A 288,358-nucleotide genomic window follows, 5' to 3' on the forward strand; every position below is an offset into this window, starting at 1 on the left:
GGTAACCAGAGAAAACCACAATTAAAATTCATTCATTCAGGGCTTTCCAGTGGCGGTAGGGAGGCCGATGTGCACTCTACTTACAGTTATGACCCAATCTATACAGCAGAACAAAAACTGCCCAAGATCAGACAGTTGGCCCAGAGATCAGGACTACAGGCGGTGAGTATCTCAATGTAAGAGGGACGCAAACAAAACTAGAATGCGTGAGCTAAGATTGGAAACGAAATGGTGAGATTGCTCTGTACATAGCAGTGGGTGATCGGCCCTGGGATTAATGCGTGTGCTACTTTGACACCATTATCTGTAGTGGGGCGTTACTGTAGAATTAATGTGCCGTATTACATGGCAGTGCCTACAACTCTTCTTCCCAAAAAGTAACACACTTGTCACCCGGACCTTGCTGGTTAGATCCACTCATGTCACCCCTTCGCCAGAGCATTCACTGTCCTTCTTACCACTAGGAGACGAATGATTGAGGGTTGACGGGAGGGATTACCCTTACAATTCAGGTGCTTAAAGAGGTATGCAAACAACCTCTCAACGTCCATACACTCAATCAAATCCTGCTCTGTAAACACAAAGTGTAAATAAATTAACACACAATAGGGCATTATTACTACAACGAAACCGCCCGAAAGTTCTATTTTTGAGGCATGGATTTCCCCCGTGCCCCTGCTTGCAGACTGTACCACAGCCCTCCATCCAGGGCCGGACTGGGAACAGAAACCTCAGCCGCCCCCCCTGGGGTGAGGGGGAGTTCATCCGAGCAGTTTGCCGATTTGTTACATCGACCCCCGGTAACAACAAGCATTTGCCATGCAATAGGTCTCGCATTAGGAAAGTTTGAGCTATTGGTCTTGTAAATGCTAATTTTTTTATTTATGTGTTGGTTTTGAAAATAGCAAAATTAATAGCTTTGTCATTTACAATGCCAATTGTTATAACTTTCGCAAATGTGACGCCTATAGCATTTGTAATGCAACATGTTTTGTATTTACGTGACTCAGATGTATTGATATTACAAATAACAATAGCTTTTAATTTTTTTAATTAATTAATACTTAAATAAAAGTGATTGTAATTTATAATGGCAATAGCTTAAACTTTTGTAAATAACTTTTGTGAAGATTATGTTCAGTGTATTTTATTGTGACGAAAATACAAGAACAGAAGTGAAATATTAACATATTTTTGTGACATTTGTAATAAAGCTTGAAACATTGAGAGAACATATTTGAACCAGTTGTTGTTGAATGGTTGCACAGATTGATGCTGTGATGGTGTGGAGTGATGTTGTGGTGGCGACGAGTGATGCTGTGGCGTTCAGTGATGCTGTGGTAGCGCATAATGGTGTTGTGGTGCCCCTGAGTGATGCTGTGGTGGCCCTGAGTGATGCTGTGGAGGCTGTGAGTGATGCTGTTGAGGCCGTGAGTGATGCTGTGGAGGCCGTGAGTGATGCTGTGGAGGCCGTGATTGATGCTGTGGAGGCCGTGAGTGATGCTGTGGAGGCCCTGAGTGATGCTGTGGAGGCCCTGAGTGATGCTGTGGACATCCCTCAACATCCCTCGGCAAGCTCACATTTCGGGCCACCTGAAAGACCTCAATTGGCTCCCTGTCAACAAGAGAATAACGTTCCGTCTCCTCACCCACGCACACAAAGCCCTCTACGACCTAGGACCCGAATGCCTTAACACGCGTCTATCCTTCTACACCCCCTCCCGACAACTACGATCGTCCAATCAAGCCCTCGCCGCAATTCCGCGCATCCACAGATCCACCATGGGGGGAAGATCCTTCTCTTACCTAGCGGCCAAGACCTGGAACTCTCTCCCCACCCACCTCCGTCTTACACAGAACCACCTCTCCTTCAGAAAGCAACTAAAGACTTGGATATTCGATAAGTAAAACATCTCCCTCCCCCAAGCGCCTTGAGACCCTCTGGGTGAGTAGTGCGCTATACAAATTTTGGAACTTGAACTTGAACTATGCTGTGGTGGCGCATAATGATGCTGTAGTAGCGCATAGTGATGCAGTGGTGTTCCAGAGTGATGCTGTAGTGTTCCAGTGTGATGCTGTGGTGGTGCTGAGTGATGCCGTTGTGGTGCTGAGTGATGCTGTGGTGGTGCTGAGTGATGCTGTGGTGGTGATGAGTGATGCTGTGGTGGTCCTGTGGTGGTGATGAGTGATGCTGTGGTGGTGATGAGTGATGCTGTGGTGGTGATGAGTGATGCTGTGGTGGTGATGAGTGATGCTGTGGTGGCGCTGAGTGATGCTGTGGTGGCGCTGAGTGATGCTGGGGTGGCGCTGAGTGGTGCTGTAGTGGTGCTGAGTGATGCTGGGGTGGCGCTGAGTGGTGCTGTGGTGGTGCTGAGGGGTGCTGTGGTGGTGCTGAGTGATGCTGTGGTGGTGCTGAGTGATTCTGTGGTGGTGCTGAGTGGTGCTGTGGTGGTGCTGAGTGGTGCTGTGGTGGTGCTTGCTGAGTGGTGCTGAGTGATACTGGGGTGATGCTGAGTGATGCTGGGGTGGTGCTGAGTGGTACTCGGGTGGTGCTGAGTGATGCTGTGGTGGTGCTGAGTGATGCTATGGTGGTGCTGACTGATGCTATGGTGGTGCTGAGTGATGCTGTGGTGGTGCTGAGTGATGCTGTGGTGGTGCTGAGTTCAAGTTCAAGTTCAAGTTCCAGAATTTGTATAGCGCACTATTATTATTGGGACATTTGTAGAGCGCTGCGATTACGCACACCGGCGTGTCCACGCGCTGAAAGTGGGAGAGGCAGAAAACAGGGAACACAAAAACTGTGCGGGCGTTATTTAGTATAAAGAAATGTTTTTAGTTTCGCTCGGAAGCTAGCCTCCACTGGATCCAGGCGCAAGTCCGCTGGCAGTTTATTCCAGTTAGCAGCCGCTAGGCATCTGAAGGACCTGCCTCCCATGCGGGCCTTCTTAATTCTTGGAGTCTTCAGTAGGCCGCCCCCCGTGGATCTCAGCGCACGTGTGGGTTTGTACACTTCGATCAGTTTGGTCAGAGGGTCGGGTGCCCTGCCATTCAAGATGCGATGACAGGTGCAGAGCGCTTTATACTCCACTCTTCTCCTCAGTACTCACCCAGAGGGTCTCAAGGCGCTTGAGGGAGGGAGGTGACTTACTTATCGAATATCCAGGTTTTTCGTTGCTTTCTGAAAGAGAGGTGGTTCTGAGTGAGGCGCAGGTGGGTGGGGAGAGAATTCCAGGTTTTAGACGCTAAGTAGGAGAAGGATCTTCCTCCCATGGTGGATCTGTTGATGCGCGGAATTGCGGCGAGGGCTTGATTGGACGATCGTAGTTGGCGGGGGGGGTGTAGAAGGATAGACGTGTGTTGAGGCATTCGGGTCCTAGGTCGTAGAGGGCTTTGTGAGCGTGGGTGAGGAGACGAAACGTTATTCTCTTGTTGACAGGGAGCCAATGGAGGTCTTTCAGGTGGCCAGAAATGTGAGCATGCCGAGGGATGTTCAATATGAGTCTAGCTGAGGTGTTTTGGATGCGTTATAGTTTTTTCTGTAGTTTGGCTGTGGTTCCGGCGTAAAGGGTGTTGCGGTAATCCAATCGGCTTGTGACCAGTGCGTGGGTGACCGTCTTTCTTGTTTCAGTGAGGATCCAACTGAAGATTTTTTTGAGCATTCGTAGGATGTTGAAGCAAGATGATGAGACAGCGTTGAGTTGTCTGGTCATCGAGAGGGAGGAGTCCAGGTTGAAGCCCAGGTTACGTGCGTGGTCTGTAGGTATGGGTGCGGTTCCGAGAGCCGGTGGCCACCATGAGTCGTCCCAGGCAGAGGGGGATGGCCCTAAGATGAGGACTTCTGTTTTGTCCGAGTTTAGTTTTAAACGGCTGTTCTTCATCCACTCGGCTACTTCTTTCATTCCTTCGTGTAAGTTGGTTTTGGCTGTGTTTGGGTCTTTGGTTAGGGAGAGGATCAGCTGGGTGTCGTCTGCGTATGATATGATGTTGAGGTTGTGTTGGCGTGCGATGGAAGCGAGGGGACTCATGTATACGTTGAAGAGGGTGGGACTGAGTGATGATCCTTGTGGTACGCCGCAGATGACTTCGGTGGCCTCTGATTTGAAAGGGGGGAGGCGAACTCTCTGGTTTCTTCCGGTGAGGAACGATATGATCCAGTCCAGTGCCTTTCCTTGTACTCCGATGTCGCTGAGGCTTTGTATGAGGGTGCTATGACAGACTGTGTCGAAGGCTGCGGAGAGGTCAAGTAAGATGAGAGCAACTGTTTCTCCGTTGTCCAGTAGTGTTCGGATGTCATCTGTTGCTGCGATGAGGGTGGTTTCGGTGCTATGTTTGGCTCGGAAGCCGGATTGAGAGGAGTCGAGGGATTTGTTGGATTCGAGGAAGGCGGCGAGCTGACTGTTGACGGCTTTTTCGATGACTTTGGCGGGGAATGGGAGGAGCGAGATGGGGCGGTAGTTCTTAAGTTCGGTTGGGTCAGCCGTGGGTTTCTTCAGAAGGGTGCTGAGTTTGGCATGTTTCCAGTTTTCCGGGAAGGTGGCGGAGTTGAGGGAGAAGTTGATGACGTCTCGGAGATGGGGTGCGATGATGGAGTCTGCTTTGTTGAAGATGTGGTGGGGACATGGGTCGGTTGGCGATGCTGAGTGGATGGAATTTATCAGGCGGATGGTGTCTTCAGTGGTGATTGGGTTTCAGGCGCAAAGGTTGTTAGAGGGGGGTTTTGGTTCGGAGGTGGGTGGAGTGGGCTGGTCTTTGGACTGGTTTTGAAAGCTGTTATGTATTTCGGCGATTTTGTTGTGGAAGAATGATGATAGAGAGTCGCAGAGGTCTTGGGAGGGGGTGATGTCGTTAGTGCCTGCGGAGGGGTTAGTGAATTCTTTGACGATGTTGAATAGTTCCTTGCTGTTTTGGGCATTGTTGTCAAGTCGATCCTTGAATGCTGATTTCTTGGTGGATCGGATCAGTTGGTGGTGTTTGCGGGTGGCGTTCTTGAAGGTGGCTAGGCTGTCAGTGGTAGGGTTTTTTCTCCAGGTTTTCTAGAGAATCCGACAGAACTTCTTGGATTTCTTAAGGTGGTGCTGAGTGGTGCTGTGGTGGTGCTGAGTGATGTGGTGATGCTGAGTGGTGCTGTGGTGGTGCCGAGTGATAATGTGGTGGTGCTGAGTGATGCTGTGGTGGTGCTGAGTGATGCTGTGGTGATGCTGAGTGGTGCTGAGTGATACTGGGGTACTGCTGAGGGTTTGCAGCCATTATCCCGCATTTTTTATCCCGCGGACTTTCAGGCCGCATACCATTTACCCGCAAGGTCATTGACCTCGCATACCATCATGCCGCATTTTTTCACAACGCATGTGCATTTATCACGCATGCCTTTACAACGAATTACGTTGTAAAGGCATGTATGGTAAATGCATTTGCGTTTTGAAAACCACGATGACGAGAGAGGTAAGGGGGTTTGGGTTAATTTTTTAGGGGTGGGAGTCGTGCTGGGGTAGTTATTGTGTAGTGTAGTGTTGTGTTAGTGTAGTGTAGAGTTGTGGTGGTTGTTTAGTGTAGGGTTGTGCTGGGGGAAGTGTTATAGGGGTTAGGGTAGTGTTGTAGTGTTTGTGTAGTGTAGGGTCATGTTGGGGGTAGTGTTTTAGGGTTTAGGGTAGTGTTGTAGTGTTTGTGTAGTGTAGGGTCATGCTAGGGATAGTGTTTTAGGGTTTAGGGTAGTGTTGTAGTGTTTGTGTTGTGTAGTGTAGGGTCATGCAGGGGTAGTGTTTTAGGGTTTACGGTAGTGTTGTAGTGTTTCTGTAGTGTAGGGTCATGTTGGGGTTAGTGTTTTAGGGTTTAGGGTAGTGTTGTAGTGTTTGTGTAGTGTAGGGTTATGCTGGGGGTAGTGTTTTAGGGTTTAGGGTAGTGTTGTAGTGTTTGTGTAGTGTAGGGTCATGCTGGGGGTAGTGTTTTAGGGTTTTGGGTAGTGTTGTAGTGTAGGGTCATGCTGGGGGAAGTGTTATAGGGTTTAGGGTAGTGTTGTAGTGTAGGGTCATGCAGGGGTAGTGTTTTAGGGTTTAGGGTAGTGTTGTAGTGTTTGTGTAGTGTAGAGTCATGCTGGGGTGTAGTGTTTTAGGGTTTAGGGTAGTGTTGTAGTTTTTGTGTAGTGTAGGGTCATGCTGGGGGTAGTGTTTTAGGGTTTCGGGTAGTGTTGCAGTTTTTGTGTAATGTAGGGGTAGTGTTTTAGAGTTTAGGGTAGTGTTGTAGTGTTTGTGTAGTGTAGGGTCATGCTGGGGTGTAGTGTTTTAGGGTTTAGGGTAGTGTTGTAGTGTTTGTGTAGTGTTGGGTCATGCTGGGGTGTAGTGGTTTAGGGTAGTATTGTAGTGTTTGTGTAGGGTCATGCTGGGGGTAGTGTATTAAGGTAGTGTTGTAGTGTATGTGTAGGGAAGTAAAGTGCTTTATGGTAGTGTTGGGGGGTCGTGCTGGGTAGTGTAAATGTTGGAAAAGGACTGTGTGTCAAGGGTGGGTGGTGCAGGGGTACTACATTACAGTGTAGTGTAGGGTTGGGTAGGGTACTCTTACTTACCTTAACTACTTTAACAACGAGTATACCTTTAACATGCATGCCTTTTCGTTGTAACGGCATGCATATTAAAGGCATATTCGTTTAAAAAGTATTTGTTCTCTTTATTTGCGGCCTAATAGTACTTGCGGGATCAAATTTGCGGTATGATGTTATGCGGTATGTTTGTCTGCGGTCTGACATCATATATTCGCTGCTGAGTGATGCTGTGGTACCTGTCAATTAAACAACACTGTTTTACCAAGTGTTCTCCTATATTCCTCATTATTAAAATCATTATAAGAGGATTAAGTATTACCTTCGTGGTTCACAATGGTGTGGTTGTATGTAGTTGTTTGTGCACATACGAGTCGTTTTATGGTTTGTTTCAGTTTCCCTGGACTCAAAGAAAAGATTGACTGTGTCCAATTCAATTCAATTCAAAGTTCTTTATTCGACTGTGTGAAATACAGTCATAAAAGTGCAGTAAAATACATATATATACAAGTCATATTTAAAAGAGTTAAAACAACAGAAACAGGTAATCACGAAGAAATATATGGTATCACGGTCAAATGTAAGTATACTGTTTGGCAAAGGCTTGTTTACGGGGGTAATATAGTTCGGCTGGGGGTTAGCCTTCCATACTTTGTCTGAATTTCAGGGCTGATTTTAAAAAATTACATGTGAAGAAAGTGCTATCACAGTGCAGCATTTGAAGATGTAATAATGCTGGCTTTATTTGCACATAGTTCAGTTTCTTAAGCAAAGGTTTTAAAAATATTATCTGCGGTCTTGTATAAAATGAGCATATAAATAAAAAGTGTGCCAGGTCTTGCGGAGACTTGTTGTCGCAGCCGCAAGGTGGTAACACTTGTCCTCTGTGGGCTCCGCTCGGTACAGCTAACATCAGATGAAATAAACCAAAACGAAGTCTACTCAACAAGAAGCGCTCATATCTGGAAATGGGCCAGGATAGGTATGGTTCAATTTGTATGCAAGTTTTGATTAGAATATGTCTCATTACACTACCCTTCTTCAATTCAATTTCTTCCCTCGCAAGCTGTCGTTTCAGTAGGAAAGTGTCCTTTACATATGTTACATCTTGCTTGGATACATGCTGAGGTGGTAAAAAGAGATCCAGCCTGCCCAGATCTTGAAGACAGTTTATGATGTATTTTAGCCAGGGTATCTTGAATTTCCCTTCCCAGTTGAGTGCTTCTTGGAGGATGTTATGGGTTAATGGTATAGCATCATTCAACCAGCTTTCTAGCCACCAGAGCAGGGGGTTTACAGCAAGCTTGTCCCCTAAATGTGATATGCCCAGTTCCTCATGAGTGGAGAAATTAGCAACACTTTTTGGTAGACACAGGACCTGTTTTAAAAAGTTATTTTCAGTAATTGTCAGGGCGTCCACCGGGGCAAAGCCCCATAATTCACTACCATAGCAAGCGATCGCAATACTTTTAGCTTGATATAATTTTGTCACGGCGATCACTGGGGTGTTGCCCATTTTGCGTGCAAAGTCCATTATTCCGGCATTAGTCCTTATTAATTCACCTTTCTTTTTATTTATTGCGGGTCCCCATGTGAGTTTGTGGTCAAACAGTACTCCAAGGTATGAGAAGGTTTTTGTTGTTGGTACTTTTTCCCCGTTGACAAAGAAGGGGTAGGACTTTTTTGATCCTGAGCCTACCTTCATAACGAATGATTTGTAGTTGTTGATGCTCAGGCCACGCAAGTTCATAAATTGGAGAAAGGAGTCTAATAACTTCTGAAGTCCAAGAGCAGTTCTGGATATGAGGACGGCGTCATCTGTGTATAGCAGAACCGGGACGCCCTTTTTCCCTATACAGGGGTAGTCTGTATCAGTTTTTAAAAGATGCTCCTCAAGACCAGTTATGTAGAGGTTAAAAAGAAAAGGCGCTAAAATACAGCCCTGCCTAACCCCCCGGTTGATGTTGAAATCTCTAGTTACTTTCAAGTCTTTGGTGTAACGAACGTTTGCACGTGCATCATTGTGAAGATCAGCCAGGAAATTAATCAGGTTGTTTTCAACACCCATGTTCAGTAACACGTCCCAGAGTTTGCTTCTATCAACACAATCAAAGGCCGATGAAAGGTCCATGAAGGCCATGTATAATGTTCCATTTCTGGCCAGGGTATACTTGCCGCAAATCATATATAAGTTCAGGCATTGAGTTGTTGTTGAATGCCCCGGTCTAAAGCCATATTGAGCGGATGCCATTATGTTGTTATTATTGGCCCATGTGGTCAGCCTGTTTAAAAGAATCCCTCCCACTACTTTAGCAACTGAATTAATCAGGGAGATTGGTCTGTAGCACGCTGCGTTGGATCTGTCGCCCTTCTTGTATACTGGAACGATGGTAGAGGCTCCCCAGGTCTTTGGAGCTCCAATTGCGGCCCCAGCGTTGACGACCGCTGTGAGAATAGGAGCCCAAAAGGGGATGTTTGATTTGAATAAATCCGGGGGAAGGCCATCTGGGCCTGGGGCTTTGTTATTTGTTAAACCACGGATTCCCATTTCAACTTCTTTAACTGTAAAGTGCAAAGGTGCGCCTTCAGGGTGTTTAGGAGCTTGTATTGGTTGTGGTGCATCGCTCTTGAAAATTAAACTGAAATGGGAGATCCATTCGTTCTCTGGTATGACAGTTCCGAGACTTGCAGCGTTGGGATCGTCGAACAGTGGCTTGTTGATTATACTCCAAAACTTCGAGCTGTTACCCAAGGTTGAGGGATCAAGCAATGACTCCCAGATTTCCTTTTTTATTGTCTTTTTACGGGATGCCAGGGCTATTTTATATTCTGATCGCAGGACCTTAACAAGTGCGAGATCTCTTGTCTTGTTCTTAAGGGTGATTTTCAATTTTCGACTGGCTGATGAGCAAGTGTGATCAAACCAACGTGGTTGTTGAGCGATTGATCCTTTTGTTGATACAGAGAGCAGTTGATCTATTCTTTTTGTGACCACAACAAAAGCAGATAAGATGGATTCGGGAGGTGTGGTGTTTGAAACACAGAGGTTGAGTTCTTGTTCACAACACTTTATGACAGACTCGTGCAAGGTGTCACTATTTATCGTGGTCCATTTCAAACAGCGGTTTCCATTAACCGGTTTTAGTACTCCCGGGTCCCTATGGTTTTTCCTGAGTGCAAAAGGTCCACATTGTAGCTCAAGGTAGAGCGGGTTATGGTCACTGTAGATACTTTCAAGTATGTCAAAGTTTATAACCTGGTTAACCATACCAGCTGAGAGAAGGATATGATCTATATAAGAGCCTGACTCTGAGCCTTTATAAGTTGGGATTTTGAAGATGAAAGAATCGTCTTTCAAAGACAGTGCCATACTTAGGTTCAGGACATCTGTTAGGGCGTTCATATTTGTTCCTCGAGGACAGTGTACAAAGTGGGGACCTGATTGACTGTGTCTTAAAATTGTGCTGTGCACGGGAACATTTTCATATAATTTTAGATGAGTTGAGCAATCCACTTACTTGTGAACTGTAATGGAACTGTGATGGAAGCCTACTTCAAGATAATAATGGCTGCTGTAGGCGATCGATATATTTGGCTGTCACCGTGTTATCTGGCGAAAAAGGGGGTTTGCTAGCATGAATCAAACGTGTGCTCCAATTAGTCTACATGAATTAAGATAAATAACTCTGGGCGCCTTACTTTCACAATGCGCTGTTTAGCTTGGGGTCGCGTAACAGGCCGATTTATTCCGGGGTTTAATATTTTGATGTAATTGTGCAATTGATTTTGTTTTCAATGTATTGTTTAAGTACCAACATCATTATTTGTTGTTGATCATATGTATGGAAGTGTCAAATTCTTGTGCATACTTGTAAACAGAGTATGAAATTGAAAAATGTTTGAGAATGCATGTATGTGAATAAAAAACAGGAGCTTCAGAATTAATTAATCGAAGCCCACAGTTTGCTTTAAAATAAACAGCAGCTGTTTCGAATGTCGAGACTAGGCGCTTTTTTCTGATTATTGATTATAGTGTCTTGCCAGGTCCCATAGGACCACACCCCTACTGTTTTAAAAAAAAAAAGCTGATCAATTATGAGCACAAACATTCAAAAGTACATGTTTAACTCTGAAGTACCAAATAGACAAATATTTTAAAAAGCCATCTCAAACTCTTGTCGGGCTCCAAGGGGTTAATCTTCACCCGACAGGCTCAAGTCTGTTCATGCTGTGCTTGAGATTGTGTTCCATTTGCCTGCGTTGTTTTGATTCTATGGCCTGCTATTGTTCGCCAGGAAGTTCTTTTGTCATTCAATAATTTGTCATATTTATTCTTATCTTTTGCTTGTACAGTCTGTGCTTGCTGTGCTTGAGATTGTGTTCCTTTTGCCTGCGCCGCTCCGATTCTGTGTCTTGGTATTTTTGTTCGTTCTATTCCTGCAACAGTTTTCTCATGTAACATAACTGGTTCTATTGTACAGTGCTCTGACACCTTCGGGTAAAATCCGCACTTTATAAAAATGCATTAAATAAATATAATGGCCTATCGTGTGGCGGACCTGTCACCCTTGGCTCGTGCGCAGGATTGGGCATTTACAGCCTCACCGCCTCCTCCAACCTCAGCTGCCTTGAAAGTGCGCACAACATGCTGAATGGGCAAATTCTGAAGGAGAAACTCAATAAACAAAATAGAACACTACAGTGTAACAACCAAGTAAAGGGGTCAGTAGCCATGGGAGGATACAAATGATGACATGGCTGTACTAAGGAGGGACTAACAAGCCTCATAATGAATCAGAAGCCTGCATTTAGGAAGGACAAAGACACAAGCCAATGACAAATATAGGTGGGTGAGTAGTGGGGCTTCTCTCCTGTCCTGGACTACCACAGATATCGCAGAGCAGGGCGTGCATGCTCGATCATGCTCGACCTGATGAGGTGTCCCTTGGCCAGCTGTTTAGAGTTGTATCCTTCTGACCGTTAGCCAGCAGGGGAAGGCTGGTCTGGTTGAGGTGGACCGCTATTTAAGGTGCTGGTCTCATTGTTGGTTGGTGTCCTGCAAGTTCCCAGTTGGGTCAGGGTTAAGAAGAGCTGCATCCATCAGATCTTTCGCCGTCGGGTGAATACTGGTCTGGTTGAGGTGGACCGCTATTGAAGGTGCTGGTCTCATTGTTGGTTGGTGTCCTGCAAGTTCCCAGTTGGGTCAGGGTTAAGAAGAGCTGCATCCATCAGATCTTTCGCCGTCGGGTGAAGACTGGTCTGGGTGAGGTGGACCGCTATTGAAGGTGCTGGCCTCATTGTTGGTTGGTGTCCTGCAAGTTCCCAGTTGGGTCAGGGTTAAGAAGAGCTGCATCCATCAGATCTTTCGCCGTCGGGTGAAGACTGGTCTGGTTGAGGTGGACCGCTATTGAAAGGTGCTGGTCTCATTGTTGGTTGGTGTCCTGCAAGTTCCCAGTTGGGTCAGGGTTAAGAAGAGCTGCATCCATCAGATCTTTCGCCGTCGGGTGAAGACTGGTCTGGTTGAGGTGGACCGCTATTTAAGGTGCTGGTCTCATTGTTGGTTGGTGTCCTGCAAGTTCCCAGTTGGGTCAGGGTTAAGAAGAGCTGCATCCATCAGATCTTTCGCCGTCGGGTGAAGACTGGTCTGGTTGAGGTGGACCGCTATTGAAGGTGCTGGTCTCATTGTTGGTTGGTGTCCTGCTAGTTCACAGTTGGGTCAGGGTTAAGAAGAGCTGCATCCATCAGATCTTTCGCTGTCGGGTGAAGACTGGTCTGGTTGAGGTGGACCGCTATTGAAGGTGCTGGTCTCATTGTTGGTTGGTGTCCTGCAAGTTCCCAGTTGGGTCAGGGTTAAGAAGAGCTGCATCCATCAGATCTTTCGCCGTCGGGTGAAGACTGGTCTGGTTGAGGTGGGCCACTATTGAAGGTGCTGGTCTCATTGTTGGTTGGTGTCCTGCAAGTTCCCAGTTGGGTCAGGGTTAAGAAGAGCTGCATCCATCAGATCTTTCGCCGTCGGGTGAAGACTGGTCTGGTTGAGGTGGACCTCTATTGAAGGTGCTGGTCTCATTGTTGGTTGGTGTCCTGCAAGTTCCCAGTTGGGTCAGGGTTAAGAAGAGCTGCATCCATCAGATCTTTCGCCGTCGGGTGAAGACTGGTCTGGTAGAGGTGGGCCTGTATTGAAGGTGCTGGTCTCATTGTTGGTTGGTGTCCTGCAAGTTCCCAGTTGGGTCAGGGTTAAGAAGAGCTGCATCCATCAGATCTTTCGCCGTCGGGTGAAGACTGGTCTGGTAGAGGTGGGCCTGTATTGAAGGTGCTGGTCTCATTGTTGGTTGGTGTCCTGCAAGTTCCCAGTTGGGTCAGGGTTAAGAAGAGCTGCATCCATCAGATCTTTCGCCGTCGGGTGAAGACTGGTCTGGTAGAGGTGGGCCTGTATTGAAGGTGCTGGTCTCATTGTTGGTTGGTGTCCTGCAAGTTCCCAGTTGGGTCAGGGTTAAGAAGAGCTGCATCCATCAGATCTTTCGCCGTCGGGTGAAGACTGGTCCGGTTGAGGTGGACCTCTATTGAAGGTGCTGGCCTCATTGTTGGTTGGTGTCCTGCCAGTTCCCAGTTGGGTCCGGGTTAAGAAGAGCTGCATCCATCAGATCTTTCGCCGTCAGGTGAAGACTGGTCTGGTTGAGGTGGGCCTGTATTGAAGGTGCTGGCCTCATTGTTGGTTGGTGTCCTGCAAGTTCCCAGTTGGGTCAGGGTTAAGAAGAGCTGCATCCATCAGATCTTTCGCCGTCGGGTGAAGACTGGTCCGGTTGAGGTGGACCGCTATTGAAGGTGCTGGTCTCATTGTTGGTTGGTGTCCTGCAAGTTCACAGTTGGGTCAGGGTTAAGAAGAGCTGCATCCATCAGATCTTTCGCCGTCGGGTGAAGACTGGTCTGGTTGAGGTGGGCCTGTCTTGAAGGTGCTGGTCTCATTGTTGGTTGGTGTCCTGCAAGTTCACAGTTGGGTCAGGGTTAAGAAGAGCTGCATCCATCAGATCTTTCGCCGTCGGGTGAAGACTAGTCTGGTTGAGGTGGGCCTGTCTTGAAGGTGCTGGTCTCATTGTTGGTTGGTGTCCTGCAGGTTCCCAGTTGGGTCAGGGTTAAGAAGAGCTGCATCCATCAGATCTTTCGCCGTCGGGTGAAGACTGGTCTGGTTGAGGTGGACCTCTATTGAAGGTGCTGGTCTCATTGTTGGTTGGTGTCCTGCAGGTTCCCAGTTGGGTCAGGGTTAAGAAGAGCTGCATCCATCAGATCTTTCGCCGTAGGGTGTAGGCTGGTCTGGTTGTGGTCGGCCTGTATTGAAGGTTCTGGCTGTGCAGCTGCAGTTCTGATGTTCCTTGTTGGATCAGGGCTCAGTGCCTCATTGGCCAGGTGCTTTCCCAGCAGGCATGCCTGGTCTGCGTGGGATCAGTCCTGTTCTGCAGGTACAAGTTGGGTCAGGGCTCAGAGTGGCATCTTTCAGGTGCTTTCCCAGCAGGTGTGCTCTGGTCTGCGTGGGATGAGTCTTGTACCGCATTGGTTGTTCTCTGTTTATGTCTGTGGGTTCAGCTTCCGTGGAGCGCCTCTGTTTTATTGTGAGGTTCAGTTCATGAGAGCCAAGGAGGTGCTCGCCCATTCTTGGCAGTAAACCAGGCAGCATGGAGGCTCTTTGGGTGTCCTGGCATCACTCTCCTCCCTACCCGGGCGTCAGCCCTCTCCAGGCCGTCTCTCCCTGCCGGGACTTCCCCTGGGATCACACCCCGAGTTTCTCCCCCTGAGGGGGGATGGCCGGAGCTTGAAAGCCCATTGGCTGCTGAGGATTATTGTGGGAGGCCCGGATTTCAGAAGGAGGTGGAGGAGGATGAAGAACCCCTGGGACCCAAACACTTGGATGGAGAAGAGAGCGAGAAAAGCAGTGCCCAAGAGCGCACTCTGCTACACCATGCGCGGGGACGCTGCAGAGGTGCTGCCGCTCCTGTTTGTCATCCACAGCCCGCTTCCTGCAGGTAAGCCGCCTCTCAACGCCCAGCCTGGGAATGACGTGGCCTCATGTTTGCTTATAAGACAAACTCCAATGCCGTGGGTCTATGATGTGCGGGATCCATAGTGCCTGGAAGATGGCTGCGGCCTGTGGAATAGTGGCTCGAAGGTACTGCGTTCTTATATAGCGTACCAAGCTTAGAGAGCGGCCGCCCCCATAAGATAGCTCAGGGGGTTGGTGTGCTGTATGTGTACACTGGGAGTGCTGTGTGTGTTCACTGCAGTTCATCCTTCCAAGGTTCAACTGAAAGAGCAGCTGGCCCTCGTAAGATAGCTCAGGGGGTTGGTGTGCTGTGTGTGTTCACTGCAGTTCATCCTTCCAAGGTTAAACTGAAAGAGCAGCTGGTCCTGGTAAGACAGCTCAGGGGGTTGGTGTACTGTGTCTGTACACTGGGAGTGCTGTGTGTGTGTGTACACTGCTGTTCATCCTTCCAAGGTTCAACTGAAAGAGCAGCTGGCCCTCGTAAGATAGCTCAGGGGGTTGGTGTGCTGTGTGTGTTCACTGCAGTTCATCCTTCCAAGGTTAAACTGAAAGAGCAGCTGGTCCTGGTAAGATAGCTCAGGGGGTTGGTGTGCTGTATGTGTACACTGGGTGTGCTGTGTGTGTTCACTGCAGTTCATCCTTCCAAGGTTCAACTGAAAGAGCAGCTGGTCCTGGTAAGATAGCTCAGGGGGTTGGTGTGCTGTATGTGTACACTGGGTGTGCTGTGTGTGTTCACTGCAGTTCATCCTTCCAAGGTTCAACTGATAGAGCAGCTGGCCCTGGTAAGATAGCTCAGGGGGTTGGTGTGCTGTGTGTGTTCACTGCAGTTCATCCTTCCAAGGTTAAACTGAAAGAGCAGCTGGTCCTGGTAAGATAGCTCAGGGGGTTGGTGTGCTGTATGTGTACACTGGGTGTGCTGTGTGTGTTCACTGCAGTTCATCCTTCCAAGGTTCAACTGAAAGAGCAGCTGGCCCTCGTAAGATAGCTCAGGGGGTTGGTGTGCTGTGTGTGTTCACTGCAGTTCATCCTTCCAATGTTATTTGTAATGAATCCCACTGAAAGGGTCACTGCTGCGGCACTATCGGCAACGGCAAGCGCTATAGGTAAATAAGTTACTAAGAAAACAAGCACTGTAAAAGTCAAAGGGTTTGCCCTTGATGGAGGTGTGCACAAACGCAAAGGATGGTGGCCACACCCATCTATGTCCTCACACAGGCTGTTTGCAGTCCTGGGCTTTCCAAAGACAGCAATGCACTCTGGGACGTGTAGTGCTGGGCCACAACACGCAACTAGCGAGACTGACAGACGCGGCTCCGCGGACGCGCACATGAAGTCCAGGGCGGCGAGGGATGCTGTGAGGAGGTAATCCTCAGACAGACACACGACGTATGTGATACATACATGCCGATAGGCAGACAGAGCAACATGCCTACCGACATCCATGCACATAGAGCAAAGAACATACACCCATGCATGCACAAACAGATGGTACTCACGGACGTCGTGCTATAGTGAGTGCATGCGCTCAGCACCTTGGACCATGGAAGGTCAGTGGCAGTGAGGAGTGATGCAGGGAGGGGGGAGCAGGGTGCAAGAGGGGAGCTAGGGAGGGGGTCTGGGGATGGGGTAAAGGTGTGGATGACCCTAACTCGGCACAGATCACATGTGGTGTGTTGTGTGTGTGCTTGTGGGTGAGTGTGTTTTTTTAATTTTTTTATTTCAGTAATTTTTTATTGAAAAGAAGAGATTTGTATATACAAGGTGCAGTATACAGGGGTATAGTCAACAGAAAAGCAGGAGCGCCCCCGGGGGTGGAGACATAGCAAGAGGTCGCAACGACATTCTGGGCCGGTGGGGTTACATATTGTTCGTATAGTCGGTGATTGTTCTTGTCTGGGCCCGCGGCCGTCTCCCCCGACCTTCTGGCCGGTGGGATTGCATATTGCTCGTATGGTCGGTGATTGTTCTTGCCCCGGCCCCTGGCCGTCTCCCCCGGCGGCGAGAAAGGAAGGAAAGAAAGTAGAGGAGGAGACATGTATGGCTGTGATGTTGGATGGAGCACAGTGCTTGTTTTCGATTGAGACTGGTCAGGATCTTTACTCGCTCAGGAGGTTCTGAGCTGACTAGACCGCTAGTTGGCTACGGTGGCTTGTGTGAGGACAGATAGTTATCCAGTGAGAGCCACATTTCGCACTTTGTGTGGGTTTGGGGTGTATGGTTGGAGGTTATGGTGTCCGCTCCTCGTAGGAAGGTGACCCAGTTAAACCAGGCCTTGAAGGACGTCTTCCCTGTGTCTATCCAGTTGTTCTTTCCAGTTGTTCAGGACCGTCTTGGCCGCTGCCGTGAGTAGGAGGTCAGTCAGGTCTCTGTCCTCTCTGGATTGGATTGTTGGGGCCATGAAGCCTGAGGCTAAGCTGTGAAATTCTAGCTGGAGGGGGATGCCTAGCATGGGGTTCATAAGTTTGCTTATCTTGTGCCAGAATTTTTTTACTTTGGGGCAGTGGAAGATTAGGTGGGCCAGATCGCCTTTCTGCCCGTCGCAGTTCCAGCATGTGTCGTTTTCACGGACACTGATGGACGCGAGGCGGGCGGGGGTCCAGTACGCCTTGTGTATTAGCCAGAATTTGGTTTGGGCTAGGGTGGTGGTGACTTTCTTGTTCGAAGTTGACGTCCAGAGGTTGGACTTTTCTCTCTTGCTAAGTGTTCTGTCTAGGAGTGATTCCCAATATGCTATGGCCTTGTTGTTCAGTTTGGAAGTTCCTGGGCTCAGTAATTTGTAGAGGTGCGATGTTTGGTGTCCTGTTTTGTTTAGATTAGTGGCATATTGTAGGATTGGGGGGTCTGCTTGCTGAGGTCAGCCTTTGTGATCGCCACTTTTATCTTGAGAAAGTTATACAGTTCGATGCCTTCTAGTTTGTATTTGTTCTTAAGTGAGTCGAAGGTGGTGTGTGTCCCTAGGGTATATAGTTGAGTAACAGTGGAGATGCTGTGCTTGTACCAGGAGTGTATGTCTAGCGTTCTCTCCCGGTATTTTATCTTGGGGTTGAACCATATAGATTCCCACTCAGTATTCCTAATGCCTGTGTCCATTTTCTTGTCTATTTTAAGGAGGGCGATCCTGGTGTTCTTGAGTAAGGGGTTGTTGGCGATCTCGGGGTGTTTGGTCGCCGTGAGGAGGGCGATGGGTTCCAGCCCTTTCAACAGTCTCTTCTCTAGTGAGAGCCATGCTGGGGTGTATTCTTGTTCGGGGGTTAGTCAGTACAGTCCTTGTTTCGCTATACAGGCAGTTTGGAAGGTTTTAAAGTTTGTTATGTTTAGGCCTCCTAGGCTTTTACTAAGCCTGAGTTTTTGTAGGCTAATTCGGGGCTTTTTGTCTTTCCACAAGAACTTGTTTATTAGTTTATCTAGTCGCTTGTGGAAGTCATCTGTGTTGGTCAGCGGGAGCATATTGAGCATGTAGTTCACCATCGGGGTTAGCATCATTTTGATTGTCTCTACTCTGCCCCACCATGTGATGAATTTGGGTGACCATGCCTCTATTCTCTCTCTCAGTTTGTTCAGTAGTGTCGATTCGTTCTGATCTAGTGTGGTCTTGAGGTCTCTTCCAAAGAGCAGGCCTAGGTACTTTAGGGATTTTTTCTGCCATGCTAGCCCCGAGTTTCCCAGCACCGCTCTGGTTGTGTGCACGTTCAGGGGTTTGCATTCTGATTTATCTCTGTTAAGTTTGTATCCTGATGCGCGTGCATACTGCTCTATGGTGGCCATAAGAGCGGTTATTGACTGGTCTGGGTTCTCGGTTGTGATTAGGATGTCCTCCGCATAAGCTGCCAGTTTGACCGTGTCACCCCTTATCGGCATTCCTGTGATGTCTTTGTTGGCTCTTATCATAATTAGGAGTGGTTCTAGGGCAAGTAGGAAGAGGGCCGGTGATAGCGGGCATCCTTGTCTGGTGCCTCGTTCTAAGGTGAATGGCTCTGATGTGCCGCCGTTGACTACTACGCGTGCTTTTGGCTCGCTATATAGTGCTAGCACCATCTTCCTATAGTTAGGTCCCAGACCGAATTTTTGCATACAGCGGTCCAGGAATGGCCAGGACACTCTGTCGAATGCCTTTTCTGCGTCTACGGCAATCATAACTGCAGCGTTATTGCTTCTGGAAGCATGATTGATTAGGTGGCAGAGCAGTCTGGTATTATTATGGGACATCCTGTTTTTGAAGTAGCCTACCTGCGAGCAGTGTATGAGTTTGGGTAGGAATGTATTAAGTCTGGTCGCTTGTATTTTCGCATAGATTTTGCAGTCTACATTTATCAAGGAAAGTGGCCTGTAGTTCTTGGGATATTGTCGGTCCTTCCCTTCTTTTGGGATTACTATGATGTTGGCTTCCGCCATTGTGGGTGTAATGCAGCCTTTTTGGACGCAGCTTGAGAAGACTTCTGTCATTGTGGGTCTAAGTAGGGGTAGGAATTGCTTATAGAATCTCGCTGTGTACCCGTCCGGGCCTGGGGCTTTGTTTTCCTTGAGGTTCCCCACTGCCTTTTCTATCTCGTCGCTTGTGGTATCTGATTCGAGTGTCTATCTCTGTGTGTCTGTGAGTGTGGGCATTGTGATCTTATCTAGGAGAGCTGCTCTGCCGTCTTTGGTTAGGGTCTGGTCTTCTTTGCAAAGCTGCTCGTAGAAGTCTTTGAACACTTTTAGGATTTCTTTGTTTGCTGTCTGTGATTTGTCTTTGGCGTCTGTCACTGCCGCTACTGCGTGTTGCCTTTGCTTGCTTTTAAGGTATGAGGCAAGCGCTTTCCCTGCTTTGTTGGCGGTGCATAGGTTGATGGCTTTATATTTGTTTAGCCATGTTCCCGCCCTTTCGCTAAGAATTTTGTTCAGCTCATACTTCTTTTTCGTCAGTGTTGTGAGGGTGTTCCTGTCTCTTAGGTTAGCTATGTGGCCCGTCTCCAGGCCTTTTATCTCCTTTTCCAGGTTTGAAATCTTATTGTTCCTCTCTTTATTTATTCGTCCTTTGATGGAGAGAATTTTACCCCTGATCGTTGCTTTTAGGGCATCCCAAAGGGGACTTCTATCTGTTTCTGGGTTGTCATTGAGTTCCAGGTAGTCTCTTATGGCCTCTTCTATTTCTGCCGTTGCGTTTGTGTTTTTGAGGAGGTCGTCGTCAAACCTCCATCTGCGCGTTATTCTTTCCTTATGTCTACCTGATAGAGTCAGGCTGATGTGTGAGTGGTCTGAGATGGACCTCAGGGCTATCTCCGTTTGGTCTATGAGGTGGGTGTGTGATTCTGAGATTAGAATGTAGTCAATCCTGCTGTAGGAGTTATGGGGGTGCGAGTAGAACGTGTAATCTCTGCCGTCTGGATTCTGGAATCTCCAGGGGTCTTTGAGTTTAAGCCTAGCGCACAAGTTTTTCAGAGTGCTCCCCCTTTGTGAGCTGTGGCACTGTCTTAGTGGGTGTCTGTCTATGGCTTGGTCAAGGACCTGGTTTAGGTTGCCCGCCACTATTAGGAGGTCTTCTTGCGGCAGTGTGCTCAGTTGGTCTTCTACCCTCTTCCAGAAGTGTTTGTCTTCAGTGTTAGGCCCAAAGATGATTGCTACATGTATTGTCTCCTCTCCCTTTGATAGGCTGGTTATCAGGACCCTCCCTTCCTCGTCTGCGTATGAGTCTTTTAGTGCTAGCTTTGCCCTCTTATTAATTAGTGTAATGACCCCGTTTTTTTGTTGTATGCTGGCGAGCCTATTACCTCCCCTATCCAGTTAGCTTTGAGTCGGCCTATGCTGTCCGCAGAGAGTTTTGTCTCTTGAGGGACATATACATCACTTTTTAGTTTGGCAAGGTACTCCAGGACCTTCGTTCTTTATACCGGATGGTTGAGACCCTTAACGTTGAAGGATATTACTTTGATGTTGGCTGAGAGGTGGCTTTGCTGGTTGTGTGTCATTCTATGTGTTGTGGCCCTCGCCTTATGCTTGGTGGTCTGTTGTTGGTGTTATTGGTTTGTCTCGTGTGCAGAGCTCCGTTTGTCTTGGTGTCTATGCCTCTGTTGCGGTGTTGTCTGTCGGTGCTTGTTAGTAGTTGCTTGTGTTCTCCCCTTAGTGGAGGGTAGTGGTCAAGAAATGAAGAAAGGAAAGAAAAAGAGTAGAAAGTAAAGAACACCCCATATATCTGCGCCCGACCCCCCTCCCCGATCTTGAAATTTTCTGATAGCGCTTTGTTGTTCTTGAAGGTTACATCTTCGATATCGCTTATGCGCCTCTCTGCTGCTTCTATTCTAGTGTTGGTGCTGTGTAGGTCTGCTCTTATTGCTGTTAGTTCCAGCTGCATGTTGTATATTGTTATTTTTGTTTGTTTGGCCACTGCATTACCTTCATTTACCCTTTTTAGGATCGTCTATAGGGTAATTGCTTCGCTTTTTTGCTTTAGTGGTGACTCCGGCGAATCTTTCCTATGTTTTTTCAAATTGTTATTGGGTTTTCCTTCGTGGCTTACCATCGTGCAGATGCCTCTTCTGGATTGGAAGCTGCCTAGTCTACCTTCTTTTTGGATTGATGCTAGGGCCTTGGCTGGTTCAGTCTTTGGAGTGGGGACTGTGTGGAGCGTTCTGTACCTGCTAGGTTCTCTGATGTTCCTCGTCCTCGTTTTCGTTTTTGCTCCTGCCATCGCTTTTATTGTAGTGCTTCCTTTTCCTTTTGTTGTGGTTGTTGTGGTTGTTGGGCTCTACTTGTCTTGCCCAGTGCATCTTGTTGCCCCCTTTTCATTTTCCTTTATCGCAGATCGGTGGCGCGTCCGCTGGAGCCCCTTCCACTTGTCCCGCACAGGTGTTTCTTCGTTTTGCTCTACACTTGTGTTGTGTTGTGATTGTGGGCCTGTGTATCGCTGCCACTTCTGGCGCGTTTTGCTTGGGGCTGGCGGGGTGCTGAGTTTGCAGATGCACCGCTTGCTTGGCGCTTCCTCGTGGCGCTTGCCCTACTGATCCCCCTTAAGTTCAGTCGGTGAGCGCTATTGGTGAGTTGGTGCCCTGCGGGATGGTTGCCTTCCTTCGCTCGGCGTTCCCCCTCTGTTTACCTTTCCGCCCCTGTTGTTTTGCTTTGTTGTTTTGCTTTAAGATGGCCGCGCCCTGCGTTACTTTGGTTTCGTTTTTTTTCCTAGCTTCGGTAGCCCGGTGTAGTCTGACGGCAGTAGGAGCTTGTTTGCGCGCTCTCGCTGAGGTCGCGTGTCGTTCTGCAGTCACTGGAGGGGCTGTGGGGGGCTTTCCTCTCCGGGTCAGCGCTACCTCGTAGCTTCTTTCACTCGCACTCGCCATCCCTTTTGATTGCTTCCAGCCCTCTTCCACCCCTTGTTTATTGGCTCCAAAATGGCCGCACCCTGTGTTAGGTTTCGGTTTCGTTTTGGCTCCGGTATCCCGGTGTGGGCCGGCGGCTGCAGGAGCTAGTTTGAGCGCTCCTGCTGGGGTCGCTTACAGGTTGCTGGCTCTTGTGGACTTTTGCTGGAGTTTTGGAGGGGTTACGGGGGCTCTTTACGCTGGGGCTGTGCTCATCTCTTCACTTCTTCACTCGCGCGTGCCGTCCGCCATCTTGTTAGGGCTTCTGATTCCTTCGTTTTCAGGAGGGGGAAGTTTCCAATGTTGCGCCGTTGGCAGCTAGTCCGGGATCTCACTAGGCTCTTTACCTTTCCGCAATGCTCCGATTTCCTTTTTGTTCTAGGATGAACTCATTTGGCTGTCTATATTCGCGGCTGAAAGCCTCGGGGCTCTGGAGGCATCGGAGCTAGACGTCCGTCCGCATTGCCGTCCAAGACACGCCCCGCGGGTGAGTGTGTTTATCAGAGTGAGCGTCAGTGGTCGAAGTGGGGAAAAAAGTAGGGGAACTGTGGGTGGAGAATCAGGGGGCGGGAATAACACAAGATTGAATCAGTGGGCGGAGTCAGGGGTGTGGCTAGAAATTGCAAAACATACCAATTTTTAGTACGTTTAGCATTTCACTGACCATTTACAGCTTATAACTATATTTAATTCAAACAATGGATAAACAAACATGTTTATTAGAAGTTTAATTCAGGAAAAAGAAAACACTCATAGGGAATGCAGGTTTATGTAAAGCTTTGAAATATAAGCTGGAACAACATGTTACCTTAATGCTTTTACTCTCAGTGTTCAGAAATCCAGGAGTATTTTTTGTCTCAAACATTGAGGCCATGAATACAGGGCCCCCCCTTACACATGTGTTAAGCAGGGCTCAGAAGAGAAAGGGACTCTTCAGGAGAATCTAGACTCATGGAAACCCACAAAGGCTCCTTCATATTCATAATAAATCAAATGGAGGGACGAGGAAAGCTTGTCCTATCTGTTCCCCGAGATTCAGCATAGGAAATCAAAATTGGATAGGACACTTGTTACCACTTTTACACAGAGAAAAGTATTGTGAAACCCTCATAAACGTAGTGTATAACGAGAAGCGGTATATGTTGTTCTCCGCCCCACACAAACGTTTTGGCAGCAATCATCGGGTTAAACAAAGTGTGTATTGCCTAGCCTCGCCCGAGGCTTTCTCTGGTTTTTATAGTGGCAGTCTCCAGAGATAAAAATTCGTATAACCCCAACAAAAAAGGCTCAAAAAAGAATAAAATAGTTTCCAACCGAGTGAGTTACTCTTATTTTATTAGTATCGGTGGATAACTAAATTAAAAGAAATTGGTATGCTCGCTGGAAGGTTAGGAATCCATAGCATATATAACTAGCATTGACAAAAAAGTCGACATGTTTCTGCTCTATTGGCCCGTGGGTCTAAGAGCATTCGTCAGGACAAGGACAACAATGAACAAAGATCTACCTATCACTATTTGTGACGTAGGAGGGTAGAGGTATTGATTACAGTCTTACCCTTATGAGGTTCTATGAAGTCACCTGTAAGTTTAAAGAAAGGGTTGGGGTCACTAATGACATTTACCAGTGTATTATTTAAAAAGGAAAAACATTGTACCTTTTATCATGCAAATTCATAAAAAGACAAACTCTATTTAGAGTATTAAGAATAAGACGGACATGTTGGCGAATTAATGGTGGCGACTGGTTGAGACATTTACAATTACAGGGAGTGTAACATACCTCTAATCAGGTGTACTCGAGTCTGTGAACCTGATAGAGAAACGTGATAGAAAAACGTGATAGAAAATCGGCAGTGGTGTGTTCAGCACATTTTGTAATCATGATAGAGTCTGTTATACCCCATGTGAGGTCTTACCTTATTATTATTTAAAAAAGGTTCCCTCAGGAGATCCCAGGCTATAACAGTGTCGGAGAGACAAGATGTTAGTCATTCCGATACTATAAAGACTAAATAAGCGAGGGCGGTAGGGGGACAGCGACTTACCCGCAGCGGAAATGTGTTCCGCGTCTTGTGCTGGCTCTGCCTCCTGGACGCCGAGACCACGTTTCCAATGGCGTTTTTACTCTGCTAGTCATGGAGATAGAAATGGGACTTTTGTATATATTCGTGGAAACACACTAAAAGTTGGTTTTAGAAATGATTGTGTTTTGGGGGGGCGGAGCTAGCCGGCGTCGATGGCGGACGTGTGAGCTCTCGGCTCCTCGCTTAAGCCCCTTAAAAATCCTGCAAACTATCCTGCTACATGCCGAATTGACTGGGTTCGGTGCCTGGTGACCCCCGGTGGCCCCCTGCCTCGATTGGAAGGCCCGGAGTGCCGGTGGCTGTGAGTACCGACCCGCACAAGATTGGCGACGGAGAGAGGCGCGGACCAGGCCTGAAGCCGCGGTCTGCCCTGTGGCGCTGGCCGCACGACGTCACCTGACGTGCGGCCCTGACACCCGGAGGAGCCGGAGAGCGCAACCCGCGGATACTGGGGCGGAGCACGATTCGCATGCCCGACAAGGCTCATTTGGAAGAACAGGTGCGGGGAAGATAACCCTGCAGGGACGCTAACATTAGCACGCCAGTCGAGGCCGGACATTGTGCTGGGTGGTTGGCGCACCCTGACACGAGGAACACACCGGAGGTTACTCCTGCGACGCAGACGCCATTTTAAGCCCGCCAGTGCCACCGTAGCGGGGACTGCGGAGTGTGAGGTACCCTACGCTTGCGGCTTTTGCTGGACATTTCCAGGGTGAGATCTGCTCTGGTGCTGAGCCCCCACCATGGGGAAGAACGAAGCAACGCAAGCGAAACTCTCGTTTGACCGCCGGAAAACGAGGGGGCCGGAGTCACAGGCGGCGGAGTCCTCCCCGAAGGGTGGTGCAGCGTCCTCGACCCCTGCGGACCTTAGAGAGCTGCTAGCGGCGATGGAGAAAGGAATCCAGAACAGCATAGAAGCGGTGGGCTCCAAGATCGACGATTTATCGTACCGCATGGACCGCATGGCGGAACGTGTGGACAAGCATGCCGAACGCCTCGACATGGCAGAACGGCGCCTCACGGAAGCGGAGGAGGCACAGACCGAGTGGGACAAAGACCGTCGACAATTCGGCAGGTTGCTCCAGGTGATCAGAGATAAGACCGAGGACTTGGAAGCGCGCTCCCGCAGATCGAACATTCGCATAACGGGGGTGGCGGAATCAACGCAGACAGGCAAGATGGAGCTCTACGTGGAACGCCTGCTGAAAATGCTACTTGGGGAGGAGGCCTTCTCCCCAATGTTCATAGTGGAGAGAGCGCATCGCACTTTGGGCCCTCAACCCCAACCTGGTCTGCCACCCCGACCCATAATTGCCAAGCTCCTAAACTACAGGGACAGAGACACGGCCCTGCGACTGGCTCGGGAGAAAGGACAACTGCAGGTGGAAGGCATGAAGATATCACTGTACCCCGACTTCACGGCCAAGGTACAGGAGGAACGCCGTCAGTTCATACCGCACAAGAAGCAGCTGCGCGAGCTGGGCCTGGACTATGCGATGCTGTACCCGGCCAAATTGAGAATTAACACCGGCGGGAAATCGTACTTTTTTACGGACCCGAAGGAACTGCAGAAATCACTGAAAACTTGGGCCAAAGAACGCAAGGAACATCGACAGCGACACGGCGAGGACTTGGGGGAGGCGTCCCCGATGGAGGAACAAGACTGAGGCATCACGCCTGCTTTCTTCCCTGTCATAACGTATTTGTGGAGTAAGACTCTGTGGATGCACTCGGAGTCTCCCGGTGGTGGGCTGTGGCCCGGACTCGACTAGTAACAATGGCCGGGAGACGGATGGAGAAGCGGCGCAATGACTCATGCCGCGTGCTGTTCGTTGTACCATTTACTTATGCCGGTGAGGTGATCACTATGTTATGATTGGAAACGGGTGGGGGGGCGGGGGGGGGAACCAGGTGCATCCAGTTTGAGGCATTACAACACGGGGGGGCTGGGCGGGGGAACGGAACTGGAGATAAGTGAACTTTTGCACCACTGGTGGTTACTACGCAGTTTCGGCACGCTTTGCCCCTGTGCTTTTGGCTGAGGAACTCCCCAGGGAGTTGGGACTAGTATCGCCCGCTACGTTGGGGCAGTTGTATTGATGGGGACATGTGGGGGGTGCTGTCTGGCCGGGTTGGGGGTGGTCAGCTGTGGGTGGGGAGGGGTCAGGGGGGAGGGTGGATGGTCGGAAGTTGAGGAGTTTGTTGTTCGGGAATTGAAGGGCCTGTGGTTTGCTATGGATGACTGGCGAAGGATGTGTGAGAATGGGCGGAGTGTCTGTCTGCCTGCCTTGTGTGATGATGTACTGCTTGGTGGTCAGATGTCTCCCGGTGGAGTCAAGATGATGTGCTATGTTTTAAGATGTCTGCTGCTGTAGTATCTGGGCACCCGCAGCCGGTGCGCGCGCTGTCCCTGCTAACCTGGAACGTGCGGGGGCTGAATGACCACCGGAAGCTAAGGAAGGTGATGAGCTTCCTACATAGGCACCACGTGGATGTAGCCCTGTTGCAAGAGACACACCTGCCAGTACACAGTAAGATGTTACAGGCCAGAGGGTTGGCGGGAAATATAGCAGTAGCGGGTTTCACCTCACACGCCCGCGGCGTAATCACCTGGGTTAACCCTGCCTCGAGACTGAAGCTTACCCCTCTAACTGTGGACACTGAGGGCAGATACGTAGTGGCTAAGTGCACGGGGAGGGGGTTGGACCTGCTCCTGGTGAATGTTTATGGCCCGAACCATGATAGCCCGGAGTTTTACACGGCACTGTCAGCTATCTGTAGGTCGCACACACACACAAAAATGTTATGGGGGGGGGACTTCAACTTTGTGTTTGACCCCGAAAGGGACCGTTCGGCGGGCCCTGTTAGGCGGCCAGTAGCGTCGGCTGTCTACATGAGAGCGGAAATGACGAAGCTGGACCTAGTGGATGTTTGGCGGGAGAAGCACCCTACACAGGGCGGTTACACGCACTACTCCGCATACCACAACATACATACTAGGATAGATTACTGGCTCGCCTCCTCCTCGGTACTGGGTGGCATCAGCTCATGTACAGTTCTTCCACGTACGTTATCGGACCACTCCCCGATATTGCTCAGTCTCTCCACTGCCGGGAAGGGGATACCGCCATATACTTGGCGTTTCCCGCCCTACGCGCTCCTTGATGACGCCTTCCGCGGGGAACTAGCGGAAGACATAGAAAGGTTTTTCGCCACCAATATTAACTCAGTGGATAGCTTCTTTACTGTATGGGAGGCCTTCAAGGTCTATATTAGGGGGATGGCCATGTCCAAACACTCCAGTGTCCTACGTTCCATTAGAAGGGATCTCTCTACGCTCGAGAACAAGATAGCCGCCCTGGAGGGGGCACGACTGACGGACCCGGAAGGAGAGGCGGGACAAGACCTAGCGCCCATGTTAGCGGAATATCACGCACTTGCGGATCGGGAAGTTCTCTATATGGGGAAGTACGCCACGGCTCGAGCTTATGGAGAGGGGGAGAGACCGGGGGCGCTGCTGGCGCGTATGGCCAAAGGGTCCCGTAAACCATTGGTGGTGGATGAATTGCAGACTCCGGAGGGCGCCCGAGTGGTGGAGGAGGACCAAATATTGGAAACGTTCCGCCGATATTATTCGGACCTGTACCGCGCCAGGGCAGGGGGTGTAGAAGCCGAGATAGATGATTACTTAGATTACATCTCGATGCCGTTCCTTAAGAACTCAGACAGGGAATTCCTGATGGCCCCCTTCCATGAGGATGAGATCCTGGATGCACTGAGCGGCATGCGCTCGGGGAGCGCCCCGGGCGCGGACGGGCTCACGGCGGGCTTTTACAAAGCCTTCAGGGACCTATTGCTCCCTCATTTGCTTGCCCTCTTTGATGCAATCTGCGAAGAGGGCGAAATGCCGACCTCCATGCGGGAAGCGTTGCTGGTCACGATCCCGAAACCAGGGAAGCCCCTGGACCAATGTGGGTCATACCGCCCGCTGAGCTTACTGAACGTGGACGCGAAGCTCTACGCGAAGGTCCTAGCCAACAGACTCGCGCTGCTGGTCCCGGACTTAGTAGCGCCGGAACAGTCGGGCTTCGTACCCAGCAGGAACCTAACCTATAATATCCGCACGGTGCTGGGGACGATACAGCATGTGAAGCAGGAGAACCCCGCCTTGGCGATCTTCTTAGACATGGAGAAGGCGTTCGACTCTGTCGAATGGCCATTCATGATCAGGGTGCTGCGCAAACTGGGGCTGGGAGAGCCGTTTCTTCAGAGAATAGGGGCTCTTTATCATCACCCTTCGGCCCGCCTGCGTCTCGGCGACAGGGTCTCGGCACCGATACACATCGGTAGAGGCACCCGGCAGGGATGCCCCTTGTCCCCTCTATTATATGCATTGGTGGCTGAACCACTAGCGTGCGCCATGCGAGAATATCATAGCCTGGAGGGTGTCAGCTTCCCCACATACAAGGTTGGCATTTCTACTTATGCAGATGACACCTTACTGTACGTTCGGGACCCGGTCACTAATCTAGCACCGATACTTAGGGAGGTGGTTCGCTTTGGGGCGCTGTCGGGACTCAAAGTGAACTGGGATAAATCCATTGCTTTCCCACTGACCCCAGTCACGCGACCGTTTGGGATGGAGTATCCCCTACAGTGGACGGATGACTCCGTGAGATACCTGGGCATCCGACTCCACACGGACCCAGAGGTCCTGATCCGCGATAATTATGGGGTTGCGTTCGCCAAGCTTGAGGAGGATGTGGACGCCTGGATTAAGCTCCCCCTCTCCTTGATGGGCAGGATTGCCCTTATGAAGATGGTGGTACTACCCCGGTTTCTCTTCCTCTTTGTTAATATTCCGGTAGTCCTGTCGAAATCGTTCTTTAGGCGCTTGAACCAAGTCCTGATTAGGCTCGCCTGGGGCGGAAAGCAACCTCGCGTCAAGTGGACGACCCTGATGCTCCCATGCGAGATGGGGGGTCTGGGGGCGCCGGACCTGGAGCGTTACTACAGGGTGGCACAGGCGACCCACTTACACTCCTGGATACATGGGGATGCCCGCATTCCGCATCTCATACTGGAGAAACTATTCGCTGACCCACTTCCCTTACCCGCCACGATTTGTCTCACTACTGACCGAGCAATCGGGCGAATGGACTCGCTTAAGGCAACGAATCATGCGTGGCAAGCGCTGCTGAGAGAAAGGGGGTGTCCCTTACTGTACTCCCCGCAGATGCCGGTAGCCTGGGCCCTGTGGTTGGATCCGCTCAATGAGAGGGGGGTGGTAGAGGCCCTGAAGGCCCTGGGAGTGCAGACAATGGAGGACTTGTTCTTGGACGGAGCGCTGAAAACCTGGGAACAACTCCCCCCTGTTGCCCCGGCTCCATCGCTGCTGCAGAAGTTTCAGTATCACAGGATACGGTCGGCCTGCAGAGTAATACTGGGCCCCGAACTGCGGGAGCCGGAAGAGGTCCCAGAACTGACGTACATTATCGGAACGAAATCACCGGCCAAATTGATCTCTGCGGTTAACAGGCTTAGGCCTTCTTATCAGGCATTACCCACTTCGGCCCCTAGAACGGCGTGGGAAGCAGATCTCCAAACCCCCATAGACGATGCTATGTGGCGCTACTGCTGCGCCAACACTCGCAGGGTCTCGCTGAATGGTAGACACCGCTTGGTGCACTTCAAATTTCTACAGAGAGTGTACTACACACCAGAGCGGCTACACCGCTACGGCCTACGTGGCTCCCCGGAGTGTGAGCGCTGCGGGATTGGGTCCGCTGATTTCCTTCATTTGGCATGGCTGTGCCCGGGAGTGAGTGCGTTCTGGGAGGAGGTCTTCGCGGAGCTGGGACGGATTATAGGGGAACCGCTGTTGAGATCCCCATCGCTTGCACTACTGGGCTTCTCCAAGCCGTTGGCTCCTGCGCTGCGCAGATTAGTAGACGTAGCGTTGCTACTGGCCAGACGGGTGGTGGCTGCGTGCTGGATGCGCGGTCCTCTCCCCACCAAGACGAGATGGCTCAGGGATCTCCAATACTGTTGCACGCAGACGGAATTGTACAGCGAGCTGCTGCCGCCCAAAAGTAGACCGAAGTCCTTTTGGGAGCTCTATAAGGAGTACAAACAACAGGGGGAGGTGGACGACAGTGACAGGTCGGAGGAAGTGGAACCTCAGGATGAGGGGTTAGATACTGCTATAGAATGGAGACCTTCACTGCAGGGGGGGCTTTAGTGTTCCTCTGGGGGGAGGTGGGTACAGGCAAGGTGTAGGTGAGGGACGGGAATGGGGGGAGTGGTGTGTCAGGACTCAGGGGACAGGGCTGGCGGGGGACGGGTGCAGAATATACACGATACGTACACGTCATCACGCAGGCAGGTTGCGTCACTGGGACTCCTTCGGGGTGCACAATAGCAAACGGGGTGGGCCTGGGGGGGGTTTGGGGGTAATTTGGGTTTGTTTCTCCCTTTTCTATTTTTGGTTTCCTGCCCTTTTCTTGTTCATGAAAGACCGTACTATTATGCCTCCATTTATTGCCTATTGACTGTCTTGATGCTACGCTGAGGGACAACAGTGCATGATCACATTGTTCTCGATTGAGTCTTGTCATTGAGTTACGCCGCTGGGCCTCCGGGATGCCGGCACACAGGCTGTGTATTAGGTGCAGCGAATCTGCTTTTGGAACTTATGTAAGCTTTGATGCACTGTACAGTCGAACTGCAATGACACCTGTATTATGACAGTTGGCAATATTTGCAATAAAGGTCTTTTTCAAAAAAAAAAAAAAAAAAAAAGAAATGATTGTGTGTTTACAAAGTAATTGTAGGAAATGTACAGCATGGTTTTATAATTATCGAGGCACAAAATTACATTTCATTAAATTTCGATTCTCATTGTATCAGGGTTCCAAATGTACTCTAAATATGCAGATTACTAGCTAATATCAGCGTGCAAAGTGGTGCCAGCAAATATCGTCATTCAGACCATTTTTATTCGTCTTAAGACGGTCCACCCAGCGTTGTTCTTTTTCGTACAGCACTTTTTCAACGTTGGGTGTGTTCTCTTGTACTTTTTCTATGACTGTCCACTTCAGATCTTCAATACAATGGTTATGCTCGATAAAGTGTGCACATAATTTAGTAGTGTTCTTTTTTAAGCGTATATTACTTTTATGCTCACCTATGCGCAGTTTTACCTTTCTACAGGTCATTCCAATGTATTTTTTGGCACATGGACATGTGACCATATAGATCACATGGGAGGTGTTACAATTGCTGTGTTGTCGTTGGGTCCATGTAAATGATGGGGACAGTTGCAATGTTTTTGAAATAGATGTTGAAGTACAGGCTGTGCAGGAGCCGCATGGGTAGTGGCCTGAAACTGGAGCCATGTTTATATTTCTGATCTGACTAGTTGGATTTCTCAGTTTTGGGCGAGTATGAACCAGCATATCTCGTAGGTTTTTTGTACGTCTGTTAGCAAATCGGGGTTTTGGCCAGTTAAATTTGCCAGTATTTACAATATGCCAGTTTTTGCTGATCAGTTTATTGACCTGGTATGTTGCTGGGCCAAATGCGGTAACACAGGTTACGAGGTCCTTATTTTCAGTTTTTTCAAAGGAAGTTAAAAGGTTTTCCCTCGGCTGGTTCTGTGCTCTTTTTTGGCATTTTGATATTGTGCTGTTTTTGTAGTGTCTTTGTTGTAATCTGATGCTCAGGGCTCGTGATTGTGCTTGATAATCCTTTTTTTGACTGCAGTTCCTTTTTAAGCGCAAAAATTGGCTGTAAGGGAGGTTGTCTCTGAGTGGTTGAGGATGGTAACTTTTGTAGGACAACAAGCTATTTTTAGCAGTCGGTTTTCTGAAAGTTTTTGTCTCGATTTTGTTATTCTCAGAAAAGATCGTTAGATCTAGGAAATCAATACTCTCTTTGTCGGATGTATATGTGAATTTCAACCAAGGGTCACGTGTGTTCAGCCAGTCGACAAAGATCTTTAGGTCTTGGTTATTGAGCCAAATCAAGAAGACATCGTCTATGTAACGTTTCCAGTAAATAATACTGGAAACGTATGGGTTAGCAGTTGTAAGTACATGGTGAGTTTCAAAATTACTGACGTAGAGTCCGGCCACCGATGGCGCAAAGGCACTGCCCATGGAGGTCCCATGGCTCTGTAGGAACAATTGGTTCTCGAACTCGAAATAATTCTCCGTGAGTGCCAACCGACAACATTCCAGAACAAAGTGTCTGGGTGTTCTAAAGTCCCAGTTCTCCATGAAGAGTACGTCTTCCAACATTTCCAGGGTCTCTTTTTGGGGCAGACTCGTATATAGGGATTCAACATCCAATCCCACCAGGAGCATCTTATTAGGGTCGAAGGTCAGTTCTTTCAGCTGATTCAACAAATCTCGTGTATCTTGTAAGTAAGCTGGTGTTTTCTTAACAAGTGGTTGTAGGAATTGGTCCGCAAATTTGGATAAGGGTTCCAATGCTGACCCTATCCCCGACACAATTGGACGGCCTGGAGGTGGTATTCTGTTTTTATGTGTCTTGGGGAGGGAGTAGAAATAGGGGATCTTGGGGTTCTCAGTTACTAGGAAATCAGCCTCTTTTTTACTTATCCAGCCATTTGTTTCCGCTTCGTGAACCATGATGGCAATGGTTGTCTGTAGTCTTGAAGTTGGATCAATTGATATTTTAGTATAGAATTTCTCATCTGCTAGTAGGTCAAGACATTGGTTCATATAGCCTTCTTTACCGAGGATAACTATACCTCCACCCTTATCCGCGGGTTTTATGACAATGTTCTCGTTTGTCTGTAGTTCTTCCAAAGCGATTCTCTCTGATCTCGTTAGGTTCTGGAAGGGTCTTCGCACAGTAGTTGCCAAGTTATCAATTCCAGTTAGGACCGCTTGTTCGAAGGCTAGTATCTCTACTGGTACCATATTTGTCGGTGGGCTGTAGTTTGATTTTTTCCGAAGGTTTGTGTCTCCTAGATCAGAGGTTACTGGTGACTCCCCAAAGTGTGCTTTTAGCTTGAGAGTACGACAAAACTCTGATAGTTCACACTTAAGTCGGAACAAGTCGAGGTTAGGGGTAGGGACATATCCAAGTCCTTTGTTCAGGACATTTTCTTGGTCTGTTGAAAGGGTCACCGTGCTTAGGTTTACTATTAGTGACTCGTTTTGCTGGTCCCCGGTTTTGTCGAGGTCATGCTCCTTGTTTGGACATTTGGCTGTTGGTCCTTGTTTGGACATTTGGCTGTTGGTCTTGCCATGTTATGCCTCTTCTCCTTCCTCTTTGGTTTTGACCCCTCAATAAAAAAGGATCCTGGTTCTGATTGTTTGTTCCTTGTTGGGATATCCCCATGAAGTTTTGCATTTGTTGTGGACCTTGGTTATAAGGATTCATCCAACCCGCATATGGTTGCATATATGGCTGAAAGAATGGCATTGGGGGACCCATAAATTGTTGTCTAGGCCATCTATTGCCTCTTCTTTGTGGTCTGGGCCGGTATTGCCCTCTTCCTCGTCGATTGTAAGAGTCATCGGACCCTGTATCAGATCCTCCTGAGGAATCCCAGCCATCTGAGTCATTATCTGATCTTGGGACTGATGATTTGTAATCTTTGTTGGTATAGGGATGCATTTTCTCATGGCTGAATTTTTTAATGTCTTTACTTAGTTTTTGTAACTTACTTTGCATCAAGAAGTCCTCACTTTCTGATATCTCCTTGTTTATCTCTTCGAGTCTTTTTTTGTACACTGCTGGTTGTATGCCTTTCTTTAGTTCTACTTCACAGGCTTCTATTTCAATTAGAAGTTCATCTGAGAGTCTTTTGGCCGTTTTGACTATTAACACTAGATAGTCAAGAGTGCACTTCCACGAGATTGCCGACCAATCGCGTCTGAATGCCAGGTCGTGTAAGAAGATTCTTGGCGCATTCGTAATCCACAATCCTCGCGGAGCTATTTTAGAGCGCAAGTATTCAGTCATTATTATCCCATGGATAGCAACTCTTATTTGTTCCTGTTTTTTCGCTGTGAGATTATCCCAATCATCAGTCTGTGCTAAAACTTGTACAAAGTCTGGGTTCTGAATTAGCGTATGAGCCGCTAAAATCTCGCTTATGTCGCTCCCCGAAAAACTCAAACCATTCATGTCCTCCATTCTCAATTTTTCAAATGAGTTCTTGTTGATTCATAAACAAGAAATTCAAAAGTAAATTTCCCACAGCTGTGCGCTGCTTAATCAGAATAAATCAAATGGAGGGACGAGGAAAGCTTGTCCTATCTGTTCCCCGAGATTCAGCATAGGAAATCAAAATTGGATAGGACACTTGTTACCACTTTTACACAGAGAAAAGTATTGTGAAACCCTCATAAACGTAGTGTATAACGAGAAGCGGTATATGTTGTTCTCCGCCCCACACAAACGTTTTGGCAGCAATCATCGGGTTAAACAAAGTGTGTATTGCCTAGCCTCGCCCGAGGCTTTCTCTGGTTTTTATAGTGGCAGTCTCCAGAGATAAAAATTCGTATAACCCCAACAAAAAAGGCTCAAAAAAGAATAAAATAGTTTCCAACCGAGTGAGTTACTCTTATTTTATTAGTATCGGTGGATAACTAAATTAAAAGAAATTGGTATGCTCGCTGGAAGGTTAGGAATCCATAGCATATATAACTAGCATTGACAAAAAAGTCGACATGTTTCTGCTCTATTGGCCCGTGGGTCTAAGAGCATTCGTCAGGACAAGGACAACAATGAACAAAGATCTACCTATCACTATTTGTGACGTAGGAGGGTAGAGGTATTGATTACAGTCTTACCCTTATGAGGTTCTATGAAGTCACCTGTAAGTTTAAAGAAAGGGTTGGGGTCACTAATGACATTTACCAGTGTATTATTTAAAAAGGAAAAACATTGTACCTTTTATCATGCAAATTCATAAAAAGACAAACTCTATTTAGAGTATTAAGAATAAGACGGACATGTTGGCGAATTAATGGTGGCGACTGGTTGAGACATTTACAATTACAGGGAGTGTAACATACCTCTAATCAGGTGTACTCGAGTCTGTGAACCTGATAGAGAAACGTGATAGAAAAACGTGATAGAAAATCGGCAGTGGTGTGTTCAGCACATTTTGTAATCATGATAGAGTCTGTTATACCCCATGTGAGGTCTTACCTTATTATTATTTAAAAAAGGTTCCCTCAGGAGATCCCAGGCTATAACAGTGTCGGAGAGACAAGATGTTAGTCATTCCGATACTATAAAGACTAAATAAGCGAGGGCGGTAGGGGGACAGCGACTTACCCGCAGCGGAAATGTGTTCCGCGTCTTGTGCTGGCTCTGCCTCCTGGACGCCGAGACCACGTTTCCAATGGCGTTTTTACTCTGCTAGTCATGGAGATAGAAATGGGACTTTTGTATATATTCGTGGAAACACACTAAAAGTTGGTTTTAGAAATGATTGTGTGTTTACAAAGTAATTGTAGGAAATGTACAGCATGGTTTTATAATTATCGAGGCACAAAATTACATTTCATTAAATTTCGATTCTCATTGTATCAGGGTTCCAAATGTACTCTAAATATGCAGATTACTAGCTAATATCAGCGTGCAAAGTGGTGCCAGCAAATATCGTCATTCAGACCATTTTTATTCGTCTTAAGACGGTCCACCCAGCGTTGTTCTTTTTCGTACAGCACTTTTTCAACGTTGGGTGTGTTCTCTTGTACTTTTTCTATGACTGTCCACTTCAGATCTTCAATACAATGGTTATGCTCGATAAAGTGTGCACATAATTTAGTAGTGTTCTTTTTTAAGCGTATATTACTTTTATGCTCACCTATGCGCAGTTTTACCTTTCTACAGGTCATTCCAATGTATTTTTTGGCACATGGACATGTGACCATATAGATCACATGGGAGGTGTTACAATTGCTGTGTTGTCGTTGGGTCCATGTAAATGATGGGGACAGTTGCAATGTTTTTGAAATAGATGTTGAAGTACAGGCTGTGCAGGAGCCGCATGGGTAGTGGCCTGAAACTGGAGCCATGTTTATATTTCTGATCTGACTAGTTGGATTTCTCAGTTTTGGGCGAGTATGAACCAGCATATCTCGTAGGTTTTTTGTACGTCTGTTAGCAAATCGGGGTTTTGGCCAGTTAAATTTGCCAGTATTTACAATATGCCAGTTTTTGCTGATCAGTTTATTGACCTGGTATGTTGCTGGGCCAAATGTGGTAACACAGGTTACGAGGTCCTTATTTTCAGTTTTTTCAAAGGAAGTTAAAAGGTTTTCCCTCGGCTGGTTCTGTGCTCTTTTTTGGCATTTTGATATTGTGCTGTTTTTGTAGTGTCTTTGTTGTAATCTGATGCTCAGGGCTCGTGATTGTGCTTGATAATCCTTTTTTTGACTGCAGTTCCTTTTTAAGCGCAAAAATTGTCTGTAAGGGAGGTTGTCTCTGAGTGGTTGAGGATGGTAACTTTTGTAGGACAACAAGCTATTTTTAGCAGTCGGTTTTCTGAAAGTTTTTGTCTCGATTTTGTTATTCTCAGAAAAGATCGTTAGATCTAGGAAATCAATACTCTCTTTGTCGGATGTATATGTGAATTTCAACCAAGGGTCACGTGTGTTCAGCCAGTCGACAAAGATCTTTAGGTCTTGGTTATTGAGCCAAATCAAGAAGACATCGTCTATGTAACGTTTCCAGTAAATAATACTGGAAACGTATGGGTTAGCAGTTGTAAGTACATGGTGAGTTTCAAAATTACTGACGTAGAGTCCGGCCACCGATGGCGCAAAGGCACTGCCCATGGAGGTCCCATGGCTCTGTAGGAACAATTGGTTCTCGAACTCGAAATAATTCTCCGTGAGTGCCATCCGACAACATTCCAGAACAAAGTGTCTGGGTGCTCTAAAGTCCCAGTTCTCCATGAAGAGTACGTCTTCCAACATTTCCAGGGTCTCTTTTTGGGGCAGACTCGTATATAGGGATTCAACATCCAATCCCACCAGGAGCATCTTATTAGGGTCGAAGGTCAGTTCTTTCAGCTGATTCAACAAATCTCGTGTATCTTGTAAGTAAGCTGGTGTTTTCTTAACAAGTGGTTGTAGGAATTGGTCCGCAAATTTGGATAAGGGTTCCAATGCTGACCCTATCCCCGACACAATTGGACGGCCTGGAGGTGGTATTCTGTTTTTATGTGTCTTGGGGAGGGAGTAGAAATAGGGGATCTTGGGGTTCTCAGTTACTAGGAAATCAGCCTCTTTTTTACTTATCCAGCCATTTGTTTCCGCTTCGTGAACCATGATGGCAATGGTTGTCTGTAGTCGGATCAATTGATATTTTAGTATAGAATTTCTCATCTGCTAGTAGGTCAAGACATTGGTTCATATAGCCTTCTTTACCGAGGATAACTATACCTCCACCCTTATCCGCGGGTTTTATGACAATGTTCTCGTTTGTCTGTAGTTCTTCCAAAGCGATTCTCTCTGATCTCGTTAGGTTCTGGAAGGGTCTTCGCACAGTAGTTGCCAAGTTATCAATTCCAGTTAGGACCGCTTGTTCGAAGGCTAGTATCTCTACTGGTACCATATTTGTCGGTGGGCTGTAGTTTGATTTTTTCCGAAGGTTTGTGTCTCCTAGATCAGAGGTTACTGGTGACTCCCCAAAGTGTGCTTTTAGCTTGAGAGTACGACAAAACTCTGATAGTTCACACTTAAGTCGGAACAAGTCGAGGTTAGGGGTAGGGACATATCCAAGTCCTTTGTTCAGGACATTTTCTTGGTCTGTTGAAAGGGTCACCGTGCTTAGGTTTACTATTAGTGACTCGTTTTGCTGGTCCCCGGTTTTGTCGAGGTCATGCTCCTTGTTTGGACATTTGGCTGTTGGTCTTGCCATGTTATGCCTCTTCTCCTTCCTCTTTGGTTTTGACCCCTCAATAAAAAAGGATCCTGGTTCTGATTGTTTGTTCCTTGTTGGGATATCCCCATGAAGTTTTGCATTTGTTGTGGACCTTGGTTATAAGGATTCATCCAACCCGCATATGGTTGCATATATGGCTGAAAGAATGGCATTGGGGGACCCATAAATTGTTGTCTAGGCCATCTATTGCCTCTTCTTTGTGGTCTGGGCCGGTATTGCCCTCTTCCTCGTCGATTGTAAGAGTCATCGGACCCTGTATCAGATCCTCCTGAGGAATCCCAGCCATCTGAGTCATTATCTGATCTTGGGACTGATGATTTGTAATCTTTGTTGGTATAGGGATGCATTTTCTCATGGCTGAATTTTTTAATGTCTTTACTTAGTTTTTGTAACTTACTTTGCATCAAGAAGTCCTCACTTTCTGATATCTCCTTGTTTATCTCTTCGAGTCTTTTTTTGTACACTGCTGGTTGTATGCCTTTCTTTAGTTCTACTTCACAGGCTTCTATTTCAATTAGAAGTTCATCTGAGAGTCTTTTGGCCGTTTTGACTATTAACACTAGATAGTCAAGAGTGCACTTCCACGAGATTGCCGACCAATCGCGTCTGAATGCCAGGTCGTGTAAGAAGATTCTTGGCGCATTCGTAATCCACAATCCTCGCGGAGCTATTTTAGAGCGCAAGTATTCAGTCATTATTATCCCATGGATAGCAACTCTTATTTGTTCCTGTTTTTTCGCTGTGAGATTATCCCAATCATCAGTCTGTGCTAAAACTTGTACAAAGTCTGGGTTCTGAATTAGCGTATGAGCCGCTAAAATCTCGCTTATGTCGCTCCCCGAAAAACTCAAACCATTCATGTCCTCCATTCTCAATTTTTCAAATGAGTTCTTGTTGATTCATAAACAAGAAATTCAAAAGTAAATTTCCCACAGCTGTGCGCTGCTTAATCAGAATAAATCAAATGGAGGGACGAGGAAAGCTTGTCCTATCTGTTCCCCGAGATTCAGCATAGGAAATCAAAATTGGATAGGACACTTGTTACCACTTTTACACAGAGAAAAGTATTGTGAAACCCTCATAAACGTAGTGTATAACGAGAAGCGGTATATGTTGTTCTCCGCCCCACACAAACGTTTTGGCAGCAATCATCGGGTTAAACAAAGTGTGTATTGCCTAGCCTCGCCCGAGGCTTTCTCTGGTTTTTATAGTGGCAGTCTCCAGAGATAAAAATTCGTATAACCCCAACAAAAAAGGCTCAAAAAAGAATAAAATAGTTTCCAACCGAGTGAGTTACTCTTATTTTATTAGTATCGGTGGATAACTAAATTAAAAGAAATTGGTATGCTCGCTGGAAGGTTAGGAATCCATAGCATATATAACTAGCATTGACAAAAAAGTCGACATGTTTCTGCTCTATTGGCCCGTGGGTCTAAGAGCATTCGTCAGGACAAGGACAACAATGAACAAAGATCTACCTATCACTATTTGTGACGTAGGAGGGTAGAGGTATTGATTACAGTCTTACCCTTATGAGGTTCTATGAAGTCACCTGTAAGTTTAAAGAAAGGGTTGGGGTCACTAATGACATTTACCAGTGTATTATTTAAAAAGGAAAAACATTGTACCTTTTATCATGCAAATTCATAAAAAGACAAACTCTATTTAGAGTATTAAGAATAAGACGGACATGTTGGCGAATTAATGGTGGCGACTGGTTGAGACATTTACAATTACAGGGAGTGTAACATACCTCTAATCAGGTGTACTCGAGTCTGTGAACCTGATAGAGAAACGTGATAGAAAAACGTGATAGAAAATCGGCAGTGGTGTGTTCAGCACATTTTGTAATCATGATAGAGTCTGTTATACCCCATGTGAGGTCTTACCTTATTATTATTTAAAAAAGGTTCCCTCAGGAGATCCCAGGCTATAACAGTGTCGGAGAGACAAGATGTTAGTCATTCCGATACTATAAAGACTAAATAAGCGAGGGCGGTAGGGGGACAGCGACTTACCCGCAGCGGAAATGTGTTCCGCGTCTTGTGCTGGCTCTGCCTCCTGGACGCCGAGACCACGTTTCCAATGGCGTTTTTACTCTGCTAGTCATGGAGATAGAAATGGGACTTTTGTATATATTCGTGGAAACACACTAAAAGTTGGTTTTAGAAATGATTGTGTGTTTACAAAGTAATTGTAGGAAATGTACAGCATGGTTTTATAATTATCGAGGCACAAAATTACATTTCATTAAATTTCGATTCTCATTGTATCAGGGTTCCAAATGTACTCTAAATATGCAGATTACTAGCTAATATCAGCGTGCAAAGTGGTGCCAGCAAATATCGTCATTCAGACCATTTTTATTCGTCTTAAGACGGTCCACCCAGCGTTGTTCTTTTTCGTACAGCACTTTTTCAACGTTGGGTGTGTTCTCTTGTACTTTTTCTATGACTGTCCACTTCAGATCTTCAATACAATGGTTATGCTCGATAAAGTGTGCACATAATTTAGTAGTGTTCTTTTTTAAGCGTATATTACTTTTATGCTCACCTATGCGCAGTTTTACCTTTCTACAGGTCATTCCAATGTATTTTTTGGCACATGGACATGTGACCATATAGATCACATGGGAGGTGTTACAATTGCTGTGTTGTCGTTGGGTCCATGTAAATGATTCTTTTTTGAGCCTTTTTTGTTGGGGTTATACGAATTTTTATCTCTGGAGACTGCCACTATAAAAACCAGAGAAAGCCTCGGGCGAGGCTAGGCAATACACACTTTGTTTAACCCGATGATTGCTGCCAAAACGTTTGTGTGGGGCGGAGAACAACATATACCGCTTCTCGTTATACACTACGTTTATGAGGGTTTCACAATACTTTTCTCTGTGTAAAAGTGGTAACAAGTGTCCTATCCAATTTTGATTTCCTATGCTGAATCTCGGGGAACAGATAGGACAAGCTTTCCTCGTCCCTCCATTTGATTTATTCTGATTAAGCAGCGCACAGCTGTGGGAAATTTACTTTTGAATTTCTTGTTTATGAATCAACAAGAACTCATTTGAAAAATTGAGAATGGAGGACATGAATGGTTTGAGTTTTTCGGGGAGCGACATAAGCGAGATTTTAGCGGCTCATACGCTAATTCAGAACCCAGACTTTGTACAAGTTTTAGCACAGACTGATGATTGGGATAATCTCACAGCGAAAAAACAGGAACAAATAAGAGTTGCTATCCATGGGATAATAATGACTGAATACTTGCGCTCTAAAATAGCTCCGCGAGGATTGTGGATTACGAATGCGCCAAGAATCTTCTTACACGACCTGGCATTCAGACGCGATTGGTCGGCAATCTCGTGGAAGTGCACTCTTGACTATCTAGTGTTAATAGTCAAAACGGCCAAAAGACTCTCAGATGAACTTCTAATTGAAATAGAAGCCTGTGAAGTAGAACTAAAGAAAGGCATACAACCAGCAGTGTACAAAAAAAGACTCGAAGAGATAAACAAGGAGATATCAGAAAGTGAGGACTTCTTGATGCAAAGTAAGTTACAAAAACTAAGTAAAGACATTAAAAAATTCAGCCATGAGAAAATGCATCCCTATACCAACAAAGATTACAAATCATCAGTCCCAAGATCAGATAATGACTCAGATGGCTGGGATTCCTCAGGAGGATCTGATACAGGGTCCGATGACTCTTACAATCGACGAGGAAGAGGGCAATACCGGCCCAGACCACAAAGAAGAGGCAATAGATGGCCTAGACAACAATTTATGGGTCCCCCAATGCCATTCTTTCAGCCATATATGCAACCATATGCGGGTTGGATGAATCCTTATAACCAAGGTCCACAACAAATGCAAAACTTCATGGGGATATCCCAACAAGGAACAAACAATCAGAACCAGGATCCTTTTTTATTGAGGGGTCAAAACCAAAGAGGAAGGAGAAGAGGCATAACATGGCAAGACCAACAGCCAAATGTCCAAACAAGGAGCATGACCTCGACAAAACCGGGGACCAGCAAAACGAGTCACTAATAGTAAACCTAAGCACGGTGACCCTTTCAACAGACCAAGAAAATGTCCTGAACAAAGGACTTGGATATGTCCCTACCCCTAACCTCGACTTGTTCCGACTTAAGTGTGAACTATCAGAGTTTTGTCGTACTCTCAAGCTAAAAGCACACTTTGGGGAGTCACCAGTAACCTCTGATCTAGGAGACACAAACCTTCGGAAAAAATCAAACTACAGCCCACCGACAAATATGGTACCAGTAGAGATACTAGCCTTCGAACAAGCGGTCCTAACTGGAATTGATAACTTGGCAACTACTGTGCGAAGACCCTTCCAGAACCTAACGAGATCAGAGAGAATCGCTTTGGAAGAACTACAGACAAACGAGAACATTGTCATAAAACCCGCGGATAAGGGTGGAGGTATAGTTATCCTCGGTAAAGAAGGCTATATGAACCAATGTCTTGACCTACTAGCAGATGAGAAATTCTATACTAAAATATCAATTGATCCAACTTCAAGACTACAGACAACCATTGCCATCATGGTTCACGAAGCGGAAACAAATGGCTGGATAAGTAAAAAAGAGGCTGATTTCCTAGTAACTGAGAACCCCAAGATCCCCTATTTCTACTCCCTCCCCAAGACACATAAAAACAGAATACCACCTCCAGGCCGTCCAATTGTGTCGGGGATAGGGTCAGCATTGGAACCCTTATCCAAATTTGCGGACCAATTCCTACAACCACTTGTTAAGAAAACACCAGCTTACTTACAAGATACACGAGATTTGTTGAATCAGCTGAAAGAACTGACCTTCGACCCTAATAAGATGCTCCTGGTGGGATTGGATGTTGAATCCCTATATACGAGTCTGCCCCAAAAAGAGACCCTGGAAATGTTGGAAGACGTACTCTTCATGGAGAACTGGGACTTTAGAACACCCAGACACTTTGTTCTGGAATGTTGTCGGATGGCACTCACGGAGAATTATTTCGAGTTCGAGAACCAATTGTTCCTACAGAGCCATGGGACCTCCATGGGCAGTGCCTTTGCGCCATCGGTGGCCAGACTCTACGTCAGTAATTTTGAAACTCACCATGTACTTACAACTGCTAACCCATACGTTTCCAGTATTATTTACTGGAAACGTTACATAGACGATGTCTTCTTGATTTGGCTCAATAACCAAGACCTAAAGATCTTTGTCGACTGGCTGAACACACGTGACCCTTGGTTGAAATTCACATATACATCCGACAAAGAGAGTATTGATTTCCTAGATCTAACGATCTTTTCTGAGAATAACAAAATCGAGACAAAAACTTTCAGAAAACCGACTGCTAAAAATAGCTTGTTGTCCTACAAAAGTTACCATCCTCAACCACTCAGAGACAACCTCCCTTACAGCCAATTTTTGCGCTTAAAAAGGAACTGCAGTCAAAAAAAGGATTATCAAGCACAATCACGAGCCCTGAGCATCAGATTACAACAAAGACACTACAAAAACAGCACAATATCAAAATGCCAAAAAAGAGCACAGAACCAGCCGAGGGAAAACCTTTTAACTTCCTTTGAAAAAACTGAAAATAAGGACCTCGTAACCTGTGTTACCACATTTGGCCCAGCAACATACCAGGTCAATAAACTGATCAGCAAAAACTGGCATATTGTAAATACTGGCAAATTTAACTGGCCAAAACCCCGATTTGCTAACAGACGTACAAAAAACCTACGAGATATGCTGGTTCATACTCGCCCAAAACTGAGAAATCCAACTAGTCAGATCAGAAATATAAACATGGCTCCAGTTTCAGGCCACTACCCATGCGGCTCCTGCACAGCCTGTACTTCAACATCTATTTCAAAAACATTGCAACTGTCCCCATCATTTACATGGACCCAACGACAACACAGCAATTGTAACACCTCCCATGTGATCTATATGGTCACATGTCCATGTGCCAAAAAATACATTGGAATGACCTGTAGAAAGGTAAAACTGCGCATAGGTGAGCATAAAAGTAATATACGCTTAAAAAAGAACACTACTAAATTATGTGCACACTTTATCGAGCATAACCATTGTATTGAAGATCTGAAGTGGACAGTCATAGAAAAAGTACAAGAGAACACACCCAACGTTGAAAAAGTGCTGTACGAAAAAGAACAACGCTGGGTGGACCGTTTTAAGACGAATAAAAATGGTCTGAATGACGATATTTGCTGGCACCACTTTGCACGCTGATATTAGCTAGTAATCTGCATATTTAGAGTACATTTGGAACCCTGATACAATGAGAATCGAAATTTAATGAAATGTAATTTTGTGCCTCGATAATTATAAAACCATGCTGTACATTTCCTACAATTACTTTGTAAACACACAATCATTTCTAAAACCAACTTTTAGTGTGTTTCCACGAATATATACAAAAGTCCCATTTCTATCTCCATGACTAGCAGAGTAAAAACGCCATTGGAAACGTGGTCTCGGCGTCCAGGAGGCAGAGCCAGCACAAGACGCGGAACACATTTCCGCTGCGGGTAAGTCGCTGTCCCCCTACCGCCCTCGCTTATTTAGTCTTTATAGTATCGGAATGACTAACATCTTGTCTCTCCGACACTGTTATAGCCTGGGATCTCCTGAGGGAACCTTTTTTAAATAATAATAAGGTAAGACCTCACATGGGGTATAACAGACTCTATCATGATTACAAAATGTGCTGAACACACCACTGCCGATTTTCTATCACGTTTTTCTATCACGTTTCTCTATCAGGTTCACAGACTCGAGTACACCTGATTAGAGGTATGTTACACTCCCTGTAATTGTAAATGTCTCAACCAGTCGCCACCATTAATTCGCCAACATGTCCGTCTTATTCTTAATACTCTAAATAGAGTTTGTCTTTTTATGAATTTGCATGATAAAAGGTACAATGTTTTTCCTTTTTAAATAATACACTGGTAAATGTCATTAGTGACCCCAACCCTTTCTTTAAACTTACAGGTGACTTCATAGAACCTCATAAGGGTAAGACTGTAATCAATACCTCTACCCTCCTACGTCACAAATAGTGATAGGTAGATCTTTGTTCATTGTTGTCCTTGTCCTGACGAATGCTCTTAGACCCACGGGCCAATAGAGCAGAAACATGTCGACTTTTTTGTCAATGCTAGTTATATATGCTATGGATTCCTAACCTTCCAGCGAGCATACCAATTTCTTTTAATTTAGTTATCCACCGATACTAATAAAATAAGAGTAACTCACTCGGTTGGAAACTATTTTATTCTTTTTTGAGCCTTTTTTGTTGGGGTTATACGAATTTTTATCTCTGGAGACTGCCACTATAAAAACCAGAGAAAGCCTCGGGCGAGGCTAGGCAATACACACTTTGTTTAACCCGATGATTGCTGCCAAAACGTTTGTGTGGGGCGGAGAACAACATATACCGCTTCTCGTTATACACTACGTTTATGAGGGTTTCACAATACTTTTCTCTGTGTAAAAGTGGTAACAAGTGTCCTATCCAATTTTGATTTCCTATCCTTCATATTCATGTCAGCTGCTCAATCATAATATAGCAAAAAGAACAACTGGTGGACAGAATGCAGAACAATGTCCTATATTCACCCCAGTACAGAGATCTGGGCCTAAATCCATTGTTGTTGTGCTCACCATGCCATTCCAGTTTGGACCCAGCCATATGCAAATCAGTCTTGACCCTGCGCCCAAAGGGAACATTCCAGCCCGAACTGCCAGGCCAGGTAACAAGCATCCTAAGACCTGTTCACTGCTCCTGCCCCATTCACCGCTCCTGTCCTTTCACTGCTCCTGCCTGGTTACTGCTCCTGCTCATGCCAATCGCCGCTCCTGCCCCGTCACTTCTCCTGCTTCGTCACTTATCCTGCCCCATCCCCTCTCCTGCCCCATCACCTCTCCTGCCCCGTCACTTCTCCTGCCCCATCATTTCTCCTGCCCGGTCGCCACTCCTGCCCGGTCGCGACTCCTGCCCAGCCACTTCTCCTGCCCAGTCACCTCTCCTTTCCTGTTGCCTCTCCTGCCCCGTCACTGATCCTTCCCCGTCACTGCTCCTGCCCATCACTTTTCCTGCCCCGTCACTGCCCCTGCCTGTTCACTGCTCCTGTTCAGTCAGCACTCCTGCTCATGACTGATCACCGCTCCTGCCCCATCGCTTCTCCTGCCCCGTCACTTCTCCTTCCCCGTCACTTCTCCTGCCCCGTCACTTCTCCTGCCCAGTCACTTCTCCTGCCCAGTCACTTCTCCTACCCCGTTCACTTCTCCTGCCCCGTTCACTGCTCCTATCTGTTCACTGCCCTTATCCGTTCACTGCTCTTGCCCGGTTACCGCTCCTGCTCATGCCTAATCGCCACTCCTGGCCCGTCACTTCTCCTGCCCTATCCCCTCGCCTGCCCCATCACCGCTCCTGCCCCGTCACTTCTACTGCCCCGTCACCACTCCTGCCCCGTCACCCCTCCTGCCCAGTCGCCACTCCTGCCCAGTCGCCACTCCTGCCCAGTCACCTCTCCTGCCCAGTCATATCTCCTTTACTGTTGCCTCTTCTGCCCCGTCACTGCTCCATCCCCGTCACTGCTCCTGCCCCGTCATTTTTCCTGCCCCGTCATCGCTCCTGCCTGTTCACTGCTCCTGTCCGGTCAGTACGCCTGCTCATGCCCGATCACTGCTCCTGCCCCATAACTTCTCCTGTCCCATCACTTCTCCTGCCCCGTTCACTTCTCCTGCCCCATTCACTTCTCCTGCCCCGTTCACTGCTCCTATCCGTTCACTGCCCTTATCCGTTCACTGCTCCTGCCCGGTTACGCTCATGTTCATGTCTAATCACCACTTCTGCCCCTTCACTTCTCCTGCCCCATCACTTCTCCTGCCCCGTCACCTCTCCTTTCCTGTCGCCTCTCCTGTCCCGTCACTGCTCCTGACCCATCACCTCTTCTGCCCCGTCACTTCTTCTGCCCCGTCACTTCTCCTGCCCCATCACCTCTTTTGCCCTGTCACTTCTCCTGCCCCATCACCTCTCCTTTCCTGTCTCCTCTTCTGTCCTGACACTGCCCCTGCCCTGTTCACTCTGTGTACAACATTGACAAATTACACAAGGGGGCAATTTTCCCACAGTACTCTGTCTGGGGAAAGCTCCTATGTAATCACTAACTCCCGATCTCACTGGCACATGATATGCTAAAGGCAGACGGTGGGCGCATTGTCATTCGAAAAGGGATAATCAGCCTCAATCGGAATGACAATGGGCCGCCCTCAGTCTGTGAGAGCTCAGGGAGGGGCCTCTGCAGGGCCCGCCCTCAGACTGTGAGATCTCAGGGAGGGGCCGCTTGGAAACTGAAAGAAAAAGTTATTGTTTTAAGTAGGACTATTCTTGCCGTCCCTGGATGCTTTTCTGAAAGAAAGAAGTAGGGGAACGGACTGAAATAATTTTTAGAAGTAGAGACACACCGTGCCCTTCCGTCCCCGCCCACTTCTACCACTGGTGAGCATGCGTATGTGTAAGTATGAGTCTGTGAATGAAAGTGAGTGAGAGTCAGTGACAGGGAGTGAGTGAGACTGAGGCCCAGGTTTCGTATGGTTTGGCGCGCAGATGCTGAGCTGCCTTGCATCAACGGGTTGAGAGGAAAGATAAGGTGCATTGTTTCCGTCACTGTGGCTGGTGCACTTTTGGCAGCCACGCGCCTCACACACCCTTGCACTATAGTGCAAGGGTGTGCGCGCTCTCTGAAGCCTCGGTTTTGACAGGGTTTTAAGTGGGATGAATAAACTGGGGGGTCTCTCAAAGGGGCGTGGCCAATGTAATTAAGGATGAGCCTTAAAAACATATAAGCTAAAAATCCATGCTTAGCATAGTGTGCCGCTCGACTTGTATTTTGCTGTTCCTGTCATTGCGTCCAGATATATGATACAGCAAGTAACATCATACCTACAAGTCAGGTCTATTAGCTTTGTCAATGGTTGCTAGTTTCATAAGATAAATAAGCAGCAAGTGTGGCTTCTATATTGAAAATGCTTCCACTTAAAGCCCTGGTGACACCACGACAATGTTGCTGTTATCCTGAGCTTCAAAAAGAGAAGGGAAATCCAGAGGGAAAATGAATCTCTTTAAAGTATTTCCCTTCACCTGCAACGCTCGCCTGGCATGACGTCATGCCGTAACTTCTCCACTAGTGAGAAGTCAGCAGTGTGAGCAGCGTACATCGATGTGCTCCCCTGGCATGACGTCATGCCGTAACTTCTCCACTAGTGAGAAGTGAGCAGTGTGAGCAGCGTACATCGATGTGCTCCCCTGGCATGATGTCATGCCGTAACTTCTCCACTAGTGAGAAGTCAGCAGTGTGAGCAGCGTACATCGATGTGCTCCCCTGGCATGACGTCATGCCGTAACTTCTCCACTAGTGATAAGTGAGCAGTGTGAGCAGCGTACATCGATGTGCTCCCCTGGCATGATGTCATGCCGTAACTTCTCCACTAGTGAGAAGTGAGCAGTGTGAGCAGCGTACATCGATGTGCTCCCCTGGCATGGCGTCATGTCGTAACTTCTCCACTAGTGAGAAGTGAGCAGTGTGAGCAGCGTACATCGATGTGCTCCCCTGGCATGACGTCATGTCGTAACTTCTCCACTAGTGAGAAGTGAGCAGTGTGAGCAGCGTACATCGATGTGCTCCCCTGGCATGGCGTCATGTCGTAACTTCTCCACTAGTGAGAAGTGAGCAGTGTGAGCAGCGTACATCGATGTGCTCCCCTGGCATGGCGTCATGTCGTAACTTCTCCACTAGTGAGAAGTGAGCAGTGTGAGCAGCGTACATCGATGTGCTCCCCTGGCATGGCGTCATGTCGTAACTTCTCCACTAGTGATAAGTGAGCAGTGTGAGCAGCGTACATCGATGTGCTCCCCTGGCATGATGTCATGCCGTAACTTCTCCACTAGTGAGAAGTCAGCAGTGTGAGCAGCGTACATCGATGTGCTCCCCTGGCATGACGTCATGCCGTAACTTCACCACTAGTGATAAGTGAGCAGTGTGAGCAGCGTACATCGATGTGCTCCCCTGGCATGATGTCATGCCGTAACTTCTCCACTAGTGAGAAGTGAGCAGTGTGAGCAGCGTACATCGATGTGCTCCCCTGGCATGGCGTCATGTCGTAACTTCTCCACTAGTGAGAAGTGAGCAGTGTGAGCAGCGTACATCGATGTGCTCCCCTGGCATGACGTCATGTCGTAACTTCTCCACTAGTGAGAAGTGAGCAGTGTGAGCAGCGTACATCGATGTGCTCCCCTGGCATGGCGTCATGTCGTAACTTCTCCACTAGTGAGAAGTGAGCAGTGTGAGCAGCCTACATCGATGTGCTCCCCTGGCATGGCGTCATGTCGTAACTTCTCCACTAGTGAGAAGTGAGCAGTGTGAGCAGCGTACATCGATGTGCTCCCCTGGCATGGCGTCATGTCGTAACTTCTCTACTAGTGAGAAGTGAGCAGTGTGAGCAGCGTACATCGATGTGCTCCCCTGGCATGGCGTCATGTCGTAACTTCTCCACTAGTGAGAAGTGAGCAGTTTTAGCAGCGTACATCGATGTGTTCCCCTGGCATGGCGTCATGTCGTAACTTCTCCACTAGTGAGAAGTGAGCAGTGTGAGCAGCGTACATCGATGTGCTCCCCTGGCATGACGTCATGTCGTAACTTCTCCACTAGTGAGAAGTCAGCAGTGTGAGCAGCGTACATCGATGTGCCGCTGTCACTGCAGTCCGGAAAAAATATACCGCCTATGCTAGGGCATAAAACAGAGCCCGATAGAGAACCGTTTTGAGGCCTCCTTTAAAAAACTGCCGGTGCTCAACACCGGTGAGACCCAGCACACTTAAAGCTCTGGGTTTTGTGCTAGAAGGGGTCCCTTTCAGTGCAACAGCTATGCTAAAAACCTATCCTCAATTTGTAGGAGTGCTGTACGACCCACACACATTTAACTTTGTAAAAACGGCGAGAAATGGAAACACTTCTCGTTATGTCTGCCTTGAGGGGTCATAAGATTTTGCCACAATTTACCCCCCTCCCCCCCGCACAAGATTGTCTTTTGGGGGCTATTAGGTCAAGTGAGGTTTACATTTAGACATAACGAGACGCCACTATTATTATTATTATTATATATGAGTTTATTCAGCGCGCAGCTACCCATAGGTTTCCCGGCGCTAGGAAAGCAGAAGCAGAGGAGTGTGAAGGAAAAGGTTACAAAGAAAACAGCCAGGTCTTCACTCCTTTGCGGAACTTGAGATAACAAGTTTCTGACCCCAAAGGGACGGGTAGCGAATTCCAGAGCCAGGGCGACAAGTAGGAGAACGAGCGCCCACCAACTCTAGCCCGCTTGAAACGGGGAACACAGAATCTGCTTTGAGTTGAGGATCTGAGGGTGCGGGAGGGACAGTAGAGATGGACTAAGGAGGATAGATAGTGAGGGGATTTTCCAGCTTTGATGCGATGCATTAAGCATAATGCTTTAAATTTGGACCTAGACTCTATGCGCACCCAATGCAGGCTGCGCAGGGAAGCAGAGACTGGGGCAGTTCTAGGCAGATTGCAGAGTAATCGGGCAGCCATGTTCTGGACCACTTGGAGCTTGCGGGTGACCTCCTTGCAGGCACCTAGTAGAAGTACATTCCCGTAGTCCAGCCGAGATGTCACTAAGGCCTGGACTACTGACCTCTGGGTGCCTGAGGGAAGCATCCATGTGATCTTCCTCAGCCACCTGATGATGGTAGTACAGGTGGCTGAGACTTTGACCACATGTTGCCTCATAGATAACTGATTGTCGAAGAGGACCCCGAGATTACGTGCTGTTGTTGCTGGGACCGGCAATGGTCCCATTTGCTGAGGCCAATGTTGTGGGCCCCAGAGAGCGGAGTCCGGCCCAAACAAGAGCAGCTCCGTTTTATCGCTGTTGAGCTTCAGTTTGTTAGTCAGCATCCAATTGGCGATATCAATAAGCCCAGAACGAAGAGAAGATGAGGGAGAGTGTTGGTTGGAAGAAAGAGAAAAGATGATTTGAGTATCATCTGCGTACGAAAAAATAGATAACCCAGATTGTTCAGCAAGAAAAGCAAGAGGTCTAACATAAAGGTTGAAAAACAAAGGACTAAGAATAGAACCTTGGGGAACACCATGAGGGGAATTATGAACAGAGGACACAGAGGAGGGGGAGAAAACCTGAAAAGTGCGATCTGAAAGAAAATTGGAAATCCAGGCAAGTGCGGAGCCACCGATACCAACAGACTTCAGGGCAGAAAGGAGGATGGAGTGGAAGACGGTGTCGAAAGCGGCACTCAGGTCCAAAAGGATAAGTGCCACCGTCTCCCCTCCATCTACCTGGCGTCTGACGGTCTCCGTGACTCCCAAGAGGGTGGACTCCGTGGAGAAGCCCGCCCTGAAACCTGACTGGGAAGAATGAAGTACGTTCGCCGATTCAATGTGAGATGTTAACTGACGATTGATATGTTTCTCCAGCACTTTCAAGAGGCAGGGAAGCAAGGAGATGGGTCGAAAGTTGGCTGGGTTGCTAGGATCAGCATTAGCTTTTTTTAAGAGCGGGACCACCATCGCATGCTTCCAAACATTAGGGACAATAGCCTCAATGAGAGAGGCATTCAAGAGAGCCAAAATGGGATAGAGTGAGGAGGTGGCTAGGGTACAGAGAATCTGGGGGGCATAGGATCCATGGGAGAACCGGATTTGATCCCCACCAGCAGATTCAGAAAAGAAGGCATAGAAATGAGTTCCCATTTATCTACTAGAGGAAATGAGGACCGTGCAGAGTCTTCCTGAAAAGGAAGTTGGTCTAGGCTCTGCATGGAGGAGCTGGATGAAACAGGTGGTATAGCTCCAAAGCCAGCGTAGATGTTGTCAATTTTCTCCGTAAAGAAGTCAGTCAAGGAATTACATTGCGTGGTGTCCAAGCAGGGGGCTTTGGGAGTGCATGACATTCCGGAAAGTTCCTGTACTGCTTTAAATAGGGCTTTGGGACGATTCTGGGCTTTCAGTATCGTGGAGTTGACATGATTGGCCCTGGCGGTGTTGCATAAAGAATGGTATTTACGTAGTGCAAGTTTATAGTTTTCTTTATCTGTAGGGGAGTAGTTAGCCCTCCAAATACGTTCCAATCTTTTGCAGCAAGATTTCTCTATATTTAGCTGTTTGTTGAACCAGGGGGCAGGGGGGTGGAGAAAGTTTTGTTTGCATTTGCGTGCCGGGAGACAAGAGTCGATTGCAGAGGTAAGCCAGGCACCTATCGTGCCCACATCATCAGTAGTGATGTCTAAGAGAGGAGGCAAGGTCTTCTCCAAACAGTTATTAAGTTGCTCCAGATTAAGTTTTTTCCAGTTTCTACTGGTTCTAAGGGAGTGTGGATTGCCAGAGGGGCAAGGTGCAGTCTTAATGTGAAACTCCACAATAAAATGGACAGACCAGATGATAGGTCTGGGAGATAGGCAGGTTACAGAGTCCAGATTGGTAAAGATTGGGTCAAGTAAGTTGCCGCCTTTATGAGTTGGGCCGGAGTTGAGGAGGCTTAAATTGAGGGCAGCAAGGTCCTGAATAAGATGAGTACTAATTGGACACATAGTGTTATTGAAATGAATATTCAGGTCACCTAATAACAGAAAATTGGTGGATTCCAGCAAAAAAGGAGCAATTAGCTCAGGGAGAGCAGCTGCCCATGCGCCAGCCGCCCCCGGAGGGCGATACAGAAGAGCACCGGACAGTGTGAAATTCGGAGATAATAGTAACTTAAAACAACCTGCCTCGCAATTAGGGATGTCGAGGTCTTCCCACTTACAGGAATAGATCCTCTTATAAATAATGGCAATGCCACCTCCCTCTTTGAGTATTCTGTTACGCCCCACAAAGGTGTATTCATCAGGGAGGGCAGTGGCAATATCAGGGCCAGAACAGTCATTGAGCCAGGTCTCAGTAAGAAGGACTTGAGGATACTAGAAGGTCAAATATGTCCCTCTTGTGTTTAGGCAGAGATCTGCAATTAAGACTGATAAAGCTAAGGTCAGGACGGGGATCTGATGAGTGTGCAGTCACTCGGCGCGGAGTGGTATTCCAAAAGGGAGAGGGTGGAATGCACAGCTCCGAGGGAAGAGATGTAAGAACCAGAGCGCATACGGGGCAGGACAAAGGAGCATCCTGACAGCGTATGCAAGAACAGTCAGTACCGGGCGAAGGTCGTAAGCTCCACAAGGAAGAACGGGAGTAGGTAAGTCTGGTGAAAATAAGGTCAGAAGCAGGGGGAGTGGCCCCTGGTCCCGTACGGCCGCGGACGGGCGCAGACGGGCTTAACTCAGGCGCAACTCAGGCGCAACTCAGGCGCGCCTACGTCGCGCCTGCTGCGCTCGTCCGCTGCGCTGACGCATAGTGGCCGTTTAAGTAGAGGAGGAGCGTGGGGGGTGTGGCAATGGTGTTGGTCGTCTAGCCTGCCCAACCCAAAATGGCGCCCGCAGCCGCTGGGAGCCCGCCGAGGACGATCAGCCCGCAGCCAGCCTGCCGGTCAGCCTAAAAACAAGATCAAGTTAGTGACCTGTTAATTTTCAAAATACAGGAATTAGTGGAATAAAAATAACAGTGTCAGAAATAAAAACGCCACCGCTCGCAATCAGCGGGACGGAATTCAGAGATGCCCAACAACACTCCAGCTACCTCAAGCCAGCCCTCTGCCACCGGGCCACTTGCTAGTTCTAGTTCCTCAAGTTCCGTGTCTGCACAAGCATCGTGACTTGAAAAGCCTGGAGACCTCGGCGGACACCTTCTTCCAGATGAGGCAGAGTATGAGAAGTGGGACTGAGCTCTTTGTAAGAAATTCAAGAAAAAGGGATCCCATAATAGTTCATGAAGGAGGAAAAGCGTAATACTGACAAAATGAAGCGCTGACAGAAAATATCCAGAGAAAAACTAAAAGGATGAGAAGGAGTGAGAATGTTCCTGGATAAACCAAACACCAAAAATTCACAAAATGTGAATGTTAGAGGAGGGGACAAGTTTTTGAAACAAGAGGTCAGGTCCCGAAGAGCAAGCAGGTGCGCTGATCAAAAGCAGGAGGGAAGGAAGCTAGGCTCAGGTCACCAGCTTCAGACCCCCAAAGAGGTCCACAGGCCAGAACAAGAGTCCAATAGATTCAAGAGGAGCCTCTAATCTTCACTGATAACGCCTCTAGGGTTGGAGTGCAACAAGCATCAAAGCTGGTGCATTCAAAGTTGCACTTATCAAGAAAGACTAGACCCTCCTCTCTGGCTAGAGGGATGTGAATTTACAGAATATTATTTGGGGAAGCAACATTCATGATGTCAGGCATGTTCTCAGCCAGCCAGGCGGAGTAACATCCATGATGTCAAGCTATCCAGGCTGAAGAAGGCTGATAGCCAGAAACCGGTCCTTGGATGCTTGATTCCGGTCTAGGAAAGACATGGCTTGGTAGTTCGGGCTGGACTGTTCCCATGAGGCACAGGGTCAAGGCTGATTTACATATAGCCAGTGTCTGACCTAGGGTGGTGTGGAGTGCAACAAACACGATGGATTTAGGCCCAGATCTTTGTACTGGGGTGAATGTAAGACATTGTTCTGCATTCTGTCCATCAACTGTGTTTTTTTTCAATTTTCACCCCGAGTGGGCTTGGTATTCTCAGACGTGAGTTCCAGGCTCTCCACATCACTGGATTCAAGCTATCCAGGCTGAAGAAGGCTGATAGCCAGAAACCGTTCCTTGGATGCTTGATTCCGGTCTAGGAAAGACATGGCTTGGTAGTTCGGGCTGGACTGTTCCCATGAGGCACAGGGTCATGGCTGATTTACATATAGCCAGTGTCTGACCTAGGGTGGTGTGGAGTGCAAAAAAACTATGGATTTAGGCCCAGATCTTTGTACTGGGGTGAATGTAAGACATTGTTCTGCATTCTGTCCATCAACTGTGTTTTTTGCAATTTTCACCCCGAGTGGGATGGGTATGCTCAGACGTGAGTCCCAGGCTCTCCACACCACTGGAGTCAAGCTATTCAGGCTGAAGACGGCTGATAGCCAGAAACCGGTCCTTGGATGCTTGATTCCGGTCTAGGAAAGACATGGCTTGGTAGTTCGGACTGGACTGTTCCCATGAGGCACAGGGTCAGAGCTGATTTACATATAGCCAGTGTCTGACCTAGGGTGGTGTGGAGTGCAAAAAAACGATGGATTTAGGCCCAGATCTTTGTACTGGGGTGAATGTAAGACATTGTTCTGCATTCTGTCCATCAACTGTGTTTTTTGCAATTTTCACCCCGAGTGGGATGGGTATGCTCAGACGTGAGTCCCAGGCTATCCACATCACTGGAGTCAAGCTATCCAGGCTGAAGACGGCTGATAGCCAGAAACCGGTCCTGAATGTAAGACATTGTTCTGCATTCTGTCCATCAACTGTGTTTTTTGCAACATCCATGATGTCAGGCATGGTCTCAGCAAGCCAGGCGGAGCAACATCCATGATGTCAGGCATGGTCTCAGCAAGCCAGGCGGGGCAACATCCATGATGTCAGGCATGGTCTCAGCAAGCCAGGCGGAGTAACATCCATGATGTCAGGCATGGTCTCAGCAAGCAAGGCGGGGTAACATCCATGATGTCAGGCATGGTCTCAGCAAGCCAGGCGGAATAACATTCATGATGTCAGGCATGGTCTCAGCAAGCCAGGCGGGGCAACATCCATGATGTCAGGCATGGTCTCAGCAAGTCAGGTGCAGTAACATCCATGATGTCAGGCATGGTCTCAGCAAGACAGGCAGGGCAACATCCATGATGTCAGGCATGGTCTCAGCAAGTCAGGCGCAGTAACATCCATGATGTCAGGCATGGTCTCAGCAAGCTAGGCGGGGCAACATCCATGATGTCAGGCATGGTCTCAGCAAGCCAGGCGGGGAAACATCCATGATGTCAGGCATGGTCTCAGCAAGCCAGGCGGAATAACATTCATGATGTCAGGCATGGTCTCAGTAAGCCAGGCGGGGAAACATCCATGATGTCAGGCATGGTCTCAGCAAGCCAGGCGGAATAACATCCATGATGTCAGGCATGGTCTCAGCAAGTCAGGCGGGGAAACATCCATGATGTCAGGCATGGTCTCAGCAAGCCAGGCGGAGTAACATCCATGATGTCAGGCATGGTCTCAGCAAGCCAGGCGGGGAAACATCCATGATGTCAGGCATGGTCTCAGCAAGCCAGGCGGAATAACATTCATGATGTCAGGCATGGTCTCAGCCAGCCATGAGTTAGTAAGTCAAACACATCAATATTGTGCTCACCCCCAGTTCTTTGATGGCAGAGCAGTTGTTGGCTGCTAACAACATTAATGAGAAGTCCTAATAAAACAATATGTAGGAAAGTAGGATCTGCATTCATGGTCACCCCCTCTTTTTGCTGGTGTCATTCTGTTTTTCTGACTAGTCTGACTGTGATCCTGCTAATCAGGACCCCAGTCACTGTGCTTCATACCCAAATAAGACTTTGGTGAGTACTTTGGTACCTAAATTGGCTACTGTGTACCCTTCTAAGTACCTAGTATATGGTACTAAAGTAGCCAGGACATAGGTACACCAGAGGTCTCCTATGGGCTGAAGCATGTGTTATGCCACCCATGAGAGACCACTCAAACTGTGACTACAGGCCTGTCATTGCAGCCTGTGTGAGCTGGCGTTAGCACCACTCACCACAGATACGTTTCCTTAAATCTGGGGTCACTGCGCTTAAAACCTATAATTCCCCCGTAAGGTAGGCCTTTCATTCCTGAAACTAGGGTGCCTGGTTCTCAGTGTGAGGGTGCCCTGGATGGGCAGGGCACCCACTACAAACCCAGGAGTCGATTCTCCAGGCTTTGTAAGTGTGGTCAGCCATTTTATCCATATAGTGGACATCAAGTCAAATTCGAGATGTCTAACAATATATTGGCTGCACCAAACCCGGTCATATTTAGAATCAAACTTGTGGGAATCCTACCCCAACACCAATTCCTGCGTTGGATGCAGGATCTCATGTACTGGGAGGCTCCTGTAGGGAGCCTTCCTTGTATTCCTGGTACCAGCATTTCATCGTCTAACAGCAAGCTAGTGCTGCAGCCGACCACAGACACAAGTCTGCCCTCCTGCTGCTGAGCCAGGCTCAAGTAGGGAACGGTAGGACAATAGGTTTTGTGTCGTAAGGAGGTGTTACCACCTCCCAGACTGGAATTAGATGATTTGGCAGGGGGCACTTGCCAGCCCAACCAGACTGTTCTGAAGGGCACATTTGATGCCCTCCTTGCATACTCAGTTGGAACCACTTCCGGGAGCTATTGGCTTCTGCTCTGGTACAAAACTGGGCATGAGAGTATCCTCCCCTCTGTCCAGCCCCTCCCCTGGGAGGGATCCCTGAATCATCCCAACCCTTTCCTTAAGGAACTTAAGGGCTTACCAGTGGGTGGCTCTTCAGATTCACTGTGGGACATGATTCAGTTCCGAAACCAAGTCAACTTCACCCTTCTGGGCACTTGGGACTTTGTTGGACTTCGCTTTGGGAACCGAGACTGCATCATGAAGACTCCCACTACTCCTGGTCTTGTCATCCTACCAGTCCTCTGCGTTGTCTGTGCCTGTGCTCCATCCAGGTTCTTCTCCAGGCCTGTCGGCATCAAAGACTCCCAAAGGAATCTCCCTTGGAGTGAAGGAGTCACTCCCCTGCATCTGCAGGCACTGCGACAACCAAGCTTACTGGTCTGCTGCCCCTGATGTCTAATGAACTCTGAAAGGATCAGAACAGATGTGGTGGTTATGCAACTCCCTTGTGGCCTGCCCTGTCTTCACAGCAAGGTTAAAGTCAATATCCCTCGTCAGAACAGCTGGAACAGTACCCCTGTACACTGCATCAACTTGCCATTTCCAAGGCTTGTTTAATCTCTTTGCCAGAGATCTTTGGGCTCCAAGAAACTCCAGCCTCCAGCATTTGCTGTTACCAAGATATTTTTCCTCACCTCATCCTCTGCACCGTGGGCCAGCATCCTTGGTGAGCTGCTCATGGTCCTCTTGCGACTCCTGTGCCTTCAGCCTGGTGTCCCCTTGAGGGTCTTCTTTGACTCCAGTGGTCTCCCCTGCTTGCTTGGGACCTGCTCTGACTCTCCTGTACTTAGTGAATCGTTTGGACCTTGCTGGTCCCGACACTGCACCTTCTTCATTTTCCTCATCAGTTGCTGCTGCCAATGCTTGTTGGTGCTACGGCCAGACACCAACCCCCTGCTAAGCTAACCTCCTACACAATGGCACTAGGAAAACCTATGAAGGTGGGGGTGAGGGGAGCATCACGTTATATCAACATAAAGATTACAAGTAACTACAGTGTTGTGGATGTTCTATATGAAAGCTTTGGCGTCCTCCCCAGCCCGGTAGCTTTAAAATAACCATGCCACACAGAGCTCTGAAGTGCATGTCTTTATTCTTCAGAGTGCAACCATTAACGGACTGTACGCACTGCATCATTAACTTTATTAGCCACACCGAGACACCCAAAGGATTACATAATTCTTCTACGGAGTCCAACAGGGAGCAGAAGGGTCTTGCTATACATATTTTCAAGACACCACATCTCCCCCTCTGTTAAATAAAAAGTACAAATATTACACCATAGTTCCTCAGTGAGTCGTTAAGGTGCTTCAACTAGCCTTCCAGACTTAGTTGTGTGAAGTTAATGAAGTGGAGGAGCTGTGCCTGCCTCAGGCACCGGGGATGCAGAGGTAGGCATAGGAGGTGGACTCTCTAGACTTTAAGGTTGACAGGTATCACTTATGACATCTGGAGCTGATGAACATCGAGGTAGGTCATTAAAGTGTGATAGTCTCTTGTGATGCACTTTCCGGGACGTTGCGCAGTCACAATATATTCTTAGCTCAAGTTCAAATTGCTTTATTCGACACAGTTATCATAAAAGCATATAAAACAGAAAACAAGTTAGTGTTACAAGGTTTTGGACATGGGAAATTAAAATCAGATAATATGTACAGAAAATATTTACAATAAAGAAAAGGGACTATGATATGTGCAAATAAGCAAAACATTCCATTTGAGCAAAAAAGTCTTAAAAAGTAAAAAAAATTATCCACGTAAACAACCACCACAAGTGTGTAGAAAGAGCTTTGAGGCGCACAACCCAAGCACGACCCAGGAATTTTGCTGTCGCACAACCAAGAAGAAGTTTAGGATCTGTTTTAAGTATTCGCATGGCCATGAAGCTACTCGTGGTACAAAGATATTCTTTGCTCATCACAACCCTCAGGGGTTCAGCATCAAACGAGCATCAGATTTGCGTTCCCAATTTTGCTTGACCAGGACTTGGTCTCCTTCTTTGAAAACCATGTATGTATGTATGTATGTATGTATTTATTTCTTATATAGCGCAAACCTTTCACCCTGCGTACCACCCTGACCGGGGTCAGGGGTTCTTCCTCAGGGGTAAGTCTAAACTCCAGTGGCATTTGACGAGGTAAGGTACTGCTATGGCAGAACATTACTTCAGTTTTTCCTCCGTTAAATTGGAGGTAATTATTCCTAAGCCAGTTGGAGGTGTGATGCATACAATCCTGAAGTGTATTCATCGACACCGCTTGCTTCCCTTCTAGAGAGAACACCAGTTGGGTGTCGCTGGCATAATTGACCAACTGAATCCCAAATGCTTTAATCAGGGGAAATAGAGGTCACAGGTATATATTAAAAAGAATGGGGCTGATAGAAGAGCCCTGCGGCACTCCATGAAGAACTGGATTGTTTTAGAAGTAAATGGTGTTAGGGATACAGTCTGTTGTCTATCAGACAAGTATGATTGTATCCACTCAAAAGCCCTCCCATTCACACCAATTTCAGTTAGCCTATCCAAAAGGATATGGTGATTAACCATATCAAAGGCGGCTGACATATCCAGTAATATCAAAACAGTGGACTCTCCATTGTCAGCAAGCCTTCGAAGGCTATCCATATCTGTTATTAATGCTGTTCCTGTGACGTGTCTTGCACGAAAGCCAAATTGGTCCTCGTCCAGCAAAGAGCTATCCTCAAAAAAATTTGAGAGAGCCCTGCTTACTAATTTTTCCATGACCTTTACTGGGTAGGGTAAAAGGGATATTGTCCTGAAATTGGCCGGGACAGATAGATCCAACAAGGGTTTTTTAAGTAGTGGGGTAACTATTGCTTGCTTCCAAGCAACAGGCACTATACCAACCTCCAATGATTGATTACATATCTGGTGTAACCAAGGTAGAGTTTCTAGCCCAAGTTCCTTCCATAATCTTGGAGGAAAAGGGTCTAGGGGAGAGCCAGAAAAGACTTTATGTACCAGGCTAAGGAAGACTTCCTCTGTCAATTCACCAAATTTATTAAGGGCAGGTTTAACCCCCAACTTTTCATTGGGCTCAGGGAGTTTGGTCTCAGAGTTATTAGATGTAGAATTTTGAAGGTTACCAATGATTGTAGCAATTCTCTCTTCAAAATATGCAGCTATCTCGTCACAGAGCTTCTGCGAGGCAGTCACCTTATTGCTCATGCAGTTTGGATTAGAGAGACTCTTAACGATGTTAAAGAGAGCCTTCGTGCTGTTTGGAGCTTGTAAGATGGAAGCAGCATAAAACTCTGCCTTGGCCTTAGCAATAGCTCTTTTATATTCCGCCTGTACTGATTTAAGAGTGGCTTTATCTATGTCGGAATAAATCTTCCTCCAGATCCTTACGGCCCCCCTACATTTTAAATGTAATAGTCTCAAATCCTCACTGTACTATGGAGCTGAGGGTCTCTTCCTACATTTGCGTTGTTTCTCTGGTGCTAGAAGGTCTAGCGTCTCAATTATAGAACCCTGATATCGTGATATACTGAGGCAGAGGGATTAAAAAAACTTACCTTAGAGAATATCTGGGTTGTCTTATTTTGTTTTAATTTAGTCCTATGTCTGTCTTTACGGCACACTGGCACCTGGCTGGAGATCACACTGGATCTAAAGACCACAGTGTGAAAACGTATGAGTGAGTGGCCTGTCTAATATTGTGGTAGAACCTCTATCACTCGTGTTTCAGCACGGTTAGCAAATATGAGGTCAAGAGTATAACCCCCCTGATGAGTAGGAGATTACACTAATTGTTTCATATTGAGACTATCGCACATTTGGTTACGTTCTCTTAGATGATTTCCCAGACAACCATTATCCCAGAGATTAAAATCTCCCAGTATTAATCCTCTGGAGTGGGATAGGGTCAGGTTAGTGATGGTATCCATTAGCTCCTGATATTGGGTATCTGAATCTGGGGGCCTATAGCATAGTAAACCCGAAAAAAAGGGTACCTTTTGGCTCATGAACTGAGAATCCCATCAGTTCAATTCCTGCCACCTCCTCTACCTGTAGGTGGCTAAGGTTCCAGTTATCTTTATGAATCACCCCAAGTCCCCCCTTCTTCCTTTGGTCCTGGGTTTCTGTATTATTTTGTACCCCTCTGGGCAGGCAAAGCCTATATTTACAGTCGAATAGGTATTTGACCATGTCTCTGTTAAAAAGAGGAAATCCAATTTCATGTCCTCCAGCAGACTGGCCACCTCCTGATGGTGCTTTACCACAGATCTACTATTAATCAGGCCACAATTTGCATCAACATTCTCTAAATTTTTTATACAATGAGTCTGTACTAGGTTAGGACAGGAAGCCACATTCATGTTCTTACCAATATCCCACAATTGTTCCCTCAAGAAGACGCACCTGTAAGGTTCTGGGATAAATCCAGTGGCATGGCTGGCGCTGAGCGCAGCCGGTGCGCGGACGGGCGCAGACGGGCTTGCCTCTGGCACGCCTCCGGCGCACCAACGGTGCTTGCTGTGCGCGCGCACTGGGCGCTTGCGGGCTAAATAGGCCATCCGACGTGCTGTCTGGCTACTAGAGCGTCCCAGAAAATGGCGCCTAGTAACGTCCCAACCTACCCCCAATATGGCGATGAAGGATCAGGTGATCCCGCCCTAGTGCCTGCAAAACAGCAGGATGACAATCTTTTAAAGTGCGGGTAAGTGGAGCGCTAAAAACACGAAATTAAAAGTCTATTTTAATGTATTTAACGTAAAAGCACAGTAAAAATCCTATAGTCGTGCAAATGCGCTATTTCAGTCAGTGCCAATAAAACATAACAGCTTCAGCAGCAGAGTTCTAAAAATCACAATGTATCTAAACGCAAGCGGCGCGTGGCAGCATTTTTGTAAAAATCTTATGTGTCTCAAGCACATCAGCGTTTATCAGCATAGGTCTGCATTCTGGACTTGTGAAAGGAATCTGTCATACAGAGCTCGTCCTCATCTGTCGACGTATGAGTCGTTTATTGTGGCAGTTTGGTTCTCCTGGCTCTTCCAAACATCAAGGTGGCAGGGCTTTCGCCTGTAGTGAAATGGGGAGTTAATCTGCAAGCGGGAAACATCGGTTACATCGCAGTGTTTACACCTCAATACCTTTACAACCCGGGTAATACAACTTGCACTGGATGGCGCTCTAAGCTAAGGAAAAGTATGATTTACTATTCCAACACCTTCCCTACTGTACGTAGATTGGCGTTGGAATAGTAAATCACACAATTCCTAAGTCCAGAGCCCTCCAGCGCAAGTAGTTGTAGTGACTAGCGTTGTAATGCCTGCGTTGTAAAGGTATCGCAGTGTAAACACCGCGATGTAACGTCGTATATTCTCTGTAAGCATGAAGGACTGAACATAGAGCAGATCTGAGGTTACATCCTTCTGGTACAGCACGCTGAACTACTATCTTTAGGGTGCACATGAAGCATTCAACCATAACGTTGGCTTGTTTGACATTCATGTTAGTTAGAAACTCTTTAAACTCTTGGCTGTTGAACAGTGGTCCATTGTCGGACTTAAGAATGGAGGGGCCACCCCATGCTGCAAAAAAATGTCCTTTAATGTCCCAATGACTTTGTCGTGTGTGGTGGACAACAGGTCTTCCACAAGGGGAAATCGTGAGTGCTCCTCAATGAATACCATGAGATGATGTCCATGTAGGAGGCTGGCTTAGTATATGGTGCTCACTTATTCACGTGATGCACCTTGCACTAATCCAGACAACCCTTATGGTGATTTAAGTGCTCTTAGACAACCTTTGAAAGCTCTCAAAGTGGTAGCTGTGGAAAGCAGCCGACAGGCTAATCTTGAAGGAGTGTAAAGCAGCTTGTTTTACCAACTTAATCTGTAGTATAAGTTAGCGAAAGGAAACCACACAGTGTTTAGCAAAAATAAGTTTATTTATTACAACCCACTATCACTACTATCACATTGGTATATCTCCTACCCGGAGATGTCAACACAATACACAAGAATACTTCAAATGCAATCAGGTAAGTAGCACACAGTGGCCTCGAGGGGGAGACCAAACCATATATTAAGAAAGTGGAATGTGAACTGCAACGGAGGACAGGGCTTGGACCAGAATACCCAGAGGAGCCGGGGACACAAAGAGCCACCCAAGGTAAGTACCCAGAAACCCCACGGAGGTGGTGTGCAGAGTGGAAACACAGCCGCATGTCCGATGGAAATCAATGGGGAAGTCGTGGTCGCAGTTTTGAAGAAGATGGACCATTCTCACCGGATCCTGAAGAAACCCTTTGGAATACAGAAGGTTGGAGAGACCCCCCCACCCTGGATGACCTGGGAACCAGGTTACCTATACCAGTGAAGCCAGATGCATAGGGGCGAATTGACGTTGGAGCCTGCTGTAGATAACAATGGAAGACTTCGAAGAAGATGCCGGTAAGAGTTGGGTGGGGTAGGGGACTGTGGGTGAGGTGCTAGCAATTCCTGCATACGCCGCCTGTGGCGGCCGCAGGTAAAAGGGAGGGGGAGACCGCCGCCCACAAAACTCGTGCAGCCCAGGGCAGACCTCCTCCCCCCCTTGCTACACCACTGAGCAAAGGTAAGCTGACACAGTGCACAGGGGTTCAGTCCCAGCAGTTCCAACGAGGGATACTGGCCTCAAAATTGCAGAGAGGACAGGTCAGGCCTAGAGGGAGTTGCAGAACCAGCATCTGTGTTGCTGAGCCTCGGGAAGTCCGTAGGGCGACAGGAGTAGCAGACTGGTCAGCTTCGCTGCAGTGTCTGCAGATATAGAGGAGTGATTCCTTAACTCCAATGGAGATTTCTTCAGGGTTCTTTGATGCCCACATGTCTGTCAAAGGACCTGGATGAAGCACAGACACAGATGATGAAGAAGACTTGAAGAACAGCCAGACCAGGAGCAGCAGGAGTCTTCCGCTGTGCAGTCTTGGTTCCAGTTGAAGTCCAACGAAGTCCAAGTGTACAGACACGTGAAGAGCTATGTAGTTTCAGGGTTGAGGCGTATCCCATGATGAATCTAAGGACCCACCCATAGGCAAGCCCTTAAGTACCCTAAGGAAAGGGTTGGAACAACGCAGGGGTCCCTCCCAGATGAGGTACTAGACAGAGGGGAGGATACTCCCATATCCTTTGTCCAGTTTCGCACCAAAACGGGAGCCAAGGGCTCCCTGAACTGGCTCAAACTGCAGAATGCAAGGAGGGCACCAAATGTACCCTTCAAAGCAGTCTGGTGGTGCTAACAAGCGCCCCCATTGAAGCCCAATACACTAATTCCTGTCTGGGAGATGGTCACACCTCTCTGTTACAGGAAACCTATTGTTCTACCTTCCCCTGCTCAAGCTTGGCTCAGCAGCAGGAGGGCAGAATCATGGTTATGGTCGGCAGCAGCACTAGCTTGCTTTCAGACCCTGAAAGGCTGTTACTGGGAGTACAGGGGGGTCCGCTAAGAAGTCCCACAGTAGATGGGATCATACTTCAAAATACTGTAATCGGTGTTAAGGTATGATTCGAACATGTCTGATACAAAACATGACCAGGTTCGGTGCAGCCACTATATAGTTAGACATCTTGTAATGACGGATGTTTACTATATGTCTTAAAATGGCAGACCACACTTACAAAGCCTAAAAGCACCAACTAACACTGGCTGCGGTGGCAGGCTGTAGTCACAGTTTAAGTGGGCTCCCATGGGTGGCACAATACATGCTTCAGTGCATGGGAGACCCCTTGTGTATTTATGCCATGTGTACATAATTACCATATGCAAGGGACTTACAAGGGTACACCATTAGCCAATTGTGGAGGGACAAAAGTACTTACCTCACATTTCTGGGGTGGAAAGTTCTGGAATCTACGTGGATCCACAACTTTCCACCCACTCCACGTTCCCCAAAGTCTTCTGAGAAAAATGGTACCTCACTTGTGTGGGTAGGCATAGTGCCCGCAACAGGAAACTGCGCAAAACGCAACTTGGACACACCACAATTTCACAGTGAAATATGACCCTTTTTTGTCAAAGTGCTTAGCTGTAGTTTTTTAACCTTAGCTCTGCCGGCACCTAGGGAAACCTAGCAAACCTATACATTTTTAAAAACTAGATACCCAGGGAAATCCAGGATGGGGTGACTTGACTAGCTCTCACCAGGTTCTGGTACCCAGAATCTCTTGCAAACCTAAACAATTGTCTAAAAATACCACAGTTACCTCACATTTCTGTCTGGAAAGTTCTGGAATCTGCGTGAATCCACAAAGTTCCACCCACCCCGCCTTCCTCCAGGTCTCCCGATAAAAATGGCACCTCCCTCGCATGGGTGGGCCAAGGAACCGTGACAGGCAAGGGCCCAAAACGTATTGAGGTGACATCAAAATTACCTATCATAAACCAACCTGGTTTTTTGCAAGGGGGGTCCCATGAGTTTTTGGGCCGGGGCTCATCGGCCATCTAGGGAAACCTACACATTTCTGGAAACTGAACACCCAGGGGAGTCCAGCGAGGTATGGCTTGCGTGGGTCTCCCAACATTCTCCTACCCAGATTCCCCTGGAAACCGCACATTTCGCTGGAAAAAATCACAATGAGGGAAATTTCTGGAATCTGCGTGGATCAGAAATTTCCTCCCACCCAGCATTTCCCCAGGCCTCCCAATAAAAATGGTGCCTCACTTGTGTGGGTAGGCATTGTGGCTGCAATAGGAAATAGCCCAGATCGTCCAGTGGAGACTTCAAAATTACCTATAACAAAACTACCTGGTTTTGGGGGGAGGGCACCTGAGATTTTGGCCCCGTGCTCGGCGGCCATCTTGAGAGACCTGGGGAAACGCTGTGTGGGGGTAAATTTCTGGATCCACGCAGATTTCAGAACTTTCCCACACAGAAATTTGAGAAAAAAGTGATTTTTTAGCAAAATCTGCGGTTTGCAGGGGATTCTGGGTAGGAGAATGTTGGAGGACCCACGTAAGCCATACCTCGCTGGACTCCCCCAGGTGTTTAGTTTCCAGAAATGTGTGGGTTTGGTAGGGTTCCCTAGATGGCTGCCGATCTCGGGCCAAAAACACATGAGTGATGTGGTGGTGTCTCAGAGTGATGTGGTGGCATCCCTGAGTGATGTGGTGGTGGCCCTGAGTGATGTGGTGGTGTCCCAGAGTGATGTGGTGGCATCCCTGAGTGATGTGGTGGTGCCCCTGAGTGATGTGGTGGTGTCCCTGAGTGATGTGGTGGTGTCTGGGACGCCACCACAACTCTCTGGGAATCCACCACATCACTCAGGGGCACCACCACAACTCTCTGGGACACCACCACATCACTCGGGGACACCACCACATCACTCAGGGACGCCACCACATCACTCAGGGACGCCACCACATCACTCAGGAACAACACCACATCACTCAGCACAACCACATCATCACTCAGCACCACAACAGCACTGTCCATGCTTGCTACTAACAAGCATTGGCATAGCCAATAGGACTTGCATTAGGAAAGTGTAAGCTATTGGCATTGTAAATGACAATGCTGTTAATTTATATATTTATTTTCAAAGCCAACACATAATTAAACAATTTGTCATTTACAATGCCAATAGCTCGCACTTTCCTAATTCGAGACCTATTGCATTGCAATCGCTTGTTTTGGTAGCAAACGGGCCAAATGCCCCTTTGCGACTGCAACAAACGGTTGTACATCTGGCCCAAGGTCACTGGAGGCTCAGTGGCCTCTTCTACTCCAAAGCTGATACTCTGTGTTCTCTTTCACTCTAAAGCTGATACTCTGTGTCCTCTTCCATTCCACATCTGATACTCTGTCCTCTTCCATTCCACATCTGATGCTCTGTGTCCTTTTCCATTCCACATCTGATACTCTGTCCTCTTCCATTCCACATCTGATGCTCTGTGTCCTTTTCCATTCCACATCTGATACTCTGTGTCCTTTTCCATTCCACATCTGATACTCTGTGTTCTCTTCCATTCCACATCTGATACTCTGTGTCCTCTTCCATTCCAAATCTGATACTCTGTGTCCTCTTTCACTCTAAAGCTGATACTCTGTGTCCTTTTCCATTCCACATCTGATACTCTGTGTTCTCTTCCATTCCACATCTGATACTCTGTGTCCTCTTCCATTCCACATCTGATACTCTGTGTCCTTTTCCATTCCACATCTGATACTCTGTGTCCTCTTCCATTTCACATCTGATACTCTGTACTCTTCCATTTCACATCTGATACTCTGTATCCTCTTCCATTTCACATCTGATACTCTGTCCTCTTCCATTCCACATCTGATACTCTGTGTCCTCTTTCACTCTATAGTTGATACTCTGTGTCCTCTTCCATTCCACATCTGATACTCTGTGTCCTCTTCCATTCCACATCTGATACTCTGTGTCCTCTTTCACTCTATAGTTGATACTCTGTGTCCTCTTCCATTTCACATCTGATACTCTGTGTCCTCTTTCACTCTAAAGCTGATACTCTGTGTCCTCTTCCATTTCACATCTGATACTCTGTGTCCTTTTCCATTCCACATCTGATACTCTGTGTCCTTTTCCATTCCACATCTGATACTCTGTGTTCTCTTCCATTCCACATCTGATACTCTGTGTCCTCTTCCATTCCACATCTGATACTCTGTGTCCTCTTTCACTCTATAGTTGATACTCTGTGTCCTCTTCCATTTCACATCTGATACTCTGTGTCCTCTTTCACTCTAAAGCTGATACTCTGTGTCCTCTTCCATTTCACATCTGATACTCTGTGTCCTTTTCCATTCCACATCTGATACTCTGTGTCCTTTTCCATTCCACATCTGATACTCTGTGTTCTCTTCCATTCCACATCTGATACTCTGTGTCCTCTTCCATTCCACATCTGATACTCTGTGTCCTCTTCCATTCCAAATCTGATACTCTGTGCCCTCTTTCACTCTAAAGCTGATACTCTGTGTCCTTTTCCATTCCACATCTGATACTCTGTGTTCTCTTCCATTCCAAATCTGATACTCTGTGTCCTCTTTCACTCTAAAGCTGATACTCTGTGTCCTTTTCCATTCCACATCTGATACTCTGTGTCCTCTTCCATTCCACATCTGATACTCTGTGTCCTCTTCCATTTCACATCTGATACTCTGTACTCTTCCATTTCACATCTGATACTCTGTATCCTCTTCCATTTCACATCTGATACTCTGTCCTCTTCCATTCCACATCTGATACTCTGTGTCCTCTTTCACTCTATAGTTGATACTCTGTGTCCTCTTCCATTCCACATCTGATACTCTGTGTCCTCTTCCATTCCACATCTGATACTCTGTGTCCTCTTCCATTCCACATCTGATACTCTGTGTCCTCTTTCACTCTATAGTTGATACTCTGTGTCCTCTTCCATTCCACATCTGATACTCTGTGTCCTCTTCCATTCCACATCTGATACTCTGTGTCCTCTTTCACTCTATAGTTGATACTCTGTGTCCTCTTCCATTCCACATCTGATACTCTGTGTCCTTTTCCATTCCACATCTGATACTCTGTGTCCTCTTCCATTCCACATCTGATACTCTGTGTCCTCTTTCACTCTATAGTTGATACTCTGTGTCCTCTTCCATTCCACATCTGATACTCTGTGTCCTCTTTCACTCTAAAGCTGATACTCTGTGTCCTCTTTCACTCTAAAGCTGATACTCTGTGTCCTCTCCAATTCCACATCTGATGCTCTGTGTCCTTTTCCATTCCACATCTGATACTCTGTGTCCTTTTCCATTCCACATCTGATACTCTGTGTCCTCTTTCACTCTATAGTTGATACTCTGTGTCCTCTTCCATTCCACATCTGATACTCTGTGTCCTTTTCCATTCCACATCTGATACTCTGTGTCCTCTTTCACTCTAAAGCTGATACTCTGTGTCCTTTTCCATTCCACATCTGATACTCTGTGTCCTTTTCCATTCCACATCTGATACTCTGTGTCCTCTTTCACTCTAAAGCTGATACTCTGTGTCCTCTTCCATTTCACATCTGATACTCTGTACTCTTCCATTTCACATCTGATACTCTGTATCCTCTTCCATTTCACATCTGATACTCTGTGTCCTCTTCCATTCCACATCTGATACTCTGTGTCCTCTTCCATTCCACATCTGATACTCTGTGTCCTCTTTCACTCTATAGTTGATACTCTGTGTCCTCTTCCATTCCACATCTGATACTCTGTGTCCTCTTCCATTCCACATCTGATACTCTGTGTCCTCTTCCATTCCACATCTGATACTCTGTGTCCTCTTTCACTCTATAGTTGATACTCTGTGTCCTCTTCCATTCCACATCTGATACTCTGTGTCCTCTTCCATTCCACATCTGATACTCTGTGTCCTCTTCCATTCCACATCTGATACTCTGTGTCCTCTTTCACTCTATAGTTGATACTCTGTGTCCTCTTCCATTCCACATCTGATACTCTGTGTCCTCTTCCATTCCACATCTGATACTCTGTGTCCTCTTTCACTCTATAGTTGATACTCTGTGTCCTCTTCCATTCCACATCTGATACTCTGTGTCCTCTTCCATTCCACATCTGATACTCTGTGTCCTCTTTCACTCTATAGTTGATACTCTGTGTCCTCTTCCATTTCACATCTGATACTCTGTGTCCTCTTTCACTCTAAAGCTGATACTCTGTGTCCTCTTCCATTTCACATCTGATACTCTGTGTCCTTTTCCATTCCACATCTGATACTCTGTGTCCTTTTCCATTCCACATCTGATACTCTGTGTTCTCTTCCATTCCACATCTGATACTCTGTGTCCTCTTCCATTCCAAATCTGATACTCTGTGTCCTCTTTCACTCTAAAGCTGATACTCTGTGTCCTTTTCCATTCCACATCTGATACTCTGTGTTCTCTTCCATTCCACATCTGATACTCTGTGTCCTCTTCCATTCCACATCTGATACTCTGTGTCCTCTTCCATTTCACATCTGATACTCTGTACTCTTCCATTTCACATCTGATACTCTGTATCCTCTTCCATTTCACATCTGATACTCTGTCCTCTTCCATTCCACATCTGATACTCTGTGTCCTCTTTCACTCTATAGTTGATACTCTGTGTCCTCTTCCATTCCACATCTGATACTCTGTGTCCTCTTCCATTCCACATCTGATACTCTGTGTCCTCTTTCACTCTATAGTTGATACTCTGTGTCCTCTTCCATTCCACATCTGATACTCTGTGTCCTCTTCCATTCCACATCTGATACTCTGTGTCCTCTTTCACTCTATAGTTGATACTCTGTGTCCTCTTCCATTCCACATCTGATACTCTGTGTCCTTTTCCATTCCACATCTGATACTCTGTGTCCTCTTCCATTCCACATCTGATACTCTGTGTCCTCTTTCACTCTATAGTTGATACTCTGTGTCCTCTTCCATTCCACATCTGATACTCTGTGTCCTCTTTCACTCTAAAGCTGATACTCTGTGTCCTCTTTCACTCTAAAGCTGATACTCTGTGTCCTCTCCAATTCCACATCTGATGCTCTGTCCTCTTCCATTCCACATCTGATACTCTGTGTCCTTTTCCATTCCACATCTGATACTCTGTGTCCTCTTTCACTCTATAGTTGATACTCTGTGTCCTCTTCCATTCCACATCTGATACTCTGTGTCCTCTTTCACTCTAAAGCTGATACTCTGTCCTCTTCCATTTCACATCTGATACTCTGTGTCCTCTTTCACTCTATAGCTGATACTCTGTGTCCTCTTTCACTCCACATCTGATACTCTGTGTCCTCTTCCATTCCACATCTGATACTCTGTGTCCTTTTCCATTCCACATCTGATACTCTGTGTCCTCTTTCACTCTATAGTTGATACTCTGTGTCCTCTTCCATTCCACATCTGATACTCTGTGTCCTTTTCCATTCCACATCTGATACTCTGTGTCCTCTTTCACTCTATAGTTGATACTCTGTGTCCTCTTCCATTCCACATCTGATACTCTGTGTCCTCTTTCACTCTAAAGCTGATACTCTGTGTCCTCTTCCATTTCACATCTGATACTCTGTGTCCTCTTCCATTCCACATCTGATACTCTGTGTCCTTTTCCATTCCACATCTGATACTCTGTGTCCTCTTTCACTCTATAGTTGATACTCTGTGTCCTCTTCCATTCCACATCTGATACTCTGTGTCCTTTTCCATTCCACATCTGATACTCTGTGTCCTCTTTCACTCTATAGCTGATACTCTGTGTCCTCTTTCACTCTATAGTTGATACTCTGTGTCCTCTTCCATTCCACATCTGATACTCTGTGTCCTTTTCCATTCCACATCTGATACTCTGTGTCCTCTTTCACTCTATAGTTGATACTCTGTGTCCTCTTCCATTCCACATCTGATACTCTGTGTCCTTTTCCATTCCACATCTGATACTCTGTGTCCTCTTTCACTCTATAGTTGATACTCTGTGTCCTCTTCCATTCCACATCTGATACTCTGTGTCCTCTTTCACTCTAAAGCTGATACTCTGTGTCCTCTTCCATTTCACATCTGATACTCTGTGTCCTCTTCCATTCCACATCTGATACTCTGTGTCCTTTTCCATTCCACATCTGATACTCTGTGTCCTCTTTCACTCTATAGTTGATACTCTGTGTCCTCTTCCATTCCACATCTGATACTCTGTGTCCTCTTTCACTCTAAAGCTGATACTCTGTGTCCTCTTCCATTTCACATCTGATACTCTGTCCTCCTCCATTCCACATCTGATACTCTGTGTTCTCTTCCATTCCACATCTGATACTCTGTCCTCTTCCATTCCACATCTGATACTCTGTGTCCTCTTCCATTTCACATCTGATACTCCGTGTCCTCTTCCATTCCACATCTGATACTCTGTGTCCTCTTTCACTCTATAGTTGATACTCTGTGTCCTCTTCCATTCCACATCTGATACTCTGTGTCCTCTTCCATTCCACATCTGATACTCTGTGTCCTCTTCCATTCCACATCTGATACTCTGTGTCCTCTTTCACTCTATAGTTGATACTCTGTGTCCTCTTCCATTCCACATCTGATACTCTGTGTCCTCTTCCATTCCACATCTGATACTCTGTGTCCTCTTCCACTCTATAGTTGATACTCTGTGTCTTCTTCCATTCCACATCTGATACTCTGTGTCCTCTTTCACTCTATAGTTGATACTCTGTGTCCTCTTCCATTTCACATCTGATACTCTGTGTCCTCTTTCACTCTAAAGCTGATACTCTGTGTCCTCTTCCATTCCACATCTGATACTCTGTGTCCTCTTTCACTCTATAGTTGATACTCTGTGTCCTCTTCCATTTCACATCTGATACTCTGTGTCCTCTTTCACTCTAAAGCTGATACTCTGTGTCCTCTTTCACTCTATAGTTGATACTCTGTGTCCTCTTCCATTCCACATCTGATACTCTGTGTCCTCTCCAATTCCACATCTGATACTCTGTGTCCTCTTTCACTCTAAAGCTGATACTCTGTGTCCTTTTCCATTCCACATCTGATACTCTGTGTCCTCTTCCATTCCACATCTGATACTCTGTGTCCTCTCCAATTCCACATCTGATACTCTGTGTCCTCTTTCACTCTAAAGCTGATACTCTGTGTCCTTTTCCATTCCACATCTGATACTCTGTGTCCTCTTCCATTCCACATCTGATACTCTGTGTCCTCTTCCATTCCACATCTGATACTCTGTGTCCTTTTCCATTCCACATCTGATACTCTGTGTCCTCTTCCATTCCACATCTGATACTCTGTGTCCTCTTTCACTCTATAGTTGATACTCTGTGTCCTCTTCCATTCCACATCTGATACTCTGTGTCCTCTTCCATTCCACATCTGATACTCTGTGTCCTCTTTCACTCTATAGTTGATACTCTGTGTCCTCTTCCATTCCACATCTGATACTCTGTGTCCTCTTTCACTCTATAGTTGATACTCTGTGTCCTCTTCCATTTCACATCTGATACTCTGTGTCCTCTTCCATTCCACATCTGATACTCTGTGTCCTCTTCCATTCCACATCTGATACTCTGTGTCCTCTTTCACTCTAAAGCTGATACTCTGTGTCCTCTTCCATTTCACATCTGATACTCTGTCCTCCTCCATTCCACATCTGATACTCTGTGTTCTCTTCCATTCCACATCTGATACTCTGTCCTCTTCCATTCCACATCTGATACTCTGTGTCCTCTTTCACTCTAAAGCTGATACTCTGTGTCCTCTTCCATTCCACATCTGATACTCTGTGTCCTCTTTCACTCTAAAGCTGATACTCTGTGTCCTCTTCCATTCCACATCTGATACTCTGTGTCCTCTTTCACTCTATAGTTGATACTCTGTGTCCTCTTCCATTTCACATCTGATACTCTGTGTCCTCTTTCACTCTAAAGCTGATACTCTGTGTCCTCTTTCACTCTATAGTTGATACTCTGTGTCCTCTTCCATTCCACATCTGATACTCTGTGTCCTCTTTCACTCTATAGTTGATACTCTGTGTCCTCTTCCATTCCACATCTGATACTCTGTGTCCTCTTCCATTCCACATCTGATACTCTGTGTCCTCTTTCACTCTATAGTTGATACTCTGTGTCCTCTTCCATTCCACATCTGATACTCTGTGTCCTCTTTCACTCTATAGTTGATACTCTGTGTCCTCTTCCATTTCACATCTGATACTCTGTGTCCTCTTTCACTCTAAAGCTGATACTCTGTGTCCTCTTCCATTCCACATCTGATACTCTGTGTCCTCTTTCACTCTAAAGCTGATACTCTGTGTCCTCTTCCATTCCACATCTGATACTCTGTGTCCTCTTTCACTCTATAGTTGATACTCTGTGTCCTCTTCCATTTCACATCTGATACTCTGTGTCCTCTTTCACTCTAAAGCTGATACTCTGTGTCCTCTTCCATTTCACATCTGATACTCTGTGTCCTCTTTCACTCTAAAGCTGATACTCTGTGTCCTCTTCCATTCCACATCTGATACTATGTGTCCTCTTCCATTCCACATCTGATACTCTGTGTCCTCTTTCACTCTATAGTTGATACTCTGTGTCCTCTTCCATTTCACATCTGATACTCTGTGTCCTCTTTCACTCTATAGTTGATACTCTGTGTCCTCTTCCATTCCACATCTGATACTCTGTGTCCTCTTTCACTCTATAGTTGATACTCTGTGTCCTCTTCCATTCCACATCTGATACTCTGTGTCCTTTTCCATTCCACATCTGATACTCTGTGTCCTCTTCCATTCCACATCTGATACTCTGTGTCCTTTTCCATTCCACATCTGATACTCTGTGTCCTCTTCCATTTCACATCTGATACTCTGTACTCTTCCATTTCACATCTGATACTCTGTATCCTCTTCCATTTCACATCTGATACTCTGTCCTCTTCCATTCCACATCTGATACTCTGTGTCCTCTTTCACTCTATAGTTGATACTCTGTGTCCTCTTCCATTCCACATCTGATACTCTGTGTCCTCTTCCATTCCACATCTGATACTCTGTGTCCTCTTCCATTCCACATCTGATACTCTGTGTCCTCTTTCACTCTATAGTTGATACTCTGTGTCCTCTTCCATTCCACATCTGATACTCTGTGTCCTCTTCCATTCCACATCTGATACTCTGTGTCCTCTTCCATTCCACATCTGATACTCTGTGTCCTTTTCCATTCCACATCTGATACTCTGTGTCCTCTTTCACTCTATAGTTGATACTCTGTGTCCTCTTTCACTCTATAGTTGATACTCTGTGTCCTCTCCAATTCCACATCTGATGCTCTGTGTCCTCTTTCACTCTAAAGCTGATACTCTGTGTCCTCTTTCACTCTAAAGCTGATACTCTGTGTCCTTTTCCATTCCACATCTGATACTCTGTGTCCTCTTCCATTCCACATCTGATACTCTGTGTCCTCTTTCACTCTATAGTTGATACTCTGTGTCCTTTTCCATTCCACATCTGATACTCTGTGTCCTCTTCCATTCCACATCTGATACTCTGTGTCCTCTTCCATTCCACATCTGATACTCTGTGTCCTCTTTCACTCTATAGTTGATACTCTGTGTCCTCTTCCATTCCACATCTGATACTCTGTGTCCTCTTCCATTCCACATCTGATACTCTGTGTCCTCTTTCACTCTATAGTTGATACTCTGTGTCCTCTTTCACTCTATAGTTGATACTCTGTGTCCTCTCCAATTCCACATCTGATGCTCTGTGTCCTCTTTCACTCTAAAGCTGATACTCTGTGTCCTCTTCCATTCCACATCTGATACTCTGTGTCCTCTTCCATTCCACATCTGATACTCTGTGTCCTCTTCCATTCCACATCTGATACTCTGTGTCCTCTTTCACTCTATAGCTGATACTCTGTGTCCTCTTCCATTCCACATCTGATACTCTGTGTCCTCTCCAATTCCACATCTGATGCTCTGTGTCCTCTTTCACTCTATAGTTGATACTCTGTGTCCTCTCCAATTCCACATCTGATACTCTGTGTCCTCTTTCACTCTATAGTTGATACTCTGTGTCCTCTCCAATTCCACATCTGATACTCTGTGTCCTCTTTCACTCTAAAGCTGATACTATGTGTCCTTTTCCATTCCACATCTGATACTCTGTGTCCTTTTCCATTCCACATCTGATACTCTGTGTCCTCTTCCATTTCACATCTGATACTCTGTGTCCTCTTCCATTCCACATCTGATACTCTGTGTCCTCTTCCATTCCACATCTGATACTCTGTGCCCTCTTTCACTCTAAAGCTGATACTCTGTGTCCTCTTCCATTCCACATCTGATACTCTGTGTCCTCTTTCACTCTAAAGCTGATACTCTCTGTCCTCTTCCACTCCACATCTGATACTCTGTGTCCTCTTTCACTCTAAAGCTGATACTCTGTGTCCTCTTCCATTCCACATCTGATACTCTGTGTCCTCTTCCTCCACAGTTGGCTTTGTTCTGCAGATCCTTGGGCAGTGTTACTCTGGCGGGAACCTGGAGGACATGGCTTTCAAGAACACGCTGGTCTTCAACAAGCAGAACCTGGTGGAGTACGACGCCAGCAACCAGAGCTTCGCGCCCTGCACAGACTGCTTCATGGACGAGCAAGTATTCAACGCCACCATGATGCTCATCCATGCTCTGAACAACAGCAGCAGCACCAGCTTATGGATGGAGGAAAAGAGGCGGGTCTGTAAACTCAATGCCCAGCGCTTCTGGAGGGATACGGTGCAGAGGACCAGTGAGTGCAACCCCCCCACCCCCCTTGCCCTCCTAACCCAATGCAACCTACACTCCCATTCCAGGGACAGATGCCGACGACACCCAGGAGTGAAGGGCGGCTCCGCCTAGAATTTGTGAGCTCTGCCCTTCTGAGGACAGAACGCCAGCCAACCAAGGAGCCCTGTCCTGTGAAGGGCATACAGGCACACCACCCAGAATTGAGGGGCGACTCTGCCTAGAAGCCACGCCCTGCCTTCCAGGGACAGGAGGAGTGTCCCTCCAGGGACAGAAGGTGACCCTTCACAGGTGCCTTTCCCCTTGAGGGGCAGAAGGTCGCCCCACAGCAGTCCTCAGGAGCGGGATAACTCTCAGTCCTCCAGGGACAGATGGTCATCCCGGATGTTCCAGCGCCCCTGCCCTTGAGGAACGCATGGTGACCCCGCCTGGGAGCCCTTCCTTGATTATAGAGGTGAACCCCCTATTGAATCCCCAGCTCTGACACCGACTCTGTCTACCTTGGCAGGGAAGGGTCAGCAGCCAGAACACAACTATAGTATAGCTATAACTACTGCTCACTCAACTAGAGAAAAATAAATGGCAAACAATGATGGTGCTATGAAGTAAAACATTAGCCATGCAAGGATTATGAATGTGAACAGGATGAAGAACCCACACATTTTAAAAAGGGCCTTAAAAGACATGGATTGTATGCTCTCCTGGTTTGTGGAAATGTTCTCACATTCCCACATACTTTCCTCTGGCTGACAAGAGTGAGGCCCTCACTTTGACAAACAGCATAGACTGTCCTCTCTAGCTTGCAGATAAAACAAGGGCTTTAAATATAATGTTACACTGAATAAAACAAACATTGGCATAGCCAATAGGTCTCGCTTTGGGTCCTTATAAGTATTTAGTTATGCAGCACAATATCCTTGGTGCAACAACATCAAGTGTTGCATGGCTAAACACTTATAAGGTCCCAAAGGTGAGACCTATTGGCTATGCCAGTGCTTATTAGCTGTTACCAGTGCCCAGGGATGGCTCTAAGTAAGTGCGATCGGTGCCACCGCACCGGGTGCTGACTTGTGGGGGCGTCCTTTTCGCAAGTATATTATTATTTTAAGAGCAGCTGCTGCCATGTTCCTGGCCTTCAGCAATTTCCAGGCATCAATTACAATGTCAAGATGTGATTAATCTTCTTCGTGGAAAGAGACCGGAGTTTTGTTTAGTGGAAGTTTTGACTCATCTTAAGGTAGCGCGTTAGGGCTAACATGCCTGCTGCTATGAACGTGTACTATGCTGGTAACAAAGTGCATATAATGTAAATAGGTCAGTCGTTTATAAGTCAAAATCCTAACTTAGAGCATTGAGCTATTAGCTGTCCTCAAAGAGCTGCACGCAAACTGCAAGGTATATGTTGGCGCTATATGTTTGCTGCCCAGTCTTTTTATCTTAATCTTGCCAAAAGGGTTCATTTGGGTAGAATTAAAAAGAAACTCTAACAATAGTGTTACGTTTTAAATTCTGAATTTGTGCTTTAAAGAATAAGGACTCAAACTATATTGTCTACCAGTATCGATGACATGTCCGTCCTACATTACATCTTGGAGTCCTGTCTGATGTAACATTTCCCATACACTGATTTACAGACATATGATTGCAGTGTGTGTGTGATGGAAAGTGCTCTGACACCTTACACTGGTATGAGTGGTGCTAAAAAGCTAAATGAATCCGAGAGACAGGGGATTGGAGACTTTAGGGGCACTGTTAAAGGGTGCTTGTGGGGGAATCCGTGGCAGAGGTGGTCATTGGGGATGGGGTGGGGCCAACATGTACTGTCGCACGGGGCGCCACCAGTGTTAAAGCCGGCCCTGACAGTGCCACTGGCTATGGTTGCCCCCACCAACCATCAGCTTTCATGTATTGCGTTCAAACGACTATGACACCATCCAGTAAGACAGCCCCTTCCTGTCATCGTGGTGGTCACTGCGCTCAAATGTACTGCAGAAGTGTGTGCAACAAACCCCCTCAGCAGCGCTCAGAACTCATGATATCCGGCACAACACAAGGTGCACTTGTCAAGATCAACCTCTCCGTGAATAGATGAATACTTGGCAGACCCAAGCAAGAGAAAAGGAACAAAAGAGACTTAACCCCTGCCTAATGCAGCCAAAGAAATGGCACCGTCCTGTAGCACACATACGCATGACGAACTACAAAGTTTTTAGCACGATCAAACCGTTTTATTTTCACACTAATGAACTGGAACAATTACTAAATGTTGACACTTACACATATCTTACTAACCATGAGCAACCAAGCAAGCATCCACATTCCACAGCTTAGTACTTACTTTAAACCCCGGTGGCTTCCGGTGCTCGGCACAGGCACTTAATTGTCGACACTGGCACTTATGACAGCCGCCACATGGTGGCACTGTTTGAAGAAATCAGAGATAAGCAGAGCAGCTATTGTTTATTAATTTAGTACGCTTTAAAAGCAACTGATAACGATCGCCCAATCTATTTTGATAGCTTTGAGGGCCTGGAATAGGCTGGTGGACTCAAGTCCATGTGCCCGTGAAAGGGTCCCTCACATTAATGTAGGGTTTGTCGTTTGGCTAGCGCTACTCGGTGCGGCCTCGCAACGCTAAATAAATACAGGAGCCTTAGTTGCTGGTTACGCATGGTCCCGACTGGTTTGTCGTGGCCACGCCTCTTTATTATATCCACTCCCCCGCGCCTGACGTCACGCGTCAGCACGGAGTGCTCCGGCAGCGTGGGTCAGCTAGACCGCTGCCTCACGCTCCGAACCCTACATTCCTTCTAACCTTTATCAAAACAGTGTCAAACACAAAAAGCGCAGTAAATTGTAACCAATGGATATGTTACCAGTTCATCAGTGTTCGTCCAGGGCCTCACTCCATCAGGTAGTCAGCGAGCTGGGAGGAGGGTGCTGGATTTCTTCGCAGTTCGTATCTGGACTGTCCTCCTCGGGGCAGTGCCACCCTTGGGGTCCCCGGAGATGGGGCGTTGCTTCCCCCAGCCGGGGAAAACACATTTGACGCCCCGCCCACGGGGGTGGTGGAGAGCTGCGAAGTGTCTTGTTCCCTCAGGTCTTCCTCGCCTGAGACCCACTGATCAGTCCCTGGTTCTTCTCGTTGCTGCGGACACAGCCTGTGCTGCTCTGGACTCAGGGACGTGCTCTGGTGTGCTTTCTTAAAGAACGAGATGTCTCTGGTGACCGTTTCGAGCCCTCTCTGAGCAGTTACCATGGTGCCGGTCCGGCGAGTGACAGTCCACGGTTGGTGTTCAAACGGAAGTCGGAATTTGCTTCTGGGGTATCGATCTTTGACGTAGACTCGGTCACTTGGTTGGATGGTGGATTCGCGGGCCCCTCGCTGTCTGCTGGCTTGGTCATTGGACCGAGTGCGATTTGCCAATGTCTTTTCTTTGCAGATTCGCTCGGGAACCCACGTAGGGTGATTTGGAAGTGTGTCCTTCACTGTTCGGCCCATGGTCGATGCGATGCCCCTGGCGCCGCTTTCGTTGTAACGTGCGGGGTCATACGATATTCCCTCAGGAAGCTGTAAATGGCTCTCTCCAGTGGCGATCCATCTGCTAGAGCTATGCGAATGGTCTTATTGAGCATGCGCATGAACCTCTCCACTTCCCCGTTGGCTTGAGGCCAGCGCGGGGTAATTTTCCTGTGGTGGATGCCCCAGCTCTGTAGGTATTCGGTACTCGGTATTCGGTACTCTTGACCTTGAAAGGGTGGTCCATTGCACGTTTTGACTACATCAAAAATGCCATGAGAGGCGATCGTTTTTCAAATTTGGCGATGACTTCCGTGGCCGTTTGGCTCCCCACGATTTCTTCTTCGGGATACTTGGTGAAATCGTTAATGATCACTAGTGCATATCGTCCGTCGGGGAGGTGTCCAAAATCAGCGCTTACGCATTCCCATTGCCTCTGAGGGTTGTCTTCGGTTACGACTGGGTGGGGGCGGTCTGGTTGCCCCGCCGCCTGACACCAGTTGCATGTTGTGACCGTTTCTTCTACCATTAGGTCCATCCCTGGAAACCACACCTTGGCTCTCAGCCTGCTTTTGGTCTTTACCATGCCCTGGTGTCCTCTGTGTGTGAGTTCCACCGCTTGACGGGTTAGGCTGGCCGGCATGACTAGACGGGGGCCTCGTAGCAGGCACCCTTGGCTGTCGAGGGACAGTTCTTCCTTGATTCGTAGGATAGACTCCAGAGTTGCTTTGGCCTGTGGTGTTCTTCTGCCCAGAGAATCCTTGATGAGGCGCCAGTTTCCTGACTGGACCGCAGTGGCGACCAGTTGAAGGCACTCATCGCGTTGTGACGCTTCGATAATAGAGTCGAGGCTCATGGGTAATGGTCGGGATCTCTCGGTCACCAGCTGAACATATTCCTCTGTGTCCTCTGCGTCCTCTTTCTCTTCCGGTGTTGCCTCTAGGGGGTGTCTTGATAGGTAGTCCGCGGGATTTGTTGATCCGGGCTTATACTCCACTCGGTAGTCGTACCCTTGCAGTTGGAGTATCCATTTTTCAATTTGCGGAGGTGGTTTGGATACTGAGCCTTGGAATAGAGGTATGAGTGGCTTGTGGTCCGTGGTCACCGTGAAGGAGTGGCCGTATACATACACGTGAAAGTGCCGGCAGGCCCAATGGATGGCTATGGCCTCTCTCTCTATTTGTGAATATCTCTGCTCCGTGTCTGTCAGGGAGCGGCTGGCGTAGGCGATTGTAGCGATCACCCTTGGCAGAAAGGCAGGTTGCCGCAGACATCATATTGTAGGTCATCTAAGGAAAAACTACCAGTCCCAGAAGGCCAAGCGACGCCGGGATCAGGCACAATGGGAAGAACTTACTTAAGCTCCACCCCTTGAACAAAACGGGGCTTGTCAATCCTGTTCCTGGTTCGTTCCCTGTTTGTTTGTGCATCTAGTTCTGCCGTGGAGATTCGTGTTCAAGCCATTTAGTCAATTCACAGACAACCGCCGCGACGACGAAGTGCCAGCGAGGTCAGAGATCAAACACCCGCCGCGACGACAAAGTGCCAGCGAGGTCAGATCAGCGGAGACCCAGCGCGTCCCTGTGAGTTAACAGAGCCGCGCTTGCTTGGAAGTGCCTGCGTGGTCAGATCAGCGGAGACCCAGCGCGTCCCTGTGAGTTTAACAGAGCCGCGCTTGTTTGTGAGGATCGAGGAGAGCGGGCTCGCTCTCTTCTGCTACCTTTTTGTTTTCCTCTTTGTTATCCGTTTCAAAGCCTAGTGAAACCTTGTGCAGGTCGCACCGTTCTTGTTTGTTAACTAGTTTGAATCCTTGGATATCAGGCGTGATTGCGCCTGCAGAGTCGTTGCTGCTATACTACCCCCAAAAGGAGCATTTTGGGTCTTTCTACAAGCAATACCTTGTCAAAAACATTTATCGTGGAAAGTATCTTCCGTGCTGGATCCTGGAGCGGAGAGTGAGTTAACTCTTCGACACCTGTTGAACAGCTACACCAACTTCTGTATAATCTGTAGACTTCATCCACGGAGTATCCATTCACGCTAGTGGTAAGTCCCGGAACACAGGGGAAGTGGGGCTGTTCAAGGCAGTACAGAGTTACATTATCCTCTCTCTCTATCTTCTCACCCACCTCCAGGGAGGTCTTCTCAGTGAAGCCGCTGACCCTAGAACCTGAGCTGAAGAGATCAGAGAAACCCACATTCCTCCACCTTTTTTTTCCCCTTGCGGCCTCCGGCTGTGCGTGCTCTAATAGTGGTGTTTGTCCCATTGTTGGGTGACGTGCAGTGGGAGGTGGCAAGGACAGTCATCCCGTCGTCCCTGCTGGGCATTGAACTCAGGTTAGTGGCGCATGCGACTTCTTGCGCTGCTTTCAATCATTACAGATTGACAAGCCCAAGAACGCTAACCAGCCCGGACGATGGATACTAATGCCGTCCTCACCTCTTTGTTGGAGAGTTTCACGGAGTTACAAAACGAGGTCCAAACATCTCGTGCCGAGAATCAAGCATTATATAAGGAAGTGTCGGACTTGCGCAGAGACATGTCTGATCTTGCCCAGAAGGAGCCGAGCGCCAAACCCTTGATTCGGCCTGCCACCTTGACCCCACCTCCTTCATTTCAACCTGGAGGAGCGTTTGCAGCCCCTTCCACGTCCACAGATGCCGCCCCTACGGTGCACATACTGCAGACCCATGGCATACCTCTAGCTCCTCCCGAAAGGTTTTACGGAGACCCTCGTAAGTTTGAGACATTCCTAAACCAATGTCGCCTTCATTTCCTCTGTAAACCCCAAATCTTTCAGGATGAATCATCTCCCCCGGCCACTACGAGCATTACTAAAAGAGCATGGCACAAAATTACTCCAACTTCTTTTGAACAAACCTGGAAAGAGCCAAATATTTCCGATTCTGATGACATCGATTTGGCTTTATCCAAATTAAATAGCTCTCTTCTAGAGACTATAAACTCTCTAGCCCCGCAAAAGACTGTTAAAAAACACCCGACCACCAAAAAAGAAATTTGGTATTCCGACTCACTAAAAACAGAGAAACAAAGATGTAGGAAACTGGAAAAGCTATGGAGAAAGGACCACTCTCTTGCTAGTAAGGCACTCTACCAGCAGGCCATATCCACCTACTATAATAACATTAAAAAGGCTAGAAAAATCAGCCTGCGCTCCCAGCTTGATGAAGCTGCTAACTCCACTAAAGAACTATACAAAATTCTCAAGACCTTCACTAACCCCTTGGCATGCGAAAGTCCAGATACCTTCTCTCAAGAACTATGCAACAACATTTCCCAATTCTTTGAGGACAAAATTGACATCATTTACAATAAAATTTTGGCCAAGCACCCTAATAATCAGGAAGACTCCACTACCTTATGTCAAGAAATCCCCTCGGAGACCTTTAAAATCATCCCAGAAGTTACAGAAATTGAAGTTCAAACACTCCTGGAAAACATGAAATCTGGCTCTCCTTGTGATCTGCCCCCGGCTAGGTTAACCAATATCCTGAGCAGATCATTATGCCCTACTATTACTAAAATCCTTAACCTTTCTTTTAAAGAAGGTAAGCTTCCGCAACAGTGGAAAGAGGCAACCGTGAACCCGATACGAAAAAATACCACCTGCCCCTGGACTGAACTCTCCAACCTCCGCCCTATCTCTCTCTTGCCCCTCCTGACCAAACTGGCTGAGAATCATGTCAACACTCAGATCTCTAGCTTTATCGAAGCGACAGGGGGCCTGGACCAATCCCAATCCGGATTCAGGCCCAACTGCAGCACCGAATCTGCACTCCTCTCCGTGACCGATAACATCAAGATGTCACAGGATAGAGGAGGCTCGATGATTCTGGTGCTGTTAGACCTGTCAGCTGCTTTCGATACTGTTTCCCACAAGATCTTGCTGAACCGGCTACAAGGAGTGGGCATCAGAGGTCAGGCACTTGCATGGTTAGAGAGCTTTCTCTCCGGTCGCTCACAATCTGTCAGCCTGGGCCCTTACCATTCCATCTCTAGGGCGCTCACTAAGGGGGTGCCACAGGGCTCATGTTTAAGCCCCACATTATTCAATGTATATGTGGCCCCCCTTGCTGAGATTGTGAGGAAGTACGGGTTCACTCCAGTGTCGTACGCCGACGACACTCAACTCCTCTTCCCTTTCCATGCCCCTGACCCTAATGTTAGGGAAAACTTTGCGGAAGGTATGAGGGCCATCTCCAACTGGATGGCTGCCAACTACCTCCAGTGCAATGTCGGGAAGACCGAAGTAATGTGTTTCGGAAAAGCTAGCATGCTTTGGTCCCCTGATTGGTGGCCCCAAGATTTGGGACCTGTACCTTCTCCTAAACCTACCATCAAAAATCTGGGTGTGAACCTAGATCAAAACTTAAATCTTAAAGAACATGCAAATGTAATTGCAGGTGCTTGTTTTCACACCATTGGATTACTTAGGCGAGTCTTCCCCCTGCTACCTGACACCTACAGAAAGACTCTGGTTCAAGCCTTTGTAATAAGTCGCCTTGACTATTGCAATGGGCTTCTGATACAGGCCAATGAGGATGCCATCAATCGCCTGCAGGTGGTCCAGAACACGGCGGCAAGACTGATTCTGAATGCCCCCCCCCAGAACATCTTCTGGACCCCTGTTGAAAAAACTTCATTGGCTCCCAATACGCCAACGGGTTAAATTCAAAATTTGCTGCACTGTACATAAGTGTTTATTTGGAAATGGTCCCAAATACCTAGCCAAACTACTCCAGCCCTACAAACCAGAACGAGAATTAAGGTCAAGTAACCTACTCCTGCTCAAACCTCCTTTCATTAAAAAAGCCAGACAAGGCGGCCGAGCCCTCTCATCAGTGGGGCCGGCCTTGTGGAACAACCTGCCCCTTAGCCTAAGACAGATTTCCAATCACCTTACCTTTAGAAAAATGTTAAAAACGAATCTGTTTATGGAGAAATAATTTTAGGATCGCTGCCTATACAGTACCTTCGTAGCCTGTTGCTGTCAAAGCGCGGAGATAACCCTTTCGGGCTCGATTCTTGTGCTATAGAAGCATACAAATAAATAAATAAATAAACAAGACAGCCTTCGTAATGTCATACATGGGAGGAAACGCTTCCAGCTGGACCATTCCTTTGTTGGAGCGGAATGATCCCGTGCTACACAATTTTGCCGATTTCTGTCTTGAATTACGGAAACTGTTTGACAGGAAGTCCCACATGTTGTCATTAGACCAGGAGTTGATGACCCTACGCCAAGGATCACAGGATCTATTATCTTATATCACGACCTTCAATCGTCTCATAGTAGAGACAGACTGGCCAGCTCAGAAACGTATCTCTCTGTTCTATCAGGGCCTTCGGGGGGAATTGAAGGACGTGTTAGCACAGGTGGTGCAATTGCCTTCTACATGTGAAGAACTTATTGATCTAACCGTACAACTGGACCACCGTTTGTTGGAACGGAGAGGGGATCGGAGCAGAGGGGACGCTAGGTACTCATATCCTCTGGTCAGACCCCGACAAACGGGTGAGGAATAAGCTAAGCCTCAAGAAGGGCCAGAACCCATGCAAATTGGAGGAATTCGGGGCCCCCTTACTAAGGAAGAAAAGGACCGGAGAAGAAGACTCAAATTATGTATGTATTGTGGCAAAAGTGGACATTTTATTAATGAATGTCGAGCTCGGGCTTCTACATCCGGTAAGAACACCTTTCCCAGAGCTCAGGCCACCGTGAGGATGGAGGAGCCGTCGGAAAACTGAAGGTCTTGGATCAGAATGAGACCACTGATTCAAGACTCCCGTTCCCTCCAGTCTCCCCTTATGTAGCTAACACCCTTCACCCTGCAGTTGCGCACATGAATATTAATGTGTCTCTACAGGTGATAAATCAGAAACCTTTTCAGGTCGATGCCTTGTTGGATTCGGGGGCCACAGGGAACTATATTGATCAAGCTTATGCGTTGAAAATGGGTATCCCCTGCGACAAGAAAACAACGCCCGAGACGGTCAAGGCAGTGGATGGATCAGTCCTGTCATCAGGACCTGTGACTCAGCATACCCTGGCATTGTTAATGGAATACGGAGCCAATCATTACGAATACATCCAATTCGACCTCATAGACGCACCTCAATTCCGGCTCATTTTAGGTATGCCTTGGCTTACCCTCCATGACCCCTCTGTATGCTGGTCAACTCGTACGGTAAGGATGACATCCAAATACTGCCACGAACATTGTCAGAACCCGGAACTTCTCCACAGTTCCTTCGAACCCTCGCCTGCTTCTTACTTAGCTGGAGCCTGCTCCGTTGACAAGTTCTGCTGTGCCACGGTCTTACCATCTGAGTACCACGAATTCGCTTCCTTGTTTGACAAGAAAAAGGCTACTCATCTGCCCCCACATAGGGCATATGATTGCCGTGTGGACCTTGTTCCAGGGGCAGATCTCCCCTGCAGCAGAGTATATGCCTTAACCGAAAAGGAGACACAGTATCTAAAGACCTATATCGACGACAACTTGGCCACTGGGTTTATCAGACACTCCACTTCCCCTGTGTCTTCTCCTATGTTTTTTATTCCCAAGAAGGATTGTGAAGAGTTGCGTCTATGTATCGATTATCGAGCTATCAACAGGGTGACGATTAAAAATCGTTATCCATTGCCCTTGATACCCGTTTTGATGGACCAACTTAAGGGGGCACAGTACTTCACCAAACTCGACCTTCGAGGAGCCTACCATCTTGTGAGAGTAAAAACCGGGGATGAGTGGAAAACGGCATTCAGAACCAAATTCGGCCTTTATGAATATCGTGTGATGCCGTTTGGACTCTGCAACGCCCCTGCCGCCTTCCAATTCTTTATGGATGAGGTGTTGAGGGGGTGTTTGGAGTCCTTTTGTATCATCTACATCGATGACATTCTGGTTTATTCTGCCACTCTCCCAGAGCACATCACACATGTCAAGGAAGTATTGGAGAGGCTACAACGAAACTCTTTGTATGCAAAACTTGAGAAATGCCTTTTCCACGTCCAACAGGTGGCGTTTCTGGGCTATGTGATCGATGCCCAAGGATTTAGGATAGACATGAGAAAGGTTGAGGCCATTCTCACTTGGAAAACACCGCAGAATGTCAAATCCGTTCAGAGCTTTCTTGGCTTTGCCAATTATTATCGGCGCTTTGTTCAGGATTTTTCCAAGATAATACATCCGATCACGGCTCTTTTGCGGAAAAACGTTTTGTTCAAATGGGGGGCGGAAGCAGAAAAAGCTTTTCAAACCCTCAAGGAGAAGTTCACTCAAGCACCTATCCTTCGGCATCCAGACCCACAGCTGCCTTTCATTCTCGAAACGGATGCCTCCCAATATGCTCTTGGTGGAATACTGTCACAACGTCACCCTACCACCGGGCAGCTTCATCCAGTGGCGTTCTATTCAACGAAGCTCACTCCTTGTGAAATAAACTATACCATCACGGATAAGGAGCACCTGGCCATTAAAAGAGCATGTGAGGAGTGGAGACATTACCTCCTTGGGGCCGTGCATACCGTGGAGATCATTACGGATCATCGCAATCTCCTGTTTTTAAAAACAGCAAAGGCCTTGACACCTCGTCAGTTGAGGTGGACCCTTTTCTTTTCTGACTTCGACTTTGTTATCAGATATAGACCTGGAACCCGGAATGGCAAGGCAGACGCTCTCTCTCGATTGGGGGAGGAAGAGACATTAAGACCGGTTGAAACCCCTTCTATACTTCAAGGCATCGAGAACGCCGAGGCATCCATTGCGTTGATCACCTCAGATGACTTTCTTGAGGACGTCAAAATCGCCCTCACTGACCTTGACATTCCCGCATGGGTCCTTGAAGAGCCAAATCATCGTTGCGAAAAGGATCAATTGGCATACCATCACCATGCTTTATACATTCCCCGAATTGAGTTGCAAAAAACAGTAATGGAATGGGCCCATGACTCAGTATTGGGAGGACACATGGGGGTGTACAAAACAATCGCTACGGTGGAACGGTCCTTTTGGTGGCCCAGTATCCGGAAGGATGTGAAGGACTACGTAAAAAACTGTGCGGTTTGTGCGCAAGGAAAATCTTGTCATGCTAAACCAGCAGGATTGTTGCACCCCTTACCTATTCCGTCCAAACCCTGGCATACCTTGTCCATGGATTTTATAGTAGAAATGCCTCCCTGTGAGAAACAAACAGTCATCTTAGTGGTGGTAGATCATCTCACCAAAATGGGACACTTCATCTCCCTACCCGGTTTGCCTACCTCCGGAGAATTAGCGAAGGTATTCTTGCAAAATATTGTACGTCTGCATGGGCTACCGAGTGTGGTGATAACAGATCGAGGTACACAATTCACCTCTCATTTTTGGAAGGCACTCTGTACCGCCCTACAGATAGACGCTCGCCTATCATCCAGTTATCATCCGCAAACGGATGGTAAGACAGAACGGTTGAACCAAACCCTAGAACAATACCTTCGCTGTTTCACCCTACAAAACGCCACCGAATGGACCACCCTTCTATGGTTGGCGGAATTCGCATACAATAATGCAGTACACTCCACTTTGGGATGTTCTCCTTTCTTCTGTCTGAACGGATACCACCCAAACATGCTTCCCTTTGAGTGGCCAGTTCATTCCCTCGTACCCGCCATTCAGGAACACCACGCTCATCTCCGAGCGATCTTGATAGAGGCGCGGAACAATTTGAGAACGGCTCAGGATGCCCAGAAAACCTTCGCTGACAAACGAAGGTCTCAGGAGCCCGAGTATAAGGTGGGCGACAAGGTTTGGCTCTCTACTCGTAACTTGCACTTGAAAGGAGCGAACAAATTGAAACCTAAATATATCGGTCCATATGGTATCTGCGAGGTGATAAACACTGTGGCCATGAAACTCTCTTTGCTTGTGTCTTGGTCCATACATCCGGTCTTCCATGTATCGCTTCTGCGGCCTTGCCTACCTAGTGTCCGGTTGCCAGAGCGCCCTGGCCCTGTGGAAGTGGAAGGGCAAGAGGAGTATGAAGTAGGGGCCATCTTGGATTCCCGTGTAGTACGGGGTCGGGTTCAGTATCTAGTCGAGTGGAAAGGCTACGGCCCCGAAGACCGCTCCTGGGAACCTATGGATCACTTGCATTGTCCCGATTTGGTTGCACTTTTTCATGAACGTTACCCCGGGAAGCCAGGACGACCGCCGGGACGGCAGTCCTCGAGAGGGGGTTCTGTAGCGATCACCCTTGGCAGAAAGGCAGGTTGCCGCAGACATCATATTGTAGGTCATCTAAGGAAAAACTACCAGTCCCAGAAGGCCAAGCGACGCTGGGATCAGGCACAATGGGAAGAACTTACTTAAGCTCCACCCCTTGAACAAAACGGGGCTTGTCAATCCTGTTCCTGGTTCGTTCCCTGTTTGTTTGTGCATCTAGAGTTCTGCCGTGGAGATTCGTGTTCAAGCCATTTAGTCAATTCACAGACAACCGCCGCGACGACGAAGTGCCAGCGAGGTCAGAGATCAAACACCCGCCGCGACGACGAAGTGCCAGCGAGGTCAGATCAGCGGAGACCCAGCGCGTCCCTGTGAGTTAACAGAGCCGCGCTTGCTTGGAAGTGCCTGCGTGGTCAGATCAGCGGAGACCCAGCGCGTCCCTGTGAGTTTAACAGAGCCGCGCTTGTTTGTGAGGATCGAGGAGAGCGGGCTCGCTCTCTTCCGCTACCTTTTTGTTTTCCTCTTTGTTATCCGTTTCAAAGCCTAGTGAAACCTTGTGCAGGTCGCACCGTTCTTGTTCGTTAACTAGTTTGAATCCTTGGATATCAGGCGTGATTGCGCCTGCAGAGTCGTTGCTGCTATACTACCCCCAAAAGGAGCATTTTGGGTCTTTCTACAAGCAATACCTTGTCAAAAACATTTATCGTGGAAAGTATCTTCCGTGCTGGATCCTGGAGCGGAGAGTGAGTTAACTCTTCGACACCTGTTGAACAGCTACACCAACTTCTGTATAATCTGTAGACTTCATCCACGGAGTATCCATTCACGCTAGTGGTAAGTCCCGGAACACAGGGGAAGTGGGGCTGTTCAAGGCAGTACAGAGTTACATTATCCTCTCTCTCTATCTTCTCACCCACCTCCAGGGAGGTCTTCTCAGTGAAGCCGCTGACCCTAGAACCTGAGCTGAAGAGATCAGAGAAACCCACATTCCTCCACCTTTTTTTTTCCCTTGCGGCCTCCGGCTGTGCGTGCTCTAATAGTGGTGTTTGTCCCATTGTTGGGTGACGTGCAGTGGGAGGTGGCAAGGACAGTCATCCCGTCGTCCCTGCTGGGCATTGAACTCAGGTTAGTGGCGCATGCGACTTCTTGCGCTGCTTTCAATCATTACAGCGATGCGCGCCCATTCACCATTTCCTTGAAGCTGTGTCAGCACTGCTCCTAGGCCGAAGGGGCTGGCGTCCACGGCCACGTTGGTGGGCTTGGAGGGATCAAAGTATGAGAGAGTGGTGTCTGCGGATAAGGCCGCCTTGGTGTCTCGGAAGGCATTTTCTTGTTCCGGGCCCCACTGCCATATGGTGGCGGATTTGGTTAGCTCTCGGAGTGGCTTGGTGAGGTTGGAAAGATCCGGGATGAAGCGTCCACAGAAATTCACCATGCCGAGGAAGCTTCTCGCCTCGGAGACGTTCATTGGGGCCGGGGATTCTTGGACGTCCCTATCTTTATAGGGGTCTGGGGCCACTCCCTGGCTCGAGAAAGTGTATCCAAAGACGCTGATTTTGTTTTGTAGGAACTGGCACTTTTCTTTGTGCAGGGTTAAGCCGGATTCTTGGATCCTTTTGAGAACTCCCCGTGGTCTCTTGTGGTGTTCTTCGATGGATGTCGCGTAAATAAGCAGGTCATCGCTTACGTTCAGGACTCCTGGGAGTCCACTGAGGACCTCTCTGATTGTGTTCTGGAATACTTCTGCTGCACTCGAGGTCCAGAAATTGAGACGCCGGCATCGCCTTAGTCCTACAAGAGTGGAGAAGGTGGTTATGTACCTTGAGTCAGGGTGGAGCGGTAGCTGGTGATATCTGGACCTGAGGTCTACTTTGGAGAACCACTTTGCACCACTGAGTTCTCCTAGGATGTCGTTGATTGTGGGAGTCAGGTGCCGCTCCCTTTTCACTGCTGCGTTTGGTAGACGCATGTCCACACAAATGCGGACCTGTCCGGGTTGCTTGGGCTTCCGGGCTATCACAATAGGAGATTCCCATGGGGTGGGTCCGCTGACCTTTTCTATGATCCCCTGTTTTTCCAGTGTTTCTAGCTCCTCCTCCACCTTCTTCCTCAGGTGGAACGCTATTCGCCGATCCCTCAGTGTGACTGGTTGGACCGACAGGTCGATGTGGAGGGATACCTCTTTCCCTTTCAGGCACCCTATTCCTTTGAATACATCCTCGAATTCCTCCATGATGGTGTCTAGTTCCTCTTCTAGTACTGACATGGCTAAGGAGATGAGTTTTAAGTCTTCGGCCGACTGTCCGCTTAGCAGCATGCCACTGCCTTCTTTCGTGACATAGACTGTCGTGGGTACTGTTGCCTCCTGGTGTTGTAATTTTGTTTTGAAACATCTGATCAGAGGAATGGGCATCTTCTGGCCATATGCAAATACTCAGATTTTTTCTTCATGTAGGGGAGGCTTTGCCCGCAGTTGATTGTACACGTTCGCGGCCATCAGCTCAATGGATGCCCCTGTGTCAATGGTGGCTCTCACCTCTTGTTGGTGGATATTGATGCGGCACTTCGGGAGGCAGCGTTTCTTCCTTTGTGGCTGGTCGATGGCGTATATATAGTGGACGGGGTAATCTTCGGCGTCATCGTCCATGTCTTCGCTGTCTCTTTCTTCTCTCACCACGTGTGCCGCTTCCTTCTTGGCCTTCGTGGATCTGCATACTGCCGCAAAGTGGTTCATCCACCCACATGCGCTGCATTTCTTTCCCCTCGCTGGGCAGTCCTGCATGCGGTGGGGCTGGCCTCCGCAGTACCCACACTCCTTCCTCTTATCGGGCGGCTTTCTCCCGCCGGATTGTCTCCCTTTAGGTCTTACAACGTTCTCTTTCTCTGCGGTATTGACTTGCTCGGTCTTGATCGGTCGGTGTAGGGCTGTTCCCATTCTTTGGAGTGGCCTAGTTTGAGTATATCCACCAGGGGTTTGTCATCTTCCTGTAGGATCGCCACTCGGAGTTTGGATGAGAAGCATCCCTGAATGATTTGCCCTCGGATCTCCTCTTGCTCATCTCGGAATCAGCAAGAGCTAGCTAGTTCTTTCAGTCTGCCATGGAATGCGTCCAGTGACTCGTCGGCCTCCTGCTTCGCTTGACGGAATATGAACCGCTCATAGTCCTTGCTTGCCATTGGTTCGAAATAGGCGCTCAGTGCCGTGAGTAGTGTTTGGTACGTCTTTGGTGTCGCCTCTGTCAGTGTTTTATAGATGCAGTGTATATCTTTGCCCCCTAGGTGTAGTAGTAGGGCTCTGCGCCTCTCTCTAGAGATTCCAGCACCCTCCAAGTAAATTTGGAGGCGGTCAGTCCAATCCCTCCAACGTGGGGCGAGGGATGACGGGGCTCCATCAACCACAAAAGGTTCGAGGGCGGGAATGGACGCCATCTTGGCACGTACTCCGCGTGCCGCACTGCACCTCCAGCGGTGTTTTTATGTGAATTGGTGCTGGCCCTGGGACTGACTATTGTCCCTTTAGTGGGCTATTTGCACAATCACCCCTGACGCTGGGCGCTCTCTCACAGGCCTGGGCTAGGGGCCCCTGCGTTGCTGCGTGTATTCTGCCTGCCTTATGACTCTTGGCTTGAGGTGGTTGGTGCGCTACTCCTACCCACTTTGGTGGTGCGGGGGCGCTATCACTGCTCCTCAGGCTTCCTTCCGCTTCTCTTTACGAGCGCTGCACCGCGTGGTGGGTTCTGGGCTTGGCCGGTCGCCGTAACTTTCGTTTTCCCCCCGAGATCGTTGTCCTGCACGGGGATGGGCAGAGCAGCGGGGCGCCGTGACAGGTGCAAGGTGGGTTCTACTGGAACCTCGTCACCAGTGTAGCGTTTGTCGCTTGGCTAGCGCTACTCGGTGCGGCCTCGCAACGCTAAATAAATACGGGGGCCTTCGTTGCTGGTTACGCGTGGTCCCGACTGGTTTGTCGTGGCCACGCCTCTTTATTATATCCACTCCCCCGCGCCTGACGTCATGCGTCAGCGCGGAGTGTTCCGGCAGCGTGGGTCAGCTAGACCGCTGCCTCACGCTCCGAACACTACATTTAAGAAAGTATAGAGTCAGTTCATAATAACAGTAGAGGCGCTCTACAATTGCAGATAACATTAAAACAAGAATGGGGATCGCGTCAGTTCCTGAACGATCCTGTCTCTCTGGTCAGACCCATGGATTTCTACTTTCAGCAGGGAAGTGGACAGTAGATATACACAAGATAGAATATGTGCAAACCAAGCTCCAGGTAATAAGGGTCTTCTGTTCTGACATTCTAATTAAAGCAATTTTTACCATACTAGTTGGAGACCTTCGGGTGGACTATGTCAAGATAGCAAGCTATATACATAAACAAGCAACGAGGGGGGGTCAGGAGATCACGCACAACGAACGAGTGGGCAGGAGAGCAAGCACATGCAATGAGGGGGGAGGGGGTGGGTAGATCACGCACCAGCAACGAAGGGGGGAGGGGGTGGGAGATCACACACCAGCAATGAGGGGGGAGGGGGTGGGGAGTTCACACACCAGCAACAATGGGGGTAGGGGGTGTGGGTGATCACGCACCAGCAACGAGGGGGGTAGGAGGGGGGGTAGATCACGCACCAGCAACGAGGGGGGTAGGAGGTGGGGAGATCACGCACCAGCAACGAGGGGGGGAGGGGGTAGGGGGGGAGCGGATGGGGAGATCGAGCACAAGCAACGAGGGGGGAGGGGATGGGGAGATCACGCACCAGCAACGAGGGGGGGAGATCGCGCACCAGAAACGCGGAGGCGAAGGGGTGGGGAGATCACGCACCAGCAACGAGGGGGGGAGGGGGCGGGAAGATCGCTCACCAGCAACAAGGCACAATCAGGGGGCAGAAGGCAAGAAAAATGGCACAATCAGTGGAGCAGAGGCAAGAAAAACGGCACAATCAGGGGGGCAGAGGCAAGAAAAACAGCACGATAAACGCACAATCAGGGGGCAGAGGCAAAAAAAACGGCACAATCAGGGGGGCAAAGGCAAGAAAAACGGCACAATCAGGGGGCAGAATGCAAGAAAAACGGCACAATCAGGGGGCAGAAGGCAAGAAAAACGGCACAATCAGGGGGCAGAAGGCAAGAAAAATGGCACAATCAGGGGGCCAGAAGGCAGGAAAAACCGCACAATCAGGGGGCAGAAGGCAAGAAAATCGACACAATCAGGGGAGCAGAGGCAATGAGGAGGGGGTCAGGAGATCACGCACAATGAACCAGGGGGCAGGGGAGCAAGCACAAGCAACAAGGTGGGGTCAGGAGATCACGCACAATGAACGAGGGGGCAGGGGAGCAAGCACAAGCAACGAGGGGGGTCAGGAGATCACGCACAACGAACGAAGGGGCAGTGGAGCAAGAACAAGCAACGAGGGGGGAGGGGGTGGGGAGATCATGCACCAGCAACGAGGGGGGAGGGGGTGGGGAGATCACGCACCAGCAAAGAGGGGGCGAGGGGGTGGGGAGATCATGCACCAGCAGCGAACGGGGAGGGGGTGGGGAGATCACGCACCAGCAACGAGGGAGGGAGGGGGTGGGGAGATCACGCACCAGCAACGAGGGGGGAGGGGGTGGGGTGATAACGCACCAGCAACGAGGGGGGGAGGGGGTGGGTAGATCACGCACCAGCAACGAGGGGGGAGGGGGTGGGGATATCACGCACCAGCAACGAGGGGGGGAGGGGGTGGGTAGATCAGGCACCTGCAACAAGGGGGGGAGGGGGTGGGGATATCACGCACCAGCAACGAGGGGGGAGGGGGTGGGAAGATCACGCACCAGCAACGAGTGGGGGAGGGGGTGGGGAGATCACGCACCAGCAACAAGGGGGGGAGGGGGTGGGGAGATCACACACCAGCGATGAGGGGGGGAGGGGGTGGGTAGATCACACACCAGCAACGAGGGGGGGAGGGGGTGGGGAGATCGGCAACCTGCAACGAGGGGGGAAGGGTGTGGGGAGATCACGCACCAGCAACGAGGGGGGAGGGGGTGGGGAGATCATGCACCAGCAACGAGGGGGGGAGGAGGTGGGAAGATCACGCACCAGCAACGAGTGGGGGAGGGGGTGGGGAGATCACGCACCAGCAACGAGGGGGGGAGGGGGTGGGAAGATCACGCACCAGCAACGAGTGGGGGAGGGGGTGGGGAGATCGCGCACCAGCAATGAGGCGGGGAGGAGGTACGGAGATCAGGCACCAGCAACGAGGGAGGGGAGGATCACGCACCAGCAACGAGGGGGGGTGGGGGTAGATTAGGCACCAGCAACGAGGGGGGTGGGGTGGGGAGATCACGCACCACCAATGAGGGGGGTAGGGGGGTAGATCACACACCAGAAACGAGGGGGGGAGGGGGTGGGGAGATCACGCACCAGCAATGAGGGGGGGTGGGTAGGTCACGCACCAGCAACGAGGGGGGAGGAGGTGGGGAGATCGCGCACCAGCAATGAGGGGGGAGGAGGTGGGGAGATCACGCACCAGCAACGAGGGGGAGGGGGTGGGGTGATCATGCACCAGCAACGAGGGGGGTAGATCACGCACCAGCAACGAGGGGGGGAGGGGGTGGGGAGATCACGCACCAGAAACGAGGGGGGGGTGGGGGTAGATCACGCACCAGCAACGAGGGGGGGAGGGGGTGGGGAGATCACGCACCAGCAAGGAGGGAGGGAGGAGGTGGGTAGATCACACACCAGCAACGAGGGGGGAGGGGGTGGGGAGATCGTGCACCAGCAACAAGGGGGGGAGATCACGCACCAGCAACGAGGGGGGAGGGGGTGGGGAGATCACGCACTAGCAACAAGGGGGGGAGGGGGTGGGGAGATCACGCACCTGCAACGAGGGTGGGGGTGGGGAGATCACCCACCAGCAACGAGGGGGGAAGGGGGGAGATCGCGCACCAGCAACGAGGGGAGAGGGGGTGGGGAGATCACGCACCACCAACGAGGGGGGGAGGGGGGTAGATCACACACCAGCAACGAGGGGGGGAGGGGGTGGGGAGATCACGCACCAGCAATGAGGGGGGGTGGGTAGATCACGCACCAGCAACGAGGGGGGAGGAGGTGGGGAGATCGCGCACCATTAATGAGGGGGGAGGAGGTGGGGAGATCACGCACCAGCAACGAGGGGGGAGGGGGTGGGGTGATCACGCACCAGCAACGAGGGGGGGGGTAGATCACGCACCAGCAACGAGGGGGGAGGGGGTGGGGAGATCACGCACCAGAAACGAGGGGGGGTTGGGGGTAGATCACGCAGAAGGCAAGAAAATCAACACAATCAGGGGAGCAGAGGCAATGAGGAGGGGGTCAGGAGATCACGCACAATGAACCAGGGGGCAGGGGAGCAAGCACAAGCAACAAGGGGGGGTCAGGAGATCACGCACAATGAACGAGGGGGCAGGGGAGCAAGCACAAGCAACGAGGGGGGTCAGGAGATCACGCACAACGAACGAAGGGGCATCAATGCCTCCGTGTGTAAGGAAGGGTGAAATAAAATCCCTTATCCTGCACAGAGAGGCATTTTAACTTCTGAAAAGGCAGCAGTGTAAGTAGCACCCGGGGAACTGATACAGGTTAAAACTAGAGGGAACGTCACGCCAAGACAAAAATATTATTCTGAACATTTCCTACAGAGAGCAACACGGTGCTTGCCAAACACCCCTCTTCCAGTGGGCAGGTCTCTATGAGACAGTACTTCGAATAGTATGTATAGGCATTTATATAGCGCACTACTTACCCGTAGGGTCCCAAGGCGCTTCGACCGCTGCGAAACCCTTCCTGGCTTCCCTGAGAGATGGTCCCTTAATGGGTATCTCCAGGGTGAGACCAGGCATCCCCGGCGGTCTGGTGGGGCCGTTAGTGAAGATGAGGCAAGCTAATGCCCAGAGTTGCCGAGTGTGATCGCTGATCAGAGTGGGCACCGAGGCGAGGATTATCGAGTCCGCTGACCCTGGTCCAGAAACCTGCCGCGCCGGGAATCGAACCCTGGTCCCGGGCCGTCCTCTGCTCTCGGGTCTGCCGCCTCTAACCAGTGAGCCACTGACGCATGATATAATTTCATATATTATCTATGCTCAAGCCTATTCCTGATAAGCAACAGGCGCCTTACCATCACTGACCAACAATCAGTGTAGAATTTAGTTTAAGCCGGCATGGGTAATGCAGTTACAAATAAAAACCAGCACAGCCTCTCCCCTACCTCCTCCTCCGCCGAGGAACGCGCAGGAATGACTGCAAAAATGCAACAAAAAAAAATAGCCGGAAACGCGATAATGAATCCCGCCCCTCCCGGACTGATGACCTGACTCAAGGTTGCCATGGCGATATTTTAGAAAATACGCTTGCGACACCATAAGACATGTCACCCAGTCCTCGAGAGGCGGGATCACAGCCGGACAAATCATCCGAACACGGGCTTTGTCCAGTGGCAGGCCTCCTTTTGGCGAGGCTGGCCAATGGAAGAAGGGGTGTGGTTTCATGCCCCTTCTTGCTAACAAGACCTCTCGCCTGCGACAGCGCATGCGCTGCAACGCAGGCTTCGACCTAAAAAGGGGTGATATGTATTTTCTTACTTCGGAAGCTGGGCGTAGGAATGTGGTATGAGAAAGATACATAAAAATGTAAATCCGTATTTGTAAAGCACAAGCTACTCAACCCTTACGGGTCTCAAGGCGCTGGGGGCCTTTATGCAAATTAAGTGAGCTATTGCCCAGAGTCCATAGTGCTGAGCTGAGCTTCCGCCAGAGCCGGGTATTGAACCATGAGCCCTGTGCTCCGAAGTCAGCAGCCCTGGCCGCTGCACCACACCTCTCTATACATGTTGTATGATGTAGTATAAATCAACACACATTATTCTGAGAAGCTAAAGCATTAGTGATTATAAGTCACCTCCAATATGTCATTGCTGCAAGCATAAAAACACCATTAACAACCAAATTTCATAATGTAGACATTGTGTAATCGTAGTAGTAAGCAGGGGTCAAAGGTCTAAGGTCACAATCCATAAACCAAATGGTGTATTTCTTTCACATCCATGCACCAGAGTCTGACTCTAAGCTCTGCCCATTACTCCGAGTGACTTCGGGTGATGCCACGTATCTCCAGGTACTTTTAGTTATACTCACCTCTGCCCATTGTTCTGTATGACCTTTGGTGACATCAGTGTGCCTTTCACCCATGTCTGCCATGATTCCCTGTGGTCTCAGGTTCCTCAGGTACCTTTTTCAAACCCCATCTCTGCCCATGATTCTGTGCGATCTCAGGTGGTTCTGTCCAGGACCTTATCTGCAAGTGGGTTTACTCCCTCCCTGCTATGATCCTGTGTGACCTCAGGTGACACCCCCCCCCACCTCCAGGTACTACTATCCCCAGCTCTGCTATGATCCTGTGTGACCTCAGGTGACACCCCCCACCTCCAGGTACTACTATCACCAGCTCTGCTATGATCCTGTGTGACCTCAGGAGACACCCCCCGCCTCCAGGTACTACTATCACCAGCTATGCTATGATTGTGTGACCTGAGGCAATTCCGTTGAACTCTCTACCCCGCCGCGCCATAATCTGCTCCTTACTCATACACCTATCTCTATTTATGCCTGGACCTACCCAATTACCCTCTGGATCCTCAAGAGCAATCTCTTTCATCTTCTCATATCACTGTCCCCTGGCTTCTGCTACCTACATGTGTGACCTCAGGCAATTAGGTGTGTTACTAAAACATGCCTGTACTGATGGAACCCACCCTACACCATCACCACTGGGCCTACATTCTCTCTGACCTGTCAAGAGGCCTTTCAGTTCCTTTTTAGGTGAGATTGCTTGAGACAGTGTGCTAATGAGTGCTATCCCCTACCCAGAACTGGTACTTACATTAGGAGACCACCTAGTGGCAGAAGGAAATGACTGCCGAATGTCAGAAAAACTGACTTTTGTTAATTTATAAGGAGGGCTCCTGAACATCATTCCTTCCTTCCAACTGTTGCACGGCCATGCCTCTCACCCTTTCCTTTTTCCTGTCCCCCCAGGTCCACCCATCTTGCGCGTCACCCACATGGAGCCTGTATACCCCTGGGACCCGGTGACGCTGGTCTGTGATGTGTTTGGCTTCTACCCCATGCCCATTAACATCACCTGGGAGAAGAACGGGGACCCCATCCCTGGCAGCATGAGCAGTGGCATCCTGCGCCCCAACGGAGACTGGAGCTACCAGGCCCACGTGTATCTCGAGGCGACACCGCGCCCAGGGGACATGTACAGCTGCTGGGTGGAGCACAGCAGCTTGAAGGCACCCATCACTGATAGCTGGGGTAAGGTATTGTGGCCATAGTAGTGTTGCTACACTCTGAGGGTATTCTTAACCAGGAGCTAGGGTGATACATTGAGGGGCATTAGGATATCACTACAGCCTGTGACATCCTTCAACAGGAGCCGGGGGCACCCCTCACTAGCAGCTGAGGTCACGCATCACTAGCAGCTGAGGTCAGGCACTCTAAGGTAGAGGGGTGTTGCTATACTCGGAGGTCACCCATCGCCTAGAGCTGCGGTAAAGTATTGAACAGCACTAGGATGTTTCTACAGCCGGAGGGCATCTCTCGGCAGGAACTGGGTACCCCAGGGTAGCATGATCACCTGAGGGGGTCTATTATAAGCAGCTGAAGTAGGATATTGGGGGAGCAAAGGAGCACTACAGCCTGAGGGTCCCCATCACCAGAAGCAACCCCCGTGTAAATCCACATTGGCTTCGCAAATCCAGATGCCAATTAAAAAAAAGAATATAGACCCACTGACAGACCCACCCACACACACTCACACCCACTCACACAACCACTCACACAACCACCCACACACTCTCACACCCACTCACACAACCACCCACACACTCTCACACCCACTCACACAACCACCCACACACTCTCACACCCACTGACAGACCCACCCACACACTCACACCCACTCACATAACCACTCACATGCCTGAAACTGGGGACATAAGCAGAATCACATCAACCTGAAGCTGCTGAACATAAGGGACTTGATCAAGGGACACGAAGCCACAGGAGGCTGATAGCACCCACCGTGAAGACACCAGGGTGGCTCTGGGGGACACCTGAGCACAAAGCTACCTTGCGTCAGTAAGTGTATTAAGGTATTGTGGTGAGATAGTACAGTCAGCTCGCTCATTGTACGTTTGTGGCATAAGATATTTAGGCCTTCATTTATGAGGCCTTGCGTCACTTTTACGCTGCCGGTGCGTCACTTTTTGTGACGCACAAGTGGTGAAAAAAATACGCCTTGTTGCGCACTATTTACAAAGTGACACATCTAAGCAGATGCGTCACTTTGTAAACCCCTGCGCCACATTATACCTGCGCCAGGTATAATGTATGCAGGGGGGGGGGGGGCGTTCCCCCGTAAAAAGCCTCGTAGAAGTGACGCAGTGAAATCTATGAGATTTCACTGCGTCACTTCTAGGACGCCATTGCATCAAAATATTTGTGCCTGCCTCACAGCAGGCGTAAGACTGACGCAGGCCCTTTCACATGCGGCTTGCCCCATGTGAAAGGAAGCATTGCTGGAGTTGCGTCACTTTTGTGACACACTCCTACAATGCGTCACTTTTGCGCCTACAGATACGTCAGGAATACTGACGTATCTGTAGCTCCTTGCGACATGATGCGTCATACAGTAAATATGACGCATCCATCATGTCGCAAGGAGTGCGCACTGAGAAGTGACGCATCGCTGCTTTCACGCAGCGATGCGTCACTTCTCATAAATAAGGGCCTTAGTATTCATGAAAACGATGGAATGCACACCAGCATGCTATTAGTCCATCCTTTAAAATAATGCTCTATAGCACATTATTTGCATGCTGACATGTTTGTGCTCTGCCCCAACAGCACTTAGATGATAATTTCAAAACAACATTGAGCGTAAATGCGCTCCATTTACATATCGCACTGCGTGAAAAGTGCAAAAAAATCCATTGTTCATTAAATGTTCCATTGCATGCTCTTGTTCATCCAAATTTAATTTCACAAGTTCATATAAAGAGACTTGTTGATTAAACCTGCTAGAAGCAATCGAAGATAAAAATTTAAGACAATTTTGGAAAATGGTAAAGGCAGCAGCTAGCCCAACAGACGGAGAAACAAAATGTGTCGTCAGTGAGGCAGCCTGGGAGGAGTATATAAGGGAACTGTATGGGGTACGAGCTCCTCGAGATCACGTAGAGATCCAAAAATGGCAGGAAATATCGGAAGATCTTAAATCTGAGTTTAACGAAAAGCAAGTAGAGCATATAATAAGAGAACTGAAGCTAACTTGTGCGGCAGGACCTTCCAACCTTCCTGCAATAATACTGAAGTCAGAAGTAAAGTGGTGGGCAAGATTCTTCGCCCAGATGTTTCATATAATACTAACAGAAGGCATAATGCCACCAAACTGGAAGGGCGCAATAATCAGGCCAATCCATAAGAAAGGGAGCATGGAGGCACCACAAAAACTACAGACTGATTAACCTCCTAGACATAGGAGAGAAAGTTTTCTCAAAAATTGTGCTGAATCAACTTAACACATGGGTTAAGGAGTTTCAAATCGTACCCATAGAACAGGGAGGATTTAGGACGGGGCACTCCACGATAGATCACGGCTTTGCATTGTGGGCAATGGCAAAGAAGTCAGCGGAACAAAATGGCAAGTTATGCAGTTGTTTCGTTGACTTCCGAGCAGCCTTCGATTCAGTAGACCGGGTCTGCCTATGGGAAACACTAATGAAGGTAAAAATTCCCAACAACCTACTGACTATAATAAAGGAATTACACCGCGGAAACTGGGCTCAAGTCATCAGTGATACTGTGGGATCACTGACGCAAAAAATACCAATTGCCAACAGCTTAAGACAGGGTTGCGTTCTGGCCCCACAGCTATTCTCCATATTCCTGTCAGATCTCCCTGCCTATTTACAGGTTGAGGGTAGTGCAAGTCCCAGAATGGACGGAAAAAAGGTGCCCTGCTTACTCTATGCAGACGATCTGGTAATAGTAGACCAGACCGAGAGAGGCCTCCAAAGAAAGCTGGACGCTTTCAATGCATACTGTGCTAGCAAATTTTTAACAGTAAACTTAGATAAAACAAAAATTCTATGCTTTGGTAAAAAGGCAAGTAGGTTTAATTGGTATCTAGGTGAGCTTAAACTGGAGACGTTCAAAGAATATCGCTACCTAGGGATAGGGTTTGATAAGACACTAAACTGGCGTACTCATCTAGAAACACAAAAAGCAAAAGCGCATACTTCAATCTGTGGCCTAAAAATGTTTAATCGGGATTATGGAGATATGTCACACCGCCATTGCTAAAAGCTTTTAACGCAATGATACCCCCACAAGTCCTTTACGGAGCAGAAATCCTTTATTTCAGCGGTAAGGGAGCCTGGGACTTGGTGGAAGGGAAATGCCCAAAAAGCCTTTTATCTCTCCCTCAATCATCTATGGTCCAAGCTATAAGAATAGAAATAGGCACAAAGTATTGGGAGGTACAAGTACAAATGGCAATAATCAGACTTTGGAAACGATTGGAAGATACAGATGGTCAAAAAGTGGCACAATGGTGCAGGAAAGAAATTCAAAATAGTGACCTAAAGTGGGCAAAAGCTTGTAGGGAAAGACTGATGCAGGTTTGTAAAAGGCTAAAGGTAGAGGTGAATCAGGAAACGCATCAATTAGTCTGTACTAAGAGTGAGCTGAAATTTAATGGGAAGGAAGTATCCAGAAAGACTGATATGGGATATCTAGTAAAGACAAAATCAGTAGAATTTATGATGAACTCTTGGTCAAACGATAACTGGTTCCCCTATTTAGACATCCTTCCAAATCGCGGCTATAGGCAGGAGATATTAAGGTTGCGGATTGGGATCAATCCATGGCTAACAAACAAAGACCTTAAAGCAAAAATGCTAGATCAGAAAGGGTGCTGCAGGTGTAACTTGGGATCCAAAGGAGACCTGGCACATATCCTACTTGATTGTCTGACATTACTGGAACAGCGGAAACTGTGGTTGCGTCCTGTATTCTTAAAACACGATATAAGAACAAGGGCGCAGGCGGCCAACCTACTAACTGAAATGCCCACTATTGACATTGCAATTGCCCTAGGAAAATACATAAAGGTGGTACAGAGCTTACTAAGAAACCAGGACTAATCTGTAGGACTGTATGAATTTTAAAGCAATAAAAAATGAAAGCGCTTTAATGCGATAATACGTTTTATTATAAGTGCAATTTTATTGGCGTTGGTAAACGTATAAGGATGTGTAAGAGTTTTAATTGATATTGGAATATTTTGTACAATGTTTTTATTACCTTTTATATGAATATTTTAAAACGGTGGTACTGCCTCTTGCACCTGTTTAAAGATTATGATCATAATAACCATATCTTTGACTTGACTTGTATTAAGGTATTGTGGTGAGATAGTACAGTCAGCTCGCTCATTGTACGTTTGTGGCATAAGATATTTAGGCCCTCATTTAGGAGGCCTTGCGTCACTTTTACGCTGCCGGTGCGTCACTTTTTGTGACGCACCAGTGGCGAAAAAAATGCGCCTTGTTGCGCACTATTTACAAAGTGACGCATCTAAGCAGATGCGTCACTTTGTATACCCCTGCGCCACATTATACCTGCGCCAGGTATAATGTATGCATGGGGGCGTTCCCCCGTAAAAAGCCTCGTAGAAGTGACGCAGTGAAATCTATGAGAGTTTACTGCGTCATTTCTAGGACGCCATGGCATCAAAATATTTGTGCCTGCCTGGCGTAAGACTGACGCATGCCCTTTCACATGGGAATAATTAGGCCAGGGCAGAATACGACGCTGCAGCTCAGCTGGTGTCAAAGAGGATGTTGTCCCGTGTGGAAACACCCATACGGTCGGCCCATGTGTCCAGCAGCTATATAATCAATACACTTCGTGTCCCACCATACTTTTTCCCTTACCACTTAACTATTTTTATTTTATTTGATTTTTTTAGAGTTTTATATAGCACAAACTAGACACGAAGATATCAGGTATCAGAGCGCTTTATATGAGCATCAGTTTCGTTAAAGAAGGACAGATTAATTTTTGTTAGACACGGGGAGATTTAGGGGCAGATTTACAATAAGTGGCGCATCCCTGCATATCAGCAGGGATGCGCCACTTATTGTGCGCCATGCCTACGCCACCATGGATGCGCCGCATTTACAATGCAGCGCACCAAGGGCCAAAAACGGCACAGATGCGTGAAAGCGGCACATTGCTGGAGTTGTATCGCAAACGTGCCGCAGCTCCAGCAAGGCTTGGGGGGCCCTATTCTCACACAGCTGTGTCAATCCTTACGCCTGCTTCAAGCAGGCGCAGGGTTTTGACGCAGCATGAGCCCAAAAGTGACTGAGTGAAATCTTGTAGATTCCACTCAGCCACTTTTAGGAGGCGTTCCTGCGCCGGAACGACCCCCCTTGCGCAGGAACGCCTCCTTCTGGCGCAGGGCATTACAACATGACGCATCTCCCAGATGCGTCACGTTGTAAGTACCCCGCACCATGGCACATCTATTGCGCACCGCTGCGTCACAAAAGTGACGCAACAGTGGCGTAAAAGGGCAACAAGGGGCTTGTAAATCTGCCTTTAAGTGATTTGCCCAGAATCACAGAATGTTGAGCGTTGTTGCCGAGACTTGAACCCGGTTCCCCTGCTTCGAAGTCGGCTGCTCTAGCCGTAAGGCTACATCCACTATCCCTCTGAAAACACATCCCACCCTGTGATAAAAAGAACACATAAAACCACTGCATTCCCTAATTCAACCTGTGCTTCCCAATTATCCTAACTGCGAGAGAACTTTCAAAACACTGCCACAATTGAGAACCAAAACACGCGACCGCAGCGGCGTCACTAGGGTTGGTGTCACCCAGTGCGGCGGTAACTCATCATGGTGTCACCCCAACCTGGTGTCGGTGTCCTCTGGCTGAACGTTGCACTGTAGCTGGCTTGGCTTTCACTTTTCTGCACGGACGAGGAACGCGCAGACAAGGGCTGGACTGCTGCACTGTTTCTATATTAGGAACATTGAAACTTTTGCCCATACTTAGCACGGGGAGTGTTTGAGGTGTTACACCCCACTATTATCTGCAGTAACTCGTTGGGCACAGGTGCTTTAAATCGGGTGTGGTGAAGGGTTTGTCGGATTTCAGTTGGGATTTTCACATACACATGCAGACAAAAGACACACAGACTTGGCTGTTCCAAAGGTCATAAAAATTGTTATTTTACAAAACCTTGAGTTATTATAAATACCCCACACAATTCGCACTAATCTCCCTTTCAACTGCTCCTTATGCCCGCCCCACCCCCTCCTGCTCTGCTTCTCGAATAATATTTTTTTTTAAGTAGCGTGACTATTGGCAAATCTGAAGGCCCACCCCCCAAACAACGCGGCCCTGACCCAGGGGCGTAGGAGACACTAAAATTCTGGGGGGGACAGGGACAACCTTGTGGACTTTCCAGTGACCCTACACAAATCACCGCCCGTTAAACAAATACAATCGCATACTTTTGAAGTGAAATATTGAGAAAAGCAGGCATGTAGTTACAGTCTGCATTATGCTTTACTGTTATTTAAATTCATATAGTAATCAGACCAAATGTTAAAAAAACATGTAAATGAATCTTGCATCTTCCTGCACCAAGCAAACAAAGTTTGCTGACTTCAGGTGAGGGCATCATGTTTGCAAGTGTATTATGGTTTAAAAAGTACCTGCTGCTGCATTCCTGGGGCCTTATTTATGAAGGACTTGCGCCGCCGGTGCGTCACTTTTTCCCATGTTAAAAGTGACGCACCGGCGGCGCAAGTCCTTCATAAATAAGGCCCCTGGTCTCCAGCAATTTCCAGGCAACAATAAAAATGTGAAGATAACTTTTGTGATTAATGTCCCTTATTGAGAGAGATCGGAGGTTTGTAGTGGAAGTATTGATTCATGGTAAGGTATACACAGTGGGGTAACATGCCTGCTGCAAAGAATGTGTACCACGCAGATCACAAAATGCATATCATGTAAATAGGTCAGTGAGTTACTGCTTTTGTCTGAGAGATTCTTTTGGTATTTGCAGTTTATACGTTAAAATCCTAACACTGAACAGTGAGCTATTAACCGTCATCAAAGAGCTGCATGAAAACTGCAAGGTATACATTAGAACGTTATGATTTTCCCCAGTCTTTCTTTATCCTAATGTTGGAAAATGGGTTCTTTAGAATACAAATCAATACTGATTATTAGTGAGAACCCCCCAACCATTGTGTTGTGTTTTAAGTTTGTGTTTCTCTAGTTTGTGCTTCTCTAGTGTTGCAAAGCCACCCTGTGCCTTGGGCACTACCCAACCTTTTGCTGACTGGTACTGGTGGTACTCGACTCTGACTGACCCTGGCCTCTGCCTAACCAGGCCCAAGGCCAGTGCTATTCTGAAAGAGACACTTAAAAATACAGTGAAAACACATACGTACACTAGGGTGCACTCTGGGTTAGGGTACCTCTATGATTGGCATGACCTCTCCTATAAGGCCCTAGTACATAATAGGGCAGGGGGATTAGAACTACCTTTAAGTCCCAAGAATATAATAGGGCATGGCAGTTTAGAGGCCAACATCCCTTTCTGTGCTTGCATGTGTGCACTGCTGGAGACTGAGGTCAGTTTAAAATCATCCCTGTGTTGCAGGACTGCTGGGGAACTTAAAAATTTATCAACTACAATGATGGGGCAAAATTAAATTAAGTGGAAAAATGTTTTCCACTTAACTATGGCTGTATCATATTTGCCACATAATACATCATCTGCTGCATAATCTAATGATTTCACCCAAAACTATTTTGTATCTCAAACGGATCAATAATTACTAAAAGAAATGTGACTTATGTTGCTGGGAAGTGTAGGGCCCTTGCAAAGGTTGACTGGTCACCTTTCCCTCTGCTGCATTTGTATGTTACACAGGTACTAATGAGGCAAAAGCTTTGCAGAGGTGGTTAGTATGTATAAATATATCAAAATAATAAAGTATCATAAAATGTACCGCATTACGCTGCAGCCTTTTTATTGCTGCATAATTTAGTCAACACTGCGACATAATGTTGGTCTCCATTGCTGCATAACTCCAGTGGCCCAAAAGCAGGCTGCACATGTTAAAAGTTTTGTGCATGAAGCAGAGACCAAGAAGTTTGCAAACTTAAGGGCTGATTACGATGGCAGGACGCGGAGCCTTACTGCAGCATAACAAAAGGAAGAGGGCGGGTGGCCTCTTTGACTCCAGGCAGGTCACGTGCAGGGCCATTAGGTAGCGCTTTCACCCACTAATGGCCCTGCGATTTACAGAAGGGAGAGGGGAAATTCTTTTGTCCCCTGGTCCCCCCCACCCTTGTCCCCCGTGTCCCCCCACTCCAAAATCTGGGGGTATATATCCCCTGCGTCCCCCACACTTCCTACGCCCATGTCCTGACCCCAAACAGCCTGCATTACAAATCTGCAAAGAAAAGACTGAGGCTCACCTGCAGCACGGAACACGCCACTGTTTTGCCGGCTGCAGTGATGGGAACGGCTTGTTGTCCTTCACTCCTGCTCCATTCCGCCGTGAGGGGAACGGCCTTGGAGCCTTGCTGCCCGTCCTGTTGTTCAGCGCAGTGAGGGGAACGGCCAACTACAACTCCCAGAAGCCCCTAACCCGGCGCAGGTGAAGGTTGTCACCTGAGGGCGCCAAACGCCCTCATAAGCACCGAGGCTCACCCGCAGCGCGGGATGCGTGAGGGTGGCACCCGGGCAAAGCCCGGGCCAAGGGTGGACCCATCCTGCGCCCGGGCGCCAGGAAGAGGCAGGGCAGAGCCACTACCCTTTCATCTGCTTTCAAGGTCCTTTATAAAGGTACTGTTGTCTTTTTGGGTTACTAACAGTATTGGCGCTGCCCCGTTATTTGCAAATTTTGAATGCTCCCTATCCAGATGGACTGAGATCAACCCGTTATTTTTTATTCTTGTTCTTGAAAGACATATTGGACTAAAAGACTCCGTTCTGAGTGCCTGGACTTTTATACTTCACTTTGCATTTTATTGATATTTTAACGTTTGATAGTTTTTACCTTGTCAGCGATCAGAACATAAACACCTAGCACTTTCTGAGGATTGCAACAGTGGCTAGTTATTATAAGTAACTTGTGTCCCAGCTTTGATTTGTATTTTTGCACATTGCTTGTTGCACATCTGTACATTGTACTGAGAAGTTGGCCATCTATAGCAGGTTTGCACTTTAATTGGGGCTGGTGTATTTTCCATAGGGTGTTTATAGACCAACTAATATGAGTAAGCAGAAAATAATCCAGGGGAAAAGTGTGGCCGATACACTTAGGGCCGGATGTAGGTCACCAAATACCGGTCGGTAACGGCCGAATTCAGCCATTACCGACCGGTATTTGGTGATTGAGATGTAGGGGGCTATATTTTACAGAATCTGTAAATTTACCTTCAGAATTCGGTATTTTACCAACCAATACAATTGGGTGGTAAAATACCGAATTCAGGTGTACATGCATATCTGTGCATGTACACCTGTGCCATGTGACACACAGACATGCCCTTAGGACATGTATGTGTGCCACATGGCACACAAGCCCGTACTTGGGGTGCTAGAGGGTGTCAAAGTGACACCCCCTGCACCCTTGCAGGATTCGGTATTTACCGATTCGGTATATACCGAATCGGTATTGCCCATTGATTCTTATGGGCTTCAAGGCCCATAGGAATCAATGGGCAATACCGAATCAGTATTTACTGAATCGGTAAATACCGAATCCTACCGATTCGGTAATTCGTAATTGAGAATTACCTACATCTGCCCCCTTCCGATTTACCGACTCTTAAATACCGAATCTGTATGATTCGGTATTTAAGAGTCGGTAAATCGGATTTACCTACATCGGGCCCTAGATGCTTTCATTTTGAGGGCTGAATCGGCCCTCATCCATTAAATACAACTCGCAGATCGTAGGTTATCCCTTGACCCACAATCCTCGTTAGGTAGACTTTCCCTAACTCCTGCACTCCCCGACTCCTTGCCAACAACATCCCAGGATGCCTCCCTAGTTAGGCTGAGCCCAATTTCAACTGCGCTCTTTGGCATAATGATAAACTCTGGCTTAAGCCCTCCCAGGGAACACAAACCTACACTCGCAAAAACAAAGGCGACTACCAGAGGGCAGAAACCCAAGCTTAAATCAGGTGGTAATAGTGAACCCCCTATTACAAAAAGAAAGACTCAAGGGTGTACAAAATCCAAATCTGCCCAGGGAACCCCAGTAGGGACAATATCGTCTATCCCCCTCATTAGTGATGACAATGAGGGCAAACCCATTTCAATGAATCAGCCCATTTCAGGGCATCTTATTGATAGTTCTGAGAATGGGAATTTTTGGAGAAGGCTAGAAATTATGTTATCCACCCTGCTAGAGCCCATGTTCCCAAAAATAAGTGTGATAGAAGCTAGGATGGCTAAGCTAGAGGGATCCATTGGCTGTAACCCCCCAGCAGTCCTGGATGTTAGCCCACCCACAAACACAGAAAACACAGCTAAGAGGGGGAAAAGAGATGTAGAGGAAGGGGCGAGGGGTGGGTCCATTGCAAGGTTTTTAGTGAACAGTGAGGCACCAGATAGGATCAGTGCAAACAGCACTAGGATCAGAAGACATGATATTGGGACCACCTCATGTCAGTCACCCAGCAGAGCAGGATCACCCGGGTTGTATAGGAAAAGGGGGAGAGCGGATCGGATCCCCCAACCCTTGAGTCCTCCGGTTATAGATCATCCACCAGAATCTTCCCCATATGTAGTGATACTGGGAAATGTACCCCCTCTCCACCCTGGGGAAAAAGAAGACTTTGTGCAACTGAGAAACAAACCAACACACTGGTTCTCACATAATACCACCCTGGGTCACCGTGTAGTTGAAATCATTCTAATGGCACATTAATTTTGATAACCCCTTCTCAGCTGGACGTATTTTATCAAGGGACATTAGTCTCACTCCTTTAACCGGATCCGTTATAAAGGCCCTACCCCTGGGCTATTTTTATAAGCCAGCCCCCCAAAGGGAAGTGACAGATCACGATCACAGGGCACACCAACTAAGAAGCTGTTTAAACAAACAAGCACCCACACAACAGCTTTCGGCTCTAGCCCATTCTGCTCCTGTAATTGTTGGGTAGTCTAATAGTATCCATGCACTAGCGCTAGATAACAGACTTGAAGTTCTATCTGAACTGGAGAATTGTGACATATCCTTTCAGCTCTTATTAATGTTATCTTAGGAATTAAAAGAGGAATAGACCTAAAAAGATATAACAATTTCGGGAGAACAAGCATTTTTAAGATGTTGCAGCATCCGAAAAGAGAAAGGTGCAGGTGGTCCAGTCTCTCTAGCTTAATATGAAGTGAATCAATTACAGGGGAATAATTTAAATCTGGAATCTGATATACCTCAGAAGAGATTTGCACCCCTAAATATGTAGCCTCTTTAACTACAGGAGCATGTGAGGAGGACATGGCTTCTGACTGGATAATTTGCGTCTTTGTGATGTTTAGCTTATAGCCAGATATGGCACCAAATCGAGCCGCAAGGGTCTCCAAGGTGGTGAAAGAAGGGCCGACATTGTCCGTTAATACAACAATGTCGTCAGTGTATGCCAGTACCTTGTAATCCACCCCCTGGACGCTGACTGGAGAAATACCCTGGGACATTTCAATCAAACTCAGGAAGGGGTCGATAAACAAGGCAAATAGCAGGGGGGAACAGGGACACCCCTGTCTGGTCCCCCTACTAATAGAAAAATACTCTGATTCCTTCCCAGAGATACGGATTGCAGCAGTTGGAGCCAGGTAGAGCGCCTGGATGGCTGGATAAATTCAGCAGCAAATCCTTTCCAGCGCATTACGGCCCACAGGAATCCCCAGGAGACCCTGTTGAACGCCTTCTCGGCGTCCAACAGGATCACCCCGAGAGAAGAACCTGTGGCCTGAGCCCAGTCAAACAGGGCAATGACACGCCGGGTATGATCGGTTGTGTCCCTGCCGGGAATAAACCCATGTTAACGAGCTGAAACCAAGGGGACTATAATTTGAGCTAATCTAAAAATTAAAATTTTCGAGTAAATTTTGCTGTCGGTATTGATGAGTGCTATTGGTCTGTACGACGATGGATTCAACTCGTCCTTGCCTTTCTTCTTGAACAAGACAATTGTAGCCCATTGCCAAGAATCGGGGATAACCCCAGCTTGAGCGGACCTGAAAACAGCAAGCATTTCCTGCTTACATACTGATGAAAAGGTCTTGTAAAACTCTAAATGGATAAGATCAGGGCCAGCTGCTTAGCCACTGGAAAGAGATTTGATGGCAATTTCAACCTCCTCCCAACTAATAGGTGCCGAAAGAGCTTCATTTTGTTCTGTTGTTACCCTCAGAGTGTCTAAAGGGTGAAAAACGGATCCAAGCTGGCTTGATTTTGAGTAATACTGGGGTCTTCTGTATATAGACTAGAATAAAAGTTCTATCTGAACTGGAGAATTGTGATTGACTGCGGGCCCCAGTATCTTCAGGTCCATACTCAGATACACCCCCAGACACCAGGGGTGTTAGATGTGAGGCAGACAGCTGTGAGGCCCAACAATTTTATATCTTGGAATTTTGCAGGGTTGGCCAGCAAACTCCAAGACCCACGGTGGGTAGGTTTGGTGAAACAATACTCTGTAATTTGCCTACAAGAAATGTGGGCGGTGGATTGCAATCTTTTCCTTGAAGGCTATAAGGCATTCTTTGTCCCGGCCACTCCATCGGTGAGTGGAAGATCACAGAGTGGTTTAGTTACTTATATTTCGGTGGCAATAGATTGCAAGTTGCAGGTCCTCCCTATTACACACCCAGGAATGTTGGCACTTTCTGCATCGAGGGGAGATATTAGATGGTGAATTTATAACTTCGACAACTCGGTGGGTAGTCCACAAGAGGAGTGTAACATCACCTACTTGAGAGCAATTTTAAAACAATTGAGGGGCGCTGGACCTTATAACTTTATGGTTTCTGGTGATTTTAATATAGACCCTTGTGGTAACCCTTTGACTTCCCGCATCTCTGAGTTGGGCTGCCCACGTATGACGGGATTTAATTTTGAACACCACTCTCAAGGGGACCAGCTTAATAACCTGTTAAATGAATTTGACTTGGTGGTCATGATGTCCTTAACTGACCCATCTACCCATTTCCTTATACCAACATATAAAGGAAATGGAAGAGGATCTTTTATTGATTTCATTCTAATCTCTTTGTCGTTGCAATCCTCTTTTAACACTTTTAACATTTTAGAAAGTGAATTTAGTGACCACAATCCTCTAACAGTGTATCTGTCGGGCCCATTTATGACTAAAATTGGAAAGGCCCCTAATAGAGGTACCATGAAACCGATGGATGGAAAGCGTAGAATAAAGTGGTCCCAGGTATCTCCTGACAGTTTCTACGACAATGTGAAATCAACTTTCGCCCATGAACTGTCACTATGCACATCCGAGAGGTCCACCCCTAATGAGATCCTTGGCGCCTACAAAGTAATAGCGCAAAAAGTGTGCGAATTGTTAAGTGCTCCAGCCAGAGGTATTACACCACATGGCTCAAGATGGTTTGACGCCCTTTGCTCCAAATCAGCTAAGCGTCTGAGGGAAGCTCTGGCGGCCAAACCAAGAGTGCAATCTGAAGTCAGTGCATGACGCAAGGATTATAAACTAGCCCTGGCCAATCAAAAGGTTGCCTTGAAGGATGACGCACGGAGGAGTTAATTGATTCTAGCACCTGAGGAATAGCGCAAGGTTTTGGAGTGTCATGAACGGGCCCCTGTTCGACAAAGAAGGGGGGGGGGTCACCTGGTGGCAAACATCACTGAGGAGGTGTGGGTACTCCATTTTAAAACCATATTTGACTGCCCTCTTAAGCTTACCCATTGAGAACCCCGGAGCAGCGAGGACGCTGTGATAAGTTTTGATATGAGTGAAATCATGTATGGAATCCAGGGGCTTACCATCAACAAAGCCCCAGGCCCAGATGGGATCCCCCCTGACTTATTCAAATCAGACCCCTTATTTTGGACCCAGGTTCTTACGTCACTATTTAATGCTGCAGCAAAAAATGGGTATCCTCAGTCTTGGGTTTCCTCAACCATAGTCCCTGTTTTTAAAAAGGGCGATAGAAGTAGTACCCACTGCTATAGACCAATTTCACTTATTGACTCAGTGGTCAAAGTGGTGGGTAGGGTCCTCTTACAGAGATTAACTACTTGGGCAGATGAGAATCCTGTTATTATGTCGGATGTCCAGTATGGTTTCCGGCCGAGGCGCTCCACTGTCGCCTAGTGTCTTAATTTATATATGGTATTGAGTAAATACATTGTCGCTCGTCCCGGGGAATCCACCTTGCCTTCATGGATCTGTCATCTGCTTTTGACTGTGTAAACAGGGTAAAGTTGTGGCAGTCCATGAGGGCAATGGGGGTGGAAGTTAGCATTGTTAACTTTCTTGGGGACCTGCACTCATCGACCAAAGCCAATGTCAGATTCACACAAGATCAGCAGGTATCAAGGGACTTTGAGATTAAGAAGGAAGTCTCGGCAAGGCTGCATTCTTGCGCCTTTTTTATTTAATTTTATATTAATGAATTAGAAAGTGTGCTGAGGGGAACTGAAGCTGACTTCCCTTATGTAGGACGGCGGGGTGTTCCTGTTTTGCTTTACACGGATGACGCAGTCCTAATATCTAGAACTGAACAGGGCCCTACATACCCTTTTAACTGCATTCTCTGGTTTTATGTCAGAACGGGCCTTGACTATCAATAACTCGAAGTCCTATGTTATGAAAGTGGGGAAACACACAAAAAAGATTTAGAACTGGCAATGATAAGATTCCCCGTACAAGTGTTTTCTCCTATTTAGGGGTCTTATTTGACAATCAACTTAAATGGGACCCCCTAATTCAGAGAAAAAAAGGGGATCTGATCCGGGTTAATGCAGCCATTTTTAATTTTGCCTCTAAAGTGGGGAAGAAACCAACAGGAGCCATGCTACAAGTGTACCAAGCTAAAAGTTTAGCCATAGCAAGCTACGGTAGGGAGATCTGGGGACACTCGGCAATAGAACCCCTCCAGGTAGTGGAAAATGGGTTCCTAAAAAAGATTATTAAGTGTCCCGAAAGGAACCTCGAATAATATGGCAGTACATGAGAAGTTGGGGGTCTCCTACTTAAGTGACACTCTTGCTCTGGGCCCCTTGACCTTTTGGTTAAAGTGTTGGCTTAATGATGATTTAATCCCTACCAAATTGATTTTAAAAGAATGTTTGTCCCTAGATAACATGGCCCGTATTTTCTGGCTCAATTACATTAAAAGAGGATTTGAGTGGATAGGGAGGGGCGATTTATTCTGTAAAAAAAGACAAACCAAAGGTGGCGATGGACGGAGCGTTGACAATGCAAACACTCACCCCCAGTCAACTGATCTGGGTTTAACCCATCACTGTTCTTTAGCTCACTCCGCCACCCTAGTTCAGACATGGCCATATGCAAATCAGTCTGACCCTGTGCCTCATGGGTGACAAATGCAAAAACCACAGTTGATGGACAGAATGCAGAACAATGTCATATATTCACCCCAGTACAGAGATCTGGGCCTAAATCCATCGTTTTTTTGCACTCCACACCACCCCAGTTCAGACATGGTCATATGCAAATCAGTCTGACCCTGTGCCTCATGGGAACAGTCCAGCCCGAACTGCCAAGCCATGCCTTCCCTGGACCGGAAACAAGCTTCAGAGGACCGGTTTCTGGCATTCCAGCCGTCTTCAGCCCGGCTTGCTTGAATTCAGTGGTGTGGAGTGCATGGGACTCACGTCTGAGCATACCCATCCCACTCGGGGTGACAAATGCAAAAACCACAGTTGATGGACAGAATGCAGAACAATGTCATACATTCACCCCAGTACAGAAATCTGGGCCTAAATCCATCGTTTTTTTGCACTCCACACCACCACAGTTCAGACATGGCCATATGCAAATCAGTCTGACCCTGTGCCTCATGGGAACAGTCCAGCCCGAACTGCCAAGCCATGCCTTACCTGGACCGGAAAAAAGCTTCAGAGGACCGTGTGAGAAGGTGGCCTGATATGCAATGCTCACTATTCTAGTGAACACTATGTATCAGTCCAACAACCCTTATTGATGATTGGTTGTAAGTCAACCTTATAGACCAGCTATCCTAGTAGCGTGGATACGAGCAGTCTAAGGCTAAAGACTGGAGAGGGCGTGTTAAGCCATCTGTTATACCACACATATACCCCTTGAACACCAAGTGAAAGGACACCACACAAGTGTTATGAAAATAAACAGTGTATTTATTAGAATCACAACAGCCCTGTACTCTTTATGAGGACAGGGTACTAAGCACAAAACAAAACTCTTACGAAAATACTTAAGTTAGCACAGTATATACAAATGCCCGAGGGGCACGGAAAACCATATACTCTAAAAGTGGAATGCGAAATTACTAGCAGGTAAGTACAGTACTAATAGGCTTTGGAATCGCTAGGACTTGACTATAGAATCGTTAGATTACTTCTAGGAGACCCAGGGGACTCGGGTGCAGAGTGTGCACTCTCACGCGTGATGCGGGACAAAGTCTATGGTAGCTAGATTTCACAGAGTTAGTGTTCTCGGGCGAACCCGACCTGGTAGGAGGAAAACGAAAGTGGATTCTGACCCTTGGATAGTGAGGCTATGCTGGGGCACCGAAATGCCGAAGTTACCTAGCCCAGGGGCTGCAGTTGCATAGGTCTCAAAAGACGTCGGGAATCCTCGTAGACGGACCAGGAGCCTGGAAGAAAGATGCTGGCAGGCGACCAGTGAAGAAAGTTCGGAGTGATCCAAGCCTGGATCTTGAAGATGGATGATACCTGAAAGCAGAGGGGACCAAGTTCGTGACTACTAGCCAGTAGTCAGGTGGCACCAGGAGGGCACCGGATGGTAGTCACCTCGACTAGGTGAGTGGGCGACGCTGGGCTCTGCAGATCTCACGGACCAGGAGGCGTTGTCAGTGACCAGGATGGAGGAGCAAGCTGTCCCACGATGGATGAAGCTGTCGGCGTCGCTGGACCCAGGATTGGGCAACAAAGCCTTGGCTAATTCAAGCCCACAAGGTGGACCTAAAATGGCGTCTTGAGTGGACCAGGAGGGTCCGGGGTGCTCCTCTTTTGGAAGGGAGCAAGGGCCAGTCTGGAGCAACCAGACCAGCAGCAGTGATGTCGTCGGGCGTCGTTAAGAAGGCCACAAGCCAGCGGGCTAGTAGCCAAACAACGCGGTGAGCAGCAAAAAGCAGAAGGGCCCCACGCATATCGTGGAGATGCTGGAGGGCTGATCTTCGGTGCTGGAGCTGCTCAGGGTCGGGGCTTCTCGGACCCCAAAGCACTCACCAGTGGATTACTCGGCGGGCTTGCTGTAAAGAAGTCGTGCAGTCTTGAAGATGGTCGGTCCCTCGAGGTCTCGTCGCACTCACGGTTCTCAGCTTGGCTGTAGAGGTGAGTAGAGGTCAGAGGTGCCAGGGAAGCCGGGTCTCGTCGAGCTGGGTCGTCGGATTCCTGAGGAAGGACTTGCAGCAGACCGCAGTGTTCTTAAGATGGTGCCTGCGGGTGCAGGGTGACTACTCCTTAGTCACAAGGGAGAATCTTGAAGAAGAAATCTTGAAGTCCTTTTGTAGAAAGTCGTGTCTTGATTCCAAAGATGATCTAATTTGAACAGGGGGCCCGCTCCTATCTTTATACTAAGAAAAGGGGCTGACCCGGTGACTAGGTCCTGCCTATGGGTGGGACTAGGAAGGGGGGTGGTTACACCCCTCTCCCATGCCGGACTTTCCCCAGGTCAGGGGCTGGTGTGCCCCTGGAACTGGTTCTGACCGGCCTATGCGTAGTGAGCACCGGGGTGCCACTCAGCAGTCACCTTCCTGTAAAGCCCTGCCTACCCAGGATATACAAAACCCTGTCTGGGATGGTGCTAGCACCGCCCCGGACAGGAAACCCTTTGTCCAAGCTCTCCTCGCTGGAAGGACTCCCAGCAGCAGGAGGTCAGACTCGTGTCTGTGGTGGCAGCATCCATTTTGTGGAGCTGAGGCTTCGTTTAACTTTAACCGGGGTTCACAGTTACATACATGTCGTGTCCCTCTAGAAGGGTGGAATGCTAACCCCGTCGCCAGAATTGGCGAGGGGTTAGTATTCCAATTCGTATGACACCTTACTCGACATGTTTTGATAAAGCAATACCAAAGATAGCATTTAACCGCGAGGATTATAATGCACTTAAGAGTATATGGTATGCGTTATCATGGAACAGCTATTAGGACTGCAAAAAGCTGCAAATGGGCTCAGCTCATGCCAGAGCACCATTTCACACGATTCCATGCACTCTGCCTTCAGGATTGTTAAGGCCTGCCATAGGAGTGACTGATAGGAATCTGTGTGTCCATTTTTAGGGTTAGATATAGGTATACTATATCTACAGCAAAGGGTGATTACTAGGGGTGGGCGGCCAGCTACGCTCCGTGCACGGAGTGTGCGTAGTGCCTCCTACTCCGCATTTTGCGGAGCGGGCGTAGCCAGGCGGCACTACGCATGCTCCGCAGACGGAGCGTAGCTGGCCGCCACCCGCCTCCCTCCCGCCCTCCCTAAATACTTTCAATTAAAGAAATCAAATAATTTAAAACGCACTTACCTTGCCCGCCGCTGCCCGCCGCGTCCCCGGGGCTCGCTATCTTCCATCTTCCGTCTTCTTTACTAATGCGCATGCGCAGGCGGCCGCGCATGCGCATTTTCTCGTGAGAAATGCGCATGCGCGGCCGCCCGCGCATGCGCATTAGTAAAGAAGACGGAAGACGGAAGATAGCGAGCCCCGGGGACGCAGCGGGCAGCGGCGGGCAAGGTAAGTGCATTTTAAATTATTTGACTCCTTTAATTTAAAGTATTTAGGGAGGGCGGGAGGGAGGCGGGTGGTGGGGCTGGCGGCCAGTGGTGTTTGCGGAGTGGGGCTACGCGGAGTGCTGAGGTGGGCGTAGTTTCTCGCCCACTTCGCGTAGCTCCGCGAAGCCCCACTCCGCCAACTCCGCCCAGGGTTAGTGATTACACGACTTTGCCCCAGCTGTCATGCAGCCAGTTGTGTCAGATTTAGGAGGCCAGCCAGGGGTGGCATAATACATGCTTCAGCCCCTGGTAGGCCCTGGGTACACCTATGCCCTGAGTTACAGGGTCTGATAAGGTGGCCCAGTTCCAATTGGTAAATGCACCTAGGGTACATGTGATAATTTAGAGAGAGAACAGCCAGGCTGTGGGTCTGATTGGCAGGCCCACAGCCAGAGAAAGTCATAAACCAGTGAAACAAAAGCAACAAAAATCTGGGTGATCATAGGATTGCAGACCCTACTCTCCTACATGACCCCCCCCCAAACTTTGGGACAATAAGCTAACCTTGACCAGGTGAGTCTTCTTGTTCTAAGTGGAAATATCTGGAGAGCCCATCGGCATTGCCATGATCAGTACCAGGTCTATGTTCCACTGTAAAGTCCATCCCCTGTAGGGAAATGGACCACCTAAGCAGTTTGGGGTTTTCACCCTTCATCTGATTTAGCCACAAGAGGGGCTTATGGTCGGTCTGAATCTTGAAGTGAGTGCCAAACAAGTATGGCCTCAGCTTCTTCAGGGCCCAAACCACAGCAAAGGCCTCCCTCTCAATAGCTGACCAATTCTCCTCTCTGGGGGTCAGCCTTCTGCTTATAAAAGCAATGGGCTGATCTAGACCATCAAAATTCAGTTGAGATAGAACAGCTCCCACACCCAGCTCAGAAGCATCTGTTTGGACAATGAATGGTTTGGAGTAGTCTGGACTCTTGAGGATAGTTGCTGTGCACATGGCTTGCTTTAGGTCATCGAATGCTTTTTGACAGCCTGCTGTCCACTGAACCTTTTTTGGCATTTTCTTACTTGTCAGTTCATTTAATGGAGTCACAACGGATCCATAGTTCCTGACAAACTTTCTGTAGTAACCAGTCAGGCCCAAGAAAGCTCGAACCTGAGTCTGGGTGGTTGGAGGAGCCCGGTCCCTGATTGACTGTATTTTGCTCTCCAGTGGCTGAACCTGGCCTCCACCTACAAGGTGGCCCAGGTATACAACCTGTGTCTGCCCTATCTGGCACTTGGTGGCCTTGATAGTGAGGCCTGCTGCTTGCAGAGCCTCTAACACTTTCCTCAGGTGGACCAGGTGATCCTCCCAGGTGGAGCTAAAGACAGCAATATCATCAAGATATGCTGCACAGAAGTCATCCAGCCCAGTGAGGACATGATTCACCAACCTTTGGAAGGTGGCAGGTGCATTTTTCAGACCAAAGGGCATTACCACAAATTGATAATGCCCACCAGGGGTTGAAAATGCTGTCTTGGGCTTGGCATCCTCAGCTAAACTGATTTGCCAATACCCAGCTGTCAGGTCAAATGTGCTTAAGTAGTTGGCAGAAGCCAATCTATCTATAAGCTCATCTGCCCTTGGTATTGGGTGGGCATCAGTCTTAGTGACTGCATTGAGACCCCTGTAGTCTACGCAGAACCTCATCTCTTTCTTACCACCCTGGGTGTGAGGTTTTGGCACTAGAACTACTGGACTAGCCCAAGGGCTATCTGAGGGTTCAATGACTCCCAACTCCAACATTTTCTGCACTTCAGTTTTGATGCAGTCTCTAACATGATCAGGCTGCCTGTAGATTTTACTCTTAACTGGCAAGCTGTCACCAGTATCAACCTCATGGGTACACCAATTGGTCTGACTGGGTGTTAGAGAGAACATATGTCTGAAAGACTGAAGAACCTGTTTACAGTCTTTCTGTTGATGTTCAGAGAGGCTGCCACAAAAGACAACGCCATCCACTGATCCATCATCAGGATTCTGAGTGAGCAGGTCTGGGAGAGGGTCACTCTCTTCCTCCTGTCCCTCATCAATGGCCATGAGCAAGCTCATGTCCTTCCTGTCGACATATGCTTTGAGCCTGTTGACATGGAATACCCTGTGGGGGCTCCTGGGAGTTCCAAGGTCCACCAGGTAGGTGACTTCTCCCTTTTGCTCAAGAATTGTGTGGGGCCCAGACCATTTGTCTTTGAGTGCTGCTGGGGCCACTGGCTCCAACACCCACACCTTCTGTCCAGGCTGGTAAACAGTCAGGACAGCCTTTTGGTCATGCCAAGCTTTTTGTAGTTCTTGACTGGCCTTAAGGTTTTCAGATGCCTTCTCCATATACTCAGCCATCCTGGAGCGGAGACCAAGTACATAGTCCACTATGTTGGTTGCAGGCTTTTTGAGAGGTCTCTCCCATCCTTCCTTCACCAAACACAGGGGGCCTCTCACAGGATGCCCATACAAAAGTTCAAAAGGGCTGTAGCCAACCCCCTTTTGTGGGACCTCTCTGTAAGCAAACAGAAGGCAGGGTATCAGGACATCCCATCTACGCCTGAGCTTTTCAGGTAGTCCATGAATCATCCCTTTTAGGGTCCTGTTGAACCTCTCAACAAGCCCATTGCACTGTGGGTGATAGGGTGTGGTGAACTTGTAGTTGACACCACATTCCTTCCACATAGCAGTTAAGTAGCTTGACATGAAGTTTGCACCTCTGTCAGAGACAACCTCCTTAGGGAAGCCCACTCTGGAGAACACTCCAACTAGGGTCCTTGCCACTACAGGTGCTGTAGTGGTCCTAAGGGGAATAGCTTCAGGATACCTGGTGGCATGATCCACTACCACCAGTATAAACTTGTGCCCTGATGCTGTCTGGGGTTCCATTGGACCAACAATATCAATCCCCACTCTTTCAAAGGGCACCCCCACCACAGGCATTGGTATCAGGAGGGCCTTTGTTGTGCCACCTGACTTACCACTGGCTTGGCAAGTGACACAGGAGCGACAAAACTCCTTGGTATCCTCATTCATGTGAGGCCAGTGAAAGTGTGAGACAAGCCTGTCCCAAGTCTTTGTCTGGCCTAAGTGACCTGCTAAGGGAATCTCCTGGGCCAAGGTTAGAAGGAAACCTCTCTGAGTCAAGGGTACAACTAGCCTCCTGGTCATGCCAGGCTTGGGGTCTCTTGCCTCAGTGTACAGGAGTCCATCATCCCAGTATACCTTGTGGGTACCTGTGGCGTTCCCAGCAGCCTCAGCAGCAGCCTGCTGTCTGAGGGGTTCAAGGGAAGGGCAGTCTAACTGTTCCTTCCCCAGGTCTTCTCTTGAGGGTCCCCCTGAGCCCAGAAATTCAACTTGATCAAGTTCAAATTCTTTAGGCTCAGTTTCCCTCAATTCTTGTAGGTCAGCCTCCTCTGAGACTTGATCCTCAACCCGGGGCAAGGGGGAAGGCAATGCCTTAACCCTACTGCTCTTCTTCTTGGAAGGTGTCTGGTCCATTGTTCCAGGATCCAGCACCTGTTCAGTGGGGCATTTTCTGGCCTGTGACTTAGTCACAGCGAACACATGTGCTGGCAAGCCTAACATCTCCATGTGAGTCCTCTGCTCCACTTCTGACCATTGTGATGACTCCAAATCATTGCCCAACAAACAATCCACTGGGAGGTCTGAGCTAACAACAACCTTTTTCTGGCCATTTACCCCTCCCCAGGAGAAAGCAACAATTGCCATACTATGACTGGTAGTGACATTGCTTGCATTGGTCACCAGGAAATCTGTACCTGGCATGATTTGTCCAGGGTCCACAAAGTTAGGTGTCACCATTGTGACACTGGCACTAGTGTCTCTATAGGCCTGAGCCATTCTTCCATTGATTAAAGGTGTCTGTCTGTATTTGCCCAAAGTATTGGGACTGACATCAGGGGACATATCCACATCCCCTGTACAGACAAGGACAGCCTGAGTGAGTGTGCCAACTAAGTTGTCATACCCCTCAGAACCCAAGGTTAACCCAACTAAACCCTTGGGAGGTGCACTACCACTGCTGACTGTACTAGGGGGCACAGGTGCCTTAGGGGCTGCAGTGGCAGGAGTCAGCCCTCCTCCTTTCTTGGTGCACTCACTAAACCAGTGAGTTTTACTTTTGCAGTATTGGCACCACCTTTTGGACTGGCCTTCTTGATTCTTCTTTTTCTGGGGAGCCTGACCCCCACCCTCTTTGGGTTGTTGGGGACCTGTCGAAGACTTCTGGTCATTTTGTTCCCCCTTAGAATCTTTACCCTTCTGGTCTGCTTTCTTCTGACCACCTTGATTCTGGCCCTGGTTCTGCTTAACTCTTGTTCTGACCCATCTGTCTGCCTTCTTTCCCAATTCTTGGGGAGAGGTCAGATCTGAGTCAACAAGATGCTGATGCAACAACTGGTTCTGACAATTGTTTAAAATTTGTTCTCTCATGATCAAATTGTACAATCCTGTATAATCAGTAACCTTACTGCCCAGCAACCAGCCCTCCAAAGCCTTAGTGGCACAATCTACGAAATCAGACCAATCCTGAGACTGAGTTTTCTGGGTATCCCTGAACAGCAACCTGTACTGCTCAGTGGTTAGGCCAAACCCATCAATCAGTGTATTCTTCAGGATTTGGTAATTGTTAGCATCCTCCACTCTAGTAGTGAGGAGCTTATCTCTACCTTTACCTTCAAAGGAGAGCCACAAGATAGCTGCCCACTGACTCTGGGGAACACCCTGCACAGTGCAGGCCCTCTCCAAAGCAGTAATCCATTTGTGGATGTCATCCCCTTGTTTAAAGGGGGGCACTATCTTATTCAGGTGCTTTGTATCAAAACTCCTTTCCCTATTGCTAGGTATAATGCTGCCACCAGTGGGGACTACCCCACTTAACTGTTGCTCTCTAGCAAAGGCAAGCCTCTCTTTGGCCAGGGCAAGTTCTTCCCTTTCAATCCTCAGATTGACTGCCCTTTCTTTAGCTTCATACACTCTCCTCTGAGGTCAAGTCAGTCAAGTCAAGTCAGATAATTTGTATAGCGCACTACATACCCAGAGGGTCTCAAGGCGCTAAGGAAGGGGAGGAGGATTACTTGTCAAATATCCACGTTTTAAGTTGCTTTCTGAATGCTAGGTGGTTCTGGGTAAGGCGGAGGTAAGTGGGGAGTGAGTTCCATGTTTTAGCGGCCAGGTATGAGAAGGATCTGCCTCCCATGGTGGTCTTGTTGATGCGAGGAACAGTGGCGAGGGCTTGGCTGGAAGAACGTAGTTGGCGGGAGGGGGTGTAGAAGGACAGTCGTGAGTTGAGGCATTCTGGTCCGATGTCGTAGAGTGATTTGTGTGCGTGGGTTAGCAGTCGGAAAGTGATTCTCTTATTGACGGGTAGCCAGTGGAGGTCTTTCAGGTGACCAGAGATGTGTTCGTTGCGTGGGATGTCTAATATGATTCTGGCTGAGGCGTTTTGGATTCGTTGGAGTTTCTTCAGGAGTTTAGCGGTAGTACCTGCGTAGAGGGTGTTTCCGTAGTCCAGTCGGCTCGTGACCAAAGCATGGGTGACTGTTTTCCTGGTTTCGGTGGGGATCCAGCGAAATGTTTTTTTCAGCATGCGAAGAATGTTGAAGCAGGATGAGGATACGGCGCTGACTTGTCTGTTCATTGAAAGTGAAGAATCCAGGATAACGCCTAGGTTCCGTGCGTGGTCTGTCGGGATGGGTGCTTTTCCAAGGGCTTCCGGCCACCAAGAGTCGTCCCATGCAGAGGGGGATGTACCTAGGATGAGGACTTCTGTTTTATCTGAGTTCAGTTTCAGACGGCTATGTTTCATCCATTCAGCAACTTCTTTCATTCCTTCGTGTAGGTTAGTTTTGGCGGTGCTGGGGTCCTTGGTGAGAGAAAGGATTAGTTGAGTGTCATCCGCGTAAGAGATGATGTTGAGGTTGTGTTGGCGGGCGATGGTCGCGAGGGGGCTCATGTATACGTTGAAGAGGGTGGGGCTGAGTGAGGATCCTTGTGGTACGCCACAGATGACCTCGGTGGCCTCGGACTTGAATGGTGGAAGGCGGACTCTCTGGGTTCTTCCGGTGAGGAACGAGGTGATCCATTCAAGTGCTTTTCCTTGTATTCCGATGTTGCTGAGACGTTGTAAAAGGGTGCTGTGGCAGACTGTGTCGAATGCTGCAGAGAGGTCGAGGAGGATGAGGGCGACTGTGTCTCCATTGTCCAGTAGAGTTCGAATGTCGTCTGTTGCTGCGATGAGGGCGGTCTCGGTGCTGTGTTTTGCTCTGAAGCCAGATTGTGAGGAGTCGAGGGATTTGTTGGCTTCGAGGAAAGCGGCGAGCTGGTTGTTGACAGCTTTCTCGATAACTTTGGCCGGGAATGGAAGGAGCGAAATGGGTCGGTAATTTTTGAGTTCGGTGGGGTCCGCTGTGGGTTTTTTCAGAAGGGCGGTGAGTTCAGCGTGTTTCCAGTTTTCCGGGAAGGTGGCGGAGTTGAAGGAGCAGTTGATGACGTCTCGGAGTTGCGGTGTCATCCCTTTGTGAGAAGAGTTGTGAGAGCCATTGGTTTGAAGGGATCTGTTAGAGCCTCTGGATAGAGACCTAACTCGTCCATTCCCAATGTTAAGCTGGCCTGAGAGTGGGCCCAGGGGTCCCCTAAATCCATTCTCATGCCTACTTAAGTTGGACCTGCTTAGTCTGACGACCTCCACCTGTCCCTTATCTGCCTCATCCCCAGATAGATCCTCATCCTCCTCCCCCTCCTCAGTCTCAGCTGAGAGGTGGATTAGGTCAGGGTCTCCTCTGGTTCCCTCTAGGGGAGGCATGTTCCCATCTGGATTAGAAGAGTCTGGGTTACCAGCCCTCCTGGCATCATAAGTCTCTAAGAGACCAATCAGAAAGGGAATTGTAGGGTTAGAACCCTGTTTTAGCTTCCTGGATGTGCAGATTTGCCTCATCTCCTGGAAGCTAAGAGCAGCATATCTGGAAGTGACCTGTGGAAGGGCCACTGACACAAGGGGAGACTCAGAGTTTTCCTCCTTTGCCTGACATGCTGATTCTAGTGTGGTGTAAGTGATGCACCTACCTACACTATGTGTTTGCCTACTGATCCCTTGCTAAGAGTTGCAGCCAAGGTGTGCTAAGCCTTGAGGAGCTACAACAGCTGGTTCAGTAGAACTCAGAGTATTCTAAGCTAAGTTATATGTACCTGAAGTACTTATGTGATCTTTCACAAGATATTCTTAGGATACGTGTGGTAAAACAACAGCAAGCTCAAATCCCAACCGCTGCTCACCAATGTGAGAAGGTGGCCTGATATGCAATGCTCACTATTCTAGTGAACACTATGTATCAGTCCAACAACCCTTATTGATGATTGGTTGTAAGTCAACCTTATAGACCAGCTATCCTAGTAGCGTGGATACGAGCAGTCTAAGGCTAAAGACTCGAGAGGGCGTGCTAAGCCAGCTGTTATACCACACATATACCCCTTGAACACCAAGTGAAAGGACACCACACAAGTGTTATGAAAATAAACAGTGTATTTATTAGAATCACAACAGCCCTGTACTCTTTATGAGGACAGGGTACTAAGCACAAAACAAAACTCTTACGAAAATACTTAAGTTAGCACAGTATATACAAATGCCCGAGGGGCACGGAAAACCATATACTCTAAAAGTGGAATGCGAAATTACTAGCAGGTAAGTACAGTACTAATAGGCTTTGGAATCGCTAGGACTTGACTATAGAATCGTTAGATTACTTCTAGGAGACCCAGGGGACTCGGGTGCAGAGTGTGCACTCTCACGCGTGATGCGGGACAAAGTCTATGGTAGCTAGATTTCACAGAGTTAGTGTTCTCGGGCGAACCCGACCTGGTAGGAGGAAAACGAAAGTGGATTCTGACCCTTGGATAGTGAGGCTATGCTGGGGCACCGAAATGCCGAGGTTACCTAGCCCAGGGGCTGCAGTTGCATAGGTCTCAAAAGACGTCGGGAATCCTCGTAGACGGACCAGGAGCCTGGAAGAAAGATGCTGGCAGGCGACCAGTGAAGAAAGTTCGGAGTGATCCAAGCCTGGATCTTGAAGATGGATGATACCTGAAAGCAGAGGGGACCAAGTTCGTGACTACTAGCCAGTAGTCAGGTGGCACCAGGAGGGCACCGGATGGTAGTCACCTCGACTAGGTGAGTGGGCGACACTGGGCTCTGCAGATCTCACGGACCAGGAGGCGTTGTCGGTGACCAGGATGGAGGAGCAAGCTGTCCCACGATGGATGAAGCTGTCGGCGTCGCTGGACCCAGGATTGGGCAACAAAGCCTTGGCTAATTCAAGCCCACAAGGTGGACCTAAAATGGCGTCTTGAGTGGACCAGGAGGGTCCGGGGTGCTCCTCTTTTGGAAGGGAGCAAGGGCCAGTCTGGAGCAACCAGACCAGCAGCAGTGATGTCGTCGGGCGTTGTTAAGAAGGCCACAAGCCAGCGGGCTAGTAGCCAAACAACGCGGTGAGCAGCAAAAAGCAGAAGGGCCCCACGCAGATCGTGGAGATGCTGGAGGGCTGATCTTCGGTGCTGGAGCTGCTCAGGGTCGGGGCTTCTCGGACCCCAAAGCACTCACCAGTGGATTACTCGGCGGGCTTGCTGTAAAAAAGTCGTGCAGTCTTGAAGATGGCCGGTCCCTCGAGGTCTCGTCGTACTCACGGTTCTCAGCTTGGCTGTAGGGGTGAGTAGAGGTCAGAGGTGCCAGGGAAGCCGGGTCTTGTCGAGCTGGGTCGTCGGATTCCTGAGGAAGGACTTGCAGCAGACCGCAGTGTTCTTAAGATGGTGCCTGCGGGTGCAGGGTGACTACTCCTTAGTCACAAGGGAGAATCTTGAAGAAGAAATCTTGAAGTCCTTTTGTAGAAAGTCGTGTCTTGATTCCAAAGATCATCTAATTTGAACAGGGGGCCTGCTCCTATCTTTATACTAAGAAAAGGGGCTGACCCGGTGACTAGGTCCTGCCTATGGGTGGGACTAGGAAGGGGGGTGGTTACACCCCTCTCCCATGCCGGACTTTCCCCAGGTCAGGGGCTGGTGTGCCCCTGGAACTGGTTCTGACCGGCCTATGCGTAGTGAGCACCGGGGTGCCACTCAGCAGTCACCTTCCTTTAAAGCCCTGCCTACCCAGGATACACAAAACCCTGTCTGGGATGGTGCTAGCACCGCCCCGGACAGGAAACCCTTTGTCCAAGCTCTCCTCGCTGGAAGGACTCCCAGCAGCAGGAGGTCAGACTCGTGTCTGTGGTGGCAGCATCCATTTTGTGGAGCTGAGGCTTCGTTTAACTTTAACCGGGGTTCACAGTTACATACATGTCGTGTCCCTCTAGAAGGGTGGAATACTAACCCCGTCGCCAGAATTGGCGAGGGGTTAGTATTCCAATTCGTATGACACCTTACTCGACATGTTTTGATAAAGCAATACCAAAGATAGCATTTAACCGCGAGGATTATAATGCACTTAAGAGTATCATGGAACAGCTATTAGGACTTGATTCCGCAAGCTGCAAACGGGCTCAGCTCATGCCAGAGCACCATTTCACACGATTCCATGCACTCTGCCTTCAGGATTGTTAAGGCCTGCCATAGGAGTGACTGATAGGAATCTGTGTGTCCATTTTTAGGGTTAGATATAGGTATACTATATCTACAGCAAAGGGTGATTACACGACTTTGCCCCAGCTGTCATGCAGCCAGTTGTGTCAGATTTAGGAGGCCAGCCAGGGGTGGCATAATACATGCTTCAGCCCCTGGTAGGCCCTGGGTACACCTATGCCCTGAGTTACAGGGTCTGATAAGGTGGCCCAGTTCCAATTGGTAAATGCACCTAGGGTACATGTAATAATTTAGAGAGAGAACAGCCAGGCTGTGGGTCTGATTGGCAGGCCCAAAGCCAGAGAAAGTCGTAAACCAGTGAAACAAAAGCAAAAAAATCTGGGTGATCATAGGATTGCAGACCCTACTCTCCTACAGACCGGTTTCTGGCATTCCAGCCGTCTTCAGCCCGGCTTGCTTGAATCCAGTGGTGTGGAGTGCATGGGACTCATGTCTGAGCATACCCATCCCACTCGGGGTGACAAATGCAAAAACCACATTTGATGGACAGAATGCAGAACAATGCCATACATTCACCCCAGTACAGAGATCTGGGCCTAAATCCATTGTTTTTGTGCCCACTCTGCCACCCCAGTTCAGACATGGCCATATGCAAATCAGTCTGACCGTGTGCCTCATGGGAACAGTCCAGCCCTAACTGCCAAGCCATGTCTTCCCTGGACCGGAATCAAGCTTCCCAGGACCGGGTTCTGGCATTACAGCCGTCTTCAGCTGGGCTTGCCTGACTCCAGTGGCAAAGTGAACAAGGGACTCACGTCTGAGCATACCCTGCCAACTTTGGGCGAACAAAGAAAAACCAAAGGTGGCGATGGACGGAGCGTTGACAATACAAACACTCACCCCCAGTCAACTGATCTCGGTTTAATCCATCACCGTTGTTTAGTTCACTCCGCCACCCCAGTTCAGACATGGCCATATGCAAATCAGTCTGACCCTGTTCCTCATGGGAACAGTCCAGCCCGAACTGCCAAGCCATGTCTTCCCTGGACCGGAATCAAGCTTCCCAGGACCGGTTTCTGGCATTACAGCCGTCTTCAGCCGAGCTTGCCTGACTCCAGTGGCAAAGTGAGCAAGGGACTCACGTCTGAGCATAGCCTGCCAACTTAGGGCGAACAAAGAAAAACAAAAGGTGGCGATGGACGGAGCATTGACAATACAAACACTCACCCCCAGTCAACTGATCTGGGTTTAATCCATCACCGTTCTTTTGCTCACTCCGCTACCCCAGTTCAGACATGGCCATATGCAAATCAGTCTGACCCTGGGCCTCATGGGAACAGTCCAGCTCGAACTGCCAAGCTATGTCTTCCCTGGACCGAAATCAAGCTTCCCAGGACCGGTTTCTGGCATTACAGCCGTCTTCCGCCGGAATTGCTTGACTCCAGTGGCAAAGTGAACAAGGGACTCACGTCTGAGCATACCCTGCCAACTTATGGCGAACAAAGAAAAACCAAAGGTGGCGATGGACGGAGCGTTGACAATACAAACACTCACCCCCAGTCAACTGATCTGGGTTTAATCCATCACCGTTCCTTAGCCCACTCTGCCACCCCAGTTCAGACACGGCTATATGCAAATCAGTCTGACCCTGGGCCTCATGGAAACAGTCCAGCCCGAACTGCCAAGCCGTGTCTTCCCTGGACCTGAATCAAGCTTCCCACGACCGGTTTCTGTAAGCCAGATGTTATAGAGAAAAAGGACATGGAATTTACCAAGGTAGCCTTTTTGAACCGAAGGTGTGCAGATCGAGAGGCAGTAGAGGCCCAGAAACCGAGTGTTCGGGATTATCTCTTTCTTAAATTGACGCCTCTATCAGAACCATATCTTATGGGATCCTTGACGTCACATGAAAAATTTCTTTTAACAAGGTTCCGGTTGAATCTTTTTCACTTTCTGTTAGCAAGCACCTTGGGGGTTTGAAGAGGTCAAGTGCTAGCGGCCTTTGGCTGTGACAATAAGTCTCCTTAGGATCTGCTGCACTTTATGTTGTTATGCAGATTGTATGAAGTCCCCCAGGAGGCATTTTCTAGTCCATATTTTAAAGAAACTGAGTATTAAACAAGTCAGACCAGCACTTATGCATCTTCAACTGCTGAAGGATGATTATATTATTTTTATTGTAGGGTTTTTAAAAGCTTCGTTGAAATCCAGGCACTTTATGGACATGTAGAGTCTATTAACCATGACAAGATTTTAAGTGACCTTCTGTGTAATAATGGAGCATGGGTTTTTCTTTTTAAATGATATCAATATTGCACTTTTTTTGTGTGTGTATTGTATCCGTGTAACTTTTATGGTTTTGTATATAAAAACTGAATAAAGTTTATTGACTGACTGGGTGGTTGTGGTGAAGGGTTTGTCGGATTTCAGTTGGGATTTTCACATACACATGCAGACAAAAGACACACAGACTAGGCTGTTCCAAAGGTCATAAAAATTGTTATTTTACAAAACCTTGAGTTATTATAAGTACCCCACACAATCCGCACTAATCTCCCTTCCGACTGCTCCTTATGCCCACCCCACCCCCTCCTGCTCTGTTTCTCGACTAATATATTTTTTTAAGCAGCGTGATTGTTGGGAAATCTAAAGCCCCACCCCCCAAACAATGCGGCCCTGACCCCAAACAGCCTGCAATATAAATCTGCAAAGAAAATGTTTATTTCCAGCTGTGACGATCACAGAGAGGAGGCGAACGAGGTGTGAGTTTTCACTCCGCCCAGTGGTGTCCGGGACTGTCGAGGTGGATCGGTGTTGTGCAGGGTTTAGGTGTCTCCCGATGACCCAGTAGCACCTGTTGTGCATGAGGAGCCGCCGGGTATATGGAGCGCAAAGTCCACACGTGAGAGTTTGTTGTAATAAGGCACTAGTTAGTTACCCAGGCCGTACCCCCAGCACACGCACCAGGGACACGCCTGTAGAGAGCCACCCGGCCTCTAACTTACAATGTATCCTACATGGATACGCATGCACGCACCCTCGGGGCGGGCTCGCCCCGAGGTATAAAATAAACAGCGGAAGACCGCTCGGTGTCTTTCCGGCATACCTCCCATACCATTGTCTGTGTGGCCGTAATTCCTGCATCCCCTGACCACGTGCGAGGCCCGGACCTCGCCTGCGACATTGGCGACGAGGCCGGTACCGCACCTGTGCGTGCCCTGCCACCTCCCTCTGGCCTCGACCTTCCTCCGCCGGCATCGCTTCACCCAGCAGCAAGGACGCAGCCTACCTCCTGGTTCCTCTCGGCCCGCAAGTTGGCACAAGCCCTGCCCACGAGTCTCCGCTGCTCGGAACGTGTTCAGCTGGCGGGGGCTCGCCTCGCGTGGCGACCAGGTGAGTGTGCGCCTACGGCCACGCCCGTGCAGCGCTTCCTGCGGCCTAGCCTGTCCTCCCCCGTGCTGCACACCGCCCTGGGCCTATCTCTCACCGCCGGGGCCAGGCGCGGAGCTCCAAAGCGCTGTGTCACGTGCGCTGCCCCGGAGGGGGAGGGGTGAAGAGGAGCGACGGTGCACGTCGGCTCCAGGCCTGCTCTGGCTGTCCCGCCTGCCCTGTTCATCGTGGGATCCCTGCCGCTCCCCAAATCATCAAGCACTGGCAAATGCAAATCGGCAATCTCCTCGAGCACTGCCTCATGCACTACGTCAATCTGTGGCATCTAGTCATGTGACCTCAGCACTAACAAGCATTGGCAAAGGCAAACCAGTTACTGCATCACTCTGGGGACTGCATCTATCTCATTCTGCGACACCCCAGAAATCTGTCTCCTGTCAAACGGGCTGCCTGGGGGTGCTATTTGACCGCACCTACCGCAACACTGCCCGCAGCTACCCTTCACGGCGCCTCACACCACTTCCCTAGGGAGGAGAGAGTTTAAACACCTACGCACTGCAACGCAATGAACGACGCCACTCAAGGTGGTGCAGCGGCGGCGACGGCGGTGCCTGTGCCAGGTCCAGCACAACAGAACCTTGCTGGCCCACTTCCGAATCGCGCTGCCGGCCCGCAGATAGTCAGTCATGCCCACACAGGGGTCGCCCCCCTTCCCCCCTTCAGCGAGTCGGCCAACCCGGCGACTGCGGCGCCGCGATGGAAGGCGTGGTTGGGCAGACTTAATCTATATTTGAAGGGCACCCGTGAAACGGACAATACCGTCAAGAGGTCCCTCCTGATCCTATATGGAGGCCCGGAGATTTACGACCTTTTCGAGACTCTCCCAGACACGGGTGAGGAAGATGACTATGACGCGGCAGTCGACGCGCTTAACGCTCATTTCGACCCCCAACTGAACAATGACTACGAGAAATTTAAGTTCAAAAGAGCCTGGCAGACGGATGCCGAGTTTGTAGACATGTACTACGCCAGACTGCGTCGCCTGGCAAGTAGTTGCCCGTTCACCAACCCAAGGGAAGAAATCAGAGACCAAATTATTGTGGGGTGCAGGTCGAAGCTGCTCAGAAAACTCATTCTCAGACAGCCCGGGATTACGCTGGACGAAATCCTCGTTCTTGCTCGCTCCCATGAACTGTCGGACTCGAGGGCTGACGAGATGGAACTAGCCCTACGCTCGCCCATGGCCCCGCCAGCTACTCCCAAGATGGCTCCTATCAAAGAGGAAAGAGTGGACGCGTTGCAAAGAAGGCCGCAATGCGCCTGCCCACGCCAGTGGCAAGCCCGTGACGCCCAGTGTGCATACTGCGGTGGAGACCATTCGCCAACGGCTGTTTGCAGCGCAAAAGGGAAGACGTGCTCAAAGTGTGGCAGGCTCAATCACTTTGCGGCAGTTAAGCATGGGCGGAAAATCCGTTACGCTCGCGGATTTTGCGGATTTTCGGGAAATCCGCAATCCGCGAGATTTGCGGATTTCCCGCAAAATCCGCAAATTCGCACGCAGCGGATTTTTTTGGCGGCGCGCGGCGTTGGTGATACAATTTTTGCGGCGCGCGGCGTTTATCATCGTTTGCCGAGTTGTTTTTTTCGATAGTTTGCGAGTGCTGCGCCATTTTGGATCTTGCTGTGTGATCCCGCGGGAATTGGCGAGCGCGATTACGTCATCGCGGCTTGCCAGCGATAGTTTGTCAACGCGAGTACGGCGAGATCACGTCTCGCGGTACTTCGCAATTGCGAGATTTGAGATGCGGCGAGCGAAAATATAAATTTGCAATTCTGCACAAGAAATCCACCAGCAAGCAGCATAAACCTTCTAGAAATGATGATTTTTATGTGAATAACTCCTTAGTTTGACATTTGCCTGCACTTTTTTAGCGAGGAGTCCATTTTGGGGAGGGGGGCAGGGGGGTGGGAGGAAGGAAGTGCCCCATAGTCTTCAACTTCCTGTTCCTGTTCAGCAGGCTCCTCCCAGTGCTTTGTCCATCTCCTGGTCACTTTTCATTTGGATGTGGAGCTGGAAGGATTACTTTTTGTGGATGCTGCTGGATCTTTGGATTTGAGGCCTTTTTGACTTTCTTTGGATCACTGTTGGATTAGAAATTTTACAAGTAAGTTTGTTTGGGGCATTACAGTTGCTGCAACTAAAATTTTGGAATTTTCGATTTTTGGGCTGTTTTGGGGCCTTTTGCCCAGGGGTACTCAGTGGTGGGTGGACTGATTCTTTCTGTGGGTTGTCTTGAACTTAAACATCATGGAGGCCATAGATGAATTGGGATTGTGCTGATTTTTCTGTGTTTTTCGATTTTTGACCTGTTGTTGGGGCCTTGACCAGGGGTAGTGAGTGGTGCATGGGCCTAGTCTTTCTGTGAGCTGTCTTGAACTTAAACATCATGGAGGGCATAGATGGAATGGGATTGTGCTGATTTTTCTGTGTTTTTCGATTTTTGACCTGTTGTTGGGGCCTTGACCAGGGGTAGTGAGTGGTGCATGGGCCTAGTCTTTCTGTGGGCTGTCTTGAATTTAAACATCATGGAGGGCATGGATGGAATGGGATTGTGCAGATTTTTTAGTGATTATCGTTTTTTGGGCCTGTACTTGTGGCCTTTTCACCAGGGGTATTTGATTCTAGCATGGGCCTAGTCTTTCTGTGGGCTGTCTTGAATTTAAACATCATGGAGGGCATGGATGGGATGGGATTGTGCTGATTTTGCAGTGTTTTTCGATTTTTTGGGGTGTTCATGGGGAGGGACATGCCATGTGGCTGGTGGCCATTTTGAGTGCAGCTACAGGCACTGGCCATGTGCTGGCAGGCAAGTGGCCATTTTGAATGCAGGCTTTGTTGTTAGGCCTCCAACCATTTTGCCTACTTTTCAACCTTTATTTATGCCCAGGGGTAGTGAGTCTTGCATGGGCCTAGTCTTTCTGTGGGTTGTCTTGAATTTAAACATCATGGAGGCCATGGATGGAATGGGATTGTGCAGATTTTTCAGTGATTTTCGTTTTTTGGGCCTGTACTTGTGGCCTTTTCACCAGGGGTATTTGAGTCTAGCATGGGCCTAGTCTTTCTGTGGGCTGTCTTGAATTTAAACATCATGGAGGCCATGGATGGAATGGGATTGTGCTGATTTTGCAGTGTTTTTCGATTTTTGGGGGTGTTCATGGGGAGGGACATGCCATGTGGCTGGTGGCCATTTTGAGTGCAGCTACAGGCACTGGCCATGTGCTGGCAGGCAAGTGGCCATTTTGAATGCAGGCTTTGTTGTTAGGCCTCCAACCATTTTGCCTACTTTTCAACCTTTATTTATGCCCAGGGGTAGTGAGTCTTGCATGGGCCTAGTATTTCTGTGGGTTGTCTTGAATTTAAACATCATGGAGGCCATGGATTGAATGGGATTGTGCTGATTTTGCAGTGTTTTTCGATTTTTGGGGGTGTTCATGGGGAGGGACATGCCATGTGGCTGGTGGCCATTTTGAGTGCAGCTACAGGCACTGGCCATGTGCTGGCAAGTGGCCATTTTGAATGCAGGCTTTGTTGTTAGGCCTCCAACCATTTTGCCTACTTTTCAACCTTTATTTATGACCAGGGGTAGTGAGTCTTGCATGGGCCTAGTCTTTCTGTGGGTTGTCTTGAATTTAAACATCATGGAGGCCATGGATTGAATGGGATTGTGCTGATTTTGCAGTGTTTTTCGATTTTTGGGGGTGTTCATGGGGAGGGACATGCCATGTGGCTGGTGGCCATTTTGAGTGCAGCTACAGGCACTGGCCATGTGCTGGCAGGCAAGTGGCCATTTTGAATGCAGGCTTTGTTGTTAGGCCTCCAACCATTTTGCCTACTTTTCAACCTTTATTTATGACCAGGGGTAGTGAGTCTTGCATGGACCTAGTCTTTCTGTGGGTTGTCTTGAATTTAAACATCATGGAGGCCATGGATGGAATGGGATTGTGCAGATTTTTCAGTGATTTTCGTTTTTTGGGCCTGTACTTGTGGCCTTTTCACCAGGGGTATTTGAGTCTAGCATGGGCCTAGTCTTTCTGTGGGCTGTCTTGAATTTAAACATCATGGAGGCCATGGATGGAATGGGATTGTGCTGATTTTGCAGTGTTTTTCGATTTTTGGGGGTGTTCATGGGGAGGGACATGCCATGTGGCTGGTGGCCATTTTGAGTGCAGCTACAGGCACTGGCCATGTGCTGGCAGGCAAGTGGCCATTTTGAATGCAGGCTTTGTTGTTAGGCCTCCAACCATTTTGCCTACTTTTCAACCTTTATTTATGCCCAGGGGTAGTGAGTCTTGCATGGGCCTAGTATTTCTGTGGGTTGTCTTGAATTTAAACATCATGGAGGCCATGGATTGAATGGGATTGTGCTGATTTTGCAGTGTTTTTCGATTTTTGGGGGTGTTCATGGGGAGGGACATGCCATGTGGCTGGTGGCCATTTTGAGTGCAGCTACAGGCACTGGCCATGTGCTGGCAAGTGGCCATTTTGAATGCAGGCTTTGTTGTTAGGCCTCCAACCATTTTGCCTACTTTTCAACCTTTATTTATGACCAGGGGTAGTGAGTCTTGCATGGGCCTAGTCTTTCTGTGGGTTGTCTTGAATTTAAACATCATGGAGGCCATGGATGGAATGGGATTGTGCAGATTTTTCAGTGATTTTCGTTTTTTGGGCCTGTACTTGTGGCCTTTTCACCAGGGGTATTTGAGTCTAGCATGGGCCTAGTCTTTCTGTGGGCTGTCTTGAATTTAAACATCATGGAGGCCATGGATCGAATGGGATTGTGCTGATTTTGCAGTGTTTTTCGATTTTTGGGGGTGTTCATGGGGAGGGACATGCCATGTGGCTGGTGGCCATTTTGAGTGCAGCTACAGGCACTGGCCATGTGCTGGCAAGTGGCCATTTTGAATGCAGGCTTTGTTGTTAGGCCTCCAACCATTTTGCCTACTTTTCAACCTTTATTTATGACCAGGGGTAGTGAGTCTTGCATGGGCCTAGTCTTTCTGTGGGTTGTCTTGAATTTAAACATCATGGAGGCCATGGATGGAATGGGATTGTGCAGATTTTTCAGTGATTTTCGTTTTTTGGGCCTGTACTTGTGGCCTTTTCACCAGGGGTATTTGAGTCTAGCATGGGCCTAGTCTTTCTGTGGGCTGTCTTGAATTTAAACATCATGGAGGCCATGGATCGAATGGGATTGTGCTGATTTTGCAGTGTTTTTCGATTTTTGGGGGTGTTCATGGGGAGGGACATGCCATGTGGCTGGTGGCCATTTTGAGTGCAGCTACAGGCACTGGCCATGTGCTGGCAAGTGGCCATTTTGAATGCAGGCTTTGTTGTTAGGCCTCCAACCATTTTGCCTACTTTTCAACCTTTATTTATGCCCAGGGGTAGTGAGTCTTGCATGGGCCTAGTCTTTCTGTGGGTTGTCTTGAATTAAACATCATGGAGGCCATGGATGGAATGGGATTGTGCTGATTTTGCAGTGTTTTTCGATTTTTGGGGGTGTTCATGGGGAGGGACATGCCATGTGGCTGGTGGCCATTTTGAGTGCAGCTACAGGCACTGGCCATGTGCTGGCAGGCAAGTGGCCATTTTAAATGCAGGCTTTGTTGTTAGGCCCCCAACCATTTTGCCTACTTTTCAACCTTTATTTATGCCCAGGGGTAGTGAGTCTTGCATGGGCCTAGTCTTTCTGTGGGTTGTCTTGAATTTAAACATTATGGAGGGCATGGATGGATTGGGATTGTGCTGATTTTGCAGTGTTTTTCGATTTTTTTGTGCTCTATAACTGAACTGATGTTCCTCTGTCTTCCATTTTTTTTAGGTGCACAAGACTCAAGAGAACCACCAGTGCCAGGAAGAAGTCCTGCAGCGGTGTGTGTGTGCAGCATAACGTCACGCGACGTCACGTCTGGCCTCAGACAACTCTACAATTCGTGCAACTGCGGCCTGCTGTCTGACCTGCTCTGAAGAAGATGGCCCCGCCCCCAAAGAAAGTTCTCCGTAGCTCCTCTAGCAAGAAAGTTGCTAGTAAGGAGCAGAAGAAGCAAGTTACCAAGGAGGCTGGTGTGCCACCCGCCACTTTTTTTGGGAGCAAAAAAAAAAGTACGCCTGCAGCAGCAGGATCTGCTGGGGACCAAGCTGGGAGCAGCACCCCTGCTCCATTGGGTTCAGTGCCTCCACCACCACGCCAACTTAAGTCAAAGCCCTTGAGTGCTTCAGAGGCAGTCAGTGTACTTCTCCAATCACCATCGACCAGTGATGTTGGCTCATCGCAAGAAAGTAGCAGCAATGTCCCTGAATCAACACAGGTTGTTGTAACTCATCTGACAAGTGTTGAACAACCACAGCCGCAACAACAACACCATGTGCAAGTACACGCCCAAGTACATGTGGAAGGAGAGGCAGCAAAAGGAGATGCGCAAGCAAAGGTGCATGGAGGTTCACAAGTGCCCACAATAGTTGTTCCTCCCGAAGTAGGGGCACATTTGGAAATCGACAATGAAGCCGAGGTATCATTGGAAGCCACTCCTCCTGATGATCATTCATTGTCTTCCACATCCCTAGCAAGGAAAAGATCAAGGGGGGTGTCTACATCTTCTTCAAGCCCACCTCGTTCTGATGCAAGTGATCTGTCTTGGGAACCACAACTGCGGTCTGACAGTGAGGCACACCATGATCTGACACCGGTACCTAAGCGTAAAAGGAAGGTCGTCCAAAAACTCAAACCTATGGAGTGTGATGAGGCTCAACAAGAAGTGACAGATACTGCTGGTGATGAAGCCTCTCACGATGACGACGAGCCAGTCATCACAAAGGTCACTGCAGCCCCACCGGGCATGCAGCAAAGAGACATTTTGACCCTATCCCGAGAAGCTGCTGAGCGTGATGATGATGTCGGAGAGGAGGCAATGGAAATGGAATCATTAGATTTGGAGTTAAGTAGTACACCAAAACCTACCCCTTCCATATTTCTTCGCAAGAAGGTACCCACCTCGTCCTCGACCTCAATTCGTGGTGGTGAAAGTGCAAAACGTACTGAAGTTCGGCAATCCACATCCTCCACTTCATCTGGCATTAGCAGCAGGACCACCACCACCAGTATCGCCGCCTCCTCCGGCCCCCGAAGACATTTCAAGTCTCCAGTTTGGGACTTCTTTAGTGTTTGCCCAAAAAAGGAAAACGTAGCCATTTGTAGCCTTTGTAAGCTTCGATTTAGTCGTGGTAAGCTTGGTTCTAACTATGGTACCGGAGGCCAGAGAGGTCATCTTGAGAGAAGGCACGCTGTCCAATGGTTTCCGCACCTAGAGGCGGTCAAGAAAGCCGGAATTGCACGTAATGAAAACGTTGATTTTTCATCTGCTGATGACGAGGAGGTAGAAGAAGACGATTCAAACACTTCACTTACACCCAGTTCCCATGTCAGCAGCACAGCCCATGGGAGCCACACTAAGAGTGTGGGAGAGAGTGAGACATCAATGCGGAAAAGTTCATCAGCGAGCGTAACTGGGTCGAAGAGATCATCATCATCCCGTAAATCATTGGTCCAGGGCAACATTAAAAAGATGTTGTTTACAGAAGCGCAATATGAACGCAACCACCCAATGACCCGTCTGTATAACACTAAGCTGGCTAAAATGCTAGCTCTGGACCTTCTCCCTTTTTCTTTTGTAGAAGGGGTTGGTTTTCTAGAATTAGTGACAGCGCTCTGCCCTAAATGGAAGGTTCCTAGCCGGTTCTATTTTGCCCGAGTTGCGGTTCCAGCACTACATGAAGATGTTCTGAAGGTGATTGGGGCAGCTTTGCAGAAGAGTGCTGTTCACACTATACATCTGACAACAGACATGTGGACCAGTGGCGCAGGCGCTGATTACATGTGCATCACTGCACACTGGGTCTCTTTTTCAGGGGCTAAAGCAAAGCTAAACTCAGGTGTTGACACTAACATTGTTTTTAAAGGTGCTCGGAAACATGCAACACTAGCCATGTTTGGTTTGGAGAAACGTCACACAGCAGAAAACATTTTGGATGTCTTTAACACAAAGGTCCTTAACTGTCTGTCCCCACTAAAACGCAAGGTTGGTTATGTTTCCACGGACAATGGCGCCAATATAGTTAAGGCCATGAGGGACGGTTACTATTTCAGAGTGCCGTGTTTGGCGCACTGTATAAACCTGGTTGTCCAAAAATTCTTGGGTAATAAACGCAGTGCAGCGTACAGTGTATTGGAGACTTGCCGAAAAATTTGCAAGCATTTCAGGCATTCTTTTAAGGCCCGGAAGCAGCTGAGGAGCCTGCTATATCAACGTGAAATGCCAGTGAAAGCACTCATCCAGGAGGTGGTAACACGTTGGAACTCAACCTTCTACATGCTTGAGCGTCTGTATGAGCAGTATACGGAACTCGATCAATATTTCTTGAAAGAGGGTATAGAGGAGCTGAGGATGGGTGGGCCGCAATGGAACATAGTTGAAAGCCTGACACGCATGCTTCGTCCTTTTGAGTTCTTCACGCGTGCAGTCAGCAAGGAGGACTCTAATTTGGGAAAAGCTATCCCATTGTTGTACATGCTGGAGGACCAACTGAAGGAGGTGTGTTCTGTGTTTGGAAAAGATGACAAAAAGCAAGACTCTTTGCTTCTGGCTGAGCAATTATTAGAGCTCCTACAAGGTGATGAACGTCTTAAAAAGATCCACTCAGAACAGCATTACATTTGTGCTACTATTCTGGATCCACGCTACAAAAAGGCGCTGGCAGGCCAAGCATTCTTTCCTTTTGATGATGAACATGTTCTAAAGTACAAACGTTGGCTAGCCTTGTCAGCCAAGAAGTTTGAAACAGAACGGCTGGAAATTGAATGAAATGGCAGTACATCAGCAGGCCATCCCCAGTCAAAACAATCCACTTCTGCACCTGTGGCTGTGGCACAAGTGACCTCTCAGCCGTTAAAGACACCGGCAACCGGATCATCTGCACGAAAGACAACAGAAACATTGGAGGCTGAAGAGGATTGGCTAGCTCTGCGTGGGTTTGGTTCTCAAAAGGTCAGAGGCACAGCAAGAGCTAAGCAAAGTGGAGGAACCTTGGATGAGGACCTTGAGTCGATGGTGAAGGACTATCTGAATGACTCAACAGAGGTCTATGTTAATTCTGACCCATTGGCGTATTGGCATGGGAAAAAAGAATTGTGGCCACAGCTCACCAACCTGGCTTTAAACTACTTGTCTTGCCCACTCGCAAGTGTGTCTTCTGAACGGGTTTTCAGTGCAGCTGGTGGGATTGTAACTCCCAAACGGAGCCGCCTCTCGCCCAAAAATGTGGAGAGGTTAACAATGATCAAGATGAATCAGCACCTCATACCACCAGATTTCAGAGTACGAGAGAGCGTGCCGGATGAAGAGGAGGTGGCCAGCAACATAGATGAGGGAATTTCTACTCTGTCAGGTGGCACTGACCTCACCCTGCCTGAATTCGCAGAGTATGATGACGAAGCCTTATTCTTATTCCTGGACCGTGATACCGACTTCGAGCCCTGAAAATGAGACAACGAATCAATAACTTTCTTTTTCATCCTTATTCACTTTTATTCCTGTGTGTCTGTCTTTCTTTGTTGTGCACAGTTAATATAATTCAAACTTTAATCAGATAATCACAAAAACAAGCCCATCAGCAGAACTGTCTTCACTTGTTTGCTAATTTATTTGAAGGTGCCGCAGTCTGCATTCCTCAGGTTCACAAGTTCAGAAGAACATGCTCCTCTATCCTCCTCCTCCAGGCTCCTATTTCCATCAAAGCAGAGGGCTGGTTTACGCCCAATGAAGAAAGACTCAGCACTTGTGGGGGTGTTGTTCTACCTCTTTGCAGGTGAGTTGACGGGTCTGGGGCCATTGCTGGGAAGCACTAAAAGTGGTTTGGACCAAATCCGAGGCGGAAATTTTTTAGTGTTTTTGATGACTTGCTTGCCTTTGAGGTGCTCTTAGGGGGGGTTCCGTCTGTTTGTGGGTGAGTTTCGTGGTCTGGGAGCATTGCTGGGACACTCTAATCTTGATTGCATTTGCTTTTCAGGAAATCCGTCGTGCCAACCCCGACTTATGGCCTAGCTACGCAGCGCGTTTGGACCGAAGGCCCAGAAATATTGCAAGTATGAGATTTTGCTTTTGGCCTGTTTGGGGGTGTTATGCTTCTTGGCGGGTGGGTTGGCGGTTCTTGGGGCATTCCTGGGAAGGTCTAATACCGGGTAGAAGTGGTTGGGACAAAATCCAGGCCGATTTTTTTTTTTGGCTATTTCTGACATTTTGCTCTATGTAGCGTTTTCGGGGGTCCTGTTTGGGGGGCTTCCTGGTGTTTGTGGGTGAGTTTCGTGGTCTGGGAGCACTGCTGGGACACTCTAATCTTGATTGCATTTGCTTTTCAGGAAATCCGTCGTGCCAACCCCGACTTATGGCCTAGCTACGCAGCGCGTTTGGACCGAAGGCCCAGAAATATTGCAAGTATGAGATTTTGCTTTTGGCCTGTTTGGAGGTGTTATGCTTCTTGGCGGGTGGGTTGACGGGTCTTGGGGCATTCCTGGGAAGGTCTAATACCGGGTAGAAGTGGTTGGGACAAAATCCAGGCCAATTTTTTTTTTGGCTATTTCTGACATTTTGCTCTATGTAGCGTTTTCGGGAGTCCTGTTTGGGGGGCTTCCTGGTGTTTGTGGGTGAGTTTAGTGGTCTGGGAGCATTGCTGGGACACTCTAATCTTGATTGCATTTGCTTTTCAGGAAATCCGTCGTGCCAACCCCGACTTACGGCCTAGCTACGCAGCGCGTTTGGACCGAAGGCCCAGAAATATTGCAAGTATGAGATTTTGCTTTTGGCCTGTTTGGGGGTGTTATGCTTCTTGGCGGGTGGGTTGCCGGGTCTTGGGGCATTCCTGGGAAGGTCTAATACCGGGTAGAAGTGGTTGGGACAAAATCCAGGCCGATTTTTTTTTTGGCTATTTCTGACATTTTGCTCTATGTAGCGTTTTCGGGGGCCTGTTTGGGGGGCTTCCTGGTGTTTGTGGGTGAGTTTCGTGGTCTGGGAGCACTGCTGGCTTTATATACTTTACTTTGCAAGAGGTTTGAAGCAAATCCATGGTGGCAGAGGGGACTTAGGGCCTAGCTGCAGAGCGCGCGCGGAGTGATTTGGGAAATTTGTGAAAAATTGACTAAGTCCCCATTTTTGTACTTTTGCTCTTTGGCTGTTTGGGGGTCTTCTACTCGTTTTCTCCTGGGTTGACGGCTCTGGGGCCATTGCTGGGAAGCTCTAATACCGGATAAAAGTGGTTTGGACCAAATCCGAGGCGGAAATTTTTTTGTGTTTTTGATGACTTGCTTGCCTTTGAGGTGCTCTTAGGGGGGGTTCCGTCTGTTTGTGGGTGAGTTTCGTGGTCTGGGAGCACTGCTGGGACACTCTAATCTTGATTGCATTTGCTTTTCAGGAAATCCGTCGTGCCAACCCCGACTTATGGCCTAGCTACGCAGCGCGTTTGGACGAAGGCCCAGAAATATTGCAAGTATGAGATTTTGCTTTTGGCCTGTTTGGGGGTGTTATGCTTCTTGGCGGGTGGGTTGACGGGTCTTGGGGCATTCCTGGGAAGGTCTAATACCGGGTAGAAGTGGTTGGGACAAAATCCAGGCCGATTTTTTTTTGGGCTATTTCTGACATTTTGCTCTATGTAGCGTTTTCGGGGGTCCTGTTTGGGGGGCTTCCTGGTGTTTGTGGGTGAGTTTCGTGGTCTGGGAGCATTGCTGGGAAACTCTAATCTTGATTGCATTTGCTTTTCAGGAAATCCGTCGTGCCAACCCCGACTTATGGCCTAGCTACGCAGCGCGTTTGGACCGAAGGCCCAGAAATATTGCAAGTATGAGATTTTGCTTTTGGCCTGTTTGGGGGTGTTATGCTTCTTGGCGGGTGGGTTGCCGGGTCTTGGGGCATTCCTGGGAAGGTCTAATACCGGGTAGAAGTGGTTGGGACAAAATCCAGGCCGATTTTTTTTTTTGGCTATTTCTGACATTTTGCTCTATGTAGCGTTTTCGGGGGCCTGTTTGGGGGGCTTCCTGGTGTTTGTGGGTGAGTTTCGTGGTCTGGGAGCACTGCTGGCTATATATACTTTACTTTGCAAGAGGTTTGAAGCAAATCCATGGTGGCAGAGGGGACGTAGGGCCTAGCTGCAGAGCGCGCGCGGAGTGATTTGGGAAATTTGTGAAAAATTGACTAAGTCCCCATTTTTGTACTTTTGCTCTTTGGCTGTTTGGGGGTCTTCTACTCGTTTTCTCCTGGGTTGACGGCTCTGGGGCCATTGCTGGGAAGCTCTAATACCGGATAAAAGTGTTTTGCCTGCACTTTTTTAGCGAGGAGTCCATTTTGGGGAGGGGGGCAGGGGGGTGGGAGGAAGGAAGTGCCCCATAGTCTTCAACTTCCTGTTCCTGTTCAGCAGGCTCCTCCCAGTGCTTTGTCCATCTCCTGGTCACTTTTCATTTGGATGTGGAGCTGGAAGGATTACTTTTTGTGGATGCTGCTGGATCTTTGGATTTGAGGCCTTTTTGACTTTCTTTGGATCACTGTTGGATTAGAAATTTTACAAGTAAGTTTGTTTGGGGCATTACAGTTGCTGCAACTAAAATTTTGGAATTTTCGATTTTTGGGCTGTTTTGGGGCCTTTTGCCCAGGGGTACTCAGTGGTGGGTGGACTGATTCTTTCTGTGGGTTGTCTTGAACTTAAACATCATGGAGGCCATAGATGAATTGGGATTGTGCTGATTTTTCTGTGTTTTTCGATTTTTGACCTGTTGTTGGGGCCTTGACCAGGGGTAGTGAGTGGTGCATGGGCCTAGTCTTTCTGTGGGCTGTCTTGAACTTAAACATCATGGAGGGCATAGATGGAATGGGATTGTGCTGATTTTTCTGTGTTTTTCGATTTTTGACCTGTTGTTGGGGCCTTGACCAGGGGTAGTGAGTGGTGCATGGGCCTAGTCTTTCTGTGGGCTGTCTTGAATTTAAACATCATGGAGGGCATGGATGGAATGGGATTGTGCAGATTTTTTAGTGATTATCGTTTTTTGGGCCTGTACTTGTGGCCTTTTCACCAGGGGTATTTGATTCTAGCATGGGCCTAGTCTTTCTGTGGGCTGTCTTGAATTTAAACATCATGGAGGGCATGGATGGGATGGGATTGTGCTGATTTTGCAGTGTTTTTCGATTTTTGGGGGTGTTCATGGGGAGGGACATGCCATGTGGCTGGTGGCCATTTTGAGTGCAGCTACAGGCACTGGCCATGTGCTGGCAGGCAAGTGGCCATTTTGAATGCAGGCTTTGTTGTTAGGCCTCCAACCATTTTGCCTACTTTTCAACCTTTATTTATGCCCAGGGGTAGTGAGTCTTGCATGGGCCTAGTCTTTCTGTGGGTTGTCTTGAATTTAAACATCATGGAGGCCATGGATGGAATGGGATTGTGCAGATTTTTCAGTGATTTTCGTTTTTTGGGCCTGTACTTGTGGCCTTTTCACCAGGGGTATTTGAGTCTAGCATGGGCCTAGTCTTTCTGTGGGCTGTCTTGAATTTAAACATCATGGAGGCCATGGATGGAATGGGATTGTGCTGATTTTGCAGTGTTTTTCGATTTTTGGGGGTGTTCATGGGGAGGGACATGCCATGTGGCTGGTGGCCATTTTGAGTGCAGCTACAGGCACTGGCCATGTGCTGGCAGGCAAGTGGCCATTTTGAATGCAGGCTTTGTTGTTAGGCCTCCAACCATTTTGCCTACTTTTCAACCTTTATTTATGCCCAGGGGTAGTGAGTCTTGCATGGGCCTAGTATTTCTGTGGGTTGTCTTGAATTTAAACATCATGGAGGCCATGGATTGAATGGGATTGTGCTGATTTTGCAGTGTTTTTCGATTTTTGGGGGTGTTCATGGGGAGGGACATGCCATGTGGCTGGTGGCCATTTTGAGTGCAGCTACAGGCACTGGCCATGTGCTGGCAAGTGGCCATTTTGAATGCAGGCTTTGTTGTTAGGCCTCCAACCATTTTGCCTACTTTTCAACCTTTATTTATGACCAGGGGTAGTGAGTCTTGCATGGGCCTAGTCTTTCTGTGGGTTGTCTTGAATTTAAACATCATGGAGGCCATGGATTGAATGGGATTGTGCTGATTTTGCAGTGTTTTTCGATTTTTGGGGGTGTTCATGGGGAGGGACATGCCATGTGGCTGGTGGCCATTTTGAGTGCAGCTACAGGCACTGGCCATGTGCTGGCAGGCAAGTGGCCATTTTGAATGCAGGCTTTGTTGTTAGGCCTCCAACCATTTTGCCTACTTTTCAACCTTTATTTATGACCAGGGGTAGTGAGTCTTGCATGGACCTAGTCTTTCTGTGGGTTGTCTTGAATTTAAACATCATGGAGGCCATGGATGGAATGGGATTGTGCAGATTTTTCAGTGATTTTCGTTTTTTGGGCCTGTACTTGTGGCCTTTTCACCAGGGGTATTTGAGTCTAGCATGGGCCTAGTCTTTCTGTGGGCTGTCTTGAATTTAAACATCATGGAGGCCATGGATGGAATGGGATTGTGCTGATTTTGCAGTGTTTTTCGATTTTTGGGAGTGTTCATGGGGAGGGACATGCCATGTGGCTGGTGGCCATTTTGAGTGCAGCTACAGGCACTGGCCATGTGCTGGCAGGCAAGTGGCCATTTTGAATGCAGGCTTTGTTGTTAGGCCTCCAACCATTTTGCCTACTTTTCAACCTTTATTTATGCCCAGGGGTAGTGAGTCTTGCATGGGCCTAGTATTTCTGTGGGTTGTCTTGAATTTAAACATCATGGAGGCCATGGATTGAATGGGATTGTGCTGATTTTGCAGTGTTTTTCGATTTTTGGGGGTGTTCATGGGGAGGGACATGCCATGTGGCTGGTGGCCATTTTGAGTGCAGCTACAGGCACTGGCCATGTGCTGGCAAGTGGCCATTTTGAATGCAGGCTTTGTTGTTAGGCCTCCAACCATTTTGCCTACTTTTCAACCTTTATTTATGACCAGGGGTAGTGAGTCTTGCATGGGCCTAGTCTTTCTGTGGGTTGTCTTGAATTTAAACATCATGGAGGCCATGGGTGGAATGGGATTGTGCAGATTTTTCAGTGATTTTCGTTTTTTGGGCCTGTACTTGTGGCCTTTTCACCAGGGGTATTTGAGTCTAGCATGGGCCTAGTCTTTCTGTGGGCTGTCTTGAATTTAAACATCATGGAGGCCATGGATCGAATGGGATTGTGCTGATTTTGCAGTGTTTTTCGATTTTTGGGGGTGTTCATGGGGAGGGACATGCCATGTGGCTGGTGGCCATTTTGAGTGCAGCTACAGGCACTGGCCATGTGCTGGCAAGTGGCCATTTTGAATGCAGGCTTTGTTGTTAGGCCTCCAACCATTTTGCCTACTTTTCAACCTTTATTTATGACCAGGGGTAGTGAGTCTTGCATGGGCCTAGTCTTTCTGTGGGTTGTCTTGAATTTAAACATCATGGAGGCCATGGATGGAATGGGATTGTGCAGATTTTTCAGTGATTTTCGTTTTTTGGGCCTGTACTTGTGGCCTTTTCACCAGGGGTATTTGAGTCTAGCATGGGCCTAGTCTTTCTGTGGGCTGTCTTGAATTTAAACATCATGGAGGCCATGGATCGAATGGGATTGTGCTGATTTTGCAGTGTTTTTCGATTTTTGGGGGTGTTCATGGGGAGGGACATGCCATGTGGCTGGTGGCCATTTTGAGTGCAGCTACAGGCACTGGCCATGTGCTGGCAAGTGGCCATTTTGAATGCAGGCTTTGTTGTTAGGCCTCCAACCATTTTGCCTACTTTTCAACCTTTATTTATGCCCAGGGGTAGTGAGTCTTGCATGGGCCTAGTCTTTCTGTGGGTTGTCTTGAATTTAAACATCATGGAGGCCATGGATGGAATGGGATTGTGCAGATTTTTCAGTGATTTTCGTTTTTTGGGCCTGTACTTGTGGCCTTTTCACCAGGGGTATTTGAGTCTAGCATGGGCCTAGTCTTTCTGTGGGCTGTCTTGAATTTAAACATCATGGAGGCCATGGATCGAATGGGATTGTGCTGATTTTGCAGTGTGTTTCGATTTTTGGGGGTGTTCATGGGGAGGGACATGCCATGTGGCTGGTGGCCATTTTGAGTGCAGCTACAGGCACTGGCCATGTGCTGGCAAGTGGCCATTTTGAATGCAGGCTTTGTTGTTAGGCCTCCAACCATTTTGCCTACTTTTCAACCTTTATTTATGCCCACGGGTAGTGAGTCTTGCATGGGCCTAGTCTTTCTGTGGGTTGTCTTGAATTAAACATCATGGAGGCCATGGATGGAATGGGATTGTGCTGATTTTGCAGTGTTTTTCGATTTTTGGGGGTGTTCATGGGGAGGGACATGCCATGTGGCTGGTGGCCATTTTGAGTGCAGCTACAGGCACTGGCCATGTGCTGGCAGGCAAGTGGCCATTTTAAATGCAGGCTTTGTTGTTAGGCCTCCAACCATTTTGCCTACTTTTCAACCTTTATTTATGCCCAGGGGTAGTGAGTCTTGCATGGGCCTAGTCTTTCTGTGGGTTGTCTTGAATTTAAACATTATGGAGGGCATGGATGGATTGGGATTGTGCTGATTTTGCAGTGTTTTTCGATTTTTTTGTGCTCTATAACTGAACTGATGTTCTTCTGTCTTCCATTTTTTTTAGGTGCACAAGACTCAAGAGAACCACCAGTGCCAGGAAGAAGTCCTGCAGCGGTGTGTGTGTGCAGCATAACGTCACGCGACGTCACGTCTGGCCTCAGACAACTCTACAATTCGTGCAACTGCGGCCTGCTGTCTGACCTGCTCTGAAGAAGATGGCCCCGCCCCCAAAGAAAGTTCTCCGTAGCTCCTCTAGCAAGAAAGTTGCTAGTAAGGAGCAGAAGAAGCAAGTTACCAAGGAGGCTGGTGTGCCACCCGCCACTTTTTTTGGGAGCAAAAAAAACAGTACGCCTGCAGCAGCAGGATCTGCTGGGGACCAAGCTGGGAGCAGCACCCCTGCTCCATTGGGTTCAGTGCCTCCACCACCACGCCAACTTAAGTCAAAGCCCTTGAGTGCTTCAGAGGCAGTCAGTGTACTTCTCCAATCACCATCGACCAGTGATGTTGGCTCATCGCAAGAAAGTAGCAGCAATGTCCCTGAATCAACACAGGTTGTTGTAACTCATCTGACAAGTGTTGAACAACCACAGCCGCAACAACAACACCATGTGCAAGTACACGCCCAAGTACATGTGGAAGGAGAGGCAGCAAAAGGAGATGCGCAAGCAAAGGTGCATGGAGGTTCACAAGTGCCCACAATAGTTGTTCATCCCGAAGTAGGGGCACATTTGGAAATCGACAATGAAGCCGAGGTATCATTGGAAGCCACTCCTCCTGATGATCATTCATTGTCTTCCACATCCCTAGCAAGGAAAAGATCAAGGGGGGTGTCTACATCTTCTTCAAGCCCACCTCGTTCTGATGCAAGTGATCTGTCTTGGGAACCACAACTGCGGTCTGACAGTGAGGCACACCATGATCTGACACCGGTACCTAAGCGTAAAAGGAAGGTCGTCCAAAAACTCAAACCTATGGAGTGTGATGAGGCTCAACAAGAAGTGACAGATACTGCTGGTGATGAAGCCTCTCACGATGACGACGAGCCAGTCATCACAAAGGTCACTGCAGCCCCACCGGGCATGCAGCAAAGAGACATTTTGACCCTATCCCGAGAAGCTGCTGAGCGTGATGATGATGTCGGAGAGGAGGCAATGGAAATGGAATCATTAGATTTGGAGTTAAGTAGTACACCAAAACCTACCGCTTCCATATTTCTTCGCAAGAAGGTACCCACCTCGTCCTCGACCTCAATTCGTGGTGGTGAAAGTGCAAAACGTACTGAAGTTCGGCAATCCACATCCTCCACTTCATCTGGCATTAGCAGCAGGACCACCACCACCAGTATCGCCGCCTCCTCCGGCCCCCGAAGACATTTCAAGTCTCCAGTTTGGGACTTCTTTAGTGTTTGCCCAAAAAAGGAAAACGTAGCCATTTGTAGCCTTTGTAAGCTTCGATTTAGTCGTGGTAAGCTTGGTTCTAACTATGGTACCGGAGGCCAGAGAGGTCATCTTGAGAGAAGGCACGCTGTCCAATGGTTTCCGCACCTAGAGGCGGTCAAGAAAGCCGGAATTGCACGTAATGAAAACGTTGATTTTTCATCTGCTGATGACGAGGAGGTAGAAGAAGACGATGCAAACACTTCACTTACACCCAGTTCCCATGTCAGCAGCACACCCCATGGGAGCCACACTAAGAGTGTGGGAGAGAGTGAGACATCAATGCGGAAAAGTTCATCAGCGAGCGTAACTGGGTCGAAGAGATCATCATCATCCCGTAAATCATTGGTCCAGGGCAACATTAAAAAGATGTTGTTTACAGAAGCGCAATATGAACGCAACCACCCAATGACCCGTCTGTATAACACTAAGCTGGCTAAAATGCTAGCTCTGGACCTTCTCCCTTTTTCTTTTGTAGAAGGGGTTGGTTTTCTAGAATTAGTGACAGCGCTCTGCCCTAAATGGAAGGTTCCTAGCCGGTTCTATTTTGCCCGAGTTGCGGTTCCAGCACTACATGAAGATGTTCTGAAGGTGATTGGGGCAGCTTTGCAGAAGAGTGCTGTTCACACTATACATCTGACAACAGACATGTGGACCAGTGGCGCAGGCGCTGATTACATGTGCATCACTGCACACTGGGTCTCTTTTTCAGGGGCTAAAGCAAAGCTAAACTCAGGTGTTGACACTAACATTGTTTTTAAAGGTGCTCGGAAACATGCAACACTAGCCATGTTTGGTTTGGAGAAACGTCACACAGCAGAAAACATTTTGGATGTCTTTAACACAAAGGTCCTTAACTGTCTGTCCCCACTAAAACGCAAGGTTGGTTATGTTTCCACGGACAATGGCGCCAATATAGTTAAGGCCATGAGGGACGGTTACTATTTCAGAGTGCCGTGTTTGGCGCACTGTATAAACCTGGTTGTCCAAAAATTCTTGGGTAATAAACGCAGTGCAGCGTACAGTGTATTGGAGACCTGACGAAAAATTTGCAAGCATTTCAGGCATTCTTTTAAGGCCCGGAAGCAGCTGAGGAGCCTGCTATATCAACGTGAAATGCCAGTGAAAGCACTCATCCAGGAGGTGGTAACACGTTGGAACTCAACCTTCTACATGCTTGAGCGTCTGTATGAGCAGTATACGGAACTCGATCAATATTTCTTGAAAGAGGGTATAGAGGAGCTGAGGATGGGTGGGCCGCAATGGAACATAGTTGAAAGCCTGACACGCATGCTTCGTCCTTTTGAGTTCTTCACGCGTGCAGTCAGCAAGGAGGACTCTAATTTGGGAAAAGCTATCCCATTGTTGTACATGCTGGAGGACCAACTGAAGGAGGTGTGTTCTGTGTTTGGAAAAGATGACAAAAAGCAAGACTCTTTGCTTCTGGCTGAGCAATTATTAGAGCTCCTACAAGGTGATGAACGTCTTAAAAAGATCCACTCAGAACAGCATTACATTTGTGCTACTATTCTGGATCCACGCTACAAAAAGGCGCTGGCAGGCCAAGCATTCTTTCCTTTTGATGATGAACATGTTCTAAAGTACAAACGTTGGCTAGCCTTGTCAGCCAAGAAGTTTGAAACAGAACGGCTGGAAATTGAATGAAATGGCAGTACATCAGCAGGCCATCCCCAGTCAAAACAATCCACTTCTGCACCTGTGGCTGTGGCACAAGTGACCTCTCAGCCGTTAAAGACACCGGCAACCGGATCATCTGCACGAAAGACAACAGAAACATTGGAGGCTGAAGAGGATTGGCTAGCTCTGCGTGGGTTTGGTTCTCAAAAGGTCAGAGGCACAGCAAGAGCTAAGCAAAGTGGAGGAACCTTGGATGAGGACCTTGAGTCGATGGTGAAGGACTATCTGAATGACTCAACAGAGGTCTATGTTAATTCTGACCCATTGGCGTATTGGCATGGGAAAAAAGAATTGTGGCCACAGCTCACCAACCTGGCTTTAAACTACTTGTCTTGCCCACTCGCAAGTGTGTCTTCTGAACGGGTTTTCAGTGCAGCTGGTGGGATTGTAACTCCCAAACGGAGCCGCCTCTCGCCCAAAAATGTAGAGAGGTTAACAATGATCAAGATGAATCAGCACCTCATACCACCAGATTTCAGAGTACGAGAGAGCGTGCCGGATGAAGAGGAGGTGGCCAGCAACATAGATGAGGGAATTTCTACTCTGTCAGGTGGCACTGACCTCACCCTGCCTGAATTCGCAGAGTATGATGACGAAGCCTTATTCTTATTCCTGGACCGTGATACCGACTTCGAGCCCTGAAAATGAGACAACGAATCAATAACTTTCTTTTTCATCCTTATTCACTTTTATTCCTGTGTGTCTGTCTTTCTTTGTTGTGCACAGTTAATATAATTCAAACTTTAATCAGATAATCACAAAAACAAGCCCATCAGCAGAACTGTCTTCACTTGTTTGCTAATTTATTTGAAGGTGCCGCAGTCTGCATTCCTCAGGTTCACAAGTTCAGAAGAACATGCTCCTCTATCCTCCTCCTCCAGACTCCTATTTCCATCAAAGCAGAGGGCTGGTTTACGCCCAATGAAGAAAGACTCAGCACTTGTGGGGGTGTTGTTCTACCTCTTTGCAGGTGAGTTGACGGGTCTGGGGCCATTGCTGGGAAGCACTAAAAGTGGTTTGGACCAAATCCGAGGCGGAATTTTTTTTGTGTTTTTGATGACTTGCTTGCCTTTGAGGTGCTCTTAGGGGGGGTTCCGTCTGTTTGTGGGTGAGTTTCGTGGTCTGGGAGCATTGCTGGGACACTCTAATCTTGATTGCATTTGCTTTTCAGGAAATCCGTCGTGCCAACCCCGACTTATGGCCTAGCTACGCAGCGCGTTTGGACCGAAGGCCCAGAAATATTGCAAATATGAGATTTTGCTTTTGGCCTGTTTGGGGGTGTTATGCTTCTTGGCGGGTGGGTTGACGGTTCTTGGGGCATTCCTGGGAAGGTCTAATACCGGGTAGAAGTGGTTGGGACAAAATCCAGGCCGATTTTTTTTTTTGGCTATTTCTGACATTTTGCTCTATGTAGCGTTTTCGGGGGTCCTGTTTGGGGGGCTTCCTGGTGTTTGTGGGTGAGTTTCGTGGTCTGGGAGCACTGCTGGGACACTCTAATCTTGATTGCATTTGCTTTTCAGGAAATCCGTCGTGCCAACCCCGACTTATGGCCTAGCTACGCAGCGCGTTTGGACCGAAGGCCCAGAAATATTGCAAGTATGAGATTTTGCTTTTGGCCTGTTTGGGGGTGTTATGCTTCTTGGCGGGTGGGTTGACGGGTCTTGGGGCATTCCTGGGAAGGTCTAATACCGGGTAGAAGTGGTTGGGACAAAATCCAGGCCGATTTTTTTTTTGGCTATTTCTGACATTTTGCTCTATGTAGCGTTTTCGGGGGTCCTGTTTGGGGGGCTTCCTGGTGTTTGTGGGTGAGTTTAGTGGTCTGGGAGCATTGCTGGGACACTCTAATCTTGATTGCATTTGCTTTTCAGGAAATCCGTCGTGCCAACCCCGACTTACGGCCTAGCTACGCAGCGCGTTTGGACCGAAGGCCCAGAAATATTGCAAGTATGAGATTTTGCTTTTGGCCTGTTTGGGGGTGTTATGCTTCTTGGCGGGTGGGTTGCCGGGTCTTGGGGCATTCCTGGGAAGGTCTAATACCGGGTAGAAGTGGTTGGGACAAAATCCAGGCCGATTTTTTTTTTGGCTATTTCTGACATTTTGCTCTATGTAGCGTTTTCGGGGGCCTGTTTGGGGGGCTTCCTGGTGTTTGTGGGTGAGTTTCGTGGTCTGGGAGCACTGCTGGCTATATATACTTTACTTTGCAAGAGGTTTGAAGCAAATCCATGGTGGCAGAGGGGACTTAGGGCCTAGCTGCAGAGCGCGCGCGGAGTGATTTGGGAAATTTGTGAAAAATTGACTAAGTCCCCATTTTTGTACTTTTGCTCTTTGGCTGTTTGGGGGTCTTCTACTCGTTTTCTCCTGGGTTGACGGCTCTGGGGCCATTGCTGGGAAGCTCTAATACCGGATAAAAGTGGTTTGGACCAAATCCGAGGCGGAAATTTTTTTGTGTTTTTGATGACTTGCTTGCCTTTGAGGTGCTCTTAGGGGGGGTTCCGTCTGTTTGTGGGTGAGTTTCGTGGTCTGGGAGCACTGCTGGGACACTCTAATCTTGATTGCATTTGCTTTTCAGGAAATCCGTCGTGCCAACCCTGACTTATGGCCTAGCTACGCAGCGCGTTTGGACCGAAGGCCCAGAAATATTGCAAGTATGAGATTTTGCTTTTGGCCTGTTTGGGGGTGTTATGCTTCTTGGCGGGTGGGTTGACGGGTCTTGGGGCATTCCTGGGAAGGTCTAATACCGGGTAGAAGTGGTTGGGACAAAATCCAGACCGATTTTTTTTGTGGCTATTTCTGACATTTTGCTCTATGTAGCGTTTTCGGGGGTCCTGTTTGGGGGGCTTCCTGGTGTTTGTGGGTGAGTTTCGTGGTCTGGGAGCATTGCTGGGAAACTCTAATCTTGATTGCATTTGCTTTTCAGGAAATCCGTCGTGCCAACCCCGACTTATGGCCTAGCTACGCAGCGCGTTTGGACCGAAGGCCCAGAAATATTGCAAGTATGAGATTTTGCTTTTGGCCTGTTTGGGGGTGTTATGCTTCTTGGCGGGTGGGTTGCCGGGTCTTGGGGCATTCCTGGGAAGGTCTAATACCGGGTAGAAGTGGTTGGGACAAAATCCAGGCCGATTTTTTTTTGTGGCTATTTCTGACATTTTGCTCTATGTAGCGTTTTTGGGGGCCTGTTTGGGGGGCTTCCTGGTGTTTGTGGGTGAGTTTTGTGGTCTGGGAGCACTGCTGGCGATATATACTTTACTTTGCAAGAGGTTTGAAGCAAATCCATGGTGGCAGAGGGGACTTAGGGCCTAGCTGCAGAGCGCGCGCGGAGTGATTTGGGAAATTTGTGAAAAATTGACTAAGTCCCCATTTTTGTACTTTTGCTCTTTGGCTGTTTGGGGGTCTTCTACTCGTTTTCTCCTGGGTTGACGGCTCTGGGGCCATTGCTGGGAAGCTCTAATACCGGATAAAAGTGTTTTGGACCAAATCCGAGGCAGAATTTTTTTTGTGTTTTTGATGACTTGCTTGCCTTTGAGGTGCTCTCAAGGGCACCTCAAAGGGGGGTTCCGTCTCTTTGTGGGTGAGTTTCGTGGTCTGGGAGCATTGCTGGGACACTCTAATCTTGATTGCATTTGCTTTTCAGGAAATCCGTTGTGCCAACCCCGACTTATGGCCTAGCTACGCAGCGCGTTTGGACCGAAGGCCCAGAAATATTGCAAGTATGAGATTTTGCTTTTGGCCTGTTTGGGGGTGTTATGCTTCTTGGCGGGTGGGTTGCCGGGTCTTGGGGCATTCCTGGGAAGGTCTAATACCGGGTAGAAGTGTTTGGGACAAAATCCGCGCGGAAAAGCCTTTAGTTTTGGCACTTTTTGTAACTTAGGGTTCGTTAGGGTTAGCCCTAGCAGCAGGATTGCATGTGTTTCGGGGTGTTCTAGATTTTTCCAACTGAGTTCTGGGGTCTTAGAGCACTTGTGAGAATGTGTAATTTTGGTTGCAAGTCATTTGAAGAAAATCCATGGTGGGAAAGGGGGGATTTGGCATAGTTAAAGAAAGCCTTTGCCACTATTCTTAACTTAGGGTTCGTTAGGGTTAGCAGTATTTCTATTGCATGTGTTTGAGTGGGGGGGATTTCGAGTCTTGGAGCGATGCTGGCTATGGCTACTTTTGCTTGGTTGCTTGCAAGTGGTTTGAATGCAATCCACGGTGGGTAATGGGTAATTAGGAAGGGGGTACTTCGGCCTACTTTTACTTTCAAAGTAAGTTTTGTCACCAGTTTTCTGCTAGGCCTCGTTTTTGGAGATTTGATTGGGGGTCTTCTACATTTTTGCGACTGGCTTTAGTAAGGGTCTGGGTGGGAGCACTGCTAGGAAGATCTAATTTTGTTCTAAAACACAGTTTACAGTACACCTAGCTTGAGGGGCAAGATCCGCTACATTAATTTGCCCATACTTATTTATCCTTCAAAAGGTGACTCAGAGTACGCACTTTCAAAAATATTGTACTGTCTACTAGGAAAATCAAATTGTGACTTTTTGCACTCCACAGCCTACATACCTTATATTTATTTATCAGTGGTGTTGTAATATTATATCACTTCCTGTTTTTCGTTGAATAATTACAGGCCGGGTTTCAGTCTCTGCAATGGGGAAAAAAGGATGGAGTCAGGCTTCACAGTAGCGAGCCACAATTCAGCATCAGGCAGGCAGTGGACAGGGTGTCTTCTGGTGACCAACATCGATGGACGAAGCGTCGGCTGCAATGGAGGAGTGCCGCTAATAGGAGGATTTATTTTCTGCAGGCAACTTACTTACCACTTCCAACAGGACCACTACAACCACATAGATACAGTATCCCTTGCCTTTTTCTCTGACTGTGACTGCATTTCTTGGCTCTCTCTCGGCTTCTACATTGATCCCTTAACACATCACTTAGTCCACTCCACTATCACATCTGCACCACACATAGTCATTTGTAAGTGCTCCTACGTAATTCGCAAGTCGCAGCACGCCCCAGGCCGTAGAGGACTGGGATGGCCCCAATGATGAAGCATGTCACCAAGGGGCAACCCTGGTGAGTGAGGGGACACCTAGAAAAAAAGCAATTTCTCCTTTTCTATCTACTATACCTTCCAGACCAACCCCACTGAGTGTTGTTGTGAATGGATTTATAGTGACCAGCAAGGCTCTCGGGTATCTGGCTACAGAGACCTTATGTTGAATATCGTTATCAATAATTTACACATAGGCCCTTTACTGTTGCATTCTTTCTTCCACAGTTGTCGAATGTACTACTTACTTTTCACTGACATGCATGCAGTAGTGCATGCACTTTCAAAGATTGATGGATAGGTTTGTACCCAAAGAATTGTTTATGTTCAATTGTTTGTCTATGCTGTGCTTTTTTTTACAGGGTGTCTTCTGGTGACCAACATCGATGGACGAAGCGTCGGCTGCAATGGAGGAGTGCCGCTAATAGGAGGATTTTTTTTCTGCAGGCAACTTACTTACCACTTCCAACAGGACCACTACAACCACATAGATACAGTATCCCTTGCCTTTTTCTCTGACTGTGACTGCATTTCTTGGCTCTCTCTAGGCTTCTAAATTGATCCCTTAACACATCACTTAGTCCACTCCACTATCACATCTGCACCACACATAGTCATTTGTAAGTGCTCCTACGTAATTCGCAAGTCGCAGCATGCCCCAGGCCGTAGAGGACTGGGATGGCCCCAATGATGAAGCATGTCACCAAGGGGCAACCCTGGTGAGTGAGGGGACACCTAGAAAAAAAGCAATTTCTCCTTTTCTATCTACTATACCTTCTGTCAGGTTACGCAGCCCCTAAGCGCCTACCGTACTATGAAACTACATTTCCCATGAGTAGGCGGGAGACTTGCAGGAAGTTTATCTGGGGAACAGACGCGCTTCCTGTTGCGCGTTATTCTGGTTTCTGTTCTGCACCGGCATGAGAGCGGACGCTCTGCATGCTTTTCTATCGTGTCTCCTGTGGACTATCACCTCCCCCCCCCCCCCCCCCCCCCCTGAGGCTCAGTGGGGAGCGCTTCCGTGTTCTGTCCTTGGCGGTAGACGGACTTCACGCGTCTTCAGGTAAAGCCGCTCTAAACTCTTCGGCCGCCCGTGCGGTCAGCTGATTACTGCCAGAACGGATTGTTAAGGGAGGTTCTGTGACTGTTTTCTAACAGAATTCTACCTTTGATGAATTCCTGTTTGGTTGAATTGTGTGTGGCGGAGCACAGTGGTGGTCTATACCACGTGTTAGCGTTCACATCGGGGATCGTTTTTGTACTATTAAAACGGAGCGCGGTAGTAAGGACAACTACGCGTCTCCGTTGTATAACTGTGTATTTCAAAGGAACTCCATAACTGGGCATGTAGTGAGGTAACTACAGGCTACCCCAGTTCTCTTTGTGTAGTGCACCGTGGGGTGTGTTGTTGGCAGAATTCAGTGGTGGTCGCAACTACGTTTTTCTGTTTGACCTTCACCAAAGATTCTCTACTGGGTCATTACTTAGAGAGCGCAGTGTTGTAGTTCTTGCTTCCTACATACTACCGTTTCCCTCTTCCTTTTTGTTGGACCATACATCTTTGCTTTGACTATTTGGAACCCCCTTTGTACATTGAGTCCTCTACCATGTTTGTGGTATGTTGTGAGTAGTGGGTTTGATGTCTTAGTATAACGCGAGTGTGTTTGGTGCGACAGGAGTGTATTCGTTAACTATATGTTTATGTGTTTCTTAGGCCTTCCTCACAGATTGTGGCAGAAGGGCTATAGTATTTCCTATCCAAGGTCATGTTTTCTTGGTGCTCAGGTACTTGTCTACTTCCTTGGTTATTTAGTGAGACTATATGAGAGTACCCTTGTATGTTAGGACAGCACTTCACTGATGCCTGTCTTGTCTTCTGTTACAGGTATCCTTTCCCTGCTGACCCTACCTTTACCCATCCCACATTTTTTATTTTAGTTTGTTATTTTTCTCCCCCGCCTAATGGCTCGAACACCCTGTGTTTACACTTCTGGGTGTTGGTGACATTTGGAGGTGGAACCATATTTGCATCGACTGGATCACGGGGAGTAAACCTGACACCTTCCAGACCAACCCCATTGAGTGTTGTTGTGAATGGATTTATAGTGACCAGCAAGGCTCTCGGGTATCTGGCTACAGAGACCTTATGTTGAATATCGTTATCAATAATTCCACACAGGCCCTGTACTGTCGCATTCTTTCTTTCCACAGTTGTCGAATGTACTACTTACTTTTCACTGACATGCATGCAGTAGTGCATGCACTTTCAAAGATTGATGGATAGGTTTGTACCCAAAGATTTGTTTATGTTCACAATAGTTTGTCTATGCTGTGCTATTTTTTCTTGTCTCCCAAAACCTTTCCCAAAAACCCCCGTACCCATCCATTTTTCAAACCCTAACCCTCTTCCCCCGGGCTGTGTGGTTTTGATTGATGTGTGACTAAATTATTATGACAGCAATAAATCCACACACTTGCTGGGGAGGATAAGGTGATAGCAACAGGCTGGTGAAGAAATCCGAGGATATATTCTTACTCTGCTTGACAAAGAACCATTGCTAATGTGAAAGAACTTCAACCGAATTAGTAGTTATACTTTACCATTTGTTAGGCTACAATGTGGCACTGCTCTACTGTACTTCTGTCACCTGCTATATTCTCAGTTGTACCGTTGAATTGCTCAGGAGGACAAACCAGATTTCATTTTCTTTTTTTTCATAGGCATGCAACTGCCACTGTGTCACACCACTAGTACCACCGCTATGAGAAAATTTTATCCGACCAAGATTGCCAACCTTATTCGGTGTTTCCCGTGGAGCCAGCCCTGGGTCTAGCCCTACTTTCAAACACAAATTACAGGTAAGATAAGCGTTTGGTGGTTTGGGGGTATAATGGAGTATTAGTACGAGAGATGAGAGACTGAAGGTAGTACTACTAAAGTCCTAGGACTCTTGGATTCACTTCACTTAGTCTGTGAGAGGCACTTAGTGTTGAAAACATTTGGGCATTTACACTTAAAGGAAGAAAATGGAACTAAACTTTCAGGAAAACAGTCAACGTTAAACCCCCACCCACCAGGCAAGCAGTAAAAAACAGGTATGCTCAGATAAAGTTTGAAAAAGTATATTTATATCCCTAACAAAATAATCTCCCGCAAGACCCTCCCTAACCCCAACGATTGTCCTTCAAAAGTCCCCAAAAACCCAACTCCCAATTCCCACCCCCCAAAAGTCTCTAAAAAAGGGGCAAGGGACACTATGGGTGGATGCTGTTAACTTTTTGGGCCAGGGCATCATGCTCCTCGCGGAGCAAGGCGAGCTCCTGCTGAAGGCGGGACACCATCAGGGTAGTGCGGCGCAGGCGTGCCTTCACTGCCTTGCAGGTGCAATGCCTGTGAGAGGCAGCTGTTGGCCTTGCTGCTCGGCGGTGGCGTTTGCCTTTGGCAGCCCGGCTCAGTCTGGGTGGACCACTGTGCTGGGTGGCAGCCCGTGGGGCCACGGAGGCCGATGCAGACGACGTTGTTGTTGTTGTCGACTGCACACTTTCCTCGTCCTCCAGGGCCACCAGCCGCCGATATTCCGCAACAGTGGCCTCGATCCTCCGTTGCCGGGCCGCTCTAGCCAGCTCCTTCCTCCTTGTTCGTTTGGAAGGAGAACCTATATGAAGAAAGAAAGACATAGTCTGTAACCAATGCTCTTTAAGATTAACTCAATCATTCAGCAGAAATTTGTGTTGCACTACAACTAGCAACTTGCAAGCGCATTACATAACTATTGAGGCCAGTATCTATCTAACCTCACACTTCTTCATCCTTGCTCTAACATTAGTGGGAGTTTAAGGAACAAATTCTACGAGCACTGTGGACTTCCATTGGAGTCGACTATGAAAGTACACCAGTCTTATTCTTCTTCTTATCTCTTGTTTTGGAAAATTGGTACGTTATTTTCTGCAAGCCGGCATAATGCCAGCGCAGTAAACTTGCAGCCGAGAAAAAGAGACGCACGCCATGAGGAGTGACCTAGACTTGCGTTGCCGTTGCGTTACTGTACCCGTCCAGTACATGCAGGTGGTGAAGCTCTTACTTTTCTATTACGGGTGGCACTGAGAATACTCTGTTACAACTCAAGGGCTACTGCTTAATTAATTTAACTTTCACCCTACAGTGGAAATGAGTACTAGAAATGGAAAATTGAAGAAGATAAATAATCTGAATATCTATCACTTCACATGGGATGTTTTTGCTTATATATGGGATGACTTTAGGTGCTTTCCTTTTTATTGAGTGACCAGTGATACATCCACACATGAATGACTGAGTACTACTAAACTTATTAAGAGAGGTAGGGAGTGGCCACCATAATAACCGGATCTATGCAGTGCTTGCAATACAAACTACTGCTACTATTTATGGTAGTATTTGGACAAAATTAAAAGTTCTTTTCCTTGCCTTTCCTACACTGGAACGGACGTGCGGGTGCAGTGTTACATGCTCTTCAAAGTTACACTTAGTTCATCCACTGACCGTCTACTCTCTCTAGATCATGGGTACTCACAAACTTTCTCTCAGGGGCTACATTTACAGTGTAGTTTGGGGCCGAGGGCCGCACTGGTGGGGGCGGAGTCAGAGGGGCGGCGCTAAAGCAAAACGATAACTTGTGACCATGAGGTTACACACAGGTCCCTGCAGCAGATGCCCTCATCCACTGAGCCACCAGACCCAGCATTTACATACATCTCTCTCCCTCCTGCTCTCCCTCCTGCCCTCCCTCCATCTCTCTCTCCCTCCTGCCCTCCCTCTCCCTCCCCCTCTGTCATCTCACTGTGTGAGTGTCTATCTGTGTCAGCCTTCAGCCCGGGTTGAGACCGCTTCCTCAACGCGCACACACAGACAACAACACCAAAGTACTTAACAGGTCTTTAAAAGACCATTAACATATTATTGAGGCTTTGTTTGTTGTAGCGCCCCTGCTTCTCCACCCTGACAATCACTGCTTGCCCGGCCCCACAGAGCAGAGGCTTTAATCTATTTCACCTCTTTGTGGCCTTGCATCTCCACTCTGCTCTGTGGGGGCCGGGGGAGCAGTGATTGTCAGAGTGGAGATGCAGGGGCGCTAACAGGTGAAATACAAAAAAGCCTCTGCTCTGTGGGGGCCGGGGGAGCAGTGATTGTCTGCAAGGTCTGCGCACCGCCAAGGAAGGCTTGCCGGGCCACCACCGGCCCGTGGGCCGTACTAGGAGTACCCCTGCTCTAGATACACATATGCTATCTAAGAGTCAGATAGTAGCATGATCCAGGTATATGGACACATACAGTTTCTGTGTCACCCACCCAGGCTGTTGTCCTTCCACCCATCATTGCTTCATCATTCACCCAGCCATGCATCTCATATTCTTGCCTTCCCAGCTAGTCTTCAATCTCAATAAGTAAGGAATATATAAGAGCTTACCTCTGGCCGCCACCACCACCGTCTCAACTCTCACAGCCGCCGCCGCCGCCTCCTCCCCTGAAGAATCGCCCTCCGCCTCCGTGTCGAGCACCACCACCTCCACACTGGCCCCGCCACCAGATGTTCCACCTACAAAGTACATTTAAGAATGTTAGAATAAAGCACTCACTAGTCACTAGTCTTTGGTCTAGGAATGAAGACATGTGAAAACAATGTAATTTGTGACTGTCTACGTGAAAGTTAAAAAAAATGTCCCTTTTTCCAGGGAAGGTTGTCTTGCTGCACTTTTTGGCACAACTGATGAAGGCTGTTTTTTTAACACGCACCATTTTTCTCCACACAGACAGAAGATGGACTTCTAACAACAAGATCAAGTTGAAACCAGGTGAGAGCTCGGCTCGACCACAAGAAATGTCTTCAATTAATCGTCAGCACTAACCACTTTTCCATTATCAGTTAAACGTTTAGTTTTATTATGACTTCATTTTAATAAATGTGTTTACTTTTAATAAAGCTTTTAAACTTAAATACAATCTGTGTTTTTTGGTCCAGACTAGAGTGACTGAGCGAAAGGTTTTGCAATTTTTGCAAGCATGAGTCCAGATAGAACACTTCAAAAGACATTATGGACAATCCCAGAGGACTGCACTAAGTTGATAGAGCTATTGCTGACTAGAATCATGGGAGTTTCGCCAACCGTGCAATCTTAGTTAGCTACACAGACAGACTAATAAGAATAATCTAGTAATACCACAGGGAGTCATAGTAGAGGCAGGATAAGAATTTAGATACAGTCTACAAGAAGAGCAAAGACAATTTTGAAAAAAGTCAAATGAGGAACGCTAGGAAAAATAGGTACTAGTCTAAAATGAAAACTTACTGGGGCCAGCAGAGGAGCCCTCGCCTGCCCGATCCTGGCCCTGTTGAACAGCATCCGCCGCCTGCGGCTCCTGTGTCCTCCTCTCGCCCCTGGGGGGAGCTGACGTACAACATGAAAGAAAGAACAGAAAACATGGATGATTGTTGCTTGTCAATGTCAACCAAATCAAACATTTCAAAAGAACAATAACAAAATATTTCCGCGAAATTATATTGATTATGGTTACTTTTCATTTATTTGCGGACCTGTGACTTCGAAAGTCACGTAACTCACTAAACAAAGTACTGAAACGTTCACCTAGGACTGGCAGGCAGCAGTCCGCAGGCAAGACGCAAAGTGACAGACAAACTCCATTGTGATTTCAGTCAGATCAGTGACAACACTAACAGTTGCCTGCTACATTACCAGTCATTTAAATAGTCAAACTATCAATCCACCGCCACTATTTTTCTTATTGTCAGGGGTACAAAGGAAGGGGCAGATTTAAGCCCTTGCGGCTCTTTTGCGCCGTTCTTGCGTGACTTTTGTGACGCAGCAGCTAAACAAAAAAGGGCGCCATAGTGCGGCGTATAATCTTATAACAACGTGACGCATTTGGGAGATGCATCCCGTTATAAAGCCCTGCGCCATCAGGGGGCGTTCCGGCGCAAGGGAGGGCATTCCTGCGCTGGAACACATCCTAATAGTGGCTGAGGGAAATCTACAAAATATCAATCAGTCACCTTTAGGACAATGATGCGTCACACAAACCCTGCACCTGCTTGAAGCAGACGTATGGCTTGACCCAGCATTGGGGAGATAGGGTACCCCAGAGCATTGATGGAGCTGCGCCATTGTTGCGACGCAACTCCAGCAGTAAAGCTTCGGTGACGTTTTGGGCCCATGGTGCGCCGCATTGCAAATACGGCGCACCATGTTTGGTGGTGGTAGCGGGCCGCACAATTAATGGCGCATCCCTGCTACTTTGCAGGGATGCGACGGTAATTGCAATTCTGCCCCTTAGGGGCATACTTACTTACGCGTTCTGGCGCATCTCCAGAGATGCGCCAGATCAAATGCGTCACGCAAAACTACCCTTGCGACACGGCAGATGTGCCTCATTTACAATGCGGCGCGCCCTGGCGCAAGGGTAGGCACTTGCGTGACGCATCTCGTCACGTAAGAGCGGCGCATCGCTGGAGTCACGTCGCCAACGCAATGCAACTCCAGTAATGCTCAGGGCCACCCAATACTTAACATGCTGTGTCAGTCCTTTCGCCTGCTTCGAGCAGACATAAGGAATTGAATTGACGTAGCAGCGTCGCAGAAGTGCCTGCGTTAAATCTTGTACATTTCACGCAGGCAATTTTGCGAGGCGCACAGCCGCTGGACCGCCCACCCTGCGTACTAGGAACGCACCCATTGTGGTGCAGGCCCATGGCTTTATAACGTGACGCATCTCCCTAGATGCGTCATGCTGTAAATGACTCGCAGGGATGCGGCACGTTTACGCCGCTGTTGCGTCACGCAAGGCAACGTAAACGTGGCGCAAGGGGCTTGTAAATGTAATCTGCCCCCTAGTGTCTAGCATTACGCAGTTCTGTAAAGTACACTCATACATAATAGTTACTCAGGCCAATGAGACCACGAAATAGAAAACAAATAAGCATAGTAGCAACGCCACTGAGAAGGAGAGCAGTGCACCTGAAATGCACAGAAGATTTTGAAATATAATTTAACTACAATGTAATCGTCATCAGCGGCATTATTGGCTTGCTCCATGTAAAAAACAAATATTTGCAATACAACAACACAGAGCAGGAGAAAACATCATAGTAGTGAGTGATTAAATGGCTACTACTACTCACCAAGCCCGGGGATCTCCAAGCCGAGCTGGTCCAGCAGGTCGCGCTCGCGGTCCAGGAGGTCCGTCCAGCGATGGGTGACCTGGCTGTAGGTGCGCTGGACCCCGTAGAGGTGGGATATGGCCCAGCACACCTTCTCCCACCGCTTCCGGCGCTCCCGCATGTTGTAGCCGCCGGCCGCGATCCTGCCGCCTCCCGCGATGGTCCTGGGCAGGCGGCGCTGGACGAAGTAGACCAGCGCGCCCACTTCCTCCGGGCTGAATATCTCCCGTCGCGTCACCTGCTCCCCCCTCAATCTCCCGCATGCTGTCCTGCCACTGGGTCCAGCACTACTCCCCGCCGCCGCTGCGGCCCTCAAGTGCCTGGGCAGCTTCACGGCACCTGGCTTGACCATGGTCTGGGCAGGTAAGGTAGGAAGAAGTAGAAAATTAAGAAAGAATAGGATAGGGAAGAAGAAAAGAAAAGAGTTTAAAAAAGTAGTTTAAAAGTAAAGAAAAATAGCAGAAAAGACAAAAATATACAGCTAGGAAAAGAGAGGGATAGATAAGAAGCAAAATCGTAAAAAAAAACTGAAAACAAGCAAAGGATGGCAAAGATACCAAGAGGATTAAACACCATGCCCAGACACAGGAAATGAATGAAAAACAAGATGGCCGGCGCCCGTTCACGAGCGCGAAAGTAAGTTCGCGCGAGATTTTCCTCGCGATCTCGTGCGAACCTCTAGATTTCCCGCGCGATCTCGTGCGAACCTCTACTCGCAATGCGCTTACTGCGCGAGATTATACATAGCGGGCGGAAACGGAAATACGTCACGCAAACAAAATGGCCGCGCCCGTACTCGACCTTGGGGTAAATTCGCGTGTTGCGCTGCAAGCGGCTCGCGAATACTGCAAAAAAACTCGCGAAACAACAAGCCGCAAAAAAATAAAATGCTCATTCGCACGAATTGGCGGCTTCCGCGGTCGGTTTCGCACGACGCCGCGCCCTGCGAATAGCGCGAAAAAAAACGAAAAACGATTTCAGCAAAAGCAAAAGCAATGAGCAGGTGCAAAAGGTCAACCTCATGATTTGTAACGATTCTTTGTAGTGCTTCCTGAGGGGGCCCTCCAGAATTCGGTTGCCTGCTTGCAACTATTGTGTGACCCTGCTCTGACCTTAACTGTATGCCACAAAGGTCCTGATTTACAGCTAAAGGAGCAGACAAGCAGGTGCCAGGCTGGAACTTTAAATTCTTTCAGTGACACATTAATTAGCCCCTAATTCATTATTGTCAGTTGGGGCAGGGCAGGTGTTGTTAATAAACTAACCCCAAATTAATTCATGTCACTTCAAGCAGGGCAGGTGGGCTTGCTTTTCCCCCCCATCTTCTACAGTGATGATGAACCAGAGGGTGGCATTGATGTAACAGAGGGTGGCATGGGTCAAAGAGAGGGTGCCAGTGGTAAAACAGAGGGTGCTGGGAGGCTGTGATGATGAACCAGACGTAGAAACAACATAGTCGCGACCGTTGCGAGCCGACAAGTAAGTTCGCAATTGCGAACTAGTACCAAATCCTCGCGAACTGGCAGAAACAATTGCGAACACACAAAAAAAAAAAATCCGCAAATTCGCGGATTTTGCGGATTGCGAGTTCGCAAATCCGCAAAATTCGCGAACGCGAGATCCGCAAAATTCGCCCATGCTTAGCGGCAGTGTGCCAAGGAGGGAGATACCGACCGAACGCCCCTAGGTCAAGAGGAGGATATGGACCCAGGTCTATGTCGCAAAGAGTAAGGCAACTGTCGCTGGAGCCGGAGCACCCGCCACCTGACAATCAAGCGCAAGAAAGAAGGCCGCGCTATGAAGATGATGACGACGATGAAGTGTACATCATATCATATGTTAGTCGGATATCCACGAAGAGGAGACCACCTCCCATGTGCACCATCTCGGTTGAAGGCACCGAAATGAGGGCGCTCATTGACACCGGGGCGTAGGTGAACGTGATGGATTCAGAACAATACGAGAAAATGTCGCCTAAACCCACGCTTGCGCCCTCGAGCACGCGCATCTACACTTACGGGGGCACTGACCCGCTGCCGCTACGAGGAGTCATCTGCACCACCGTCGTCAACGGCGATTACTCCACTGAAGCCCGCTTCCATATCACCGAAGGCAAAAAGGGCACCCTCCTTAGCTGCTACACCGCTGAGGACCTGGGACTAGTATGTTTCGCAAATCAAGTTCACCAATCACACGCCGACAACATGCTGCAAGAGTTCCCAGCGCTATTCAGTGGCTTAGGAAAACTCAAAGGAAAGAAGGTTCGACTACACATCGACACCTCTGTACGTCCAGTCGCCCTAAGACACCGGAGGGTACCTTTTAACCTCCGCCCCAGGTGGAAGCTGAACTCAAACGATTGGAAGATCTAGGGGTTATTGAAAAGGTATCTGGACCAACCCCCTGGGTATCCCCACTGGTGGTGGCACCCAAACCCAAGCAGCCAGGCGCCATCCGTCTGTGCGTCGACATGAGGCTTCCCAACGCCGCAGTGAAGAGGGAGCGCCATATCACCCCGACGATGGATGACATCGTCGCCGACCTGAACTAGGCGAAATGGTTCTCCAAGTTGGACCTCAACGCTGGATACCACCAGCTAGAACTCGAGCCGGAAAGTCGATACATAACAACATTTTCGACTCACGTCGGACTCCGACAATATCGGAGGTTAAGTTTCGGTGTATCATCTGCAGCGGGAGTATTGCAAAACGCGATAAGGGAAGTCCTGTCAGGGTTGAGTGGGGTAATCAATCGGAGCGACGACATCCTCATATCCTCCAACACCTTGGAAGAACATCACGCTCAACTGAGAGCCACACTGCGCAGACTAGAAGAGCACGGACTAACCCTGCACAGAGCAAAGTGCTCCTTCTATCAAGAAGCGGTCGACTTCTTCGGATACACATTCACGAGGGAAGGCTTGAAGGTAGACCCGAAGAAAGCGGGGGCCATTCGGAATGCGAGCACTCCCTGGAATCCATCTGAAGTGCGGAGTTTCCTCGGAATGGCCACTTACTGTGGTCGGTTCATCCCCAACTTAGCAGCACTGGCGGAGCCGTTGAGAGCCCTTACACGACATGACCAGGAATGGGAGTGGACCTGCTCGGCGAATCAAGCATTCCAGGACATCAAAGCGAGCCTGCTGGACAAAGCGGTAATGGCCTATTTTCAACCACGCAGGAAGACAGAACTCATCGTGGACGCTAGCCCGGTAGGCCTGGGAGCTGTGTTATTACAAGAGTACGGCAGAGATGAATGGAAACCGGTTGCCTACGCCAGCAAAGCCCTCACCGATACAGAGACCCGCTATGCCCAAATAGAACGGGAAGCGTTGGCTATCAAGTGGGCATGCCAACACTTTCATTTGTACCTTTGTGGACAGGAGGTCACTATTGTGACCGATCACAAGCCACTACTGCCCCTTTTCACCGGCTCATCCAGGCTTGCGCCCCCACGGATTGAACGGTGGGCAGTTCAACTGCAGGGCTACAACTTCAACCTCGTATTCCGGCCAGGAGCTCACAACCCGGCAGCCTATCTGTCGCGGCACCCTGACGTGACCAGGAAGGCGCTCCCGCTGGCAGACGGACAAGGGGCCGAAGAGTTCGTCCACATGGTATCTGTAGCAGCGTGCCCAGACTCGCTAACTCTGCAGGAAATAGGGGAAGCCACCACTGCCGACGAGACACTGACCCGAGTCAAGAAGGCCCTCGAAAACAACAGCTGGACTCGGTTAATCGATGGAGTCCAGGGCTTGCGGCCGGAAGTAAGCCATGCCCGACAACAAATATGGCAGATTCGAAATGAGCTGAGCGTTGGAGACGAAGGAGTCATGCTGAGGGGACATCTCATTGTCGTACCGGAAAGCCTCCAACGACACATGCTAACCATCGCACATGTGGGTCACCAAGGGATGGCCAAGACGAAGGCCCGGCTCAGGTACAAGGTCTGGTTCCCTGCGATGGACAGCATGGTGGACGACATGGTACGCTCCTGCCACGCTTGTACAATAACTGGGTCCGACCCAGTGCCGGCCCCAGTAATCACGGAAGACGCACCCACGAACCCGTGGACCCACCTAAGCATTGACTTTGGAAGCTTCCCAGATGGCAGGCACACGATTGTGGTGGTAGATTCGTTCTCAAAATTCCCAGTAGTGGAACTTGTCCCATCAATTGCTTTTCCCCAGGTCAAGAGGGCACTGGACCGCATCTTCGCCACAATGGGACTCCCTGAGGAAATAAAATCTGATAATGGGCCGCCATTTCAAGGAAGGGATTTTCAGGCGTATCTGGATGGACTCAGGATTAGGCACCGAAAGATAACGCCATTGTGGCCCCAAGCCAATGGGGAAGTAGAAAGACTAATGCGGACCCTCAATAGGACCCTCAGAATCGCTGTGGAAGGCGGAACCGACCCGGAGGCTGCCCTAGACCAATTTCTAAGTGCATACCGACAGGTCCCACACAGCACCACAAAGTGTGCCCCTGCTCACGTGCTGTTCAAAAGAGCGCCGCGAGGAAACATACCGTCATCACCCACCTGGACGCCAGAGGCAAGGGACGGCGAAGCCATCCAGTCACGGAGAACTACGACCAACCAGAAGGCGAGTGAGGCTCGACACGCTAGACACCCTGGAATCAGAGAAGGAGACACCGTAGTGATCCTAGACAGACATCCGGGATGGAAGTTCAGGACCCCTTTTGAGACAGAGAAGTGGACTGTTGAGAAGGTCCAAGAAACCATGGTGACGGCGTGTCGAGGCCGCACGGCGGTTACCCGCAACGTATCATGTTTCAAAAAAAGTGGGAGGGCCAACCGACATTCCCCAGAACATCGGGGAGGCTTCGGGTGTGGGCCAGACAACCCTGAGGAAGATGGACTATGGGCTGATGATCCCGCTCCACGACCGAGCCAGGACAACCCTGTCGAAGGCACCGGCCTACCCAACCCGGCTCGTGGCACGCCAACAAGATTTCTGTCTCCGGTGCGGAGAGCTGAAGTGACCCCGGCTGGGGTTGACGGCTCCCCCGCAGGCAGGAGTCGCAGATACAATCTGAGGCCCAATCCAGGCCCGAGCCAGAGACTAAGAGACTTTGCCTGGTCCTCCCCTTAGCTAAAAGGATCGCATGAAGCGAACTAAATTTAGGGAGGGATGTAGAGAGCCACCCGGCCTCTAACTTACAATGTATCCTACATGGACACGCATGCACGCACCCTCGGGGCGGGCTCGCCCCGAGGTATAAAATAAACGGCGGAAGACCGCTCGGGGTCTTTCCGGCATACCTCCCATACCATTGTCTGTGTCCGTAATTCCTGCATCCCCTGACCACGTGCGAGGCCCGGACCTCGCCTGCGACAACGCCCACCTCCCACTGCTCAGCTCCGCTCCCGATAGATATCAGGGGGTTGGGGGGTGGGGGGGCACGGAAGGGTCACCGGGCGAGAGGGCGCAGGGCGCAGCCAACGCAGCTGTCTGGCGCGGTTTTTTCTCAGTGATTACAAATGTTACTTAATAGCGTTCTCGAGAAGCACGTGGCGGTTCGATAAATGACGCATTTCCTTAATAGTGAAAATCATGCACAGTTTGCATTTTGGTGTCACCCCATGTGATGGTGTCACTCGGTGTGGTCCGCACCCCCCTAGTGACGCCCCTGCGCGACCATCTACCCTTCATTGCATATTCAGTGTTCCCCAAATGTTCTTCTCCCTTCGACTTTTCAGCTCGTCCGTGCTTCAACTAATGCACTCGAAATGCAACCGCCGCCTCAATCCGCAGGTGTGACGTCTATTTCAAGCCTGCCGAGGTGGTCTAGAATCCCCCACGTGATCGTGAAACTTCACGAAAAACATAAACATAGAAAGCGTTTCCCGTGCCTTTGAATGAAATGACCCTCCATATAAAACACCACCACTCATAACAGTCCTCCTTGCAACCCCGTGACAAAACAATAAATTAAACCATAACCATTCCATTTATCTCGAAAATTGTGCATTTCACCACAACACTATTGATTTTATGTTTATAAGTCCATTGAGGGGCTTGCCGTTGTTCCTCCGTACTTGCCCGGAATCCGTGTATCCATTAGATTTTTCCAAGCTATCCAAGTTATATTTAAACTTACTCTTTGAACCAAGATGTTCTTTTATGGGTGCAGCCAAGCGGGAGGGGCACAGTAAGATATTTAGTGTCATGGGGACCTCCAGGAGCCCTAGACTCAGCCCCTCACAGAACATCCCTGTCACTATTAACCAACAATCTCTGCACAAAGACCGACCTGTAGTGTAGTTCCTAGTTTCCCACTAGGCCCTGCGCATTGGAATAACATAAACAGTAGTATCGACGTGGAACTGCTTATATTCCAGGCCTCCACTGACTATGCTAAACTTAATTGGGTTGTGTTACCAACTAGCTCAGAGGTCACTGGAAACTTTCTTCTCTGCATAGGAAGTGATCAGCTTCCTTGGCACAGACAAGAAGGGATTCAGTTTTCCAACAACCGTGCAACATGACAACTTTGCTCCTCAGATCAAGAGTCAATCTCTAGGGTCGTGTGAAACAATAGACATAGATTTCACTCAGTCAGTCTAGTGCAGTTTACTTTCACAGTATGTAGAGAATAGAGAGACGGGCGTGTATCAATAAAGGGTAACATTTATTGAACAGTCTTTCTTCTCGTACAAGAGAAATGTATTGCCACAATTGCAATAACTGTGATTATAAAAAGTACGTACAGTAAGATAAGAATTGCGAAATAGAACTGTAAAAGCATTGATATGGTTTCTTAGCCATACAATGGTTTAAAAGTAATAAAACATTTATACAGTCATATATACATTAGGCTAACATACTCAACTGGTGCTTCTAACTAAGCCTACCCCGGTGTGCCTGACCTAAGCCTAACACGTGAGAAGGGGGAGTAAGTAAGTAGCTTAAGTTAAGTTGGTTTTGCCAAGGTTTGTTTCAAGAATTCTCTTCTAAGGGTTTAGTCAACACCATACCTCTGAATAGAATGATGGAGGATTGGTATCTCCTTCAGGGGTCTCTCTCGATATCCCAGTCACCCGCGAGGGTAAACCGGAAGCGCCGGGACTGGATTTCTCTGCACGAGAAAGGCAGCGGCTTCTCTCAGCGCGTCGGGAGGAAGGAGGGGTGACAGCGTCCGCGGGCAGCTGGGCTGGATGTCTTCGCAGAGGACGGCTGCACGGCTCCTCAAGCGTACTGAACCACAGTTCGCGCTGTAGCGGCGATAATGGTAATCAGTAGCTTCACCACCACAGGATAGCAGGCTGCAGCGACAGAGTGCTAGTTTTTACCAACACTGGTCATGCAGGCAGCTGGCATCAGCAACAGTAGCTCTCGCTCAACAGCAGCTAGCTTCGCTCCTTGCTTAAGGCAACGTTGGTAATATTTATACCTGACAGGTGCCGGGTTTGACGCAAGTTTGCTGGACATAAGACGTCAATAAAAGATGTCACTAGGAAGTGGCAGCTATCAGTTGCTCATTAGAGTTCTATTACTAATCAAAACATAGCAAGCGGGGATTTCCAGGTTTGCTAAGTTTTTATCTTGTTGAAGAACTCGGAGTGTTATCTAGGAATATCAGATAGTGACTGCTGCTCTGTCATTGCACTAATTGGTCGCAAAGGAAGTAGCAGAGAGTCATGCTGGAATGTGGCTCTGTGGCTCTGCTCGTGTGAGGCCAGAGATGACTTTTCAGAAAATCGCACTTGAACGGTTATGCCAATATAGGGAATAAAGGGCTTTATAGCCGAATAGGGGCATAAGGTCACAGTATCGATCAGGAACCTAGATAAGCACATGACACCCACTCCACGAATTCATGTCCATCAAAATTACTAAAACTAAGCAATTAGATGCATGTGTAACATTGTGTAACATAGCCCACCCCAAAATACATAAATGCATTCGAAATAGGCGTACTTGTAATACATGGAATTTAGGTACTGTACGTTTTTTAAAAGCATAGTAATCATTCAAAAAATTATTGCATATGAAATCAATGAACGATTATGCATAAAGAATTACACATGAAGTATCTCTGACAGAAGAAATGCGAGATAAATCATCACATAAAAATGCATTGTAATAACATGTGTGCTAGAGGCTGGTGTAATGTTGTTATGTCTCTAGATGTGTTTAGAAATAGAAGTGTGAAGCTTCTGTTCTCTAAGAATAGTTTTTACGTTAAGCAAAGAATTGTTCGTGCCAAAAAGGAAAAGGGTCAATATTTTAAAAATTGTCCAATTCAAAGAAAAAATCAGTTTTACCAAAGCTCCTGGCAGTTTTTTGTTGATCAAAACTGAAGGCCGAATCCAGAGTTCATAGGAACGCTGTGTGTCGGAAAGCTTTTCAAAAGTTATTGTTTCTCTATGGGTGAGAACATCGTATCAGACAGGCTCGCAAAGAATTGGTCTACAAAATCAGGTGATAGTTCAACCAAATTAGATAGCGCTGAAACTTGGCAGGTGTGAGAATGATTGCTGTCATCATATTCGGGAGCAGCAATGCTCACAGAACGTTGTACCTGGGTGATGTTGCTTTTGTCACTCGCTCCACTGTTACCACTTGGCCGTAGTACAGGAGTCTCCACAAATGCCGTCATCAGGATTGGTAGCCGCTGGGGACAACACAATGCGTGAGCCGTTATTGGACTTAGCAAAGTATCGACGTCCATTGGTACTGCTGATGGAAGTGAAAGACAGATGTCCAACACGCATTCATCGCCGCAAAGCATACACCGTAGCACAGGTAAAATGCAATTTTGCCATATCGGTCTGAATGAAAGGAACCAGGTCATGTTTAGATCTCTCAGCCTGGCCAATCCGAGGACGTTAGTTATCCTGTCCCTGTAGCGCATTGCTAGGATTGTCTCTTCCATTCCCATGGGAGCTATGTCTGAGCCGAGGCTTGCCATAACGTAGCAGGATGGTCAAAAATAGAATCCCTGCGATGAGTCCAAAAAATAGTGGAATACCACCAAAAATGGAGTGCACAAAATTAGGAAAGATTCCCAAAATTGCCTGGAAGGGTGTTAGCAGTCCTGTAAAGACTGTCTTAAATATGCCTGGGATGCTCGTGGCACTAGACATGTTAAGGAGCTCGTCGAGCATTTGTACGAAATGCACGGGGCAATTTGTTGATAAAAGGTCATGGACCTCAGTAGCCGTCCTTGCGACTAGAAGATCATACGTCTCTTTAGATGACGTTATAGGCACTGTTGTCTGTAAAAGCACAGATTTCATTTTGCTTAATGTATCAATTCGTATAGAATAGAGATTCAGACGAGGCCAAATGGGAGTCACTATGTCTGGAGGCCCGCTCGGGAACAATGCTTGCATACAGCATTTGACCATGGACGTTACTTGTACTAGATAACTTAGTCCGGGCGCGAGGCCACAGCACCTGTGATCCGTTCTAAGAATGTAACTCCCGTTCGAAAGTTGCATAAAGAAGGGCTCTATCTGAGTTGCAGGTGTGACTAGCTGGTGGCATGAGAGGTTGTTTGAATTTCCATCACATGCTCCGTGTAAATTAATACCCTGACACAAAAGTATACCGCTTAGTGAATGTTTACAGTTCTCACCACTAAGAAATACATTTTTGTCGCTGTCACTATAGCAAGAATGAGTGTATGGTAATTTCCATTCGGATTTTAAGTATCCCTTACCCAATTGTTCATACTGGCCAGCAGGTATGTACTCAAGGCATTTATGAAATCGGAAAGTTGTAATCGGAATTGTGATAATTCCGTGTATTATCCATTCAATGACAGGACTCTCTGACATTGTCAATGGTAATCTCTCGAGTTTCTCGATGCTCAAGATTGTATAGTCTGCTCCTTTCTGTGCCAAACTGATCTGTTTATCAGTAAGGTTAAAAATGGAAAATAATGACGTTGTGTTTATCAAACGCCAAGGCACATAGCCTGAACGAAGATTTTGCAGCGTCCAGCCTAATTCTATAATAGAGCGTAATTGAGACTGGCCATGTTGTAACATTAGCAAATCTCTGTCTATCACATCAAAGGCAGAGGATACAATATTGTCCAAAGAATATATTCTGGAAGACAGAGTCATTAACCCATTGTCTACCACAGAAAGTGTTTTCTCCAAATTAATACGATCAATTTCTCGTATCTTTTCAGCAGTTTCAATTTGCTTTACTTTCCAAGCCTCGTTGTAAGAAGCATAGATGCTGGTCGCTATGAAACGCTTCTGACGCTGTTTGCGTGGTCCAAGAATGAAATCGCGCAAATCAGCACCATCTTTTAATAAAGACAAGTGTTGCTTAATTTCAGCCAGTGTGGATGTAGTTAGCCATTCTAGGCAGAGTTTACCTACACTGTATGTTGTTATAACCCCTGGATGTTGTCTCTGGGAGTATCTAGGGTCTAATCTGGTCATTATTAATCCCTGTGTTTTATTCAGGAACCTATCTTGACAGCTATTTGTGTCTGTAGGCCAGATTAACCATTTTTTCCAATCAGGATGTGTTCTGTTGAAATGTAAAATGTGTGACACGTCTAACTCATTATCTGCAGTTGCATTCTCAGCTATTGGCTTTGGTATAGACGGTGTTTTAAGGTCTTTGTTCTTAGCTAGGCCAAGACAAGATGTTTGGTGTACAGTGTCATTTAAAAATAACATTTGTTCTGGTATCATGCAGGTTCTAAACAGTGCTTCTAAGCCTTGCACCTGCCAATCTTTTGTACCCCAAATTGTTTTCGTTTCAATATTATTTTTCCAATAATCAAAACCAAATGTCATCATTTTATCATAAAATGCTTCTGAATATATCAATTTAGAATTTGTCAGCATTGTTTTCATTCCTGTTTTATCTAACAGTTTGTAATAAAACGTTTCTGCATCACTGGTGTTAAACCCTGAGAAGTATTTGAATTTCTCAAAAAATGCTTTAGAACTGCTTTTAGGTGGTGTAGAACAATGTTCCCATTGATTATACATAAAAACATTTCTAGGCTGTGCAGATTTATGCAAGTAATGATCCCCATAGTGGGTGTAACAGAATAACTGCTCATAACTAGATGAACCTTGTAAATAATCATGATCTGTGAATCTAGCTGACATAACTAAATCAGACATCATGTCATTAATACTGTTAAAGTCCCAATCATCAGAGAATGTACTTGGTGTCATAAAGTCACTTAAGGAAACCTTTAGTTGATGAGGATACTTCAGGATTTCGACCGGACCATAGATCTCATAGTCTGTTTTCTCCCATACTACCCCACCAGGTATTGGAATTGCTGTGACATTTACTGTTGACAGTTCTCTTTTCTTCATGTGGGATGATCTGTGTGGTTTCAGGACTAGGTTGATGTTCTGACTTGCTGTGTCCATTGTAATATATTTTCCTTCAATGAATTTTCCCAAACATAGTACCATGATGAGCCAAAGCAGGAGGAAAAATACACCTAGACCGAACCAGAACTCTAGCCAAGGGGAAACAAGGTAGAGTTTCTTCAGTTGATGAAAGAGTTCCGTTGCTTTTTCTTTAAAAGACTTTTTTGTTTCTGGCATCACTTCGGGGTCGTTTAAATCTTCAGAGAAGTTGTCGAAGTTGATGAAATAACCAGAGGCAGTTCTGTCAATTCTTTCAATCTGTCTTTCGGTAGCACTTTCTGATGCCACATTAGTGTAGACTGGTGTTGTTTCTTGACGAACTGTTTCAATCTGTGTTTCAAGAGGCACGAGTTCCATGGCATTATTGCATAGTCCTTCATTGTGCACTGCAGGCTGATCGAATGTGATGAGTCTTTCAGTTTGAACCTCTTGGATTGTTGCAAGTTTGGGTATTCTGTTGTTTCTTGGGAGTCCACTGGGCCTACTGTTGATTATAGGCCACATGCTTGTGGTTTTACCAGATCGATGGACACGATTCTGTTCTCCTTTTTACCAGCAAGGGGCGGTAGCACAACTGATCTTGTTCCGGTGACTGCCAAGACAGGTACTGCTTTTCTGTAAGAAGGCCCAAATTCCTTCTTAACCGCGATCTTTTCTCTGACTAGATCCCCAATCTTTGGAATCCAGACAGGCCTTGCTGGGGCTGTTGCGGGTGGTGCCTCGTCAGTGGTATTTGGCTGTTGCTTTAACTTTATGTTGCTTAATGATTTTCTTGTTTCATTCAGTTCCTGTAAAACAGACAAACGGTCTTTTACTTCAAACTGCTTTGTTTCTTTTTGTACCACTGACATCTGACTATCGAGGTCCTGAACGTTCATTCTAATTCCGAACAATAGTTCGTATGGGCTGAAACCTTTTAGAGAATTTCTTGGCATGTTGTTAAGACTAGTCTGGACACTTATTAAATGTTTGACCCACCCAGCGCCTGAACCTAATACCTTCGCTGTTATAGATTGCTTTATATCCCGTTTTTTTCTTTCTATCACACTAATGTATGAATGACAAGAATACCACAACCCAATTCCCATGCTGGCCATGGCCTCCCTTATAGGCTCGAGAGCTGAAAGCAGGACCCTGGTCAGAATGGAACGTGGTAATTGCGTATGTGCCGATATGGACTCGCTAATCTTTTATAACAGTTCTAGGCGTCAGCCGAGTGCTGGAGGCCTCATTATTTAAGTGCTTTTCGTCTTAACTATTAATAGGACGCAGGGCGGGGTGTAGGCAGCGTTACGCTCTTTCTGATTGGTAGCCGGTAGCAAGGTTCGCCACTGCGATCCCTATTACAGTCTTCACAGTTGTTTGCATATATTTGGTGTTCTACACTCATTCCCGGCCACCAGAATACTGATTGTAATTCAGTCAGTGATTCCTTAATCTTTCTGTGCCTAAGACCCAAACCCATATGTGCGTCTGCTATTAAAAATATTCTCCTGTTCGTGTTTGGAATTACTCTATCCCCCACTCCAGGGATTCGAGCAAAAGGAACGGAGTTTGCATCGATTATGTATGCATAATTGAGTGGATAGTTTACGGGTAGTGCTGCACAGTCGCCTTTTACGGTCGTTCTTACTGCCAGCATGGTTTCCCCGTCTATATACTTATCTGTACGCTTTTTTGTGGCTACGGAAGCCGGGTTAGTTGCTTCCGCGGTGGCTGTATTAGCCAATGAATTCCCTGCAACGTGAACGCCATCACGTTGAAGACTCTGTGCGTGAATCACGTGAGTCATTTGTAGTTCTTTGTGTAAAAGAGCTACCTCGTTCCAGAGCTTTTTATGCTTTATTGTGGCACCTGTGTCATCTTTGTAGTCGTTTTCGATCCAACTCTGCAGTTTGTTGTTGAAAGAATTGACGCAAAAATGAGAATCGCACACTATAAGTGTGGGGAATTCGCGTTCTGCATTTTCGAGCGCCATCTTTAAAGATCTGATTTCAGTTCTTTGAGCCGAACAGTACTTCACTGATTCAGTTTTTGTTATTTTCGGTTTGATTTTACCGCACAGCCAACGACATTTAATGATCGCACATGCTGCATCGTAGGATTTTCTCTCTACGTTGAAATGCTGTACAAAGCTATCTGTGTAGATTATACAGGCGTATTGTGGGAGAGGCAGGATTTCGATTGGCAGAGGATATTCTTCTTCATATTCTAAATCATTCAGTTCTTTGTATTGCGGGGCGAAATAGTATTTCACATCTTCCGCTCCTAGAGAATCTATACACTGTATCCATTTTGGATCCAGTGACACTGTAGGCAGGTTTACTGGGCTGAATAGCGCTTCGAAGGCGGATTCCGCTGTGAGGATATTAATCCGTTTGCCGTGTGCTAGTTCTCTTTCATTTGCTAATGCGATTTGCACTGCGTTCACAGTTTTTTCTGTGCGACTGAATGTTTTTTCTGCTTGTGTGTACAAGTGAGATTTAATTGAAATTGGTACCTTTTCTCCTTCATTAGAGGTTAGGTACGTGAATCCGCATCTTCCTGGGATGACTCGGATTACAAGATCACGTGTGTTGTCACGTGTGTCTAATTTTGTTTTAGCTAACATGTCTGTTTGCAGTGATCTCAAAATTTCTGTGTGTTTTTGAGTCCAATTGATTTGTTTTAAATCAGGTTTTATTAGTTCGTAGAGAGGTTTAACCCTCTCTGCGTAATTTAGTATGTAAGTTCTTCCGAAATTCAGAAAACCTAGTATTGATTGTAAATTCTTCAGCGTTTTTGGAGCTTGGAGTACAGCGCACTTCTCTAAGAAGTTGTCCGCTAGGCTTTTCCCTTCACTTGATAATTCGTACCCTAAAAACAGTACTGTCAGATGGGCAATTCGGGACTTTTTAAAGTTGAATTTGTAACCCTCTGCTGCGAACCCAAGTATGATGGTGTTCACTCTTTTCAAGTGAGTATCCAAGTCGTCGTCTGTGAGATAAATATCATCTACGTAAGATAATGCTTCATCATCATAGATTTGTAGTAACTCTGTTACCCTAGCTGAGAATAGTCCTGGGCTGTTCTTGAACCCCTGTGGGAGTCGACAGAATTTTTTCTGCGACCCAAATGCGGAGAAAGCGGTCAAATATCTGCTTTCTGGTGCAATGTTTTGACAAAAGAAACCGTTAGATATGTCTAATGTCGTTTTATATTTTTTCCTAACTATGTTATTCATTAGGGCTGCACTATGCGAGTTTTGTACTGCAAAAGTTTTGCAACATGTATTAAGGTGTCTGTAGTCCAAAACTAGACAATATGAATTGTCTGGCTTGGAGACAGGAAACAAAGGATTGTTCATTTCAGAGGTGCATGTTTCAATCACCCCCTGGTACTCAAGTTGATCTAAGATCTCCCTGACTTGTTTTTTAGCTTCTTGCTTTATGGGATACTGCCGTTGGGCAGTTGGTTCACTTTTTAGTTGGATTTTGTGAGGAGGAGAATCCTCATCCCATCCTACATGATTTTTATACAATGCAGGTGCCTGGGCTACTGCCCATTTCCTTGCATATGTGTATTTTTTATGAATCGGTATGTGATTCGAGAAGGCAGGCATAATTACCTCTTCGCCACGAGGGCACTCCCTGACAAACTCCGGGGGCCAATCTTTTTCAGCTAACAGAATATCATAGCCTTTTGAGAGCTTATCCCAAAATAGACCCTTAATTTTCCTAGTCTTATCACCCTCCATACGCAATGTTATTTCGTATATTTTATGGGGCTCGCTAAGTCTGGCGTCGGCAGTTTCAACCTGAATGTATTCATTCGTGTCCACTGTCTCCAGATGACTCATCAAGTTCTTGCGCGCTATACTGATCTCTGCTGCACTGTCCAACATTGTCAATGCCCACTCCCCGTTTTTCAACTGTGTCCTCAGTATTCTCGGCATGGTTGATTACTCTAATACTGGCTACCTTCTTTTTCTGAAATTGAGATTTCTTATTTTGAGCAGGTTCCTTGTCTTTGGACTTGGAGCGCTCTCCTGGGTCTGACCGTCCTCTTCTTTCCGAATTCTGTGGAAGAGATCGAGAGGGACGTGTATCAATACTTTGATATCTATCAGGTTTTTTTATATTATCCCTATTTCTAAGGTTATATCTTTTCTCAGAGGGCTCCCGTTGGGGAGACTGGCGTTCTCGAGTCGGAGTTCTTTCCCTCCGTCGAGGAGACCTTCCTCTGGACTGGAAAACTTTTTCCTTGGGAGTGGATTGTTTATTTCCATCCCAGCTCTTTTTAGCAGTGTTTAAATTATTTTTAATAAATAATTTTTCAGGGTTTTCGAGCAGTTGGGGCTTAACTGGTTTTCCACCCAAGCTGTCTCTACCTAATTCTTCATAGCATTTTTCTATGATTTTTGCAAGCTCAACAGGATCTTTTATATCTGTTTCCCTCAACTTCTGGCGGATCGCCACAGATGCTGCTTCTCCCTTTACATTGGCTAATAATATAGCCGTGACCTGCTTGAAATCTTTCAGTAATTTCATACCTAGATTTAAAGCTGGCTCTGGACCGAATTCATTTTGAATCTGTTTTAGCACGTCTGGTATTACCGCCATAGACGGAACACCGTGTGTTTTTGTGTAAATGGAAGCAAAGACTGTACCCCAAGTGTCGCAGTCCTCCACGTGTGGTGCGATTCCCATAGGAAGGCAGATGGTCAAGATTCTGTGTTTCTCAATAGGGGTAGTATCAGGAAATACTGCCTCTATTTGAGTGATTTTCTGGGCTAACCAGAAAGGAATTTGTTCCCGTTTTACGGGTGTTTTACCAAGACATGACTGTATGTTCTGTGGTGTAATTTTATTAGTGTTCCCCTGATGAGGGGTCAGCTGTGGTGTTTTAACAGCTGGCTGGACTGTTGCAGTCCGTATTACATATTGGACTAATTGCCTATGTATTTTTATTAATGTGTTTAGCTGTGTTAACAGCTCTTCTTTAGACATTTTTGCAATGTCAGGATGTGGTGTGTAGCTGGCTAGAACCAGCCACGTGGCTCCTGGTCTACCTAGTGGACCGAGCCTGGTTATGTGATCATTGTGTTTTAGGGCGCCATTAAACCAGAGCAGGTGCTCTTGAAATTTAAGTGGGATTTCAATCTCCTCGAAAGGAGCGTACTCTCCCGGAGGTTCCTCTATTTTGTAATAGTGAAACTCTTGTGTTATAGCGTTTACCGCTGGAAAGTTTATCCATGAATAGAATACCTCTGTCTGCCGATACTCGTGAGCCTCTATCACGAAAACTACTGTACCACCTTGAGGTGTCAGTCCGTTTTCTATAAGTTTTAAAGTTATAGATCTTCTTAACTGGACCGGGATGATAATAGCATCCGGGTCTGCTTGTTCGGGACCTTGCTGAGTCGCATCTACTGCGGCCCCAGAGGTGCCGTTGTTTTCTACTGACATTGTATGAATGCAGTTTTTGCAGAGTAGGTTTCCAAGGAGACAAAGATTAGATGCACAATATTTTGGAACACTGTATCCTTCAACGTTGAATAAACCGGAGCTTTACATAGGAATCTCTTCCTACTAAGGTCGGGCGGATTTTAACCTTTCACCCACTCCAGACGTCTATTGGAGTATTTACGGGAGAAAGGGGTGTGAAATATGCACGACTGAGTTACTCTACAAGTCTTGCGTTAGTTTATCGCCTTACCAAACGTTGGGCGCCATGTAGTGTAGTTCCTAGTTTCCCACTAGGCCCTGCGCATTGGAATAACATAAACAGTAGTATCGACGTGGAACTGCTTATATTCCAGGCCTCCACTGACTATGCTAAACTTAATTGGGTTGTGTTACCAACTAGCTCAGAGGTCACTGGAAACTTTCTTCTCTGCATAGGAAGTGATCAGCTTCCTTGGCACAGACAAGAAGGGATTCAGTTTTCCAACAACCGTGCAACATGACAACTTTGCTCCTCAGATCAAGAGTCAATCTCTAGGGTCGTGTGAAACAATAGACATAGATTTCACTCAGTCAGTCTAGTGCAGTTTACTTTCACAGTATGTAGAGAATAGAGAGACGGGCGTGTATCAATAAAGGGTAACATTTATTGAACAGTCTTTCTTCTCGTACAAGAGAAATGTATTGCCACAATTGCAATAACTGTGATTATAAAAAGTACGTACAGTAAGATAAGAATTGCGAAATAGAACTGTAAAAGCATTGATATGGTTTCTTAGCCATACAATGGTTTAAAAGTAATAAAACATTTATACAGTCATATATACATTAGGCTAACATACTCAACTGGTGCTTCTAACTAAGCCTACCCCGGTGTGCCTGACCTAAGCCTAACACGTGAGAAGGGGGAGTAAGTAAGTAGCTTAAGTTAAGTTGGTTTTGCCAAGGTTTGTTTCAAGAATTCTCTTCTAAGGGTTTAGTCAACACCATACCTCTGAATAGAATGATGGAGGATTGGTATCTCCTTCAGGGGTCTCTCTCGATATCCCAGTCACCCGCGAGGGTAAACCGGAAGCGCCGGGACTGGATTTCTCTGCACGAGAAAGGCAGCGGCTTCTCTCAGCGCGTCGGGAGGAAGGAGGGGTGACAGCGTCCGCGGGCAGCTGGGCTGGATGTCTTCGCAGAGGACGGCTGCACGGCTCCTCAAGCGTACTGAACCACAGTTCGCGCTGTAGCGGCGATAATGGTAATCAGTAGCTTCACCACCACAGGATAGCAGGCTGCAGCGACAGAGTGCTAGTTTTTACCAACACTGGTCATGCAGGCAGCTGGCATCAGCAACAGTAGCTCTCGCTCAACAGCAGCTAGCTTCGCTCCTTGCTTAAGGCAACGTTGGTAATATTTATACCTGACAGGTGCCGGGTTTGACGCAAGTTTGCTGGACATAAGACGTCAATAAAAGATGTCACTAGGAAGTGGCAGCTATCAGTTGCTCATTAGAGTTCTATTACTAATCAAAACATAGCAAGCGGGGATTTCCAGGTTTGCTAAGTTTTTATCTTGTTGAAGAACTCGGAGTGTTATCTAGGAATATCAGATAGTGACTGCTGCTCTGTCATTGCACTAATTGGTCGCAAAGGAAGTAGCAGAGAGTCATGCTGGAATGTGGCTCTGTGGCTCTGCTCGTGTGAGGCCAGAGATGACTTTTCAGAAAATCGCACTTGAACGGTTATGCCAATATAGGGAATAAAGGGCTTTATAGCCGAATAGGGGCATAAGGTCACAGTATCGATCAGGAACCTAGATAAGCACATGACAGACCTACATGAAATAAAATAAGCATATGCTCAACCAAGAATCCTCCCATGAACACGCTGAGGCAAACACGCTGAGGCAAGCACTCAATCCAGGAGTCTTGGGTCTCCACGCTCTATGACACCTGCCAGGACCCCACAGACGATTATGCCCTCCATGCAAACAATTGATCTGACCTGCACCATCCTGATATACCCCAGAACTGAACGATAATAAGGGATGTGCCTGTAAACTGTAGCTCCTGGCACCAAGGGCAGAAGCACTCTGCGTGTGTTGTCTGCTGTCTTGCCTTGTCTGGTGTAGCTGGTTCTCCTCTTGTGAACTCTACAGTCTGTGAGTCCACTGGAGGTCCCCCATATTTGTACTCTAGGTATTACCGTAAGTGGACCTCAGCCTGAGTGAGGTGGCTCCTGGTCCATCATCCAACCGTTGGGGACACTGGCGGAGGTGTCAGGGTTATAGTAGACGTGTTTTTAACATGTATCCTTCATGGGGATGCTTATGCCTGCAGAGGGCTATCCAGTACCCGACAACGGGGGCGCAACTGCTGTCCCCATGATTGGGTCATATGTGGGAGTGTCTGTTTGCAGTATGTGTCGCACGTCTGTGTTCTAGTCTAAAGGATGAAGGGACGGTGTCCATTTGAGGCACCTGGTCTGTGGCTGGGAAGAGGTTGGTTCCTGCAGGCTATGCTACATCCTTGTTTTCATGGCAGCCTGCCCGCCCATTGAAACTATTCTACCTGTGGGTTTGGAGAGATTGCCGGTTGTTCTCTTTCTTCAGAGTAGCTTCTTCATGCTGCAGTGGAATCACTTCCTTCCACTCCTCTTGCACTGATGCCTGTGATCTAGTAGACGTGGCCTTAAAGTAGGCTGCGTCTGAGAAGAATCCATATTAATACCTTTACGCGTTCCAACTGGACTATCATTGCACTTCCTGCTCCAGGAGCCAGCAATAACTAGGAGTAAGGCAAATTACTCTTGGGTTGGAAGTAGAGGTTATTTTCAAATTAACATAGCTTTTTTGGCTAAGACTTCATGCCCTGGTCACCAGAGTCAAGCCAATGAAGCGTACATCATCTGGACAGTGTGGAGACCATGCCCACCAGTGCTGGAAGGGTGCATTGCTCGGGAAAGAGCCTTTTCGGGGGCTGCCTTCTCTTAGACTTGAGCCTAAAAGGACCTTGGCTACTGCAACCTATAGGATCTGAGGGGCAGGAGTGGAGCAGCCCCTGATGTTTGATGGACCTCCAGAAGGCCTAGTGGACTGATGACCTGCGGAGAAGGCTCCAGGACCCGAGATATACCAAAGCTGCACAATTCCAGCCTCCCATTTATTTAGTTATTTATTTGAAGAGTTTTATATAGCGCTGGCTAGACCTGGAGGTATCAGAGCGCTTTACATGAGGTTAAACAGTGTTACAAAGTTACATCAGTTACAAGAGCTTAGCATAGAATAAGGGAATACTGTGCTGCACAATTACATCCATTGCTTGAGCATTAAATAACATAGAAAACAAGACCAATGAGGCATAGAGGGTAATGGGGTGAAAAGTAAAGGGGATTGAATGCAGATCAGGTCTCAGCAGACCGGCCAAGGAATGAAGAACTACAGGGGACGCCAGAAAGTCAGAGCCAATGACCATAGACTGAAGAACGCGCAGATTGTGGCGCTGCGGCGTCTCTTTCCTGCTTCAAGTCTGGTTCTACACCATCTACTCATCCCCGTAAGGTGCCGGCATCTCACACCTGGGGCCATGTCCGCTTTCAGAGTGCTTTGTAGTCTTCGGCTTCCGCACTCTTGCTGTGTGGTCCAGTTTCACAGGCTGGACCCGGCCGCTCTGATTCAGAAATGCAATAAAGTCACCCTTGGAAACCAATTGATTTTCATGTGATTACACAATATAAGCCATGTATGAACAAGGTATTTGTAATTTTTTTTTAAATATATTTTATTTCTTATTATTTTATTTGATAGGTAAATCAATTACAATATCTATTACATATCAATCAATCAATCAGGGGTTTATTAAGCATGACAACTCACTCATAAGGGTCTCAAGGAACTGGGGATGGGGGATGGGGGATGGGGATGGGGGGGCAGGATCCATTTCATCAAGGAGGGGGTCTGTCGAAGAGCCATGTTTTGAGGTTTCTCGCGAAGATGGGGGGAGATGTTGTCTGTCTGAGGTGGAGAGGGAGGGTGTTCCTGGCTTTGGCCGCGAGGAAGGAGAAGGAGCGGCCTCCCGATCTGGTCTTTCTGGTGCGGGGGACCTCGGCGTAGGAGAGCTGGGTTGATCGTAGGGTCCTTAGGGGTGCGTGGAAATTTAATCAGCTTTTCAGGTATGCTGGTCCGGTGCCGTGGAGGGCCTTGTGTGCGTGGGTATAAGTCATATACATATTATAATCAAAAGTGAAAATCCACAACACATCTAATGTGACAAATACATTAACAACATGTAATGAAACTAAGAAATTCAGAGATCACAGAAAGGTCACAGCCTCCTGCACAACATTGGTGACTTTCCTGCGGCATTTTGCCCACCTACCCACCAGGATATCATTCTCTTATCTTGCATTCCTTTTTTTATTACATTTGTAATATTTGTGCGATTCTTCCAAGGACATGGCCTGTTGCGGTTGGAGGTGACCCATAGTGCCCTGTCGGTGGGCTGCAACCCAGAAATTGAGGCAGCATTGTCTCTGCGGCTTGTCTTCAAGGTGCTGCCCACTACGTTTTTTTCCACCATGCTATGCCCCCCTTTATTTTAAAATACTATTCAAGCCAACCTGAAATGAATAGAAGAACCCCTAACACATGTTTCACTCTTTTTATGAGCTTTTCAGAGAGTTATAGCTTTGTCCAGACACAAGAGAGCACCCAGTATAAGTTAAGGCAATACCCTTTCAGGCTTAGAGTGCCGCATTAATTATGCAAAAAAGGAAGCAAGGAACACTGATTAGTTCCCTAGTTTATGTGGAGAGGGGCTCCTTTATATGGAGCCCCCAAAACGAATATGTGACGTTACAACGCATGCGATTACATCGCATGCCGTTGCAACGCAAAGCTTTACCCTGACTTTCTGTCGGGGGAGTGCTGGAAGTTGGAATAGATTCATTTTCTATTCCAACTCCAGGATGTGCAACAGTAGGGAAGGTGTTGGAGTTAAATCTAACACGTTCTACCCACTGCTGCACACCTTTTGCGATGCAAAGGCATGCGATGTAATCGCATGCGTTGTAACTGGTGTGCCGAAAAGGCTGTTTCCCCCCAAAACACCATAGGCTCTCTGAATCTGCCCACCTCAAATGTCTGTTTTTCTAGCAGAGTTTTTAAGCTTAGGGTTAGAACAGGGCACTAGAATCCTTCTTGGATGCCGTAGATGAAGCCAACACAAATATAATAAGCGACAAAACTACCACCCTTCAACTGCTAACGGACAGTTAGAACCCGACAACCCGACCAGATCATGAGAAGAAGCCTCCGCATTGGAAGTCAGCTCCAGCAGCTCCCCCGCAATGGTGAAAAAGTGTCGCTCCACTGCTTGGCTCAGAGCCAGCAAATGAAAAATAAAATGTTGTAACATTTGCTATGCATGCATATGTGTTTTGGCTGGCCATCTGTGACCGACTAAAACACACATGCGCACTTAGGTTTCTCCAGCCCCGGCTGCATTGAACAGCTGGAGAAACCCCACAGACTCCATGATCTAAGCAGAGCGTCTTTTAAGCTCGCTCAGGCCAATCCATTGGATGGGAGTCTGTCACAGGGGCTGCCAGGAAGAGAAGAGGAAGCGCGACACGAGAGGTGAGGCAGCCGTCGGCTTCAGGTAAGTTATTTTTTTTAAATTAAGCCCCTTGTCTCTGAAGGGGAAAGTGGCCCTAGAACTAAGCGGAGGAGGAAAATAGCCAAAATCACTAAGACGAGAAGCACTGTTAAAACTAGCATCCTTCCCCTCCAAACAAAGCTGCAGAAGGTGTTTTATCCAGGGGGCTGGTGAAGTTCAATGAGAATACATGGGGTGCTCTGAACAAATGCTTAGGTGACCGCCTGGACTCCAAGTTACACCCCATCTTTGATGGTCTGGATAAAATTGAATCCAATGTGGCAAAGTCTATGGATCTTCGGTCTTCAATCTCCACCTGCAGCCGATATTCAGCCTGTGATTTTACTTCTACTTCCATTGAACAAAGCAAGGGTGTTTCCCATCCACTTGAAATTTTGCCAACATCTCTACCTGCTACTTGCCCAGCAGCAACTCTCACAGCCATGGCTATTCTTCCTGTGATAGACCTTCCACCAGCATCGGCTTCATACGTTGTCGTGTTGACTGACGTGCCTAGGCTCCCAGTAACCAACATGCAAACTACTAGAGGTTTAATAAATAAGTCTATTAATTGGCTGAATAACAACGTTACAGGTAGCTGGGATACTTCAAGAGACATTTTGATGGCCAGGCAGGTGAGCGACATTGGGGACAGGGGCTTGCGGAAATATGAGATGTTATTGTTGTAAATTTACATTCACCAAAGTTAGTCCAGGAAATACTGTACAAAGGTAGAATGGGGAATGGTCAAAAATAGTTCCATCAAGATAGCCCCCCTTGGCTTCTTTTATCAGCACTTCGTGAGACAACCTTGAACCTCTGCTAGCCTACTTAGCAGGGACCCTGCACTATCTGGACCCCCCCCCCTCTTGTTATCACTCCCCCTGTCCTATAGTTTTGCCCCACTGGCTGGTTTGGAAGAAATTGATTGATGGTTTGGGGAGGTGCCTGCCTACCCGGTATTCCAGGAGGCGGTCAGATTACTTGCCAGCCCAGTTCTTGCTATCCAAACACCACCCCATCCCGACTTAATTCCGCACTTTTGGTGACAGGCTTAGAGGAGATGGGCAGGGTTTCCTGTAATCCCAGTCCTAATGTTTTAACGAATAATATTCTACTGAACGATTATCCATGGGTAGATCCTCGTATCGGGACCAGCTTGATGGATTCTGCGAATTTAACTACCGTTTATCATTTTCCCCCCAGGTCCCTACTGTCTCCCCCCCTGCTGGGGTAAGTGTAAGCTTAGGCAATGACAAAGGTCATACTGAAAACGTCTGTCTGATAATCCTGAATTGGAATATAGCGGGTATAGCCTCTAAGATCGGTCTGGAGGGATGGCGGTCTTTTATTATGACCTATGATATAGTTTTTAGGCAAGAAACGTGGGAGTGTAAGAATATTGTATTTGATGGATTTAAGTGTTTAAGCCTGCCCGCGAATTCTTCTACATCAGGCAGAGCTAAGGGGGGCTTGTCCGCCTGGTTTAAAGTGGAAATTGCTGGCATGATTGTTTGGTTATCACAGCAGAAGGGGGAGGCTCAGGCTTTCTGTTTTTCATGGAAAGAAACTGTTAAGCTGTACCTGGTAAATTTTTATAATAATAATTGTACATCTAAAGGTCATTTCCAAGGGCTTTTTGGGATGATTGACATGCTCGCAGAGAGAGCGGCCCGAGGGGATCGTCCTATTAAGTTGTTGGTGGCAGGGGACTTTAATGCCAAACTGGGACTCTCATTATCTCTCTCCCCGACCACTATTGAGCCAGTCGCCTCCGAGCCGGACCATAATGCGATAGATGCGAGAGGACGAGTTCTATTTACCCTCTTATTAGAAAGAGGTATGGTAAATAAGGCGCCCAAATTGACTGACCACTATATTCCCACCTTTATGGAGGTGGCACAGGAAGCACTATCGACTACGTATTTGTCTCCTGGAGTATGTTTTCTCTGATTAAGGACTGCAAGGTACTTATTCAGCCATATAGTGATCACAATCCTATCTCTGCCAAGATAGTATTACCTTATAGGGAGCAGAAGCCTAAGCCTGTATCCACCCTGGCACTATCCACTAAAGATGCGGGGCGTAGGGTAGTTTGGCGCACAGCAAACATGAATAGTATTATGTCACAGGTAATCCCGACTAGTTCGGCACTGGCGTTTAGTTGCAATTGTTTCCCATGCGAGCCTTCTCACATTTTACAAGGGTTTGCAACCCTGTTAGATAAAGTTAAACATCTATTCTCTAAACCGATTTCCGAGTCCTGTTATCAGGTTCACCCCTGGTTTGACAAGGCTTGTAGAGAGGCTAATAATAACAACTTACGCAGGGCTCTAAAAGAAAACCCCAGAGACCATTATATGATCAGGGAAAGCAGGGCGACGTATAAGCTTGCCACAAAAGAAAGAAAGCTAGCATTGAAGGAGGAGAAGTGGGACTTAGTGGTTAGCTCTTGTATCTCAAAAGAGCCTCAGCCCTTTTGAAAGGCTGTAAGGTCAGTTCTATCTCCCACACTACCAGCCGACAAAGTAACTGTCCACATACCTCCTGAGTCTTGGGTGACTCATTAGGCTGGCCTTTACTCCGATGACTTTGCTGTAAAGGAAGCCCCATCATTGTTGACTTTAACGTGCCAAAATCTTGTTTTTTATGAAAGGGAAGTCTGGAAAGCAATTGTCAACAGTAAAGGAAATAAGGCACCGGGCCCAGATGGAATTCCTCTGGATTTGTTTAAGGAAGATCCAGCATTCAGGTCCCCGGTACTTACTTCTGTATTTAATTCAGTTTGCAGGGAGGGTGTTCCAAATTCCTGGCGTACATCTGTGATAGTGCCTGTTTTCAAAAAAGGGCATGTTCACGACCCCAGGTGTTATCGACCTATATCTCTTCTGGACTCCTCGGCCAAAGTAATTGGGAGAGTTGTGCTAGACCGCCTCCTGGACTGGATAAATGCTAACCATATCCTAGCTTCAACCCAGTACGGGTTTAGGAAGGGACTAGGTACGATCAAACAGTGCCTTAGTCTGCACCTCATCCTGGCTAAATATAAATATGCGAAGGGCACCCCTACTCATCTAGCAATTATGGATTTGACCAGCTCTTTCGACTATGTCTCACACTCTAAGCTGTGGGACATTTTAGTAAACATGGCAGTCGATGCAGGTCTGGTCTCCTTTCTGAGGCTTCTCCATCACGATCTTTCTGCCTCAGTGAGGTATGATAATGATGGTGAATGCTCAGAACAGTTTAGCATTAAGCGGGGGGTGCGCCAAGGATGTGTTCTCGCCCCAATCTTATTTCTCCTTTATACTAACGATTTGGAGAAAACTCTAGTTATGGTTGGGGCTGACGTGCCACAAGTTGAGAAAAAAGCTGTGCGAGCACTTCTTTATGCGGATGATGCAGTCCTTATGGCAAGGACTGCGATCGGCCTAAAAACTCATTTCCAGCTATGCCAACTTTATGGAGGACTTGGGGCTGGAGCCAAACTATAAGAAAACTTTTGTCATGATTTGTGGCCCCAAAAATACCAAGTCCTGTAGCCTGAATATAGAGGGTAAAAAGCTGGAAAGGGTTAGTTCCTTCCTGTACTTAGGCCTGGATTTTGATGAAGGCTGTACATGGCATACCTGCATAAATAATAGAATAACAAGATTAACATGCGCAGTTGGCACTACTTATTCACTTGCTATGTCCATAGGCAAAAAGCCCATAGCCCCAATTTTAGAGATTTATAAGCACAAATTTATTCCGATTTTAACATACCGTATGGGGATCTGGGGTTGCAGGGACGATTTTGCTATGCAGCTGGAGGAGAATAGATTTTGCCGTAGAGTTTTAGGAGTGCCCCCTTCCTCGCCGCATTTTCCCCTCCATTTGGAGCTAGGTCTCGAGTAGGCCCAATATACCATAAATGCTGCACCTCTAGCTACCTGGTGTTCTATCTGGACAAATGAAGAGGTTGATTTTAATTGGGCAATTATTTGAGACTGTGTAAGCTGTAATCATGGTCTTTGTATTCCCTGGCTCCCATACATTAAAACTGGCCTTATGGAACTTGGTTACTCCTCTTTGTTTGAGCACCCAGATCTAATTGGCAAAGGAGATCGACAAAGGGTTTTGGTGGGCTTTCGAAAACATAAAGAATCGTCTAGGGAACTGTCCAAAGTAGCAAAACCCATTGTCAGGGATTATTGCCTTATAAAAGTACCTCCCTATATTGCCCCGTATTTACTATATGTAAATAATGTGCACGTAAGGAATTTGTTGACTAGATTCAGGATGGGGTCTTTTCGGTGGTTGGTATGCTTTCCCTTGGGTCAGTATTCTTCGGAATCTATTACTATCTGCCCTTGTGATGAACATTCGAATCAAACCATTTTACATTTTGTCTTTTTTTGTCAGTTTTATCTTCCATTTACCAGGACATTTTTAATACCTCTTTTGGCAAGACACACATTTTCCAAGCGCAAAGCGGCTTTGTATTTTCTGCAGCAACTCAATAACCATGATGTTTGCTTTGCTGTGGGGAGCTTTTTGAAGTGTATTTTAGCAAAGAGAAGAAGCATGCTGTTTTAATCCCAATGCACTTTACCATTTTCCTGTATGGATTGTATCTGTATTGCTGCTGAAAATGTCCACCCCTGCTGCTAACTCCTTTATAGGACTGATTTTTATTATTCATGTACTATTGGTTATTTATTTGCTGCTTTTTATGGCTGCTGTTGTCTTTTTCACTATTAGATAATATCTGCTGCTACTTATGAACCCAATCGCTTTGCATTGTCACTTTAGTTCAAAGAAAAAATTACAGTATTTGTTTGCTGTTATACTCTTTTTAAATGGAAAATGAGTTTTGCATTGTTGAGACATATATGATTTTATAGGATGTTTTTATTATGGTTTATCTTTTATGACCTTCTTCAGGAAGGACGAATAAAGAAAGAATTGATTAATTAATATTTTATTACTAACCCCCTCCACATGACGCAACCTCTACCGCATTCCCTCCACCCACCTCACCACCCTTTGTTTGTGGCGGCTGCCACTGGGAGTCAGTAACACAAAAACTGTCCACAAATGGCGATCAAGATCGTGGAAATGCTCTGCACTGAAAGACAACTCGAAATCTCTGCTCAAGAGTTAAACGAACTACCTTCTAGGGCTAAACCCGGGACCTAAGTACTGTATAATGGCTAACCCCCTTGTTTTTGATAGCAGTTTTGATGGGCATCTTATATGTTCTACAGGACTTTATGGGTAAGGCACTTTTACAGGAGATGGTCTTGATAGCCACCTGGAGTCACCAGTATCACCCACAGACCATCCCTTTGAGGAGCATTCTACTATAGTTCACTCTTTCTTTACTCCTGTAGTTGTACTCTTTACTCCATGTATGCCCGCCTGTATACTATTGATATAGTACCCTGTGGCCCCATCGTCATGGGTACTGCCTAAACAACTTCCCGTGTGGTAAAGGGAGTTCCCAGCTATAATCCTCAGATAGATCCCACTACTGAAAGTGTGACTTAGATAGTATTGATTCCTTGAAGCTGGTTGTAGTAGACTAAACATAGTAGGTCTTGCTGCTCAGCCAGAGTGGAATGAGTGGAATGTTGGTGAGTGGTTAGAATGGAGTGTTTGAATGTCTGAGCGTAAGGATCAGTTATGTACGGGCTAAACAGCAAGTGAGCTGCTCCTGGTGGGATCCCCCCTTGATACTTACCATCTGCTTAATAAAGCATCATTCATGTGCTACACCTCGTCTTCTTCTCATCATTTCATCATATTACATATGGCGACGATCCGGAAGAACCTTCCTGTGCTGCTGACTTAACGGATGGTTAAAAAAGAAAACCGAATTGCCTAAGGTAAAGGACTCAATCTGAAACAGTAACCAGTACTTAAAAACCTGACACCTGGGGGCCCCACCAGTGACCATCATCTGTCGCCCGTTGAAGTGTGTCAGGACTCCTCGACATTCTTTATGCGGACCTGTGCCGGCTAGTTTCGATTGCTCTTCCTGCAGACCGCGATCAGTATGGGAGCAGTATGAGGGGAGCCAAGCTGATAAGGATATTCGGGTTCTAAGGAGTTCATCGGTGAACAAAACTGGCAGGCAGCAGAGCGGTCACATCGTTTTAACTGCTGGAGGGATCTGGCAGACATCAGAGAGATCGCAACGTTTTGACAGGTCTGAGAACCGTGTAATTGTTTGCAAAGCGAGGGTGAATGGATGGTTGGTTACTGCCATCTACTGGTTTTAAAACTTTTATTTGCCGGAAATGTGTTCTGAATACAAGTGCGCTTAACACATTTGATGAGGAAAGCTACGTGATTTTACTGACAGTGTATTTTCACCCGGGTGAGCAGTTCATCTGCGTGTGTACAGTTCGTCTGCGTATGCAGTTTTGCTTATTTTTCTGGTTTTATTCATGGTCATCGCTCTGATGGATTTGGAGGCAGTTGAACACCTGTCTCGGTTTGAATTCATTGCGAGCTATGCTTGGAGTGCTCGAGCACACCTACGTCTCTCTATGAGGTGTTTTAGTTTCCATGGTGACCAGAACTGCTACAGGACGCTTCTGGGCACGGACTCACCGTGAGCCATCCTGGACAGCGTCGAAAAACGTGCCGCCATCTTGGCTGATCCAGTTTTCTCTTCAAGCTTCTGAGGATAAGGTCGGAGGTGGAGAGAGGTGTTCGGATCTTCGTTTCGTTTTAGTCATCGTATTTTATTCAAGCAAACTCAAAGCTGGTAGAAAGTGTCAGGATTGTCCACAGCATTACAACTCTATTATTCATGGATCAGCGGTCGTAGGTCAATATAACTTATTTTTGTGGATTAGACACTTGGTCTATCAAGGAGTCTTCAACAACATGGCAGTGCTTGTGTTCTCAGGCAGCATCCTGCTGGACCAGGATTTTGTTGTTCTTGTGTTAACATCAGTGGTTTCGGGTGAGACATCGCTCACTGGGGTGACATGACGATAGTCTAGAGTTGTTCTATACATGTATCTATAATTGTTTTTTTTTAAAGTTATATTACCAGACTGCTTTTTCATCTTATCTAGTACTTTGAGTCATATGTTAGGCAGAGAAAGGGTGGTAATGAATTGGCCTGGGTTGCACAGTTACGCTTTCAGCAACACCAACCTTTTAGCTTCCTTATTTAAAAAAAATGAATTTGTCTGTCTTGCGCCCTCAGCAACACCAAGCTCTGTAGCTTCCTTTCATAAATAGGATGAATTTGTCTGTGTTGCATTTACAGCAACACCTTTATTTTAAGTCATGTTTTATATATTCTATACACTGTGTTCTATACTATCTTTCACTCATACTTTATTTGAGTATTTTTCTTACAACATGCATTTAGTGAGAGCTTTATATGTTATTGATTTGGCCAATCTAGATATTAACAATGCACTAAGCTTGGACTGTTATTTTAGGGAGGTTATGTATTAGAGCTGGTCTCTAGGCATTCGTTTTTATGCTTCAGTGTGGGTGATCACGCACCTTTTCACACTGATCTCTCCCTATGCAGTTTTGTGCCAAATGTAAGTATAGATTGCAGCCTGCAGTGTGATTATTGATGTATACACTAGTTCATAACGTATAGTTTCTTCTCTTAGCTAGTTAATCTGTTACAAGTTTCCAAATGGGTATTTTCGTTTATTTAGGTTTAATTATAATAGCCTTCTAAATTCAGCCAGTAACAGAATTTTCATGGTTCGCATTCATTGCCCGTGCCATTTCACTTTTATTGGAAGTGCCACTTAAATTAATAATGCACGTTATTTAATTAACTGCATGTTTATAATTTTTTATTAAGGTACACATTGTAATAGCTTCCCCATTTATTTTAGCATCTTTGTGTATTTTTCACTATGCTTCTTTTTCATGTTTAGTTGAGGGGTTGCCACTTATTCTGGTGTACGGGGATACCCACTTTTTAGTGGATAGGTCTTTGTGATTCTCATTCTTACGTGCAGATATCACCTGCTGTGTCTCTACTTATTTCTTTATTTTACTGGGTTTTATTTATCCGCTTTGTGTAGATTCTACGGCTTCTGTAATTTTGTGACAGTGTGTGGTTTTCATTTTTATTGGTTCTGGTACATGATTCCACTTCTGTTACTGTCACGTTGGACTTATTTTAGAGTTCAACAGGGTGCAATTTTCACCTGTGTTAATTTATATATTACAGTCTTTCCTTATATTATTACGAATCGCTTTTTCTGTCCTGCTCTTTTTCTAACTTTTGCATTTCTTTCCTTCATTTGCTCTGTTAATGGGGATGAGGCATGCTATGTATTTGCTTTTATGAATTATTACTTGTCTTTTTTCCTTTCAGATGCAATGTTAGCAATATTCACCTTTGTTGATTCATATTGTTATTGTACTTGCAGAATTCTTTTGTTTCTGTTTAAAAGGGGGAAGGTGATGTAGTAGAGTAAACATAGTAGTGCTGCTCAGCCAGAGTGGAATGAGTGGAATGTTGGTGAGTGGTTAGAATGGAGTGTTTGAATGTCTGAGTGTGAGGATCAGTGGTGAACGGGCTGAGCAGCAAGTGAGCTGCTCCTGGTGGGGTCCCCCCTTGATACTTACCATCTGATTAATAAAGCATCATTCATATGCTACACCTTGCCTTCTCCTCATCATTTCATCATATTACACTGGTGCACTTGGTACTCCTCCTTACTTGATCTTTGCTTGTTATTGGTCAACACTTGTCCTACATTACCCTCCTCTACCGTGTGCTTCGGCTCTTGCCCACAGGCCTATAATCCTCTTGATTACCTTGCTGGCACTTCTTGTTTTTATCAGTCATTAATTGTGCACTGCTATCTTCATTCATGCGGAATCCCTCTACAACAGCTACCACATGGACTCTCAGACAAGCTCCTTGAAGGTCACTCCTTTCAACGTCAGTGGGTTGACATATTTTATCAAGGAGAAAAGAATATAACTCCTGATGAATGAGACAAGCTTAAGATGGACTGGGTAGTCCGGGTATTTTAGGCCAGTGCCCTACTCACAACTGGAGTGCAAACTACTGGGGTGCCCAACCCCAGGTAAAGCGGGTTTGCGTTCCTACTACACAAAAACCTCCATTTCAATCTGTTATACACATGGACTGACGTAGAAGGGAGATATGGCTTTGTTAAACTTAAAATGCAAGGTACATATATTATAGTGGGTTCTATATACGCCCCAGGGGACAACAAGTACATGTTCCTTTCTAAAATCAGCTGACATATCACATCTTTCTCTAGTACAAGGGCCATACTGGGAGGGGAATGGACCTCTTCCTCAGTAGGTCAGGTGCACCCGATGTTCATCACCATGCAGACAAGAGTACCCTTTTCTGGCATTATCCAGGACAATGCCCAACATGGTCCTTAGAAGTTATTACGCACCTGTGAGAGAGATTATACTTTCACCTCATGCCCCTATGGCATCAGAACCAGGATTGATGACTTTCACTTACTCCCAACTTTATCCAACTATTGGTTAGCACATCCATTGTCCCATGTGGAGTGTCTGATCAAGACTGCATTGATATCCACAAAGACTTAGAAAACCCTCAAAAAGTAGCTGTCAAATGATTCTCTCCAACTATGTGACCCTGTAACAGACAACAACTGTACTTGTATGTAGAAGAATTTCTCATGGATAATGTCGAATCAGTTTGGGTGACCAGGAAGGCCACTATTATGGGCATGCTAATGAGAGACTCCACTTTGTCCAAATAGCAGAAGGTCCAGACCAAGCTTCACTTAGAGACTGAAATCCAGGATCTGACTGCTACTTACTCTCGTTGTCCCTCACCTACCTCCCAGAGGGGTCTCCTGATTGTCACACCTACTTTGAACACACTGTCCACGACTGAACCAGAACAAGCCTCTTTCGTATCTGACAAAGACATTATGAATGGGGAGAGAAAGCTGGCAGTCTATTAGCTCCTCAACTTGAGCAACTAGATTTGTCCAGAGTGATTCCAGCTCTTTATAGCTCTGACAAGACTCTTTTTATACTCCCAATGGACATAATTGCAGGATTACAGAGGTATTATGAATCCCTAGATACCTCCGACACCTGCCCCGGACTAAATGATGAAAAGCACTTTCTTCCGACACCTACAACTGCCAAAACTTACCACTACACAGTCTAACGAGTTGGAAGGTAGAATCTGAGTGGATGAAATTGCGAAGATGACTGATGATATGGCTACGGGCAAGACACCTGGGGAAGAGGGCTTTGCAGTGGAATTTTACAAAATGACCAAAATGTTGATCGTCCCCTTCTTACTAGGGGTGGGCGGAATTTGCAAAGTTGCCCTCCGCAAATTATCGGGAAATTGCTCTAAATCTCCGCGAGCACGCTGAACTTTTGCGAAGACGCAGAGATTGCTTTTCTCGCCCGTTTGCGATGTGTTTTTGCGTGCTCGCGAGGAAATATATATCTAACTTGGCCATGCGGTCGCTAATGGGCGCGGGCAACTTGCTTGCAATGCTTATTTCCTGTTCCGGTCGAATTACCTGTTTGCGATTGCAGACTCTCGCGGGATAGCTCAACCGGCTACCAACAATTCAACATCTTGTGGCGCAAGTGAACGGATAGGAAAACTTGTCGGCGAATGCAGAGACCCGGTAAGTTGCTACCGCACCAGCGAGAACGCATTTTTAAAGTGGGAACAAGAAAATACTTCCGTTTCACGGCGGATCACTGAAGTTTTGACATTTCCGCGTTCTCCGAGGAATGCGTAAATGTAAAAATATCGCAAATTCCGCGAGCGGAACGAAATTTACACCCAGGCCTACTTCTTACTTTCAGTCTTCAATGAAAAAAGGGCCATCTTAAAGATTCTTTTCAAGAGCCAGGATCTCAGCAATTCCCAAGCTGGGTAAAGAAAATACCCACTGGAATATCCCAGCTACAGGCTTATCAATACCAAGGTGAAAATGGGTTGTATTGTACTATTTTGCTCTGCTGATGCTGTCATGTGCGTGTTAAGAATGTTATGGTTTTTGGAAGGAACTCTGTAACTGTACTGGCTACTGCTTGTCTGCACTGAGAGGTGCTGATCAACTGCTGTGTAGTTTACCTTTCAATAAACTCACTCTTAAACCAGACTGCCTTGGAGCGAATCTCTACAGATTTTCTGGCGACTATCTGGACTACACAGCGGAACCCACAGGGTGAGTTCTTAAATTCTGTCTCCACTTTTATGGCCATCTTCAACCTTACCATTACCTGTCTGGTGGATTTATCACCCTGTCTCCTATTCACATAAGGTTGGAGACTCCCATTAATCTTACCCGTTTGTCCAAGCTGTTATTTGATTTCACTGACAGCAGGAGCGATGTGCGGTGTTACTGGTGGAGATGTCTGTGAGGAAGTGCTTCGTTGGAGAGCTGTCTCCGTTCTGTTCGGCCGCTGCCTGATTTGAAGTTTCGCCATCCTTCCGTTGCCTACTGTGAACATCTCCCACCTGGTGCACGATCTCTCTATTTTCTAGAGATATCTGGCTTCTTCTTTCTACTGTCAGGTGTGGATTTCAGTGATTCACACACTTTTCCCAGAACTTCAATGTTTTTCAAATAATTTTATTTACGTGTGGATTACAGTGAGATTCGCACACTTTTCACAGAACTTCAATGCTTTTCAAATAATTTGATTTAAGTGTGGATTACAGTGATTCGCACACTTTCTATTTTGTTTTCTTACCTTGTTGACACTGCCTTTTCTACGTGGATCACAGTGGTTAACACATTACTTTAATCTTACTGTTCGTTTACTTTATCTGCATTTAAAAAAAAACTAAATTAACATTGCCTCAATTGCCATTGTTTGAAACTTGATTTCCGCTATGTGTACCATGCACGCTGTTTCACCACCTCCTGCTTTCCTAGACCCCTCAGGAGAATCACCCATTAAATGGGATGTCTGGTTCGATGCATTTGAAACATACTTAGGTGCAATTGGAGCTTTAAGATTTGGTGCGGAAAGAAAGAAATGCTTACTCCTTCACTATTTAGGTTTTGAGGGCAGGTCCACTTTCAAATAATTACCAGAACTAATTTTAGACAACAACGAAGTCATCGATGAATATCAAGGAGCCGTGCGCAAACTCAAGATACATTTTGTCAAACAGCCAAGTTTGATGGTTCTGAGGCACAAGTTCTTCAAGAAAAAAACAAACTGATGGTGAAGACGTTGATGCCTACATTTCCGTTTTTAGGCGGTTGGCCTCTGTTTGCATTTCTGAAAACTTTACTGATCAACTTATTAGAGATCAGTTTGTTTGCCAGTGTAAAGATAAGCATATTAGGCAGAAACTGCTGGCTATGGGGAACCCGTCACTTGAAGAAACAATTAAGGTTGCAAAAAGCATTGAAATCTCACAAGTTTCATTGAAAGAGCTTGATGAAAAACCTCTTGAAAGTGTCAATGCTGTTGGAGTAGCCTATAATGTCAAACTTAAATCTGTCAAAAGTGGTAGCAACAATACCACCAAACCTAAATCAGATTTTACCATTCCTAACAATGTGATTCTCCGCTGTGGTAGCTCTCCTCATTTGAAAGGGAGTGATAGAGCGCGCGGGTCACCCGGCTCACTTAGATTACCAAATTTTCCACGCACTGGGCCCTGGCGTGCATACGATAACAGCGTTTTGCAATGAACCGGGTGAAACCTCTTACACGCTCTATGAGTAATCGAGTGGGTGACTCTTACACCACTTACTATTCATGTACCTGACTTACCACAGGCACATTACTCCTGACAGATCAGGAGCTAGCAGTGGATAGGTGATAAGGGTTTTCCTAAAAGGGAGAAAATTCTATTCTACACTTTTAATACCTTTAATATCACTTTAAAGTGTAATGACCACAGACACCTTGATGGGTTTTAAGAGTTTTATATAGTAATAGTTTAGAACGAAAATGCCATTACAAGGAGGCAGATGCAAAGCAATACATCAATGATCAATATTAGAACCAGAATGTAACTCTGAATTAACGTGAGTATCATAGAGTAAAAGGGAACACTATAGGGCATGAATCACAATAAACATATTAACTAATATAGTTTAAACTAGGGCAAGGACGTGAGAAAAACCTAATGTGTGGCCTAATACCTTTATACTAATTCCTAAACCTTATGCTATCTTTCTAACTTCACGGCAACCATACTAAGGGGAAAGGAATAAGAGGAACAATCTAGTTAGACAGTTGGGTTCAACAATGTCCTAAAGGAAGGGTAAAAGTGGAACATTTACTAAATATCAATTGCATGAAATTATATTCAAAAGAGACATGGAGAATATCGCAGGCAAGATTGCTTTAATCAGAGGAGGAAAAGTTGAGGGTTATAGTCTAGACAGACACCTATGTCAATATTTACCTAGGTGAGAATGAGGACTAACCCTGGCCACGGGTCAGTTGGGAAAGAACGGGACAAGGACCCTCAAGGATTCAGGAAATACCAGAAGGTGAGCAGGTACAGCTCATGGACAGTCAGGACAGGATACCCCTCAGGTCTGGGTCTGGACTGGGTTCACCAAGGCACGACCAACCCCTCACAGGTTCGGATGCAACGCCAGCGTTACCCCCTCTTCTGCACGGAATCCGCCAATAACCCCGATTGGGTTTTCGAATCTCCCAGCAAAGTGCTTCGCTTAGCACTTAGGACTAATTTCCACCCCTTGGAGTTTGTGGAAAGTTTCAGGCAGAATGCTCCGCAGCACTCTGTATCAGGCACCTATAGAGTTCGTAGGGTCAGTGACAGGTCTGCTACTCGGACAAGTCGGACAATTTCTCTAAGCTAAGCTAAGCTATATATACAGTTTTGAGTCCCCAAGACCACCCACAAATGTTGCAAAATGACAAAGTCCCATCTTCTGATTGGTCAAGGGAGGTGGTTAGATCATAGGTACCACCTATACTGCACGTGACATTACCCTCCCCCTAACACCTGGTTCCCAGGCCTACGTGTGGGAAAGTACAATAGTGAAGAAAAGGTTTGCAACATTGTTGCGCATTTTAGAATAAAAATAGCACATCTTCAAGGGCAAAGGTGCGCCGGGAAAGGACAGTCCCCTTTTCAATGGCCAATCTGGTCAGGTTCCATTGCTGCACGTCCCAGATCTTTGATCACGTGATGAGGGATACGTCAGCTTCAAAATGGAGTCCATCCCCTACTTCAAGGCCCTCATTTACGCGGTACATGAAAAGTAAGCGAAAACAAATTAATAACACAGAATAAAATGAATACACTGTACACCATGACCAACTACTCTTAATCCCTTATTTCATAATACTTATAGCGTTAAGAGTTTAGTGCAGAAAAGATGCATATACAAAAGCGGCTTAAGATAGCATGAAGCATGATTAGTGACAAGCGGCCATTTTAACACCACTGCGCATGAGCGAACTTTTTCCCTCCAGATTGCGAGTGCGTCACATCACATGGGTATGACCGACGCATGCGCAGACTGGATTTCTGCAAAGCGGCCATTTTATTAATGTGCAAGCTTGATTATGATGAAAAACACATAGGCAAGCCTCCTAGGGACACCCGTGTGTTGGGGAAATACAAATAAAACGACAAACAATCGGAGTTAGTACAGTTATGATTCAGGCGAGGTTCATGAGAGAGCAAGTCGCGTTACGTGCGAATCCTTGCTCCATCAATCCCCTCTTTGATGATATTTACTATCATCACTACCCATGAAAACAGATGCCAACTTCATTCATCCATTTCATCCATGTCAATCTCAATTAACTTATTGTTGAGCTTTCTCTCCGCCTCTCGGTGTGAATGATTGTTCTTTATTTTCTTATATATCTGATTTCTTAATTCTTCTAATTCTAATTCTTCAGCCTTTCGCTTTCCTCTTTTATTCACTATATATTTTCTGCATCTCTGGCATTTGCAACAGATGAATATGATCAGAACAATCAAACCTATTCCAGCTATTGGCATCAGTATTTTCCATATAAGACTTTTGCCTAAATTAGAGAACCAACTACCTACAGAGGAGAGACCATCAGTCAGTCTCTTCCAGGCACTGTCAACCTCTAATGGTTTTAGTTCTTTTTCCAAATTAGTAATGTTTCTTATATACTTCTTGATTTCGACGCTTTTATCAGGAATGTAAGTGCAACAATGTTGTGCCCTCAGCATCCTGCAGACTCCGCCCTCTTTTGCCAATAAGGTATCAAGAGCAAGGCGATTCTGTAAAACCATTGATCTGATCGCAACCATTTCGGTATTGATCATCAGGAATCCAGCAGCAGTGTCAGTAGATAACCGATCCACTACTGTAGATAATTTGCAGATTCTGTGAGTATTCAGAACTACCCCCATTCCAGGTATCAGTGCACTGAAAATATCACCTACAATTTCTCCTACACTTTCACGTTTTCTACGCACTAAGCCATTAGTAATTTCATTGCTTCCAGCTGCATTGTTCACATGGTATATTTTCGGGAAGACAATGCCAAAGTAGCAGCTTCCATACCAGTGATCCGGTAATTTGAAATATGCCTTGTTTCCACATATATAATAAATTCCTGGAAACACAGGTTCTGACCCATTTTTGAAACCCCAACCTCCAATTACCTTGTAATTATGTTCACACTCGCTGGAACCGATGAATACATTGTTATAATAACTAGTCTTTTCTCTATGAAGACAGAGTTTCCCTTTCCGTTCAAAATCCAGCAACAGAGCAGGAGTAACTTCGCTTTGTGAGGTGTTATCCATGTTTTCTGCCCATCTAGGGGTCCTGTTCTTTTCGTCATTTGCCTTTTTCTGAAACTTTTCCCTTCTCTTCTCTGCCATTTTCAAGAACATTTTCTCTTGTGCATGTAAGGAACACGTCAAGTTGTCTCTACGAGCTTCATTCAGATCTATGTCACCTATCGTCAGGAAATATTCCCCCATGTAGCGAGTCACTCCACCAAGTGTATGTACAAGGTTCAGATTCCCTCTAATAGGAAGTTCTGAAAAGATAACGTCAGTGTTTGAGTAATAATACTGTAAAGTGCTCCTATAGAACAAGCTAGCTAGAATACTACAGGAAATTCCATAGGTCAGGGGTAAATGGTGGTATGTCACGCCTTCAGCTACTGAAGTAGGTAGCATCATGCAGACATAGCAATCTTCTATTTCCATAGCTTCTACATAATGCACTAAAAGGTTTGCGAAAACATTTAAGTGTGTCCTGTTCTTCATTTCGTGATAATGTAGTTCACCCTCATCTGATGCTTCTAAGTCAGGTCGTGTATGTCTCAGACTCATTGAATTGTCACGTCTTTCTACTCTTCGTGGTGTTTCTTCAGTATTTACAACTTCTGCGTCTTGTGTCGTCAAGTCTGTAGGGTATATGTTAGGGTCTTTGCTTATCATAAAAGGTATAAACACTGTTAATCCTATCCATATCATTACTAGTATCACTACACTACAGATGCATATCTTACAGCATGTTTTGCAACAGCTAAATCTGGATCTTCCAGTGACATTTGAATCAGACATTTTATCTTACAGGTGGCTTTTCAACCCCTCTTTGTTTCTTTTCAGCAGAGGTTTTACTTTGCTTCACCTCAAGGAGGGTCTTCGTCAGAACTCCGATTAGCAATTGACCCTTCGTCGCTTTTGCCACAGGCTTCGGGCTCATCAATTTCTTCCAACACCAGATAAGTCCATTCAGGGCTCCGATACAGTTTGTTCTGTTTCTTTACTCTGCCGCCCTTTCGGATGGACTTTCCTCGGGCTTCTTTTCTTTCACTTTCAGCCCTTTTTCGGTCTTTCAGTTTTTCTTCGACTGTTTTTATTCTTATTCTCAGTCTTTTTACATATCGGGGTTCATCCTTCTTTTCGATCCTATTTGTAGTCGAGGAAACTTGCTCTTCCTCGTGAACTCTTTTGCTTTTTCTTCTTTGTCGCACTATTGCTTCATCAGTGTCTTTTTCCCTTCCTGTCTGACTAGTTCCAGGTCTTTCATCTATTTCTTCTGCCTGGTCCCTAATCTGACCTAGTTCAGGTGTAGACTGTATTTGATCTTCGTTTGTGAGTGATTCACTGGACTCTTCTTCCTGAACACGTTCATCTATTACTAACTGGCCTTGTTCATGCTCTTCGATCTCTTGATTTTCTTCCGCATGAACTTCCGCTTTGACTACTATCTGTCCCTTTCCAGCCTCCTCTGTCTGAGAAGGAGTGTCGATGACTTGATCTGTCCCTACTTGGCCTATTCCCTGATCAGATTTGATGATGGCTTTGATGATCTGACCTTCTTCTTCTTGTTCTGACTCACCTGCACTGTCCCACTCACTACCTAGGTAAGAGTATTTTCTGGTTCTTATAGGATCAAGAACTTGGTCGTCGGCAGGAAACCATTCAACGTCTTGACTTGTGCTCGGTAGTTCGCCATCAGCGAGATCCGGACCCTCTTCTGGAGTCTCCTCAGCTGGGCTACCTTCAGCTTCAGTCGCGTTTTCTCCGGTTACCCGCTTCGTGTGGCTTGCGTGGATCCACTTTGGTACACCAGCACACTTCACAGCAGTTGTGGTGACAAGGATCACTTGTCGAGGCTTGCCCCACTTCGGTTTAAGGCAACTCTTCCGGGTATGCTTCTTTAACACCACCCAATCACCAGGTTTCAGATTGTGTGCTGGAGTTGTAGGCCATTCGACAGCAGTCTCTCCAATCTGGTGAGAGATAGAACGCACTTGGTCACCCAACTGCCTGCAGTATTCTAGCACCATATCATCAGAAATACTTAGCAGTTTGTGTCCAGGTACCCATGCCTGTCGCATCATTCGCCCCATCAGCACTTCATGGGGGCTCAGGCCTGTCTTTCTGTTTGGAATACTTCTCAAGCTCATCAGCACCATGGGCAAAGCTTCTATCCAATTCATTTTTGTGGAGTCACACAGTTTTGCCAGCCTGGACTTGAGAGTGCCGTTTATCTGCTCGACTATCCCAGAAGCCTCTGGATGATAGGCACAGTGCAGCCTTTGCTCCATTTTGAATGCTTTGCAGAGTTCTTTTAGGACCTCGTTTGAAAAATGTCCACCTTGGTCTGTTTCAATTGTCTCAGGAATTCCAAAGCGGGGGATCAGTTCCCTAAGTAACAATTTAGCTACCGTCAGGGCATCATTCTTCTTTGCTGGATAAGCCTCCACCCACCGGGAAAACAAGCAAACTATGACCAGGACATATCGATATCCCTTGCACAGGGGCATTGTTATGAAGTCTGCCTGCATCCTAATGAAGGGACCTTCTGCTCTCCCAATGGTACTTTGTTCCACTACTGTCTTCTTTCCTGCATTGAACTGTTGACACACTAAACACCTCTGACAAAGTTTGTCTGCTGTGCTCCTGAATTTTGGACTGTAGAACACCTTTTCAAACATTCGGCACATGGCATCCCTCCCAATATGTGTTGGTTCATGTATTATCCGTGCCATTGCGGTAACCAGTCGTTCAGGTAGTACAGGCATACCAGTCACGTGGACCACAACACCATCCCCTTTCCTGGGTTGACATCCATCCTGCCTCCACATGTCCCTTTCTTTCTTGTCTGTTGTCTGTTGTAGTTCTCTCAATTCATCCCATGTTCCCAATCTTTCAAACAACATCAGTTGGCAGCTGCTTTCACCTCCCCATAATTTAATTAGGAGGGACATTTTATGTCGGGCGCAGTACTGGGCAATTTGGTCAGCATATCTGTTTCCGGCTGTCACCTCGTCATTTCCAGATCGGTGAGCCGCACACTTGACCACAGCCAATTCTTTGGGCAATTGGATGGCTTCTAGTAAGTTTTGTACTGGTTTCCCATTAGGGATGGGAGAACCTGAGGAAGTCATGAATTCTCTTTGCAACCAGAGCTGGCCGAAGTCATGAACAACCCCATAACAGTACTGACTGTCAGTATAAACAGTTACTCTTTTGTTTTTCCCAATTTTACAAGCTCTTGTTAGAGCAATGAGCTCCGCTACTTGAGCAGATTTAACTTCGAAAAGATAGGAAGCTTCCAGGGTCTTTTCCAAAGTGACTACAGCATAGGCAGCACTCAAACCTCCATTCTCATGTCTCAAGCATGAACCATCCACAAACATTTTGAGGTCTTCATCAACCAAAGCCACTTCTCTGATATCAGGACGGGGTTTTGTGCTAAATTCAGTCAAATCTATGCAGTTATGCTCAATTCCATCTCCTGCCTCTACATCAATGGGAAGGGGCAATAGAGTGGCAGGGTTCAGAATGTTGCATCGGGAAATTATTACATTTTCTGCACCAATGAGAATCCTCTCATATTTAGTCAGCCGACTAGGGGTGAGATACTGTGTCTTAGTTCGGGTGAGCAAGATCACAACTGAATGTGGAACAAATACAATGACAGGATGTCCCATCACAATGTTCTCACTCTGCTCTAGACTTGTACAGGTAGCAGCTACTGCTTTCAGACATCCAGGTAATCCAGCAGCCACTGGATCTAGGGTGGCTGAAAAGTAGGCCACGGGACGTCTAATCAGACCATGTTCCTGGGTTAAGACCGAGAGCGCACAATTGTCTCTCGTGTCACAGAACAGTTCAAAGTTCTTAGTGTAATCAGGCATTCCTAAGGCTGGAGCTGTGCACAGACAATTTCGCAATTTTACCCAAGCAGTCATGCATTCATCATTCCAACAAACTGGGTCTTCTGCTCCTTTCTTTGTCATGTTAATCAAGGGTTTAGCTATAGCCGCGAAACCCACGATCCACTGTCTGCAGTACCCCACAACTCCTAGGAACATTCTTACTTCTTTCTGGGTTACTGGTAGTGACATTTCTCGAATTATTTTAATTCTTTCGGTAGTGACTTTCCGGATCCCCTTCTCTATCTGGTGCCCCAGATATTTTACTGAGGTTTTGCAGAACTGTAGCTTGTCTGGTGAAACCTTATGTCCTCCCTTTCCTAGGTGATTCAACAGGGCAATGGTATCAGTGACACAGTCGTCTTGACTTCTGGATGCTACCAGGAGGTCATCTATGTATTGCACCAGGACAGACTCTTTTGGAAGAACTAGAGATTCAAGGCATTTCTTTAGAATCTGGTTGAAAATCGATGGACTTTCGGTGTACCCCTGGGGGACACGATTCCAGACATAGACCTGGCTGTTGAATTCAAAACTGAAAAGGAATTTGCTTTCTGGATGCAATGGGATGGAAAAGAATGCATGGCACAGGTCAATGACAGTAAACCATTCCGCATTCCATGGAATCTGGTACAGTATCACTGCGGGGTTAGGCACTATTGGACAGCAAGGTACTACAATTTGGTTTACCTTGCGCAGGTCCTGCACTACCCTGTACTTTCCGCTAGGCTTCTTAATTCCAAGTATGGGCGAATTACAGGGACTGCTCATCACTTCCTGAATGATGTTTGCTTTGAGCAATCTGTTTAATTCCTTTGCAACGCCTTCTTTCACTTCTGCACTCATTTTATACTGTTTGGTATTTGGGTATACAGCATTTGCTTTTATAGCTATTTTAACTGGGTCTACATTTGCCATTAAGCCTACATCTTTTCCAGTAAAATCCCAAACTTCAGGTATTACGCTCGATTGCAGTTCTTCAGGTAGACTTTCAATGGACATGGGCTTAATTTCTGTGTCGGGCCTTAGTAACATCAATTTATATAGGCCATCTTCATCTGGGGTCTGAATTTCAACACCATTTGGTGAGCAAAAGATGGTGCAACGCATTTTGCACAACAAATCTCGTCCTAATAGGTTCACGGGACTGGAATCACAGACCACAAATCTGTGCATTTCCTTGAAATTTCCTATGGAAATTTCCATAGGTTCTGTTACCGGAGTACTGATTATCTGATTTGAAACTCCCACTACTTGGATAGCTTCTCCCGAGAGGGGTAGGTTAGGAACGTCCACTGTTCTCACAGTGGAACGGGTAGCACCAGTGTCCAACAGAAAGGTGACATCTGTCCCTTCAACCTTTCCTTCAATGTATGGTCCAGTCTGGTCTACCGGTAAGGAAGCGCCAAGCACGCACTCCTTGTCCTCCCCTCTCAGGCCCCGTCAGTATTGATCATCGCAGAGAAAAGTATCGTTTAACAGGTACTGAGGAATGGGTGCATTTCTTTCATTCTCTCTTTCCCACACCTCGACCCTTTCATTCTCTTGACCCTGATTCCTATAATTCTGTCTAGGAGCGCGTGGCACTGGGGGTTGATTTACCTGCTGTTGGGTCTTTCGGATCCCCTCTTTCTGCACCTGTGGATTTAAACCATTTACGGGGGCATTACCAGCCTGCATGTGCGGACATTTATCTCTCCAATGCCCCATCTGACCACATCCGTGACAGGGGAATTTTTCCATAGCATCTTCTCTACTCATTTTTACCCGGGGCCTGCCTCCACCCCCAGCATTCGGATTTGGAGCATTATTACTGTTAGTCATTTTACTTAACTGTTTTTCTTGTTGTTCAGCTAATTTCACCTGAGCCCACATGACTTTTTCCTTTAGGGCTTTCTTTTTGTTCTCGATCTCATCTTCGCAGTATTTGGCATATTTGAGAACATCATCAATGGGTTTCCCTTGCCAACTAATTTTGTTATCTCTAATCCACTGGGATATTTCAGGTCTCAATCCTAACACGAATCGATAACTGAAATGGGTCATATCCTTCATGTCCACATTATCGATTCCACTGTAAGTTTTGAACACCTGTAGTAACCTTTCATAAAAGGAGTGAACAGATTCATCACGCTCTTGGGTAGTTCTATCTATACGGGTCCAATCAGTTTCTTTTGCAGGTACCTTTTTCTTTAGGTATTGTATGACTTGATCATACTTTCTCATTACTTCAGGTGAGGGAGCTCCTGTTCTGTCATCTCGTGCATATTCCTCATTGGGCCAATCAATTTCAGTTTTGCATTCGGTCCACAAGTCTACAGGTACTACAATGTCGAAAAACCCATCCAGGTCTTTCAGGAGACATTTCTGAACCTTTATGAAGCGTTCAACCTGTCGGTACCACTCAACCGGCTTCTCCCTTAATTTAGGGAAGTCATTGGTAAATGATACTATATCTTGTCTGGACCAAGGGACATGGACATATTTTCCCCCTGGGACTTCTCTCATGGGACATAATTTTTCTGGTTTGTCAACTTCTTGTAGGACGTACTCAGCAGTCCGTGGTCTCTCCTTGCTATCCTCCTTTTTCTTTGCCCACCTGGCTTTCCACTTGTCTAGATCTCCCCATTTCTGTGCTAAGTTTATCAGTTCCTTAATCTGCGTTTTCTTTCCTGCGGTATTCAGGTTTTCTAGATCTTTGTCTGAAAATTCTACCCTGTAGGATTTCTGTAGGACCTTAGATCTGCTGATATCTATTCCCATACATACTGCTGTGTCCATTAATTTGTCATAGTATGATTTTGCGTTCCGAGTAAGGTGTTTGCACATGAACAACAACTCATCTTCCTCCCGGACATTCAATCGGTCTAAACTCACATTCCCTGCGCTCAGTTCCTCTAGCTCTATTCTTAGCTTATAAATATCTAGAGGTTTCGGATGAGGGGTTCCCTTTTCTAATTCTCGGGTCCACCTTTCTATTTCCTCGGGAGTTACCACCGTCGCACTTTGAATTCCTGATGAAGACTCTATTAGTACGTCTTTGTTCCTAGTCTGAGTTCTAGTTCGAGACATACTAGGTTCCTGTTCCCTATTAGGTAGATCCATCAAGGAAACCATGGACTCACTTTCACTTGCTTGGTCATCAATAATGAGTGGTTCCCCTCTGGGCTGGGGCATCATCGGGGTTATGACTGGAGTTTTTGGAGTATTCATTCTGTCCCCATATAGAGGAAAAACTGGACCAATGGTTACTGGAATCGTCAGGGCTTCAGGATTTGGATTAATCTGAGCTATGGCATGTATGAGATCATTCCGCTGTCCTCTCAGGGCATCCCTTTCCTGCTCGTGTAAGACTCGATTCATGGGGGGATCCTGTATCATTTGGGGTACAAGAGAAGGATAAATATTCGGAGCTGATGGAGTCGATAAAACTAGTCCCTCACCAAAAGGGTTGTAATTCGGGACCACGGGATCGGGTCTACCAAATCCTTCTCCTCCCGCTCTTCTCTGTTCTATCCCTGTAGAATCAGCTTCACTAGTACTTCTTCTTCCTGAGGGTCTCAATGGGGTAGTTGAGCTCTGAGATCTGGCTTCTTCATTATAAGGCGGGGGACCTTTCATAAATAAGTCCTCTAAAAATTCATCTTCCGATTCACCCAGGGGCATCAGGTGTCGGGTTTTCTCAGTACATTTCTTCCCTCCCACCATTTCATTAGCTCCGAACATAGGAAATAACCCTTCTACCATCATATTCTGTCTCCACTGTTTTAATTTCTGCTCCTTGGTTTCCTTCACCAATTTTGGATACCATCGGGTCACTCCCTTGTCCATTCGGGGTCTGTCTCGCTCTAGAGCCTCAATCTCCCATTCCTCTAAAGCTTCATACTGAGTTAATCTAGGTCTGGGATGTAATTCATTCATTCGGGTCCTCAGGTTAAATAGGATTCTCCCGTTAAAAGTACCATCAATGGGAAAGGCTAAAACTCCATCCTCCGCGGTGTACTTTACCCAGTTCTCTAACCATACACAGGTATGATACCCTTTCTCCAACATCATGAAAGACGCTGGAGTATTTGGCGGAGGAATGATCACGCCTTCCCTAGTTCGTACGGGTTTGTCAGTTTTGAAGAAATTCTTTATTTTGCTGACAAATGACATTTTTCTCTTTCCTCCGTACATGTTGTGAGGTCTGCCTCTACTCATCAACTCTTTATGACACCCTAGATTTCGTGGATCAGGCAGAAAATCAGGGTACCACATACACCGCTCGTAACAATCTATAAGCTCGGTGCGGAAAATGTTTACTTCGTTTGTGCTTCCAATGCTAGCGCGACTCCAATTTCGCAACAACCAATCAGTGCAGAGGTTGCAAAAGTCCTTGACCAATGGGTGTGCGGCCTTTTCGCGAGACGCGTTCTCACGCTCAGGCACTCACCCCTCCCTTACAATTTCGGCTTCACTCTACACCCGCTGGTTTAACCAATCCCAGCGCGGCACGGAGTGACGTCAGAGCAGCCCTTCGACTGACTCCCTCTTCCACAAGGTAACGGAAACTTGGTATTTTCTCTAAGGTTCTAATATGAATTTTAGTCAGCAACGTGTAACATTCGCCATTGTGTAGGAGTGTTCTAAAGAGATAGAAAGTTCTTCTCTTACTGCAAGTAAACCACTTCTGTCTACTTTTCATACACTTCGGATAGACTTCTCTTGCCTACCCTCACGCAAGCATTAGAAAACCTGCTATTACCCAGTCTCATCCACTTCTTTCCGGGATATATACTAAGCCTGGGGTTCGTCAGCGTTTCCCTTTGCTATCATACAAGCTCCGATGACTCTATTACTCCCTTAGTGTGACCCTTACTAGGTGATATCAGACCAAGGTTTCTATCAGCAGTCCCGTTACTGTCATTCATACAGTTTTCCGAAAAAGACCTAATTAGCGCTTCCAGTTCCACTTGAACCATGCACTAACCTTTCCTCCCTACAAATGACCTCTGAACGCGATGGATTCTACTCACCATCCGTTTATACTTCCCCGGGGATTTCAGACAACACTCAACAATCACATACAATTGGTTAACAAAACATATAATATTTAGCAGCAGTACATATATAAATCATTTAAAACAATTTTGAAATCGATTTCTTTTGCAATAAAATATTAAGTAACACAATCAATATTAAAAAAACAATTTTAGCAGCACATTTATTTTTCACGGTTTCTTTTCTAACTATCTTATCTACCTATCTTACTAGTCCTAACCATTCCTCTGCTAACCAGAAATTACTGATAGAGCGCGCGGGTCACCCGGCTCACTTAGATTACCAAATTTTCCACGCACTGGGCCCTGGCGTGCATACGATAACAGCGTTTTGCAATGAACCGGGTGAAACCTCTTACACGCTCTATGAGTAATCGAGTGGGTGACTCTTACACCACTTACTATTCATGTACCTGACTTACCACAGGCACATTACTCCTGACAGATCAGGAGCTAGCAGTGGATAGGTGATAAGGGTTTTCCTAAAAGGGAGAAAATTCTATTCTACACTTTTAATACCTTTAATATCACTTTAAAGTGTAATGACCACAGACACCTTGATGGGTTTTAAGAGTTTTATATAGTAATAGTTTAGAACGAAAATGCCATTACAAGGAGGCAGATGCAAAGCAATACATCAATGATCAATATTAGAACCAGAATGTAACTCTGAATTAACGTGAGTATCATAGAGTAAAAGGGAACACTATAGGGCATGAATCACAATAAACATATTAACTAATATAGTTTAAACTAGGGCAAGGACGTGAGAAAAACCTAATGTGTGGCCTAATACCTTTATACTAATTCCTAAACCTTATGCTATCTTTCTAACTTCACGGCAACCATACTAAGGGGAAAGGAATAAGAGGAACAATCTAGTTAGACAGTTGGGTTCAACAATGTCCTAAAGGAAGGGTAAAAGTGGAACATTTACTAAATATCAATTGCATGAAATTATATTCAAAAGAGACATGGAGAATATCGCAGGCAAGATTGCTTTAATCAGAGGAGGAAAAGTTGAGGGTTATAGTCTAGACAGACACCTATGTCAATATTTACCTAGGTGAGAATGAGGACTAACCCTGGCCACGGGTCAGTTGGGAAAGAACGGGACAAGGACCCTCAAGGATTCAGGAAATACCAGAAGGTGAGCAGGTACAGCTCATGGACAGTCAGGACAGGATACCCCTCAGGTCTGGGTCTGGACTGGGTTCACCAAGGCACGACCAACCCCTCACAGGTTCGGATGCAACGCCAGCGTTACCCCCTCTTCTGCACGGAATCCGCCAATAACCCCGATTGGGTTTTCGAATCTCCCAGCAAAGTGCTTCGCTTAGCACTTAGGACTAATTTCCACCCCTTGGAGTTTGTGGAAAGTTTCAGGCAGAATGCTCCGCAGCACTCTGTATCAGGCACCTATAGAGTTCGTAGGGTCAGTGACAGGTCTGCTACTCGGACAAGTCGGACAATTTCTCTAAGCTAAGCTAAGCTATATATACAGTTTTGAGTCCCCAAGACCACCCACAAATGTTGCAAAATGACAAAGTCCCATCTTCTGATTGGTCAAGGGAGGTGGTTAGATCATAGGTACCACCTATACTGCACGTGACATTACCCTCCCCCTAACACCTGGTTCCCAGGCCTACGTGTGGGAAAGTACAATAGTGAAGAAAAGGTTTGCAACATTGTTGCGCATTTTAGAATAAAAATAGCACATCTTCAAGGGCAAAGGTGCGCCGGGAAAGGACAGTCCCCTTTTCAATGGCCAATCTGGTCAGGTTCCATTGCTGCACGTCCCAGATCTTTGATCACGTGATGAGGGATACGTCAGCTTCAAAATGGAGTCCATCCCCTACTTCAAGGCCCTCATTTACGCGGTACATGAAAAGTAAGCGAAAACAAATTAATAACACAGAATAAAATGAATACACTGTACACCATGACCAACTACTCTTAATCCCTTATTTCATAATACTTATAGCGTTAAGAGTTTAGTGCAGAAAAGATGCATATACAAAAGCGGCTTAAGATAGCATGAAGCATGATTAGTGACAAGCGGCCATTTTAACACCACTGCGCATGAGCGAACTTTTTCCCTCCAGATTGCGAGTGCGTCACATCACATGGGTATGACCGACGCATGCGCAGACTGGATTTCTGCAAAGCGGCCATTTTATTAATGTGCAAGCTTGATTATGATGAAAAACACATAGGCAAGCCTCCTAGGGACACCCGTGTGTTGGGGAAATACAAATAAAACGACAAACAATCGGAGTTAGTACAGTTATGATTCAGGCGAGGTTCATGAGAGAGCAAGTCGCGTTACGTGCGAATCCTTGCTCCATCAGGAGTAGATGCCTGGATGCGAATGTTATGTGTAATTTTTGTTTAAAAAAGGGGGTCACTATGCTAAAGTGTGCCTCATGACGAAATTTAAGAAAAAGAGTGTTGCTTGTGTTATAGAATCTGACTACGACTCTGACCCTGAGATCATTTCTGTTGTTCATGATGATTTGTCCTACAGTGATGTGTTAAGTGAACCTGTATCAGGTAATCCTTCTCTATGTGTTGACCCGATTGTTGATATACTTGTTGGGGATAAAAAACTCCAACTATTAGTTGACTCTGGTGCTAGGATTACCATGATAACTCAAAAATTGTTCACAGAAAATGGGGTGGCAGAGAGTTACTTCCTCCTGACAGCTCTCCTGTCTCTTATGAGGGACGCAAAATTGAATTATTAGGTTTCATTGAAGATATTTTGATGTTCAAAGATAGAAGGATCAGAGGGAAAATTTACGTTGCTGTCAAGGGGCTCAACATTCTCGGGTGGTTTCACCAGGGAATGCTTGGGATGGTACTCAAAATAGGCACTAAAGAGCAAGTCATGCTAGTGAGTGACCTGTGAAGATGAGGGAAGTAAATGGAAAATCGAATTTCCTTCTGCTTTTGGTAATACGCTTGGAAAAATATCAGGTTTCAAATGTGTAATTATTGTAAGAGATGGTGTTATTCCTATGAAGCACAAACTTAGAGGCGTCCCATTTAGCATCGGAGATGACCTCAACAAAGAACTCAAAGACTTGTGTGACAGGGGCATCATCAAACTAACAGAATCATCTCTATGGTTGTCACCTTTAGTTGTGGCTCGCAAACATGATGGACAATTGCTCGTGAATGTCGACCTCAGATCCCTTAACAAAGAGATCTGGGTTGACTCCTACCCTTTGCCTAGAATTAACGATCTGTTCACGAGTGTAAAAGTGCTCAAGTATTCTCTAAGTTGGATCTGGCTAGCGCATTTCACCAGATTGAACTACACCCCGAATCTCGTTCTATCATGGCATTAGTGTCCCCTCTTGGAACATTCCGATATCGAAGAATTCCTTATGGGCTTGCCTCCGCTGCGTCGGTGTTCCAGAGGGTCATGCAAAATCTTTTAAGGGAGGTTGATGGAGTGCTGGTCATTCAGGATAATGTGCTGATCTAAACAAAGGTAATGATTCACATGACACCATCTTCCGAAAAGTACTCAACGTTTAAAAAAAAAAGATGGTCTTGTTCTTAAGTCCGAAAAGTGTAAGTTTCTTTGCAAAGATATTGAATTTCTTGGTCATTTACTATCACATGAAGGTTTTAAGCCTAGGCAAGGGAATATGGATGCCAATTCCAATGCTTCTGTACCCAAAGACATGACTTGCGTCAAGTCCTTGCTAGGTTTGTTTGAATACTATTCAAGATTTATCCCTAATTATGCATCAACTGTTCGGCCCATCAGCAATATGCTCAAGTTATGAGTCAAATTTGTTTGGTCTGTGGAGTGGGATCGTGCGTTCAATGTGGTCAAGTGTTCTTTGAGGAACAGTGAGGCTCGCCCCCTATTTGACCCTGATTTACACTGCTGTATAGCTGCAGATGCTAGTCAAGTGGGTTTAGGTGCCATCCTCACACAAAATTGTGGAGACAGAGAAAACACTGTTGCCTTTGCGTCTAGGGTGCTTAGGAACATTGAGGTCCAATATTCCGTAATCGAAAAGTAATTACTTGCTTGTTTATGGGGCTATTGAAAATGTTCATCCATATGTGTGGGGAAGATGTTTTAAACTAGTTACAGACCACAAACCTCTTGTTTCCATCCTTGGTTCAGTTCCCAGTAAGTGTTGCACACCCAGGATAACAAGGACGGTTAGCAAATTGCTTCAATACCAATTTGATGTTTCACACATTCCTGGCGGTAGGAATGGTAGGCCAGATTTTCTTTCCCGTTTCCCTCAAAACAGTGATGGATGTGAAGGTACTGGGTTTTAAGAAATGTATGAGGATGATGCTGAAGATTGCTTTGTGGTTGCCATGGACATCTCGGATCTGGCTGCTGGGTCGCAAGAGGATTGGAGAGCAGCTTTGTTAGAGGATAGTCTTCTTCAACAAGTGTGTGTATTAGTCAAAGAAGGCTGGCCTAAAGAAAAGGGGTTGTCTCCTTTCTTGCAGCCCTATTGGAAAGTTGAGTCTGAAATCTCCTTAGAGGATGGTATACTGATGTGATGTGACAAGCTTATACCTTCTCACTCTATTAGGTCCACCATTGTCAAAAAAGCTCAGGAGGGACATTTAGGTGTCACTCTCACTGAAAATCTGGTTCATCAAGCCTTTTGGTGGCCGAGCATGGGTACTGAGATTGGTGTGCTGGTGGAAAATTGTTCTGTCTGCTGCTCGGCAGAGAAAACCTTTAAGGTTTCCACTCCTCCCCTTTCACCCATCGAACATCCTTCTGGTCCCTGGGTAAAGGTAGGAGTTGACATCATGGGTCCATATGAGGTATTACCTCTGGGTAAGAAGTACATTCTAGTTTTGATGGACTATGCATCTAAATGGCCTGAGATTAAGGTTGTCAAGGAAGCTAGCTCCACTACTGTTATTGCTTTCTTGAAAGAAGTTTTTCTGAAGGAAGGGTTTCCTCAGTTCCTTGTCTCTGATAATGGAACTCAATTCATTAGTGAAGAATTCAATTTTTTCCTTACTTCCAGTGGTGTGAAACATTTAAAAAGTTCCCTCCATCCCCCACAGACAAATGTTCTCGTAGAAAGAATGAATTGGATGGTCGGTGAGTGTGTTAAGTGGGCAGTGGGTGGTAACCATGATGTTATAAAGTGTTTAGAAAGCCTGCTTTGGTTCTATAGGACCACCCCCACTTATCTACCAAGGTTTCCCCGTTTGAGCTTCTAAGGGGTAGAAGGGCCAATACTTGTTTCAGGCCTGGATGGATGAGCAAATGGTTACAATCTGAGTCCAATGTCCATCCCCTAATGGAAATTGTCAAGTTTAATTCTGAATGTGTGCAGAGTAAACAAAAGGTATGAGTTGACAATAAAAAGAGTGTCAAGGTTCTTCCTCTTAATGTGGGTGATTTTGTTCAATCATCACCTTCTCCCACATACTCTGGCAAGTGCAAAACGATCCGGAGACAAGGTCCTTCTTTCCTTGGATGCCAAAAAGAACTTTGATTGGGTGGAATGGGGATACTTGTTTTAGACAATGGACTGAATGGTCTTAAGACATGATTTCCTTACACTTACCAAGGGACTGTAGGGCAACCCCACAACATCGGTCAGCTGTGGTGGCTTCATCTCCCCATACTTTCACATACAGAGCGATACCAGACAGGGCTGCCCCCCCCCTCTCTACTTTGTGGTTCCTACTGACCTTGGAGTCCTTGGGGATAGCCATCCAAGCCAATGACCACATTCAGGGGATAGCGATGACGACTGGGTAAATCAAAACATTCTACTATGTTGATGACGTTCTCTTGACCCTATCTCACACCTCAGACTCTGGCTCATCACTAATGACTCAATTTAACTTCTTTTCTACTTTGTCGGGGTACACAAATAAGTGGACTGTGCGAAGCTCCACCTTTAACCCCTCCCACTGATAGAGCAGCCCTGGGGGACTTACCAGCTAAATGGTTACATAATAAGCTGAAATACCTAGGAATCTATATCAGACAGAGTCTGCATGATATGGTGGGGGACAATATATTACAGATTTTTGAAAAGATGAAAAGGGACTTCCACAGGTAGACCCACTTACAAACATCCTTGTACAGGAGCATTCAAATTGTCAAGTTAAGTATGGTACCAAAGTTTAACTGTATTTGGTAGCTACCTCTCTCACCACTTGCACCTCTCCTCATACATATGACATGTGCCATTTCTCAATTTAAATGGGGAGAAGACAAGAAGAGGTCGAAGGGTTCTAAGTTGTATGCATCCACTTTGAAGGGAGGCATCATCCTACCCCACATCGAGAGATACTGCCTGGCACAGCGACATCACATTTGATTTACACGTTGGCCTCTCAGAGGCCTTGCGGTGCCACAATAGTACAACATACAAGGGATGATCGTGCAACCTTTGCAAACGCATTGACTTGGAGAGAAAACAAGAGATTTGCATAAAAGATGATCCTCACGTTCCCTACTGTTTGGGAAGGTTTGGGTAGGGTGCAAGGCTTGATTGTAAGTGAAATGGTGTTTAGACAGATCCCAGCGCCTCTAGAGACTGTCTATCAGTCTTGGCACCATTCACCATTCACACACAGGAATATATGGTCAAGAAAATAAGTGCTGATGGCTAGGTGTGAGGCGTCTTTTCAGAGAGCAGTGATTGTAATCAATGCACTGCAGATACATTGCTTTGCAGGTGCCTCTCTGGGAAGGACAAACAGCAAACAAACAGAGATATAACAAGGGCTTCATCCTACAAAAACACAGCTCACCAGTGAGGCAGCAAATGCAGTTCAGTATTTCAGATTAATGAAGGATGTCCTTCCATAAGGGTGGGGTGGTGTTGCGCTCTAGCCTTTCCCGTGACGTACTGACGGGACGTGAAGGCGACAGAAAGAGCGTAGGGGAGTGGTGCCGAAGCAGACGTGGGAGCCCCGTGAATAGAGTCGTGCTCCGCGCTCCCTATCAGTTTAGAAATGAATACATTCAGTTAAACCATTTCTACTGTCTCCGTGCATTTATTTACATTAGCGGAGCCACTACAAGTGGTCCTCTCCAATTGCTCTGTGGAGGCTGGGCCGGAGCTCTGCTACAAAGCAAATGAGGAAAAGTCAAGTCAAGTCAAGTCAAGTCAGAAATTTATATAGCGCGCTACATACCCAGAGGGTCTCAAGGCGCTTGAGGAGGGGAAGGGAGTTACTTGTCGAATATCCAGGTTTTAAGTTGCTTTCTGAATGCTAGGTGGTTCTGTGTGAGACGTAGGTGGGTGGGGAGAGAGTTCCAGGTTTTAGCTGCGAGGTAGGAGAAGGATCTGCCTCCCATGGTGGTTTTATTGATGCGAGGAATGGTAGCAAGGGCTTGGTTGGAAGATCGAAGCTGGCGGGAGGGGGCGTAGAAGGAAAGTCGTGTGTTGAGGCATTCGGGTCCAAGTTCGTAGAGTGCCTTGTGGGCGTGAGTTAGGAGTCGGAAAGCGATCCTCTTATTGACGGGGAGCCAGTGGAGGTTTTTCAGGTGGCTAGAGATATGGTCTTTGCGTGGGATGTCTAGTATGAGTCTGGCTGAAGCGTTCTGGATGCGTTGGAGTTTTTTCTGGAGTTTTGCGGTGATACCGGCGTATAGGGTGTTTCCGTAGTCCAGGCGACTTGTAACCAGTGCATGGGTGACTGTCTTTCTGGTTTCGGTGGGGATCCAGCGAAATGTTTTTTTGAGCATGCGGAGGATGTTGAAGCATGAAGATGAGACTGCGTTGACTTGTCTGTTCATCGAGAGAGAGGAGTCCAGGATGACGCCCATGTTGCGTGCGTGGTCCGTCGGGATGGGTGCTTTTCCAAGGGCCTCTGGCCACCAAGAGTCGTCCCAAGCGGAGGGGGAGGTGCCTAAGATAAGGACTTCAGTTTTGTCTGAGTTCAGTTTCAGACGGCTGTGCTTCATCCACTCTGCTACTTCTTTCATGCCTTCATGTAGGTTGGTTTTGGCGGTGTTGGGGTCTTTGGTGAGTGATAGGATCAGTTGGGTGTCGTCTGCATAGGAGATGATGTTGAGGTTGTGTTGGCGAGCGATGGTTGCGAGGGGGCTCATGTATACGTTGAAGAGGGTGGGGCTGAGTGAGGAACCTTGGGGTACGCCGCAGATGACTTCAGTGGCCTCGGACTTGAAAGGTGGGAGGCGGACTCTCTGGGTTCTTCCGGTGAGGAATGAGGTGATCCATTCCAGTGCTTTTCCTTGGATCCCGATGTTGTTGAGGCGCTGTAGGAGAGTGCTATGGCAGACTGTGTCGAAGGCTGCGGAGAGGTCTAGGAGGATGAGGGCGACTGTGTCTCCGTTGTCTAGTAGAGTTCGAATGTCGTCTGTTGCTGCGATGAGAGCGGTCTCCATGCTGTGTTTGGCTCGGAAGCCGGACTGTGAGGAGTCGAGGGATTTGTTGCTTTCGAGGAAGGCGGCGAGCTGGTTGTTGACGGCTTTCTCGATGACTTTGGCCGGGAATGGAAGGAGCGAGATGGGGCGGTAGTTTTTGAGTTCGGTGGGATCCGCTGTGGGTTTTTTCAGAAGGGCGCTGAGTTCGGCGTGTTTCCAGTTTTCCGGGAAGGTGGCGGAGTTGAGGGAGCAGTTGATGACGTCTCGGAGGTGTGGTGCTATGATGGAGTCTGCTTTGTTGCAAATGTGGTGAGGACATGGGTCTGTGGGGGATCCTGAGTGGATGGAGTTCATCAGGCGGATGGTGTCCTCGGTGGAGATTGGGTTCCAGTTGTTAAGGATGTTCGAGGGGGGTGCAGGTACGGCAGAAGATTGGGTGGGATGGTTTCCGGGTTGGAGGTCGAAGCTGTTGTGGATGTCTGCAATTTTGTTGTGGAAGAATGAGGCTAGGGAGTCGCAGAGGGCTTGCGTGGGGGTGATGTCGTTGGAGTTGGCTGAGGGGTTGGTGAATTCTTTGACGATGTTGAATAGTTCCTTGCTGTTGTGGGCGTTGTTGTCTAGTCGGTCTTTGAATGCGGCTTTCTTGGCAGTCCGGATCAGTTGGTGGTGTATGCGGGTGGCGTTTTTGAAGGCGTCCCTGGTGCTGGAGTTTGGGTCTTCTTTCCAGGCCTTTTCCAGGGAGCGACAGAGTTTCTTAGATTTTTTAAGATCATCATTGAGAAAGATGTAAAAAAAATCTTTCCTCACAATTGCTGGGGGAGTTCAGATGTTACTAAAAGATCTCTTGAAACTGATGATTCTGTTCTCCTCATCTCTCTTTCATCGATTATCTTTGCCCTCTCCGCCTTCCCTTCTCCTGCTCCGTGTCTACTTTCCCTCTTCCTTTCATCAATTCTCTACCTTTACTCCTCTTCCTTTCATTCATGCCCTATGTACGCTCCGCAATAACTCAATCCATACATCTCCTATGCCTCTACTCTCTTCCTTTGCCTTTCCAATCACTTCCCTGTCCCCTCCCTTCTCTTTCATCTCATTTTGTCCTTACACATTCCTTACCTTACCTTCCTCCCCTTCTTACTGTTACTCCTTCCTACTCCTTCTCCTCCCTATCCATATTTACCTGTGCCTCACTGTTCCCTCCACCCTATCAACCTTTATGCTGCCCACTGTACCCCCACAAATCCATCCTCTCCCTGTGCCCTCTCTCTTTGACCCTTCTTTGTCCTTATACCTGTTTTTCATCTCCTTGGCCCTCCATATGCCTCTATTTTGGTTTTGTTTTCCTCTCTCTGCCCTCTTATTCCTCTTTTGGTACTCTTCCAGCCCACCTTTTTTCTTATTGCCTCCTGCACTGCCTTACTTTAATGCTTTCCTTTGATCTTCCTGTCCCTCCAGTATTACGACCCTTGTGCCACTCCTTCTGCTCCCTGACCCCTGCTGCTCTTCTCCCTGGCCTTCCACTTCTTTCCTTGGTCCCTCCCATTCATGGCCCACCCTGTCTTGCAGCTCCTGGTCTGACGCAGAAGCAGAAGGTGAAGATTGGCATCTCAGTGATGGTCTTGATTCTTGGCCTCCTCGTCCTGCTCGCTGGCTTCTTCAACAGAAAGACACTGCGCTCTGATGGTAAGAGAGCCCTGGACAGGAGCGGGTCTTGACGTTAATAGCATCTGAAAGGCAGTATTGTCTCAGATACCATATCAGTTGACGCCTCTGCTCCAAGGTCTGCTCTAGCTGGTAGTGTGGAGAGGGGCTCTGATCTCCAATATCTAAGAGGGGTTGTCATGCCGGGGTGGGGGTATTCTCTTCGACAGCCAGCCTGTGTTTTCAGGTGCTGGTCCTGAGTGGTCATGCTGCTTGATGGCTCTGAATGACCTTGTTACCTGTTGGCGCTCACATGCTGTGTTGTTTTTGACAGGCAGTTTTGCATATTGGCTCTGACTGGTGATGTTACCTGATGGCAATCATAAGATGGATGGGAATGTTTGAATACATTTTGACTAATGGAAAATCATTTTATAGGATTCCATTCCACAGTTTTTGTTTGTATATATTTTTATTAGGTCGTACCAACCACAGGAAAATCAGCTTTGGCCCTGCCCCTATAAGACCTCTCCAACCTGAATCGCTAGGCATTCTCATCTCTGATTGGGAACACAAGTGTCCCCAGATGTGTTTTGGCCATGTTGAGCCTTACCGGTTAGGACTTGCGGCACAGCAAGCTCAGCACCCATGTCTACTGCTACTGCTTACCCCTTCAAATAAGGGGCAGTGTCGTATCTCTCCTACAACAAACATTCCATCAACATACAAGAAAATGGAAGACAAACAGAATCCTCCCAATGATCTCTCACTACTGAAGCTCCTCTAAGTTACATGCAGACAACTCATCGCTGAAATCAAAGCCAAGTATTGTAACATCCCATCCACGAATCTATAAGATTTCACTGCGCCATTTCTAGAACGCTAATGCGTCAATATCTGACGCCTGACTCACAGCAGGCGTAAGACTGACTGCAGGCACTATCAACATGGGACTTGCCCATGTGAAAGTACACATTGCCTGAATTGCGTCACTTTTGTGACACACTCCAGCAATGCTGCACTTTTGCGCCTACAGATACGTCACAGAAATACTGACGTATCTGTAACTCCTTGTGCCATGATGCGTCATACTGTAAATCTGATGCACCATTGGTGTCGCAGGTAGGTCACAGTGAAAAGTGACGCATCGCTGTTTTCTTGCAGCGATGCGTCGCTTCTCATAAATGAGGCCCACAGTATCTAGATCAGGTTTAATGAGACTATCACTGCTAAAGAATGCAAGTGTCAAAGCCCTCCGACTGCGCACAAACAACATACATACATGTCTGAGCCTTCCTAAAGCCTCCTTATCAATCTGTATCTACTTCCAGGGTTTGTGATTGAGGCACTGGAACCCTTATTAGGAAATCCGACAAACCTTCACAAGTTGCAGATTTTATTCTCCGAGTCGGTTCTTTTTATTCTGTTTTCGTGTTCCAGTGATATTGCTGGCTCTAAGGATTATGTGTTTCAGTCGACTCTGTGTTCTTGTCAGATTTATGGCCACAAGTTAAGGAAGGCATGAGTACTTAGGCACTGATTGATTTTTCTTGTGTTGCATTTTTTTTTTGAAAACCAAAGAAGAACATCAAAAAGCAAAACCAGGGGGTGGGGGGGGGTGGACGGAGAGGGAACAGTACAGTGTATACAATGGCATTACTACACATCAACTGTGTACATCTACCGGTCCAGACGGTGAAAAGGAAGCCACAATACAGGAAATGCATCACAGAGTCAGAAATCTTCATCCCTGAGGTTTGGAGCGGATCCCGGGCCACAGGGACAGAACATAGGGACAGCGCATTTGGAGTGGAGCTAGCTGGGGGTTTAATGGGACATGTTCGAGGGAGGGGGGCCGTGCAATAGGGGGAGTGTAAAGGAGAGGAAGGGACGAAAGGGGAAAGAGTAGAAAGGCAGATGGGAAAAAGGGAAATACACAAACCCAAGCCGAGGGCAGGCTTCAGGGAGGGCCAGAGACTAAAGACCACAGGTCTAGGCTTGCAGCATCAGCAAGCCTGGGGTGGACCAGCAGGGAGGGATAGGGCATAAAGTAGGTAAGAGAAAACCAGGACAGGAACAGGGTCGCGGAGGAAGGCCGGCTAGCGTCGACCTGGGGCATACCCCTTAAATTGTCCCAGTGGCCATGGATGGCTGTGTGTGGGGGGGGCAAGGTCAGGTAGCTAGTATGCGGCAGGTAGGCATTCCCAAGATTCCGGGTGCTAGTAGACCGTCGGGTACCTGCAGGGGGAGAGAGGCATGGAATACAAACCACCCCTTCATGGCCTTCAAAAAAATAGCCAACGGTACAGCAAAACAAAAATCCATGATTGTCGACAAAGCCGCCCTCGCAAAGAAAAAACATGACTGGACGGTGCTAGTCACGTATGAGAGAAGTGCCCCACAACCATACCTTGTCAACTATATAACACCGTCCACACAACAAATGCAACTACACATACGCCTGGGCACCTACATCACAAAGGATCAGACCCCAGTATGGAAGCAAACATGGCCAACATCGCTATGCAGACTATGTGGCCGTTCTGAAGAAACACTGACTCACATTCTGTGCATTTGTCCATCACTGACTAGTCTGAGACGTTACTACCTATTACAAATATTTAGTTTTTATCAAATCAGAACATGCAGGCCGGCCGTTATGTTAGCACTGAACAGCTTCCAGTTGCAAACGGCCTGTAGGACCTCCAAATTCTTACAGAAGGCGAGCCTCCTAATCCAGAAAACTGAAAAAATGGTGCGGACCTAGTTGAAAGGACTGACATGTAAGGAGAGGCTCAGGCCGCAGACGATGTAATACTGTTTTTTAAAAGAACTTGTTTTTTAAAGAGTGTAAATGCATTTTAACCAAGGCTAGTTCGAATACTGTTTTGTACTCAACTTTGTAAAAGTTTTAATTAACCATATGCAATAAAATATTACTTACTTACTTACTTTATTTTATTTATTTTATTTATTTTAGAGTTTTCTATAGCGGGAACTTGAACCGATTAGGTTATCAGAGCGCTTTACATAGCACAAGTTTCGTTACATGTTAACACAGCAGTTTACATAGAATCAGTTACGTTGCACATTTCAATAACTTGAACCGAATAGGTTATCAAAGCGCCTTAAATAAGACAGCATTCGATGTCCAGTGCCCTCCTCCGCCGTGTAGCGGGGGACCACTCCAAGCCCTCCGAAGTCGTCGAGCTGTCGGGACTAGGCTCCTGGAATGTCCAGTGCCCTCCTCCACCGTGTAGTGGGGGACCTCTTCCAGCCCTTCGAAATCGTCGACCTGTCGGGACTAGGCTCCTGGAATTTCAGCTGTCCGTTTACAACTATTTTGTTTGAAGTCATGACGGAGTTACTAGTGAACATAATACAACTAGAGATATAGTATTGCCATATAAGAAGGTAGACATTCTATCCAGAAAATGGTGTAAACACATGAGTGTAAACCCCGGCTATCCACCCGAGAGAGAGACTAGGCAAAGATGGCCGCCCCATATGAGGAGAAGAGACAGTAGTCCTCTTTTTATTATTGTGACTTTGTGAGCAGGGAGGGTAGTTTCGTTTTCAAGCTAGCCCAGTTCCTGAGTTGCTGTGAGGGAGTCTTATCTTGCAGGGGCCTCGTGGGCATCTGAAGGCACAGGCGGTGATTTATTGCCTTTCTTTTTAGCACCCCGCCATTTTGAACAAAGGGTTGTGTCAAAGTACAAGCGATGGTCAGGAGAAGTATTTTTTTTGTGTAGCAGCCCGTCCGTTAGTGCTCAGTTCCAGATGTATGACCTTTTTTGTGTAGCAGCCCGTCAGTTAGTTAGTGGGGGGGGGGGGGGCCCTCGTCCACTGCCGCCTCCGAATCTCCGCGGTTTCCTGGTGCATCAAACAGCGTCCCCGAGCCCCTCCACTGCCCTCAAGGCTGTGGGAATCCTCTGATGTGGGGCGGGGGGCAATCGTGAACTGTAGGCACCGGAGACCTGCTCCCAGGGTCCCGGTGGCAGCCGGTGGGGGGGGGGACGCAGGGGGTCACCCGAGCAGAGGAGGAATCACCGCTCTTGCCTGCAGGGTGCTCTGAGCCCCTGTGCCGCAGCCCCTTCCGTCACACCCGACGGCGCTGTGTGTTTCCCTCTCGTCTCGCTGCTCGACTAGGGACTCCACTCCGATGTTTCCCAGGGCAGCGACTCCACCCTCCCTCCCTCTCACCTCCAGCCTCCGAGGGTCCGATGTAGCGAGGGACAGGTTCAGCCGAGTGAGCTTCTCAGACAAGCAAGGTTCACTGCGGACCTGCGGCAGGCGCCCCACACACGGTTTGGGTGCACAGCGCCCGTCCGACTCGTCCCCGGTCTCCGCTCCTCCTCCCCGCTGCTCTACAGCCCGAGCTGGCAACGGGCGGCCGCCATGTTGGGTCCTCGGCGGGGATCAGGAGCACTCAGCAATCGCCGCTCCACCGGCACAAGCAGCGATCTGGGTAGCCCTGCAGGTGCCCCACACCCTCCGCCACAATTATGGAGCGTGTACGTCGCGGGGGGCCTCCCAAGGACGCTGGGCTCCAGGCCGGAGCAGCGCGCTGGCCGGGAGCCGAGACGGTCCACGTCCTTCCCGTCTCGGCTCCTCCTCCACTTACTGGACAATGCAAACGGCACTCAGGAGAGATACAGGCATGCAACCGGATACTGATCGATCCGCTGCTAGGAGGGCACAGCCCCCGGCACTCATGGCCCAAGACAGGGAGACGTCAAACCATGACACTTGAAGAGTGCCTTAGTCATCAAGGTGTGAGGGCTTCAGCGGTAACCAGAATTTGGCAATGGGCCTGAGTGATGGCAGCACCTCCTTAGGGGCCGGATCCCTTTTGTCCTGGGATCGGGCCGGCCTCTCTGGATCTCTGCCCCGTCTCGGTTTCAATTAGTGCGCCAAATCCCGCCAGAAGCAGGACGGGGAGGCAGCATGGCAGAAGAGAGGGGAACAGACTGTGAGTCCAGTGGGGCAGTATCCATGGCATGAGTAGTGAGTCCTTCCAGTAAAAGGCGTAGGGCGTCTGGTTCAAAGAAGTCTTTGGACCTACCATCTTTCGTGATCCACTTACGGGCAGGTTTGAACAGTCTGTACTTGATATCTATTTGGCAGAGCTGGGGCTGGAGGGCCAGAAGTGCCTTTCTTTCGGTCATTGGTCTTCCGTGAGAAGTCTGTTGCTATGCGGATTTCGTGCCTCTCCAGTAAGGGGGCAAAGTTCAGACCTGTGAGTGTGGGGAGGAGGCTCCTGAGTAAATCACTGACGTCCGCACTCTAGGCATGCTCAAGGAATCCAAAGAAACTGACATTGTCTCTGCGACTTCTGTCCTCCAGATTGGTGCTCTTCTTCCTGAGATATAAGACCTCCTGGTCCCTGTTCAGGATGGTGTTGAGATGATCCTCTATAGCAGCAAGTCACTCCTCTATCTCGTCCACCTTGTCCTGGAAGCCTGCTATGTTCATATGGATGGACTTGGTTTCGGCTGTAAGGTCGGAGATCTTTGAGTCCACGCCTTCCAGACGGTACCCGTGACCTCATGCAGATGGCACTCAATGGTTGAATCTTGCTGAGTGCAGGGAGGCCCAGCGGCTGGTGCCCCCCACAGGGCAACCATGGTACGAAAAGAGCAGCTGGCAAGAGATCTTGCCGGTGAACTTGCTGTGGCGCATCTCCTAGTCAGGGGCCCAAGGGAGGGGGTGAGAACGCCCCCCCCCCACCCAAGGGGGGGAGTGGAATGGCACCCCACTGTTCTGAAAAGGGGGGCCAGTGTCTACTCAGACTGAGGAACAGGCAATGGTGTGCCCCAGGAAGATGAGGGGACCAGTAGCAGAGCAGCATCTCCTGCAGGGACCGTGCAGCCTGGCCAGGCCAGCTGTTGACCCTCCCTCCGTGTTGCCCAGGGGTGAGGTGGGCCAGCCCTCGCATGAGGCTCGCACCTGCAGTTCAGGCCAGTACAATAGGTGGCAGTGTGCTGCACGTCAGTCGCCCCCAGCTCTGGGATTGGGGTGTTGCAGCGTATGAGGTGGTGCAGAGGCCCTCAAAAGCAGGCGTGGCCAAGCAGCAGAGCACGTCTAGGGTGGGCACTTGACTGCAGCGCGACTGTGTGACATCAAGTCGGGCCACAGTGTCCGCCTTCACTTGATCTGCAGCCGATTCCGGGATGCCGCGGCCTGGGGCCCAGAGGCAGGAAGAGGGATGTTGGGAGGCCAACCAACTGGGTTAGGAGAGCAGCCAAGATGTGTGCAAATGTGTGCAAGGGCACTGGTCAAGCTCCTATATGAGGGCGATGCAAGCCCCCATGTGCCTCTGGGGGTGGCAGACAGCAAGCCACTCACTAATGCCCTGAAGGAATGCAAGGCTGCACCACAGGTCTCCGTCAGGCTGCTTTAGGCCCCCCACGGCCTGGCTCTAGATAGCAGTCAGCCTCCCCCATGCTGCTTGGGCCAGTCCAATCAGGCCCATGTGGATGTGGCAGGAGTAGGCCTGCGCCAGCAGAAGATGCAGGTAGATGATCCTGTGTCCTGTATAGATGGAGCCAGGACTGATCGAGGACTCTCCGGCCGGGGTGCATAGCAATTCAGCACACAGGCGGGAGCACCTGAGCAGACAGGGAGCACCCCTAAGTGAAGAGCAGGGAAGTGCAGCCATCCTGCACTCAAAGACGGTGCACCACGCCCCCGCAGGCCCGCCTCCACCTCTCCGACCCAAGCAGTCGGAACTCCACTGATTCGGGATCGGTGGCAGGTACAAGCCCTCCAGCCTGGGCACCACGGCAGAGGGACGATACAGGACTGGTTTAGGGAACCCTTGCGGCCATTGATCGTCTGCGGCTTCCCTGCAGACCCCGCCAAGCGTGGATCTTGAGCATCAAGCCGCCATCTTCGTTCATGGCCAGACCACGCCTGGACTGACTGAGTTTTGACTACGCACAGCTGACTATTGACCTGGTGACCTTAGTAGTATCTGGGAATCTAAGAATATATTTTATTGAATTAGCGCTCAACAGAGGTACATCGTATGAGTTTGCTGTAGCAGCAGTTGGCAGCAGAATAAACATATAAGCTGCAGTTCAAATAGAAAATGGAGAACATCACATAATGCCTTTGCACATGCTTGAGTCCATATTCCCCTTCCATTCACTGATTACTACATGTCTCATCCAGGGCCTGAAGAAATATGATCCCATCACCCCCCTCCTGATGGTGCTCCATTGACCTCCCTTGCCAGCCCGCACAATCATCAAAACCAGCTGTATCATCTACAACCCTATTACTACTACCAGCCACACGTATCTGGCTGGCAAGCAAATTGTCTCTGGTGGCAAAGCTACAGTTAGGACAACAGCAGACTAGAGACAAAGAAGGCAACTCTGAATCTAATGTTAGTGATACCCGGAGCCAGGAGCAAGCTTGTGTCATAGACTCTGAGAAATGTGTCCATGTACCTGCGACATTGGACACGATTCCTGGACAGCACAAACTCTAGGACTCCTGACATGATGTTGGGTCTTAAAAGCAGGGCTGAATCTGAGGCGCTGTGTTGAATGTTAGTTCCTAGACAGGACGGATTGTGAGTGCTTGTGAAGTGCTGTGTTCGATGTTGGGTCATAAACTCGGGGCTAATTCAAAGGTGCTGTGTTCTTTCTTGGTTCCTAAACGCCGGGCTGATTCTGAGGTGCTGTGCTCGATGTTGGCTCCTAAACGTGGGGCTGATTCTGAGGTTCTGTGTTCGATGTTGGGTTCTAAACGCGGGCTAATTCTGTGGTGCTGTGTACGATGTTGGCTCCTAAACACGGGGCAGATTCTGTGGTACTGTGTTCGATGTTAACTCCCAAACTCGGGACTGATTCTGAGGTGCTGTGTTCAATGTTGGCTGCTAAACGCGGTGCTTATTCGGAGGTGCTGTGTTTGATGTTGGTTCCTAGAAGCAGTGCTGAATCTGAGGTGCTGGGTTCCATGTTGGTTTCTAAACGCAGGGCTGATTCTGAGGTGCTGTGTTTGATGTTGGTTCCTAGAAGTGGTGCTGCTTCTGAGGTGCTGTGTTTGATGTTGGTTCCTAGAAGCAGTGCTGAATCTGAGGTGCTGGGTTCCATGTTGGTTTCTAAACGCAGGGCTGATTCTGAGGTTCTGTGTCCGATGTTGGCTCCTAAATGCGGACTAATTCTGTGGTGCTGTGTTCGATGTTGGCTCCTAAACGTGGGGCTGATTCTGAGGTTCTGTGTTCGATGTTGGGTTCTAAACGCGGGCTAATTCTGTGGTGCTGTGTACGATGTTGGCTCCCAAACTCGGGACTGATTCTGAGGTGCTGTGTTCAATGTTGGCTGCTAAACGCGGTGCTTATTCGGAGGTGCTGTGTTTGATGTTGGTTCCTAGAAGCAGTGCTGAATCTGAGGTGCTGGGTTCCATGTTGGTTTCTAAACGCAGGGCTGATTCTGAGGTGCTGTGTTTGATGTTGGTTCCTAGAAGTGGTGCTGCTTCTGAGGTGCTGTGTTTGATGTTGGTTCCTAGAAGCAGTGCTGAATCTGAGGTGCTGGGTTCCATGTTGGTTTCTAAACGCAGGGCTGATTCTGAGGTTCTGTGTCCGATGTTGGCTCCTAAATGCGGACTAATTCTGTGGTGCTGTGTTCGATGTTGGCTCCTAAACACGGGGTATATTCTGAGGTACTGTGTTTGATGTTAACTCCCAAACTTGGGAATGATTCTGAGGTGATGTGTTCGTTGTTAGCTCCTAAACGCGGGGCTGATTCTAACGTGCTGTGTTTGACATTGGCTCAGAGAAGTAGTGCTTATTCTGAGGTGCAGTGATCGATGTTGGTTACTAGAAGAGGTGCTGATTCGGAGGTACAGTGTTCGATGTTGGTTCCTAGAAGCGGTGCTGATTCTGAAGTGCAGTGTTCGATGTTGGTTCCTAGAAGAAGTGCTGATTTTGAGGTGCTGTGTTCGATGTTGGTTCCTAGAAGCGCTGCTGACTCTGAGGTGCTGTGTTCGATGTTGGTTCCTAGAAGCGGTGCTGATTCTGAGGTGCTGCGTTCAATGTTGGTTCCTAGAAGTGGTGCTGATTATGAGATACTATGTCGAATGTTGGTTCCTAGATGCGGGGCTGATTCTAAGGTGCTGTGTTCGATGTTAGCTCCTAAAAGTGATGCTGATTCTGAGGTGCAGTGTTCAATGTTGGTTCCTAGAAGTGGTGCTGATTCTGAGGTGCTGTGTACAATGCTGGTTCCTAGAAGCGGTGCTGATTCTGAGGTGCTGGGTTCGATGTTGGTTCCTAAACTCTGGCTGATTCTGAGGTACTGTGTGCGATGTTGGCTCCTAAATGTGGGGCTGATTCGGAGGTGCTGTGTTCGATGTTGGCTCATAAACACGGGACTGATTCGGAGGTGCTGTGTTCGATGTTGGCTCCTAAGCTCGGGGCTGATTCTGAGGTGCTGTGTTCAATATTTGCTCCTAAACGCGAGGCTGATTCTGAGGTGCTGTGTTGAATGTTGGTGCCTAAACTCGAGGCTTATTCTGAGATGCTGTGTTTGTTGTTGGCTCCCGAACGCAGGGCTGATTCTGAGGTGCTGTGTTTCACATTGGCTCAGAGGAGCAGTGCGGATTCTGAGGTGCAGTGTTCGATGTTGGTTCCAAGAAGCGGTGCTGATTCTGAGGTGCTGTGTTTGATGTTTGTTCCTCGAAGCAGTGCTGATTCTTAGATCCATGCTGGCTTAGAGAGACATTGCTAGTTCAGAGGAATTGTGCTACTGATGTGCAACTGTGATGTCTCCAAGAGACAGATTCAGATGTTGGCCTGTCTTACCCTGTGACTCCATCCTCCCCAGCCGCCACTAGCCTATCTGCTCAGTCTCCAATGACAGCCTATAGCAAGCTTGTGTTGTGGTGTCTGAGAAATGTGTCCATGTACCTGTGACATTAGACACGATTCCTGGACAGCACAAACTCTAGGACTCCTGACATGATGTTGGCTCTTAAAAGCTGGGTTGAATCTGAGGTGCAGTGTTGAATGTTGATTCCTAGATGGGGCTGATTCTGAGGTGCTGTGTTCGATGTTGCACCCTAAACTCGGGGCTGATTCAAAAGTGCTGTGTTCTTTGTTGGTTCAATCAATCAATCAATCAATAACATTTATAGAGCGCGCTACTCACCCGTGAGAATCTCAAGGCGCTGGAGGGAGAGGGGTGATGTCGCTACTGCTCGAATAGCTAGGTCTTGAGGTGGTTCCTGAAGGTGAGATGGTCCTGGGTCAGTCGTAGGTGTGCGGGGAGGGAGTTCCATGTCTTGGCTGCCAGGTAGAACGATCTTCCTCCGGTGGTGGTTTTGCGAATCCGTGGGACAGTGGCGAGAGCGAGGCTGGCGGAGCGGAGCTGGCAGGTAGGGGTGTAGAACGAGAGGCGGTTGTTGAGGTATTTGGGGCCTATGTTGTGGAGCGCTTTGTGTGCGTGGGTGAGCAACCTGGACGTGATCCTCTTGTTGACCAGGAGCCAGTGTAGGTTTCTTAGGTGGGAGGATATGTGGCTGTGGCGAGGGATGTCGAGGATGAGTCGTGCGGAGGCGTTCTGTATGCGCTGAAGTCGTTTCTGAAGTTTGGCTGTGGTTCCTGCGTATAGGGAGTTCCCGTAGTCCAGTCGGCTGGTGATGAGGGCCTGGGTGACCGTTTTTCTGGTTTCGGTGGGGATCCACCGGAAGATCTTTCGGAGCATGCGCAGGGTGTTGAAACATGAGGACGAGATGGTGTTGACTTGCTTGGTCATTGTGAGGGAGGAGTCCAGGATGAATCCCAGGTTGCGTGCGTGCGTGGTCCGTGGGTGTTGGTGCGGTGCCCAGCGCCGTGGGCCACCAGGAGTCCTCCCAGGCGGATGGGGATTGTCCGAGGATGAGGACCTCTGTCTTGTCCGAGTTGAGTTTCAGGCGGCTGTGCTTCCTCCATTCTGCAACATCTTTCATTGCTTCCTGGAGGTTGGTTTTGGCGGTATCTGGGTCTTTGGTGAGGGAGAGTATCAGTTGGGTATCGTCGGCATAGGAGATGATGTTGATGTTGTGTTTGCGTGCGATTGTGGCGAGGGGGCTCATGCAGACATTGAAGAGGGTTGGGCTGAGCGAGGAGCCGTGGGGTACGCCGCAGATGAGCTCGGTGGCCACGGAGCTCGGTGGCCACGGAGCGGAAGGGGGGGAGGCAAACTCTCTGGGTTCTGTCGGAGAGGAATGAGGTGATCCAGTCCAGGGCCTTTCCTTGCATCCCAGTGTTGTAGAGGCGGGTTATTAGGGTGCAGTGTCAGACGATATCGAAGGCTGCAGAGAGGTCCAGGAGGATGAGAGCGGCTGTTTCTCCATTGTCCATCAGGGTCCTGATGTCATCGGTGGCTGCGATTAGGGCAGTCTCGGGGCTGTGGTTGGCTCAAAATCAGGACTGGGAAGGGTCGAGCGTGTTGTTTGCCTCGAGAAATGTAGTCAGCTGTTTATTGACGGTCTTCTCAATGACTTTAGCTGGGAAGGAGAAAAGAGAGATGGGGCGGTAGTTCTTGAGGTTTTTGGGGTCCGCTGTGGGTTTCTTCAGAAGGGCGTTGATCTCTGCGTGTTTCCAGCTCTCAGGGAAGGTGGCTGACATGAAGGAGCTGTTTATGACGTTCCGGAGGTGGGGTGCGATGATCGTGTCGGCTTTGTTGAAGATATGATGAGGGCATGGGCCGGGGGGGAGCCAGAGTGGATGGTGTTCATGACGTGGGTGGTGTCTTCAGTGCTGATGGGGGTCCATGCACTGAGAGTGGTGGTTGGGGACGTTGGTTTGGTGGTTGGAGGTGGAGTCTGGGGTCCGAAACTGTTGTGTATGCCTGCGATCTTGCGGTGGAAGAATGTGGCGAGGGAGTTGCAGAGGTCTTGCGATGGTGTGATGTCATTGTTGCTGGCGCCGGGGTTGGAGAGATCTTTGACGATGCTGAACAGTTCCTTTCCTGTTGTGGGTGTTGTTGTCCAGCCTCTCTTTGAACGATGTCCTTTTGGTGGTGCAGATCATCTGGTGGTATTCCCGGGTGGCGCTCTGAGGACTGCATTGTTTTCTGATGTCCGTTCGTGGCGCCAGGTTTTTTCGAGGGTTCGGCATGACTTCTTTGCGACTTTGAGGGCGTCTGTGTACCATGGGGTTTTTCTGTTGCCGGCCTTGCCTGGGGGGTTCTTCTGTGGAGCGAGGCCATCGGCGCAGTTGGTGATCCACTGTGCGAGATTGTGAGCTGCGTCGTTGGTGTCAGGGGTGTCGACTGGTGGGTTCTGGCTCAGCGATGTGGTTAGCTGGTCTGCGGTGACTTTGCTCCAGCATCTGCGGGGGATCTGTTGCGTGTGGTGGTGGGATGTTGTTTTCTTGAAGGTGAAGTGGATGCAACTGTGTTCGGTCCAGTGTAGTCCAGTGGAGTGGCTGAAGGAGACGTGGTTGCTGGCGGAGAAGATGGGGTCAAGCGTGTGGCCAGCAAGGTGGGTGGGGGTGTCCACCAGTTGCTTGAGTCCAAGGTTGGCGAGGTTGTCGAGCAGAGTGGTGGTGCTGTTGTTGTTGTTTTTCTCCAGGTGGAAGTTCAGGTCCCCTAGGAGGATGTATTCTGGTGAGGCTAGGGCGTGCGGGCTGAAGAAGTCAGCGATGGTTTCGCTGAATTGTGTGCGCGGGCCCGGGGGTCTGTAGATGAGCGTTCCTCTGAGGGTGGTCTGGGGGTTGGTGTGGATTGGGAAGTGTAGGTGTTCGGTGGCGGAGAGAGTGTTTTCGGTGTTGGTCGTGACGCTGATGGTGTTCCTGTAGATGATGGCGATTCCTCCTCCAGTTTTGTTGACGCGGTCCTTCTGGGTGAATTTGCAGCCATCCGGGATGGGGAACATCCTTTACGACGCAACTTTTACCACGCAGTGCTGTTACAACGCAAGTATTACAACGAAAACCATTACAATGCATTACACTGGGGGGGCGCTCTAGGATTAGGAATAGTTTAATTTACTATCCAACACCTTCCCTAGTGTCCACGGGGACTGGAGTTGGAATAGTAAATTAAACTATTCACTATCCAGCACCCCCAAGTGTAATGTGTTGTAAAGGTTTGCGTTGTAATACTTGCGTTGTAACAGCATGCGTGGTCAAAGCATGCGTTGTAATGTCATACATCCGTCCGGGATGGCTATGGCGATGTCGGGGGCCGAGGAGGCGTTCATCCAGGTTTCCGTGAGGAAGGCGACGTCTGGTGCTGTTGTATCGAGGAGGTCCCAGAGTTCGATGGCGTGCTTGTGGACGGAGCGGGTGTTGAGTATGATGCACTTGAGGTGGTTGTTGATGTTGCTTGGTCCGGGGGTGGGTTGCAGGTTTGGATGCAGGTGAGTTTGCATGCTTGACAGGTTAAGGGTCCGTGGGTGCGCTTCGGGGTGGCTCGGTAGCAGGCGGGTGGTCGTCCGGTTTTGAGTGCGTTGAGGGCAGCGGTGTCATATCTCAGTCGTGTTTCCTAGCTCCGGTGGGGGCCAGGGGTTCTGGCCCTGGGCGCAGTCCAGGCGCGGACGGGCGCAGACGGGCTTGCCTTTGGCACGCCTTTGGCTGCCTGCCCACTGCGCGGTCTCCATATGAGGGTCAGAGGGAGGGAGGAGCAGCTGGGAGGCGGGAGCGGGGCGGCGAATGGGAACATCGGGGGGCGGGCCGCAGGGACGCAGCGGCGAGAAAGGTGATACAGAAGGAAAACGGGGAAATGGAAAGAGAGGCAATACGTGGGAAAGGGGGCACAGAAGGCAAAAGGGGCGCAAAGGGCACAGCAGTTATGAATAAGAAATTTTAAAAAACTAAGTACAGCAGAACAAAATATAAACACAGCGGAACAAAATACAGCAGGTAACAAAAGAAACGAGGGACAAGACCAAAGGAGGCAGGGGGGACTCACGTACCAACAGCAGCGGCATTAGCAAGGCGACAGCAAGTGGCGGGGCAGCGACACAGAAGGACCGTGTGGTAGCTGGGGGGGGGAACGTACCTGAGGACAGGGTCAAAGGTCGCTCTTAAATGCCAGGCTGATTCTGAGATGCTGTGCTCGATATTGGCTCCTTAAGGTGGGGCTGATTCTGAGGTTCTGTGTACGATGTTGGCTCCTAAACGTGGGTAATTCTGAGGTGCTGTGTTCGATGTTGGCTCAGATGGAGTCAGGCTATCCTGGCTGATGAGGGCTGAATACCCGAAATCGGTCCTATGATGCTTGACTCCGATCCAGGGAAGACATGGCTTGGTAGTTCGGTCTGGACTGTTCCCATGAGGCACTGATTTGCATATGGCAATGTCTGCACTAGGGTGGCGTGGTGAGCAAACTAACGATGGATTAAACCCAGCTCTGTGACTGGGGGTGAGTGTTTTGCCAATGTACAGCATTCCGTCCATCATCTTCTGTGTTTTTGCTGTTCACCCTAAGTGGGAAGGGTATGCCCAGACGTGGGTCCCGTGCTCACTAAGCCACTGGAGTCAGTTAATCCTGGCTGATGAGGGCTGAATGCCCGAAACCAGTCCTAGGATGCTCGATTCCGGTCCAGGCAAGACATGGCTTGGTAGTTCGGTCTGGACTGTTCCCATGAGGCACAGAGTCAGTACTGATTTGCATATGGCCATATCTGAACTGGGGTGGCATGGTGATCAACATAACGATGGATTAAACCCAGATCTGTGACTGGGGGTGAGTGTTTAGCCAATGTGCAACCTTCCGTCCATCATCTTTTGTGTTTTGCGGTTCACCCTAAGTGGGAAGGGTATGCCCAGATGTGGGTCCCATGCTCATTACGCCACTGGAGTCAGGCTATCCTGGCTGATGAGGGCTGAATGCCCGAAACCGGTCCTAGGATGCTTGATTCCGGTCCAGGGAAGACATGGCTTGGTAGTTCGGTCTGGACTGTTTCCATGAGGCACAGGGTCAGTACTGATTTGCATATGGCCATGTCTGAACTGGGGTGGCGTGGTGAGCAAAATAACGATGGATAAATCCCAGTTCTGTGAATGGGGGTGAGTGTTTTGCCAATGTGCAGCATTCCGTTCATCATCTTGTGTGTTTTGCTGTTTACGCTAAGTGGGAAGGGTATGCCCAGGTGTGGGTCCCGTGTTCACTACGCCACTTGAGTCAGGCTATCCTGGCTGATGAGGGCTGAATGCCCGAAACCGGTCCTAGGATGCTTGATTCCAGTCCAGAGAAGACATGGCTTGGTAGTTCAGTCTGGACTGTTCCCATGAGGCACAGGGTCAGTACTGATTTGCATATGGCCATGTCTGAACTGGGGTGGCGTGGTGAGCAAAAAAACGATGGATTAAACCCAGATCTGTGACTGGGGTGAGTGTTTTGCCAATGTGCAGCATTCCGTCCATCATCTTGTGTGTTTTGCAGTTCACCCTAAGTGGGAAGGGTATGCCCAGATGTGGGTCCCGTGCTCTCTACGCCACTGGAGTCAGGCCATCCTGGCTGATGAGGGTTGAATGCCCGAAACCGGTCCTAGGATGCTTGATTTCGGTCTCGGGAAGACATGGCTTGGTAGTTAGGTCTGGAGTGTTCTCATGAGGCACAGGGTCAGTACTGATTTGCATATGGCCATTTCTGAACTGGGGTTGCGTGGCTAGCAAAATAACGATGGATTAAACCCAGATCTGTGACTGGTGGTGAGTGTTTTGCCAATGTGCAGTATTCCGTCCATCATCTTGTGTGTTTCGATGTTGGCTCCTAAACACGGGGGAGATTCTGAGGTACTGTGTTTGATGTTGGCTCCCTAAACTCAGGGCTAATTCTGAGGTGCTGTGTTTGTTGTTGGCTCCTAAACGTGGGGCTGATTCTGAGGTGCTGTGTTTGACATTGGCACAGAGAAGTGGTGCTTATTCTGAGGTGCAGTGATCGATGTTGGTTCCTAGAAGCGATGCTGATTCTGAAGGACAGTGTTCGATGTTGGTTCCTAGAAGCGGTGCTGATTCTGAAGTGCAGTGTTCGATGTTGATACCTAGAAGAAGTGCTGATTCTGAGGTGCTGTGTTTGATGTTGGTTCCTAGAACCGGTGCTGATTCTGAGGTGCCGTGTTCGATGCTGGTTCCTAGAAGTGGTGCTGATTCTGAGATGCTGTGTAGACAGTTGGTTCTTAGATGTGGTGCTGACTCTAAGGTGCTGTGTTCCATGTTGGCTCCTAAAGGCAATGCTGATTCTGAGGTGCAGTGTTCGATGTCGGTTCCTAGAAGCGGTGCTGATTCTGAGGTGCTGTGTTCGATATTGGTTCCTGAAAGCAGTGCTGATTCTGAGATGCTGGGTTCGATGTTGGTTCCTAGAAGAGGTGCTGAATCTGAGGTGCTGTGTTCGATGTTGGTTCCTAGAAGTGGTGCTGATTCTGTGATCCATGCTGGCTTTGAGAGACATTGCTAGTTCAGAGGAATTGTGCTACTGCTGTGAGACTGTGATGTCTCCAAGAGACAGATTCAGGTGCCAGACTAGGAAACAAAAGCATTTCAGCCAAAACTGTCCAAGTCGGCACTGTGTCCACCTCATTATCTCCCCCACCTCTCTCTTTTCGACTCCCCACCCACTCCCTCTCGCTTTCTCCTCCTCTCCCCTAAGCATCTCCATGTGCTTTAGCAAGAAGCCCTGTGGCGAGTGGGTTTAAGCCCAAGTGGTGGCCCTGGGCTTCCAAAACCATTTCTCTTGTAGCTCCCCAGTGGGCTAAACGGCCTGTATGGCCCTATGGAAATTGCTTGGTGGGTTAAATGGTCAATATTGCCTTGTGGGTTACATGGGTACTACTGCCCTATGGGAATGGCCCAGTGGGGTAAACGGCCAGTATGGCCCTGGGTAGCATACGCGCTGGTTCTGAAGCGGCTGTGCGTTGGCTGTCCCAGATGGTGTGTGTGGCAGGCTTTGGTGGTGGGGCTGCTTAACTACTGGTACTTTCTTACTCTCCTGCAGACTACATGCCCCTCCCCAGATAAAGCTGTCACAGGAGTGATGTGAAGGGCTGATCTCTGATGCTTCCTGTCAGTTCCTGTTCACTCTGTGGCTTTCACTCTATGATCCTGTGTGAAGACAGAGTCCCTCCTAATTCACCAATCGTTATCTTCCTCTCCTTGTTTTCTGTCGTTGCCTAACCTTCTCATTTCTTTCCTGTCAGAGGTCCCTCTTACATCGTTTCCAGGTGGCTTCGAAACAAGACACGTAGTAAACATCTCTGTCATCAGTTGAGCATGTGCCTTCTGCCTCTCTCAGGTTTGCAGGTGAGTGGGTCATTTATAACTAATTGTGGTCTTCAGCTGAGTATGTGTTATTTCTGATTATGTAGTGAAAGGAGTTAGAAGTGGTGTGCTGTGGGTCCCTCACATCTCAGAGCCCAGGTGCCACTGCCTTTGCTGCACTAATTATAGCGGCGCCCCTGGTTTCTGCTTGCACCTTGGTACGGCCTCACGTTTGTGTGGTTTATAGCAGAATGCTCCTATGTCTGCAGATGATATGCCTTACTTGCATTCATGTTTAAAGTTAAGTATGTCTTTTATTTCCATTCCAGCGTATATCAAATGTATTTTATTCTATTTGTTTACAGCTGAGTCTGCCCTTATGCTTGTTTCTGTTTACAGCTGAGACACCCGGTATATTATTTATTTATTTATTTATTTTACGCAATTTATATAGCGCGCAAATACCCTAGGGTGTCTCGGCGCTGTTGGAGTAAGTCAGGAGGAAGCAGCATAGTGGGGGAGCTACTGATTAAAAAGCCAAGTTTTTACTTGTTTCCTAAAAATCATGAGGGTAGGACTGGCTTTGAGTAAGTCAGATCTAACACATGTAGAGGTGATATAATATAAGGAGAGAAGTTACTATTGTCAACCTTGCTCAGATGAATTGGCAAAATAGACTAACAAGAATTTGCAATGCAATAGGTCTCGCATTAGGAAAGTTTGAGCTATTGGTATTGTAAATGACACATTTTTTATTTATGTGTTGGTTTTGAAAATAGCGAAATTAATAGCTTTGTCATTTACAATGCCAATAGTTTTAACTTTTGCAAATGTGACACCTATAGCATTTGTAATGCAATATGTGTTGTATTTACGTGACTTAGAAGTATTGATATTACAAATAACAATGGTTTTTAATTTTTTTAAATAATTAATACTTAAATAAAAGTTATTGTAATTTATAATGGCAATAGCTTAAACTTTTGTAAATACCTTTTGTGAAGATTATGTTCAGTGTATTTTATTGTGGCGATAATCCAAGAACAGAAGTGAAATATTAACATCTTTTTGTGACATTTGTAATAAAGCTTGAAACATTGAGAGAACATATTTGAACCAGTTGTTGTTCAATGGTTGCACAGATTGATGCTGTGGTGGCGCTGAGTGATGTTGTGGTTGCGCTGAGTGATGTTGTGGTGAGGACGAGTGATGCTGTGGCGTTCAGTGATGCTGTGGTAGCGCATAGTGATGTTGTGGTGCCCCTGAGTGATGCTGTGGTGGTGCTGAGTGATGCTGTGGTGATGCGATAGATAGACAGAGTAAGTGCGATAGATAGATAGAGTGAGGGCGATAGATAGATAGATAGATAGATAGATAGATAGATAGATAGATAGATAGATAGATAGATAGATAGTGTAATTATGTGGCGTGTAATTATGTGGCACTGAGTGGTATTTGGTGTGTATGTTGCATTGAGTGCTTAGCACCGGCACTTATTAGTCTACACCATACTAGTCTGCCAACTTGAACTCACATTAAGCAGGACGCTTCTGAACTCACTACATGTGGCGTCATACAAAGTAAATAACTGACTCACTGCAGTGTTCAAACTAGTCTTCCCTCTTCTTGTTGAAGAAGAGTGTTGCTATGTTGCTCATTCTGAGAGAGCCGACAGTGCCGATCATAAATTCTCCACGTCGTCCGTTCGTATTAGCCTGGTCTGCTTCGGTCCAGTGTTGCTGGGGGGCGGGCCAGGGCTGCATTTGGTCCTGTGAGGGTAGGGGCAGTGTACAGCAGCCTGCGTAACCTTTTTTTTTCCAAATTAAATTGCACGTGACCACGCCCCGGCACTCATGCACCGCAAAAGTCATTGCCGCCAGAGTTCAGCACGACGTGGAGGCGGGCACTGTTCTTGGAGCAGCAGCAGTATTTAGCAGGCCTCTTATAAAGGCAGTGCCACCAGCAAAGTAAACCTGTGAGTAAAAATGAAAAACCAAACCATTCAACGCAATTTTTTCTCGAGCGTGGTCACTTTACTGTATGTATGTTAATGAGGAAGTTCTGAACTGAGGCCCGAGCAAGAATGCAACTGGCGCCGGGCAAGACAAGAGGGTGAGAGGGTGTGTGATGGTGAGAGGGTGTGTGAGGGTGAATGGGTGTGTGAGGGTGAATGGGTGAATGGGTGAGTGAGGGTGAGAGGGTGTGTGAGGGTGAGTGAGGGTGTGTGAGGGTGAGGGTGTGTAAGGGTGAGGGGGTGCGAGGGGGGGAGAGGGTGCGAGGGGGGTGAGGGGGTGTGAGGGTGAGGGGGTGTGAGGGTGAGGGGGTGTAAGGGTGAGGGGGTGTGAGGTTGTGTGAGGGCAAGGGTGTGAGGGTGAGTGAGGGGGTGTGAGAGTGAGAGTGCGAGGGTGTGAGGTTGAGAGGGGGTGGGGATGAGGGGGTGTGAGGGTGAGGGGGTGTGAGGGTGAGGAGATGCAAGGGTGAGGGGGTGTGAGGGTGAGGGTGCGCGAGGGTGAGGGGGTGTGAAGGTGTTTGAGGGCAAGTGTGTGAGGGTGAGTGAGGGTGGGTGAGGGTGAGAGGGGGTATGGGTGAGGGGGTGTGAGGGCGAGTGAGGGTGTGTGAGGGTGTGAGGGTGAGTCAGGGTGTGTGAGGGTGTGGGGGTGCGAAGGTGAGAGGGTGTGAGGGGTTGTGAGGGGGTGAGGGTGAGTGTGTGTGAGGAGGTGTGAGGGTGAGGGGGTATGAGGTTGTGTGAGGGTGAGGGGGTGTGAGGGTGTGTGAGGGTGAGGGGGTGTGAGGGGTTGTAAGGGTGAGGGGGTGTGAGGTGGTGAGGGTGAGTGAGGGGGTGTGAGTGTGAGTGAGGGTGTGTGAGGGTGGGTGAGAGGGGGTGAGTGGGTGTGGGGGTAAGTGAGGGGGTGTGAGGGTGAGGGGGTGTTAGGGGGTGCGAGGGTGAGGGGGTGCGAGGGTGAGGGGGCACGAGGGTGTGTGGGGGTGTGAGGGTGAGGGTGTGTGAGGGTGAGGTTGTGTGAGGGTGAGGGGGTGTGAGGGTGTGTGAGGGTGAGGAGGTGTGAGGGGGTGTGTGTTGGCGTGTGTCGGTGAGGGGGTGCGAGGGTCAGGGTGTGTGAGGGTCAGGGGGTGTGAGGGTCAGGGGGTGCGAGGGTGAGGGGGTGCGAGGGTGAGGGGGTGTGGGGGTGCGAAGGTGTGGGGGTGTGTGAGGGTGAGGAGGAGTGGGAGGGTGAGGGGGAGTGGGAGGGTGAGGGTGTGGGAGGGTGAGGGGGTGTGTGAGGGTGAGTGAGGGTGAGAGGGTGAGTGAGGGTGAGAGGGTGAGTGAGGGTGTGAAGGTGTGGGGGTGTGAGGGGGTGTGAGGGTTAGGGGGTGTGAGGGTGATGGGGTGTGAGGGTGAGAGGGTATGTGAGGGTGTGACGTTCTGTGAGGGTGAGGGTGTGTGAGGGGTGTGAGGGTGAGTGGGGTGTGAGCGTGAGTGGGGATGTGAGGGTGAGAGGGTGTGACGGTATGTGAGGGTGTGTGAGGGTGAGGGTGTGTGAGGGGTGTGAGGGTGAGGGGGTGTGAGGGTGAGGGGTGTGAGAGTGAGGGGGTGTGAGGGTGAGTGAGGGTGGGTGAGGGTGGGCGAGGGAGTGTGAGGGTGTGTGAGGATGAGGGGGTGTGAGGGGGTGTGAGAGTGAGGGGGGTGAGCGTGAGGGGGTGTGAGACTGAGAGGGTGTGTGAGGGTGATAGGGTGTGTAAGGGTGAGAAGGTGTGTGAGGGTGAGAAGGTGTGTGAGGGTGAGAGGGTGAGTGAGGGTGAGGGTGTGTGAGGGTGAGAGGGTGAGTGAGGGTGGGTGAGGGTGTGAGGGTGAGGGAGGGTGGGGGGTGTGAGGGTGAGGGTGTGAGAGGGAGTGTGAGGGTGAGGGGGTGAGAGGGTGTGTTAGGGTGAGAGGGTGTGTGAGGGTGAGAGGTTGTGTGAGGGTGAATGGGTATGTGAGGGTGAATGGGTGTGTGAGGGTGAATGGGTGAGTGAGGGTGAGAGGGCGTGAGAGGGTGAGTGAGGGTGTGAGGGTGAGAGTGTGTGAGGGGGTGTAAGGGTGAGGGGGGTGAGGGTGAGAGGGTGTGTTAGGGTGAGAGGGTGTGTGAGGGTGAATGGGTGTGTGAGGGTGAATGGGTGTGTGAGGGTGGATGGGTGAGTGAGGGTGAGAGGGTGTGTGAGAGGAAGAGTGAGGGTGAGGGAGGGTGAGGGTGGGTGAGGGAGGGTGAGGGGGTGTGAGGGTGATGGGGTGTGAGGGTGAGAGGGTGTGTGAGGGTGAGAGGGTGTGACAGTGTATGAGGGTGTGACGGTGTGTGAGGGTGTGTGAGGGTGAGGGTGTGTGAAGGTGAGGGTGTGTGAGGGTGTGTGAGGGGTGTGAGGGTGAGTGAGGGTGAGTAGGGGTGTGAGGGTGAGGGGTGTGAGAGGGTGTGACGGTGTGTGAGGGTGTGTGAAGGTGAGGGTGTGTGAAGGGGTGTGAAGGTGAGGGGGTGTGAGGGTGAGGGGGTGTGAGGGTGAGGCAGTGTGAGGGTGAGGGTGTGTGGGGGGGTGTGAGTGGGTGTGAGGGTGAGGGGGTGTGAGGGTGAGTGGCTGTGTGAGGGTGAGGGGGTGTGTGAGGGTGAGGGGGTGTGAGGGTGAGGGGGTGTGAGGGCGAGAGGGTGTGTGATGGTGAAAGGGGGTGTGAGGGTGAGATGTTGGGTGAGAGGGTGGGTGAGGGTGGGTGAGAGGGTGAGTGAGGGCGAGAACAGCCGGTTTAAGCACGACTGCATCTGTGGTTAGGTTTTATGATCAGAATCTCAAATGGAAAATCTTTACACACCACAAGAACCATTACTAAATACTGTGATTAATGTGCAATACCAGAAAGGATTTGATTTCCTCCAGAGAAACCCTATGTTGAAAATATCCTGGCCTACAAGACGATCACTATTTTGGAAGATCCGGATTAATAGGAGACTGCACGATTCCTCTCCCCAGCCTGTGAGATCTTAGATCTCACATACTCCAAGGATCTAGCAAAAAACTTGCAAAATGCGTGTGTTAGTGAAGCGCTTCTTATCCAATGATACAACAGTCCTAATTTTCAGTCTTTGCTGTAGAACTCATCGAATTGACTTTGTGCACCCAGAAAGAATGGTACAGGGGCTAACAGTGGTTAATGCGATCCCTTAATTGTATTTGTTGCCTGATTTTCTCAACCAAGCAAAAAAAAAACAACCAGACAGAGATTCATCAGCCCACATTGCAACTTTGCCCATCGGACTTAAAATTGGGGGTGGGAGTTGGAGGCAGAAAAACGAACCTTTAGTTGTAATATACGAGTTTTGATCTATGCATTAGGATTCACCTAGAGGGGAATTCAATGTTATCAGGATATAGCAGTTCTTCTAAAACCAGTGGGAGAGGACCCCAGCGTTGGGGCAAGAGAATTTAGTAAAATTATAACTAAGGTCACCTGTAGGTGCCAGACCAACCAAGTCATTACTTACTGACTAATCCTGAAAATGAGTGGCAGTCCAACACCATCGCACTGACAGAGGACAGTAACGCCACATTAAAGAAATGCTAAAAGCCATAAATTATGCTAACACAATTTAACATTTATTATTATTTCAATATTACATAGATTTAGCTGGGCTTAAACTGTTAAAAAAAAAATAGATTCCGAATTATTTTCAGGATGAGAAAAAAAAAACACACAGTTCCCCAGAGTAAAAAAATCACGGGGCCGGTCTTGAAAGGCAAAGTCAGTGTTAAACGTTAAAGAGGCGTTAAACAATTCAAAATCCATCACGCAGTCACTAAAAACTTCTCAAAGCAGCTGAACCCTGACAGCCGACGGGCGGGTGCGCACCAGCTTCATATGGCGACTTCAAATGTGAAAGACACCGTAACATTCCAAATTAATATGCCATGAAAAGGGTTTGGCATGTCTTGCCATGCATGGGAAGATCTCCGCCTGTAAAACAGCCATCTGCTTTATTTGAACCACATTCCGCGCAGCTCCACTAAAAAGCACAGAAATCCCAAAAACTAGTGGGGTTGCACCAGAAGAGCGAATACTTCAAATGAGGTCGTTATACACTTCCCCCTGTCTCCAACAAAATAAAACCGATTTCTTGGCTCAGTAAACTTACCTTTTGGCCACAGCGCAGTCCTATGTGGCTGTGTGTGTGCGCGCGCCGTTAGTGCATGCTAGCTAAGTGAAAGCGGGCTGCGTGTGTATGTGGAAGCGCGTCTGCGCAAGCGCGACTCTAGCGCGTCCACAGACCACAATCTGCGAGTGCCCCGGTCTGTCTCCCTTGGGAGGCATTTCAACAGCAATAGGTCTCGCTGCCGAGACCTAAAAAGACTTACATTGACTGTGGCGTCCCCGGGCTGCCATCCTCCTCTTCTTCGCTGTCTCAGGGTGATCTGCGCATGTGCGAGTGCATTAATTGCAAGGAATGCGCGGGCGCGCGCGCAGATCACTCTGATACGGCGAGGAAGAGGAAGACGGCATCCCGGGGACGCCGCAGTCAAGGTAAGTCTTTTTTATTTTAACTTTAATGTATTTTTAATTCAATCTTAGTAGGGGATTGGAAGCGGGGGCGGGTCAACTCTGCTCTGCTGCGGAGTGTGCACAGATTTGCCTACTCTGCGTTCTCTGCATAACGCGTAGTAGGCAAATCTCTGCACACTCTGCTGGTGGAGCAGAGCTCGCTGCCCGTGCCTACCTGAGGCACCGACAAAGGAACAATAACACAGGGGCACAGGAAGAGTGACACACAGACATTGATTCTGGGGCACTGACAAAGGAATGCTAACACAGGGACACCAGGAAGATTTATACAGGAACACGAGAAAAGTGACACATGGACATTTACTCTGGGACACTGACAAAGGAACGCTGACACAGGGACCCCAGGAAGATTTATGCAGGAACACTGGAAGAGTGACACACGGACATTGACTCTAGGACACTGACAAACGCTGACACAGGGACCCCAGAAAGATTTATACAGGAACACGGGAAGAGTGACACACGTACATTGATTCTGGGACACTGACCAAGGAACGTTGACACAGGGACACCAGGAAGATTTATGCAGGAACACGAGAAGAGTGACACACGGACATTGACTCTAGGACAATGACAAATGAACGCTTACACAGGGACATCAAGAAGATTGATACAGGGTGTTAGACCTGGCACCATTGGAGTGGGTCTCCCTTCCATGTTTGCTGTTGCCTCATGTGTTGTTTCTGGTGTTAGATGCTTTGGGCACTGTGCCACTGCTGTCCAGTGCCACAGTGCAAGTGCTCCCTATTGTAAATGAATGTATTGATTTGTGATTCCATGATTGGTTGGTTTGGTTTACCTGTCAGACCCTAGTACAGTGCACCAGGAGTTCCCAGGGCTTGTAAACCAAAAGCTGCTAGTGGGCTTGCAGCACTGGTTGCACCACCCACAGAAGCAGCCTTGTAAAATGTGACTAAGGTCTGCCATTGCAGAGTCTGTGTGCAGTCTGGTACTGTCATGCTGACTGATCAAGTACACCCACTTGCCAGTCCCTAAACCTTCCCTTTTCTTCATATCAGACACCCCTATGGTAGGCCCAAGGGCAGGGTGCATTGTAAGTATAAGGTAGGACATGCCGGCAAAGTACACCTTCGCATCTGCCCTAAGACCCGGCAGCAAGTCAATCAATCAATCAAGGACATTTATAGAGCGCACTACTTACCCGTAGGGTCTCAAGGCGCTTGGGGGGGGGGGGGGGGGGGGGGGGGGTGCCGTTACTGCTCGAATAGCCAGGTCTTCAGCTTCTTCCTGAAGGAGAGGTGGTCTTGGGTCAGGCGCAGGTCGGGAGGGAGGGAGTTCCAGGTCTTGGCGGCCAGGTAGGAGAAGGACCTTCCTCCTGTTGTCGCTCTTCGGATGCGGGGAACGGCGGCGAGGGCATGGCTGGCTGATCGGAGGTGGCGTTGCGGAGCGTAGAAGTTGATTCGGTTGTTGAGGTAGCTCGGGCCTTGATCGTGTAAGGCTTCGTGTGCGTGGGTGAGGATACGGAAGGTGATTCTCTTGTTGACGGGGAGCCAGTGCAGGTCTCTCAGATGTCCGGAGATGTGGCTGTTGCGTGGGATGTCGAGGATGAGTCTGGCTGAGGCGTTCTGGATCCGCTGGAGTCTCTTCTGGAGCTTGGCGGTGGTTCCGGCGTAGAGGGAGTTGCCGTAGTCCAGTCGGCTGGTGACGAGGGCCTGGGTGACGGTCTTCCTGGTCTCGGTGGGGATCCACCAGAAGATCTTCCGTAGCATGCGCAGGATGTTGAAGCACGACGAGGAGACGGCGTTGACTTGTCTGGTCATGGAGAGCGAGGAGTCCAGGATGAAGCCCAGGTTGCGTGCGTGGTCTGTCGGTTTGGGTGCGGTGCCCTGGGCGGGGGGCCACCAGGAGTCGTCCCAGGCGGAGGGCGAGGAGCCCAGGATGAGGACCTCCGTCTTGTCTGAGTTCAGTTTCAGGCGGCTGGTCGTCATCCACTCGGCTACCTCTTTCATCCCTTCGTGCAGGTTGGCTCTGGCGGCGGTGGGGTCGTTGGTCAGGGACAGGATCAGCTGGGTGTCGTCGGCGTAGGAGATTATGTTGAGGTTGTGTTGGCGTGCGATGGCCGCGAGGGGGCTCATGTAGACGTTGAAGAGGGTGGGGCTCAGAGAGGATCCTTGGGGGACGCCGCAGATGACTTCGGTGGCCTCTGACTTGTACGGTGGTAGGCGGACTCTCTGCGTTCTTCCGTTGAGGAAGGAGATGATCCAATCCAGTGCCTTCTCCTGGATTCCGACGTTGCTGAGGCGATGCACTAGGGTGCGGTGGCAGACCGTGTCGAATGCCGCGGAGAGGTCTAGGAGGATGAGGGCCGCTGTGTCTCCGTTGTCCATCAGGGCTCGGATGTCGTCAGTGGCGGCGATGAGGGTGGTCTCGGTGCTGTGGTTGGCTCGGAAGCCAGACTGTGAGGGGTCGAGGGATCCATTCGTCTCGAGGAAGGCGGCCAGCTGTTTGTTGACGGTCTTCTCGATGACTTTTGCAGGAAACGGGAGGAGCGAGATGGGGCGGTAGTTTTTGAGTTCGGTGGGGTCCGCTGTGGGTTTCTTGAGTAGCGCGCTGGGTTCGGCGTGCTTCCAGCTCTCAGGGAAGGTGGCGGAGTCGAAGGAGGTGTTGATGATGTTCCGTAGGTGGGGTGCGATGATAGCGTCGGCTTTGTTGAAGACGTGGTGAGGACAGGGGTCGGTCGGAGATCCGGAGTGGACGGAGTTCATCATGCGGATCGTGTCATCGGTGCTGACCGGGGTCCAGGCGCGGAGGGTGGTGGTGGGTGGCGTTGCTGCGGTCGTGGCGTGCGTCGGTTGGCTGCTGAAGCTGTTGTGTATGTCCGCGATCTTGTTGTGGAAGTAGGAGGCGAGGGAGTTGCAGAGGTCTTGCGATGGGGTGATGTCGTTGTTTCCTGCGCTAGGGTTGGAGAGCTCTTTCACGATGTTAAAGAGTTCCTTGCAGTTGTGTGCGTTGTTGTCCAGCCGGTCCTTGAATGCAGTTTTCTTGGCGGTGCGGATCAGCTGGTGGTGCTTCCGGGTGGCGAGCTTGAGGGTGGTCAAGTTGTTCGGTGTAGGTTCCCTTCTCCAGACTTTCTCGAGGGCTCGGCAGTTCTTCTTGGAGCTCTTGAGTTCGTCGGTGAACCATGGTGCTTTCTTGCTGCCGTGTCTGCTGGGCGGGATCCTCAGAGGGGCGAGTTCGTCCGCGCAGTTGCTGATCCACTTCGTGAGGTTGTCTGCGGCCTGGCTGGTGTTCGCTGAGCTGGCAGGTGGGTGCTGGCTCAGGGAGGCGGCGAGTTGGTCAGCTGTGATCTTGTTCCAGCTTCTTCGAGCAACCTGTTGCTGGTGGTGGTGGATCGTCGTTCTTTTGAAGGTGAAGTGGACGCAGCTGTGGTCCGTCCAGTGGAGTCCTGTGGCGTGGCTGAAGGCGATGTCTGTGCTGGATGAGAAGATGGCGTTGAGTGTGTGTCCGTCGAGGTGGGTGGGGGTGGACACCAGTTGCTTGAGTCCAAGGTTGGCGAGGTTGTCGAGCAGGGTGCTGGTGTTGCGGTCGTTGTTGTTCTCCAGGTGGAACTTGAGGTCTCCCAGGAGGATGTAGTCAGCGGAGCGGAGGGCGTGCGGGCTGATGACGTCAGCGATGTCCTCGCTGAATTGAGTTCGTGGTCCCGGGGGTCGGTAAATCAGGGTGCCTCTGAGGGTGGTCTTGGGGTTGATGTGGATCTGGAAATGCAGGTGTTCGGCGGTGGTTAGGGTGTCTTCGGTGCTAGTCGAGATGCGGATGGTGCTCTTGTGGATGATGGCGATGCCTCCTCCCGTCTGGTTGGCGGTGCGGTCCCTCCGGATGATTTTGTAGCCCTCTGGGATGGCGATGGCGATGTCGGGCGCTGAAGAGGTGTTCATCCAGGTCTCCGTGAGGAAGGCAACGTCCGGGTCTGCGGTGTCGAGGAGGTTCCAGAGTTCGGTGGCGTGTCTGTGGACGGAGCGGGTGTTGAGCAGGATGCACTTGAGGTGGCTGCTGCTGGTGTTCGGCTTGGCGGGTGCTGGTGTCGGGCAGGTCCGGATGCATGTGAACTTGCAGGCGTGGCAGCTGAAGGGTCCGTGGGAGCGTCGTGGGGTGGCTTGGTAGCATCCTGGGATTCGTCCAGTGTTGAGTGCGGTGAGGGTAGCGGCTGAGTACGTCAGGCGGGTCGGCCGGGGTCCTCGTGGGCCAGGGGTCCTGGCACAGGGCGCGGTCCAGGCGCGGACGGGCGTAGACGGGCTTACCTTTGGCGCGTCTTCGGCGCACAATCGGCGCGCCCGCTGCGCGTGACCGCTGCGCGTTCGCACGGTCGCCATATAAGGCGACAGAGGAGGACGCTCCTCCAGCCACTGCAAAGCCTCTTCTGGATTTTGAAAAAAGTAAGTTTTCTCCTTCAACTTTGCAGGAAATAGAAGCATGTACTGGATGCGGAGGTCCCTCAGTTTAGCCTTAACCGAGTCAAAGGAGCGCCTCTGCTTCTGCACTTCCTGGCTGTAATCTGGAAAAATCATTATTTGGGCATTTTCGAGGCGGATTCCCCCAAGTTTTCTAGCTTCCCGCAGAATCATGTCTCTGTCAAAAAAATTCAGAAAGCGAGCAATGACTGGCCGAGGCCTTGCTCCTGCCGGTGGCTTCGCCAGCAGCGCGCGGTGCGCCTCACAAAACAAGTAGAGAATTTATTTTTTGGGAAAGTGCGGGGAAGCCAGGAGTGCAGGAACTCTGCCATGTTGGCACCCTCAATTCCGTCTCGAAAGCCCACAAAGCGGAGGTTGTTACGTCTCGCCCTGTTTTCCGCATAGTCCACCTTCCACATAAGCTGCCTGTAAGAGGACTGTAGGTCCGCCATGCCTTTCTTCAAGTCCTGTATGGTATCTTCGGCATCCACTATTCTAGTCTCCGAGGCCACCACTCTCTCCGCCAGATTTCGAAGTTCTTGCCGTAGGAGCCTCACCTCCGTGCCCATCTCACAGATTTTCTTCTCCAGGACCTCCCGAGACACTTGTATGCACGCATCAGTAGGGCTGTGTCTGATCGAGCTCCGGATGGGTCACCCTCCGGGGGGCGGGGGGCACCGTGGCATACCGGTCCAGAGTTTACTATCCGGGGGGGGGGGCTTAGGGTCTATGTTTCTCTTGCCCATGATGCTACAGTCGCTGACTGCACACCTTCTGTGATCACGCTGTCCAGGTACCACGTAATGTCACTCCGCTGCACCCTACTATTCAAAGTACTCTGCGGGCTGGGCCCCTCTGCCCCTGACTTTCACCAGGCCCTGCACTAATCTCTTTTCCTGGACACCAAGTATATGCTATGGGAATGCCCCACTTCAATCCGGGGAGGAGAGCATAATTCCTGTCTCTGCTTCTGACTCCAGAGGGACGTGCAGCTCAAGCCCCCGTTCCAGGCAGCGGCCCTCAGTGTCACCCGAAAACCGCCAGAGATTTTCTCTCGCCACAGGCAGCCACGCCACAATGAGAAGGGAGCGAAGGGTGAGGGAGAGGGGGGGAAACAACGTGCCGTTCCAGCTCTCAACTCAGGCCCGTAATGATGCTGAACCCCCCCATAGAGCCGCACTGACCCTCCAGCACTCCCACACCCGCGCCGTGACAGAGCGGGCACCTCCTGACTCCCTCTAGTCGCCGGGTCCAGGCAGTCTCTCTGGCTCTTCACCCAAGCCGTTAGGCGTGGCGGGCGCCGCATGCCGGGGCCATCCGCGGCCCCACGATCTTCAGGACCTCAAGCGTCCGTGCCTCTCTCCCCGGGGCCAGCACGCACCCTTCAGCTTGGTGGTCTCAAGTAGCGTGAGCAATGTGGGCCTCCTCCCCGTGCAGCATCCTCTGATGTCTTCCCAACAATCGAAGGCCTCCTCACTACATGGCCAGACACCAGAAGGACGGACGAGCGAGAGGGGGCGATCGAGCCCCTCCAAGTCACCCCGCAAGCCCGTCTGTATGTGGGCCTCCTCCAGTCTAGGCTCGGCGGCCTTCCAGTTTCCCCCCACTCACTGTTCGCCTCCCAGGAATCCTCCAGCTGCACTCAGTGATCAGTGCAACGACTGCCTCTCAGCTCCCCGCCTGTGAAGGCAGACCGGGTGGCCGCCGCACGATGGAGCCAGCCGCAGCCACAGTTCCTTCAGGGCCTCCACAGTCCGCACCACTCAGCCCGGGGCCAGTCCGCCCCCTCCAGAGCGTCAGGCCTCAGACGGGCCGACAGGTCAACTCCGGCGTCAGCTCCTCCCCTGGATTCCCCACCGGCTCCCCGGGACCGATGCAGCGTCCCGCCGGAGCCTCAATCTGCCTCCGTGATCCCAACCAGGCAGGAGGGAAACACCGCTCTGGTTGCAACGTGCCCGGCGATCAGCGGTACCACCAGCTGCACCACGACTACCTCCAGCGTCACGGCAGTGCCATCTTGGGTCGCTTATCGAGGCCTTCAGTCCGATCGACACCTCTTCTGAAAACAGGGCGCCGCAGCTCTCGAGCAATGCTCGCTGTCATCAGGGAGGGCAGTGACCACAGTGACTGGCAAAACTTCAGGGATTAGGGCTTCAGGCCGCCTTTGAAGTCGTCGGATCAATGTAAGTAGCCGGAGCAACGCAGGCACACGTCTTACTCGGCCATGTTGCTGGCCACGCCCCCCATTTCTTCAATAATTTTGGCAACGATCCTGTACTGCAGCTGACCTCTGAAGAGCGAGAGTTTAATCTCTTCAATCCAACTCCGCCGAATACAGCCTCCGAGAGTCGCCCGCACAGCGAATCCACACAGCCCTCCTGTTTCTTCCTATCTTCTGCAGTCTACATGTCTCCTCATCCTGCTACTGTGCTGAGCAGGAAAAAAAGGAGGCAAAACTAGCCGAAATTCAAGGAAGAGCCTGCTGACGTCATTCATATTAACTATAAATTGCAACAGGGCATGGGTACCCTCATACGTCATTGTTGCTTGGCACGCCTCTCACTTGTTTTGACGCGTCATTCAGCGTGCCATCCCGGCCTTTGTCATTGTTGCCTAGCAACGTGGAAGGAGACTAAACGCAAGCGCACAGACTTTGATAACAGCAATGCTGCGTTTCAAGTCTCACCAGCGCGAACTTGCAACACGTATTTATGTCACGGCCATTTTGTGCCCAAATGTTTAGAGAGTTGCCTAGCTACAGCAAGTAGCGCATCACACTCGGACTGAAAATAATAACAGCGCTTCACACAATTTAGTAATGGTGATGCGCACACCTGTATGACATTGACAGAATAATTGCGCAACACGGATTTCTCTTCCTAACGGTGATGCGCACACCTGTCCAAAGTCATAGTTACATTATTGTGTTAAGATCTTCTCTAATTGGTGTGTGTTATTCATTTAAAGATATACACAGCGCTACTTTGCGCAATTTATTCTTTGAGTCACATTATAGCACCACATTTATTGGCACCAACCATTATTTATTTTTTTTGTAGTTTGCTTGTTGGTTTTTAAGTCACTATATTGCTAACACCCTTGATCATCAATAACTGTTTAGTCAAACTATTTTCAATAAGTATTATCTTTTGACTTACGTCACAGCATCTTTACGTCATGTCTCAACAAATTACAGTCACACTCCCTCCTCCATTTTTAAATGAACACAGCACTCCTCCTATTTCATGGGAAGACTGGATCATCATTTTTGACAACTATCTAGATGCACTCTATGGTCAAGAATTTGCAGGGAAGCGTAAAAAAGCATTACTTCTTAGCACTCTAGGCAAAGAAGGTCAATGCATCTTCAGAATTTTTCCTCCAGCACTGCAAGCCAATGGTCAGCCTCTACCTGATGAATATAAGGAAGCTATTTGTAGGTTAGAGACACGCTTTTCAAAAGAAGATCATTTTTTGATGAATCGCTATAAATTTTACACACACCTTCAACAGAGTGAAGAATCAATTGATGACTTTGTTGCTCGTTTAAGAGAACTTTCAGTCAAGTGCAAATTTGGTGCTATGTGTGATAAATTAATCAGAGATCATTTAATAGTGCAATGTAAGAACAAAAAAAATCAAGAGCGATTATGGGCTCCTAAGAATCCCACTTTAAAAGTGGCAATTGACTTGGTGAAAGTCATCGAAGAATCAGAGAGTTGCATGAAAGAATTACAAAAGAAATCCAACGCTCAAAAAGAGGTGTCAGAAGTTTCTGAGAAAAGTTTGGAATGTGATTCAGATGATGAAGAATCTGTGGTTGTAGTAAGAAATAAAACTAAATCCAGCAACAATAAGAGTTCTTCCTCCAAGTTTACAAACAACGTTTGTTCCCATTGTGGCAGCAATGGCCATACAGCTGAGTCAAGATACTGCTTTGCGTCCAACAAAGAGTGTTTGAAATGTGGCAGACTGGGACACTTTTCAAAAAAGTGCAAAACTAAGAACCGCCCAAAAGTAGCAGTGGTTCAAGACTCTACTGGAGAAATTAGAAAACAAAAAGACAGAATCTAAGTAATTGATAATGTTGATGTTGTTTTAGACAATGCTAAGAGACTGAACAGACCAAAAGCTCAATTCACAATTGATAGTCGCATAGTCTCCCTTATGGTAGACACAGGTTCCAGCTACACCATTATTCCACAATTCCACATGAGCATTGGGGGAATAAATCTTTATTGAAGAGTGACATTAGTCCAACAGGGTATCAAGGGGAGACAATAGACATCTTCGGCTACTTTGAATCTAACATCATATTCAAAAACAGAGTAACTTTTGGTAAAGTTTATGTCTCTGTTGATGGACCTCCATTTCTAGGATGGGTTCATCAATATGATCTACACATAATCATCAATCCCAGGGCACCTTCACACAAGTCATGGTGTTGGATGACCAATCCTTAGAAGACACATTAGGAAAATTCAAAAAAGTATTTAAAGATGAGTTAGGTGAACTCAAAGGATATTCACATGTTATTCAGCTGACGGATAATAGTATACCTATGCAACACAAACTAAGAAGAATTCCTCTTTCAGTGAGGGATGATGTTAAGTCTTTATTAAACAAAATGTTACAGAGTGGCGTGATAGAACTGGTTGAGGCATCCTCGTGCGTTGTTATCAACGAGAAATCGGATGGAAAATTAAGATTTTGTGTAGATTTAAGGTCACTAAACAAGTGTGTTATGGCAGATACCTTTCCGTTACCAAACATAAATGAATTATTATCTACATTACAAGGTGCTAATTACTTCTCAAAATTAGACCTAAAGAGTGCTTAATACCAGATTAGACTCCATGATGATTCGAAACACCTCGCTGCATTTATAACTACAGAGTTTATTTTTCAGTTCACACGTCTTCCTTTTGGCCTAATTTTGGCTGCAAGTGTATTTCAAAGAATGGTTACTGAAATTTTCACAGGGATTCAGAAAGCGGTTTTCTTTCATGATGACATTTAATCTTCTGAGACTCTGTTGATGATCACAATGCAGTGCTAGAAAACGTTCTCAGCAGAATCTCTGAGGCTGGTCGTAAGGACAAATGTTCCTTTTTGGTTGAAAGTGAAAAATTTGAGTATCTTGGTCACAAAATAACAGCATCAGGAGTGAAACCCAAGAAAATATTTTTGAAAGCTATTCCGTTGGCCCCATGTCCATCTGACAAAGATCAACTCAGATCTTTCATGGGGTTAATAGAATACTATTCAAAATGCGTCAAAATAAATTCTGACAAGACAGCACAACTAAGGCTTTTGTTAAAAAAAGGAGCAAACTGTGTGTGGTGCTGATCAAAACACTTGTTTTAATTGAATAAATAAAGATATATGTGAGGCCAATGTTTTAGCTCCTTTTGACACGAAACGCACATCAGTTGTTATGGTTGATGCCATGCCGCTGGTTTAGGCGTTGTTCTCTTGCAAAAACACATTGAGGGGGAACGAACAATTGCATTTGCTCTTGTACACTTACTTCGTCAGAATAGAATTACTCTGTCATAGAGAAAGAAGCACTTGCAGCAGCTTGGGGTGTTTAATATTTTCGCACCTACTTGTGGGGGACAACATTTATTCTAAAAGCTGATCATAAACCGTTGGTTTGCATCTTATCTCCTGGTGGTGCTGCCAAGACTTCTCCACGGCTAGCTAGATTAGCTTCCAAGCTTCAAGACTATCAGTATGAAATCTCATATGTACAAAGTTGGCGTAATGTTCAAGAGCATTGTCTCTCCAGACTATCTGTTAAGTGGGAGGATCTTGATGATGAATATTTTAGTATTGAGAATGATGAAGAATCTGTTGCTTCTATTCAGGATGTTCTTGAAGTTAGTGAAAGTGCTTTCACTAGTGAAGAATGGAGCAAAGCCATGGCCAATGATCACATTCTCAAAGAAGTTATTCTTCTTATTAATTTGGGTTCTAGAAGAGAAAGTTGTGTTAACATCTCTACTCGACCTTTCTCAAAAATTCTGGATGAATTATCCATTTGTGGTGACAATGTTTTAATACGAGGTGATAAGTTCATTCCTTCTGCTAGCTTGAGACTCAGAATAATTAATATCGCTCACGAAGGTCATTTAGGTCAAACTTTGACTGAACGCAGATTAAAAGCCAATTTCTGGTGGCTGGGTTTAGATTCTCAGGTCTCTTCTTGGATTGAAAAGTGTCCTTCTTGTAAAGAAGGTGAATAGAGACTTAAAATTGCTGTTGGGTCATCCTCTGGTCATCTAGCAAGTCCTGGTAGTCCATGGCACAGTATTTGTCTAGATTTCATTGGACCTATGGAAGAACCTCCTTTAAGTCAACAATTTGCAATTGTATCTATTGACCTATTTTCTAAATGGCTTACTATCAGTCTTTTAAAAGATATTACTACTGAAACCATAATAAGTTTCTTGAAAACACTATTTCAGGAAGAAGGCTACCCTAATGTACTTGTCACCGACAATGGCACACATTGGTCTTCCACAACATGCGTTCCTTTTTGTCAAATTGTGGTGTCAAACATCATCGCACATCTCTATACATCCCACAAAGTAATGGTTTGTGTGAAAGAATTAACAGATTAGTCAAAGGAATAATCCAAATGTCTTGTTCAAGTGGCAATTTTAATCATGGTATGGTTTGTGATATAATCTGGGCATATCACACTACCGTACATGGTAATAATGAGAAGTCACCTTTTGAAATAATGCGTGGAAGATCTCCTGGCACTAAACTTACTCCTTCATGGATTAAAGAGTGGGTTGCTCATGGTGGTCATGATCAATACAATTCCTCAACCACTCTTAATGCCAATGGCACTGTCTCAACTCACATTTCAAAAGGGGATCTTGTTAAAATAAAATCAGGAAGAATTTCCAGAGGTTTTTCTAAATTCAAAGGTCCATTTTGTGTCAAAGAAGTATTTCCTCATTACATAGTCTTAACCAATGGTGAGAAATGGAATCTTCGCCGTGTGGCTTTATTTAAAAAAAAGTCTATTGTTTCTAATGATGCAAACCACTCTTTTTCTGCTAACAGTGGGCATAGTGGCTACATGTATACTACATCAGAAGATTCCAATATGTCCCTGAGTTCATTCAACAGGCAAAATGTTGGTGGTGGTGATGCTTCTGTTTCTAGTGATGTACAAAACAACTCTAATAATCCTTTTCACTTTCAGGATGCTCCTGTCTCTCTTGACTCCAGGATCCCAAGGTGTCGCAGGCCACCAGCCTATTTAAATGATTATTGTTGTTAACTTTTTTCTTTTCTTCCAAGATATGTTTTTTTGTCTTACATTCATAATATCTTATACCAAGTTGTACTTTTTAGTTTTCTTTACCTATAAGATGTTGATGGAGCAGAGTTTCGAAAGGTACCCTGTTCAGGAAAGTCCCCCCTCAGCGTAACAATTAATCACACTAACTGTGTGGATTTGAGTGAAATCTTTGGGAAGAATTCAGAAATTATGTGTATCCCAAAGACGCTTGCACTGATTAACATTGTCGTTTATGTTGTGTATTAAACATGGCTGCTTTAATGGGTTTTCCTTATTTGAGCATGTGCGTAATGCATGATGTCACTATCTTTGGTGGGAATCTTTTGCAGCTGCGCAGTAGTGTTTAACATGGTCGCTAACATAGTTCGTGGCCGGGTCAAGATTGAATTGTTATTTTAAAGTGTCGTTTAATATTATTAATGCAAATCTAATAAGAGTTGTAACATAGTTAGCGGAAATGATGAAACATTCTGAATTGTGAAATCATTTATTCTGGATGTTCATATATGTTTCTTTTGATTTATTAGTTCCGCTATTGGGAATGTTACAGGACTGATGCGCTGGGAACTTGTGCAGTAGATACTTACATGTGCTGATGGAAGAGCAAAACGCCATCTTGCATCTTCAGTGCCTTCCAAAGGCCAAGGTCTTCTCACCGTGAACCATGGGAAGAAGCTGCCACGAGAAAGCTTTGCTCTAATGTTTGTTGTAGTATCAAATTGTTTATTTGCATTTCCTGAACGATGGGTGGGAATAAAGCTTTGAAACATTTAGGGGATGGGAATGTTAAAACAATAACTGTTCAGAAAGGTACTTGTGTGACCTAATAGAATGTGCTCATCCCATTTCCCCGTCCAATCACAAGTCGAGAACCTAGGTTAATTGAAACATTTGGAATTAGTCCCAAGCGTAGAAAGGGTATAACTAGGACAGGTTTGTATTGAGCAGTAGTCGTCGGTAGCCATCGATGGTGTATGTCAGAATCGCTGTCAGAGGGTCCTGTGGGTCGATCGAGTGAGGAGAAGAAGCTGAGCTGTCCAGGGAGGTCCAGAGGTCCCGAAGTCCGTCCAGAGAGGGGAGTCCATCCTGAGGTCCCGTGGGTTATCGAAGTCTGCTGTCCTGAGTCCCGTTCTATTCCTGACCCAGAGAGGGGTGTCCTGTCCCATGTGACTTTGCATGTCACTGACCAGCTTATTAGGTAATTATGAGCACACGGGTACCTGGGGTTTACTAGATGCTGCACAAATTTGCACCTTTGCTATGGTATACTTTCCATTTCAGGCGTTATTTTCTGCACTCATTTAAGCGCCTGGGGCCTTATTTATGAAGGCCTTGCGTCAGTTTTGTGCCGACGGTGCGTCACTTTTTGTGACGCACCAGCGGTGTAAAAAATGCGCCTCGTTGCGCCATGTTTAAAAAGTGACGCATCTAGGTAGATGCGTCACTTTTTAAACCCCTGCGCCACATTATACCTGCGTCAGGTATAATGTATGCAGAGGGGGCGTTCCCCCGCAAAAAGCCTTGTAATAGTGGCGCAGTGAAATCTATGAGATTTCACTGCGTCACTTTTAGGACACTGTTGCGTCAAAATCTTGCGCCTGCCTCACAGCAGGCGTAAGACTGACGCAAGCCCTTTCACATGGGGCTTTCCCCATGTGAAAGGACGCATTGCTGGAGTTGCGTCACTTTTGTGACATACTCCAGCAATGCGTCACTTTTTGCGCTTACAGATACGTCAGAAATACTGACGTATCTGTAACTCCTTGCGACATGATGCGTCATACATTAAATATGACGCATCAGGAATGTCGTAAGGAGTGCGCAGTGAAAAGTGACGCATCGCTGTTTTCACGCAGCGATGCGTCACTTTTCATAAATGAGGCCCCTGATTTCTTCTGCAATTTTTGATTGTGTCATTTTTACATTGTTTATTGCTTTCCTTGTATTCATCCTATGCAAAATTCATACATAAAGATTTGTTCAAACCTTCCCGTGGATGTGGTTTATCTAGACAGCTAAAGCTTAGACAGAATGAGAAGTGAATAAAACCTTATCTATCATTCACTTACAACGCCCTGATCCGGGGATTGGGGTATGGTAAGACCTCAAGGGAAATACATGATAGGCGTGTAAGGGTAAGTATTGATTCATCAAACCGGACCAGGGTGCATGCGTGAAAGGGGCCCAGTGTGTTGAGTGTGTGTATGAAGCTTGTCAGGTCCGGCTCGGTGAAGCTTGCGCGTCATCAATGATATGCCACTTACTCACTCCGGGTGATACATTGTTATATATATATATGCTGCAAGAGTAAAAGACAACATTTTATGAAAACATAGTTCCACCCAAGCGGATGTTAACAATATTTCAGTGGCACTCTGCGGACCTACACGGTGATGGCTCCGGAGTTCCACGCCTCCGGGTAGCCGTGTGACTCATGACCCCGCCCCTCCTCGGCAGTTGCAGTGAAGGCAGGAATGGTGAAATAAGCGGCGAGCTGGCGTGCTGAAGCGGTTTGAGCGGCATAGCAGTGCGGTGGAATTAGGCTGGTGGCTTTTGGCTTCGCTTGCGGAGCGCCGGCATGTGTTGATGCCTAGGCGCCCTGGGAGCACAATTACGGCACAAAAGGAGCATTTTTCTCACGAGCTGTGTGCTGAAGCTGTTCTGAAGCTCGGAAGCGTTTAGTGGGGAAAAATTGAAGTTTGTGACTCTCGGATGGGAGCGCCCGCATGTGTTGACGTCTGGCGCCCCGAGTGAAGGATCCTTGAGTGAGCGCGTTTCCCGCCCCTCCATTACCGTTGATGAATTGTTTGAGGAACCATTGGCAGCTTCTAGCTGTATGAAGGCTCGTGGCTCATGGGTGTAGGAGCAGGTATAGGAGCGGTACTTTACCTGTACTTGGAAAACTCCTAGGATTTTTCGGCAAGAGAGAAGCGGGCTGGACGTTTACAAAGAAGTAAGGTGAGGCAAGGCGAGGAGAAAAAATGGCAGAGGACGCCTTTATTGCTTTTCAAAACATTTGTCACATTTTAAGCCTGCCGCTAGGACAACTAGGATAATGGGGAGACAACTGAAAGACAGTGAGGAACCTTATAAAACTGCCAAGATAGAAACAACGGCCATGCCTCAAGATTACCAGACCACCACAGACAGAGACACCAATAGCCACCCATTAACTATACCTTCAGTACCCCAACAATGCATGACCAGACCATCACAGTAAGAGACACCAATAACCATCCATTTGTGCTTACCTTCAATACCACAAAAATGCGTGACCAGACCTCCACAGGAAGAAACACCAATAACCATCCATCAATGCATACCTTCAATCCCACAACAAAGCATGACCAGACCAGCACAGAAAGAGACATCAATAACCATCCATCAACACATACCTATAACACCACAACAATGCTTGACCTGACCACCACAGGGAGAGACACCAATAACCATCCGTAATGCATACCTTTAATACCACAACAATGCATGACCAGACCTCCACAGGAAGAGACATCAATAACCATCCGTGATGCTTACCTTTAACACCACAACAATGCGTGACCAGATCATCAGAGGAAGAGACATCAATAACCATCCATCAACACATACCTATAACACCACAACAATGCTTGACCTGACCACCACAGGGAGAGACACCAATAACCATCCGTAATGCATACCTTTAATACCACAACAATACATGACCAGACCTCCACAGGAAGAGACATCAATAACCATCCGTGATGCTTACCTTTAACACCACAACAATGCGTGACCAGATCATCAGAGGAAGAGACATCAATAACCATCCATCAATGCTTACCTTCAATACCCCAACAATGCATGACCAGACCTCCACAGGAAGAGACATCAATAACCATCCGTGATGCTTACCTTTAACACCACAACAATGCGAGACCAGATCATCACAGGAAGAGACATCAATAACCATCCATCAATGCATATCTTCAATACCACAACAATGCATGACCAGACCTCCAGAGGAAGAGACACCAATAACCATCCATCAGTGCATACCTTCAATACCACAACAATGCATGACCAGACCAGCACAGAAAGAGACATGAATAACCATCCATCAATGCATAACTTCAATACCACAACAATACATGACCAGACCTCCATAGGGAGAGACACCAATAACCATCCATCAATGCATACCTTCAATACCCCAACAATGCATGAACAGACCTCCATAGGAAGAGACATCAATAATCATCCGTAATGCATACTTTTAACACCACAACAATGCGTGACCAGACCACCACAGAAAGAGACACCAAAAACCTTCCATCAATGCATACCTTCAATACCACAACAATTCATGACCAGAGCAGCACAGAAAGACAAAAATAACCATCCATCAATTCATACCTTTAACACCAAAACAATGCGGGAACAGACCACCATGGAAAGAGACACCAATAACCATCCATCAATGCATATCTTCAATACCACAACAATGCATGACCAGACCTCCAGAGGAAGAGACACCAATAACCATCCATCAGTGCATACCTTCAATACCACAACAATGCATGACCAGACCAGCACAGAAAGAGACATGAATAACCATCCATCAATGCATAACTTCAATACCACAACAATACATGACCAGACCTCCATAGGGAGAGACACCAATAACCATCCATCAATGCATACCTTCAATACCCCAACAATGCATGAACAGACCTCCATAGGAAGAGACATCAATAATCATCCGTAATGCATACTTTTAACACCACAACAATGCGTGACCAGACCACCACAGAAAGAGACACCAAAAACCTTCCATCAATGCATACCTTCAATACCACAACAATTCATGACCAGAGCAGCACAGAAAGACAAAAATAACCATCCATCAATTCATACCTTTAACACCAAAACAATGCGGGAACAGACCACCATGGAAAGAGACACCAATAACCAGCCATCAATGCAAACCCTCAATACCCATCACAAAAACATTTCCCCACCATTATCATTGCAGGCGGACCATCAGAATCACCATCAGACCCAGCACCGCCAAGAATCTTCAAAGATATCCTTCGCTCACCCTGTGCAGGAAAGAGAGCCAGATGCTTACTCATCAGGTCGTTGGAACAAGGGTCATTCCTCAAAGGGAAATCCTCAACCCATCTGATTCAGCAAATATCAGGGCCATATCTAATGGACCATTCTTGGAATAAATCTTTGAGAGAGCAGTGTTTACTCAACTCTCTTATTTTACTAAATATTATGGCTTACTGTCAGATCAACAGCCCGGTTTCAGGCCAGTCAGAGGCAGAAAAGTAATTTCCTCATTACGTCTGGATATGTCAACTGTATTTGACACTGTCCAACACCAGACACTAGTACAAATACTCCACAATACTGAAATCCATGAAAATGCTTTAAAATGGTGTGCTTCTTATTTCACAGACCAATAAAGTGTAGTCTACCTACCCACTTTCGCATCAACTCCTCACACACAGCACAGTTACTTTCCTCAGTACTGCATCAGGTTCCCTCTATTAGTCAACATCTACTTAACCCACTTACCAAATATAATTAACCCTCACAACATTACCTGTTAGAACTATATAGGTGACACCCAAATTATTTTAAAAATTGATAGGTCTGAAGACCTCTACAATTTAAAACTCGATGACTGCCTTCGAGTCATAAACACATGGATGATGAATAACCATCTAAAGCACAGCATATCAAAGACAGAGATTATGACCTGCTGACAATGACAAAAATGTCAACCTACCACCATATGGCCTAAGGAACTAGAAGCCCCCACGAAAACATCAAAAGAGGTTAGAAACCTAGGAGTAGCCAAGGAGTCAACCTGTCCTTGACATCTCATGCTAACAACGTCACAAAAAGTACCTTCTAGACAACGCTAACACTACGTTGCATCTTTCCATACCTTTCATACTAACATAAACTGCAAGCCATTTTCACATTCGAAATATCCAAGCTTGACTATGCCAACAGCCTATACCTGTGGGGGTGAGGGGGTCTGATAACTTTGATGAGTTTACAAACAAAGGGGTGAAAGCATGTCAGATTTCCTGCTATCGGAAGATGACCCACCAAAATGCCAGACCTTAATGAATTAATGGTGGAGTATGCTCTCCCGGCCAATTTTGAAAGAATATTTATAATGAACACAGTGTTGGCCCCCATGGGACCCACCTCTCTCCATACACCAGCTGCGCAAAGCTGGAAAGGCAGATCTGCATCTCTTGTGGGTTCCTGTGGACCGTACCCATGTCATGAAGAAGGAAGCAACTTATGAAAGTCCTGTCAGGTTCCATCTCCGGGTGAGATGCGCCAACCATGAAAGCCAGAAGGCTGTTCAGTATCAATGAGTGTAACTCACCCTACAGTCACCGAAGGATGTCCCAGTGAGTGGTGAGCATGCCTGGAAGAGCACTAGATATCTCTAGAAGTATAGAACACCATGGCCATGTCCTATATATCAGTCACAGAATAATTTCCAAAAGCTGGCTTCTGGCCAGAGTTACTATCCCAGTTATCATGACAAATGGTGGAAAGGCATAATTGAAACCTGTGCTGCAGTCGTTTAAGAAGCAATTCACGGAAGGCTAGTGTACAGTCTGAATGCACCCTCTAATCAGATGGCCCTCTCCATCACATAGAAGGTGGAACACCTGTGGGTGCAGTTGCCAACCGAGAGTTTATTCCACAATGGTGCTGGTGTGTTTGGGCAGATTCACTGCTTTCATGGATGTTTCCTTTTCCAGGCAATAATTCCAGTAGTTCTTAGCTATGTCTGCTAGCGTCTTGGATCTCACACCATTTAACTTGTTGATTTATTGCACCACTGATACACCGTCCATCTTAAATAGTATGCACCATGTTACTGTGTTCTTCACAAGCCTGTGGATGGTGAAAGACCCCCGCTGGTAGTTCCCAAAAATGTATGTGGAGGGGACTATACGCCCCCTTAGAAGGTCTACCCACACAGAGCTCCCCAGTGGCTGGCATCCTACTCTGTACCTACTTAGATATTGAGCTATCTTTAGCTTCCAGCTAACTGGAATAATTAATGTAATTGTAATTCCCTAGTACTATATGTACACAGGGACTGTAAATTAAATGTTATTTGTGGGCCTGCAGCACTCATTGTGCCACCCACTATTGTAGCACTTAAAAACATGTCTCAGGCCTGCCATTGAAGCCCGTAGTGCAGTTTTAAAGTTGCAAAATCGACCTAGTAAAATAAACCTTTTGCCAGGCCCCAACCTTCTTTTTTAGGTCGAGCCTACAGCCAGCGTGTATGCGCTGCTCTGGGAGACTTCATATAGAGGAATTGGTGAATTGAAGCTCCGCCCACGCTCTGCTCATATTTGCTATTGGCTTGTGTCATTGTCTGTACTAAATGCTTGCTTCTGATTCGTCGATAGGATTATTAGTCCCTCCATAGTATCACCTCCTCTTCATTTGTCACCTCCCATGGCGACTGGCCCTTTACTTTGGTTGTTATCCCAGTGGCAGTAAGTCCCAGAGCCTGAACAACAACCATAGCGCCCCTAGTGGTGGCACACAACATGGCACCCCAACACAGCTTGCTCACAGCAGGAGGAAAGCTGCAGAGGATCAGTGAAATCACCTGCACAGTCTGCAGAGCCCAGGCGCATAGGAGAAGTAGTTATCTGTGGTACTAATGCTTACATGCCCAACTAAGAGCCCCAAGAAGTCTTAAGCACTCCAGGAGACAGACTGGCCACTCTTGCCAGACGGCAACACCCGCTACAGCAGTAAAGAAAGTGCACTGTACACTCACCCCTGAGTGGCGTTCTGATGCCACCACAAGCGAAGAAAGTGAGTCTCACACCCATGGCGGTGAACGATCACCACCGCAAACAAGAAGAGCAGGTACTCTAAGTACCAAAATGGGGCACCCAAGAGAACCAAGTGCACAAAGCCAGAAGTGCACAGGAAGATGCACCAGTGAATGTGACAGCACTGGCAGGTGCCCGGGAGATGGAGACATTGTAGTATTCTTGCATGATGTTTTATTCCCTATGTTTCTCTGTCCTAGCTGCTCAGCCTGTGTGTGTGCCTTCTCTATGAAGTGTTGGTGGGTGGACCTTGAGTAGAATGCCTGGGTAAATGGATGAGGAGTGACAGTTGGTGAATGAGCTGAGCAGCTAGCAGGCTGCTCCTGGTGGGGCTGTTGATTATCACCTACAGGCTGCCCTACAGGACTTATATACCTGTTAATGATGACCTACCTGTTGATAAGGGTTTACTGATACTACCTGTGAATAAACCTACTTGGATTACAGCTTACCAGCGTGTCATCATTACTACATTAATTTTGGCGACAAGGGTGTGATCCAGGCTGCTCCTGGTGGGGCTATTGATTATCAACTACAGGCTGCCCCACAGGACTTATATACCTGTTAATGATGACCTACCTGTTGAAAAGGACTTACTGATACTACCTGTGAATAAACCTACTTGGATTACAACTTACCAGCATGTCATCATTACTACAGATATCTCCACAGAGAAGCACTGCTGAAGACAGACGGGAGATCCTCTACATCTCTACCATACCAGCGAAGCCCCGCAGTGGGCGAAAGACTGCACAGTGTCCACTCTCATACTACCTCAAGATGGAGTCACCAGAGGCCCAAGACAGGCAAGAGAAGAGTCGCACACTTCACGTGGCAAGCTGCCACAGCAACACGTGCTCCAACCACAGGCGACACGTGGCCAGACGCCACATCACCCCGCAAGCAAGGAGCCCGTTACTCAAAGTGACCAACATTGCCAAGCATGCCTGAACAGAGGCAGAATCAAGCGCCACAACGGCACAGCCTCGAGGCGCAAGCACGCCACCCTCGAGTGAAGAGCAGAGGAGCATCGTGAAACGCCTGATGAGAGGGTAAGGTGCCGGCAAGAGGCCCTCAAGGAGAAGAAGAACTCCCGGACAACAGGACAGACCTATGACAGGTCAGCAGCAAAGTAAAGATTGTCCTAAGAATCGGTCGACACCAGAGAGATGTCCATGTGGTGCAAACATGAGCCATGTGGCAGGACGCTACATCTGAGTGAGGAACCTGGTCGAAGGAAGAAAGGAGAGTGACACGATGCCACAGGACAAACAACCACCACAGGCACACAAGAACGAAAGGAGAAGAGCGGCAAGACAGAGGACTCATGACAGCACAGGAAAAGGTGTTCATCAGCACAAGCCAGCCACCGGGGTGCAGAGACGTCACTGGAGACAGCTATGTGGGAGGACCTCCCGTAAGCCGCTAGCAAGAGCAATCTGCGTCCAGGCCCACACTTTGCAGTTCGACCGTCCTCTCATTTGTCACCAGCCACTTGGCACCGATAGCATCATGTCTAGAGAGTACACCTGCTGGAAGAAAACAGCAAGTGGTCATGAAGTCCCTCCAGTCCTCCTCCATCCACGAGATCACCAAAAGCAAGAGATCACCACCTGTTTGCCCAGCTGAAGGAAAGTTACTATGTTCATTATCCAAAGTGCGACCCTTCACCCCACCAGGTAGGTCACTCCCCCTCTGCACAGCACCGCCTGTGTGTCCCCTGCCTCAGCTGCCGCTGCTGAGGAAGTTCGAGGCCCTCCTCCACCCGCAGGCTAACACCTGCGCCTCATCCCTGGTGGACAGTGGTAGGCCTTAGGTTTGTTTGTCATTTGTCATTCCATTGTATTGCACTCTCTTGGTGTCCGTGACCTCTGTTATCTGTCTCCCCTTCGTTGCCCCCGTGATTCTGTGCCTTTTTTCTCCTGTCCCCTTCGCTGCCCCCGTGATTCTATGCCTTTTTTCTCCTTCTGTCCCCTTCGCTGCCCCTGTAATTCTGTGCCTTTTTTTCTCCTTCTGTCCCCTTCACTGCCCCCGTGATTCTGTGCCTTTTTTCTCCTTCTGTCCCCTTCGCTGCCCCTGTAATTCTGTGCCTTTTTTTCTCCTTCTGTCCCCTTCGCTGCCCCCGTGATTCTATGCCTTTTTTCTCCTTCTGTCCCCTTCGCTGCCCCTGTAATTCTGTGCCTTTTTTTCTCCTTCTGTCCCCTTCGCTGCCCCCGAGATTCTGTGCCTTTTTTCTCCTTCTGTCCCCTTTGCTGCCCCCATGATTCTGTACCTTTTTTCTCCTTCTGTCCCCTTTGCTGCCCCTGTGATTCTGTGCCTTTTTCTCCTTCTGTCCCCTCCGTTGCCCCCGGGATTCTGTACCCTTGCTTCTGTCCCGCCGCTGTGACCCTGCTGCCCCACCCCCCTTACTGCCCATTCACTGCCCCTGCCTCACAGCTGCTCCTCCCTCCCACCTACCCATATATGGCGGCTGCTGCCCAGCTCCATAAGCCCTGCCCCCCGCGCCCGCCCCTGCGCCCGCCACCACGTCCGCTGCCGCTACGATGCCAGCACACTCCACACCCTCAATCCTGGACAGGGCCACACCTGCTTCAAGGCCGCACCGAAAAGCACATATGGTCCCTTCACCTGCAGGAACTGCTGCTACACAAGCCTCAGAGCTGCCAAACCACCCGCCAAAAAACCTCAACCACCTCCGATGCATCCTAATGAACACCCGCTCCTCACGCAAGCACGCCGTTGAGCTCTGGGTCCTGCTCGACACATCATCCCCGGACATCGCCTTCCTCACAGAGACCGGGATGAATGACTCCTCCGCACCAGACATCGCCATAGCCATCCCAGACGGCTACAAGATCACCCACAGAGACCGCACCAACGAAATCAGAGGAGAAATCGCCATCATCCACAACAGCGTCAGGGTCTCGACCAACACCGGCGACACACTCAGCACCGCCGAACACATGCACTTTCAGATCCACACACACAGACCCCAACACCACCCTCAGAGGTACCCTCATCTACAGACCCCCCAGACCCTGACCCCAATTCAGCAACTCCATCGCCGACTTCATCAGCATGCACGCCCTGACCTCCACCGACTACATCCTCCTTGGAAACCTGAACTTTTACCTTGAAAACAACAACGACAGTAACTCCACCACCGTGCTCGACAACCTCACCAACGACAGGCTGAGGCAGCTTGTCACATTGCCTACCCATTCCGCCCGCACACGCTCGACCCCGTCTTGTCCTCAAGCTCCCACGTCTCCTTCAGCCACACCATCGAACTCCTCTGGACCGACCACCGCTGCATCCACTTCACCTTCCAGAAACCCTCCACACACCACCGCACCCAACAGATCCCCTGCCACTGCTGGAGTAAAATCACGGAAGACCAACTACACGCAAACCTCGCTCTCAGCCCACCCACCGACACCTCCAACATCGACGACGACACCGCAACCTCAGACGCTGGATCAACGACTGCGCCAACACCCTTGCCCCGCTAAAGAGACCCACCCACAGAGACACCAGCAAGAGAGCTAGCTGGTTCACCCCAGAACTCCTAGCCTCCAAGCGAACCTGCCAGAAACTAGAGAAGAAACAGCACAATGAAAAGGCACTGGACAGCCTCACAGCTCACAAAGACGCCATCCTCAAACACCATCACCTCAACAGGTCTGCCAAGAGGATCTCCTTCGAAGACCGCCTCGACAACAATCCACACAACACCAAGGAACTCTTCAACATTGTAAAGGAACTCTCGAACCCCAGCTCCAACACCATTGACATCCCGCCGTCGCAAGCCCTGTGAGACTCCCTCGCCACCTTCCTCCACGGCAAGATCGCTGACATCCACGACAGCTTCAACGCCCAGACAGCCCCAACAGACAGCAACACAACATACCCTCTGCAAATCATCGACCATGACCCCCTGCCAGCATGGGCCAACGTGAACATAGATGACACCATCAAGACCATGAGCACAATCCACTCCGGCTCCCCGTCAGACCCACTTCTGCACCACATCTTCAACAAAGCCAGCAGCTCCATCGCACCCCACCTGTGCAACGTCATCAATCTCTCCTTCGAGACTGCGACCTTCCCAGAGAACTGGAAACACGCTGAGACCAACGCCCTACTCAGAAAACCCAAGGCGGACCCGAGAGACCTCAAGAACTTCCGGCCCATCTCCCCGTTCCCAGCCAAGGTCATCGAGAAGATCATCAACAGACAGCTAACCTGATACCGCGAAGAAAACAGCATCCTGGACCCATCCCAGTCATGGTTCCGCAGCAACCACAGCACCGACACTGCCCTCATCGCCGCCACCGACGACATCAGGACCCTGCTGGACAATGATGAGACCACGGCCCTCATCCTCCTGGACCTCTCCGCCGCCTTTGACACCGTCTGCCACCGCACACTACGCACACACCTCCACGACGCAGGGATCCGAGACAAGACCCTGGAATGGACCACCTCCTTCCTCTCAGGCAGAACCCAGAGCGTCCGCCTCCCCCATTCCGATCCGAAGCCTCCAAGATCATCTGCGGCGTACCCCAGGGATCATCCCTCAGCCCGACACTGTTCAACATCTACATGGCCCCGCTCGCACAAGTCGCCCGACAGCACAACCTCAACATAATCTCCTATGCCGACGACACTCAACTGAGCCTCTCCCTCACTAAGGACCCCCTCAACGCCAAATCCAACCTCCACGAAGGAATGAAGGCCGTCGCCAACTGGATGACGATCAGCTGACTGAAGCTGAACACGGACAAGAAGGAGGTCCTCATCCTTGGCTCCAACTATTCAGCCTGGGATGACTCCTGGTGGCCTACGGCACTGGGAGCAGCCCCGACACCCACTGACCACGCATGCAACCTGGGAGTCATCCTCGACTCAACACTCTCCATGACCAAGCAAGTCAACGCAGTCTCCTCCTCCTGCTTCAACACCCTCCGCATGCTCCGCATGCTCCGCAAGATCTACAGGTGGATCCTGACTGATACAAGAACAGTCACCCAGACCCTCGTCAGTAGCAGACTCGACTATGGAAATGCCCTCTACGTGGGAGCCCCAGCCAAGCTCATCAAACGACTGCAACGCATTCAAAACGCCTCTGTACGCCTGATCCTCGACGTACCACACCACAGCCACATCACCCCCACCTGAGAAACCTACACTGGCTCCCCATCAACAAGAGGATTTCCTTCAATCTCTTCATCCACGCACACAAGGCACACCACAAGACTGGCCCAGCCTACCTCAACAGACGACTCTTCTTCTACATCCCCAACCGCCAGATCCGTTCCGCTGACCTCGCCCTCGCCCTCGCCACCGTCCCTCGCATCCAAAAAACAACCACTGGCAGCAGATCCTTCTCCCACCTCTGTGCCAAGACCTGGAACACCTTCCCACTGAGCCTACGACAGACCCAAGACCTGCTGACCTTCAGGAGGCTACTCAAGACCTGACTGTTTGACTAGTAGCGGCCCCCCTTTTTCCCTCAGCGCCTTGAGACCCTCACGGGTAAGTAGTGTGCTCTACAAATTCTTGATTGATTGAAAGTGCATCATCACCAAGATCATCAAAGGAGCATCGCACCACCAGAGTGGATCCAACCACTCGAGACAGCCAGAGCTCAACGAGGCATTCCTGGCGTAGTGGGACGCTTGCCACCCAGGAACCTTTTGTGTGTCCCCTTGAACTGGAAGATTGCTGAAGAAGAGCATTCAGACTTTTGGACCATCCACCCTTGGCCCTGTTGGGATTTCTGTAGCGACCCCTAAGCGAGGCCTACAAAAGGCCCGCGCACAGCCCACGTGGTCATGTGGCAATCCAGGGGCAAGGGCCTCAATGGAATTCCTGTGGGAGGGGAATCTGGATCGGAGAGATGTGACAGCAGCAGCTCCACGACAGGCACTGGGAAGCACGGAGGTCACAGATGAAGACTGGTCAAAGACCATCTGAGGAAGGCAGAGAACCTGAGCCTTGATGGTGAGAACACCCAGACTGAGATACCACCCTGTGCTGCTACATGAGCGACTTGGCTCTTGTCCTGTTGGCAGTTCCTCAGCGACACCTTCGTGCGATCTACATGAATTCCACACAGTCCATAGCTACCCATGGCACCTCGGCAGGAAGGCCCTCCAGCAAACTCCAGTGAGAGAGGAGTCCAGGCGAAAGAGGCAAGACTGAAGCTGCTGGGCAATTGGGAATTGGAAAGATTGTCAAGTACGTCACCTCCAATGAAGAACCTCATCCACCTAAGCGCCTGCAAGATCACTAAAGTGGACTTCACCACCACACCAGATGCACTGCTATTAGAACGAGGTAAATAGACATCCACACAGCAAGAGCAGGTCGGTCTGAACTATATTGCCAAGTTGGACTGAAGCCTCCTGACCGAGCAGTCCAAAGCTCTAGCACTGTCTGGCAGATGGCCTGAAGAGACGCAGTTGGTGCTGTGTATTGCCAATTTGTTTTCCTTATAGGTCAGACTTTTGTTTGTTTCTTTTCATTGAAGTTTGGGAGGGGTGCAGTGTCCTGCTGGACACGTTCCAGTGTTCTGCCTGTGTAATACACCCACAGTAACACCCAGCAATCACAGGCATCACCGGTCAGGTGACCCTGCTAATCAAAGGGGCCGGGCGCACGTGCCCTGGGGCAGTTCTCAGTAGCATACTAAGGTGTCAGTATGGTTATTTGTCCAGCATGTGAGTCTAGGGACCAAAACACCACAATACCCACCCTCTCACAGAAACATCTCTCCACCTGTGTCTAAGTTTGCAAAAGCCAGTGGTGGTGCAGGGTGCCTTCACCCCCTCCTTGTTCATCAGACTGGTCATTTTGTCATGTTCATGGTAGCAGTGAGTACATTTTAGTTCCTGAGATATACACACAAAAAAAGAAAAATGCCTGCATTGTAAAGTCTTATACACATTTAAAACACATGCTGTGGTGTTGGATGGTCTCTAGCTACAAGAAATAACAAGGGTAAATTCATACAGTGAGATAGAATCTTGTTAGGCAAACATGAAGGTGGGCGTGTTATTACAGACCCGTAGCATGATCGCCAAGGAGGAGCGCATGCTCAATGAATATGCATACATTGTGCATGTGCTTTTAAAACGCGCTTCTCTGTTTACGATCTAGAAGCGCCTTGTCATATCATAGATGGATTTGCATGCATGTTTTGGTCTCGTTCCTGCATTGTGCGGTGTGTCTGAAATTTAAATTTGGTATCTCATTTCCTGCCCCACAATGTGTCTACAAATTTGTGTGATACATCAGTTTGTGGCCATGAAATATTTGATGGCTGATCACAATACCTTCTTGGAGTCAGCGTCACCGCTAGATTGGCTGCAGAAAATTGTAGTCTCTGGGGGGCAGATTTACAAGAAAGTGATGCATCTGTAGAGATGTGTCACTTTCTCTGCACCACCCTGAGAAACCCTTTCGCCGCCATTACGAGGCTTTCCTACATGGGAACGCCCATCCTGCATTTATTATACCTGATGCAGGTATAACGTGCATCTCCCTAGATGCGTCACATTGTAAATTGGCTGCATTTTTAACGCTGCCGCTGTGTCACAAAAGTGACGCAACAGTGGCGCAAAAGTGTCGCAAGGGGCTTGTAAATCTGCTCCTGGGCCTTTTAAGGTCGGTTGGCCCAGTAGGTGCTTGTATTTTCAACGCCAACTGCAGCATGCTGGGATGGTCGCACAACAAATTAGAGACTCGTCAATAGTGAAAAACTGTTTTTTTTCTGTGATTGTACAACATTCACTTGTGAAATGCAGCGTTTACCATAACATTCCTTGTTGTTGTAATGCGGGGTTATAATTACACGTAGCACTGACCAATGTTTACTGTCTGTTCTGCTGCACAATACACCATTACAAAGGTTGGCTGGTGAGGACCCATATGCACCTGGCAAAGTGACATTTAAATGATGCCCAACTCTGACATAAGTTGCTGGCCGAATGTGCTTTAAAACAGGCTTTTTACCATAATATTTTCCAGTGACTCCTTCTGGAACACGCGCTGGCCACAATAATTGGCAGGTATCCACCTGTCATGTGAGACACCTTTGCAAATATGTTTTTTAAATGCAGCAGCACATAATGGTCTAGGACATTTTATAATCTCACTATGAGGAATCCTGTTCATTTCTGACCAATAGTACCAGTTTGTAACTACTGAAAATGCAGCATTTATCTTAAGATTTCACAGAGCATAACAAGGATGCACTCCATGCTCCCAGTTAAAGAAGCCTTTAAAATAGCTAGTTCTGCCCAGTGCTTTTGGCTCATGTATTGTAAATGTACTAGTTACCACAATATTTACCCAAAATTAGTTGTAAGAGTTAACTAAAGCAGTCTTAAAATCATACTTCCTTTCGACTAATGTAAAGAACTCAATGAACTTCAAAATGTACCAAAAAAGAGTCTACATTTCCTTGGCCGGAGATCCCCATAATCCTCCTGGGAACCAATCTTACTTCTGCAATATGTACTTCTTACCGGAGTTTATGGAAATGTACCATTTACTAGAACAGTTCCTAAAAAATCCCTCTGGGTAGATGTATGCAAAGAGGCATTTATAGTCATATGACCATTGCTACCGACTTTCTAGTTTAGAAGGCACAAATTAAGTTTAAAAAAATCAAACAATGTCTTTTGGGAGGATTGTGGGTGGAGGAGGAGGGGTAGTGGATCGGCTGGTTCCATTGTGACCCACTAAAGATATCTGTAAACCTTACCCAGTTCTGGCTAATGCTACCCTGTGCAAGGTGGTTTAAAATGCAATACACTGCTCAGCACTACACAGATATTCCTCTCTAGGAAACCGCATAACATCTTATAAAGTGATTGAAATTGCACAAAAACTGTTTTGAAAACACAGCAATTGCAAACGTCCTATCAGTTAATCTTCTGGCATTTATATTTTCCTATTGTGCCCATGTTATACACAGCTTGTTCTGTCACTTTGATGCTACCAGCCCCACTCTCTTGCTTGCCATTGGTAAGCAAGGATTCACAAAAGTTCTTGACCTGTATATTTTTCAAGGTCCTTTTTAAGTTTGGCCTTGACAGCACATGTGATGTTGGTTGGAGACCACATCTTTCAATTCCTTGTTTCTCAGTGGTCAGTACCTCCAGCTTCTCGGTTTATTCCAGTTTATGTAGGGTTCCATGGAGCATGGACCAAGTACCCTTTCCTGTTTGTGGCCAGTGTTCTGTCACTGACTGCGTGCGTGCAGAGGTTATTTTTTAAAATTATTTTCTTGCAGGCTTTATTGTTTTGCAGGCCGTCTCTACCCGTCCCTTCTACCCCATATACCTTAAATGGTTCCTTACCTTCTGTAAAAAAAAGTGTGTAGTAATTATATAGCTCTTCAATCCCTGGCAGCACAGCACCCAGGATAATGTGCTGCATGGCTAAACACTTTTAAGGTTCAAAATGCGAGAACTATTGGCTATGTCAATGCTTGTTAATACATATAAGTTATCCCAATGGTAGATCCAATAATACCATTGGGGGTTATCTTATTACATGTGCTAACTTTTGATTGCGAGAAGATAGGGGTATCAAGTTTGGAGTCAAATTAATTGTAATTTAAAATATTGTTTAGTAATAAAGTAACATCTTACATTACAATTTTGAAAATGACACTTTTAGAAAGTGGGTATTTTCCGGACCCTATGTGTTGAAATGTCTTTAAAAAAAAACTAATAATCCAACAGGATTTCTGTGCTGTGCAAGAAAGAAAGGATCTGGGGATTTTGTTTTATTTTGCTCAGATACTTAGGGGCCCATTAGGATAGCGGGCGGACTTCCGTCCGCCTGCCTGCCACCCTAGCGGTGCTGTGATCGGCCGCCAGTGGTGCGGCAGTCCAGCACCGGCGATTAGGATGCCACCGCTGCAGTGGCATCCTCCATTCCCAGCATTGTGGTGGGCGGTGCTTGCAACACCACCCACCACAATGCTGGGAATGCACTGCATGCATTGTCATGCACAAGGTGACAGGTACCGTGAGGTGCCTGCCACCATGTCCATGACAGTGCAGGGGGGTACCATAGGTACCCCCCATGTGCACCCTCCACCCACCCCCAATACCCTGGGGGCCCGCAACAGGCCCATGTAAGAGAATACCGCATGCCTTTCCGTCTAGCACTCACCGCCACCATATTAAACCCTTTTCCGCCTGGTTGACTTGTTGACCGGGCGGAAAAGAGGCGGGTGGTCTCCCCGTCCGCCGTGGTACCCCTGTGTGGTATTCTTAGTTAAGCTGAGCCTTCTATCATCTATGGTATACTGTGGCTCATGCATGTGTATAGTGTTCCAATGTAGAATCTATCTTGTTTAGAATGTTTGGCCCCAAGCTGAAGTCAGTTGTATGCTGGTCTTTGAAGGATGAGGTCTCTTGCTTAGAGTTTACAATAATACTCTTACTAAATCTACTGCTGTGCCTTCCTGCTCATCATTTCAACGGCTACACTACATTTTGGCGACGAGGATGGGATTTACCCATATTACAGATCAGTAATTGAAAAGATGTCTAACTTAATCTTTTACCAGTATTATATTGCATGTGTCTCTCAAAGATGAGGTTACTTATACCTTGATTAGGGACCTCTTGCCTTAGTTCAAATTGTTTTCATACGTGCTAAGTTTTTCCTCAATTTATCTGAATTATTTATTTTATTGTGATATATCTCCTTGTGTTACCATGCAGAACGTCACAGCCCCGCCTTCCTTTCTCTCTGAGCCTGGTGATCCCCCTATACCATGGCTTAAGTGGAAGAAAGTTTTTGCTCACTATGCGAGAGTATGTGGCACCTCTTTGAGTGCATAAAGAAAGTCCTCTTTGTTCATGCACTGCTTAGGTTAGGAAGGACAAGACGTCTTTGAGAATCTCCCTGATTTGTCGAATGCTCAAGTTCACTCAATGAATATGAAATTTGAATTAAAAAAATGGACCTGCATTATCTTCCCAAATTGAGCATGGTTTTGGAACTCTTCCACTTTGGGAAGAGAATGCAGAAGCAAGATGAATCTGTAGGGCAATATGTCACTCCCCTTCGCAAACTGACTGCTACGTGTACTTTTGCAGGTACCTTAGATGAGCGGATGTATCAATAGTTTCTCAGGTAAATGGTGTTAAAATGGATGGTCCCATGGAAAAATTTCTGATTGATGACTGCGCTGTAGACATGTTGTTTGGTTCTGGTGCCAAAATTACACTAATACCCAGAGATTTCGTTGAGGAGCATCTACGGAGCAAAGTCAAATTACTCAAACCCAATATAATTCCTAGAGGTTACGGTGGACAGATTATAGACTTGTTAGGTTGTTTCAAGGGGACCATTGATTTTAAAAACAGGATCACAGCTGGGAAAATCTATGTGTCAATGAAAGGAAATTCTCTAATCAGCTGGGCACATCAGAGGGACCTTGGTATCTACCTTGACCCCAATGAAGTTCCCTCAGTGCGCTTAAGAGATCTTCCTGGTGTGGCTGTGGTCTCGGATCACAGTGAATGGGCCAAGAAATTTCCGGGTGTCTTTAGTGAAAAGCTTGGGTGTCTTAAGAAATATTTACACCTTATCAAACTGAAGAAAAACTCTGTTCCCATAGTTGCAAAAGTAAGGAATGTCCCACTCTTGGTTTGAGACAAGATGAAGGCTGAGTTGGATAAATTGATAACCAATAGTGTTATAGAAGAGGTCGAGGGTACAGATTGGGTTCCTCCAGTAGTGATGGCGCGCAAGGCCAACGGCGAGGCAAGATTATGCATTGACATGAGAGAACTTAACAAAGCTGTTGTGGTTGACCATTATCTGCTTCCTAACATTACTGAGATGTTATCTGCCTTGGGTGGGGCCACGCACTTCTCCTCGTTAGACCTTTCCTCGGCCTATCACCAGGTCAGGTTACACCCTTCTTGCCAAGATTTCCCAACCTTCATCACTCCCTTCGGGACTTATAAGTTTCCCAGAATGCCGTTCGGTCTGATTTCAGCCGCTTCGGTTTTCCAGAGAGTGATGGAAAACATTTTGGTTGGTCTACATGGAGTTAAGGTCTATCAAGACGATATTCTGGTGCATGGTGTGACACGCAGAGAGCATGATGACAGAGTGTGTGAGGTGTTAAGTAGACTACAAGACGCGGGGCTCACTCTTAGGCTCGACAAAGGCAAGCTTGATGTTGAGAACATAGAATATCTTGGTCATTTAGTATCTGGATCTGGTATCAAACCTAAGCCATCTTTGGTAGAGGCAATCTCCAATCTTAAATATCCTGACAACAAGGATGAATTGGTCAAGTTTCTTGGTATGGCCGAATTTTATAATAAGTTTGTTCCAGGTTTTGCCCAAAAAACTGAGCGAATGAGGGTTTTGCTAAAGAATGGACAGGAGTTTGTCTGGCACGAAGAGTGTTGTGCTGAATATGATCATATCCAGATCGGTCTTAATCATGCTCAAGATCTGGCTAGTTTTGATCCCTCTAGGGACTCTTATATAATGACAGACACCAGGTGCAAGGGCGTTGGAGCTGTTCTTTTACAGAAAGGGGACAAAGTAGACAATACAAATCTGTTTATTTCTAGGCCACTGAGAGGAGCTGAATGTATTACTCGGTTGTGGAAAGAGACCCTCGCTGTTTTCTGGGCTGTTCGCAAACTCAAAAATATTTTGTGGGGAAAAAGATTCTCTATCATTTCAGACCACAAACCACTCAAGGAGGTGTTTGAGAAGAAAGGTATTGATTGTGTCTCTCATAGGATAAGGAAGTAGGTTGTTGCTTTACAAGACTTCAAATTTAGCGTTTCCTATTTACCTGGATCTAGTAATATACTGGCAGACTGTCTGGTGAGTCTCTCTCTGATGAGGACACTTCACTTTTTAGTGAGGAAACATCAGAAGATTTTAAGGTGTGCATTGTGACGGAGGGTGTCATCACAGAACATGAATGGGCAACAGAGTTAGGCCCTGATTCTGATCTTCAGCGAGTCTTAGCGTTTGTATGTGATGGTTGGTGCGAAAAGAAAGACTGTGATGAGTAGATTAAAGGTTTTTGGTGTGTTGAGGATCAATTATCTTTGCTTAATGGACTGTTGGTGAGAGGTAGTAGACTTGTTCCTCCTACAAAGTTAAGGTCCAGGATAATTGATAATGCCCACTCTAGTCATATGGGGATTGCTAAAACGAAGGAGAGGGTAAGAGATATATATTGGTGGCCCGCTATGGACACGCAAATTGAGAGATTGGTGCGAGATTGTGCACAGTGCTATGTGAGTGACAAGATACTTAAATGTAGAACCTAACCCATGGTTCTCAGGAAGCCGTCTACGGGTCCTTGGGTGGATATTTCTATGGATATCCTGGGTCCTGTCAAGGTCAAGAGTCAGGATAAATTTGTTCTGGTGTGTGTTTATATGTTTTCCAGATGGCCATTTATTGTCAATCGAGTGGACTCTTCCTCAGTGATCTCTTTTCTAGATGAGTTGTTTACTAACAAAGGTTTGCCAAGCTCTGTGCTTACCGATAACGGGGTGCAATTCACTTCAGGTGTAGGTGAGTGTTTTCTGAGTGAGAGAAGTATTGTCCATAAGCGTTGATAAGCGTGGCTCAAATCCACCCGAGTGACTTACCGCACTCACCTATAGTCGCTATATAGGAAGTCAGCCGGACAGTGGAGAAGAATAAACAAAAGTCTTTATTAGGCCAAACAACACTCATATGAGAGGGCCCTGTCCGACCTCACTCCTAGGAGTGCGAACGAGAGGACTGACTCTCTGCATCACAGCAATACATTATAATGCAATACAGCAAAAAGGGGTACGCCCCTTGTGGAAAGTTACCGAGCCTCGGACCAGTGAACAATGCTCTCACTCAGTAGGCATCTGCACCTGCAAGGGATACATCATTATCTCTACTCAAGGCCATGGAGCTAGGTTTCGGCGTCTCTGGGCATGAGAACATTACTGATAAAGAGACTTGTTAGTTTCGGCCACAGTAAGCCGAGAAACGAAAACTGCTGTCTTAGTGAATTTTTGTATTCCTGCGGGAGGGGCATATGAGCGAGCAGGGCCCGCAGGCACAGAGGGATACACAAAATGGTGGCACACAGGCTAAGCTAAGAAACTAATATAGTCACACATACATTTGAATATACGTAAAGAGCAAGTGAAATAATTCAGCATAAGTGTATATACGAACTTCATCAGTTAGCCATATGATGCTAACTCATACATCAGCAATGGGTAATTAGGGTATCGAAAAGTGAACTCTATCAGACCCTCCTTTTAGCATCATTGGCTAACTATGGCCTCATTTATTTGCCAAAAGGTAGTGCCGACATCCATTCTAGGGGCAAGACCTTATTTTCTACACCTTTATTTATTTCTCTAATCTAGAACATCCTCTGCAATAAACATCAACCAACTTGCATCGGCAGGAATTTCAGTAATCATAGAAGTGGTATATTGACCAGGTAACTTCTTTTTCGGACGTAAATTAGTAGCGCACATTGAACAACATGGAGGGAGGCAATATATGCAAAGGCAGCAAGTCAGAATTACACTCACCACACCAACCAAACCCATCAATATTTTCCAACCCCAGGAAGAGAAGGCGCCCCAGAGCCACCCCTGTAAGGACCAGGTCCCATTATCCTGATGTAGTTCAGTCGCTAATCTATGTAATTTCTGTACTGCCAAGTTGACAGTCGGGGCCGAGTCAGGTATATAAACGCAACAGGACGTCCCGATGACGCGACAGGCCCCGCCCCTATCAGCCAGTATGACGTCAAGCACCATCCTGTTCTGGATCGTAAATAATCTCATAGCCTGAATCTCGACAGATATGTTAGTCGTAATGTCAGCTTCAGTGAGAACTACCTTTTCCATTACCCTAGACAGTCGTCGAATAGCTCTGCTGTTAAATATCGGACCCCAGAAAGGTAGCAAACCCTTAGAAAAATCAGTCCATTGTTGGTACGAGGTGTCCGTCTGGTCAACGTCATCTACCTGAAGTTCCCTCCTTTTGCGCTGCTCTTGCGGCTGCTCCTGGGGACTGGGGAATCGACGATGAGTTTTGTGATAATCAGAAGGAGCCACATACACAGGAGGAATCATGTAGGCTAAGTAGCACACCCCACCCCAACCCTCGGGCAACCATAAGTATCCATTATCACCGCAGACGAAATAGATACTGGGTGGGGCAATCAAAGAGGGGCTAAGAGGCAAGCGTATTGAAGCAGTCACATTACAGGAGCTATTACCGACTTTGATGGGACCCCTTCCCTCTATACAGAAAAACGGAGAAGGACCCACCACAGCCAGGGGTATCAGAGACTTGGAACTGTTGTTACTCTTCGAGGGGTGTCTGTAGGACAGAGTGGCATTCAATTTCAGGAAACTATCCCTAAGTCTGTCAGTATCATTTGGTGTCAGGAACCGACCCAACCTTTTCTCACACGTCTCTATAAAAGTCTGGTCAAAACGTCCATCAGTATATATTCGTCCAAGGGAAGATGGAGGCAGAGGGCGTACTCGCATTGTCATTGTCCACCCCCTATTCTGCAGTCGGGGAGTCAGGGAATCTGGCTGCTGGAAATATTTAACAAGACCTATAAGAGTATACCACCCCACACAACTATTCACCGGCGTCAAAGGGAGGGCAAGGAATCTATCTTTCTTATAGGCAGCAGAAGGCAAAAGCCCACAAACCCAACAATCTGTCAAGTTGGTAGTGGCGTGCGCATGGTGCAAAGTCTTAATGAAAACATTATCCTTATAACTTTTTCTTAACATTCTTTCACCATAATCAACAGTAATCATATTGTGTTCAGGAACGGCAGTGGGTGTGGGTGCAAACACATGAACGGGGTAAGCTTTATCCAAGAAAAACAATATTCCAAGAGTCACTATAAAGGCAATCAGAATAATAATGATGACCACGATCTTTCCTTTTCGGGGAAGGGCCAACCAGGGGGAATCAGGCACAGGTCTTGGAGGAGCCGCAAAGGGCTGCTCCTCATCAGGAATGGGGCGTCCAAAAGGATACATTCTGAATAATCGTTCAAAATATCAAAAATCAAAAATGAAAAAAAAAAAAACACTTCTACTAAAAAAATAGTCCCAGACAATCCTCAACCGGCCAGAGGGGTTCTTCAACCCTTAAAAAGGGATCTTCTCCCTGTGTCCTTCAAAGCCTCACAGGCAGGCTTTTACCGTCCATACCTAATTCCAACGTCGCTGTTCAACAATTTGGAAACAAGGGAAGCACTTAATTCGGGCCCCGCACCACTCTATAGTCTCATAGCACACAATCTTCGGCTAAACACCAGGGCTCTTACAAGTCCATCCCTACCACTAAATCTTCTTATTCAGAAAGTCCACTAAGCCCTTCTTCCAGTGTTTAGTCCATCATATTTCAGCACTGTTACTTATTTTCTCCGGGGCCGCAAATTGTAACGAGTGCTCCCTGGCACTTCGGGGTCAGTGAACAAAACAGGTGTATCTGTGGCAGACGCTGGACTCTCTGATGTCTCTTCACTAGTAGCAACAGGAGTAGTAGAGCTCACTGAATTCTCTATTCCGCTTCGCTCTTCTCCAATCAGTGAAGCATCCGAGAAAGGAGCATACCTCGGTATAGACTCATGCTCTTCGTCAGCGATGCCATCCTGTACCCATTTGTCATAGGGCAACGGGAGCGGGACCCTCTTCACATGTGAGGCATGCGTCCACGCCTTCCTTCCGTCGATCCGAAGTGCCGTACGCGTGGTGAGTAGCACCTGGCGCGGCTCCGACCACCTTGGCTCCAGACAAGACTTCCGCTGATATCTTCTTACGACCACCCAGTCCCCTGGGTGGATGGAGTGTCCAGGCCCCTCCGGAAACGGCTTCAGAGTGTCTGCTACCTGCTGATGAATAGAACGAAGATCTTTAGTCAAAGCATACAGATAATCTGTCAACAAAGGGTATGGTACTTCAGTAAAACATTTAGGCCTGGGCACTCCCCAGATATTGGCCGGACGGCCGAATACCACTTCGTGGGGGGAGACGCCCATTTTTGCATTCACAGTGACTCTCGTTGAAAGCAAAGCTAAGGGAAGGGCGTCTGGCCAACGGAGACCTGTACTCTCACATATTTTGGCCATCTTTAGCTTGAGCGTGCCGTTAAACCGCTCCACAAGTCCTGCTGCCTGAGGATGTAAGGCTGAATGAAATTTTTGAGAAATTTGTAAACCTTTACATATTTGCTTCACTAGTTCTGCATTAAAGGACGTGCCATTATCACTCCAGATCACCCTAGGTAATCCGAAACGGGAAAAATACTCCTTTATCAACATTTTTGCGGTAGAAATGGCCGTGCAATCTTTCGTAGCGTACGCCTCCACCCACCTACTAAAGGCACATACGACTACAAGGACATACTTCAAGTTATTGACCCTTTCCATTTCGATGTAATCCATCTGAATCACCTCGAAAGGGAAAGAAGGGGGTGCAAAATTTCCGGTTGGGACAGGAGTACCCTTTCCAGGATTGTGTCTCAAACACACCATGCACTGACGAACCAAGTGAGTGGCCACTTTAGAGATATTCTTATTGCTCCACACTGGGTCTAACAATTTACAGATGCCCTTTGCACTAACATGGGCAGGCCCGTGCGCCATCGTCACTACTGGAAGAACATATGCATTCGGGAGTAACCATCGTCTCTTATCGGTCACATCTGTCCAACATTCATCCGCATCCAATCGTCCCTGCCCATCCTTCCATGCTCTCAATTCCTCTTCTGTCGCTTTTCCCTGTATGTTCTTGACACTCTGTACAGTGTCTGAGAACATATGAACATCTGGGACCCATCTAGCTGGTCCTGCCACAAACATTCGTGGTAATTTTTCTCTAGCAGTTTCTTTTGCTGTTTCATCGGCGAAAGCATTGCCTCGTCCTACATCATCCACTATTGTCTTGTGTGCGCTGCATTTTATTACAGCCAGTCTTTTGGGTAGTGTCAGTGCCGTTAACAGTCGTAATATCAGTGGGCCATGTTGTATGCGTTGTCCGTGAGAGGTCAGGAATCCCCGTTCTGCCCAAAGTCGCCCATAATTATGAGCCACGCCAAAGGCGTATTGGCTGTCAGTATAAATGTTCACGTCCAGCCCCTCACTCAATTCACATGCTCTCAGTAAGGCTACAATCTCAGCAGCTTGGGCAGAATTGTAAGGTATCCTAGAGGTCTCCACTACCGTCTGTAATGTTGTTATTGCATATGCTGCTGTCGATGTACCGTCTGGTAATTTAAAACAGGACCCATCCACATACAACTCCCCGTCTGGTTCGTCCAAGGGCCTGTCTGTCAGATCCACCCTCCCCTTTGTCTCCTCTTCTGTCCTAAACAAGCAGTCATGTATGTCATCGTCTTTTGTATCTGTATCTGTGGGGATAGGTAACAAGGTGGCGGGATTCAGTGTAGCACACCTTTTGATCGTAACATGGGGTGCAAAAAGAGTCATCTCATAACCCGTAAGACGAGCACTAGTTAAGTGCTGCGTCTGTGTTCTATTCAACAAAATGTCCACAGCATGCGGTACCATGACTGTGAGATCTGATCCCAGTACGAGCCCTGCCGACTGTCTTATAGAAACCGCAGCAGCCGCCATGGCTCTCAGACAGCTCGGCAGCGCTCTTGCCACATTATCGAGCATTGCAGAGAAGTAAGCACAAGGTCTCTGCTTCCCCCCAAAACACTGAGTTAAGACAGACAACGCGCAACCTTCCGCCTCATGTACGTAAAGAACAAAAGGCTTCTGGTAATCAGGTGTCCCAAGAACTGGCGCAGAACATAAAGCCGTTTTTAGTGACTCAAACGCTTCTTGACATGCGGGGGTCCAGGGTAGGGGCTCGCGCACTTCCTTGGTAGTCAGATACAATAGGGGTTTTGTTAGTAACGCATAGTTAGGTATCCACTGGCGACAATACGATGTTATGCCCAAGAACGCGCGCACCTCTCGCTGCGTGTTAGGTACCTGCATGTTAGTGATCGCTTTTATGCGCTCTGGCGTCAATCTCCTCCCCACTTTCGAAAGGAGGTGACCGAGGTAGGTGACCTCCGTTCGACAGTATTGAAATTTTGGAAGGGACACTTTATGTCCTCTTTTAGCCAAATGGTGGAGCAATTTCACAGTAGCATCCCGACAACCCTTTTCGTCGTCCGATGCTATCAGGATATCATCCACATACTGCAACATGACGTTGCCGGGTGGAAGTTCCAGTTCATCCAATTGTGCCTTCAATGCTTGACTATAGATGCTCGGACTCTCAGTGTACCCCTGAGGAATTCTCTTAAAGCGGAAGCTTCGGCCAGCCAATGAGAATCCGAAGAGATACCGGCTCTCTTCATGTACTGGGATACTGAAGAAAGCATTTTTCAAGTCTAGGACAGAGAAATATTTAGCAGAAGGGGGAATCATGGTCAATATTGTGGTAATGTCTGAGACCACCGGGTACTGTGGCTCCACTACCCTATTTACGTGACGCAAATCAATCACAAATCTATAAACATCAGGGGTATTATCAGTAGCCTCAGGTGACCGTCTTTTAAGGATAGGTAAAATAGGGCTGTTACATATATTTGAATCAGTCTCTTCCACTACACCAGACCGTATTAAATCTTGTATTATTTGTAACAGGGCCTTCTCCCCCTCCCTAGGAATCCTGTACTGAGGAACTCTGGGCAATTTCGCTCCCACCTTCACTCTTATGGTCACCAGGGCAATATCCATTTTACCTACATCTGTATCATTGACAGCCCACAAGCTGTCGGGTATGCCTTGGAATTCTGGTGGTAATGGGTCATCTTTCGAAAAACACTGCAATGGGCGGGCGACATTCGGGCCCAAAGTAAGGTACACACCGTCTGGAGAACAATAGATGGTGGCGTGCAACCTTTTCAATAAATCTAGGCCCAACAAATTTTCCCCACAATTGGATGTCAATAGAAACGGTGAATCAACAGTGAAAGGGCCAATCGTCAACGTGAGAGGTTTAGAAATGGGGCTAATCACCGGAGTTCCTGCGAAACCCACGGAGATGTTATTTTTGCCAGACAGAGCCGCCCCTGGGACCCGAGAACGAGCCACTGAACTTTTCATTGCACCCGTATCCACTAGAAATTTTTGTTGAGACCCCAATAAGTCAGCTTCGACATAAGGTCCCCTCTGATCAACTTCCATAAGTACTGGTCCCATGCTCTGTCCTACGCTGTCCTAGTTGTGGGAAAACCCTGTCAAATCGTCCACTGAGTAATCATCGTTATAGTACTGACCACCACCCCTCTGCAACTGTTGTCTGTCTGTACCATTGTCAAAGTAATTTCCTCCCGGTCTCCCGCCTCCTTCTGACCGTGCAGCCTGTCTCCCAAAATCACCACTACCTCGTCCTCGTCCTCGTCCTGGACCGGTGCCTGACTGAAACAGTGGGCAATCCCGCCACCAATGCCCCTCCTGCTTACATTTTGCGCACTGATTCGGTCCCAGCCTCTCCCTACTTTCACCTCTCCCAAAACCTCCCCCACGACTCGGAGCTGCACCCCTTCCCCTACCTCTAGCCACTTGCTGCAACAAAACTCTTGTCTTTAAATCCTTAGCCTTCTTTTCCTGCTTGTCCTTACTTTCATTTTCTCTGTGCTCATAATATTGTGCCATACTGAGAATACCCGAAGGAGAGGACGTTGTCCACGTGCTCTCCGACGCTTGCAGTCTAGCTGAAATTTCAGGCAATAAGTTCGTGACAAACCTATTAACAAAAAGCCGCAATCCGCCATCTTGTGACACATCCTGCCCACTAAAATCCATAAACGTTTCCTCAAACCTCGTAAAGAAATCAGAGACCGCCTCATCCTTTTTCTGCTTACAAGCCGTCAACTTGTCCCAATCTACCTTTTTCGGGGGAATGAGAGAATGCATATACTTTATTATGCGCCCTGGCAAAGCTAATATTTCAGCCTTCGGCTTCTCCCCAGGCTTACGCTCCTTGTCCCAATCCTGCAACTCCTGCCATGTACCTCCCAACTCTTCCGTATGATCAGTACCTTTCACTTGCCGCCACACATCAACCGGGACCAAAAGCCCGAAAAACAATTCAACATCAGCCAACGTCATCACAGTGGAAGACGCCGCTTCTGTAAGCTCTTTGTAATAGGCAGTCGGGTTCTTTCTAGAATCCGGCAGCTGAGCTTTCAATGATAATACCTCACTTCTCTTCCATGGCGTATACACCCATTGCTCCTGGAAATGCGCATCGACCCTGTTCCTGGTAACAGCCTTCGTTACTGGATCTAGCAACTCGGGGACCTCGGGATGAAAAATAGGGTGCACCTCGCGCATTGGGTGGAGACCTGGGAAATGGGGTGTGCCGGCAGAGGGTAATTCATTCCTGTATTGTAATAGTGCACGTAAACTACTCATCACTTCTTTCACCCCTGTGTTCGTTCTATAGGCTCCAGCCTGTATATCTCGTAAAACCGCTGGAGCCACACCTCCATACCCCTGCTCCCATAGCGGTATCAATACATTTGACATATGCCACAAAGCGTGCTGCTGCATCAAAGGCTCAAAATCTTTCATGGTGGACCAAATATCTTCAAACGAATAAATATTATTCCTGGCCCACTGACACGCCTGATTAGCCACCATACTCTTTTCATCTAAACCAACCGTAGAATGCGTAAGCAATTTCCGTACCTGCGAGAGTAATCCGCTACCTGCGCCTCGACTCGGCGTTAGCATCTCCTGACTGGGGGTGGTACTAGCTGAAACACTAGGGAGTGCCAAAGAAAATTGGGAGGGTGCAGGTGAAGTGGTCTGGAGTAAGGAAACGAGGGGTGTCGAGGGCGAGGATTGTTGGGGAGCACTTGCTGAAGGACCCGGAACTCCACTAGCGGGGGCTGGAATTGGCAAGGAGGGATACAAGGGCTGTGGGGCATAAGGGGGAGGGGGTCGGGTATTCAAAATGTCTTCCATCTCATCTGGGTCGTCCTCCCGTACCACATAACTTTTATTTTCTTTCAACCTACAAAGTCTATCTGCGCGCTCCATACGTAGCGCATTCTCATTTCCCACCTGTTCTCTCGCCTTCTGCGCCATAGTCTGGGTGGACTTTTTATAAGCCTCTTTCTCATCTCTCAGCTTGCGTTTCCTGGCCTCTTTCTGCCACACTCGCAAAGAATCAAACATACTCTGACGGCTACGCCTAGCAAACAGTTTGTCTTGCAAATAATCCAACTTAGCTTCATCGAAAGAACCCGTCAAAGGCCATTGCAAATCCACATTATCCGCAGTGTACCGGTGCCACAGAGTACCAAACAAAAGCGGGACCAGTCCATGTTTGACATACATATCAAAGCTCGGAGTCCCTTCAGGGGGTGCAGGTTGGCTCTCGGCCAGTCTAGTATCTGAGGGTCGACAACAGCATCCAAAACATCGTAACTTACTAAAACACGGCATCTCTACTTCGGTGTAAAAGAAACACTTCTCCACAGACTACGTTACCTTAAGTCTCTAGCTCGAGCTCGTTCACACACACATACAGACATACATCAAAAACCACACATGCACATATATATATAATACCTTCAAACACGTGTTACCAAATGGGACAAGGCCCGTCGACCAAGTCCTGGGGAACCTGGACTCTACCGCAGACCGAACAGTACACTAACTGTTCTGAGGACGGGGAACAGATCCGCCACCCGTGCGGCACTATGGATCACTGCGCACTTTACCGCAGGAAACCCAGATCTCACCTCCACTGAACCACCACACTAGGAGTTCAGGGTAAGCACCGGAGTCTGCCCACAATGAGCCACGCCTTCACCACAGTACCACCCGGTCGGATCGCTACAAACAATTACATCTAAATACGTCCCCAACCTCGTCAAGTCTGTCAGAGTACCAACTCGTACTCTGAGTTCCCCGGAGCACACTAGCCCCAGGAGCACACCGGCTCCTCAAACCATTGGAGACACTCTAGTCTCCCGGAACACTCCCGTTCCTGCAACAATCACAGGTGGACCACTCACCTTCCGTAGGCGGCACCGACCTCTACCGTTCTCCACCTCCGGCTGCCAGGACCAACACGGTCAGCTTCAAGTTCCGCCTTCTGGACCCCGGCGTAAGATCCGAACCGG

The 288,358-nt window shown here is 47.8% G+C and overlaps 1 protein-coding gene across 1 annotated transcript; it reads left to right on the plus strand.

Moving 5' to 3' along the window:
- The first annotated feature begins 14,425 nt into the window (after window positions 1-14,425).
- Window positions 14,426-239,001, plus strand: LOC147709986 (class II histocompatibility antigen, M beta 1 chain-like). The gene is made up of 5 exons (XM_086919915.1): window positions 14,426-14,547; window positions 76,366-76,659; window positions 99,457-99,738; window positions 221,689-221,805; window positions 238,897-239,001. The coding sequence occupies exons 1-5, from the start codon at window positions 14,433-14,435 to the stop codon at window positions 238,965-238,967; spliced, it is 879 nt and encodes a 292-aa protein (XP_086776041.1). The 5' UTR covers window positions 14,426-14,432; the 3' UTR covers window positions 238,968-239,001.
- The last annotated feature ends 49,357 nt before the right edge of the window (window positions 239,002-288,358 follow it).

This window comes from Lissotriton vulgaris, chromosome 5 (genome assembly GCF_964263255.1).
Source record: "Lissotriton vulgaris chromosome 5, aLisVul1.2, whole genome shotgun sequence".
Lineage (NCBI taxonomy): Eukaryota > Metazoa > Chordata > Amphibia > Caudata > Salamandridae > Lissotriton > Lissotriton vulgaris.

Excerpts from the sequence above, each read along its gene's own strand:
- LOC147709986 (XM_086919915.1), top strand. The coding sequence starts at position 14,433 with ATGGAGAAGAGAGCGAGAAAAGCAGTGCCCAAGAGCGCACTCTGCTAC. Across the intron at positions 14,548-76,365 it reads CCACAGCCCGCTTCCTGCAG|TTGGCTTTGTTCTGCAGATC; the intron begins GTAAGCCGCCTC and ends CTTCCTCCACAG. Across the intron at positions 221,806-238,896 it reads AAAGACACTGCGCTCTGATG|AGGTCCCTCTTACATCGTTT; the intron begins GTAAGAGAGCCC and ends CTTTCCTGTCAG.